This window comes from Limanda limanda, chromosome 9 (assembly GCF_963576545.1).
Source record: "Limanda limanda chromosome 9, fLimLim1.1, whole genome shotgun sequence".
Lineage (NCBI taxonomy): Eukaryota > Metazoa > Chordata > Actinopteri > Pleuronectiformes > Pleuronectidae > Limanda > Limanda limanda.
Window position 1 is genome coordinate 20,078,469 of NC_083644.1, and position 288,358 is coordinate 20,366,826.

General features: G+C 42.7%; 7 protein-coding genes across 9 annotated transcripts in view; 4 read left to right on the forward strand and 3 right to left on the reverse strand.

The window, feature by feature from the left end:
* Window positions 1-39,952: 39,952 nt before the first annotated feature.
* On the reverse strand, window positions 39,953-47,153 carry LOC133010427 (mitochondrial coenzyme A transporter SLC25A42-like). The gene is made up of 8 exons (XM_061078006.1): window positions 46,833-47,153; window positions 46,341-46,479; window positions 43,887-43,998; window positions 43,623-43,648; window positions 42,963-43,129; window positions 42,133-42,249; window positions 41,506-41,657; window positions 39,953-41,314 (listed from the first exon to the last, which is right to left on the reverse strand). The coding sequence occupies exons 2-8, from the start codon at window positions 46,425-46,427 to the stop codon at window positions 40,989-40,991; spliced, it is 987 nt and encodes a 328-aa protein (XP_060933989.1). The 5' UTR covers window positions 46,428-46,479; window positions 46,833-47,153; the 3' UTR covers window positions 39,953-40,988.
* Window positions 47,154-48,339: 1,186 nt separating this feature from the next.
* Window positions 48,340-57,972, forward strand: LOC133010858 (MAU2 chromatid cohesion factor homolog). The gene is made up of 18 exons (XM_061078513.1): window positions 48,340-48,590; window positions 48,889-48,972; window positions 50,160-50,255; window positions 50,497-50,591; window positions 51,263-51,290; window positions 51,492-51,647; window positions 51,836-51,982; window positions 52,414-52,504; window positions 52,601-52,704; window positions 52,877-52,954; window positions 53,450-53,515; window positions 53,614-53,697; window positions 54,097-54,146; window positions 54,255-54,332; window positions 54,415-54,526; window positions 55,703-55,793; window positions 55,988-56,115; window positions 56,645-57,972. The coding sequence occupies exons 1-18, from the start codon at window positions 48,357-48,359 to the stop codon at window positions 56,717-56,719; spliced, it is 1,797 nt and encodes a 598-aa protein (XP_060934496.1). The 5' UTR covers window positions 48,340-48,356; the 3' UTR covers window positions 56,720-57,972.
* Window positions 57,973-61,023: 3,051 nt separating this feature from the next.
* gatad2ab (GATA zinc finger domain containing 2Ab) lies at window positions 61,024-87,112 on the forward strand. Of its 3 annotated transcripts, none has more exons than XM_061077668.1 (11): window positions 61,024-61,132; window positions 77,268-77,576; window positions 81,190-81,313; window positions 81,649-81,780; window positions 81,990-82,061; window positions 82,249-82,365; window positions 82,493-82,693; window positions 82,861-83,110; window positions 83,227-83,624; window positions 83,722-83,956; window positions 84,530-87,112. In XM_061077668.1, exons 2-11 carry the CDS (start codon window positions 77,281-77,283, stop codon window positions 84,661-84,663), a joined length of 1,959 nt encoding a protein of 652 aa, XP_060933651.1. In that variant the 5' UTR covers window positions 61,024-61,132; window positions 77,268-77,280; the 3' UTR covers window positions 84,664-87,112. The 3 variants fall into 3 exon arrangements, with proteins under 3 accessions (XP_060933651.1, XP_060933649.1, XP_060933650.1); XM_061077666.1 differs by lacking the exon at window positions 61,024-61,132 and adding an exon at window positions 61,148-61,417; XM_061077667.1 differs by lacking the exons at window positions 61,024-61,132; window positions 81,990-82,061 and adding an exon at window positions 61,148-61,417.
* Window positions 87,113-91,431: 4,319 nt separating this feature from the next.
* Window positions 91,432-132,219, forward strand: yjefn3 (YjeF N-terminal domain containing 3). Its single transcript, XM_061078721.1, has 6 exons — window positions 91,432-91,499; window positions 117,998-118,106; window positions 125,690-125,800; window positions 129,698-129,811; window positions 131,635-131,785; window positions 132,023-132,219. The coding sequence occupies exons 1-6, from the start codon at window positions 91,432-91,434 to the stop codon at window positions 132,217-132,219; spliced, it is 750 nt and encodes a 249-aa protein (XP_060934704.1).
* Window positions 132,220-137,013: 4,794 nt separating this feature from the next.
* On the forward strand, window positions 137,014-154,280 carry cilp2 (cartilage intermediate layer protein 2). The gene is made up of 9 exons (XM_061078732.1): window positions 137,014-137,077; window positions 145,399-145,476; window positions 146,822-147,091; window positions 147,290-147,472; window positions 148,521-148,676; window positions 148,766-149,083; window positions 149,449-149,557; window positions 150,337-150,494; window positions 151,867-154,280. Exons 1-9 carry the CDS (start codon window positions 137,014-137,016, stop codon window positions 154,278-154,280), a joined length of 3,750 nt encoding a protein of 1,249 aa, XP_060934715.1.
* Window positions 154,281-159,961: 5,681 nt separating this feature from the next.
* Window positions 159,962-161,918, reverse strand: si:ch211-212d10.2 (uncharacterized protein LOC557710 homolog). Its single transcript, XM_061078902.1, has 3 exons — window positions 161,729-161,918; window positions 161,290-161,405; window positions 159,962-160,060 (listed from the first exon to the last, which is right to left on the reverse strand). Exons 1-3 carry the CDS (start codon window positions 161,916-161,918, stop codon window positions 159,962-159,964), a joined length of 405 nt encoding a protein of 134 aa, XP_060934885.1.
* Window positions 161,919-279,622: 117,704 nt separating this feature from the next.
* The window catches only part of midn (midnolin), a 27,062-nt gene continuing 18,326 nt past the window's right edge, over window positions 279,623-288,358 (reverse strand). The window contains exon 8 of the mRNA XM_061077767.1: window positions 279,623-281,649. Coding sequence (XP_060933750.1) covers window positions 281,387-281,649 — 263 coding nt within the window. The 3' untranslated portion in view covers window positions 279,623-281,386. The remainder of the gene's footprint in view (window positions 281,650-288,358) is intronic.

Below are 288,358 nucleotides of genomic sequence, written 5' to 3' on the forward strand. Positions count from 1 at the left end.
ATTGAGAGCGGATGGTGGAAAGCTTTTCTTCTTTTTTTACAATGCTTGGAGATGCATTATTTCAAATAACGGACAATGGATATTACCAAAATTGCTTTTAAAATGCAATGTACGCATTATGTATATTACTTTTATCAATATTATTATTATTATATTTGTATCATTACATTTTATATTTGACATAATTCATAATCCAGTTTGTAGCGTATTTAATTCCATATCATAAAAAATGTATCCTCCATTGTTGCCAGTGTTCTATTATAATTTACCTTCAATTTGCAATGGCCTACATAGACCTATTTTCTGAACTTAAGAATTCGGGGTTTGGTAGCCTAGCAACAGCCTCTGACCCATGTAAGAGAAAGAGAGAGAAAAAATTGGAAAGGCCGACATGCAGATGTTAAAGCCGTTAAGTAAGTCAGATTTCAGTGGATGTAATCTTTTGAGGATTTTGTGTAATTGCTAGTGTGTGTGTGTGTTTGTGTGTGTGTGTTTGTTTGTCTGTGTGTGCGTGTGTGTGGAGGAGATGGGCTGTCATGCATGTACATGTAACTTTCTTTATAAATATCTTAGGCTACTGCAACTCTTATGTTATTTTCAAATATTATAACTTTCGTATTACCCTGTATAATGCAGGTTTTATTTTAATAACATGAAATGCACAATTATTTTAGATATTTGAAATTTAGCCATTTAACTTGTTTACTGTTTGACTCTTTCAATATAAATTGCGAATCTTAATATTTGTCATGAGGTTTATTTAACAGGACCTGTGTCAACACAAGCCCAGGAAATAGAAAAAAGTGACAAACAAAGTTCAGTTTCTAAAATGACCACATTACCTGTTATTCAATATTTTGTCAAATTTTAGTCAAGTCAAAAATGGAAAAGATCAGGATGTTGATATATACATGATGGAATAATATCCCCTTTATCAATATTTAACTTAAAGGACAACATTTGTTTTTCTAAATCAATGAAACATACCTGAAAGGTTGCATTAGGATTTCGAGAGTCGCCCCAAAACTTTATTGTGTTGAATTTCCTATGCTCTCAGTGCTGCGGTGCAAGAGTGAATAAAGGCGCGTTGGGGGGGTGATGAGGGTTACGACCTGCTGCTGCAACGAACCCTCTCTTAACGGATTGATTTCTGTTTTTGCAGGAATGTGTGAAGTGCAGGCAGAGGAACAGTCACACACACACAGACCCACACAGCCCATGTGTGTGAACCCGCAGGGCAGCAGGTCAGCAGAGACACACAACTCGTCCTGCTCTGAAGGAACCACGAGGCAACGGCCGGGTCAGCGAGAAGCTTCATCACTCCACAGTTACAGGTGAGACTTTAAAATAACCCTCTTCAGTTTGTTAACACACACTCACACTGCTATGCGAAGGATTTGTATCGCCTGGACTTTTTATGTTCTGCTTCAAAGTGATTATCCTTGAATAGTTGTTATTCGTGAGGGCTGAAAAGTAACACAATTTGAAGCTTGGATTAAAAGGTTCTCCTCCCCCCCTCATTCACTCCCCTCTCAATGCAACCTGTAGATGCCAGGTGACCACCTTGTGTCATCTATATTTAAACCAGTTTATTTCCCCATTCTTTTTATAAGAAAACAGGGGTTGGGAGTTGGGGGTGGTGGCTTTGGCCTTGCTTGTAGAAAGACTGATGGACTGGCAGTGTGGCTCTCTCTCACTCCTCCAGTTCCCTCATTCTTTTAATTACATTTAGTAAAAGTGCACAACAAGTAAAAGTATAAATAAATAGACAAAAATGTGCTTTAGAAAAGCACCACATTCACTTTTCTACTTGAGTAAAAGTACTTGGTTTTAGCATCCAAGTTTTTCTTAAGTACCCAATGCAACCGTCTACTACATGATACAGTATTGGTGGAGGCCTCTCAACAGTGATGAAGGAGGCGGGGTTTAGTGTTACCAGCCCGCTCTGATTGGATCAGTGGACCAATTATTTTAATTCCATATTATTGATTACCTTTAAATATAGTGTATATGTATATATAAAAACATTGTGAATATCTATCTCGTGGAGTAGAAAGTACTGATATATGAAGTGAAGTAAAGTCATTAAAAATGTACTTTCATGTTTAAAGTACAGTTACAAAGTAAATGTACTTTGTTACATCCCTCCACTGGTAAATGCGCTCTGCTCTCTAATGTTCTTAGTGAATCTTCTGAAGGCAGTGTCATCGTTAGCTTTATTCAGAATGAGATACTCACCATCCCATCACTCCATGTTGCAAACTGGTTTCCTTGAAAACGATTGTCTCGAGCCATCACAGCTGCCACGCTGACTAGCTTGCAAAATCTAAATTTTTATAGAGTTGCTGAAAAAGCAGAAGCAGAAAGACTCACTCACTCTCCTCCCAGCATCCCTCTCTCTCAGTGTTGAGTGACACGACTAAAGATTAGCTTTCGCTACCCTAACAGCCGCCATGGCGGGGCTATCAAGGCCGAGGACGCCGCTCGGCTCGTGCATGTTCAACCTCCTGCGGAGAACAAAGTGAGACGGAGTGATGGAGGCAGCGTTGGGAAGTGGAAGAGAGGGAGAGGAAGCCCCATCCACGGAGATTGAGGTCCGTCATCTGGGAGAAACAGAAGAAGTGATTTTTTTTCTTTTTTCCGAATTTCCCTCCAGGGTTAGATGAGCGTTCTGTGACATTGGCCTAGTTCGATACCAGCACACACACAGCCCCCCCCCCCCCCAGGAGAGGAGGTTGCGTTTGAATATCAGACAAGGGAAGATCACAGGGGGATTCACAGCCTGTGGCTATCCTCCTCCATAGCGCCCGACCACCTCTTAAACCTCTTTCGCTTTACTTCCACTCGTCGAGGGCCGCCGCTCTACTTAGTCAATATCATATCCACAAACTAGATAAATCGATGCAAACAAGCTTTGGTCGGACTCGGGCTTTAGAAGTGGAGGCATAGCTACGGGCTAAATTTGATGCAGAGACGCATCAATCCAGAAGTGACACTCCTCACGTCCTCTTCTTTTTTTTTTTTACCCGTAACAGCAATTAAGGCCTACAACACATGGGTCTGTGCTCACGCCTTGTGTTGCCCTTCCATCCGCCCTATAGACTGTATGTGCACTTGCTACAATCGCTGGTATAGGGAGCCAGAGGATGTGTGATTTCACACGTTGGCAGCGTTGCCTTCACTGGCGAGCGGCTCTCATGTATATGGAGAGACTCGCGGAGAGGGAAGCAGTAATCCGCTCATTTACAGTACCTCAGATCCTGTCTGTCTGCCATCTCTCTCTCTCTCTCTCTCTCTCTCTCTCTCTTATTCTATCACACTCTCCCTCTCTTTTTCTCAACCACACAAACACACATACCTCAGTGTACCGTATCTCCTCCCTCCACCCCCTCTCCATCCCCTATTCGGGCTCATCTCGCCATCACCTCTCCAGCTCCGCCACCCCGGAGAATCCAATTCAGCCCGCTGCTCCACACCGTCATGGCGTGTTGGCCAAGGGAGATGGAGTCCTTTCAGGTTCTTGGCTTCAACCTCCCTGTTTTCTCCCCCCCCCTCTCCCTCTCTGCGCCCCTCGCCGCCTCTCAACATTTCCTCAGCACGCCTGGTGTATCAGCAGGGGTGAAGCTTGACGGCCCGGCAGCACTGCTCCTGAGAGTCTCGTGTGGAGTTATTCTGCACGTTATGTGACCTTTGAAAGTTTTTGCTTTTTAAAAAATTTTTTTTTACGGAATTGCATTCGGGAGTGTGTGTTTTTTGAGTCCACTCTCGGTGCCTTTGCTCGGTTGTCAGATTAGCGAGAGCATCGGAAACAAATGAAGCCGGCCCCGTGAGTTTTAAAGAGACTGATTGAAAAGTGTATCAGTAATGGGTCGTATCTTTAATGGCACCCACCGCCCACCCGCGGCGTCTTCAAGTTGGCAATCTGCTTTTTAACAGCTCCCTGTTCGCTGTTTTTTTCCTTTCTTTTCTTTAACAGTCTTTCTGAATTTGTATGCGTAAACTGCGCAGCCTGGCCTGTTCTTAAAAGTTGATTTAAAGTAAACCCCTCTGCATTATGCAGCTTGGTAGGAAATAAATCTCTTCAAATGAATACACTGGATGGAGGGAGGTTGTGAAAGGGGTTGAATGTAAGTGGGGGGGGGGGTGCACAGGGAGCGTAGAGTGCTGGCGTATGTTAACATAAATTAAAGTCTTTCTGCAGAGGCGCTCGGAGACGGAAACAGAGAGGAGGACGGGAAAGTGAGGAAAATATAGAAATTGAGCGTGAAGGATGAGAAGAGTTTTTAAAAACAAGAGTTTTATTGTGTCGGTGCAAACAGAAGCAAATAAGTTGTGTTAACTAATTAAAATGCATTGGTGTTAGTTGCCTTATTTCAATAGCCGGTGAGCCGTGTTGTTTTTCTTCGCCTCCTTAGAGCACAATAGGCGTTTTGGCATCTCAATGCACGCCGGGCTGAATGGGTGGAGGTGGCTGTGTTAGAGGCCGGTGGTGGCAGTGATGGCCGGGTGACGAACAGAGCACGAGAGGGAGGGATTGTGTGTGGAGGGTGGGGGGGTTTTCCGCTGAAAGCCAGCAGGCTGCAGAGTGAATGGGAAAAGGGGGGGGGGGGGGGCCTCCATTGGTTCAATGCAACGGCCGGAGCAGCTGTGAAAAGAGGTCTCCCCTTTTTCCCACGCCCGACGCCACGCAGAAGCCCGGCCTCGGCTCGCCAGGGTCAAGTCACATTTTCTAATATATACACCAGGCTGTGTGGACTCGCACAATGCATATGCACAACTCATTTGTTTTATGTATGCACACAGACAGACACACACACACACACAGCGGAGAAGACAGCCTCCCAGACAGAGACAGAGGAGGGGGGGGGGCCGTATTATGACACAGATTTCTATCCCATTGGCACCATTGTTCCGTCCGGGATCCTGCAAATTAACAAGGTGCAAGGGGACGTGCACACACACACACACACACAAATGCACAAACACACACACACACACACACACACACACACACACACATGCACTCACACGTCCACATTTCCCCACCATACCTGCCCTCTTCACAGTTTGAACTTCAGTTTTTCACTCGGTTTAAAAATGACAAAATATAGCATGAACATTTTAAATTTAGAGGAAAGTTTAAATAGAATTATTAAAAATAAAATCTTCAACTTGATTTTTTTCCCCACCTTATGGTTGTCATAGTTACACTTTCATAAATATCCACTTCATTTGCTTTTGCACTGATATATCTTGCGAACCGACCCAGCGTCTGCACCCCGGCCTCAGCCCCTTTCTTCTGCTTCTTCTCACATGTTTTACGTCTCTGCCACCATTTACAAACTATAATCATATTCCGTGTGGGTGGGTGGGTGGGTGGGGGGGTGTAAACGCTTTGTCCTGACAGACCCCTTCCCCTCTCCTCCACCCCCTCCTCAGTGCCAGATGCCCTGCTGTATTGTGTGGGTACTGGGGGGCAGACAGGCAGGCAGGCCCCTTCCTCGCTCTTTCTCCTGCTCTCTCTCTACGCACCATGATGTCACCCCACTTGTCTGTCTGTCTGTCTGTCTGTCAAGGCCGTGACAGGAACTTGAGTGTGGGAAGGAAAAAAGCGTTGAGGATGGGAGGGGGGAGGTGCTGGTGGTAGAGGTTCAAGGAGGAGGGGCTGTGGGAGTGTGATTTTCTTTTCTTTTTTTTTGGAGGAAGGGTGATTTTGGCTTTGGCTGTCTTGGCAGGACAGTATCTGAGAGGTCAGCGAGTGGACTTGAGCATGGAACAAGTATGCTTGTGTGTGTGTGTGTTGAAGAATGGTGTGTGTGGGGGGGAGGGGGGATTGTCTCTCCTAGCAACTCTAAAGAGAGGTGGAATTTAGATGAGTCTGTTGCTCTGTGTCGTCCAATATTTCAGTCCTAACTCCTCCGTTATCCTCACAAAGCGCCAGAGTAGAGAGAGCATAAAGAGGAGAGTGGAAACCAAAGCACCTGTTTTCACCGGGATCGTGTCAAGTCCACAGTGAGGCACAGACGTAGTGAAGACACATTTGAAGCAGGATTCAGGATATTATACTAAATAATAAGAGTGCAGTCTGCTCTCCTTGAATGAATCTCGTAAAAATTCAGATGTTTGTGAACCTGTGGTATAGATCGAGTCACAGCTCAGTCTTTGAAGTTAAATTATTTAATTTTAGTTTTATTTTAATTAACTGTCCATGTGCTTTTATGGTTGGTTTTATGTTTTTATGCAGGATGGAGTATGACTCAGGCAAGAACCTATCAAATTTAGGTGCGATCAGGTGTGTTTTTGGACGTTTTTACTGATTTACCGGAGAGAAACTCATGGTTTCCTCAGGTTTATTCAGTGGAATGATATGTGTGTTTGTAATTTGGTGCAGCTTGATTGAATTGAAAGGGAAGTTCAACCTGGCTCAGGATTGTGTCCTGTGGTTTATAAAATTAATGTTGTTCGGATTTATATTGTGATTTACAAACTGTGCTGTAATAGTTCCCGAAAGACTGATAAAATATTCAGTTATAATCTAATCCGATATGATTTCCCCCCTGAAAAGTTCAATAATCTCATTAAAAATGTGTCATTTGATTTCTACTCTTACACTCTCGTTTAAATAAAATCTAACTAAATGCAAATATAATACATTCAAAGAAATTAAAGAACTCCGTCACTTCAAAGTAAAATAGTCACATCACACTTCCGTACCGTGACCGCCTTCTAAACTTATTGTGATGTCACAAATCGTGCTCGCATACGTCTTTCATGAGTTTCAAAGATAAATAAGAAAACATCCTTCTATGGTCAAAATTTGGCTCAAACATCACTTTGCAAAGACGTCCAAACTTTCAAGTGAAGTAGAAATAGGGTAAATAAAGCAAATGCTCACAGATCACATGGAATACAAAAATCAAATATCACACAATTGGGCAGCATGATGCCGGCTTAGATTTTTTCAGTGCAAACAGGCAAAGTCAGCATAATGAAGGCTCTAATGAAAGATAAAGATGCTTCACACAATTATTAAGTTTATTATCATTTGTTTCAAGGCTCATAGAGGCATCTAACATGATCTAACATCGGAAAATCTTCGGAACATTTTAAAACTCGTGTTACCATTTTTCAAAATAAGTCTGAACAACAAGGCCTCTTTTCTGATCCCTGAAATGACTTCATGCAGAATGAACATTTTCATCTGACAGCAGTAACAGCAAACACACAGACACAGACACACACACAAACACACAAACACACACACACACACACACACAGCTTCCTCTTTCAACTGGTAAACATTTACTAGGACACAGACACATGACTTTGTCATTCATCCTCTCTCTGTCTGGACTCCCGCCTTTGTATCTCTTCCACCTCTTGGCTCTTCCCATCTCTTGTTTTAATGCGTTCTCCCTCTGTGTCTCTTTTCTCTCTCTGGCTGTGTGAAGAGGTAATAGTATTGGGAGACAATCGGAAAGACTCACTTAATTAGCTGGATGAGAAGATGCATTGTGGCAATTACTGAGCACAAAGGGAGGGGAGAGTATGGGGCTCTGTAATGTGCTGCTGTGTGTATTTGCCTGCATGGCGGTCTTGTAGCCTGCAGGACAGGCAGGCCTTTATAGTGGAGAGTGAAAGCAGTAACAGACAGGATGTACTCCACATATAGAGCCATTTCCAGTCCTTTTACACACAGGGACAATGGCCACTACAGTCCCTTAAAGACTGGAACTGCAGAAAGCATAATCTCTCTGCAGATGGACGACAGAAGGTAGAAATTACAGATCCGGTGGTTTCATGCAAAGTAACTTCCTTAAGTACGTATTTACGTCTTTGTGTAGTTTTGTTGCACTTGCTAATAAGCCATTCTTTGTTAAGGTTTTATTAATCCTTACTAATGACTTATATCATAATATTAATCATATGTAATAGTAAAAACAGCTTGAATGCAGCTATCACTTCATAGGCAATGGGGAAAATCACCTGTTCAAAAAGCCGCTCTCTCACTCTGCAACTGTCTAATCATAGCTTAGCAACAGTATCTAAATCAGGCATGTAGAGCTTTGAATTTCTCCATGTTGAAGCAGTGAGCGTGACGCTGAGATAAGAGCTTACAATACATTTCAAAGAAATAATGAATTAAATGATGAGTTATTAGCTTGATGATAAAATTAAAGAATTTAAAGAAAGTAAAAAGTTTCCTGGATCTGCCCCATTATCCGGATCTGCACAAACATTCCATTGGTTCGTTCATGCCCGACTAATTGCCTACAAGACAACCAACCAAACCACCAACAAATGGACTGGGGTGAAAACATAAACCTTCTTGTTGGCGGTAATAAGCTGCGGACAACGTTTTCAAGCAACTCACAGATCAAACTGGAGCTCTTAAAAAACAACAACTGTATAACCAGGTTGTGAGAAGTCGCTGGCTGTTGTCATTTCTCCTCCAGCTTGACTTGCTGTGTCTTTTAAATGGGACAAATGATTTGTCAACCACTTTCCTTCTTGCAGAGGGCTGCAGTTTACCTGGCAACCCAAAGTTACTCTTATTAATGGCCTTCACTGATCAATAAAGCTTAAGTAACTGAGAGCATCTGCACTTTTAAAATCTTTATATAAATCATGGCTTCTAAGAAACGAGCCTGTTGGCTAACGTGGGGATTAATTTTCTAATTTCCTCCATCTATCCTCCTCATGTCTATTTTTGATTGTCCTGTTGCTGTGTACCACTCCGTGGACGTGCTACTTTCTATTTTTATTGCTTGGTGCCACTAGTGTAAGTGTGTGTGTGTGTGTGTGTGTGCGCGTTGCGGAGTTGGGTCTGGCAAGGAGCATCCTCCTCTAGTGGAGTGGCCTGAGGGGATTTCTTTCATGAAGTCAGATAACATCCAGATGACCCCCTCTTCCCTTTTTTATAAGAGTTCTTTAACCTTGATAAATGAAGTAGAGGCGGGAAGGAGCGAGGGAGGAAAAAGTTGTAGGACTGTGTTTGGGGATGAGGGTGTGATGGAGGGAGTAGATAGATAGATAGATAGAGAGAGACGGGATAGAGCGGGAGAGACACCAATTCCCCGGCCGGCTTGCTCTCAGGATCAATAACGTTCGGAGAGCTGCTGAGCGCTCCTGTCTGGCAGCTCGACCATAGGGGATGGAAGGAACGGAGAAAGGGAGGGAGTGGGGGGGGGAGGGAGCAAGAAAAGGAGTGTTGACAAAGCCTCTCTATCTCCTTTTTGTCACCCCCTTTTTTGCAAAGAGAGGGAATGAAGTCAGACGGCAATGTATAGATGGAAAGGATAAAACGGAGAAGCTTGGACCAACACACCTATCCAGCTGCAGCGTGCCATCCACCTGCCAGCCTGGGAGCAACACACACACACACACACACACACACACACACACACACACACACACACACACACACACACACTCTGAGGTCTCCTTTTACGCAGCCACAAGGTTACAGAGTGTCGATACAAACGCGCACAGCCCTCCGACAAATGGGATTTGGCATGTTCAATCAACAGTGCTGCCAAATCCCTGTTGTTAAGTGTTGCAGAGCCCTATCTGTGTGCAGCCCCCCCCCCCCCGCTAACTGTCCCCTAAATATCCTCTATTCAAGTCCTCAGTAATAGAATTATCGCCTGTGTTCGTCATTGGATTTGAATAGGTGCGTGTGCCGAGGCATAAATAGGGAACAGAGTTTTCAAGTTGGGCACCTGTTAAAAAAAAAAAAAAAGGCGGCTGCGATTGACACCCCCACTCGAGGTCATGGACACCACGGCTCTCTTCTCCCTCTCTTTCTTCCTCTTACTCCCCCGGCCTTTTTTCCTGTTCTCCGTCAGACCTGATCCTTTCATCTTCTCTCCCCTAATCCTGTGCGGGTGAAGCCTCTCTCCTCACCCCTCCTCTGCTTCCCATTGCTCTTTTTGCAACTCCATGCCTCTTCTTATTTCAGCGTATCCCACTGCTCCTTGTGCCACTTTTTTTCCCCCCACCTACTCTCTTTTTAGCCCTTATCCCCCCTTTTATCACCTCATCCTTTACCTCTCCCCAGTCTCTCTCTCCCTCTCTCTCTCTCTCTCTGCCTTCTCCATCACCCTTCCTGCTCCTGTCTCACTTGCCCAGGCCCTTAATTAAGTTTGTGATCAGTTGACTGCCCCTATCATTGGTAGAGAGCAGGTTGGTCGTCCCTTCTCAGGAGGGGGGCACATTGTCTGCGCTGGTTGACCGGTGTAATCCCCCGACCAGGGACAAAGGGCAGTACCCTCACTGCCTCAGCCACCCCCGAACGGCATTAGCTCCATGACGAGAGCCGTGCCCTGGCTTGCCCCGGCCTGCCTGACAACCCGGCATCACACCACCGGCCCTTTCTTTATCTCAGGAGGTCAGTTTGACTCCAGACTGATGAGAGTGAGTTCCTAGGACTGTGTAGGGCTGCGAGTGCGTATATATGCACAATAGTGTCTCCTTTAACCTGAGTTTAGATTAGATGTGCTGGATTCTTAGCTTTCTGCTTTTTAGATGCCTAGCTTTCTGCTTTTAGACATCAAAGAATCATGGTCCACACATATGAAGTTGTTTTTGCTTTAACCGACGATTAATGTGATCTCTTGATTCATGTTACCACACTCCAATGCACACACTCCTAGATGCACACACACACACTCACACACACTCCTATATGCACACACACTCACACACACACTCCCAGATGCACACACAGAGGCACATCTGTTGCAACAATATCACACCGTCCTACTGTAAACCTGCTCACAACCCCACATACCTCTCCGCTCTCTCTCTCTCTCTCTCTCTCACACACATGCAGGGAAAGAGTACGGTTGCCATGGAAACGGCTGGTCAGAGTTTACCAGAGGGGAAACAAACAAAGTGTTCATGAGAGGAGGTTGAAGGAGCAGTGATACCTCAGCGTGTGCAAACGTGGGCTGTGTCACATGTAATATGAATCAGTGTATCCTGCATCCTTATATATCTTTTTCACTCTTGCGGCCTCATTGTAGATCACAGATCTGCTTTCCTTTGCAGTGCTGTTAAGTAAATCTATTAAAACAAAATTCTAGATACAATCAACAGTTAAAAGTGCCCGTCATAATTTCCTGGATTCCAGAAGAAGGTCTTTAAAGATCCCAAACCACCAAATACCCTTCAACTAAATGGAGAGACCTCTTTCTTTCTTTATTTCTTTATTTCCTGTCTGTTTGTCGATTTTCTGAAGAATCCTTCACCGGAAAAACTTCAAACTCGCGTTGCCAAGGACCGAAGGAAGTGCAGCTCCAACTGTGAGGTGTTTTCGACCAGTGGTTCTCTAGAAAATAGAAAATGCAAACTCAAAATCATCTTTAATAATCCCACACAACAATATGACTGAGTTTGATCAGGACTGGACCCATCCTCTTCATCAGGCTGTGTTTGTAACAGTGTCTCTCAGTGATGGAGGAGAAAAACAAGGTTAATTATCACATCAGAGACTTAAACAAAAGAAAGTTTGGCCTGTTAACAACTTAAATGATGAATCATAATTATCATAATAGGTCTGAAGCAGTTGTGGTTATCAATTTAAATCCAGCAGTGCATGTTCCTTTAAAGATAAAGTCAATTGGTAAAACAATAGTAAAACATCATATGTGTATGGAGAAAGTAGAGAGACAGTTTTCTTAATGCACCAAACTGCAAATAGTCACATAACAGTAATGTAGGGATGGAAAGGAAAAGTAGAGCACATTTTCTCGTGCAAGTTTTCTGAAAATCCGATTTGATTTGTTCTACCTTAATATGGGGAAGTACAGAAGACCACTGTGTCTCCTCTCCTCTCCTCTCCTCTCCTCTCCTCTCCTCTCCTCTCCTCCCCTCTCCTTTCCTCTCCTCTCCTCTCCTCTCCTCTCCTCTCTGGGTCTTGATGTCACATCATCGACATCACATAAAACAGCAGCCTCCACTGCTATTTTCTTTACATCCCTCTTTCTCCAGTCTTCCCCGGTCTCCATCTTTTAGTGGCATATGAATAAAAGGAATCTAGAGCACCATGCAAACCTGTCTCGTTTTCCCCATAAAAAGCCAGAATGTCGTCCTCTCCACTTCCTGCCTCTTTCCTGCACTCTGCTGCTTGGGTAACATTTATGTCGTTCATATTATTCATCTCTTTAGGTCTCTGTTTCTCTTTTTTACTTCCCCCCTGAAACAAACAAGTCCAATGCCACCACCTCTGCCAGCCCTCCCCGCCCCCCCGTCTCCCCTCGTTCAGCAGTGACAGATAGACAAACGTGTACTTTTCTCTCTTTCTTTGCCTTTCACCTCTCAAACCTCCCTCCATCCATCCCGCTGGACGGGGCACAATGCAGGCGCTCTGTCCCGCGGCCGGGAGAACGCCGCCCTGAACTAACAATATGGCCGAGGGCCCGCCTGAATGCCACCGAGTCCCATTGTGCTCTGTCAGAGGGGAGTTAACACCCATGTCTGAGCCCAATGAATAGTATTATTGTGTCTGAGACATGCACCGCACCCATGGTCCCCATCCATGTCCTCCTAACTCAACTTTACCCCCCACCCACCCCCTTCCAAACTTGCTTCTCTTGTCCCAACAGAGTAACCCCTCTACACACACACACTAACAAACACACACACACACAGTCTCAACCCCTCTTTGGCTCTTTATTTAACGTGTAATTTATATAAAGGAAAGAACTTTTTGTACGTGGACTCATCAGTTTCCATTTGAGAAAACGTTTTATGATATATTTTATGATACATTTTATGATATAAATGCGACATTTTCATTTGGGGAAAATCTCCAAAAGATACAAAAAGGAGCTCAAATCATTAAAACCTTATCATTATTAATCATTACAATCATTACAATCAGTCTGCCCTCCCCTTCTCTACTCTTCTCATCTCATTATTATATACCAACCAACCGTCCATCCCTTTGCTGGCTATACTAGCCCCATGCACAGACTTTACCACTACATATTCTTATATATTTATATATGTATATATTAATTAGATAAGTATCTATCTATCTATCTATCTATCAACCTGAAAACCCCTCTGCTTCCAGTCTAAGTGCTGAGTGCAGATATGTGGTTTCTCATCTAACTCCTTAGATCTTTTTTTGAACATCTCTCTGCTGGTCTGGTTCCTCAACGACAAACATTCAAAGTGAATTTCTTGATGAAGCGTAGTTTCAGGTCGGCGATGAGGAGGAATACGACATACACAACAGCCAGAGCCGTGTGGTTCTCCCACCGGCTCCTTACTCCCAAAGCCTTGCCGGCCCACTGTCAGGCGTGTTCGTGTATCCTTAAATATGAGAGAAGCCGATCCAAGGGTTTGGTTCAATCAAGTGTTTTATTAAAGATACAATGAAGAGTTATTCATAGCTATGGACAATTATCACAGCCTATGCTAATTAAGTTAGCAGTAGGAAGTTAATAATGGCCCCGAACAGAAGGGGTTTGATATAATTATAACAGTAGATTTGATGTGATTGGTTATAAAATATCGGAGGGGTGTCACCGCAAATCACTTTGGATCTCCCTTATCGGTCCAGCCGAAGTCCCAGGCACGCCTCTTGTCACCGAATCCAGGAAGTGACAGGGAGCCGCTCCCAATGACGTTCCTCTGATAGTTGCGATACAACTCTATCCTGACAGTCTGAAGTTGTCTTCTAACCTAGCCTTGAGTAGAAAATGTCCTGCTCCTGCCATCTTGGCTGCACCAAATGAACCATAACAAACTCTCTCTAGACTCTCCTATCAAGACAGCTGTGAGACTGACCATCGTTGTGACGCACACACATTTCTAATTTGTAGATTAAATATTAGGAAGGAAAAGGTTATTTATTAAATCATTTGTACAAAGCATAATATCTAGCTAAAACGACTCATATCTTTATTGTTAAGAGTTCTGTCAGCACAGACTATAGTTACAAATTTGAAATCCTAACACCACCAACTCTCAACCGCTGCGCTTTACTTTACTCTATCCCCCTGGCACTCGGCCCATGGGTTTTATTCTCTTCTTCCGGAGGGGTGGAGAGGGAGGTGGATTCATCGGCTGTCAGAGCAGCTCGGCGCTGGCTGTGGCGAGGAAGGAGGTTTTTTGGGGGAGCTTGTGCAGTTGCCGCGGTGCAATGTGGGACAGCGGTGGGGTGGGGGTTGAATTTGGCCGTGGCCCTTTCTCTGTTGAGGAACACAATGGGACCATGAAACCTCAAAGAAATGCCACGCTCCCCCCCCCATCCACATCTTCTTATTATCATAAGAACGGGCCTTCTGAGCCCATTTGAATAATTCGAGATGATACAAAAGCTGAGATGTTTTTCTTTGACAAAGTTTCTATAGAGCACCACTGGTTCTGGCCAAAACATTTTCCATTCCTTCACACTGCTGCGAAGGGCGACGGAAGGGTAGTTTGAAACATCCCGTCACTTTTAAACGTTGCTTTCTTTTATTTATGACCATAAGGGGCCAAATACATATAAAACCCTGTAAGCCTGTGCTGCTAAGGGAGAGCAATAGAGAGCGTTTCCCCTGTAAATATTTTTAATGAATTCTGTTGACGCAGTGGTGATTTTTATAATGGGCCCACTCTTGCTATATTTTGCCATCTGCAGCACATCAGAATCTAATAGCGGAGAGTACCTTTGGCAGGCAGTATGTCTCTGCCTGACACACTTAACTCTCAGGCCTCCGATCCCTGCAGTTTCTGCTCTGGGAGGTTAGTAGGTTCACATTACTGAGGGAGGATGCCAGAATCCTCACCCCTGACACCACGCTGATCAAAGAGCAGGCCTGACACTCAGAGTGGGTTGAATTCTGAAAGTTGAGATTAACTTGTTTTTCTCTGTCTCTGTGTCTGTTTGTTTTGTGTACAGCAGGAAGACGAAGAAGAAGAAGAAGAAGACGAGGAGGAGGCAGTGGAGGAGGAAGAAGAGAAGCCGAGTGGGTGGAAGGATGGAAGGAGAGAAGGATGGAAGCAGTTCGAGGAGGTGGTTGGAAAGCGGGTGAACCCAGAGCAGGTGAACGCAGCTGCGGATCGCCACGGGCTCTCTGGCTGCCTTCCTCCCGTGGCCCCGGCGCTGCATACAGGGGTCCCGGGGAGACGGCAGGGGCCAGCCAAAGCTGCGGCAGAGTGGGCATGCTAGGCCATCCGAGCCAGGAGAGAGGCAGGTGAGGCGGGTGAGCCGAGCTCTCATCCCCGCCGGCTAGGAGCCTCCACGGCAGAGCGGAGCAGCAGAAATCAATACAGAGGAGAGAGGCTAGCAGAGGTTGCCCAGCACCGCCTGCAGGCCTCGGAGCCGAGGGACCAACCACCACCACTGCTCCCAGCTCCTCTCTCCATTTCTCTTTCTATCTTCCTCCAACAGTCTCACCATCAGCCGGGGCCAGGGCCCTAACCTTATAACCGCCCCACACGCAGTGTGTGTGTGTGTCAGCGTGCGCACATGTGTGTGTGAAGCAGAGAGAAAAAGGCAGAGGGAAGAGACCGAGAGAGAGAGAGAGTCTTTGTGTGTGGTTCCGCCGGAGGGGTTTCTGCCCGCGTCCAACACCACTTGATAAAACTTTGTCAGGAAGACATGGAGACAGTGAGGAAGGGAGAGAAACGGAAGAAAAAGAGGCATGTCGACAGCACGTTGAAGCTCTTTTCTTCCTGCTCCCTCCTTCCTATTACTCATTCCACCTTAACTGTTTGAGTAAGGATCCATCTGAGACGCTAGCACATGGACGTTTCTGCTCAGTCCCACTTTCAGGCTCGTATCGCACTCAACGTTTCACAAGATCTCCTGAGCCGGGATGAAAGGACAATTTGAACTTTTTCTCTCATTCACTGTATCAGACACCGCCTGCCTTTTCACCTTAGATTTTTCTCACCCTCACCACAGCAACTCCCATCAGAGGATATGGCAGAGCAGTATTGATCTATAAGGTGGGAGAGAGGAAGGTGGGCCTGGGCTTTCAGACCTCTCTCTCTCTCTCTGTGTGTGTGTGTGTGGAAATAGCACCTGAAGTCCACTTACTGCTGTGCAGCGAGGATCCAATGGCAGCACAAGTGAAAGGCTGCTAATTGAATGAGAGATAAAACAGTACAGTGGTTGCACCTCCTCCTCCTCCTCTTCATCCTCCTCTTCAGTTTTTTCCATTTGACTTTTTTACAACAAACCTTCTCCTCACAAAGAAACCTGCTCTTTAGATGTTTTAACCAAAACTGCTGGTGACTCAAGAACATTGGCCAAATCCTCAGAAATGAAAATACCTGCAGCTTGACATGAGTGTGGAGGTGCGAGCCGACAGAGAAAACAGAGAAGAAGAAGTTTCTTTAATGCACAGACCCCCCCGAAACTAAAGTTCCTGCCAGAAGACGTGTTTGTGGACTTGGACGGACAACGAGAGGCCAGACGGACGAACTCAACGGGACTGATACCCCTTGGTGAGTTTAATATCATCATTTAATCATTCATTTTGAAATGAATAAAACTGATTTCGTGATCAATCTGATCACTTATAAACCATAAACATGGAATAAGATATGAGAACGATTCCCCCTCCTGGTTTTACGATAGGATACCATCTCGGCGTTTTCAAAGCGAACATCGTGTTGTGGTTGATCTCCGTCGTCAGAGCTCCGGTCTGTGATCACACTGTCACTGACGGCTAGAGGAGTCTGTTGGTGTTGCGTGTACCAGGGAGGGTCTTAGAGTGCGATTACCTCCTCGCCTGCCAATCTTCCTGGCACACAGAGAGAAAGAGAGAGAGAGAGACTGGCGCCCCTCTGCACACGCCTCAGCCTGGCAGCGACCCGAGCTTACAAAATGGCCGAATCCTGTCTGCCAGCTGTCTCCCTCAGCCAAGATGGCGCTCGGTCGCTTTCTTTTTTTAATGCCCGCTGTTTGCCATCTGCCCTCCTAATTGTTAACGGCTATGCAAATATCGTGTAATTGCATTTGCATATGCTTGATACCGAGCCCCTCCCCCTAGGTTGTAAATAAAAGCGCGAGCGTACGAGAGAAAGAAAAGAAAAAACGGAAAAAAAGGAAACAGAAACCCTGCAAGGTGGCTGATTGAATACACAGCAGGGACAATTAGCAAATGAATGTTGGCCTCCTCTTCTCTGTGAGCTCACCTTATTCTGTATGCAAATCACCGATGCTGCTCAATCGCTTTTGATGCTAGCTGAAAAAAGGGAAGAAAAAAAAAAAAACGGAGCGTCACCTCGTCTCTCATTCCGGAGACGCTGGTGTGTCTTCTCATTGTGCCATATGTGACATCTGTGGTTGGCTGCGTTGCCCGGGCACCCTGCCTCCTCTGACAGGCCGAGCCCCACACTGTAAAGGGGAGCGGGAGCCAGGGAGCGGCATCACATAATGACCTCATTAGCATGCTCAGCACTCCCCGCTATAGGCCCTGGTGCGCTGCTGCGCCGTGGGACCCACCGGTGTACGCCCTTCTCACAGCACTCAGCATGCAACATTGTGTTCTCCCCACACAATGCAGTGCTTCATACAGGCTTTATTACGCCTTGTCACAGCACAGGGGGATCAGGGGTATCAGTGGCGGAGCAGCAGGGGGCCGGGCTGTGGACGTGGGACGGGAGATGTGTCACTGCTTTATGGTCTTAATGTGGTGTTAGTCCTGTTGATGGATCCACTGTCGCTACTGTCGGGCACTGACATGTGTGTGGTTATGTTTGCGGGTGGGTGTGTCCAGGCAATACAGTTATGTGTGTGTGTGTGTGTGTGTGTGTGTGTGTGTTTGTGCAAGTGTCCGTTTCATTGTGAACTCCCGCGGCATTCGAGGGCTGCTTTCACCCGTCAGTGCTAATTATTGCCGAGTGTTTTGGTGAAGCGTCTGTGTCTCGGAGAAACGCTACCGTCCACTGTGAATACTCACTGTGTGGCAGCTGTGGTCAATCTGGAAGGGGGGGGGCAGCATTGAACTTCACAGCAAGGACTGGAGGAGGATGATACACACACTCACAAAAACACACGTGCACACACATTCCCTCAGGAAGAGCCCGGAACAGTTGACCATAACAACATGTTGACTTTATATTACATATTATATATTATTATTTTATATAACACAACCTGGTATTAACATTCATCCTCAATAATCCCATTTATAAGTGTCCAGCAATTTATGTGAGTCCAGTGAAAAGTTCACGTACATCATTCCTGAAGATTGAAACGTTTTTTTAACTGAATACATTTCACATGCTTAGTCTGCTGGACACTGCTTTCGAGATTTGGACGTGATTTAAGAACCAACTGATGATGAAGGAATACGTTTCCTGTCAGTTGTGTAGGAGGTCCTACGTTTACGCTGCTAAAAGAATAATTATATTAAACCTCTTTTACAGCAGAATCAGTGTTATTAAAACATAATTTGAAGTAAATGCAGTGTATCCATTCCCATTGATGACAAAAGCCAGATGTTAGCGGGTGTGGGTCGGTTTTTCGGACTAATGTTCAATGTTATACCTCTTTTACACTACAATTCGTTGGTATACACAGGTTTCTCCAAACCTCCTAAAAAAAAGGGGATTGATTCTTTGCCATTCTGTTTTTTGTCGCACTCTGAGTCACGTTCAACGACCCAAACGCGTCTGCAACCACCAAGTCGTAAACCACCGTGCCGTAAGCGGGAACAACACAACAGGACAATAGAAAGCCCCATGGAGACCAGTGATAATGTTACGGCTGCACTTTTATATCTTTTACTTTTACCTTCAATCTCAGCCGCGACTTGACAACTTTAGATCTCTGAACATTCACACCTGAACTCAGAGCTGTCCACTTGATCACTCGGATCCTTTACACCAGGTACGAACCAGGCCACAGGTTCTCCAAGACTGAAATTACCACAAAACACATTATTTCCCACATTTTTAAAGAGAAATTACAGCTTACATGTTTTATTTTTCATTTTTAAAACGTTTCATATTGTATGCTTCCATACAGGCTATATTTTCTCCTGAAGTATATTCTGGGCAGCCGAGGTGTTGACGTGGTTGTCGAAGTTTAATGGTGAAGGAAAGGAACGTGGACCCAGTACTTACAAGTATAATAATGTTTATTACACAGAAGTTTCACAGGTCAGGACGAGCTCTAGAACTCGGAGAAATCACCCAGGCCAAATAGTGAGATTTGACCAGCCGTGGTCTCACACACATTATATAGAGAGGTTAGTTCCACCCACGACTTCGGGTAACATGGCATCCCACCTAAGGCCTCCTAATACGGACGTGTTTCGTACATGAAGATGAAAATACAATGGTCAAGGATCTTCCCTTCACCTCCATCCATTTGCTGGTCAGAGGTCATTCCCTAGGTCAAAGGTCCTTCTAAAGAATGAAAGACCTGCTTGAAAAAACAACTGAAGAACTCTCTGAGAATGTCTGAGAGGCACGAAAATAAGCATCTTATATATCAGCCGGTCATTATATTTAAACACATGCTAAAATCATTTACTCTAGTGAGTACACGACACTCCTTTGTAAATCTTGTGAGATATTGTGCCGTAAAATTTTCCAATTAAAGTTTTGTGTTAAGCCTTTGCTGTCATTCACTCATCTGAACAAGACTGCCCCCCCACCCTGTTATCGTCGTCTCAGGCCGTTTTAATCAGGCTCTTCCATCTAATCAGCGCACACTGACACTGATGAAGCTCAGGTGCAGCTAAACAGGTTAGAGCCCACACTGGCTGTAGTTCGGCTGGAGGAGCTGCAGGCTACTGAATCCCTTTGTGGTGGAAATGGATAGAAGACATACAGACATATATATAGGCATCAGTAATTCAAAGAGCCAGATTGGATCGATTTATCCATTTATTTGTGTGTGTTTTATTTAGCTGGATTTCTCCAGGTTGATAAATCTTGCGGGAAAAGGGATCTGCTTTATGGCGAGAATCCGATTTTATATTGTTTAAACCTGTCATATGAAGTTGAATGTGATGTGGAAGTGTGTGAGAGCACTGCAGGAGGGCGGGGTTCCTCCCGGTGGAGGGATGGAGGACACGTCCGGGATGGGTTCAGTTTTTATAAAGAGCAGTTTATTTGTGAGGGTGGGGCTGTTTTATTCCTTTTATTTGCATATTCAAAACAACAAAGAGGAGAAGGTGTGTTTTATGGAGCGCCGGATGAACATAGAATCCAATCACGTATGCTTGTCATGTATGTGTTCGTGCACATATACTCTGAGTGCTCTCAAGGTAATCCATACCACAGGCGTATGAATGTGTCCATTCACACTGACTCACAGGGAAAAAGGAACACGGCCCCCTTACATTAGATCCTGCAGAAAGCTTTTATGCTAATGACGGCTGCGGCCATGTGTGTTACTGTGCTGCTGCAGACGTGCTTTCATTACATATGCGAAGGACATTTACATCATGTAGCATTTGTGGGGTTGTCTATATAAGGACAATTCATTAATTCATTTCGTTAAAAACACAAAGTGGATCTAACCCCAACCATGCAAATCGGACAGTTTTATTACATGAACCTGGTAATTTGGGGTTTATTTATTTCTGTGATTGTCGTCCGCTCTGCTGCAGCTTTTCTCATTCTGACTACCCACTGCTTTTTCCGTTTGCTTAGCTATTGATTGAAACTGTTCCACCCACTGAAGTAATAGTTGCTGAGAGCATTTACAGCCAGGCTCAATTCATCCTGGCCCGGGCCACGTGTCTCTTTCTCTCCCTTGTTACCACACCAGCGACCTGTTCTCTCTCAAACCACCTCATCAGTGAAACTGAATTGGGAATTTAGAATAAAAGCGTGTTGATATCGTTCAAATATATCACAAAGGGTAATCAGTAATCAGTATTTTTTTCATTCACCTTTCTCAGGTATTTTCATCCTTTGAACACACTTAATTTTAAGCTCCTTGTTGGCACAGGATTTTTCTGCACAACATAATCGCTATATATATATGTATGTATGTATGGGGCTAATAATATCCATGAACACATTTGTTTTTATATGTTCTATTATTTATTACAATGAGAGATTTGTTATTTGTTAAAAATTAAGTCATTTAATATCCCTGTTCAGTTATACCCAGTAATAATCGGAATCATGATAATTAAAGGTTGGCAGCCTTTTAAACACAAGCGCCTCTCTCTTCTCCTGCATTCAACAAGAACTATTTAATTTTTTTCAGACCCAAACTAAATTTATTTCACTGATGCTTAAGCACGTCCCTTATGTGGAACCGTCCTCCTTAGGAAGTAATTCCTGAGTCAAGTGTCGCTGATGCTGCTGCTGCTGCTGCTGCTGCTGCTGCTGCTTCCTCAGAGCTGCAACACTGAGCCCCAAGTCTGATTATAGACTCATGGAGAAACAGTCAGGCATTTATCCAAGTCACTGATTATGTCATTTCAACATGCTGCAAACACTCAGACAGGCCAGACAGCTCTGAGGGGAGAATTATGAAGCCGGAGTGGAATGGAGGCTGTATGAAAAGGAAATGAAAATGGAGTAGTGCTGTATGTGTGATTAAACTGCCTGCTCGCCAGCAAAAGGCCACGCTGGTGTAGCACAGGCCTGAGATTTGGCCGTAATGAAAATGGGAAGGTGGAGGGGTTTGGACCCCCATAATGGCGTTTACGAGCGTGCACACACACACACACACACACACACACACACACACACACACACACACACACACACACACACACACCCATGCACGTACATTATACAGTGCATGTATGTGCTCAGGCCGAATGGTTTATACGAGGGAGCCGTGGAGAGGGGCTGCAGATGCAATTTGTGTCGCAAAGCGTAGAGGGATATCACTGTGCGAGAAGAAAAGCTTCCTGAATTAAAAAAAATAAAAGATTCCGATTAATGTGCAGCGATATAAAAATCACAGAAAAAAACCTGCTTGGAACTGTCGTTGCCCTTAGAAACAGATGAGACGGGAACATGGCGGCCACATGAATATTAAAAGGGCGCCATTCAGATGAAGAGATGGATTCCCAGTCGTGAAGCGTGGGAACGGGCTGGCGTGATTAGGGGATGAGGGGTCCGCAGGGTGGGGTGGAGGGGTGAGGGGGGGGTTGCTGCTCACGGCTAGACGGCCCAGCTGCACTGACTTCCATTCAGAAACAGGTTAGGATGGACCCCAGGGGTCAAGGTCAGGGGTGTGTGGGGGTGGTAGGGGAGGTATCAGTGCTGTGGTGAGCGTGTGTGTGTGTGTGTGTGTGTGTGTGTGTGTGTGTGTGTGTGTGTGTGTGTGTGTGCCTGTGTGTGTGTGTGTGTGTGTGTGCCTGTGTGTGTGTGCCATTTCTATGACGTTCATCCCCTACTGGCTGGCTCACTGGTCTGTAAGCTGCCTCTGTGTTTGCTTATGTTATAAGCTGCTTCTTATTGCTTTGCTCCGGGGACGACTTCAGCAGAGAAGCAAGGGGAACCCAACCCCCCCGCCCCACCCCCCCGCCCCACCATCACCATCACCATCACCACCACCTTCAGTCAGCCTCTGGCCAGACTCCAGCCGGCCCCTGAGCCGAATCAAGGCAGAAATCAGTCCTGCAGCCCAGTCGGCCCCCTGGTCAAACAACCCCCCCCATCCAAACACATGCAGTAAACCCAGTCAGACACTTGACAGACACCCCACCCACCCACACACACACACACACACACACACACACACACACACACACACACACATGCTCGCACACCCGTCTGTCTCAGTCTGCTGCTTGCTGTAATTTAACATGTCGGCTCAGGGTTCATCGTATGTATGTCACTCATCTCATGCGCCTGTTTTCAAAAGGCTTCAGCTGCCCGTGAAAAAAAAACATTTTAAATCATCACATGAAAAAAAAATTCTGATTTAAATTCCCGCCCCTCGGTCGGAGCCATTTGCTAATTTCATAAAATGTTTTCCACCACATCTTCTTGATGAAGCCGTCGGGTCAATACAGCAATCCTTTTTATTCGCTCACTTTATATTTCATCGCCATTTCATCAATCCATCCGAGAGGTGCGGCACACTGGAATAAGCAGTGTGTATAAGCCCTTTAAGAGGAGGGACTGCAGGGGACAGGAGGAGCAGAGGAAAGGGGAGAGGAAGGAGATGAGGAAAGAGAGAGAGAGGGAGAGGAGGAGGAGAAGAAGAGGGGGAGAAATGGTGGAGAGCATCCGAGGCACACAGGCTGTAACCCAGCCTGCGGTCGCCTGCTCCCATTCTTTCACTGGGGACTATGCTTCATTAGACCGTCTGAAAAGGGAGACCCGCTTTCCCTCATCACCTCAATAGACTCGTCCCCCTTCTCTTCCCCAGCCTGGAGGGTCCTCCTGCAAAACCCGCCCCCCCACCACCACCTCCCTCGCCCCCCCCGTGTTTGCCTCCTCATTGCTGCTCCCCGTCTCCTAATCGTCTCAACTCGCACTGAAATCAAGCTTAGTAACGGCAGTTTTGTGAGCCCCTCTGGTGCCCACCCCCCCAACTCCACCCACCCCCCCCCCCTCTCCTCGGTGCATTCACTCACCTTGGTCCGACACACCATCCACCCACCCACCCACTGCTTAAATCCCTATCAGCATGTCAAGTAAATGTCTGCCCAGCTGGGGTTTACACACACACACATACACACACGCACACAGCCACACACACGCCCATGCTGAAATATATAAATGCACTGCACACACACACAATCTTGGGCTTGCTTCTGGGGTTTAGCCTCCCCCCTCCCGCTGACCCCCTTTCACCCATGTTCTGCTCTCGCTCGCCCCTTCTCGCTGCCTCTCTCGTTCCCCCTCTGCCTTTCCCCGGGCGTCGATCTGACAGGGTGGGTTTGGGCGAGCTGCTGTATCTGCAAGAGGTTTATCACAGGGGGGTCTCTGTTGCCTATATCTGGTTTTTCATTTTTCAAAATTAAAGTGCTTTCTTCGCCCCCCCCCCCGAAAAAAAGCTGCACTCTCTAACTCTGGGTCAGGCTCATGCTCCTTCACAGTGCCGTGTATTCATATTAAAAGGCTAGCAGGGAATCCCATCCTCTAAATTTGTTACAGTAGAATCTGGTCGGTTTATCATCAATTGCAATCTGCAGCTGGAATATCTGTGTGCTCAGAAATAAGGTCTCATATCTGCAGTATATTTGAAGTCACTCAACAACCAAATATACTTGAAGGGGGTTTTTTTTTCTAAAGAGGAGGCAAGAAAAACAAAAAAAAATCTCCCAGAAACAAGGTTTTGCTTTTACCTCAATGTTTTTTAGGGTTCGGGTTAACTATGATATCCTTGACTTCTTTTCCGCTATCTTCCACGGGTACACCATAATTTTTTTTTAAAAACACCCTATCACTGACATCTTTTTAGTTTACGATAAAGTGAGATGACATTGTGATTGAGATTTTACATCCAGATATCGGATTTTATGTTTATCTCCCCAGTTGTTGCAAATCTTCGATTTTTCACCTGAAACTGTCACAAACAAATTTTGGATCTAATCTACCAGACTGAGCCTCATGAGTTGTACAGATCACACGGGTAATTTGTGTTCATTTTGCTGCGATAAGTTTCTCTCCTCTGCATTCTTCCCCTGCTTGTGTCTCATAAACTGCTGATATCATTAAAAACACAGGGACGCATTTAAAACTGCAGCTCAGCAGACCTTCAAAAACACACACACAGCTCGCCCTGTTTCTGTTTCTCCTCAGAACAAAGTGACCACTTCCCCTTTTATTTTCTCACCCTCTCCTCCGCACCAGTCTCAGCGATTACATACGATTTTTTACGGGGGGGCAGGGGGGGTTGGACCATGATAAGCGTGGTCTATTCTCAGCAGCAGCTCGGTCAACGCAGCGCACAATCTTTATGTAAATGTATTCAGATGCATTCTCCGCCCCGGAAGGCCATCATCTCTGCTGGATGGCAGTGGAGGCTGTTCACTTCCATTTCCCCCCCCCTCTTGCAGACCAGCAGGTTGGAGAAACCTTCTGCACGGCGAGGCGGACCCACGCCAACGCAGCCCAGAACCCCCTATTTAAATCCTACCCTTCATATTGGGGCTGTAATCTACCTATGTGCCTTTTCCTGCCTTTAGGCATGTGTTTACCCCGCTATGCCATTTTGCTTTTTCATCAGGCACGCAGCAGACAGCAATAGAATAGCGAGGATGGGGTCCTTGCTGCATGTGCATGGCGAGATGGGAAGGGGAGGGGAGCGGAAGGGGAGGGGGGGGGGTGTCTGTGTGCATTTTCATCTTAGTGGGTGCTCTGCTGTGGCGCTCGGTGCTCGCTCATATTGGGATTTTTCCTGAGCGTGTTGACGCAGTTATACACACACACACACACACACACACACACACACACACACACACACACACACACACACACACACACACACACACACACACACACACACACACACACACATGCTTTGTGCACGGCTCCTCAGCTTTTGTTCATCTCTAATGTTCTGAACTTGACTCTCGGCAAGTTCATTGTTATTCATTTCACTGTCATCCTGAGCGCCCTGTGAGACTGACTAAGTCTCCGGCCCAGGTTTCCCAGGCAGGACTGCGTTTGTCACACACACACACACACAGACACACACAGACACACACACAGACACACACACACACACACACACACACAGACCTATTGTTTCAGCAGCGCCGCACCTCGGGTCCTCTGGGTAAACGTGTGTGCTGACTGTATCCGAGGACACAGTGAGACACTCTGTCACTGACCTGGTTCTTCTTCCTCCAACTCCTGCAGAGTTCAGTCCTCAGGTGATTAGACGCAGCGGGAGCAGCTGTACAGAATCCTCCGCGTGGGATCATATTGTCTTTGTTTTGCCGAGGCGTTGAGGGCGGATTGGAAATATTAAAATGTGATTTTTCGGTTTGAGTGCAAATACTTTTCATCCGTGTTCATTTCGTATATATCACGTAATACCGAATAAAAAACTTATTCCGCGCTTTAACTTTGCTTTGCCGCTTGTTATCATTGCTTTTAAAGTTTTCTCATATCCCAAGAAAACAAAAAAACAATCTCTTAAAACCTTTCTGTTGCCCAGACTTTTTCTTTCTTTCTGTTTTTTTTCCCTCTACTTCTCCGTCTGGCGTGACAAAACCAGGTTTGCAGTTTGCTTAGCTGACTCCATAAAGAGGCGCTTTAAAAAGCTGTGTTAACAGACCAACAAAGCTCTAAATGTGTCCCCCTCTGTGAGGGGGTGGTTCCCGGTGGGATGTAGTGTGGCGCTCCATTGGTAGGCTTCTGTCCGGCTTCTCATTCAGCCCGACGCTCAGTCACGGTCACTTATGGTAGGAGGGAAAAATCACACAATTCAGCCGGGGCCTGATCCAATGACATGTTTTTTTAATGAGGTGGCTCTATGTCTTTGTTTGGGCTCCAAATTCAAGTCCAGACCTGAGCGAGTGCTGCTGAATAAGATTCAAGACCGGCCAGGCACAAGTTACACAAAAAGCGCACAGAGCCGGTGTAACAGGCCATAGTATACCCCCAGACCGGACTATACCCGGGGTTAAAGGGGCCTAGGCTAGATTATACCCCGGGTATGTTTTGGCCTAGGCCAATTCATGCCCCTCAGGCCAGGTTATACCCCCATGATATCAGTAGTGTTGAATGATATACACAAGAATTACTTAATTTTTCAACATTTTATGTGGGGTTCAGCTATGTCAGGTAAATTAAGGGAGAAAGCTAACTAACTTAAATCTTTAAACTCTAAAACATAGACTTTTATTATTCAACCAGAAAACTGATAACAACATCAAAACATCCACAAAGATCAAAACACTTCTAAGTAGTGTTACAAATTCAAATAAAAGCACATACCCAAAACATAATGCAATTGTAACATAATGTAATAAAAGTCACAACGTCCTTAAACTTCAACTTCTAAGACTAGCAAGTCCTCGCTACAATATAAATGTTCAGAGTTAAACACTGATAACAACATCAAAATGACCATGCTTGTTTTGAAGATTAAGTGCATGTTATCCCCCCGGGGTATACTCTGGCCAGGCCAAAGTATACCCGGGGTTTAATTTGGGCAGGGGTTAATTTGTCCTGTTACACCTGGTTTCTGTGGAGCCACTGAACAGCCAAGTGTTCCTGTCCATCCCTAGAAACCATTATGATTATTACCCTTAAGTTGTTATTGCTCATGACAGTTGTATGCTGTGTTTGTTGTGTCTGATGAAAGGTGTGAATGTGCTGCAGAACAATCTCAAAACTCTTCTTTTTTTTTTTTTTTTAACAAAACAAAGTGGCGCCTGTTAGCCGTCTGCAGCCCCTCCAGTTATTTCTTCCAGGGTCACACACGGAGGGAGATTTTTCTTCTCTTTCATTTTCACCAGCCCGGTGTCTTTTTCAGAAAACGCCACGCCATATATCACACATATATGTGCACATGTCAGCCGGTGTGTGTACATCTGCGAGAGCGCCAGCCGCTCACTGGCTTGTATGTCCAGGGGTGAGGACTGTCATTAAACTGTCTGCCTGCATCACCAGACTCAAGCATCACCCTCCCTGGCTGTCTGTTCTGCTTCTCGCTGGCTGTACGAACACACACACACACACACACACACACACACACACACACACACACACACACACACACACACACACACACACACACACACACACACACTATTTTTTTCTCTCAAGGGCTGATATTAATACTGACATTTTGATATTAAAGCTGCAGACTGACAATACTGTAATAATCTTCTTTTTTTTCACAATTATTATACTGCATTTAATTGAATTCCTCTTTGTCTTTGGTGCATTTGTTTACATTAGTGTTTACGAACCTATTTGGCTTGTGGACCCTTAGAGTAAAGTAGCATCTATACTTTACCTGTAGTTCCTCAATATTTGTTTGGTTTGGATTTTAATGTGCCCTAAGGAAACAGTGCACATATATGTGGCCTTTAGATTATTGTAGGGTTCCCAGGTGAGGGTCCACTGTGTAAATGATAAATGGTTTGTAACACTTCTCTTGTCCCGATGACCACTCAGAACACTTTACAGTACAGTTCTTCCATTCACCCATTCACTCACACATGCTTACAGTGCATCTATGAGCAGCACTTTCTCTTTTATACATCACCCTTACACAGTATTTTTGCTCAAGGAGGCACGCAGTGGACGACCCGCTCTACCCCCCCCCCCCTCCTTTCAGTTTGAACCCCAACAAAGACCAAAGTCTTTTACGGTGGACTGGTAGTTTCAAATACACATGGTGGTTTATGGCTTTATTTGCCAAATGATAAGAAACTAGAAAGTCCAAGGCCCAGCAGTCCACTCATGAAACTACATTAAATTCCCTAGATACAGATTTTTATTTGGATCTGCACTAGATTGCACAAATTCATAAATATCAGTCTCCAAAACTTGCCAGATTTTTTTTTTTTTTTTAACCAAGATCCACGAATTATTCTCTGAGAAATCCGATATTCTGGATCTGCTCTCTGATCCGGATTGAATGGGTTCCTCTCTGACCCTTACTGCTTCCTCCCACCAAGTTTCATTACATTTCTTTAAATCAAGCACTCGGGTTTTAAAGACTCCATTCGTTTTTGCCCACTGGGCTAACACTTACACCCCCCCGCCTGGCCTGCTTGGCTCCTGAAGCCTTCTCCCAGCCCCTGGTAGTTTTAAATTCACATGGTGGTTTATGCCTTTATGCCTTTATTTGCCAAATGATAAGAAACTAGAAAGTCCAAGGCCCAGCAGTCCACTTATGAAACTACATTTAAACTCCCTAGATACAGATTTTTATTTGGATCTGCACTAGATTGCAGAAATTCATAAATATCAGTCTCCAAAACTTGCAAGATTTTTTTTTTTTTTAACCAAGATCCACGAATTATTCTCTGAGAAATCCGATATTCTGGATCTGCTCTCTGATTCAATGGGTTCCTCTCTGACCCTTACTGCTTCCTCCCACCAAGTTTCATTACATTTCTTTAAATCAAGCACTCGGGTTTTAAAGACTCCATTCGTTTCTGCCCACTGGGCTAACGCTTACACCCCCCCGCCCCCCCGCCTGGCCTGCTTGGCTCCTGAAGCCTTCTCCCAGCCCCTCCGCCGACACATCAGACGGGTTACGTGTCTCTGATTGAGTCCGTCTCTGTTTCTCACTCACGTTCGGTGCTAATGGGAAATCAGTATGCAGAGAAGCAGGGGGACGGCCCTATGGATCTAAGAGGTATAGGGCCGGACTGGAGAAGAAGACTGGAGTGGGGGGAAAGTGCATCATCTCGAGCAGAGAGGGGCTTAAGAATGGCCTCTGCCTCCCTCCTCCTCCTCCTCCTCCTCCTCCTCCTCCTCCTCCTCCTCCTCCTCCTCCTCCTCCTCCTCCTCCTCCTCCTCCTCCTCCTCCTCCTCCTCCTCCTCCTCCTCCTCCCTCAGCTTTTCCCTTTATCGCCTCGTTCCCCATGCCCTGTCCCGGACCGTAATGGGACGTCAGACGGACAGCCTCTGCCTGAATGGAGCAGCCTCCACTCCACCCCCTTGTTGTCTCTCCCATCCCCCCCTCTGCCCTCCCCCCTGTGTGCCTCTCTCGCTCTCACACCGCTAGCACCCATAGCTGCCTCCCCTCGGTTCTCAGGGCTATTGAGGGGTTCCCAGACACCCCTCGGCCTAACTCTGCATACATTAGGGACCCGTCTCCCTGGTGTCTCGTCAGCCGGTTGGGGGGGCACGCCTGGCCCCGGGTCTGCCGTCTCCCAATCTGCTTGCTCCTTCTCCCTTAATGCTGTCACCTTCTGTCTCCCTCTGCCTCCCCCCACTTCCTCCTTCCACTGTCTTCTTTTTGGGGTTCTGGCCCAGAATCAGCCATTGCTTCCTCCCCTGCTTCTTCTTCATCTTCTTCGTCAAACCTCCACTTCCTCTCGGTCTTTTATCCTCTCTCCTAAATCCCCCGACACCACTCACCTGCTTTATATTCTCCACCTTCTCTCCATCTCTACTTTCCTTATCCTTCCAGCAGCACGTTACCCAGATCAGCCGAGCCTCCACCTCTTCTCTCCTCTCCTCTCCTCTCCTCTCCTGTCCTCTTCCTCTCCTCCTCCTCCTCCAGCCAGGATATTGTTTACATCTGTCTTGCTAATCACTGGCAGAGCCTCTATAGACCTCACAGATGTTGCAATAATACAGGGGATTAGCAGGCTTAACACTCTGGGCTTATTTGGGGGAGTTTTCTTCCCAGTGGCCTGGCTGGTGAAGCCCGTCAGCTCGTCTGCATTTGACCTTTTTTTCGGTTTCGCTCTGTGCTGAGATCCTGCAGTTCCGCTTCTCTTTGATTTTTTTTTTTTTGATACAAGCGTCTGGCATGCTGATGTTATTTTATCCAGAGTGGTGCACCGGGCTCTCGCTCCCTGCGGCTACATCAGCGCTTGGGTTAAATGCAAACTGCTTGACATATGACGGGACGTACATAGCTTTAACAACAGCACCTTTTTTCAGCAGCGTGTTCACCTGGCGTGTACATATTCATCCCTCACATGTTTTTTTTTACTTTCGCAGCTGCCTCTCTGATCCTTATCTGTATTTCCCGGGTGTCCTCTCTCCGTTAGCTAGCTAGCACCGTGTTCGCTCCATCGTAACGGTTGAAAGATAATTCGCCGGCCTCCTCAGACTCAGCATCTTTGCTGCTCCTCTCTGCGTCATGAGTCCTGTTTTATGACCAAGCAGATCCAGTGTCTGCGTGTGTGTATTTGAGGTTGGGAGAGGGGGGGAGGGGGGGTCAATGTATTTCTGTCTGGATCCTAATCCCAAAGGTGATATTAGTCTGGTAAGGGGGCAAAACCCATCCTCCCCTCCATTGTGTGTGTGTGTGTGTGCTGCAGGCATCGGGGTCAGCCAGGAAACCCAGACAGGCTCTGCCTCGACCTTTGACCCATGGCTGTCTGCGAACTCAGGGGTCGTGCACACACATTGATGCAGACAGCTGATAGACGCGCAAACAAACACACCCTCTGCCTGTACCATTAACCGTTCTGGTGGGTCTGGTGAGTTGGTGACGCATGCGTCATCCCCTCGAGCTGTTTATGGTGACAGCTCATGTGCATGTGACTCTAAGCACAGACAGTGATTCCTCATCATCAGTGGATTAGTCCTCATCTGCAGCGAAAGTCTGATCGTCAAGCTTTGACGTTTTAAAATCCCTGCATAATGAACCTGTCATATTAATTAAAAACGGTCCAACCCCACATGGCAAAGTCGCTGCCACTCTGTCATCCGGCCAAATAGCACATGGAATGATGGCACTTGTCCGCTCCTGTTTACCAGATCCGGGCCACAAGTCAGCCATAGCAGCTCCACAAGGCACCCAAAGGTGAAAAAGGCCCGAATTAGCTCTTTGCTATTCAGGCCATATTCACATTCTACCTCTTAAGGTTTACTTTTAGATTAGACCCCGTCCGGAGCACCACATGTTTGCCAGAAATGGCACATCCATGGCTCACATCCATTTTGTTCGGGCCACCAGAAGGCCAGAGGTGACCTGCTTTGCCTGAAGTGGCCCAGATCCGTACACTTTAATTAGGGGAATACCATCAGTCTGATTTAAAGTGTAAATGTTTGTATGTATGTGTACAGATTGTGTGTTCTTCTTTCTATTAATCGCTCTTTTTGTTTCACTATGTCTCCACAGACCACATCAGAAATCCTCCATGAAAAACTGCGATCAAGCCTTCATCCCAACTCACACGCTGCCTGGCACCAGATTCTCTCTGCACGTTCAACCTTCGGCCCAAGTATGGAGAACGCTGCATATGCAGGAGCAGTCAGTGAGACTCGTCATTACAGTGTGATCATCAGCAGTGCTGTCTCCGCTCTGTGTGGATGTGGACAGGTAAGTCGGAGCCGCTTCTAAAAGGTATGTTTGGAGGCTGAATCAATTTAGAGCCGTGTGAACACTGGAGCTGCCAAGCAATATTTCCCCCCAAAATTTGTTTCATTGGATCCGTATTATTATATTTGAGACCAATTTCAGGTCGGAGATTGAATGAGACCCCGAGGGGTCCCTTCTTTTCAGTTGCTAATTTACATTCAAGTATTTGACTGGAAAATTGTTTGATGAGAGTTTGTCGCTGTTGAATTACTTTCCTCTTGTCTGAGATATTCCGTATACATATTTATTTACAATCTTTTTCATTATGCTATGAACCTATTTATTAATCAATGAGATTTCAAAATGCCAAAAGTATTGATATGATTTATTTTCAATAAAACTGAACATTGTGAAATAAAAACTGCCTCATTCGTTTTTTTGTGTGCCGCGTAACAAGTATCTACTATGTAGTCAAAGCTTTTTATACTGTGTTTGTGTGCGAGTGTGGACAGATTCTAACCAAACCTGGTATAATATTACTTGGTGGGGTCAAAGGTCAATGTCACTAAGAATATATAATCCAACAATTACATCTTCCAGGAAAGCTCAGCAAATAATCAGGAAATAATGCCATAATGCGTCAGAAAGAAAACACATCATGAATAGGTCAAATTCAGTCTATGAGGTATTGAGATATAGTAAAATTTGAATTATGATCTCTAGCTTATTTAAATTAACCAATCATATGGTTTGAATTACATCATGATGATGTCATTATGAAATTATTACAATATGAATATACAGCACGGTGCAGGGTATGTATCACCCCTCTGATGCATTGACAGCTGAAAATAGTTCTCTTCAAATTTAAAGAGGTTGGGGATTCTTATCCTAGAAATAATAGTAGTAGTAGTGATAATAATTAATGTCGCAATATATCTATGACCTGGTTAAAAATACCTTCACAAGTAAACAATGGGAGTCACAGGCAGGCTAGGAAAAGTTGTAAAGTATTTAGAGACTGACTTACACACTGTTGGTTCCTCGTGATTAATTGGCAAATAAAAATATAGATTCGTACCAGCCACTGAAGTGTCATGGAGGACGTGAGAAGCTGTGGGAGCCTGTTCATTTTTGATTACTCTGATTATTCCAATGTGGACTGAGGGGCTGGAAGGGGAACAGTTAAACCTAGTGGCCTAAATCTGGGGTGTCAATTAGGTGCCTTTGTGTGTGAGCAGCAGGGGTGTTGAAGCGAGTTGCTGGAGCTGAAGGAAACTCTGAACAATGATACACATTCATAACCTCACGCACACACACACACACACACACACACACACACACACACACACACACACACACACACACACACACACACACACACACACAGGTCCTGTGTTGTGCAGGGGCCTATGTTTTGTATCACACCTCCTTTTGTTTTCCCTGAACAGCTCGCTGGTGATGCCCCAGTGTCTCCTGTGTGCTCCACTGCCCTGGCTGGAATGGGCTCCTCGCTCCCCTCTGTCTCCACCTCTGTCTCCTCCTCTGTCTCCTCCTCTGTCTCCTCCTCTGTCCCTCAACAACACTGCTCTGGGCTCTGCCCTTGCCTCCCCCTGACCGGTCCTGACCTGAAATTAAGGCCAGGCGAGCTTCCATGGCTAGTCCGGCAAAAATAGCAGATCCGTGTGTGTGGGTGTGTGTGTTTGCATGTATGTGTGTGTGTGTGTGTGTGTGTGTGCGCACAAGGTCCCTGAAAGACAGTCGGAGATTATCCCATTCTATGTGTCCAGTCACCAGTGCAGTATTGACCACAGCGGGCCACCCAGGGAGCGTCCAGCCAGCCGTGAGATGGCCTGATATACATGCTTACTCCCCATGCTAGATTCCCCCACTCTCACCGGGGAGAGGGCCAGACCCTGCAGGCTGGACACTTTCTAAAGAGAGGCTGTACGCGAAGTGACCAGCTCCACACACACACACACACACACACACACACACACACACACACACACACACACATTTCAGTATACCCTCTGTACAGTGAAAGACTTTGCCATCAGGTCGTTTTCTGTGTCCTGTGAGGCGAGGCGGAGGTCATTGGGAAGGTGGAAAACCTCTTTAATGGTGGGAATGATACCATAACACCTATAGATAGAGTTACGGATCATGTCACATGCAGTCTGTATACAGTGTACGACTCTGACAGGAGGGCCTGCTCGCTGCTCATGGGGAAGACGAGCGTAAAAAAATGTAGCTTGTGTTAAAAGATCAAATTGCTTTTCCCTTTTTTGGCCTTTTACTCCCCTATTTTTATTCTCCATAGTCTTAAAAAATCCCTTCAATTACTCTAAAATTTATTTCAGGGAATTATAGACATTTTTCTGTAACACATTAATATCAGAATTTTTATAAATCTGTAAATTGAAACTTTCAACCCTTCTTTGAATTAGTAAAAGTCATTCTAACCCCTCCACTGCACTGATGTGTGGCAGCTCATTGAGTTGTAAGAACCGCCTCTCATTGAGCTGCACAAAGCCTCAGGGGTTCGGCTAATTGTCTTTTAATTGCTCACTTGTTTGTTTGTCGATGGAGAGTCTCTAACATCCTGTCTGTTAACAACACAAAGGCCTTTAACAGCAGGACCGAGCTGCCCACAGCTCATTAGACATGAAGACAACCGGGAGGATTTATGTGTTTTAGCAAAAATAATTAACATCATGTTATTTATACTTTCTATTTTAATTCTAGGGTGTTGAGATATTATATTTTTTCCTTGTGTGCATAAGAAAAGAAAAAAATCACCTTTCAGGACTTAAGGGATGCTGTTGTTTTTATTATGACAAGCTAAAGCTAAACAACAGCCAAAACATTCTAAATTATAGCCCTTTTTGTTTAAACCACTCCAAATAATTGATATAATTTTACCGTCATAAACTTTGGCCTTTTGTTGTTCATTTACTTGACATTAATATCCTTTGATTGGTTAAATTTGCTCATGAGGGATATAAGATTAACAGGCAGATGCACGAATCAAGACACTTTTAATTAATTGTGCAGCCGGAGAAGAAGAACTAAAGGAGCGGAGCACATAATTATATTGTTCAATAATAACAAGAAAATTATGACACTTGTTCAGATGAGTTAAAACGCTAGCTCTCAAATTATTAGCCATGATAATAAAGCCTATATTTTTTCTTCCTGACATCAGAAACTATGCTTTTATTATTGTTTTTAATTGAACAGTTGTTGTTATTACATCTTGTGACATATTAACATTAAAAAATGAGACTCTGAGGGTTTTTATTTATTTGTTATAATATGTTCCGAGATACTGTAAATTCCAAATCGGCTTCATTAAATAATATCTTAAGTATTTCAGGATATTTATGATGTCATTCAGTGCTGATGTGTCCTTTATTTTTTATGAAGACAATTTTCACCACAACATGGAATTGCTGTGTATCTATAAAACACCAATAAATACAATACAATCCAGTGTTTATTGTATTCATTTATTTAAAACGTTCATTATGGCGATGCTGACTGTCTCTTAGTCCATTAACACAATGAGCTCATGTGTCAGATCAACAAACGTGACGAAACAACAGAAATGTTCCCAATGACTGGATTTACACACAACATGATACAATGTGTGTGTTTCTCTCTGAATCAGCACGTCCATGATCACGGGTGTATGGTGTAAAATAATGAAGCAGAGTAGCAGTGTGTGTTTTTACATTGCAGATGCTACATGTATTTATACAGCACGTGTGTGTAGTAGAAATGTGCTTCGGCCCAGTGATGTGCCCGTACAGCATAAATCATCACAAAATGAAACTTCTGATTTTTTATTTCATACCCTAACGACTGTTCTTATGCGGAATGAAACGTTGATTTTGGAATCGTGATGTTACAGTGTAAAAGATTTAATATGAACCTAATGACTAAAATTCATGTGGAGCATAAAATTCCTTTTTTTTTACTTTTTAGTGAATAAAAAACTGTAACAATAACTATATGCATATATGCATGTGTGTGTGTGTGTGTGTGTGTGTGTGTGTGTGTGTGTGTGTGTGTGTGTGTGTGTGTGGTTGTGCGTGTGTGTGTGTGTGTGTGTGTGTGTGTGTGTGTGTGTATGTGTGTGTGTGTGTGTGTGTGTGTGCGTGTGTGTGTGTGTGCGTGTGCGTGCATGAAGGCCTAGGCTCCCCAGCACCCCCTGAACTTGGTTGCCCTCCAGACACCTCACAAAAAGTGCGGCTCAGGCTCAGCCCACAGTGCATACAGAGGAGCAAGTTGAGGATGAGGAGGGGGGGGGGGGTCTGCCAAAAAAAAGGGTTATAGTGGTGGAGTCAGGACACGGATAGGGTATGGGTGGGGGCCCAAGGGGTGGTGGGGCCAGGCTGCATTGAAATGTCCGAGAACTTGGAGCCTATAGTTTGTCATGTCTGTGATGCCATTGAATGTGGACACAGGGAGCAGAAGGTTCACAGGACCCCCGGCCATTCTCATGCAAAACATACATGTTTCTAAATGAGGAATGGTCCCCCCCCCCCCCCATATTCTTAATGCATGCTAAGTGTTGTGAAATGTGAAGTTGCGTGGAGACAAAATTGAATAAAATCCTTCAAAAATACATGAAACACCTTCACATTGACCGACTGATATCCAAATGAATCCATAACAATGTTGTCTTTTATTTGTGAGATGAACATCAAAAGGCTAAACATGAACTCATACCTGGTAATAGATCGGAAAAGACAATGCATGCATTTGGGAGAGAAGCGGAGCGGCCGGGGGAAAAGGGAAATGAAGGCAGATGCATATTAATCATAACGTCGTTGTCGCTAAGTGTGAGAAAGGAACGCAGAGTGACTCCCATTAACACTCATCTGTAGCTTCATATGACCTTCACACGCACTGGCATGAAAATGTTCTGCATGGACCGGCAAACACAAATATTATATTTAAGTTCCTATTTCGGCCACAGCTGGACCTGCTGCTGCTGTGGTCCTCACTGCTCAGCCCTCGGATCCGAGCAGACGTCCCTCAGGGTCCAACCTGCCCAAATGCCAAGTGGTGAAAATGTCAGCTGCAGCACGAGCACGTGCACCTTTACATTTATAAATGCAAACACTCCATGCAAATGAATGTGTCCCCCCCACACACCCCACACACACATACACACTCCTCCACCTCTAGTGAGGAGAGGTAGCACATACTGCATATGTGTGTGTGTTCAAATTTATGTGCTCAGATTTATGCGTATACTATACTATACTTTCACAACCAGGCGTTCAAGGAATCTCCATTTGTGTGTGTGTGTGTGTGTGTGTGTGTGTGTGTGTGTGTGTGTGTGTGCATGTGTGTGTGTGCATGTGTGTGTTTGTGCATGTGTGTGTTTGTGCCCCCTCATCTGCACTTGGAGCAGCCATTTGGAGCCTGGATTTGATTGAGTGAAGGCCGACGCAGCCTGAACACTCCCTCTAATGGAAGAGCGGAGCCCAGCAGCTCAGTAATGCACTGACCCCCAGAGCTTTTACAACGCTGCCAGCCGATAAGTGGCAATATGCTGGATCTTATAAAATTAACAAGACTCAGCTACGGGGGAGAGAGAGAGGGCTGGTGACAGGAGAGGATGACGTCCCTGCAGCACCTGTAAATATCCCGCATGCGTGTGATATTACTGCAGCTCTTCACTGGGTTTTATAGTCACGGCTCCGTAGGTTTGATATTTTCTCACTCATTTCTGGGCTTTTATAAAGGACGGTTTATGGGGGAAACCTTTACAGGCCCGTTTCTGTTGGATAAAATCTCTCTCAGGGCGTTTTTTAATGCTGTTGAATTTACGAGGGGGCCAGGTGCTGCAGGAGGCGACTCGGATGCAGGCCTCTGGACCAGAGACTGGGTTTCAGCATGGAACCACAAAAGGGTGTGAACATGTGTGTGTGTGTGTGTGTGTGTGTAAGTGTACCATATGTTCCCTCTTGCACCTCCTGTACTATGACATCTACCATAAAGCTCAAAGTTAAACAGCCCCTATGCCTGGTTATGCACCATCTGTTGTGTTTTGGGGAGAGATGGCCTCAACCAACCAGAGGAGAGCGTTGTTTTTTTCTTTTTCGCAATCTGAAATACATGCAAAACGATATTACAGCCGCAGCCACTGTCTCAATGCATCTGAACCTGATTTAGCACTGAACAAAGCTTTATTCTGGTGTGTCTCCCAGTTTAACCTCCTCACCTTTCTCACACATGGATCAGGTGTGGTTTGTGCATGTGAAGGGCGGAATTGTGGGCCTTTTTCGGCCATATACCCTGCGTCCGTATGTGTGTGTGAGCAGCTATTGTCTGCCCGCGTTCCAGCAGGGGCTTCAAAGTGAATTATTCATGCGAGATTTGAATACATGCAAATGGTTCACCACCCCTCCCCTGGCACAGATCCAGGTAACCTATGGCAACGCCGCCTTCAAGAAGCATCTCTCCATCCCTCTTCCTCCGCCTCCTCCTCCTCCTCCTGCTTCTTCTCTCAGGCACCCGCCCTCCAACCATGTTATCCACCCATGTGGTATTGTTGCAATTGTTGCAATACCAGGCTGGGTGGCTGCACACTGTAGGGTGGCAGGATATCCCATAATTCACAGTCAAGGTCATTTGTAGGCAGGGAGGATGAGAGCGGCAGGGATGGACAGATGGACGGAGGGAAGGTTCCCTCCATCCAGCCACTCGGATGTGAAGTTCAGGAGACGACGTGATGAGGAAGAAGAAGTGGGTTCAGGTGGTGAATGATGTTTAACCAGTGCAACACACTGGGCACCTACTGCTCCCAGTTTGTCATGCACACGATCCAATGCAGCAGAACAGGATGAGGACAGAAAGAAATAACTGTCAGAATGCAGAATACCATATTCTCTTATATATTTAATTCATCTTTTTTCCATACTCTTTTTACTTTAATAGATTTGAAACAGAAACAATTGATTTGTTAGAAAATATAAGATATATATTGATCTGTGTCGGTCAGATTTAGGTCACATTTATTTGATGGAATTATAAACCATGCAATCTAAATCCTGTGTGTACTGTATATATGTACTGTGTGATGGAAAATTTCAATAAACGAAAAAGAAAAATATTGATTCTGTTTTTTTTCATGTTTATCTACAATACAAAGACAACTAAATGTATAGATATTTTTGTTGAATGCAAGAGTTTAAAAATAGTTCAAATAAATGACAAGAAATTAAAGACAATACTTAAAAGAGGGATATGATTTGATTTTTAAAACATGTATATACAATTATTGTACTTTACTTTTAACTGCACTTCCGTCATAATTGTGTTATCATAATACTCGTGTATGAAAATATAATCAAAAACACAGTACATCAATTGTAATATATTATCAATTTGTGAGTTATTTGTCTTTCTGGCATTTTGTAGTTTTCTGTTTCACATAATTTTGTTCAGCATTAAAGATAGATTAGTTCAAAAACAGTATCAGCACAATTGAGAAATTTGCAGTTTTTCGTTTACACAGGACGCCTGAATGAAAATGCAGGAGTGGAACGAGAGTAAGAGTCTCGCTGAGCAGAGGGCAGGTCAAGTTCAGGCCATGAGGCGATCAGAGCCTAACTAACCTCCATCACGGGCCAACACACAGGGAGAGCCACAGCGACTCAATGCTGCCATCTCCTGCCACAGAGAGGAAAGGCGGTGTCGCACCCATGTAGGTCAGAAGTTATCAATCGAATTGGTCATGGTTGGACTTTTACCCAAACAGATATGATATATTAGAGATATTGTTCACTGATTTTTTTTTTTAATGAAACATTATTTAGTTTCAAGCTGAAAAGATGCAAAGCACTGATTCACTTTATTTTTGTGATATTGTTTTGTATGTTAACTGTTATTTTTTCAGCTGAATTTTTAAAGATGCACATTTGAAGGCTGCAGTTTGTTGTGCGTCTCGTAGGAAATCTACAGTATCTATACAACCTTGAATTTTGTATTTCACATTTAAAACCACTGCCAGTAATGATGTGAACACTTTCCCTTATCCCACTGCGCCCCCAAGTGGACAAAAGGACTCGTTGCTCAGTGTTGTGGATGGACACTTTATTGCACAGCCATTTAAGCTTGAGACAACTGTAAACATCTGTAGAAGTACTATAAGTACATTAGTAGTTATAGTATGATTAACCTTTACATAACATTACATTCACGACTGTGTTATGTGCTTTGGTATATTTAGTTGCTTTAGGTAAATGGTGCCTAATAACAATCCAGTCAAAGCAATGATAGACTTTGCACAACAGTGTAAGCACAGCACAAAAAGGAAATATTTACATAATTTATATAAATCAATTTCTGTGATATATAGATTTATTTTTCATATTTGATTAATCTCCATTGAGTAGACTTTATAATACTTTACCACACTCAGTGCTGGGTGGACAGTGAAACTGTGCAGCCGTGCAGACATGATCTCCCTACGACATCATTTGTTCCATAAATCAATTCCACATAGGCACAATCATAAAATTTTAACTTAAAAACGTAAAACAAAACATTGTATAATCACCCTTTTGTTACCAGGCACAAATAATACACCCTGGCATGGTCAGGTTATTGGAAAGGATAAATAAAAAAATAATCAATGTTATAAAAAAAAAAAAAAAATCAGAGCAAAAGAACTGATTAAAAACAGTGTTCCCTCAGTTGATAGATTAGGCTGAAAGAACCTTTCAGTTTTTATAAAGTGCGAGCGTAACTTATCAATGCACAAACAGTCTTCCTCATTAAGCCATGAAAAACAAAACAGTCGTTATCCACGGTCAATCACTTTAGTAACCTCCATCTTACCGCAATTTATAACAAGGTTGTGATTATGTGAATGAATATATGACGACCATCCTCACTCAGCTGACTGTGCGTTTATCAAAGCTTGAGATGCCGTGTTTCTGTGCGCACTAGATCTCCTAACCCACACTCCTCAGCCCCCTTGTGTGACGTGGACAGGAGTGTGCAGCAGGACGGCCCTGCACTGGCTGCTGACACTTATTATTGCCAGGTGACATACTTGACAACCTCCGTCATGCCAGTCTTATCTGTGCTTGGTGCTTCCCCTCGGGCACTGGCAACTAATTCAGTGGGTGAAGTAGTCCGTCTGATGGAATTTGAGCAGAATGTTGTGTGTGATGTCAAACGTGGTGAAGCTGATCCCCACGGCTATGGGCCCTTTAATCCAGTTCATGCTCAGGCCTTTGTATAGTCCTCGTATTACTCCCTCCTGTGTAACGATCGCACGCATGGTCCCCAGAATTGTGCCGTAGGATGAGCCGGTAACGCCGGCCGTCTGCATGCGCCTGCGCACCACGTCCAGAGGGTACGAGGCAGACTGTCCAATCAGGCCTGCGCAGGCACCAAAGGCCAAGCGCTCATACGAGTAAGGTTGGGATCGCTTTGTTCGTTCTACAAAGAAGGAAAACCACAAAGGAAGAATGAGCTAAACACACTGAGCTACTGCAAATATTTAAGATTCAGCTTTAAACATTTGTGAATGTGGGCTATACAAATAAACTTGATTGATTGATTGATTGATTGATTGATTGATTGATTGATTTATTAACACAACGCAGAAATAAATTGCTCCTGTTTGTTACCTGTGTGGAGCTTCTTGAGAGTCTCGTATGTAAAGAATGTGATTCCTGCGTATGGGATGACGCCCAGAATAGTGGGGGTGAAACCTCTGTAAAGGGTCTTCACACCCTCCTCTTGGGAAATGCGCACAAAAACGTGCATGATGTTGCAGTACCTGTCAGAAAAAAGAGTAAAAACATTATTTAATAACTGTTTGGTATGAATTTCATCAAGATCCAGATCTGAACATTAAATGCATCATATCAAAGAAAACTGTGACTTGTAAAAAACACCATGTCAAATTTTGCAGGAACTAGAAAACAAACGTAAATACCAAACTGCACTGCAGATTCTATAGTTCAGGCTAACTCGAGTACAATCACAGCTAACTTTTGCTAAATCTAATTTACCTACGTTTTTTCGTTTGTTTTCCTGTAATTGAAAAATGTATTTAGTTGCACAACATTTTTGTAACTGAGTTTTTTGGACCCACCAAAATAGCCTGTACCTAAATATGTATCAGTGTACAGTGTCTACGATGGGGAGCATGAGTGAGACATTTATAAATTACTTCAATGGACTCCATTCTGTTACAATGCAAACGACAATAGGACTGATGTGTGTTGTGGAAACCGGAGATATCAGCTTACATTTCTTTGGCTGTGACGGCCATCCTGGCTCGCACCATGTCCAAGGGGTAGGTGAGCATGGTGGCAGTCGTTCCGGCCAGAGAGCCAGCCAGGAAACGTGAGAAAGGAGGCAGAGCCCTGAAACAAACAACACAACTAATTAGCATGAACTATTAACTATTTCATTAATTTTGTAATTAACTCACGTAACAAAAAAAACATGACTGAGAGCAATTAAATGTTTTCACTTAAATCTGATTGGGCATTTTTTGCAGTGTACCAAATGCTAGCATGCTCATGATTAGAATGACTGCAGATATAATATTGACCATTTATTCTTGTTGATAGCTAAGCATGTTAGCCTGCTAGCATTCTGATGATTTACCATGTTCAACATAATAGCTTAGCATATTAAAATGCTAGCCTCATGATTATGACTATGATAGCAGTTATATGATTCACCACTACACTGTATGAGCTTAGCTTGTTAGCATGCTAGCATTTTCTGAACTGGACCAAGTACAGAACATGCTGCGGCCAATGACAATGTCCTTAGTTCCACAGGTTTTGGATCACAAACAAAACTCTTTGGAGCAGATGATTTTTCCTCAGAGTAATTACAAATTTTCCTCCAGGGACCATAAATGTCTATAAAATAATATCATTGCATTCCTTTGATTTAGATTGTTTCATTCAACTGATCGACCTATACTGACATCTATAGCGCCAAACCACCAGCAGGGCTAAAATAAACCTCTCCATGATGTTTTCATAAATACAAATAAATAATTGGATAAAACTGAATAAACTGGATTAAGTCATTACTGCTGAGACACATAATCTCTACTCACTTTCCCTGGTAACCGTAGTAGTTTCCCAGCTTTTGTTTGTAGTGATCATGGGAGCAGAACTGGATGGCAGCGTAGGGCATGACCCGCACCATGGTGGCAGAGTTTCCCCTCCACAGACTGAGCAGCCCATCCTTCATGTATGAACAGTATATGAGCCTGAAGGCCTCCTGGGGATAGATAGTGAAAAAGATATATAAATATATATATATACAGTATGTTGTTAGGAGCAGTAGATGCTGTAAAATTCTAATAATCATAACATAAAGTATAGCCCTGCATATGAAGTTTGTTTGTCTGGGAAATAATACTACAGTTATACTGTACCTCCTCGGGTTGAAAACTAAAATGATTTACTTTACATTAACAATTATTTATCAATTCAATATACTAACAAATCAATTGTTTGGCACCAAATGTCCAAAATAATGACAAAATGTGATAAATGTGTTGACAATAGCTAATTACCAGTGCATTTATATTGTTTACTGTATTTTTTCTTGCTTTGTTGGGCAAAATATTGGGGATATAAGGATATATAAGGAAAGTGAGTAAATACACAAATGTGTGAAGCAGTAATAACCAACTGTTTGATATTCAATTCTACCATAACAGCTTCATAATCAGTGAGTTTTTTTCCGATGGACAGACAACTGAACTCACCTTAATAGAGAATCTTTTGGAGGACACTGTAAAACAACAAGAAACAGAGTGACTCTCATGGTTGGACAACATCAACATACACACACTGCTTCAGGTAGGCTAAACATCTACTAAGATGATTAACAATTAGTTAAGAGCAGTTACAACAGTCAGAGAAATTTCTGGTACAAACAGGAAAAAACTGTACATAGGTCACCGACATGTAGCCTATTTATTAATACACTATATATATGGAAAGCTAGTTTTGTAGAGGGCCGTTCTTACCCTGGAAGATGATCTTAGTCCGATCCAGCGGTGCAATGACGGTTTTGGCCACCGCTCCAGCGAACGCACCACACACCAGGGAGTCCAGAGCTGTGAATGTGGGCCTCAGGTCCTGTTTGAACACACAGACACACTTTACAACACACAGGACAACTGGACCTGCCCTTCCAGTGATTACCATGTTAAAGTGTGGACAAAGAAACTAAGTTCAATCCAAAGAAAACCGACATCAGCACAATCGCTCCTGTGACCATCACTCAGCAAAATTAACAACCGATCAGCAAAATCTGCATGTCGGTTAACACGAGAGTGACTCAACTGTTTGTGATGAAACCACAGGAGATAACACAACTGATGTAGAAACGTGTGTGTGTGTGTGTGTGTGTGTGTGTGTGTGTGTGTGTGTGTGTGTGTGTGTGTGTGTGTGTGTGTGTTTGTGTTTGTGTTTGTGTATGGTGCAGGTTTACACCGTCACATTATGGGGACTTGACCTGCTCATGCGGACAAAAAGCAAGTCTCCAAAATGTTAATCATTACATTTCAAGGTGAAGACATAATTAAGGTTACAGGTTAAGGCAAGTAGTCGCCATGGTTTATGTTATAATAAGTCTTCAGGGAATCCGTATAAGTCAATGTAATGTGCTCAGAAGTCACGGAGACATGACTCTGTGTGTGTGTGTGTGTGTGTGTGTGTGTGTGTGTGTGTGTGTTAACAATACCACTGACTGATAAGAGAAGCATCTGACAAACATCTGACACGAACATGTGTCACAACTTAAAACAGAGGAGGGAGGACACAGTCATGGATTATATCATTCTCATCCATAACCAGTTCAATGCGTCATATAACTACTACAACTCTGCATATAACCTGTTAATCTACCTACGCACAGTATCTGTCTGAGGTCTCCTGTAAGTGTAACCTTATTGTAAAATCTCCTCTTATTTACTTCCGTGCTCATATCTTATAGATTTATTAAAACATTTATTCCCAAATAGAGTTTTTTTCATCGACAGTGCAGAACTCAGCTTCCAGGTTTTTAAACCACAACAAACAGGCTGGAACACATCACCCTGGTTTCAGCCCCTTTACTCTGGCTTCCATGTAAGGCTCTGTTAAACACTCCATGGTCTGACTCCTCAGTATTTTGTGGATCTTATATCACTACATCACCGAATTTACACCCTCTGGCAGGGGCCTTTTAACCTTTCCAGATTGTCAGCTGAAGACTGAGGGTTACAGAGCTTTTGTAATAAGAGCCTGAGGCCCAGGAACACCCTGCCTGAGGAAATACAGCAGGCTGAGTCAGTGGCTTCCTTTGATTCAGGTTATTCTGGCTAGTTCTAGTCATTTTTATTTGTGAAGCACTTTGTATCTTTATTTTTGCGTCTCATTCATTGCTACCATACTACCTGCTGCGTTGCTTTGTGAACTAAGTGCATTTTGAGATTAGACGGCACCTCCCTGCTATTTACAGCTATGCACCGGGTGAGGCCTGCCCTTCAGAAGTATGTATAGCACCAGGAAGGCTTTACTGCCTGACACAACAACAGCCACATGGATCTGAGCCAAGCTTTGGAGTTGCAGCAAGGAGGGTAGGGTTCATCTTATGAAAACAAATCCTACAATTGAAAAAGGTCCGGTGTGTAAGATTAAGGTGAAAGGGTTCTATTGACAGAAATTTGATATAAAACAAATCCTTGTGATGTTTTCACGAGTGTGTTTCATCTAAATTATACAAATTGTTGTTTTATTCACAAACTAAACCCCTTTGAGTTTTTTATGAAAACTGAAGACTGCCACAGGTTCTTGCATTTCCATTTTTACATTTCCATTTTCATTTAGCTGACACTTTTGTCCAAAGCGACTTACAATAGGTGCATTCAATCCCGAGGGTACAAACCCAGAACAACAAGAATCAAGAAAGTACAAATTCTTCAAAAATAAAGCAAAACTACAGAGTGCTAGAAGTAAGTGCCATTTAAGTGCTACTAAATTGTTAGTTTCAAAATGTTATTCAAGGTGTAGTCGGAAGAGGTATGTATTTAGTTTGCGGCGGAAGATGTGTAAACTTTCTGATGTCCAGATGTCGATGGGGAGCTCATTCCACCAGGTTCTCTTTCATGTTTGGAAGGGGAGGATGAGGTGAGGGGTGTTCAGCTAAACTCTACACACTGCAACTTTAATGGATAACGCACTATTTCAGAGATGGTGACGTTTAAAATGAAGGGTCCTTTAAAGTATTACACAAAAGAATGATAATTGGCTGCAGGCCTGGTCTCCATCTCTTTGGCCCACGACTATAATCTCCCCCAATTTCCCACTTGAGTTTGAATTAATAAGACCCTCACAATGCAGCCCATGTCTGAACTGTCCTTACATGACCCGATGCCACATGAGCTCCAGCAGCATAACGTGTGAGTGAGTCACTGTGGTGGAGGAGCAGCACCCACCTTTGCCTGGCTGGAAGGTGGCAGAGCCAGCACCGTGTTCTGGGGCGCGGGCACGCGGCTCTGGTGCTCGTGCACGCGCTGGGCCATGTGTGCGGCTCACGGGCTCTCGGACAGATAGCCGCTCATCCAGGAACACACGCTGCAGGAGAGAGAGGACATGAGGAGGAGGAGGGCTGTTAGAAACACACTGTGCGTGTGACAGCCCGCTGCCACGCACGGCCACGCACTACCCGCGCATCCCCATCACAGTGCGTGGCTGCGCGCACCCGACAGCCAGTCCAACAACAACAACAACAACACGTCCATTAAACAAAGAGACAGACACAGTGTTTGTTATAAGAATCAATCCCACTTGATCAACTGTCGATCTCCTGAATGAGTTAAATAACTTGGTGACCACACCTCACATAAATAAACTACACAGAATGAAGAGACAGGCCCGTGCATGGTGAGTGCAGTGAAATCCAGTGGTGCACTGGTTCTGTGTGTTACCTTGGGTCGTGTGGAAAAAGGCTGTCGTGTTGACAGAGCTTGGTTGTGTTGTGTTCTGTTGTCACCAGTCTGCTGCTGCTCCGCCTGCTGCTGCTGTTGTGTTGTGTCCTGCGGCTCCGTGCACACATCGCTTGTCTGCACTCGCTGTTGTGAACTGGCCGAAGGCTCCGATGTGTCGTCTTGTTGTGTGTTTGTGAGGAGACAGGTGTCGCTGGGTTGTGTATTTATAGACGAAGGCCTCCGAGGAAACTCTGCAGCTCGTGGTTCCTGCTGCTCTCTCTCTCTCCCTCTCTATTCCTCTCTCTCTGCGCACACCTCTGTTTGTGCTGCTCAAGGTCTGGAAGGAATTAGGGCAGCCTACTCTGTGTTTTGGACTACAACTCCCACACGCTAATCCCGTCCGCGGCGTGAGATCTCGCGAGTTTATTCGGAACATTGGGTTGCCAGATTTGCGTATCATCAGCATACCAACTTTCCATTCTGTTAACATTTGTTGCAGAACTTTTGGACTCTTACAGCAGTTTTCCTAAAAAAAATGTATAAAAATAAACTGAATTATTATCCTCCCCCTAAAAACCTGACCTATTGAATCAGTCAAAGCAACACTGTTTTATTACTAAAAAAATTGTTCTGGTCATTGAGACAATGTGTTCATGAGTCCTGGACCTGGAATTTAGTCCAACTTTCCATTCCTTTGTTAATATTTCTGACAGAACATTTAGACTCAGAGCAGGTTCCCAGTTAAATCACAGTTAAATTGATTTAAAATGTATATCAAAATAGTCATGGATTAGTTTTGGTTACCTTTTCACTGTTTTCATTAACTAGAATGACACTAAGTGTATGGGCTATTTGACGAAATATAAATCACTCATAGTACTGCCGTCCCATGACACAAAAGTGGCGGCCTTTAAAGGAATAGGTTTACATGTACTTGACTTTTAAAAAAGGAACGATAATAACCGAACACACTTTTTTTAATAATTCTAAGAGGAGAATGATTCATCTTTTGTGCTCAGTGACTACATAGAAAATTGCCATTTACCTGACATACTTTCAGAGATGATCCTTGTCAATGAATGAACAAAAGTACTAAAAAGCAGTTTGTTACAACCATGTTAAAGAACATTTTGTTTTTAAATCTTTATATAATGAATAGAAACGATCATACGATTCATAAAAAACATCAGTGAGTAGTGATTTTAAATCTCTAAGAGGAACACAAGACTGTAGTTTGAGGGAAGTTGGTAAATCATAATATGTGAATCCAGTTCTGACAAGATACTGGTGCCAACATGTCTAAAGTTAATTGGATCTTGTTCTGTGTGTACTGGTTTTACATGAGAGAGCTGTGGTCATTTGTAATTAGTGATTAGTTTGTTTACAAAAATAAAACAATCCAACAAAAGGTACGGACTTGGGTCTCTTTGACTTGGGTTGGTGGGGGGGGGGTATGTACCGGAGCCGACCTGGCAACCCGGGGCTCCGGCTATACCGCTGAAAAACTTGTTGTTGTCGGGCAAAATGGCGTCAAACGTCGAGGCCCCGGAGCGCTGGTACCTCGCCCTGCTCGGCTTCGCGGAGCATTTTCGAACCTCCAGTCCGCCCAAGATCCGGCTCTGCGTGCACTGCCTCCAGGCCGTGTTCCAGTTCAAGCCCCCGCAGAGGATCGAGGCCCGGACACATCTGCAGCTGGGCTCGGTGCTCTACCACCACACGAAGAACAGCGAGCTGGCCCGTAGCCACCTGGAGAAAGCGGTGAGGGGCCGCAGGAAAGAGCGGGGATGCGGCCGGCTGTAGGCCGCAGGCTGCGAGGGCAACCTGCGGCCGGAGCCTTTACACAGCTCGCTCGCTCCTGTAGAAAACGTGGAAAATCACCCATTTCGAGCCTTTTTCATTCGGCCTGTTAAAATGTGTAGTGTTCGTCCGGACTCGGCCCCTCTCGGGTCTCTCTCTCTCTCTCTCTCCCTCCCTCTCTCTCTCTCTCTCCACTGTTGCTCCTGTGTGGGAGTCCCAGGGCTCCATGGCTGACATGTCTTCTCTTGTGTTCCCGCAGTGGTTCATCTCGCAGCAGGTCCCGCAGTTTGAAGATGTTAAGTTTGAAGCCGCCAGCATTCTGTCAGAGCTCTTCTGCCAACAGGTAACTCTCATTCAGGGGGGATTCATCCAGAGGGGGGGAAGGAAGGAGACGTGTTAGCTTAGCTTCGCACATCCAGCACCTCCTCGCAGCAAGTGACACTTCGGGATCGGGAGGATTTGTTCAGAACTTCTTGGTGCTGCGAGCAGAGAAGAGATGGAAGTCTTGCTTCCAGGAGCACAGTGAACTAAATGATCCGTGCTATCGCGATATTGTTTCAAATGGGATCAAAGTGTCCCAACAAGCACTGAAACGCACCAAAGTAACATCACCAACTTTTATGTTTAAGAAAGATCTCAATAATGCATATTAAATCACACCATATTACACTTTTATCATATGTGCAAAACTATCAGCGACTCCAATATTCCAACTCATTTAGAATAAGACCTTAGTTTGATTATGGTGTTTACATTAGTTGCTCATAGAATGTTCCATTCCTGTTCCTGTTCACATGACCCAGAGCCTAGTCCGATCGTGACACAGTTTTTACACAACTTTTAAGCCCCATCCTGAAAACCTGAACACTTTAATCCATGACGCTACCTTGCGCTATTTCGGCTGTTGTCGTTCATATCCTGCAGAAAGCTCCAGCTCCTTTTTAAAAATGATCTTACCATCTTGTTTACACCCAAGAGATGTGTGGTCAGGCAGTTGTTGTGAGTCAATGTCGCAAAATGCAGTGAAAACTCCAGTAGGATGTTATAATGTGATTAAGACGTGTGTACTTGTTGACATAATGTGACTTGTCGGAATGCTCCGCATGTCTTCACTTGATTATTTATTTTCTCAAGCATATGCGGTTTACATGGCAGTGTAAACCTTAAATAAGTCACTCAAATGTGCATGTTATTACACATCCATTATGAACAAGGTACGTGCATGTATAAGAACAATACGACTACATGTAAACAAATCTGATGACGAATAAAGTAACAACACTGCAGACAGAGCCAGAGGAGAGAAGGTTCTTTACTTGTTAACTGCAGATGTCGACCCCAAATGTCTGAGAGGGAGAACAAAATAACAATGTCCATTCAACACAGAGTTTGGCAGCAGTGAATGCTTGCAGTAGCCAGGAAGTTTACCACCGTTTACTTTGGATCCAGTAACCATCTCCTTCTTAAAGCAAAGTGGGAGGGACATTGGTATTTATCATTGACTATTGACCCTTTTTTATAAATTTTCAGAATTTGGTGGACTCTGCAAAGCCCCTTCTGCGCAAGGCCATCCAGATTTCCCAGCAGACACCATACTGGCACTGCAGATTGTTGTTCCAGTTGGCGGTACGTATGAGACATCGATGTTCCCACTCAGCACAGTCTCCCATCGAGGTCACACAGTTGAAATGCGAGCAGGGTCACAACAGCTTTAAATCAGATGTGGTTGCTAATCTCACTCCAGTTTGCTGACACGAGCACTTTGTAATTTTTGTTATATTCTGCATTTTAAGGGTTTTGACTTTGTGTCCAAATACCAAACGTTGAGCTCCCAGTGATGACATCAGTGTTTGTCTGTCTCTTCCAGCAACTTCATACACTGGAGAAAGACCTGGTGTCAGCTTGCGACCTCCTGGGTGTTGGAGCGGAGTACGCCCGAGTGGTGGGCTCAGAATACACCAGGTAAAGGTCAAAGCTTTTTGCGGTTATTACAGACCACCTAAATAAATCAAACGACTCACACACTGCAGGGCTCCAATGTTCACTTATTTATTGCAGCCGTTTGGTGTTGGGATTTCAGAGCAAACAATTAGTGAAAATTGGAGTCTCGCATTGTGCAAGCTGGTGATATTTTCCCTTCATTTGCTTGTTTCGTACCTGTAGCTACCTTTTTTTTAAGGCTCAGATATGTCTTTACGTGGCAGGTTTATTATTGTGTATGATGCCTCCAGTTTGCTTCAGTTTCTATGGCCATGTAGAGTATTTGAAGTTATAAATAGTATTGCAAATCAGATAAAGGGAAGTAGACTATGAAACTCGTGGAAAGCGAGTTTCGTTCACAGAAGATTCCCAGAATACATGAAACATCATATGCCTTTTGTTAAATCACATATTGTAAGTCAACACGCTGATCACCTGCACAGCAAATAGAAATTGACCTTTATGGTCAAAATAATTACATTTTCTGCATCAATTTCTTTTGTCAGGGTTTCAGACGAATCACATTCACACGTCACAAAGTTCCCATTGTATAGAAAATAATCAATTCTTTCTATCAACCATGTTAAATACTATGCAGTGAATGTTAGAAGGCATGAGGGAAACACACTGACTCGATGTTTGTTCTTTTTCAGGGCATTGTTTCTCCTCAGTAAAGGAATGGTGAGTCCTGTATTTTACATGTACCATTACTACATAGCAGCATTAAAACTTTGATGCGTTCCAACACAGGATTATTATCTACTTCAGTTTTTAATGTGAATGTTTTTTGTCATGTATAACAACAGCATAATAACACCAACATTTAACAGCAATAGTGTCATCATATAAATAATAAACCACAAAACTCGTCTTCTCTTTTAGTTGCTGCTAATGGAGAGGAAGCTCGGTGAAGTTCATCCTCTGCTCACACTGTGCGGAACGATAGTAGAAAACTGGCAGGGAAACCCGATCCAGAAGGAGTCCCTCAGGGTCTTCTTCCTGGTCCTACAGGTCACACACTACCTGGATGCTGGACAGGTAGGAAGCCTAGTTTAGAAGGTTAAAAAAATAAGTAGGATAGAGCTGTAAGGGTTGAAACGAAACAATATTTAGAAACCCTTTTGGATCAGCATGCATGTCTTTATTGGTATTTATGACCATAGGATGTCCGGGTTTTGTTATGAAAAAAGGAGGTAAAAACATTTTTTTTATTGTGTCCTCTCTAGGTGAAGAGTGTGAAGCCATGTCTGAAGCAGCTGCAGCAGTGTATCCAGACCATCTCTACACTCCACGACGACGAGATTCTTCCAAGCAACCCAGCCGACCTCTTCCACTGGCTGCCCAAGGAGCACATGTGTGTCCTCGTCTATTTGGTAATGACAACATCACTACACAAGAAATCATCATCTCCCAAAATAAGAATCAAAGCTGGTGTGGCTGAGATTTTTCAAAATGAAATGTTAATATATGAAACTGTTTTTCTTTATTCTCCTGGGTAGCTTCTCACCTCAGTGAAACATACTTAGTATTAATTCAAGTCAATGCCTATATTGTAATTGCACACTGTACAAAACACAGAAGTAGTTGTTGAAACAAATGGATGGAGTATATTAACTCAGTTATATTGCACATAGTACAAGTGTACAGTATAATATTGCACAGGTTGATATTGCATTGGGTTAGGTTCTCTAGTGGCACTTGGATAAAAGCTTGCAAAGTGCCAGTTGTGTTGTGTGGCTTGAAGTTTTTTATCAGGAATTGTTTTTTCAGCGTTTAACCTTTACTCCCTCTTGACATTTTACAGGTGACAGTCATGCACTCCATGCAAGCAGGTTATCTGGAGAAAGCCCAGAAGTACACAGACAAGGCTCTCATGCAACTAGAGAAACTAAAAAGTGAGTTTTATGTCATGTGTCATTCAAAGCAAAATGTCAGTTTGAATAACTAAATATTAACAAACTGCTCTTCTTTTGTCTTTGTGTGCGACTCAGTGTTGGACTGCAGCCCCATCCTCTCTACCTTTCAAGTCATTCTACTGGAACATATCATCATGTGTCGACTCGTCACAGGCCACAAGGCCACTGCGCTACAAGAGGTATATTGTTTATTTTTCTATGGCGTTTAGCTGCGTTTAATTTGCTGCAATGTGCCAAAAAATACCGTCCAGGAAAAGGCGTCAGGAGCTCGATTTTATAGCATCTCACGAAAACAATTTGCATGCTTGAACCATCATGTGAAAGTGAACACTGGCTGTTGTGTCCGTCCAGATCTCACAGGTGTGTCAGCTGTGCCAACAGTCCCCCCGGTTATTCACCAACCACGCTGCTCAGCTCCACACGCTCCTAGTGAGTATTTCAAACCTTTAACCCTATTGGACATATGCTTTTGTATTTGCAACTTGAAGTGAAAATCATGATATAGACTTAAATCGAATATAACTCAGAAATGTGTGTATAAGGTGGTTACCACTCTCTTTTACAAGGTTTCTTTAAATAGATTGAGAATCAAAGCAATTGGTGTTATGACAAACTTTTAAAATTGTAAATACACGCACCTTAAACAAACTAATATTTTAAAGGAACATTTTTCAGGCGACAACCAAATGATAAAAACCGAAAGCTAGCATGTAAACAAAAGTAAGAATTAGACAAAACGTATGATGTAGCCTGAAGTAACTTTTCCACTTTATACACTTTAAATATTGGACACTCAGGGAAACCAAACTGTAACTAGAACTAAAAATATTGAAATGCGTCTTTTAAATACTTGAAACACAGAACCCAATGTTCCTATTGGTCAGTCTAAAAGGTGTGTTTCTTCCTGCTCCTCTCATATCCCAGGGTCTGTACTGTATCTCAGTGAACTGTATGGATAATGCTGAGGCCCAGTTCACTACAGCTTTGCGGGTGAGTTACTAATATATACATTTATGCTCTTCCTATTTTCGCTGCTGTAGCTGCTTTCTCCTTTTGTCTGAAACACGTCGGTTTTGTTTTTCTTTCAGCTCACCACACACCAGGAACTGTGGACATACATTGTAACTAATTTGGCCAGTGTCTACATAAGGGAAGGAAACAGACACCAGGAGGTCAGTTGACTTATAATGGATTGTGTATTTCACTACTTAAACAGTGTAATGTGCAGTGGAGTACTTCTCTTCTTGAGGAAGTGCTATGCTCAGGCAAATAACAAAGGAAAACATGATTAACTTGTCCTTGTACAGTCAGTGTTGCAATTACAAAGTTTGTCCACCAGAGAGCAATTCTGTAAATTTTCAATAAAATGTCTTTTACCTAAACAAGCTTTGATAACTAAATTCAAATGATCCTTATCTCAGGTTTGAGAACATACATGGGTTATCCAGGTGACCTTGGTTATACCTTCTATCTTAGTTTGAAATTAAATGCAACATGATGAGTGGAAACAACCTTGTAAACTTAGCGACTAAAATCTGTTTTAACATTTTTCCATTGCATTTGATCTCCAGCTGTACAGCCTCCTAGAGAGAATAAACCCAGACCACAACTTCCCAGTAGGGTAAGATGCACAGGAGTTCTACAGTGTGCATGAATAGCACAAGATTAAAACTATGCTTTTTGTTCAAACTTGTTCATGATATTAACTTGTCTTTGTTTTGTGATTCAGCTCCCACTGCCTCCGCGCTGCAGCCTTCTACATCAGGGGACTCCTGTCCTTCTTTCAAGGACGCTACAACGAGGCCAAGTATGAAAGCATTCAAGTGGACTACAGTGATCAAACTCACAGGTCCACCGTGCACTGCCGCTCATGTGTGTTTGTGTTGCAGACGTTTCCTGAGGGAAACCCTGAAGATGTCTAACGCTGAGGATCTGAACAGACTGACCGCCTGCTCTCTGGTTCTGCTCGGCCACATCTTCTACGTTCTGGGAAACCACAGAGTAAGACGACACGTACCACAAATGGGTCTAATGTCGGATTTTCACCTTCACTGTTTAGGCAATGAATTCTGTGTTTTACAAGCGGTTATAACAACCATGTCACCAGAGCAGAAGATTATTTTTCTTTTAGTCTTTACTTGATTTGGGACAATCATGTAAAGACGTGCCATTTACCACTGGGGCCTTATTTATACATCTGTTTATACATTCTGCCCCAAAATAGCAGTATATAGATAACCTCTTTTGTAAAAAACAGCCCATATCATCACATTTGATAATATGTCACTGTGAATTTGAACAGATCTGCATTTACATCGGCCTCATATCCCAGTAATTAGCTCCAATGTTTAATTTACATTTGTTGGTGATACAGAAATTACTTAATTTAAACAAAAACAATAAATGGAAGTTGATTGGCAGCATGTCACAGCAGAGTTTTTGCAATAAACATAATAATGTGTACACATCCCCACCCACCTTCTCTCCCGTCCCAGCAGCAGAGGTACAAAAAGAACCACCACATAACGACACAAAGCAAAAATAACACACACAGAGAGAGACTCACAATGATCTTTAACACAAGGATCTTTGCTACGATTAGATCAAATAGAATTTATTGTCGTCAGGCAAAAGCTGGAATATTTAAAGATGATCTGAGGCAGGTTCTTATGACATTGAGCCATAATACAACAAGAGCACTGAGATAGGACAATAAAAGCACCAACATTAAGATTGCTGAGACTAATAATAACAAACTTTAAAATAATGGCGATAAAGAATAACATGTGTACTTGCATGTGTATGGGGAACATGATCTGTTATCCCATCATCTGGGGTAAGTGTCAGAGCCGTTACGTGGTCCAGAGAGGTCAACCACAGCTTTTCAGTTTCTCATTGAGCTTTTAAGGTCAAACTTATCTCTAACTTGATCGAGTGTCACGCATCTGGGATCCATCTGCTATGCTTAGAGAAAATAAGTATATGGTTTCAAAGTAGAAGAGAGGTGAATTATTCTCTTAAGTAACAGTGTGTTAGTGTTGGTTTTGTGAGGGGGACACAGAAAAGAGCCGTAAGAAGATCAACACTTTTTGAATTCTTACACTGTTTATAAATGAGCACCTTCACCTGTGTGTTTGTCTTTTTGCTTCTTTAACAAATTGTTGTGTCCCTCTAAAGGAAAGCAACAACATGGTTGTACCTGCCATGCAGCTGGCCAGCAAGATCCCTGACATGTCTGTCCAACTGTGGTCTTCAGCTTTGTTGAAAGGTACGTAATCACCTACCCCTTTATCTTGGGAACTATTATTTATGCTATGTGGCTTGTCACAAACATTTTTAAATAAAAGCACAGGCTTGTAGACCTTTGTAAGTCTGTAAGAGTACTTAACCAGCACAAAATCTCTTTCCTCGAGATACATGCTGCGATCGAGGATAAATCTTGTTTGTGTGTTGTGCTTGCAGACTTGAACAAGGCTCTGGGGAACACTATCGATGCCCATGAAGCAGCTCAGATGCACCAGAACTTCTCCCAGCAGCTGCTGCAGGACCACATCGCTGCCTGCAGCCTCCCAGAGCATAACCTCATCAGTGTATGTCAAGGAGAATATCGTCTCTTGATTTATTACTTATCATTTGTCTTAATTATCTGTATTAAGCTCTTTTCATAAATGAAGTCCAGAAAATGTCACTTGTTGTCGGCGAGTTCAGACTCGCTCAGAAAAAACACATATCTCCAGACCGTTCAGGGGAGTGGTGACGCAGGAGGCAGGAAGTGATTTTTTTTATAGTTTTGCATCCATTCCGTTTAAGAAACATCATCAACGCGCCCACTTCCTTGCGGTGAATCCTCTGGACAACCGCCTGCTGGGTTCTTGCGTGGGCTCACTCGGACATTATCCAGAGTTTTTACTAGCGGCCGAGAAGGAGAAACTCTGGAGAATGTCCGCACCAACTCACACGGACATTTCTGTTCTCACACACAGCCCCTCTGATTCCTTTCAAGAGATTATCTGGAGTTAGGTTCATGTCTGAAAGCAGCTATACACTACCCTGTGACTGCTCTGTTTTCAGTGTCTGTACTGCAGTTCTGTAATCACAGTATTTCTCTCTGTTTTCCAGTGGACTGATGGCCCCCCTCCTGTCCAGATCCAAGCCCAGAACGGCCCCACCACCAGCCTTGCGAGCCTGCTATGAGGAGCCCTCGGTCTTTCATGTCACAGTAGCTGGTACACGATCACAAGCAACAGACTGATTCATAACAACCTGCTATCAGACCACTGTAGCCGAGCTTTGAGCGGATTGGAACAGGTGACAAAAGTTTTAAGCCTTCACTTTATTAGCCTCTCAAGATTGCTTCCTGATTGCCCGCCATACCATTTCTAAAACGTTGTTAAACAATTACAGCCACTGTTTAATGTATCTCCATCGTCTCTGATGTCTGACAGGACATAGGGGCAGGGTTGGACTCCTGGTTAGAGCAGTGGAGGACACACAGCGACTTGTAAAAGGGCTTCTTCACGTCTCTGACAGGTTTCTCTTCCATTGCTTGGAAAAAGAGGCGGTAGATGGGCGGGGCAGTAAAGAAATGTAGAAGAAATTAATTTATTCATGTTGATATTTTTATAACGTTGGTAAATATTTTACATCTTGCCTTTTTTTTGTATGGATGCAGTTTTTTTTTGTTTTTTTTTCATGCATGGAAGTTACTGATGTGGACCCTTTGTACAATATTTTCTGACCTGGGTTGCGAATAATAAAGTCTTGGTAGATAATTTTTGTACAAAATCCATATTAGGAAAAAAATAGAGACCTCTTGTAATATATTTTCACAGATTAATCAGTGGGTGAGTTGGCAGTGTACATTGTTTTGGGACAGCGCACAGTTCATTGTGTGCAGTTCATCATTGGACCAGAAGATGCCTCTGTTGAGTCTGTTAATGAGCAACGTTTCATTACTTCTGGATTTTATATGATTTGGTTGCAGTGAGGGCTCCCTCATACTTTTTAACAACAAAAAACACATTCAACCTATGTATTTTTCGAGTTCCATAATATATGAATCCCCATTGATGAAATTTTTACAAATCACATTTAGACTTTTGGAGCGTACAATAATCTTCAGATATTCAAAAATTGAAATTATTTTATTTTGTTATATATTACTTTGTCTGGATAGATCTACTAACTTGTTTCTTTACAGTATGTTTGTATAGACTCACCACTTGTTGAACCTTTATTGTACAGTGACTTTTTATAAAGTCAATTTAGTAAAGTGTGTATGTATTTTTAGCTATCCTATGTAGAAATCTCAACGCTTGGTATTTAAGGCACTCTGTAAGGACACAGTTTAAACTTGAGTACTAGCCATATTCTATCCAATGCCTATGTTTTTAATGCTTATGTTGTTTTCAATAATTTTCCAATAAAATATGATTGAAAATTTGTAATTCATTGATTCCCTTTCTTTTGTAGACAGGATCTTGAGTGTATTGAATCAGGTGTGTTTTATTTTTGGCCCTTTCGCATTAGAGTAAGATCAGTTAATTATAGTGATAGTACCTATATGAACCTGCAAATACTAGGAGGTAATTCAAACTGGGTAAAAATGGCAGGAAAATGAACCTGCCCTTTGCTGCTCGTCTTCCCCGCTCTCCCCTTTTCACAATTTAAAAGGTTGCTAACTACTCTGGTATCATAAATATTTCTTACTAGAGTATACCAATGTTTATTAGTGGTAAATTAGAATTAATCAACTTGTTCTTCCCGAAAGCAATTTTAAAGGGAACAAATGTCAGAATAAGCATCAAACATTAACAGCAGTATTGTGTTTTGAGTGATGTATTGTTTGACCTAGTGATCTCATGTTTCACGTGGAATGGAGAGGAATAAGAGTTTGTTTCTTTAAAAAGAACACTGGCCCATTTTGTCAAGAGTCCCTCTTCTCCTCACTTTCCTCTTTTTTTTTCTTGTCATATTGGAACGGATGACGAGTGGTGCTCCATTCTCACTGGGAAAGCATTCACCTGCACCTGAAGGGCATTAAACAAGCTATTTAAGGAACAGTAAACTAAGCCGTTCTCCACACTCAGCCTTTTATGAATCCTTTGGGGTCAACGCTAGACAAGTACAAAGCACGTCTGGGACTAGTGATCCAGTATGGAGCTGGTAGCAAAGACTTTTACTTCACTTTCATTTCTGAACTTGTTGAATACATTAGAGTAGAAAATTTAGGAGGGGGCTGCTGCCTTCTATCCTCCTTTACCACATGTATCGGCCCTGAAGAGCAACATGAACTGAGAACATTTCCTCCATGTTAAAGTGAAGGATGCCTGAGTCATCTGCATCATTATATCCCTGGCTTGAACCTCTACAAGGCTGACTGACTCCTGGAGGGTCAGAGTTTATTGTTATGACAAATCAAACATTGCAACTCTCCACAAGTGCCTCGCTGAAATAAAGCACTGGATGGTAAACAACTTTCTATAACTAAACCTCTCCAAATCCAATGTAATTGTCTTTGGTCCCACCTTCAGCACACGGATGATGGCAATCCTTGGTGAACTAGCACTATTTACTAAGTACTCAGCTAGAAATCTGGGTGTGGTCTTTGACCAAAACCTGAGTTTCGAACCCACATTGAGAAGGTTGTCCTATTGCTTTTATCATTTAAGAAACATAGCCAACGTTAAATCTTTTATCTCACATACAGACCTGGAAAAAAGAATTCACATGCCCGTTTTTCTTCTCGCCTCGATCACTGTAACTCACTCTGTATTTGTCTTACTCAGAAATCAATCCACCGTCTGCAGTTAGTCCAGAATGCTGTCGCTCTGCTTTTACACAATACAAATATGTTCCCATATCTCACCTGTTTAGCATGCTTGCACTGACTACCTGTTTATTTTGGGGTTGATTTTAAAATCCTTTTAATAACTAATGAAGCCAGACATGGGCCTGCTTCTCCTCATATTTCCGACCTTTTATCTCCATATGAGCCAGGCATAGCTAGCCATTCCTAAATCGAGGCCGAAAACCAAAGGAGATGAGCCTTTGCCGTGAGGGCCCCTACACTTTGGAACAATCTGCCAGAAGACATTAGACTAGCAGAATCAGTTTTTTATCTCCCTTCTGAAGACACATGTCTATAAAAAAAACTTTGACTTTTATCATCAGTATCTTTGTTTTTATTATTTTTACTCTGAATCCTATATTGTTTGTTGTGAAGCACCTTGTTACTGAAAAGTGCAATACAATTAACGTTATCATTATTATTATAATTATTATTATTATTATTATTATTATCTGAACATCTCTTCAATTAGACTGGAAATGTAAAGGTTTTCAGGCAGGATAACCAAAGAAGCAGCAACACAAGATCATGAGTTGTGACCAGGCATTGTTTACCAAGTCATGTAGTCCAGTTATGTCACATGACTCGTTGTGCAGGACTAAGTACTTCCTGAGGACAACAATGATCCTCGGAAATGGACAAAGGCTCTCAGGAAGGTGGCCGCCAGGGTTTAGTTTGTCATGGAGCTCTGGTGCATTGGAATCATAAACAAAAAAGTTAGGAACACCTGCTCCCACCAATTTTGCAAACAATCTGCTGCGGTGTCCAGGAGACTGTGGGAATGGCATTGGGTCCGATCCACTGATTTGTCTATGCTGCCAGTGATTCAGGAAAATACCCATATATGGAGCCGTCACTTGTTCTGATTATGGTCTGAGGCCTGGTCCAAAACTACTCTTGTGTGTCAATCGATGGAGTGGAAGAGAATGACAATTATGAAAGTAGCTGACTGTGCTGAGGCACATTATGCACGTGTACATGCGCACAAAGACCAATGCACATAAAGAAGCTTCAAGATATACAACATACTGTTTGTGATGCTCGCGTGACACAGGCTGTGACACGCTGCTGTGGTACATAAAACATGCTAAATGTAAGTTTTGTCTTAAAAACAGTCAATGAGGATCATATGGACAGCAAAGCAGACAATAGGGACCAATACAGCTGAACTATAAAGTAAAACATAATGAAAGGGTCAAGTGGATACGTGACCTTTAATGTTTGATGTATGTAAAGACTGATGGAAGTGCATGATGATGATGATGCTTATTGATGATTATTCAGACTCAAGATAAAAAACAACACAACACATATTGAAATACATACAACGCTGAGGTGATGCATGAACAGAGAAACCGTGACGATCCTGTGACAAACAAACACATCATTATCCAATGCAGGATAATCAGATTAATTTAAGCAATATAAGTGTATGATTGACAATTTAAATTTGATTCGTGCAGGAGCCTGGCTGTTCTTCCCTTGTTTTGACTCCCTAAGTTCCCTGAAGTACTTCAATCCAGTGGTTGCAAACGCATCATTTTATCTCTATGTCATCAGTTGCAAAGTTAACATTTCCGAGGTGTGTCTGAACGCAGCATGACGCCGCCTGTGGTGGCTCATTATCTGGCAGCCGGAGTGGCAGCGGACAGACGAGAGGGGATCCCCGGGATTTTTACACCGAAGCCAGCGAAGCACCGACCTCAAACACCCGAAAACCGCGGGGGGAAACTCGGCTTAGCTCCTCCTAGGACTCCGTAAGTCCGCGTGTTCCGCCACCGGTCCAACTAGTCCAATGTTTCGATTTCCAATTAAATTGTGACGACGAATGAAGTTTCTCTCTCGTCGTTAGCTCGGCTAACGTAAGTTAAGCTAGCTAGCATAGCCTCGTTTGAGCTAACGTGCAAGGTAACAGTTTGCGTGTCGCGGAGCAGCAGCACACACACCTTCCTCACACACGGGAACCCAAAAAAGTCCAGCAATAATACAACTAACTCCGCCGACAAACTTTGCGCAGAGATGCTCGCAATACAAAGTGAAATGTAAGTTGTTTTTGTTTACTTGTAGTGAAGCAACACGAATCCATGATCAAACATTTCTGTGCGTGATCGACGCTCGATTATGTGTGAATGCACTCGGCGAGTGTCTGTCTGGGCAGGGTGTCCAGGGAGGTAGCGTTAGCAGGCTAGCTTAGCTCGCTAGCTAGCTCCCAGCCACTAGCGGCTCGGTGAGGCGGTGACGGGGTCGGTTTCATTGTCTGCCGTGTATCGCTATTTGCACGACCACCGTCATCCAGGCTACATATCACAGTCCGCATCTTTATTTAAAGCAGCACGGTCTCCGGTGTCTGGCGACTTTACATGAATCCGTGAAACCCCGAGAGCTGCACGGTCGACTGCGAGCTGGCGCTGGTTAGCCGCTGGTTGTGTAGCCGGACAGATGGGCAGGTTGATGTTGGCAAGCCAAGTTACCGCTAGCATGAGATGTAGCCTGTTGTTGTTGATGGGTTAGTTGGGAATAGGTAGCTGTTATTTTTAAGGCATCGTGGGGTCACTCAGGTTTAACGACAACCATAAACAGTATCGCCACCGGTTACTGCCGAGCTGCCTGCTCGTTTTAGCCGCGGATGGGTATGATTACGGCTTTATGAGCCACTGGTCTCACAACTTTGTCAGATTAGCTCAACCGTGAAAAGCCTGTTTTATGGAGGCGTAATGGTGGACGGTTGCGCCTCCGTCGGAGTGTCTGTCTGTCCACCACGGATTAGCAGCTATCACCCACGTCACACCACAGACCACGAAATGCCTGCTTTGTGTTTGTTCCCGATTATCAGTGTTTCTTAACAGAGATCACTTAATGTATATAATGATCTGTCAAGTCTGAATGTTTTCTCTGTAACCAATATACCGATCAACCATCTACAACTGTGTTATTAGTCAGTCGATGTTGTGGGATGTTTTATTTATATGTTGTTGCTCTGCGATCAGGGATGTGTGAGCAATCACCTCGATCTACAGCAAACTATGAACCATGGTTCATGTTGCCTGAGGACACTTCAATTCAGTATTGGATTCACTTGGGTTTGAGGTGTGCGTAATCTGAACAGCAGTGTTTATATCTTTGCCTCTGCTGAACAAGTGCCCCCTTTCAGAGTGAATAGACAGTTGGCACCCTTGGCTAGTGATGGGGACACATGTCACTTTGCATTTTATGATGGGCCCTCGGATCTGCCTGAGGAGGGGTGGCCCTTACTAAAAAAAAAGAAGCCCTCCTGAAAGTGATGTGAGCGGACAGGCATGACTCAAGATCCACTCCGGAGCAGGACTCAAGCTTTATTTTTTTTAATCAAACAGTGTTCCTCATCACCCACCAGCTTTTTTTTTGTTTTGCTTTACTCATAAATGAGGCTCAAAGGTATCATCCTTTCTGCTGTACTTGTTCAGTTTCTTACGGTTGTATTAATGTTTATATTTTCAGGTCCAATCTTATGGAATTTAATCTTGCCGCAAGAGTTTGTCAGTGTTGTTGAGTTTCAACATATTGTGTTAACCTGAATGCTGAGTTGGCGTCGTGAAAGTAAAGGGTCAGAGTTTGAAAGTCGCTCTGCACACGCAAAGCTGGTCAAACTAGTTGTATCTGCTGTCGTTCCTTTTTTTGATAGACGTCATGGGTGTGAGTGATATTAAAATGGAGATCACACCTGTTTCACACAACCATCAACAAACGCACTGAATTTTGACGTGTTTAATTCTCAGGGAAATGTGACACCCCCGAATTCTGCCTTTGCCTCTGACCCGTTTTAATGGTTAACAAGTATCACTTGTACTGGCGATAACTCTAATCAGGGTATTATGGTTTAGCTGTTATTGTTGCCATCCATCCACATCTCAGTGTATTCCTTTCCGCTATAAGTTTTAGGCCCGACACTTCAGCATTTTAGCACATTACCTAAACCAAATGAACGGGGGGAAAGTGCTGAGAGGTCTGTACTTCTCTGGAAAGAGGGTACCATATTGCTGATCCTTTTGTTTTTATTAGCTCCTGGGTGCAAATACTGAAGGTCGTGGTTCAAAAATAGCAACTTTAAAAAAGCAAGTTACTCATTATATGACTAAAAGTTGAGTGGAGAGATGCAGCTTCTGAGTGCTATGGCATGAGACTCCAGGAATGTAATATCTCACTCGGTTGGGTTTGTTGGAACTGAAGAAACGGTTCCCTTATGGTGGTACACTGCTTATATAGAGCGTATTTTGTCACGTAAACTATCTTTGATAGGTGCTGACAGCTACATGCAGTCTCAGCAGCAACTAAGTTTAATTAGTGACAACTGATATGATGAACCACCAACAAAGTTTCTTAATTTAACTGATGACAGTGAAGCTCAGAACAAGATAAACATGAGAGGCTGCAGCTGAATGTTTTTGACACTCTTTGTGTAATGATTTTCGGGTTGAGCTAAGTGACCTTGTTTATCTTTCCATCTTCAGTGTCGGCCAACTAATATAGCACCTTCACACTAGTTTTCTCAGACTCAAAATGCTGCACTGTAGAGTATAAACATGAACGCCTCTAAAATGTCGTTCTTAGTTGTAGAAACTATAGAACGTCTGCTTAGCCTGTTTGGACACAGAATGTCAGTGGTCCTGCAGCTTTTAAAAGAAGGTTGTCTAGTTGCTCTCAGTTTAATTGTGGAAAATGTTTACTGTCAGAGAAAGGTGAGAGGTGAGACGGGTTGTGTGTGAACATAGCACTTACCGCGTTGTGTTTTTAAAATGTTATGGTGATAAACGTCCATATTGAAAACATTGTGAAATGTATATTTTCACAGTAGTGTCTAAATTTCCCATGAACTTTGAAAAAAATACTTTTTGGTTGAGGCAGTTTTCAAAACAGCATCTGTGAATTCACTGTGGTGCATAGTTCATCACAGTAGCCTGCTGGAGACTGAGCTCTGTCACTATGAAAAGGTTAACAGGAAGTGCTTCTGAAACTGTCTCACCAAAGTATGGATAGAGATGTTCTCTTTTACAATGATTGTTTTCAGCGTAGGCCTCAATAGTGTTGACTGTAGGAGTCTTGGACTCATTTACACCATGTCAGTCACTTGTTTATTGTTTTGGATGCACAAATTATGCATGCTTCTTTAAGTGAAAATTGACACAGTAGGAGTTTTTGACTGACATTGCTTTATTACATATGAAGTTAAGTACTTTACACCAGATGTCATTGTTAAATCACTAACTTTTCCTGAAGGTTTGAAAAGTGACTCAATGCTTTGACAAACTTGATCAAAGTTTATTTTTTACAGATTTACATAGTAATAACACATATGTATTTTATGTCCCTTAGGAACTGTCTCTCTTTGTTATTTATTGTCTTGCATGCCAGAGAACAGGAGTAGGCCTACTGGCCACAGGGACCCACCCAAAGCGCCTTAGGCAATTCTTAAAGCAGGAGGAGCCCTCCAATGTTTGACTGACGGAACTATTTCTTGTTTACCCCGTTAGACTTCATATTGACTCAAGCATGTGTGTGAACCGCGTGAACTCCCCGTCTCAAACAGTTACGGATACATATGTGCAGTTATGAGTTGACTATAAGATGTATTGACACTAAACTCCTTTTTTAGTTTTTATTTTGTTCAACTTAAAAGGAAACACTTTGAGTTGGGACATTTTTACAGCCTCACTCCAAAATACACTTTGACCTTGAGAGCACATTTTTTTCATCGTTGGTTATTTGTTTGGCCAATGTCAAATTACATGCTGCCTTTTGGTCTTAATTTGATTTGTGTATTATTGCAAAAACTTGCATTCCTTCAATAAATTGTCCCCTGTTGACCAGGTGGGCCATTTGGCTTACAATGAACAGGCTTTTAAGAAGTAGTGTTTTTTAATGGGAGTTTGTACCCATAGAGATACTATTATATAGGTGAAGAATTTCAAAAATATCACATTAGTAGTTGCTGATATTTAGTAAATATAGACTGTCATGTTTCATATTGATTTGTATTAAAAAAATGCATAATGTTTGACAGTGCAAAATAAGTTGATAGATTGGAAGAAAAAGATAACAAAGGGAGACAAACTAAGCTGAAACACAAACTGAGCTAATTTCACTATGGTTATTTTATTAAAGTAAAAAATAGACGAGACAAAAAGTCAGCAGGTAAAAAGAAATGAAACCTGGGCCAGCCGTCACAGGTTTCCCTATCTGTTCTTGAAATATAAATAATGAACACTCAAATGCATGAACGCTATGCAGTATTGAAATGTGTAAATGTGTACATTTCTGGTGGTTTCTTCATTGTGTAGTTGTATGGTTCAGAAACATTCCTTTAAAATAATAATGCAGGTTAAGCATCTGCCTTCTTGCCTCTGTTTTACTGGGCATTTCTGGAACTAAGCATCCTTGAATATAAGGAGGAAGTGTAGCTAGTCACATTCAGACATGCTGCCATGCAAATCCTCACATTTCCATCAGCTCAGCCCTTTAATGGTTAAAAACATATTGTTGACATATTTAGATATTTATATATATAAAATAAATATATTTATATTTAGTATATTTTAAATGCCAATCGGCGTCTGTTTTGTTCCTCTAGCATATTTACTCAAGTGACAACCTGCATGACCAGATTTGCCAATGGCATCCCATTGTCAACAATAATACCACTTGAACACCTTATGAGATACACATTTCTCCTGTTTTTATCAGTCTGCCCCCAACAATTGCTTCTACTGTGTGGTCAGTGCCGACATGGCAACTCTCAAACAGGCAGACCAGCAACTTGGATACATGCAGTATCAAGGCATATATCCAAAAGGGGAAACACTCTCCAGGCCGACTGCCTGCCACATGGCCGTTTTGTACAGGTTCTATCTTTATGTATTTCATAAGTGCACTGTCATGTTTGGCCTAACAAAACAAGGGTTACCCAAACTTTGGAAGCTTGAGCCCACTGTTCACTTACCCTATATATGATCTATACAGTAGTTGGCAGAATATGTTCTTGAAATCAAAGCTGTGGCAGGGGGGCTGGGAGGAGATGGAAGAATGACACAGGTTCAATTTATAGTGTACTTATGCCAGATTAACAGCTGTAGAAAATAGTTCTGACATTGTAGTGTTTGTGCCGAGTGCTGAGAGGTGACAAACACACTGCGTTAAGTGTCTTGCACCACGTCACACAACTGATGCTATTCCTGATTATCATTCCTGAAGCTCTCTGTCATTCCCACTGCCTCAGTCATATCTGTTGGATCGGTCCTCAATAAAATTTTAAGATCACATAAGTCCAAAAAACAATTTTAGTTCTCAAATTTTAGGCACTGTATCATTTTTTTATACTTGCAAAAAATGTATTGCACACATTATGTGGTTTAATGACATTATGGGGATTTAAGTGATCCAGTGACCAATCTATGTTTAGAATATCACTTATCCCTCTGTAGAGTTGCACAAGTTTTGTTTCCTCATTGATGGTGAATTGCAGTTTAAATAAATTCTCAGACCACTCTTGCAACATCAACTGTGCGAGGAGGTCAAAAGTACAAAATACGTTGTAGCACACATTTTATGTAAATGACTGCTGCTCTTCACTTAAGAGTAAACGATTAACATACATTCAAGTATACAGAAGCTTTGTGGGAGGATTGTTTAAAATGACACATTTGGTTTGCAAACTTGTGCATGTGGAATGGAAAATTGTAACAATATGAATGTGATACAGTCTGAGGTTAAGCCTAAAAGTGCTGCTCTATTTAATGGCTATTGAACAAAAGTATAACTAAATCTGCATGTGAACACCATCATAGGGAAATCAACATTTTCACAGCATCCCAGCAGCCTCCAGAGATTCCCATAGACTAAGATCTATAACGGTAAATTGATTATTGGGGAAAACACATACAGTACAATACACACCTGATGAACAGCAAGGTTTTATTTTTCAGTTTAAACAAAAGAAGTGATGCTTAAGTCAGTCTGACTTCAGAGGATGATTAAAAACCAGGAGCAAGTTGGGCCATAGCACAACAGCTGGGAACTTTTCCAAAATGAAGCAATTTCAAAAAAACATTTTATTTCACAATGTTGTTATGCTAAGTGTTCAAATGTTAAGATTATTTTGACAGTGTGGGGAAATAATTTGGACTATGACATGCTGCTACCGTCGAGGCAATTAATGGGAAACGCTGCTCTCAGCCATTATCAACATTTTCACTTGTAAACGCTTAAGAGAAAAGAATACGTTAACAAGACTACAATTCTGAACAAACATTTTGCTATACAACCTTTAAATATTTTAAGGCATAATTATGGAACCTTCAAAGGTGTTAAGGTTCAGCCTCTAGCAATAACATCACTGTTGGGTGTGAGAACAATTGCAACAGAAAAAGCTTACAGCCACACCCAGAGGTGATGTAAGGTGTGTTCATTTAAAAAAGAGACTTCTCTTTTGCCAGACATTCAGTTATGAACCTTTTTAAATATTGTTTACAGCTTTTTAGTTTCTTAAAAGAATGTGGCCGTCCTCCAAAAGATTTACGCCAGTGCTCACATTCTGACCGGTTCAATGTTCAGGTCATGTCAGTCTGAGAATCTGCAAAATTTGAAAAACGATTGTCATGAAACTGACTTCACTTTGTCTTTGCTTGTCTACATATACATTTTATTGTTGGCAACACAGGCAGTAGTTCTAATTTAAATATAATGCTTGTGGCACTCATTGGATTGTAGCTAGAAAACATCAGAACTCACTTGTGTATCAGATAAGTTGTGTGTGTGAATGTAATCAGATAATTAGATTAAAGTGTCAATACGCAACTAGTTAGTTTGTATGTTTTAAGTATTGTCTGAATGTGAGCACTTTTATTTGGTTCGCTAACGTGGATTAAGCGCTACTGAAGATCTTGTGAAACACTGACTTGACTCAAACTCAAAAGCTGACCTACTTTACCCAGTTCTGTGTTTTAACATTGTGTACTGATGGTGTGCTTGGCTCATAGATGTGTTGTCTGGTATACTGTTCTTTCCCCCCTGTTAAGCTCTGTATTCCCCTTTACTCTGGTCACTTCCTGCTGCCGTCCATTTCTGAGAAAAGTAATCTGATAGCAGTCTGCGTGTGTCCTGGCCCTTGGCTCTTTATGTGGGTATGGGCTTCTGGTTTTACAGGATTATGGAGTAACCATTGGGAAGAAATTTGGCTGAAATTGGAGATTTTGCCTGTCTTGGATTGTTCAAAACATTTATTTTTTCCTTTTTATTATAGCTTGTAATGTATCCAGTGATTTTGTAATTAGAGGCTCAAGAGAGCTGAGATGTTATAGAGCTTCGTAGCTGAGACGATCCCTCTCCGTCAGTCATTAAGTTATGATCTTAAAAGGTTATAAATTAATTACTCAAAAATGCCACTGAAGGCTACTATGCATTACACGTGCACGCTTGCCAGAATCGAGATGGAAGTTGGCTGCGAGAAGGATTCACTATTTTGTTAGTTATTTATGTAATAAGGATGCATTTAGGTACATCAGTGTATCTGTGTTTTTAAAAACAACAAACCATTGTCTGTTAATGTGGCTATATGTTTATGCATTGTGTGATCATGCGCAAAAGTCAGGTTTACACTGCCTGGACTTACTGCTGTTGTGGTTGTCGCGTTGCTTAGGGAGAATCCAGGTGGAGACATGCGCACGCACATACATACACTCTGTGTGGCTCTGGCTCACTCACACACACACACACACACACACACACACACACACACACACACTGACACACATGTAGACGCAGTCTGGCAGATTCAGGGTTAAAGGCTTCCATTTTGTTAGGTAACACCCTAATGGTCTGATCTGTCAGTGGCGTTAAAATGGCAGGGGCTTAACCCTTGGTGTTCGGGACCCAACCAGTAGGAGCACACACACACACACACTTACTTCTGGGCTGTCCAAGCATACAACAGAGGAGGGGAGAGGTGGAGGAAAGGACGTAGAGTGAGCAAGTGAGAGAAAGAGAGAAGACAAGGAAGAGCATTTTGCACATGGGTACAGTTAGATTATGGCTCAGCTAGCCACATGCGCTCTGCACCCTTCTCCCTCCCCCAACCATGGCACCACCTCAGCTGGTCCCTGCCCCCACTCCTAGCCTGGTGAGCACATATTAGCCTTGGTATGCAGTTTTTTTTCTATTTAGATTATATTCTGAAGGGAAATTACTCAACTCTTGGACTGAAATGGGTTTCCTTACTGAAAAAAAACATGACATGACATGTATGTAACTTCGGAACGAACCTTTATGGTCCCGCTGTAAGTAATCGTCTTGAATGATCACCTCCTGGTCAGTGAGATAATCTCCAGTTTTATTGAATCCTTCAATATCATTAGTCCCATAGCCACAAAAGAGAGATTTCTGTTTTCTTTTCTTTTTTAGAATTCATACTTTTATTGAACGGTGTTATTCTTTATTCTCCTTATATTGAACCTCAAGGACACAGTTAAAAAACTTCAGTTAAAAAAAAGACTGTTAATGTGTTGGCTGGGTGCGTGCGTCCAGTCCCAGTGGGGAGATCATTACTGTGCTGGAGATGAGAGGCTAGCACACTACCTTAGGGGGTGAGCATTTGCCATTGATCAGCTCTCTATGAATGAATGGACACAATAAGAGAATTATTCAGAATAAAACCTGTAGTATCAGTCCAGGTCACAAAATGTATTTTTTCTTTCAGACAACTCCCTCTTATCCTTCTGCTTTATACCCAGGGTTCTTGATTTACTTTATACACCTTAGTTTATTGACAAGACGAGTGATGTTGTTGTACATAGTCTTCTCAGATGAATAATAATTTCATTAAATTTTTTGGATTTGACCAAGCCTTTGTAGTAAATCAAAGAGGCTGCTTTGTCTCTTTTCATACACGCATGTTCTTAGATTTATTTCAATTGGCAATGGCGATGTGTCGTTTCACTTGCGTCTCTCACCTACCTCATCCTTTGTTATTTCCCTATCTTAAGATCTGCTCTGCCCTCAGGTCTTATTATTCTGAGGGAAACAAGGGGGACTCCTCCTCCATAATCTCCTGAGAGGAACAGGCAGTAATCACTGGCTGCGGCCCTCTACTCTCTTTCAAATCCTCATGTTGTTTTCCTTGCTTTTTATGTCAAAGGGATGTACAGTAGTATCACAAGTTAGACCGTTACACTGACATACAATATGCTTTATAATGTATTTATAAAGTATTATGCAAAAACTGAAAATAAAAAATGTCTTGTCCTGTGGAAGATTCTGCTAAATTCATGGTTTGGAATGAACCACATCTATGGACTTGGTTTTTAGTGTTGTGAGGAAAATGTATGTTTATTCTGTTCAAGTCCACAGCAAACTGTGGTGTGTTCCCCATAATTGTAATGGTAACAATGTATAAATTAATTTGTAGGCAAGAAAACCAATTATGTTTAGTTCACAATGTGTCGTTATCAGTATTAGCTACAGCAATCACAATGGACATCTTGAAGATATAAATTGTGCGTAGGCATAACCGGTCTGCCCAGTCTAATGTTGTCCAGGAAACTTGCATGAAGCTAATGGTAGTCGGTTTTATTCTATTTAGTAAAGAGAGCGGCACAGCAATGACTCCTAACCTGATAACAAAAGCTGCTTTCAGACATGCACTGAACTCCACAGATCCTCCGTCTTTTCCCCAGAGGAGGTGCATGTGTCAACGCAAATGTCCGAGTGGGAGGCTCAGCAGTTTCTGTTGACTTTATCCACCTGGCCTCCTAGTATTAAGTTTGTAGAAATTCATGAGAATCTGATGTGTGAACACGGTAGGGAATCCCCCGCTGGATTCACCGCGAGCGCTAATACGGGATAGATGCAAATATGGAAAGAAGGATAACAAATATATCTCGGTGTAGCCATACATAGACAACACCCATGAATGTCAAGAAAGTTTGTCGTGATAAGAACTGACGACGGTGTCTGTGCGTTGTCAATAAAATCACGGGATCTCTGCAATGAAGTTAAAACGTTACTTCCTTACGCTGCCTGCTGCATCCGGCTGCTCCACCACTCACCTGAATAATGAGATTTGTTGCTGTTGTGAACGCGTCTATGCAGAGTCTCCCGCTGCATTGTTCATGTGTGAAAGGCAAACTGTTGGTAAACGCCGTAGCCATTTCTCCTTATTTTGCACGCAGATCATGTCTGAAAGCAGCTTAAGTGGTGTTGTTAACGATGGGGGGCATTTGCTGTGTGTGGTGCCAGACCTGTGCTGTTAACGAATGCCTAAAGACGAGTTCACACTACCCAACCTCAAAGTCGGCAGGTCACGGCACAGTTAACACTTAATGATCTTGTGATGGGAGTCGTTTTTGAGTTGTGCAGTTTTTGTGAGTTCAAACTACATGAGAATGGCGACTAAGCTGACTGACTAGTATTTCTCTTGTTCTTCTGTTTAATTTTGCTTATCGCTTGATTTACCCAAATCACTACAGATATGTGTAATGTAAAAATTCAGGGGTAATCTTACCACTACATTTACCTTGAACACCATCACCCCGTTCTGTGCTCTGGTTGGCTGGAGTTAATGCAGATTCCGAGTATATTTCCAGCAGGCTGGAACTTGTAGTTACTGATCTTGCAGCAGATAATTTTAAAACCTGATTTCAGGATATGTCATCATTTTATAGGTTCCTGTAATCGGAGCCTGTCCTTCATAGTGAGAGGGCTTTGTGTGTAGTGGAAGTCAAACAGCTGTAATGTGAGCAGGCATGGCAGGGTTGATGGTCGGTAATGGATACTTGAGTGGTGTACTTATCAGGGATCGCGGACAATGGGCAAAACTGATCTTCGAACTGAATGCCACTCTAAGACGCAGAGACCGAGGCTGAGCAATATGGGGTACCACTTCCCTCTAGGCATCTCTTGCTGCACTTGATGATGGACAAGTCCAACTTGTTTGCACGATACTAGTGTCAGTTTCACTTGGGTTTACACATTGGATGGTGCCAGGGGCACATTGAAACTGCCAGGAAGGCCAGTGATTTATTCAGGATCTTTTGGCAGTTGATTGTCTGGCCATGAAACACAAATTCCTGAGGTCCTCATTCTAATCCAATTTGTTTTTTAGGAATGGATGATGGATAATGCATCCTAGTTGTCCAAACGAGAGATCAACATATCTGATATGACTTAAATTTGACTGACTCAACTAAGACTGAGAGAGAGTAGCTTTTTCCTCATGAATTTCTCTTGATGCTTTTAGGTTTGTTATACTTGCTTGTTCCCATACCTCCTCCTGTCATCACCAATCCTCTCAACAGTCTGAGTGCAATACTATCTCAGCTTCTGGTGGCTTGAAGTATTAATGCTTAGTGTCTTCTGCCCTGTAAACTTCTCAGGTGTCACACTTAAAAGCATAGACTCCTGTGTTTGATGGCTATGTACAGATAGACTCTCATATAATGAAGGTGCCCTCTTGTGTGAGTGGTGTGGCTTCACTAATGGTGATGACGTTTCAAGAAGAAGTTTATGCATTGCAAAGGGATTGACCAATCACATGTCTGTCCGAGTTAGTGAATGGTTGACCTTCCTAAAGAACAGGGTAGACATAGAATTCCATATGAGATGTGGTATGTAAATGTGTCAGAACTGCTGTAATCTGCTCAACCAAAAATGTGTTATTGTCGGTGTAATCTCATGTAGAAGTCTAACGTTAGTTCTATGTAGGGCTGCAACTAACGACTATTCTGATAGTCGATTAGTCACCGATTATTGAAACGATTAATCGACTAATCGGATTATGAATGACACAAATTCTCAATTGCTCTTATTTAGCAAGCAGCTTTTAAATTTAGCTTGAGGTTGTTCGAGGCATGTGATGACTGAAAATAAAGGCAATAAATATTGATACTTCATTAAAAAAAAATGTCTTTTAATAAACTTTGTTTCATATAAGGGTACTGTTGACACAAAAGCAAAGACAAATCAAGTTTTTGTCCATTTAAAAGCAAGGACAGGCAAAGTGCTAATAAAACAAATAAATTAAAAATCAAGTATTCATTTTTCCTGTTAACAAAAATGACAGGGAAAGTAACAGCAATAAAAACATCAACAAACGAAACTACAGTCTTCTGACTAAATAATTGTGAGTAAAACAAGACGTTTGTCAGGCAATAGGATAACATAACGCTTTTAAACTCGTTAATAAAAAGTTTAAACCATATTTTTGTAATGTATGCTAGAATCCTGCGAGCAGGTATAAACGTGTATATATAACATCTGACAGAGGCAAGTCCGCATCGTCTCCGTTACGATGTCACACGTGCCTCCTCCTCCTCACATGCGCGTGTCCTGCTTCCATGGAGAGCAGGTCGGCCGCACAAATACTGCAGGTAGTTTTTCTCGGGCTGTTACGGGTGAAGTTCTCCCGAACTTTTTACTTCCTGGTGCGCGACTGCGCGCGGCAGCGGACGCCGACATTGGTCCATGTTTCGTCGCTATTGCACATGCGCGACTTTCAGAGATAGGAAGGAAGCGAGATGGCTCACTCCCGGGTACTTCCATCAGCACCTCCGGTAAAACGCCGTTTAGTTCCGCTGCGCGGCACGAGAAACACGCGCTATGACGTCACCAACTAATCATCGACGGGTAAATTCGTCGGCGACTCCTAGTTCTATGATAATCTACACTGAGGTGCTGTGGCTAGCTAGTCATGTAACCTGTTGAGCTTAGCACCTAAAGTGACATGCTGGGCTGTTTATATTTTATTGGCTGATATAATGCTAAAATCTTAAAAATGTTCGTATTGCAGGTCTGAGCCAGGCATGGTTTTCTCTGTTTCAGCTGTTTAAAGCTCATCAGTCTACTGCGCTTACTAAGTTTGCCTTGCACAAATCGTCCAGTTAGTTTCATTCAAAATATGTAGAAAGCAGTCTATACAAGCGAAGTGACCTCCCTTGGCCATGGCTGCCATCAAATGATTCCACAGTGCTTAGAAAAGTTTATTTGATTTACTGATCCCCTCTTTGCCATCTTTGTTGAACTATTTAAGCCATTTGGTTCGTGCAATAATGGATAATTGCAGCAAAGATATCATTAATAAAGAATATGACAGCATCCCTACAGTGTACTATGCCATATTCTTAAATTATGCAAATACTTTCATTAAGCATACTTCAATCCTTCTCTTTCAGTGTAACAGTTTCAATATAAGGTTGCTATATTCGTAAATCGTGGGGGAAAGTTGTTTTCATGTTGTGGCTGCAGGGCCAGTGAGGGTTTAAGTGAATCCAAAATACTTAAAACCACAACGTATGCAGAGACAACAATTTTATTTTGGTTTCCACCTGTATTTCTTAGCAAAAGCAAATCTTAGGCATTAAACATTGGATTGTAGATGACATCCATCTCCTCTGGCACAAAGGTAGTTACATCTCTAGACCTGAAACTAGCAACCACAGCCGTCCTAGTGACGTGCAAATCTGACACTGCGTTGTCTCAAAGGGATTAGTCATTTTATTCATGACACGGTTCACCACCACGCTGTTGCAGTTAAGCAATATGCAGCTACCATTTGTACAGTTTCACAGGGTAAAGTATGGTTTCTCAAGCACTGTGTGTGGTGTATGGGCATGCACACAGTCACCCACACACAGACTTTCATTTCTGGCAGATAGATAGCCTTTGTTTCCAGGGATGGTACAGCAGGGCACATTTGGCCTTGTGTACTAGAGCAGAGTGAATCCTTTCCTCCACTAACACAGAATTCAGTGTTTTTAGCCGTGTAGTTGTTTTGGATGTCGTTAGTTGAGTTATTGCAAGCATCTCAGCTTAACATTGTGTAGAATGTCAAGGATGCTTGTGTCTTATCCACATTTGACACATAATGGTAAAAAGTGTCAAACTATAGGTGGGCTCTGGATGACAGACTCGTTTTGTTTGTCAGTGACTTGAGAACCACAGAAGTCAACATGTCATTGATATGTCTGCCCCCCTGTTGCCTGGTAGACATGTTTTGGAATGTTCTGTGGCCTTCACTGTCCTTCTCTCCCTCCCTTCTGCCACTCTCTCTCTAGGGGTTAAACCTCTACCTTTACTTTCTGAATCTTAGGATAGGGTAATATGGATATATCATTATGTCACATTGGACAACAATGACTTTGAGTCAGCTTTCTGAATTCAGAAATGCTAGATCATGGTGTGTGTAATCATGCACTCTTTATAAGACAGGCTCATTTTTTATAAAATGTCCAGTCAAGAATTATTTCCTGCTCCATAATGAGTGCACACCTTCATTGGGCTGCATGTTGCACAGTGCTATCATTTTCTGCTGTGTAAAATATTTCCCCAGAAAGTTAAGTGGTTCTCTCCACCCTGTGCTGTTACTGTACTGAGTGAGATATGGGTCAGCATCTGGGGCACTGGCATTAGGACGGGTGCCGTCCATAAACCTCTGAGTCATTTCATCTGTTTTTCTAACACAAATGAGGTTTTACCGCTTTCCTTTGTCCTAGGGGACAATAAATTAAATGTCTTTCTGTTTTGGACTGTTGAGCAGACAAAACAAGCACTTTGTATTGCTGTGGAGTGATGGACATTTTCATAATTGTATTAATGCTTCAATACAAAAATGTTTATAATATTTATTATCAAACATGTTGGGGTTCTGCATTTTTATTCTGTAGACCATCACTACTATATTTGTCATGTAAATACAAGCACAATCTTTCCTACTCCCTGGTTTAATATATCAGCAGTATGAGGAACCAAATGTGATTAAAAGTTCCTAGTTCATATTAGTAGATTTGGTTTAGAAATAACAGTCACTCTGTCCTCCTCTGTATTATTCAGGAGCAGTATAGTGCCGGTTGCACCGGTTACAGCAGGCCGAGACACAACGTGACATTAACTCTGCTGCTGAGATCACGTGATCTTGTTTACACGATCCCGTCACTGTTTTCAGCTCTTATCACCACAAACTCTCGACATCTTTGTGGGTGTCTTCTCCATGTAGGACTTGGCTATTTCACAAGGAGATATTTGTTTTATATTATTTGTTTTCATTTTTGTGTCCATCGCGTGTTAGAAGCGGCATCAGCCCCCCAACTTGCTTAGGTGAAGCCACTGCTGGGTTCACACATTGAAGTGTCCTAAATTTCTATGGACTTTATACTAGAAGGACAGGTAGAGAAAGTAGGCTGAAACTGCGGAGCCTCTCACTCGTTCACATTAAACGGAGTGCATGTCTGAAAGCAACTTAAGACAAAGGCAGCTTCTCAACTCAGTTATCACTGTAGGGCTTACACCTGCTGTTGTCAACTTCTATCATATCAATTTTGAATTGCATTCAGAGTGTCGCAGGCTTTTGTATTCTCTGCTCCACCTGATCATACCTCAGCCAAAGCAACTTAGTGGAATGTTTTATTACACACCGGTGTTCAAGGACTTCTACTCTCTCATTGGACGTGTGCTAATCATATCTATTTCCACATCATATTTCAGGACATCCTCTGTTAGTTAGGTCCTGGTAATGGAACATGATGGCAAATGTTTCTTAATTAACACGATTCACCACTAAAAACGAAATTTTGGAACAAAGCAACATTCATTATGTTGTTATGTATACCTCATAGGCAATAGAGAGGCAGGTTTGCAAGTGCATAAGTTGCTTAAAGGAACCTGCACAGTAGTGTAAAGCTGAGATTTGGGGGACAGTATGATGAAACGGATACAAAATATATTTCAGTTTGAACATTTCTTTGTGTATGCTCACATATGTAGAACATATCTCATTGATAATAATTCTATGTTGCCCTGGAGACCTTTTGCACCTACTTGATATGTCTTGTAACTGAATGTAGGCAGTTAATAACCGTTTGTCCTCTGTCTCCCCAGGGCGAGAGCAGCCATGTCAGAGGAGGCAGTGCGTCAAACACGCAGCCAGAAGCGGGCTCTGGAGAAGGACCATGGAAGCCCTACTGGGTCCCTCGGGGACATGGACGGCAAAAGAGTGAAGCTAGATGGGGAAGACTCAGATGGATCTTCCCCGGACCTGGTGGGATCTGGAGCCGAAGGCGTCAAGCTAAAGAGTGATCAGGCTGCAAAGGTAGCAACCAGTATCCTGAAGGCTGGAGAAGTGAAGGCCACCATCAAGGTGGAGGTGCAGACCAGAGACGAGCCCGTCGACATGAGTACATCCAAAAGGTTAGAGAAAGAAAGTTTAGTGTGGTTTGGCTACTGAATGTTTTGTGCGTTGAACTTCTGAAGTAATATGAACGGTGCTTCATGGCGTTCATGGACAGGGCTGAGAGGTTCATCATAAGGAAAATATTGCTCAGTTTACATGATACACTGTCAAACCTATTAGTCGATGAGAAACATTGAAAGGAATACTATAAAATGTTTTGCCTTAAACCGATATTCCTGTACACTGGCAAGGCTCCAGAGTGCAGCCAAAAATTTATGAAATGCTGAAATTTTGCATCGATTTTGGAAATCAGTGGTGATACCCAGCTTCAGTCAATAAATCACCAGTATATATGTGAACTGTCCAGAAAAGGTATTATAGGTGTATTATTGTGATGCCAAAAGGTACATTGACATTTTTTAGGTGCACCAGTGTGACCAATTTATTCATTCTAGAGCCCTGACCGAGCCCTATATTGCACTATCAGCCAACTTTGCCCAAATTAAACCATTTAATATTTCCAGCTGAACAAAATGCACTATAAGTTGTTTACAAACATGTTTGTGTCTGTGAGGGAAGAAGATGTAGAGGTTTACTGCTGAACTTCTGGAATGGTTGTGCCTCATTGATGTTGAATAATCATCTGAGTTTAAGGGATGTGATGTGTTGGTGTGTGAGTCAGTTTGTTTGAGAACTTGTCGAGGATTGTTTTATGTACTGCTGGCCTTGGATTTAGTAAAGGCTTGCACAGTTTGCGGTTATGCACAGAGATCTGTCTATGGGAGTTTCTGGTTTCTCACAAACTTTGCACCAGCAAATGGTCTGACAGGAAGTCGCTTGTGTGGTTTTCAGCAGCCTGCCCCCATTTAAAAAAGTTTGAGGCTCCTGAGGCCCGGGCTCCATTTTCTCCCACAGCAGCACCTGAACTCTGCCTCTCACTTCACACAAAATGAAGGCTATGTGTCACAAACTGGTTCCAACTGGCCGTTGCCATGGTTTCCACATTGGAAGGAGTTGTTGGAGGAAGGAGGGGCCAGGAGGGGTTGTGGGTGTGTCACATGACCACACAGAGAAATTCTTGATGTCATGTGACGTGTTTGGTAGAGCGATAAACACACACAGTGATGTGATGGCAGTTAAAGTGGAGAAGAGAGGTGATTCAGCTGAAGCTGGAGTGTGTTGGCTCTGCCTTCGGTTCGGTATATAAGACGTTCACTGAAGTTTCACCTTTGGCCCCTGTTTAACCCTCAGCATGTGTTGGTGTGCTTACTCACTGCAAGGTGACAACCTTATTGATAAGACTGGGTCTGTGTCGGCCAACTTTGTATAAATATACAAAGAACCTGAAATTCTAGCCACATTTCTAAATTATTAGAACTGAGCAGACGGAACGTCTTCATTGTATTAAAAAGCTATATCAATATGCCTGTGCAACCAATGACAGGAACAACATACAGAATTGTTTAGAATGTTCTCCCTCAGATTTGTGATAATTAAAAAAAACAACTCAAAACTTAAAGACTCAAATTCAATATTAAAACTTGAAAGAAATTAAGTTCAGAAATTTATTGTGATCATAATTGATATGAATATTTTTGGCCACAACGCCCAGCCCTGCTATGTACATATTTTCAGCAAAATGTAAACATTGAAACCGATCGTTGCCAGGTCTATTTATAGTCCATGTATTTCCTTAGTTTTAAGAGCCTCAAATAGCTTAAAGTGGCCCCTTCCTAGGTTGCATTTTTAACAGTCACCCACTGCACCTAACTACATCTGATTGAGTAAGTCCCATTGTGGGGTCAGCGTGAAGCCATGATCGGGGGAAGCCAAGGCAGGCAGAAACACTGTACCTTACATAACCAAGCTGGTGTGTGTTGCGATGCTTGTGTAAGCTGTTCTCAATAGACTAGTAGCAACCACCACGAGGTAGTCCATGTCATGCTATCAGAGGCCAAGTCAAAGCAGGGGCTCCCCATTGCACTTTTGTGACAGATAATGAAGCTCTCAATTCCCCTCGAATGCTCATGGTGTCTGGCGTGGTTTATGATATATATGGTGACTGTAAACAGTGCTGGAGTGTTCTCAGAAGAGCAGTGTTCTGAAAGTATCAGGATGTCAATTTTAGTTTTTTTTAGATTTGGATGGAAATGTACCAGAATCTTACATTCCAGGATGCAGCAGTATAATGTGTATGCGTGGTTTGATTGATTTCTTGATAGCTGGACAAAGTTGTGACGCACTGTTTGTTGTGGTTCGTGTTGAGAACGTTTAGGCTGCTGAAAATCTTATCTTATAAATGCAAGTATAATGACATGGTTATTGTTACATAGATGACCTTGTTGAACTGAGTGAGCAGTGTCTGTTCGACAGCTGTTGTGTGAAAGTCGATAGCAGGGAAAAGTGTCTGAAGACCGGAGCGTGCAGGAGGAAGAGGGTAAAGAACTGAGCCAGTGAGTTGGAGTATAAAAGATGAACAAGTAGGGATGGGGGTGGGGTGTGTGAAGTAGTTACTGAGTGAGTGACTGAGTGAGAGAGAGTGTACACAATAGGTTGGCTCCTGGCCATGTATTCCCCTCCCCCCTCACTGTCACCCGCTCGAGTGTCTCCAGCGGACCTCCGCTTCTCTCAGCTTGTGACTCTGGTGTCGGCAGCTGGGAGGGAGGAGAGAGCCGAGGCCCAGGCTGTGCCGATCCGGCTAGGCCACAGGCCTCACCACAGAGGTAGGGGAGGGGTGAGGCCCTCTCTGTGTGGTAAACTGGGCCTGATCTCGAAGATGTAAAGCCGCTCACACGACAAGGCCCGAACAATTATATAACTTCCCATGCATAACCCCAGGTTATGATGCAAACCCCCTTACACTACCACTGCCCTTACATCAGCCTCTACCAGTTCTTGCTCACTCTGCAGCTTTTATTCTCAAATGCACCAACTCTCAAGACCGGACAGGATTCCTGCTGTGATAGAGGCAGATTTTATTTTCCAACATTGTTCCCTCGCTGCAAATTTGCCACCAACCCCGACTTCTTATCTCCACCCCTTTCCAGGTTGATTCATATTTAGCACACGGCTAGTGGTCTTTGTTCTCGCTTGTCCTCAGAAAAAGCAGCGGATCGTTTTATCAAAGGCCCTAAACCATTTCCTACTGTAAAAAAAAAAAGAATGCAGTTAAAATGACAATGGTTTGCACGTTGTTTGTGGCTGATTTTGCTATGTGTGTGTTTTTTTGGAGCGTGCAGGAGATCTGACGATGTTACCTTTCTCTATAGATAATGGCTTGTTGTGATCTCCCTCAGTCGCCATTACACCCTTATTGATCTCTTGGTTCTTGTCCCAAATGTGCTCTAGGACACAAGATAAAATCATGATTGTATATCGCCATCTACTGGACGCTAGACACAACTACAGTTGGTTGCAGCTGATAGTGAACACAGTGTTCTAGACTAAAATGTAATAGAATCTTCATTCTTTCAATCAATCAAAATTGATTTGTATTGCCTATAGGCACAAATCCCAATGTGGCTCATAGCTCTGCTTTTAACCCGCAACATTCTTTGCTGAAGTATATAATTTATCATTCATCCACAATTAATCAATATTATCGTCGTCTGTTCTATCGTCTCCCCTCAGTGACGTAAAGAAAGAGCGGCAGCCACCATCACCTGATGATGTGATTGTGTTATCGGACAACGAGCCATCCAGTCCTCTCATGAACGGACACTGCTTCACAAAGACTGACACAGATAAACTGATGGTGGGGAAACATAATTTTATCTTCTTCGTACATAATTCTCTTGTTTTGTCCACTGGCTTCAAACTCTTTATGATCACTTCATTATCAAAAGAAGGGAGCATCTATTTCAATAGTAAACTTGAAAGCATATTTTTGTATTAGTTGTGTTATTACTCCTTATACCAACTTTGTTTTTAATCAATTCTGTTAAATATACTGACTTAATCTGTTATAAACCACCATAGTCATCCTTGTTATCCCTGTCTGAGAAATAGTTATTTAAAACCTGAAAATAACTGCAATAAAATTCCCCTGTTCGTCCCCTATGAATTTTATTTCTGTAATGGTCTATGTAGAAGTGTTCTCCAGAAGAGAGGGAGCGCATCATCAAAACGCTGCAGGAAGAACTGAGACTCCAAGAGGCCAAACTAGTGCTGCTTAAGAAACTACGACAGAGCCAGATCCAGAAGGAGAGCAATGTGCAGAAGGTAAAGAATGTGTTCTGTTTTTTGTTTTATTTCTTTCTTTTATTTTATCTTGCTAGAGTCAATAGATTCTACCCTGATGCATTTGTTAGATTGCTTTTTAGGTTTAGATTAAACCACACACCTCTTATTCTCCATCAAACATTCCAGCTTATTTGTATCTTTAAACACAAACGGCTTAAAACACAAACTCTATACCCTGTTACTTCTAGGCGACTGGCTCAGTAGCCACTCCTCCTCCTTTGGTTAGAGGAAGCATCACATCAAGCAAAGGACCCCTCCAGGTAGTTATAACACTTAGAGCCCCCTGCCACCACTAGTGTTTTAGAGACGCATGTTGTGAATTGTGAATTCACATGGCCTTGTGGTATATTATACAGCGGAGCGCAGACGACTCTTTATAAATTCATTTAAATTCAGCTTTGAAGAATGTTAAATTAAATATTTGTTATTTTCTTCTTGTGTTATCAGATGACAGGTCGCAGCTCAGGCACGGTGATACCTCCTCCATTAGTGAGGGGTGGGCAACATGTCCCGTCCAAACACAACCCTCAGATTGTCATGCCACCTCTGGTCAGAGGAGCCCAGGTTAGTGGGTCACACCATATTCTCACCTTTTTGAAACAAACCTCATTAAGTTCAGTCACTTTTCATGTTCCTTTCAGCTGTTGGATCTCATGTCTAATGACTTCTTCTGTTTGTCTGCTGTTATCAGCCGATTGCAGTTACTCCTCAACAGATAGCCAATCTACGTCAGCACCAGCATCAGCACAGCGGCTCAGGCCCCCCGCCACTCTTGCTGGCACCGAGGGCTTCTGTGCCCAATGTCCAGGTCCAGGGCCAGAGGATCATTCAGCAGGGACTCATACGGGTGGCTAATGTGGCCAACAGTAATATCATGGTCAACATCCCTCAGGTTAGGACACTATAATAATTATTATATGTAAAGCTATTATAGAAATGCTGGACCCTTTTTTCCTACTACTGCTAGACTACACTGCAATGCTGTCTTTCTTTTGGTCAGCCATAGGAAGAACATCCCAGTGTGTCATTCCTGACTTTGGCTTTATTGTTTGTATCCAGGCCTCTCCAACCAGCCTCAAGAACTCTTCAATGTCACCTAACTCAAACATCAATGACTCACCAGCCAGCCGACAGGCGGCTGCTAAGCTCGCCCTGCGTAAACAGTTGGAGAAGACTCTACTGGAGATTCCTCCACCCAAACCTCCTGCCCCAGAGTTCAACTTCCTGCCTTCAGCAGCGAATAATGAGTTCATCTACTTATTAGGGTTAGAAGAGGTGGTTCAAAAACTTCTGGAGATGCACGGCAGGGGTTAGTAGATTTTCACACTCTGGCTACTTTGGGGATGTTGTACTGCAGGGGATGCGTGTATTTGTATTTGAGTGTCATTGTGTACATAAAGTCTAAAAAAGCTCTTTCTTACACAGGCAATCTGGGCACTGCTGCTGCAATGGCCATCTCTATTCCCAAAGAGCCATACACCTGTGCTCAGTGTAAGACAGACTTTACCTCCCGCTGGAGAAAAGAGAAGGCTGGAACCGTCCTGTGTGACCAATGCATGTCATCTAATCAGAAGAAGGCCTTAAAGGCTGAGCACACCACTCGTCTGAAGGCCGCCTTTGTTAAAGCACTCCAACAGGAGCAGGAGATTGAACAGCGTATCCTGCAGCAGGCAGCCTCTTCTTCTTCCTCCTCTCACTCTAAAAACACCTCATCCTCCTCTTCAATGTCCAAGAGTGAGGTGCTGGTTTCCCAGCAGTACAAGCAGGTCAGGGCTGCCATGCAGCACAGACCAGTGTCTGCCCACCACTCCACCATTAAGCAGGTTAGCATGGACTTTTACTCTTGTGAACCAACACTGTGGTTTAAGTTATTATTTTCCACATTCAATCACAGTGCTTCTCTTTTTTCTCTCTTTACAGAGTCAGCTGTCACACAGCATCCAGGCTGCGGTGAGGTCTCGTGGTGTGGTCCACTCATTCAACTCTTCTCAGCTGCACAACTCTGTGTCAGCAGCACTGGGAAGCAGGCCAGGTAAGCATACTGCAGCACGTCTGCTGCAGCAGGGGGCAAAGGTCAGCGCCGGCAGCAGCAGCAGCAGCAGCAGTCACCAGGCCAGCGTGGCTGCCTGGAGGAAGCAGAACATGGGCAACACAGGTAAACAATGAGATGAGGTTAGACCGGTTGTTTCTCATTTTCTGCTCCTCTTTAGGGTAATCACTCTCTTCTGGGGTGGATGTCTCTCTGATGCTCTTACTCATCCTTCTTTCTTTCCATGTTCCCAGGATAAGCCTTTTTGTTTAGTATTCCTGTAGAGTGTTTGACTTGTTTGTGTACTAAGTATTTCATTCCTAAAAGATGCAGTTTTACTGTTAGGGGGTATCATACTTTTCCTTTTTCACTCATCTCACATTATGCTGTTTTTTCCTTTCTCTCTGCCTTCTTCTTACCTGGGTGAAAATAATATGATAATGTAATAATTGCATATAGTATCCATGTAAAGCGGTTACTCACATGGGCTCACTCGGACATCATCCAGAGTTTTTACTGGGGTCCTGGCAGAGGAACATCCCCAGCAACTGATTTGGACATTTGCGTTCTCCCATACAGCCCCTCCCTATAGTTTCAGTAGAAAATCTGGAGTTCAGTGCATGTCTGAAAGCAGCTGGTAATATCTTGCTGTCACTAATATCCAGTACATTAACAACGGATGTGTTTGTTTCCTTACAGGTGTGTCCATGGCCTATGTGAACCCCAGCTTGTCTGCTCATAAGACCACCTCTGCTGTGGAGCGTCAGCGAGAGTACCTGCTGGACATGATTCCCTCCCGCTCCATCTCCCAAGCAAACAACACATGGAAATAATGCAATCTTACTCTTTTTCTGACATCATAACTATTATCTTTTTAATATCAATAACAGCCATTCTCATTATCATTCTAATCCTTTCTATGGACTTCTATGCCTCTGGCCAAATGGTGCAGCGGATAAACAGCCTCTTTTCTGTGGGATGGAGGTGTTTCCTCAATCTCCTCAGATCCTTCTGCCGCCATCTTTCATACCTGAGTCCTGCTTCCCAAATTGGAGTTGTGCTGCAGCAGCTCAGGATTCTGGGACACAAGGAGATTGTCAAACAGAATTTTGGATATCTTCCTGAGGGCTGGATGAAACACTGGCGTGTACAATTTTCCAAACTTCTCGGGTGATGTCGCCTCACCCTCCTTGTATATCGGTTGACCCTCCCGGTTGTACCAAGTGGAAGTTGCCACACAATCCCTGAGCTGCCCTGCCTCTGGATTAGGCAGGGAAAGAATAACAATCCCTCTCATACTCCATAAAAAACTCGCCTTAGGTCCTGCCCCTCCAGTCTGAGCCGGTCAGACTCAGGCCCATGTGGTGGTCAAACTGAACTTCACCGAAGACCTCATCACAGGGATTGTGGTTGAGCTTCAAGGATCATTCACAGAATAACTGCTTCAGCTTTGCAAAAATGAATAAAACAAAAAAGGACTGTAAAAAATTATCTATCTGCACACAGACTGCCTCTTCTCTCTAACCTACGCCATGTATAGTAGAGAAGTTGATGCGTGTTGGATTATTTTGTATGGCTGAATATTAGGATTTTGTCTTTTTCTTCTGTGAGTCATATACTGTGTTTGGAATATTGAATATTGTGCTCCCTGATACTTTGGAAAGTGGCCTCTTGTTGAGGTCTGAAATTACAGGCTAATGTTACTGTAGAGGTGGTTTTACATCTGCTGGGTTCCATGTTGTGGCCTACTTTTAAATACTTTGTTTTTTCTAAGACGAGGAAGAATAATGTTTAAGGTTTCACTCACTCATGTAAACACGGGGAGCATATGTTAGGAGGACTATTCTTCTTGAATATTGTTAAACAGGAAAAAAAAAAACCTTCCAAAGAACTAGTGGAGCCCAAATGGAATCCCTTCTGCTAGAAGGTCTGTAGTTTATCTGAACCCTCTCTAGATATAAACATGAAATCATGCTAAACTGGGGGGTGTAAGGAATGTCATATTTTTGACATTGTTTTTGCTTTTAGTCATAGGTTGTGGTGCATTATTTTTTCTTCTATAGACAAACTGTCTCTGGGTTTATTTATAGGGTCATGTTAGTAAAGATATATGCCCTAAGTTTGAATGGATCTCCACATAAAACCATTTGTTTTCTGTGTCCAGTGACTCCCACTCGCCCTACGATTGGTTTATGAGAAGCTGGACAGCTTTCAGAATGTAGTATGCAAAAACCCCTATAGCGACACATGACATGAACGTCTCTTTAGTCTTTAACATTAAGGTGTGTATGATTTATGTCCGGTCCTAAGGTTGAATTGAGCTAACTATGCCTTTCACATGAGCTATAGTGTGTTTTTATCAGGTTGCAGCAGCACAGGATAAGCTAGTGATGCACAATATGTCCCCACATCGCTCATGGAGTTAAGTTCTTTCCCAACCATGTGCTGTCATCTTTAATTGCAAATTCAGGGTGGTCCAGTCTCCTTAATCCAGGCGTTGTGTTCATCTGTCCCCTATTGCAAAGTGTCACTAAATTAAAAATAGTAAAGTAAAATATTGATATATTTAATTTAAACAGTGGAAAAAGGGTAAAATACAAATCTGGATTTTTGGTAAGCGCGATGTTTAAAACAACAAACAAAATAACCAGCTGACCACCCTTCAATACCCTGTGTCTGTCTTTTATCCTCTTCACATTGACAGAGTGCTCATTGTTATCTCATCACTGTGTAATTACAGAGCTGGAGTCCTGCTGCCCTGTTGTCTCACTCTTGATTTTCTAACTGATCCATTTTGTGACCGTCTAATGTAACATTGTAGGAGTATGTGTCATTAGGTAAAGGAGCATCAGTGGGAGTTTATCATCACTGCACGCATGGGTTTCATTTAGGACGGCACAACTCACAATAAACATGCGTCGCTGATGGAAACTAGCAAACAAAGATGAAATTGCTTAAAAAAAAACCCGTAGCATTTGAAATCTTCCAGGTTGTCTGTACATTCCTGACAGGCAGAAGGTAGCAGCCAGCGTCCTCTGGATGTGAAACAAGCGGAATGGGATGAGCCCGTCACTTTGTGCCCTGCTAAGTGTAACCCTGTGCTGTCCTGACTACTGCCTGCTGCTGTTTGACGACAATATCACCATTCCGTATGTTTGGGTCGAACTACTGCTTAAAGGCAGTGCAGCCCAAATGGAAATGAAAGCAATGTATGAGAATATGTTTTTTAAAATTTTTCCCCCCTGCTCTATCAAATAATAATAAAACTAATTTTAACCCCTCTTTCGGGACTGGTTTGCCTGTTTATTTTGTTGTGACATTTCATTGGTATCTAGCACGTTCTAAGATAGTCCCTTTGTCCCACAATGTGGATGTTCAATGTGTTAAAGCAGAAAGAATAAGAAGCATCAATTAAAAAGTATGTAGAATGACACTAATTAAGCGCAGGATTTTGCAGATGGCAATTTATCTTGAATCTTTACGTCTTAATATTATTTTCATTATAACAATCAGTCGGACAGCTTTAACAAGATGGTTACACTGCTGCTCCTGTGCTCAAATTAAATGGAATTTATTTTTTTTGCCACTTTTGAAGATTCTCAATCTGCATATCTATCAGCATCACCTTCGCTACTCACGGCATCAAACATTTAGAGCCGTATAGTGGCTGAAAACACTGCACTTGTATGAAAACATCATTTAAAATCTGGATTATTATTCCCATCTGCATTACACGGTCATAGAGACCTGTGTCTGAAATATGCTTGATTTTTCTCATCAAAATCCACAAATTATTCACTGAGAAATTTAAGAAAATGCTGAAAAACTGCTCTGTATCGCAATGTTAACAAAGGTGACAAGAAATATTCCAGGATCCTGCCCCTTTGAACGGATCTGCACCAACATTTAATGGGTGAGAACAGCTAATAGGAGCAATTACAAAATAAGGGATTAAAATAGCAGTTTTATATACAGTGTAATCAGGACTGCACATTGAAAGATATTCACAGTAACTTGCAACAACCAGCAGTGCAGTTTTACTGTGTGATGACTATAAACATTAGTGTTATACAGTAAGAGGAGATGTCTGCTTATCTTTTATTGTTTGATGTGATAAGAATCATGTTCCTTTCTGCAGGTTACATTATTAGTGTGTTAAAAAAAGAGAAAGTGAAATAACTATCAGGACCAACACTATCAATTTTTCTCTAATATTTAGTCTTTTATTCTCCTGGATCGAGATTCCTGGCTCTTCAGTCGATCCCAACCCTCTCAGAGCCTTTAGAGAGACCCAAACACAACTACGATTCTACGATTAATGTGACTTGTGTGTTGAGCCAGCGGAGTTGTCCGGCTGACGGTGGCTCGTTAGAGCACTGACGGCAAGTGTGCACGGTCACATAGGGTTATAACAAGCTTCAAAACGGCGCTAGCAGGCTAGGCTAGCGGGCTAGCCACCATGCTAACTGCGATGGTAACAGTGCAAGAACCCGCCGTCACGACTTTAATTCCACTTCTATCATGACACTGTTTCTATAATACCGTCAGGTTAGAAGCAAACACTGGGTAGTAGTTAGTGTCGGAAGTCCTGCTGACTGTGTGTGGAAGCTGGGGGGAGCTAGCTGGGAGGGGAGCTAGCTAGCTCCGTGTAGCCTCAAGCAGATTCAAGCTGTGGAATCAGCAACACAGTTCGGAAACAAGACCGGGGAACCGCTGCGCTAAGAAACGATAACATCAGCATCTTGACCCGCTGGGTGTCACTTTATTTAGTTCTGTTAGTTGCCATGGTTCAGTGTGTGGGAGGCAAGCTAACAGAGATAAACAGACACACGTGGACTTCTTCTTCCCAAAATTGGGGTAGGCTTCTCTGAGCTCGTCTTCCGTTGCGCCACCTATGGGTTTGGCGGTGAATTTTTTTCGATTTACAGTGGTCGGACTAGTAAAAATCAAAAAGACTCTTTGCCCTCCGTCGAGCCCTCTCCGAGAAACGGATACGTAGAAGTATATAAGAGCCTTTAGTTCCGTTCCATTTCTCTGCCATTTGCTTTCAGGGATTCTCTCGATTCTTTGAATTTATAATTCTTCCAAATTGTATAATTCTTGGTTTTGTATTGGAGTCAACATCTCCGCAGGCCTCTATCCAAAAACAAATGTCCCTGATTGTCAGTGTTGGGAAGGATACTTTCAAAACGTATTCCGTTACAGAATACAGAATACATGCCCAAAAATGTAATCTGTAACGTATTCCATTACATTAACTAATCTGAGTAACGTATTCTGAATACTTGGAATACTTCCGGTTTGTATTGCATTTTTTAAGTGTATGATTGCGGCGTTGTTATAGTCAGTGGAGAAGCAGCAGTTTAAACTCTCTCTCCAGCTGGATGTCCGGCTCCCATCCACTCCCACCTCTGTGCCGGCCCCACCGGAGGCTGAAGGACCCCCCCCCCTGCGCCAAGGCTGCCTCGCGCCGTGCTACGATCGTTTCGGCGTCGAGTTTATTTTTTTTTGCGCTTGACGCGAGCGTATCGCTCCATGAAACACACTGAAAAATGATTTTAAACGATATCGATGACATTTTATATGATATAAATGATAAAGTATGCATCCCATAGTTTGCATTCCCCTTCTGTTGTCCTGGAGTTTTAATTTTACCAATTTTACCGATCACATTATTAAATGCCCCCCTCTGCCCATCCACTACAGACACACAAGCAGTCATAAAGATAAAAAGAGAGGGGGGGGCGGAGAATACGTAATTTACCCTCGACACCCGACATTGAACGGAGAGAACAGCGGAGAAGTTCTTGAAGATGGATGAAATTAAATTGGGACGCGGTTGCAGTTAATATTGGAGCAACAAGTGACTAAATGCTTTTATACTACTTGGTCAACGGGTGATATTATTAGCGCTGCCCGGCGCTTCAGCGTCCGGTGTGAACCCGGCGTGCCTCGCTGGTCTCCTGCAGAGCCATGACAGCGGAGCTCTGGAAGCGCAGGTCGGTCTTCTCTCACCAGGTGCTGGAAGGGCAGCTTGCGGATCAGCAGCTCCGTAGATTTCTGGTAGCGACGGAACTCTCTCAGAGCCTCGGTCCCGGGCCTGTAACGGTCCCGAGCGGGTAGCGGTGAGGCTCCTTCTCGCCGCCGGGGGCCCGGGCGCTCTTACGGCAGCCCTGGTCTCCAGCTGCTTCCTTGGGGCTTTGCCGCCGGTGGATTTACGAGAGAGTGAATAAACTCGAGAAGTACCGTCATGTAATCCACTGATTTCAACAATGTAACTGTATTCTGGATACCATCTATTTAATCTGTAACTGTAACGGAATACAGTTACTCATAATTTGTATTCTAAATACGTAACGCCGTTACATGTATTCCGTTACTCCCCAACACTGCTGATTGTCTCATTTTGTTAATGGCTTTTTCACAGCCTCTCTTCAATGACTGGCTGTAAACTGTAATAGCACTATCTAATTCCTAGGTGGCAGAGTACACCAGCATTACATTGCACCTGTGTTTTTCTGCTGTTGTCCTCACAGGAATTCCATCCTCCCAACAGGTTAATTTGTGTAACCTGGTAGAAAGACAATAACTGACCCTCCAACGTGTGATACAAAACTACATCCAATGGTGGAGCTGAAACGAGTTGTCATGGTTTCATTCTTTTTCCTTTCTATATATGTAACAGTGTCTTGTGAGCCTGTAGAAGCTGCGTATAATGTGCATGATGCAATAATTAAAACCGAGCCAGTCAAATCACGGTGGTCCCGTTTCCTTTGTGTGGACCCTTTCACATCATCCATAATTTGTGCTGCAGCTTTAAAGCGTTGCCGGGCACCCACTCAGATGCTATGGTGTTGTTATCATGTCAAGGTAATGGGCTTCACACACACCCCCCACCACCACCACCGTACGAGCTGATGGTGATTTCACTGAGGAGTCAAGTGTTTCCTCACTCGGATGCCTGCTCTACTTTCTACATCAAGGGATCCTTCTCGCACCGAGGAATGTGTGTGAATGTGTGTGTGTCTGTGTGAATTGGAAGGGAAAGGAGGTGGGTGGTATAGGGTGGGGGGGTTGCAGGATGACTGAAGGGCTGAGATTCGCGGCAGCCTGAGCCAATCGGCCGGCGTGCACGGTGCCTCCTGGTTCTTAATTGGCTGTCTTTCCCCGCCGAGCTCAGCTGATCCAGAGAGCCAGCTGGTTTTATCAGAGAAAGAGCTGGGGCCACAGGGGAGAAGAGAGGCAGAGAGAGGCAGAGAGAGAGAGAGAGAGAGAGAGAGAGAGAGAGAGAGAGAGAGAGAGAGAGAGAGAGAGAGAGAGAGAGAGAGAGAGAGAGAGAGAGAGAGAGAGAGAGAGAGAGAGAGAGAGAGAGAGAGAGAGAGAGTGATACATAGAGGCAAGATTCAGTGTGGAGCAGCCAGTAATTATCTTCCTGTGTCTGGACCAATCAAAAGCCACAGCCCATTTACATTCTCAGTGTATTCCCAGGGAAAGAAAAGGAGAGGCAGAGGCAGAGAAGAGCAGCGGAAGTGTTTTCTCTGAAGCGACACACAGCTCTTCCTTTCCTCACATTTGCTCAGACGGTGCCGGCTTGCAAACACATGGACAAGATGAACCACAGCTCAGCCGAGGCAGAGGCTGAGACCATAGAACCACTGCGTTACCTCAGGTAGGCACCTGCCCATGACCGCTGCATCCCTCCCATCCTCTCACCCCTCATCTGCTCCACTGCTTCTCTCTCCAACTCCATGCTGTTTGTGGTCCACGCAGTTTGAGCAGATTGCTTCCAAATCAATGCACTTGTGCAGAAAGAGGGAAATAGTGGCAGGCAGAATTGGATAGGAGGGACATCCAGGTCGAGTTGTGCAGCAGCCGACAGAACTCTGATTTGGAGTCAGAGCAAACTTTAACTGATGACGAGGTCAGAGGGAATAACCAGAGACTTCACTAATACATGTGATGATAATGAAGATGATTGTAATGATGCCTGCAGAAACATGTTGGTCCACACCAGGACCATCTCATTTGCTTTGCCGGTCTTGGATCTCCTTAATTATTCCCCTTCCACTCCACTGAAGCCTCAAATTGCATTACACTTATGAGCTGTTATTGAGTTAGGAGCTCGTGTTTCATTTAGTAATATCAGGCCACATATGACCAGCCGAGAGATTCAGTATCTCTGTGGATGAATAATCAGTTTTGTTATGCAACTGAAGGTTATTGTGTTTGTGCCCCCTGGCTGCGTCTGTAGGGCCAGGTTTACCCTCACAGCGAAGTCTTTGAATACAAGAAAGAACAGAGGGATGTATTTATAACGTGTCCGTGTGCTGCTGTACAATCAATGTACCCAAACACAGGGGAAATGTTTTATTGTATTCCTCTGATACGGACACACAAACTGCACGACAACAAACTCACTAAACAGTCGTCAACATCAAACTTTTGTCACTAAATAAATACAGCTGGAGTAACAATGTGTTCTACAGTCATTCAAGAAAGATGCTCAAAAAAGGTTTTGGTCATTTTTGTATGGATAATAATAACAAACTTTATTAACAGTAACAGATTTACATATTAAAATTAGAAGGTGTAGCCCTAACAATAGGAAGACATTAAATAGGGGAACAAAAGGACAGCTTTAAAGCTCAAGTGCAAAATAATAATAACTAAGCAGTAGGTAATGTTTTTTTCAGATTTTACCACAGTCGGAATTTGCTGTTTAACCAAACAAATATAATTTATATCTAAATATATAGCTCAAAACTAAATGTAAATTTGCGTACCACTTTCTAGTTTAGCCTCAAGTGATGTCAATGGTTGCAGCGACAGGTCTAAAGACTAAAAGTTTGAAAAATAAAAAAAGAATAATCTGCCGGTGATGAAGGTGTGAGCTACGTGACCTCAGTGGATCGCTCTGCATCTTAAATCTTAAAGTCAAATTATCCGCCATTGCATCACTCAATCTAATCTGTGAACACATTGTCAGTAACGTTTATTTATAGGTAGCAGGTTTTGACAAGGAGAGAGGGGAATATAAACATAGAATATATGTATAAATGAATCTGTAACCATGGTGACATTTTGGCTCTCTCCCAGATAGGTGATGGTGTGATGGCCTATGAAACGGCACATGACAGCGGTGCATACCAAACCCAGTTAATAGTGTTAGTCTGCCGTGTGGTGACAGGATGAGAGTGTGGAGGCCTGGATGCATTGTGGCGTTGGTGTTTTTGTCTCTGCTGACTCGGCTGGTAATTGGGTGTGTTGTCAGTCAGGAGGAAAAAGCTCAACTCCAAATAAGAGGATAGTTATCTTCCTATTTGGAGTTGAAAATCACTGTGTGAGGACCAGGTTTATTCTACAGTGTGTGTGTGTGTGTGTGTGTGTGTGTGTGTGTGTGTACACGCTGCCTAAAGCGACTTCATACAGAAAACACACAACCTCCACAGTGACTCATGTATGTGACGTGGCTCTTCACACTCACTGATTTAACTGCTCTCGGCTCCGGACATCTGTCTATTTCACTTCTACCTTGTTATTGCCAAGTCAGTCAATGTGTGTACCTGTGCAATAAATCTATAATCAATAATCTCAATCAATCAGTAATCACACCCTTTGTGTTGGCTGCATTTACATCCTCCTCCATGTGTGTCAGCATCAGGATCTATGTATGCAAATGGGTGAACTTATGTGTATATACTTCACACAATTTATCCTGTGATCAATTATTACAAAAATGTTGTATAGATACAGTAGCCTGTACAATCCGCTGTCATGGCAACCTGTTGAGGCAAACACTTGGTGAAGAGTTTAAGAACAAAGGGAAAAAAGGATGTAATTAGCGTCTGGGACTTGATGCTTTAGGGCAATATGAGGCCTGATAAAGCTTTTTATTGATCTGTTATAATTGTATAGAAAATGTTAGTAATGGTTTTGCCACAAGCGACAGAAATCTATCAGGTTAATGCACGAAAATGTCAATATGTGACGATCCTGATGTTTTAAAGTGGCTTTTTAAAGATTAAAATTCATGCAGAGCACCACTCATCTTCCGCACCGCTGTGGAGTTACAGATTAAACACGAACACGCCCGATATCACTCAAATAAAGAGAAAATAAATTGAATTCACTCCTGGAACGAAAATGAAAATTTCCCCACACTGCACAGACGCTTCTCACCCGGGGTTAAAAAGCAGCTGGGACGAGGCACCACTTGTTCTGAGCTGGTGATGACTTGCCCTTGGACTTGGAACAGTCTTTGCCTGTGCACTGTCTGAAAGTTAGGATGAGTTAAATGCAGAGGGGGAACTGTATGAATTATTCAGGTAAATAAAGTGCCTCTACCTCTGTTTCCAAAAGGGTACCCCCCCCCCTCTTGTCTACATCTCACCACTGCAAGTTGTTTGGTTGTATCTGTGCTTTCTTCCTCCTTCTGTCGAATAACTGAAAATACTGCCGTCCGAACAGTGGGGGAACACCTGCTAACGTCTGACTACAAAAGCCTGAATGTTTTCCGAGCCACTCATAGAAACTCAGGGGCATCTTTTTCTTTCGGAGTGACTCAACAGATGGTGTCACATCTGCCGGCACAATACGCCAATTTTGTTCAAACCTAGGCATTGACTGGGTGGTAGGATGCTCTTTTCCTTCTCCTCTGCTCTCCACCTTTCCCCCTTTAGCCCACCACACCTGGGGTCTGGGATATTTCCCTCTGATTCTATCTGATCTGCCTTCACGTCTCCCCCTACATTGCAAATTGGGATTATTGTTATTCCTTTTGTCTTGCATCCCTCGTCTCAGATTCCCCTTAACCTATTCCCATGTTGGCAGCTCCATTTGCTTGTGTGACAGCTCAGGCATTTATGGGCCCAAATGTAATGACCGGGATGGATGCAAAGAGGGAGAAAAGAGGCGAGCCATGATTTGCTGCCAGTACACTGTGCGTCCATAATTTCCCTCCTTCATGTAAATCCGATTAGCTCTTTAGAATTCTCCATTACAGTGTTTGAGAGGGGAGCATGAGGAGGAGAGGGAGGTTGAAAGGGAGGCAGGACGACGACTGATGCCTGCTTCCAAGGGAATTATAGCCTCTTTAATTTGTCTGCCATTTCTAACCTCTGCCTTGTAAGCAGCACTGTGAAAAAGGTAAAGTGTGAGATAACGTGATCACAGATGTAACCAGACAGCCTAAGTGCATTCACACAAAATGATTCAATTACTGTGAGTACCTAACTTAAGGTAAGGGGGTTAGATTATAAGATAGTAGAAGATGGTAATAAGAGCTAAGAGTCTTCAGTGAGGCTGAGGCTGTGTCCGAAAACACCCACTCATTCACCAACCTGTACTTACTACAGGGACCTGTATGTGGACGACGATATGATGAGCTCATCGGTAAAAAAAAAGAAAAGGAAACTGTTTGAGTCATTTTCTCTGCACCTGTTCCGATGTCAAAATGAAAATGAAATGTAATGTTGTGTTTATGATTGTTGCAGGATTACAGCAACAGTGATGTTGACTGGTGGAAAATACCATGATAAAATCTTGCTTTATAAATTAATACTCCGTAGTAATACTTTACGGTAAAAAGTATGTTAAATGACCATGTTGGAATCAGGGCAGACTGGTGTGTGTGTAAAAGGCTCCTGTCTCCCATCCTTGGATATTCTGTGGATTTCATGCAGAGCACTGGTTTTACCAGACTGGTCAAGAAGTTGAGCTTTAACATGTCTGATGCTTCTTGCCGTCAATGGTCGCCATCATTGCAATGATGACACAGGTGAAATTCAAATGAGCATAACAGCTGGCAGATACGTTAGTGGGAGATGATGGTATTCCGATGCTCTTTCAATTTTCATTTGTTGAAGCCATGTTCAATTTTAGACAAAACCCTATAGAAATTCACACACACACACACACACACACACACACACACACACACACACACACACACACACACACACACACACACACACACACACACACACACACACACACACACACACACACACACACACACACACACACACACACACACACACACACACACACACACACCAAGACATACAGCTGCTGTTTCTCTATATGCAAACCTCCATACTCCCACTTGCTACTTGTTGTTTTAGTGCATAAGTGCATTCACAGTGACAAGACTGATGATAATATGCAGTGCACCCGGATGGTGCACTCAAAATAATCAAAAAGTTAAACATAAAACTATGGAGAGTATACTGGCTACTTAGAGGAAGGGGAGGGACCACCAGATATTGTTAAAATTGAGAAGATGGCAGTTGAGGTAGGATGACACACATCAGCGATGGTGGCATTTCCATGTTGTATGACACAGAGTCAAGTAAGCAACTATAACAAAATTCAACAATCCATGTGGAGGCTGTAGAATTGTTCAGCTTCCTGAAGGCTCTGAAGGAAAAGTGGATCACCAAATTAGAGGAGTCTTCCTCAGGGAATCGTGAATGACTTGTTTCTGTCAAATCGTGGGAATTGACTCACCGACAACGTTCCCATAGTGTGGCTTCAAAGAGCCTCTGTGCGTTCTTTAATGTGGAAGCTATGCAGCCGGTTTGCAGCAGATGATTGGATGTTTCTACTGCTCACTTCAGCCCTTTAACCTGTTGTACTGCACAACATCTATTTCATTCTTCAGCACACACACACACATAAAAAAGACATAAACTCCCAAGCTCTGCACTGCATTTCTGTTTGCTCACACTCTTAAATGTGTTGTGTTGAGCCTGAGCCGTTGTTTTCTCTTTCCAAAGGTATGAAAGTCCTCAAAACGCTCAGTGCTGACAGGGGACTTTCATTTGTCTCAGTGAAACAGAGCACGCCGTTATTATTAGGAACACATCATTATTCCATTTGGCAGGTCCAAACTGTGCTTTAATTAACTCCTGAGGATCAAACTCATGCTATTTAAATGTAATCTGTTCATATTCTAATAATGTTCCAGAGATACTTTCTGGCTCTTCTTACTCTGTTTATTTTTTGGTGCTCATAATGGTATTTGTTCATAAAATAGAGGCAATGGACTTAGTGAGGAACATAAGGCACCGTGCAAAAGCCTTTTTTCCTCGAAGCAGCCTTCTGGAAGTCGAACTTTTATTGAGACATATTAAATCGGATTCACTAAATCGTAGCATGTGTAAATGTGTGAGCTTCTGTGCGTGTGTGGGATGAGCGTGTGTGTGTTTGTTTACATCCTGAGATGATAAAATATGTGCGACTGAATGCGCGTAGACAGAACGCATTGTCATTGTGTGAGAGCTTTTTGTTGAAGTATTTTGTTTACCGTGCTGCGCTTGGACAGCTGACAGGAAACAGAGACCAAAGGAAAGAAGAGAGGGATTATAGGAGTGTGTTTGTGTGCGTGTGTGTGTGTGTGTGTGTGTGTGTGTGTGTAGATGAGGGTGGTGGTTGCTAGTAGAGGTTTTTAAAAAAATAGGAGTTGTGAATTGCAATTGTGCTTCTCTTTCCATAACAATAATCAAGCGGAGTTTTGATGAAGAACACTTGAGGTGACTCCACGGATATTTCCTTAAACCTTAGCATTGTAAAACACAGGCTCCTCCAGGATAAGAGAGTGTGTGTATGTGTATGTGTGTGTATTATGATTTAAACCAGACTTTGAAGACATGCACAATCATACAAAATCTGCTGTACACAGTTATATGTATATATTAATGATAACGATGTCACACCTCTGAGTTAAATCACCCTTTCCCTCCGAGCTCTGGCCTTGTTTTGCATTATTGATTGAAACTGCGGCACGATTTGAGGAATTGATTCCGTTGATTGGCTACTGGCTTCCTTCCCAAACCGGGGCTGTGCAGTGTACACGTGCACACGCATTTACGTCGCAGCGGCTTTAGCAGTGACAGGATTGATTCATGAAGTCCTGGAGCACAGTGACAGAAATTCAACGGTGATGGCGGCTTTAAAATTCATTTATTCTGAGAATAAAGTGACAGGCAGGCCTTCAATCTTTCAAACGGAGCATGAGCAGACTTTGTATTAAGAGATATCCAGGAATTTAATCTCCATCAAACCAATCCATCACCACATACTTTCAGAATGATTTGCAGATATACCAGTTCATATTGCCTTTCATTTTTCCATTCCCCAATATTCCTTCGAGTATATCTCGCTGGCAACGTGATGAGTTGGTATTGGGTGCAGGCGCAGGTTTTAAAACCACCGCTGTTCTAAAGTTTTTTGGTAACCTCGCTAGTTTGTCTGTATAAATGTAATATAGTGGAGCTTAAAGAAGTAACAGAGTAAGAAACATGTTGCTCAACTTGTGGAAATTTAATGAATCACTGTCCAGGAAACAGAGAAATAAAACCTTTCCCATTTCTTCTTCACCACTTACATACTGACAAATTGTGAGTAAAACATTTAACTTGGAACAAGCCAATGTTCTTCCAAAATATGAGAACTCAATTATGATCATTAATGTGACATTAATTAGCCGTTAATTGTGTTTTAAAATACTCAACACACAAAACACATTAAAGCAGGACGTTTTTGAAACAAATTAAAATAGTTAAATGGACAGATAGTCTGCTCTATTAGATACTGGTCCATTTTAATATTTGTGCAGTTTATTGTTATCAACAGCCTCATTAGCTCCTCAGTGGAAGCAACGATTAAAAGGTGTCACTCAAAACCTTTTTACAGTGAATGGTTTAGTGTTAGTCAAACCCCTGTTCTTTTTCAACACATTGTTCCTAATGCTAAAAGTAAACATAAAAACATACGATTAAGAGAAACACTTGGCTATAGTCTCATAAATCAATCTCCTGCTACGTTCTTCACTTTTTTCTCATGTCTGAAAACACCTTTGACTTCTTGTCAGTATCTGATCTGATGTTTCAGAAGCTGAAATTGCCTCTAGGAAATTGCCTCCCACTCGATCGTGATGCAACTCGAGAGCAAGGTGGAAAGGGGAGACTCTTGAACAGTGTCCACTTCAAATCTCAGTATTTCCAGTGGTGTCAGATTTTCATTCTTCACATGGATTCTTCAGTGACACAAACAGTCCCAGTGAGGTATGACACAGTAGACATCATTTTTCTCACATGATGGACCTTGCGTCTCCTTTTTACACCAAAACTCTCCACCTTTAATTTCCTCCCTTTAAACTCACAGGGGTCAGAGCTGTTCCAAGGATTGTGAATATAAGGAGAAATGTTCTCATGGCGACAGAATGGGAGCGATGGCGACTAGCATCTGGCCGCATGTGGTCCCTGCTGGAAAAATCCATTTGGATAGAGGGAGAGGAAGATGCTGAGAGACCAAAATAGAGAGATGAGAGGAGCAAGAAAAAACTGAAAGTGGGTGAGCACCACTAACCTGATAATAAGATCCAGGGGGAGAGGGAGGGAGGGTGTGTCTTAGCACTAGTTCACTCTTCTGTCTGCCGTCGCCACTTGTCCCTCCCATTACTTTTTGCGCCAGCTGCCATAGAAACCAACCTCGGCCATAACCCAGCGAGAGATGCTGCCTGCGTGGCTGAGACGCTCACAGGTGATGGGGACGCAGGTTGAATCTGGGTTCGCTGCATAGGTTTTCATCACAATATCTTTTTTTGCGAGAGAGTGTGTTAGTGATAAAATTGCCTCGGTCCCAGTAGAATGTGATTGAAAATGAAATTGAATTGGCAGAAAGAGAGGGAGAGACACAAGAAACAGCAAGGATTGGACTTAATATAATACATTTTAATGCGCTGATGTCCTTTTTCCCCCTGTGTCTTTGTGTCTCTGCTTGTATACGACTTCCTGTGTGTGTGTGTGTGTGTGTGTGTGTGTGTGTGTGTGTGTGGCAGTTGTGTCGCTGTGTACTTGCAGGCAGCAATGCTCTTCCACTTTTCAGTAATTGGGTTCAGGTGTCTTGCTCTGTTGAGTCCTGATTGTGGTTCTGTTTTGTTTCTCCTCGGAGGAACACCGTCGCAGAACTCTGATTATGCAAATGCCTCATCTCTTCTTTTTCATATAGCTGCGTTGTTGTTGTTTACTGTGTCCACCATGCTGTCTGGTGGATTATATATAGGTAATTAAAGATGCCTTACTGAAACTCAAGAAAATACTGGGAGAACAATGATATGCAAACTAAATTAGCTTCATGCAAGTTTTATGTATTGATTATATAACGTGCTCAAAGGAAGGCATTATTTTTTTCGTTTGGAAAGGCTGATTATGACTCAGGACAGAAGAACACCCCATGATTACACTCTGCAATTTTTTAGTTTTTTAACGACAAAAAGATTCGTTGAGACACTTTTGGTTTGTCCTTGCCTAGCAACGCCTCTCAGCCCAGGTCTGTTTTTTCAGTCCTTTTTCAGGCACCTGTAATGAGGCATCAAGTCGAAATGCTGGGCAATTCTTTTCTCCTGGATGCTGTGATGGATGGCTGCTGAGGCTAGACTCCCCGGTGGCCTGCGAGCCGGCGGGTTAATGGTGATGCTGAGAGAGGCATGTGGTGAGAAAGACAGCAACCTGGAGAGCCAGACAGATGAATCAACAGGCAATCAACTAAATGTTTACGTGGAGAGAGCAGATCAGGACCCCGGGGAGAAGAGGAATATGGGCAGGAGAGAAATTGAGAGATGCAGAGACACTGAAAGACTGACATCAGTTCGGCTTTTATTTTAATAGAACTCTCCTGCTCTATGAGGTCAAATCAATTTATGTTTACTTTGTGTTCTTCCGACAACAGAAAATGGGATTTCTATGCCCCCACTATTTTATAATTATTAATAATAACAAGTTTCTGCAGTTTTTCTGGATTCATGTCGGCTCCACTGTCATTAGTTAATGTTTGCCATAATTATAAGACACAGAGTGGGTGGCACTATATTTGTCCACATGCTTCTCAGGAGGCTTTTCATGCAACACAACCGAGACATAATTATTGTCGGGCTTTAGAAAATGACTGAGGGGGAAGAGAATATGACAATAAAGGAAAACATTCCTCCATGAGTAGGAAGTACAGACGTACAGTAAGTTTTCACTTCACAACAGGTTCTCTGAGTGCTGCCTGTATATGGTTGTCATACCGAGCATCTGGTAATTCAACTTCTCAAGGAGACGCACAGGTACGATAAAGTTTGGAGGATGTGCTTGCACTCATAGAACCTGGGTTACAATGTATAACCTTGTCCCCAGGTCTACTCACAAGTGCTTGTTAAATAGAATAATAGTTTTCCTCCCACATCTTTCTGACATTGAACAATGGTCTGTGGACACAATTTTGGGGCCTGAAGCTTCTGGTTCCTCTTTCTAGTTTGAGCAGAATTTGGCTGCCTGCAGGAAAACATCCCATGTGGAGAGCACAAGAGGAGAAACACATTGACTGAAATTCATTGATCTGCATTCAAATAGCTGCAAATATCAGTTAATGGAGATTAGTCAAAATGCTGTCTGGACCTAAAACCTCTTCAAAGAGTATCACTGTTTGTGTTATGTGAGGATAAATATTTGACAAGTGCGCTAAAAGAAACTCGCCAGACTGTAAACGGCTTACAAAGAAAAGAGTCACGGTTCAGATTGGTTGTTCGTCCTGTGCATTGATGTTGGTTTGTCCACAAGGCAACGAAAACTCCTGCAAGGACGACACCGGGGCTTACACGAGTGGGCACTTATCAACTGCTGTGGTTTGCATTGCCCAGCAGAGGAGGTTGTGTGGGTTGTAGCATGGACCAGGCTGAGAGCTTTACAGCTTCTAGTGGCTTCAATAGAGCAAAACCAGTGGAGCCACAGTGCTGTTAACCCAGCACAAAACCAGGCTGGGACTCTTGGTAAGATGCAGCACTCTTGGGAAATGGCCAAACTCAATTGGACCACGCAAAGTACCACAAGCAGGCCCGGTGTCGATCTCTCAAACACACTGTGAGGATGGATGGGTATATTAGGTAATGGGTCAAACTCTCAATGACCAGCCATCACATACTTCGACTGCTATTTCTGTGCTACTCACATCCACCTGCAGTGAGGTGAAGGCTGTCGGACAAATTCAGTGAGACATGCACTTGTCAAAGTTTGGAGCCAAATTAAGGACACACTAAACCACCCATTACTCTAACCCAAAGCCTAACCCTAACCCTTCTGCTCTGTCTTTGTAGGGACACTCACTCAAATAATGCATTTCCAAGCCCCTGGCCACATACCCTAACCCTAACATAACTTTAACCTTAATCACACCCTTATTCAAGTCTTAACCCTCAAACCCACCTTGAAGAAGAGTAAATATGTCTTCACTTTCAAAAAATGTCCTTGTCACAGGACAATGCTAAAAAATGGTCCTCACACACACACTCACACACACACACACACACACACACACACACACACACACACCACACACACACACAAAGACGGTACAAACATAATCTTGAACACACATTAACATATTAACGAAAGATCTCCACCCGCTCCCACACAGATCTAACAGCCTGCAGACATAGTCTTTACTGTGACAAATTCAAACTGTGTTTGCACCTGAATCATCATTCATTGCAACACACAGAGTAGATGGAATTTGTTGCTCACTTATTGTTATTAAACTTTGCCTTTCTTCTTCACCATTTTATTTTGAAGCTGAGTGTCTTTGGTGCCAGTTTTGTCGCCTCTTTGAATAGTGTTTATTAAAGAAATTACAGAAACTGTGAAAATCTATCAAATGTTAACTATTTTTCTGTTTTATTTATTTTCATAATTTTGTCATGTTTGTGTGAAACTCTACGCACCCTCAACAAGCCTTTGTTGTCACACTTTGTGTTATGTTCATGAATCAACTTAATGAACTGGAATTCTTTGTTGTTGTGTCTCTGTTTATCCTCGTAATCCTTAATAACATAATTAATCAATCGTAATATAGCAAAATGAATAAATTTGTGGAAGGAAATGACTTCCAGTTTCGCAAGGAGCAATATTTATTTTTACATTACATATTTTTTTGTAAAACGTTTTTCCTGAATATTAATGTGCTTCTTCTATTACATGAGCCAAGCAGTGTTTCTCCTGATCCAATTCTTTGACATTGTTGTGTGTGTAGTGGTAGTTTAGTTATAATGTGGCAACATATTTTGTGACCATTTCACCTTTTTCTTTTAGTCAACGCCAGCCTTCTCTACAGTGAAAACTGTTTCATTTTGGGGGTTGAGTTGGGCAATTTGCCCCCCATCCCTCCATTAGTGTGGCCTACATTAAGGCCTACTTTACTGTGATCTAGTTGAACAAAGATAATTATTTTATATCACGCAATGTAAATAAAATCTTTATATTTTGGTAGAACACACTCTGGTTCCAGTTTATTCAGACTTAGCTAATTGAGTATCACCTGGATTCTCAAATAGAAGAATGCAAGGGTTTAGATTTTATTTTTTATCTTTGGTGGAGGTTATTTTTGTCAGATGTCTAAAATAATCTGTGAACTTGTTTTCCATCTCTTTCCTTCACACACACATATATATATATGCACCAGCAACTGCAACTTGACTGTGTTTGCTGAAATGTCTAAACTCACTAAAACTGGACTTTTATCACAGTTCTCGCCTCTGATGAACCATCTGCTGTGAGCCACTCCTCACTGGAGAATCTTTAGATCTGTCCTTCACTCATTTGTGCAACACAACTCAAGAGTTTGAGGATAGAACCCGAGAGACGGCTGCTCACCTGTCTGTATTGTTCAGGATTTTCAGAATAACATGTTGCCTTAACAACAGATCAGAAGGATGAGCTGATGTTAATTCACTTAATAATGTCCACGTCTTAATAACCCAGATGCAGCAAGAACCCTTCTCTTGATCCACTCATAAAAAATTGAGGGATTCATTAATTAGTAAATATTTCTCATACAGCTAATTGCAAACTGGAGATATGTTTGTATTGATTTCCTTCTTTTGCTGATGTTAGCTACACGTTCATTTACTTTAGAAGCATTTTATCCTAAATTAACCAAGCTTACACCTGCCCACTTGAATTTATGCCTAATATAAACTGCTATTGATTTGGTGCAAATGTTTAAATAATAAACACTCTCTGGTTCAATTTAATGGCCGCCTATCACAGACTCCACCACTGATGCTGCCAGGCTGCAGGTGTTAAGCAAAGCTTTATGCAGGTGGAATTTGACGGTTGCCAGCTCACAATCGATTATACCTCATCTCTCGGTCCTTCATTCTCTATCATGATCAACATTTTTCACAAAAAGCTGAAATCTGGCATCTCATAGTTGCTGCATTGATCATTTAACCCTCTGGAGTCTGCAGTCACACAGGCGTGATCAAATGTGATGTGACTTGTGTGACTTGTGTGGTTTTTGGGTCCAATATGATGATATACAATGTCAAAGTAAAAAAAATAAAAACAGAAACAAAACAGCCCAGGACTCAAGGGTTAGGATGGATAAGGACAATTGAGCAACATCTTGACGTGAGTAGTCCGAACCTGAACATGTGCCCATCGAAGAATACGTCAACATGCAGAGTGTGGATTTTTAAGTGGTGACAGTTGAATTAAGTTCCTGTTGATTTATCTTTCTTTCATGGATCGCTAGAGATTAGATACCAGAGATAATGGTTTCTATCATTATGCAGCAGCTACACTGACTGCATAAAGTCCAAGTGGACGAATAAAGCTAATGTTATACGTTCTCTTTTTATGAGTAACCAGAGTCTAATATCTGCCAGATGGTTCTAGTGATTCAAACCAGTGTGAGTAGATGAGGCTGATTGCAACAGTGACAGAAGCTGGCTTTGCATGAAGGTTCCTCCTCAATGTCTCATCTGAACCCCCCCACCCTGCTGTTGCTCTTTTACCGAATAATAAAGAGGGAGGTGATGAAGATTGATTCAACTCACTTCCGTTTTAACCTGAGCACCTTGTTTAGGGACTCACACAGACACATGCGCACAGAAATCCACCAAATCTCGCCCAGCACGCCCTGCTCGGCTCCCCGGGCTGCACAGCTTGTATGACATTCTGTTCCTAATGTATGGGAAATGCCACATGTGCATACATTACAGCCGAGCCTGTCAGCGCTAAAAGCCGTCGGTTGCCCGAGGTTACAGCTGCACATGCAGACCTTTAAAAGACACGCTCGCCTTTTAGCAAGGGACAACGCCAACGGCCAGTCTGGAGCCAGGACAAAGTTTGAGTGGCAGCTAGAATTTAATATGCATTTTTGGAGTTGTGAAGCTGTTGCATGCGTTAGGTGAATACGTGTGAATAACACAACATCCTGTCACTAATTGCTCATGTGAAATGCCACCAGAGGAGAGGTTCATGTTTGAGCGATTGACTCACATCCCTCCGATCCTCCGAGGCCGGTCTCTCCTGTTTGTTCAGGTTTATTGTAGCTGCTCCGTTCTCATTAGAGACGACTCCTCACGTCTCAGCATTATTTTCTTCTCTTCCATCATCATTGTTATTTTCGTTCAAAGGATCCCTGAAGAATACTCTCTTCATCATCTCTGCCATTACCCTCCGTGTCTTTACAGCTCTCAAACATCCCCCCCTGCCACCTATGGGTCGTAAACACTCCCACACACAAGTGCCCACACACACATGCGCATGCGAACACACATGGCGGCATGGCTGCGAAAGGTCGGCCGAATGCCAATTTCAATGTGATGGCTCTCTGGTCCTCTCATGATTCCCGCTACCGCTGTGCTCATCAATTATGCACAGCCTGTGCATTGTGCGTGTCTGTGTGTGTGCGTGCAGGTGCATTGGTGTGGGTCTGCCGTTGTGTCAGAAACCAATTCTTGCATGGTGTGAAGGCTTTTGGCTAAACATGAGGGCGGGAGAAATTGAGAGATGGCACTATTGAGGGATTGAGGCTTTGAAAGCTCACAGGTGCTCTCGACTGTTTCCGATCTGAGTGTTTTCTGTTTCCATCATTGGATGATTAGGCAGGAAGAGATAGAGCGATTTATGAGTAGGGAGTTCAAAGAAAAGTGAAGAGTTTTCAGCTGCAGCAGATGCATTGTGTTCCTTTTGTCCCCCCCTGGCTTTGCTTTTGGATTCTCTCGTCTTGCTTTTTTTTATTGGCGATGCTACAAAATAATAATACAATCCATGAAAAGTGCAAGCAGGAAGAGGAGATTAGTTGAATGAGTCGTCTTTTGTATCCAAAGATGAAACAAGGCTACATGCTTTGCTGGAGGAGCTTCCATCCGCAGCAGAGACATTTCATGAAAAAAAATATGAATTTATGTTTTTTCTGTCTTGAGCATTAAATAGAACAGAATACAACACAATCCTCATTATGTCATCACTATCAGAACTGACAGAATAATGTGAGACCTGCAGACCTCTTTGTGAATCCATCATTTTTCCACTGAACCTGCCCTGATGCCCCTCCCAGAAGGAGGAGCTGGCAGTGAAGGAGCAAGAGTGGCATCAACTCAAGGTTAAGCCTCAGTTTGAAAGAGGTCAAATTAACCAATAAAGAAAAATAAAGGTCATAGTCACATTGTAGGGAAACAAATAAAGGTCAAATTAATGCAGCTGGTACAGATGATCAACTTGAGTTGTGCAATGAAAATGAAATCGTTTAAAGCTTTGCCAACATATATTTATATAAAGGTGTAAAAATATAAACATAGTGTGAACGGCAGGATGCAGCATGTTAGAATTCAATGATTTGATTTTAGCTGCACTTCAAATTATTAAATTGCATTATTGGAAAAATATTGGAAAAATTGGTCGAATTACATTTGTGCACAAGCAGTTATTAACATACATTCTACAATAGTCCTCATATCTCCCTCTGTAGCAGTATGTATGATGTGTAAGTGTGTGGACTTGTGTCCTCCTCTGTTTTGCTATATCCTTCCTCCTCCATATTTGTCCTCCTTCTATGCTTCCCCCACTCTGCAGTTGCACTGTGTCCTGCAGCTAACCAGCCGTGACATCTGGAGCCAAATGGGTGTAAAAGCTGCAGACAGAGGCCTCATGAGATTATAGACCCATCTGAAAAAACCACAAACAGAATGTTGTTCACCACTGGTCGGTTTCAGTGGTTCTATCAATTTGATGTCAACATTAGCCACATAATGATAAGATCACTGACACTGATTAAACATTGTCTCATGCTGCCACATTAAAGCATTATGCTCTGGTAGTAAAGTATTTATTTAGCCACATCCAGCGGAGAGGGTTGGAGGAAGAGCGCCCTGGTCGTGGCAGGGTTGTATTAGTCTTCCTTCGTTGTCTCAGTCATGCCGGTGGCAGCAGCTCTAATTGTGCCCTGTCACTTCCTCCGCTGCTCCCTTGTCCTCTGCCTCTCCACCTTCCCTGTCTATCCTCCACTTGCTTTCATTATGGTGTCATAATAGACCTCGCTGTCTCTGCCTCTGCTTTCCTAAATTTTTCATTTTCATCGCAATCTCATAGAATGATAAGGGAGTTATATTCTTTCAATCCGAGTCTACGCTGCATCTCAGTCTTGCAAAAAAAAATCCAAGACCCATTATTCAATCATGTAGGGGAACGCTTCGAGCAGCCGGAGAAGATGGGGTAGATACCATTTGATTGTTGGCTAGAACAGCCAGTACTCATGAGGATCGCTGCATGGTGGGGACTGCTTCCTCGACACCTCCATGCCTCTCTCAGCTCCAGCTGGCACAACAACCGTGGCTCTATGCGTTTTCTATATTAGTATACTAACATCTGATTGCATTTGGCCAGATTTATGTTGCTGGGTACCTTGATGGTGGTTAAAATGAAACCAATGAGCATTTGTTTAACTGAGAATTTGTGTTTTAAATATAGATGTTGTGGAACTGGTGGAGAATAAGAGAATGGTGCACGAGCTGGTGCCTGTAACAAACACATCTGGCAATATTTGTGGGTGGAACTTGAGGGATTGTGTCCTTTTACTTGTGCTTGAATGCTTTAACACATGAAGTCGTCACTATTGAGTGAAAAGGAATTTCCTTCCTGGTTCAAGGCGCGCTGTGAAATTGATGGCTGTTTAGGGAAAGTAGCCAATAGAAAACATTGTTTCACCTGTAATAACAGTTTTTCTTAGGGACTAAGGGACATTCTTAAATGTTGTATAAACAGCTGTTAAGATGATGTGGTGAATTTGTTGTCCAGCCAATATGATGCAATATCAGCTGCAAAAGTTATTAAGGTATATGTACAAAAAATGAATCCAACTATACCTTTATTTTTAGCTCTTTTTTGTTCTCCACCAGCTCCTGAGATAAATATCTGTCTCTTTGGCTACTTAACCTTCCACTATGTTCACCAGCTAGCCATAAACTTAACAGTAAGAAGACTGAGCTCTGGAAGGTTGGAGATCTCCTCCTCGTCACTGACTTCTGCTCCATCTGGGTGTCATTCCTGACTCCGCCCCCTTTCTTGCCAATCCTACATCAAATCCTGTCACTGAATCTGCTTTCTTTCGTTCTAAAACACATCTCCAGACTCCGGCCTTCACTCCCCGACTCTGTGGCAGAAACCCTCATTCATGCCTTCATTACCTGCCGCCTGGATAACTGTAATGGAGACAGACTTCAGTGTGTGCAGAACACCGCGCCAGGGTTCTCACCTGCACTAAACCCTGGCAGCACATCACCATGACCCTCATTCATCTCACTGGCTCCCAATCAAGGCCTGCATCAAACATAAATCCCTCCAGGCCCTGGCCCCACCATATCTAACTGACCTCCTCCATCCCCAACACCAAGCTGCAATCCTTTGCAGAGACAAAGCTTTCTGTGTTGCAGCCCCCCCCCCCTCTGGAACTCTCTCCCTGCCAAAATCTGCAACGCTGCATCTCTGGACATCTTTAAAAAACTGTTCAAACACCACCTGCCTTTGGCCGCAGTTAGTGCTCCACCTGCCAGTAGTGCTGTTTATTTCTGTCCTGTTCTGTGCAAATTACTTTCTTTTCTTTTTGTCTTCTTTTTGTCCCCACTGACACATGTAAAGCATCCTTGGGTCTCTTGAGAGGTTTTATATATATTTAAATCTATTATTATTATCATTATCTATCTGTGTGGACTCTAGTGCTAAGCTGTTAGCACACAAGAACACACTGAAATACTCAGTAGAGCCGAGAGGAACTAGACAGTTGGATAATATTTTTCTGCAGTTTCTTCAAAACGACAACTTTCTCTTCACACGTTGTCATTCAACATATCAATTACACTTTCATGATAGGGAAAATAACCTAAATAATTGAAGAAAAGAAGTCAAAAGCCTTGTTCAGACATGGGACAACAATCTCATTTTGAAACTATATGAATTGATTTAAAAAGCAAAGCGAATCCAATCCCCAAACCACATCCAGTAGTGTCTCAGCATGTGTCCTTATTGATGCAAGAATTGTCTGTGAAAATGTGACTGCTGATCTGGTCAATGTTGAAATGTATTTCTATGGTGAGCTACTGAATGTGACTCTCCTTTTCCTTTGACATAAATGGGCCTAGTGAAATTTTTTTTGATGATGATGATTATGGCAACTTTGTTGCTATGGCACCAGGGATGTGCACAAGGGACACTAGTGAGAGAAATGAGGTCAACCTCTTCCCATCTATACTGAATAAAATAAACAGTGTTGAATCGAAGCTCTAATGAAAAGAAATGATTGAAAGGATTTTGATAGTTGTTGATGCTGGGTGTGAAGTCAGTCTGAGTACATAGGGTCAGTTCCTGATCAGAGAGATAGAGATTCATAAATATAATTCTAGCCGGGTCAAGTCCCTCACCAGAGACAAGCTGCTCCTCCTAAAGAGCAGGGCACTGATAAATTGTCGTTATTAAAGTTCAGGTCACATGGTAACACACGTGAGCGGTCGGCTGTGTCCTGGTCAACGGGCTTAGAAATCGTGTTAGCCACTGTGCTCCATCTCCAGTACCTAGAGGACGAGACCCAGCCACAGTGAAAAGGAATCAGATGTGACAACATACAATTTGTGATGCTGATGGCCCAAGGTCTCAGAGCGGGGGTGCAGGGTTTAAAGCAGAGGCGGAGGTGGCTATTCTGGATAAAGTGGAAGGATTAAGGAGCACTCAGGAGGCCACAGGGTGTTGCAACCTGTGGTGAAGTGGGGGTGTATGTTTTTTTGATTGAATGCATATGCGTGTGCTATATATGTATGTGTGTGTGTGTGTGTGTGTGTGTGTGTGTGTGTGTGTGTGTGTGTGTGTGTGTGTGTGTGTGTGTGTGTGCGCGTGCGTGTGTGTGTTTGTGGATGGATGCTCCTCCATCTAGATAACAACCATGTGACATCTAAGTATGAGGGAGAAGTAAACCCAATGTCCACGGATGGACATTAGCATCTTGAAGACACTCACACAGAGGAAATAAAGCACTTACATGAGCCTGCCAGCACCTGTGGCTTCGCCTCAAAATAATCCATCCATGTTTCATGTCCACAGGTGCATGGCTGCTCTGCGACACCATGAGTTATGAGAGCAAAATGCAGGAGCCACTGATTGAGATCATCTAAAGAATGTCCGTCTCGTTGTACCGGATATGAGGAACACGAGCAGACAGATAAACTGATTAAGCCGGATTTGAAAGAATGATGCCGGTGAAGACGTCGTATGGATGTGATTGTGTCCCTCTGTGTCTCACACACACACACTCATACGCACACACACACAAACAAATTACATATAGCCAGGGCTAAATTATTACCAAAGGAGACTTGAAACAGCGTCCTGATTGGATAAGAATTGAGCAGTGGGGTTCATGCTGGGCAGTTAGAAAGGGACCATATGGTGGAGCAGCTCCTATCTGCCAGCTGAGGCTGTTCATGACACACTGCTGCAGCCCCTGGTCCGCCTGAAAAACACTATGTATCTTATGGCTCCTAAAAATCTAAACAAGTGACTTTGAGTAACAGTGATTCTAATTTTGAGCTTGTGTGTCCATAGATAATTTCACAGCATGCAGTTCTATACCACCTTTTTTTGCACATAAAAAAAATATGTGAATGCATGATTTAAATATTTGCCACTATAGAAATATTTTGTGCATGTGTAAGAAACATTTGTGCAGGGATATTTGTAACTGACTAACCAATCAACACGTTGGTCACTCATTGAGAAAAATTGAGCAAAATCGGCAAATACAAACGAATCATAACAACAGACAAAGACATTTATAAGATAGGGTAGGATGCATGTTTAGATGTTAAAGCAGTATAACAAATGAAACATAGTAAAGGTGAAAAAGTATGCAATATAAGAGTAATATAAGAGTCATATAGTATAAAGCCAGATGTATATTATTATTCATAAAAGCCTATAATATAAAAGTGTGAATGAGAATTATATTTTAGTAACAGAATAGAATAGAATAGAATCACAACAATAAAAACATAGATTACAGACAATTTGCTTGATCAAATATGGCAGCGGCGTAAATGGTTGGTCTAGTGTCTGGTGCAGTCGTCTCTTTGTCTGTAGTCAGAAAATAACATGATCAAATAAAATAAAAACTTGAATTTGTGTGATTCAAGTTTCACAATTTCAAATTTGCTCACTCAAGGTGATACCGTATACAACTGCAAGCTGTGAAATCATTTATGAATATTTTCCCAAGGTCATGATGTTAATGATCCTTATTTGACTCCATAGCAGTTGTAATGAGCCCCACTCACTTATGTCGATTCTATTTCAAATGAGTTAATTCACATTAATGCACAAAAGTACCAGGGTCAATCATGTCAATGTGCCATAAAGGGAACATTTTAATCTGCAGTCCATGATTTGTGTTTTGTGTTTGCAAATATTTAAATTAAAATAAAAAATGTCTCATTTAGCCAGGTACCTCAAAAACCCATCATATAAACTATACACTCAGAAAGTCTAGACAGATACACACATACCCACTGACACACTCATACACTCAGACATACATCTCTGTGGATCATTGATTTTTCAATTGAGCTCAGTTTATGTAACCACCTGTTTCCTATTTGTTGTGTTTGAGTTATGTACTTTTTTCTTTCAGAGACAAAAATAGGCCCTTTTCATGTTATTGCGAATATTTGGTTTCAGGAACCCCTCCCCCGATGCACCCCTCTCTTATGGTGTTCCCACTGATGCGTTTATAAAAGTCATTTTCTATTTTACTCTCATTTTACTGAACGAGGACGAAGCATCCAGCCCCCCCCATTATTCCCTGTAACATGGTCTCTTAGCTGGAGGCTGCAGGACTTCCTGGGGGCCCCCTCCAGGAGGCTTGCCTGATGATGAAAGGTGTCCTGAGATGACACTAATACACACAATTAGATGCACACCCGCACCTGGGAAAAACCCACAGATAATCTGGTTAGATAGCAGGGGATCCATTCTGCCAGCAACATAGTGCATGCTGTAATGCTGCGGAGAACAGAACCACGACGGTCCATCAGCACGATGCCCAAATTACCACCAAAACCTTTTAGCTGGAACGAGGCTGTGTGCTTCTAATGAGATTAGTGCAGGGTAGTGATGACATGTCTGCAGCCTCACCTCTATAGTTGGCTTCTGCATTTTTCCTCTAAAGGCATTCTTCAGGTATTGATGTAAAACCCACAAAACAAATTACATCAGCCAGGGTGAGTCATCTCCCATGTTCTCTCACGGTCTCTCTTCTCTCTCTTTCTCTTTCTCTCTGCACGCATCTTTTCCTGTCACCCCTCCATCTGCCGTCACCCTGGCTCGGTGAAGTGTAAAGCAGAGCAGAGGATGGAGAAATACGAGGTCGAGAGAGGCAGAGGAAGACGGAGAACGAAAATGAATAAGGGTTAAACTAGGGAGAATGAGTTGGGGATCAAATGAGAACCAGGTGTGTGACTGAAAGGGGAAATCAGCGTGGAGATCACTGCAGGGTCTTCAGAATGTGATGCACATTCAGGTCAAGCTATTTCAGCATCACAGTGCAGAAGCTTCTTTTGATATTTAAAAAGAAGCAATGCAATATCCTATTTGTCATCATGAGAGTATTATACAATTTTTAAATTATATTAGTAGCCTGAATTAAGAGCAGACGTATACATATAGCTGTGACATACATCAAAAGAGATATTATTCTGTATAGTCCTGAGATGTTGAGTCATGTTGAGGATGTTTCAGTTTCCACTGATGCCTGTGCCAATTCAGTAGAACAGCAGGTGTAACAAACACAAAACATTTCAAGTAGATATTTATATATATATATGTGTTTCGGAAGATATATTTAGGCCCCATTTAACTAATTTAACCCCAATTAACTGTGATAGACAGCAACAAAGAAGACGTTAAATTCTATGGAAATGTCACAGTTTCCCTGTTATCAAGATGCCCTTTGTTGCAGTGCTTAATTAGTGTTTAAAAGGCCTGAAGTATCATCAGAGGTAGTTGAGAGCTACATAAATGCAGCAGGAGGTGGACAGACAGTGGAGGAGAGGAGGGACTAAGACGATGGAACCTAATAACAGTGTTTTCTTTCTTTCTGTCCCCTCCACAGCAGCAGTCTGACTAATTATTACCTGCTCTTAAACACACCACGACAGCTCCCATTGCACCTGGCCTTTTACTGTGGTGGGTACAATTCAGTTAATTACCCAACAGTATATTTGGAGTAGGTGGATAAGACAGGGCTGCACCGTGGATAAATCAGAATAGAATATTTAAAGAACATTGAAAGAACATCACTAATGAAATAAAAGTGTCATGGAATTGTTCCTTTTAAACTTGCAGGAAAGAGAGAAAACAAAATGAGTTCCGTGTGATTTTTTTTGCATTTAAATCTAGATTGTAATAGAAATGGAAGTTATTTCAGCTCGGCTCCATATCTCACCAGCAGAACTCCTGGAAAGGTGGAAATTAGGCAAACAGAGAGGGAGGGGGTGGTGAAATGTGGCTATTTCAGTCTTTCAGAGCTAGAAAAACAGAAGCACTAGTTCTCATCTCTCATGATACAAGGACACTTCACAGCTTCAGAATATATACAGTAACATGTAATTAGAGGTCGGCATTACATGGGCGTGGTTGTGTGCTGATCTGTTGTAGTGCTGTTGCACTGGATTGTGTAATATGTTATATATATATATGGTATTCTCCATGTACAGCTCTTTAGCTACATTTTTGAATTATGTTTTTTTTAACAACTAATATGCTTATATTTTGCAGAAACAATAAGAAGGTATTATGAAAGATAACTTTGTGATTGCTCGACATAATTTTTTCATTTCGGTGTTTTTATGACCCCTCCACTACTCGATCATTTCTAAAATCATTATTATTTTTGCATTTATGCTTCTGTCTTGTACTGCTGCAGTGTGGCAATTTCCCCACAGGGGCCATTAAAGTTTCATTTTACCTTATCTCATGTGTAAAGTAAACAGACTCATTAAGCAGCTTGTGATCACAGTTGAGCAGTGCTACAATGAATATGACATATTGCAGAAGCACATCCCACCCCAGCGCTCGGGGAAATCATCTCTCCCAGTGGGGAGAGGCCGCAGGCTGCTGCACGACTGGTGCAACAGAAGCAACTACTCATAAGAGCTCATTACCTCCACCAGGGAGATTAGGTTTTCACCCGTCATTTGAGTTGTAGGTTTGTGAGCAAGATTATGCAAAAATTACTGCATTACTATGAAACTTGGTGGAAAGAAGAGATATGGAGAAGAGCCTGTTAAATGGCATCTTCAAACTAAAACATCTCTGTCCACATGTTTTGGGTCTGTTATCTGTTTGAATCCCTGTCCACACTTAACATGCCTGACAACGCATATCACGTGACCACTCATGCCCACTGAGCATGCCACTGAGTATTTACTCTTCCCCCACGCATGTAAGCAGTTACATCATTGTAAAATAGCTGCTAGCAAAGACAACAGGGTCAACATTTGCAATTTATTATCCCTGTTGAGCTACCAGTGACCAAAAAGACCCAATCAGCAAATAGTTATTTACAGCATCGTTTTCAAACGTCTCTGTTTCTGCCTGACTTTCAAACTAAAATGGGGTCAGCAGCATCTCCAGTGTGTCTGTGAGTGTGTGTGTGTGTGTGTGTGTGTGTGTGTGTGTGTGTGTGTGTGTGTGTGTGTGTGTGTTTGTGTGTGTGTGTGTGTGTGTGTGTGTGTGTGTGAGAATAAAGCCTGTGTGCTATTTTAGTTTTCTTAAATCCAGGTCTGGGTGACATATATCTGCCTGCCCACTTTCCTTTAGCCTCAGAAGCTACTTGCAAATTTAAATGGAATAATAGGTTATGTGTAATGTCCTTCAGTAGCTTCAAGTAAATGAATGCCTGATTAAAGATTGTAATCAGCAGGATCAGAGATGGTAAATGGTGAAAAAAAACACATGCAGTGTGTGTCAGCCATCTTCCATCCTGAACACTGTGCTGCTCCCTTGTGGCAGCACCTCCTGGCTAAAGCCGGAACACCCAGAGCACTTTGTTCGGTCAGCAAGGTTAAGGATCAATAGTAGCGGCCTGTTCAAGCAGCAGCACTGTCCCTAGGTTCTCCACCCAAAAATAACAACACATCGATTGGCGGGCTTTTCTCCGGGCGACCCTTAGAGGCAGACAAATTCAATTCCCAGTCCTGTTGTAGAATCAATTCAGCTCAGGGAAAACGGCAAGAAGCTCTGGTGCTAATGGGTGCAGCGGAACATAGGGCGAACCCTGTGGACTGAGGTGAACTTTCCAAAGATCAACTTGTCACACCGACTCAGGAAACTTCCCTGAGGTGAGCTGTGGGTGACAGCTGCTGTCGCTCCACTGGCTCAGGTAAATGCCAGGAGCCCCACTTGGAAACACTGGCTCGCCTGCACACGCACACACACGCGCACACACACACACAAACAAGCAAGGACATATTATGTAGAGATTCAGATACAGTCCTTCACTGTAATTGGTCTGCACAAACAGAACAGTAACAGTGATTTGTCTTCCTGGAAAATGGATGAAGCTGCACAATAGTTATGACGCAACAGCCTTGGCCAGCGTTATAATTATTGCACTGCATTAAAGCTGAAATTCTTTTAGAACAGTTAGAATAATGGTTGTGTACATAAATATACTGCAAGTGCTGACCTCACTGAAATTCTGCAAACCCATTTAAAACAAATCTGCTCTGGAGATAATCTGTGCTCAGATTATGTACATGTTTAACTATGGAATATTATAAATCTTCTGTTTGTGGAGGTTCAATTTACCATCAGGATCAGTGCACACACACACACACACACACACACACACACACACACACACACACACACACACACACACACACACACACACACACACACACACACACACACACACACACACACACACACACACACACACACACACACACACACACACACACACACACACAGCCCTTGAACGTCTCTGAGAGGGAGTGGAGTGACCCTGTTGAGTCTGCGCTGATTAAAAGCACAACATTGATTTCGTGCATTGATCCTCCTGCTATGTGCCCTTATTGTTCAGCAGCACTCTGATAAATGATTTTTAATAAGTTTGACACAAATATCCAATCTCACTCGAATGGCTCTGGAGTAATTAGGCAGCACAGCACAGTAATGACGACAATTGAAAGTAGCTGTTTCAGGGTTCAGGTCATGCAGTACAGAGGACGACCACCAGGTGTCTGTAGAGTAATAGGGATATTTCAGAATGTTTAAAGCTGAAGGGACTCAGGGTGGATTTCCCCCTCAGCCTCTTCCTGCTCTTTACATTCTGAATAACAGGCGACAGCACTGTGCAATGTCTCCTGCCCACTGCTTTGTGAGGCTAACTGCATCCATCACACACATTCACACAGACACACACCTCTGGGGATCGGCTCAGAAGGATATTTGAACACACATATAAACTGTGTGTAAATGATGTCCAAACTTGTACATAAACTTTAGGTTGTGTCCTTAAACTGTATAGCACACACAAATGTGAAATTGTTCTGTTGAGTTCCATGGCCACATTTCCCAGACGCTGTTAAGGTTTGTTATGAGAAGACCGTTACTCATGTGTGTATCTCTTAAAAACCTTCCGGCCACACTTGTAGCTTCAGCCGATCATCTATAATGACCATTTGACACCGTATGTAAACAGACAAATTATGTGTTACGTAAAAACTGAAAGTGCCCTTGTTAATGCCCGTGGAAGTGTTGGCCTGCTGCTTTATAGATGTAGAGTCAAGCTCTGTTAGAGACCAAGCAGAGAAACACAGGAATCAGGGTTTTGGATTTAAAAACAGTTTTTCATTTACTCCCAAAATGAGAAGAAACAATACACAAAGTGATTATCAATCAAACTAGGCCCTAAAATGAATCCACAAATGGAACAAAACTGAAAAAACATAAAAATAAACAGCAACAGAGAAGCTTAGACGTCAACACGGAACTGACCTTACTAATGACAAACAGTTGGAAAATATATATTGGCAGGACAAACCAATTAAACATACGAGAGGTGGAAAAACAAGTAATAAACACTATAAAACCAAAGTTTCATCATTGACAATTTATAAAAAATTAAGTATTAATGTTAACGGTTAACTTCCTCAACTAAACAAAGCTAACAAGCAAACAAAAGACTATCTTGCTACACAGCAGAGATGTAACACTGCTCATTGCATCAGGAATATTTTCAATATGCATAAGGCAGCTGTGGCTCAGGAGGTCGTCCATGGTGGTTCGATCCCTGGCTCCTCCAGTCCGCTTGTCCATAGTGTCGTCGGGCAAGACACTCACCCCCAAAGTGATGGCTTTGTGTGAATGTTGTGTGATAGAAAGGTGTAGCATACAGCAGTGTTACATAGATGAATGGATAGAGAGAAACTCCTCTACCACAGCAGCAAAGTATTAGGCACATGACAAACCAGATAATACATTGTAACAATATACTCAAACAAAACTATACAAAAAATAGGGAATCATTCTTTTTATAAAAATGTACATAATATAATCCACTCACAATTTATACACATATAGAGTTTGTGTGTTTGTTATATGACATTGTTATAACAGTGGTGGTTTGATATTGAAGAAACGGCATGTAAACCAAAAAGAGTGAAAAGCTCAAATTAAAGCAAAGAACAAAGACATTGCAGATAATGAATTGTGCACAAGGCTCAGAGTGTTTGTTTGGATGCTAACGATGAACAAACATGTTGCATCTCTTTCTCACCCGCTGCTCTGTGTCCCACAGCAAAGAGGAGGCGGTAGCTATTGAGACCGAGCTGGTGAGGGACTACAGGTTTGGACAACAGCAGCTGATAGAGATCTGGGGACAAGCGTGCGCCCTCGCCATCACCAAGGTCAGTACACAACTTCCACATCTCCAGAAAATGTCAGTGCATCTGTCTTTGCTTCTTATTTTCCATTTTACCCTCATTTCATTTCCCTGAGGTAAGTGAAGGAGAAGACGGCTCAAGCCAAACTACTTTTTTTCCTTCGATATTTTTGAGTCATTCATAATTTCCATCCATCCCTAGTGATGTGGTCATGGGCTGATCCAATCACCTACTATCCCTATAAATGAAGTTTGTTAGAGCTTTCGGGTTTATATAGGCCGAGCAGTTTGGTTTAATTGTGAAATGAACCGATGCTCTGAATGTGCTGTTGTGTTTTTAAAGTTATTATCTTTGGGCCATTGAACCAGCAGCACTAACCACTGAACAGTGGCTGCTATTTACACTGACGTGCGTGTGTTTTCATGTATTTTTGTGTGTGTTTATCTGACCACTACTGTCACACCAGCTTTTCCAATTTATCTTTCATATTTTATCATATGCTCTGGTAAATGGTAAAGGCTTTTTTTTGTCCTGATGACTTTACAGTACAGTTCTACATTCACACACACACATTCATACAGTGCATCTATGTGCAACACTTTCTCTATGAGAAGGGGCCATGTGGGGTTCAGTGTCTTGCCCAAGGACACTTCAGCATGCCGACCTTTTGGTTTAAGGACGACTGCTCTCTAACCCCCGAGCCACAGCAGTTTCCCATGTGAACAGTTTCACCCTGACGTCTGTGCTGCTCGGTCTTCGTATTTGCAAATTAGAGCAAAGCCGAGCACTACACACAGTTTTTATTATTTTCCTTTCACTAATTGTGACATTTATAACCAAATAAAACCATCCAGTACAGATGCACTGTTGCAAGCTCAAGTCAAATTAAATCAAACTGAGGCCTCAGCCAACCAAATTGATTAAATAGCCCTAACGGTGTCAGCATACTGTTTCATAGAGGTCGCAAATTTCATCAGATTTTCTTTATTGTTTTATTGAAACGTCGCTGCACAGCCTGTGTCAGTGATAATGTGAAAAACAACAGTGATCCTGTTTTGACTGTTGGATTGTTAGAGGAGGGCAAGAAGTCACAGCTGCTGCCACTTACACTTTTCCCTAATTTGCATGGACTTCCATCCAAAGTGTCTGATTATTATGTGGAGGAAATTTTCTTATTTTCTGTGACATTTACCTCCAAATATTTGAGCGGCTCGCCTCGGGGCAGAACACCTGAGCTCAGTCTGCACTCGCAGTCCTGAACCACACGGAGAACCAGAACCACAGCTCCATCTTCTCTGGTGTGGAAGCAGTTTATATTCTGCTGCTGTGATCTGGACTGGGGTGAGCCAAGAAAGAGAGAGAGGGAGGGAGGGAGGGTGTGTGTGTATGTGTGTGAGTATGTGTGTGTCTGCCTGTCTGTGGAGGGCTGTTGGGAACACATGTGGTTCCCTTTGACCAGACCACTGGCTTGGTTTCATGCCACACTGGTTTCCTTAGTGGACTCTTCAGCGGGCTGTGATGAATAAGAGTCTGAGCTGCAAGACACATGAAACCTGGCGTTGCTGTCAGGAAGAGGGATGAAGAGAAAAAGAAAAAGGGGGAAGGAGACAAAGACACAGAGAAACATACAGAAGCAGAAGCACACGTGTTACAGAAACCACTGAAATAAGTGACGGTGGTAACAACCGTTAGACAAGACACCTTTAACAGCTTTAGAAATAGAAAAGCCATATAGAGACAATATTTAAATAAATATAAGAATGTTGGTTTTTACCATGTATATTTCCAACACTAGAGGCAAACATCAATGTAAAATCCAATACGATTCTGAAGGGTAGACTGAGGAAATTCTCATTGATTTGTGTCATAATTGATTGACCGTCTCTTTTTAAAGCTAAATTAATCGATATTTTTAACTAACAAATGACCAGTCGAGTATGTGTAATGTGAAAGTTCCCACTCGTATCTACAAAACTCACATTAAATCATTACCCAACTCTGCTGTTCAACTTACATACATGAGGTTAAGTGGTTGTTAAGTTGTTTTAAGTGAGGACACTCGAATAACCCGCTCTGCGCTACCTGTAGCTTAAAAGCCAGATATTAACCCCAGGGTTTGGTGGAGACCAAAACGGAGCCAAAAGGGAGAAACTATTGCTCTAAAAGTATAAATGGATCTTTTGCACATGCATCATATCAATCTCATATACAATAATGACCTGCTCTCTTTAAAGATGTATAAATCAATACCAAATGTTTATTGTGAAAGGTGCTGCTTGTATCACAAACCCACATTGAATAGTTGAGTATTTGATTTTGAACCACTTTTAGCTCATTGTTTTGGTTTTTGTCAACCCTCATACCACTCCAGCTGTAGCAGGCGACTGGTCAGCAAAACAGCAAAGTTAGTGATTAGCTAAATTGAACATTTAGTGGCCAAAAAGCCAGATTGTTGGTGGAGACCAAAACAGAACAGAAAAGTAACTGCTGCTCTAAATGCTTATGCTGCTATCAGAAACTTATGCTGCTGTACGTGAATCTGTATGTTTACTTAGTATTAGGAAATGTCTTGTCTTATCTGTTGTACCTTTGCACTTTATATGTTTCACCGTGGGAGAGTGGGAAACGTCCTATCGATTCCTTTGTATGTCTTGAATATGTGAAGAAATTGATATTAAGTCTTAATGGAGCTGATTTAGCTTTCAATTGTTTTGGTTTGAATTATTTCACCATTGGTGATTAGGTTTATAAATGTTTAATAAAACAACACATTGGTCAACCAAAGAAAGTAGGTACAGTGTTGGGCTGCGACAGACACACACGACAAATATGATAGTGAGATTAAAAATGAGGGACATGAAATAGAAACAAAGAGAGGTAAAAGCTTAGACGGGCAGTGGGCAGCAGCAGTCAGAAGCAGAGACCTAGTGTGTGAGTATGTGATTAAACCCACCACATCCACTTCCCCTCTATTATCATCAGCCCCATGCTGGCCCCATGCCGGGCCCTCCACTAGCAGCCCCAACAGAGTAGCCTTACTAGACAAACACGGCCCTGGACGCCGTGGATCTCTGCTGCCCACAGCCGCCAGCAGCACGCTACCGCTTACATGACATCACTGCTATTTAAGGAAAATTACAGTAGAAGGAGATGCAGACAGTCTGATTTCATTGATTTCACGACAGGCCTGCTGCTGCTGGCCTCCAAGTACACCGCACAAACGAGCATGTGCTCACTCACGCACACTCACCTACACCTCGGGTTGCCAGATTGGTTTTAGGTTTTCTGTAAGTAATCCCTTTACTGTTCCAGCAGCCACAGCCATCAGGCCTAGACTGTGTGTGTGTGTTTCTGTATCAGTCTGACGCTTTTCATCACCTTAGTGGAGACAGAAGAAGTTTTTTGTTACCACACGGCAATAAATTAGCCGATAGTTTACAGGAGCCCCCGGACTTCAGGTTGGTCTCCTAGTGTCCTATTAAAGGCCCTGTTTCTCTGCATATGGAAGTACATTTGTGTTTTTAAGGCTCTGATAATGTTTTCTCAGGATCAGTGTGTGTTTCAGGTTGATTGAAAGTGAACGCACATGTGTCTTTACCATTTACATCAAAGCGGAGCTCCCTGAGAGACCGTATTGCAATCAAGCGAGCCATATTTTTCAGGCGTGTGTGGTTGTGGTCAGTCCCAGCACTGCTCTGCCCTTGACCCTACCCTCCTGGTTCCTCTCTTCTAGTTAGATTAGGTTTAACAGTACTGCCCCTGATGCATTTATGCAATGTTTTAAAATAAAATATATATATATATACTAAAGCAAGATGTACCAAGTTTTGCAGGAGAGCAGACAAAGAGTAGCAAGCACATCCCAAACCTGCTCAACAGATGCAACAAACCATCTGGCTGCACTTGTAGAGATCGCAGACACATCAGAAATATCATAAATATCTCAAACACTGGAAACCATCTGAGCAATTTCCAAACAGAGTTTTGAAACATCGTTTTTCTTTCACAATACTGTGGCTACATTCGCTGTCAATGCAGTTTGAACTTGATTTTCAAAAAGTCACACAATTTTGGATTAAGTATATCATAGACTCGTGTCAGTTTTCTCAAGGTACATGGGCTTCTCCCACAGTCTAAAGACATATAGATTGGGGTTGGGTTAAGAAGCACCTCTGAAGTGACTGCAGTGTGAATTGTTATTTGTCTCTTCATGTTGGTTCTGTTATGCGCTGTCGACCTCTCCAGGATGTACTGCCTGGCTCCAGCTCCCGGTGCGACCCTCAACGGCCAAGCAGTCTAGATAATGGATGGATAGACTTCTATTAAGATAGTTAATATAATTGATATAAGAAAGAGATTAAGCGATCATTACTGTTGAAAATCCAGACGACCGGCTCACCTGGTGGCGATGGCCCCCTGCAGATGGAGGCTTGAGGCTTCAGTGGCTGCAGGTTTGGTTCTGATCTGGCCCTTTGCTGCATATCTTCCCCACTCCCTCCCCCCATCTCATGGTTACTGTCCCATCAGTAAAGGTGAAATGCCCCAAAAATATATAAAAATATAGAAATAAATCCATACAACTGTCTTTTGTCTCAGCCATGCTGTCAGCATTAGGGTGTAACACATCCAAAAGCACCAGGCATCAGGTCAAACTTGGAAGTTGTTTTTAAATAGTGATTAAAGAAGTCATGAAATTTATTATTTGTGTGAACATTGACCCTGCAGTCCTTCTGCCAGTAATTCCCTTTACAAAACAAACTCAGCAGCACCTTCAGCAGCACAGACACCATAGACAGGCAAAAATTAATCCTAGGGGTAATGTGAGTTATCGTATGCTGACGCACATGAACGTACCCAGCAGACTTGGAGCGGCGGGAAAAATTCATCAGGAGTTGTATTTCTGTCCACCAGATGATTTAAAGTCTAATATTTATTCTACTTTTAGCTCCCATTTGGTTTCCTCCACCTCCTGAGGAAAACCACTTGCATTTGACTAACTCATGGTGGGTTTAATGGAGGAAATTAGATGAAAATAGCTTCTTGCTGCTGCATGTTGGAGAATAGTTATTGGAGAGGTCTGAATAAACCCTTTCACACTACACAGTTTTTTGGTCCCTTGTTAACATAAATAAATAGATTTGTGCTGCTCAGGTCTGCTACCTCTGTTTCTTTAACCTCCTAATATTTTTTTTTAGTCGATGAAACACATACTGAATATGGATGAGTTAGAATTTCCCTCCAAGTTAGCAGACAAAGTACATATTTGCACTGAGTGCCACTGAGAGGTTATATCATTAAGATCAGGTTACACAGTGTGAAACTCACAAAAGCCTCTGTCTCATCAGATATGAAAAGTAACGACTGTCCTGATTTACTGTTGTACACTTTTAGTTTCTATACCTCCTGTCTCTTGTTCCCTCTCCATCGCTCCCTGCTCCTCTTTCCTGATATTACCATCAGCCCCGTGGCCCATTGAGTCCGTGTGATGATTTCTCAGCTGAGCTGTTATGATGGGAGATAACATCCGCTGTCGCACCTCCTGGATCCATCGCTCTGGTTAATGCACTCTGAGTCTTGTTATATCCAATTATCCGAAGTGGAGAATGGCCTATTTCTCCATATGAACTTTCTCCTGCCGTGAATACATTAGTGGAAGTGGATGTTAATGGGCTTTATGTGCAGTGGAGGAATTTTCGGCCTAATTCAGGCTCAAGGGACCAAGAATTAACAACAGTGAATTAAGCAGCTCAATTTGAATTATGTAAAAGTTGCCTGACAACCTGCAACTTATAATGTAAAGAAATTGCAATATATTAGTTAAAGGGGACAAAAAGTATTTTTAATAACAGGGCCAAGACCTCATACATGTACTTTGTTACAATACTTGTAATTACCCTTTCAAATACAGGATACTTAGAAAATAAAATATTTAGTTGTGTTTAGTGCCATCATATCTCAAAACCCACTTTTACCAAATGGCTTTTACTTGTTTTTAGCTGTAATGTTTCTTTTAAGCTTTTCTTTACCCAATCATTTTAAATGATGTTGTGATGATGTATTAAATTGCTTGTTGCTTGTTGCCTTTTATATTTTATTTGTCCTCTTTGTGAAGCACTTTGTAATGACTGTTTTGAAAAAGAACTCTACAAATAATTACAACTAATTATAATAATAATAATAATTATGACTACTAGCTTAAATAATAACAGAGCTGTTATCTTGACAAATCACTAAAATAAGCCTTTAAAATGCATACAAAAAGAAATATGTTCACTTTATGTATATATTCAAAGGTAAATGGTAAATGGATTTGTATTTATATAGCGCTTTTCTAGTCTGATGAAGACCACTCAAAGCGCTTTACAGTATAGTTTCACATTCACCCATTCACACACACATTCATACAGTGCATCTACTTGCAGCACTTTGTTATTCTATGGGGGGCTATTGAGGGTTCAGCATCTTGCCCAAGGACACTTCGGCATGCAGATGGTTTAGACTGGGGATTCGAACCGCCGAGCTTCAGGTTGGAGGACGACCACTGTACCGCTCAGCCACAGCCGCCAGGTGCATCACATTACATTCTTTGAATCAACCACAACTACATTGTTATATAACTGAATATATAAACTCCTAATTTTAAACTTATTGTTTTTTTCTGAAAATATCCTGTGTTTTTTTCCCCATGACACTATTTATCCATGACACTATTACTTAGAAAATAGTGTCACTTTAATTTGTGGGCTGTAATCTTAAGTGTTTCTGTAAACTGCTGTTACGACTGGGATTAGGCTATTTTGTTTTGCGACTCATGTTCCGACAAACATTTATTGGGCTCTAATTGGACAGGTTTTCCTGACGTCAGCGCCAGAATTGGTTCAAGCTCTATTTCTGGTTTAGGAAATTATGCTACGACCTTTATAAAGACGTAACACACACACACACACACACACACACACACACACACACACACACACACACACACACACACACACACACACACACACACACACACACACACACACACACACACACACACACACACACACACACACACACACAAACTTCTGTTTGGGTCATCTCAGGTTGACAGTTGCGCAGGCCTATATATACATGCCTTGTTTCAGAAGGCCCAGGGTGATTTACATGGAACGTGTGGCCAGTAGAGGAAGCAGATGCCAGCAATCCGCTGCAGCCAGGGCAGAGACGGAAAGTGTGGCGTATACATGGAAACATCCCATGGCAAAGGACACTGGTATTTTCTCCCCTATGCTGCCAGGGTTATTTTAATAAGATTGGGCTTTTTCTCATAGACAATGGACCTGGTTCCATTTCCACCCTTGTCTGGCATGTGTGGCATGCTGCAGGAATACGATGCAGAGGCCGAGGCACAGATAGGATGACCGGCCCTGAACAAGAGGCCTGAAGTCCGAGGGATCACACTGAACACTGATGACCATCGATCTTCCTCTTGTTTTCGTCTCACTAACCTTTCTATTTTCTCCTCTGTACATCTCTTCTATCTCTTTGTCTCACATCTTTCCATCCGCCCAGTCATCAGCTCGTCTCTAACCCTTTCTTTGCCTCTCGTGTCCCCTCTCCACCAGGCCTACCCTCTCAGCTCTCTAGCAAAGAAGCAGCCGACGGTGCTGGTGATCTGTGGTCCCGATCAGAACGGCTCCATTGGGCTGGTGTGCGCCCGACACCTGCGCATATTTGTAAGTAAACAATTGTACAGACATGCATTAGTGCAGCTGATGATATGAAAGCAGATTTCCAGCAGGGGTAAATGGATTTAATCACACAACAAATGATGCATTACAGGCCGGTGCTGGCACAGTCATTATATGGATTATATCACAGTGGAATAAACAGGACCAACACAGAATCCCCCAGACAGGTTTTACACAGTTTAATTTCTGCTCCTGTAAATTGCTCAGAGACGTTATTACCCTCACTGCGAGGGCACTCAGACAGCCATGATATCATGCCTTTGTTACTCTCGTTAAAAGCCGTCTGCGTCTTACGTGCGGCAGCCATGACATGATGTCATGACCACGATGTTTCCCTCGCAGGCCACACACTGACTGACATGTCCAAGACAAATTGCTTTTGGAGGCAGGACCCATCCTCTCCAAACACATCACAGACTGAGGCCAGGGCCAGAAGAGTGTCTTTTCTTTACACAGTGCAGTTCATTGGAGTGCACGTCTGCCTGCCCCCGCAGTCCACGGCTTTATTGGAAAGGAAATAATGGATATGTGTTTTTGGGATCTTTGGTTTATAGAGGAATGCCTCCATACTCTTTGCTATATATGTCTGACATGCTGGATTTACAGAGCATTTACAGCTCTGATCGAAACCATGTTAGACAGACTTTGTTTAGGCAGGCTGATGGCTCTCTGTGGAGTCTATCCCCCACTCGCTCTGTTTCCCTCTTAAGGCCGAGGATGAGGTCAGCGGACAGGCTTTGAGAGTGATATATTTTAATCCGCCATTTGAGAAATGAATAAGGGGCTTCTCAGTTACTTGGCCTGAAAAACGTTAAGAAGCTGGGCGCTGATTCCCCTCTTTTAAAAGGTATCATTTATGTGTTTTGTCTGCTATTTTATTACTTTTTACTTTGTTATAATGTTTGACCAAACACTACAATTGGCCGACAGGGACCTCACAAGTCTGAGTCTGCTCCTACTTTAAGGAACTCGAGCACTCACTCTGGACCGTGGAGCTGGTGTAATGGTTTATGTTTTTCATGGTGCGACCTGATCCCTGTCAGCACGGAGACATGGATGCGTACACGTCAGACACAAACATACGCACACACACACTTGCAAAAACATACACACACATGGCGTTGAGCCCCTGATGCAGAGCTGTGAATGTGATCAGACAGATCCTTTGCAGGCGGCCAGGCCAACTCGCTTCTCACGTCACTACAAGATGTTCATGTTCACAAAGTCAGGTCGTGTCGGAGTCTGTCATAACTCTGTGATTAGTTACAGTGTTCGGTATATGGAAAAACATAATGGTGCATTATCGGACAACTTAGATACTCTTTGATCAGAGCTAAAGTTGGATCAAAACAAAAATCTAAGTCCAGTGCACCATTACCATTGGTCCAGATGTTACTTGTATATCATAACAATCTGTCTCAAACAGACTGGAGGCAGCAGACAGTAAAACAACCACATTTGAAGGATGCTCAATTAAGATACGATAAGGTAATCCTTTATTAGTCCTATAATGGAGAAATGTGGTGTGGTTTGCTGCAGCAGCAAAGAGTCAAATAAGAATAGATGTCAGTAATAGTAATAAACAGGTAAACATGCATTTGCAAGGAATTATACAAATCTGTATAGAATAGAAGTTGAACAGTGTCACCAGAATATAAACACTATGCCCAGTTTACACATTAGCTGGGTGAGTTTGTGATGCAGTCCCAGAATTAACATAAACATTAAGTTACTGTATTGAACGTTTTTCATTATTCAAAGACTTATTGTCCTGCAAACCTCATCCCTTCGTTCCTAATGAGCTGTGTGCGACATCAGGATCCGACAACACCACCACCGTCCCTCAGAGAGAGGAGGTGTGACCCTGCTGTCTGTGAGCATTAACTGGAGAAAGACCCCGTCTGTGCCCTCTGCTTGTTTGCGTCTCACGGCTCATTTCTGTTCGGGCTCAGTGACACTGACAGGCATGGGGAGCTCTTAGTTTCACACAGCCTGATGGTTTTGCTGCTGATGAGGTCAAGGGCAAACCCCCCGAGGGACGGACACACACATGTACACACACACGTGCACACACACACACACACAAAGTAGATTGTTTTTCGCTCTGCCAGCTCGATGATGTCAGGGGATCCTCGCTGTGGAAGTTGATTGGTTTGGGACACCGAAGGAGGCCGTGCTCCGTTTGACCTGACAGATCTCTTTTTATCATTCCATGTTTGTGAGTTGGCTACAGCTAGAGAGTCAAACATTGACCAGATGTTAATACAAAATATTTTTATCCCTTTTGATTTAGATATAAACACATTACCACATATAACGTATTATCTCAATGGGTATTGAGCCACATAGAGTGTTTTAGTTTTATTTACCCGGATTCTGAGAAATTGTCCCTGAGATGTCAGTCTCCTCCCTGTACAGCAAAGGTTTTGCTTCTCATGAACATGAAGAAACTTTCAAATACTTTTACTTGAAGAAAAGTACAGATACAAGATCAAACTTGTTTAATTACAAGTCACTCACTTAAAGCTACAGTGATATAATTTATTGAAGTGTAATGATGGATGCCTTAACGGGCCGTATAAAAGAAGAAAATAAATCTGATATTTCAAGAATAAAGTCAAAATTGAATTAGAAAGAAAGTCATAGTTTTACGAGAATAAAGATGGAAAAATATTTTGAATCTTGAACCAATTTCATTGTTTGAGAAACAATGAAACCCTGTAAATATCCTGCAGATGTAACAAGCGAAATACAGTCGACCATGACCAAGCATTCCCTCCTCCTCATGTGGTTCTTTCTTCAGAATAGTCCGTTTCTCACAGAATCCTTTCACAGTTCTGATACTTATGCTAATGTGATGCTGATGTACCGATGTGTGTATTTTATTACTTATAAAACGTATATACTCAAGTATAACTTCTAAATATGCTCCACAAACCTCATTGTAGCTGAAACAGAATTCTTTAAAATGACACTTAGCTTAAAATGAACCTCATTCTCTTAAAAATTACAAATTCTTCCTGTAATATGAGATCTTTATGCTTCTAATGTTATTATTTTCGTCAAGAAATATCCAATATTTTCTCCCCTTCAAGAGGCTCTAATACTACGTTGTGAAGTATAAAGTTCCTTTGTTTTTTTTATTCAAGTACAGAAGGCCTACTCCAGTAAATCTACCGTTCACTTGCAATTCAACAGAAAAGTAACGTTCCACAAATAATGAGCTGGAGTTACTCTGCTTGTAGTCAATAGCAACATGTTGTGCATTATTTAGAGCAAAAGCCTTTGTATTAAAATAAATGAGCACAACAGACATGATCCAGTTCATCTTCAGTGTATTGTGATGGACGGATTTTTAAACATACAAACAAACACACACACACACACACACACACACACACACACACACACACACACACACACACACACACACACACACACACACACACACACACACACACACACACACACACACACACACACACACACACACACACACACACACACACACACACACACACACAGAGAGTGACACCGGACCCAGGTTTTTATGAGTGAGGTCACAGCTGCTTCCTGCTGAGCATCACAGACTCTTCAGACTGCAGGTGTCTGGATTTCTACTCTTCTCGGTTTATAAAGGAAGTATTCATTCAGGGAACAGACTGTAGTAAAAAAAAAACACCACTGCTGATCACTTGTTAACGGTATTTTCAGTTGTCGTGAACCACATGTAATAAATTTAAATCGATGCATCATCGACACTTAATTATGTCGACGATTCCTCAAATCATTGGCTGTGTAGATGTTGTGCTAACTTTTCTCTGTTTTTCCTCCCTGGTGTGCCCCCCCCCCTCTTATTCCCTGTGGCCTTGTCTCATGTAGGAGTATGAGCCCACCATCTACCACCCCAAACGCTCCTCTCACAGTCTACACCAGGATTTCACGGTTCAGTGTGAAAAGATGGACATCCCGTTCCTCTCCTACCTCCCCACAGAGGTCGGCAGCACTTTTACACAATAACCGATTTCAACACATTTTACAAGCAGGGACCTCAGTTGTGTCTGTACATGAAGTGCAGTTTTATTGTGATACTGAAAACATACTTTTCAAGTGTGTGTTGTTGAGCAATTTGTTACGATTTTGTGTGGCTTTTGACTAAATTGTTGAATCTTGTTCAGACCAGTTGCTCCTAAACGTTTCAGATTGTGGCCCCTGAAAAATAGGAAATTGATATTTGGGCAGGTCATCCATTATAGGCCATTATAGGCCTCTAATCTCACCAGTATTTAACAAAGCCAACTTTGGGGAAAAGTCTGGAAAAATACAATTTTCTTTTCTGTGCCGTTCAAGGCTAGCTTCACTTAAAAAAAAGAAGAAGCTTATAACAGTAAAACAATGAAAGAGTTAGTGGTCCCTGTAAAAAGTCTTCCTCTCCAAAGTGGCTGTGAAAACAGATCCTAATGTGATTCCAGTAAAACGTATCGGACACAATCCAAATCCTCTTTCTCTGCAAAAACCATCAGCCACAGTTAATACAAAGATTTAGTAGTTTGCAGTGATAGTGAAAGAAGAAAGTGGGAATTTTCCAATGTTACAGAGTGTTTAGTCTTTGTGTTGCTATGACTCAACATAGCAACACAAAGAAAGCTTGCACAGGACTGAGTATAACTTTGGAACTTATTGACATAATATATGATAGAAAAGTGAAGCACAACCTGGAGTTCAAGATTAGTATCTTCAGAATTGTATGATTCTTGTCCAGCCATTGGTTTCACCTCGTCACGCTCATTGTAGCCACTTGATCCAAACTCATTTATGAGTAAAGGACTTTGTGACTTTGGGATTTGAACGCTCTCTCTCTGACCCGTGACAGATTTGCTAGATCAGCAAATCCTGTTGTGCTTCATTGGTTGTTCAAGGAGCTCAAACATCAGGCAGGAACAAAAGGGAAGCTGGTTTAGCTTCATACTCCTGGATAGCATTTCAGATCTAGCAAAATTCATATCACAAAAAGCTGTTTCCTCAGCTCTCCTGAGTCAGGGTTGGGGGTCCACTGTTCAGTTTGATAATTAGTCTTCATCTCCATCAACTCTATTTCCCTGCGAACTGCCATCAGGGATGCTATACGAAGGATCCCCTGCTCAGCTTAAGTATCTGAACCCCTACAGTTTAATATTGAATCAAACATATTATTGTGCTTCTGAGTGTCCATATATTGATATAAATTGATTTAAATTGATATGAGATTGCTTGTTGCCACCTCCACAATAGCAGCACTGATAACCACATTATGTTGGATTATTTTTCTTAAATTGGTTGAATCTTTCTTCACAGCAGAACTGTACAAGATTCCTTCAGCCCCCGACCCCCAACCCACACACACACACTATACAACAACACAAACACAGTGACATCAGCCGATCTGTAAACTCAGGCATTAAAAAACAACATAATTTGGTCTCTGCGAACACAAATGATGAACCTGATTTTTTGCAAGTAGAACGGGGAAGTGAGATCCGATCAAAGTGATCACAGAAGACACTTGTGTGATTTAACACCAGGTGTGAACAGGAGCTTTGACAGGGCAGAGGACATCAACCACATACTGTAATGCTCCATGCGTGCAGTGACAGACGCTTGTAGATTTGCACACTACACCGACTAAATAAGAAAAATATGATAAATGGCAAAAATCACAATTGCAGGAACAATAAAGATACTTTCGTTAAGTAGACTATATTGGTGAGGCCATGCTTTCCTTAGTCTCTAAGAAAAGCAAACTGGAATAAACTGTTCATACTGAGATGTGTTGTGTTCAGGTGCAGCTCATAAACGATGCCTACAACCTAGTGATCGATGCCATGCTGGGCCCGGAGTCAGACTGGACCAACATTAAGGAGCCCTTCTCTGGTATTCTGGTCACCCTGAAGCAAGTGAAGATCCCCATTGCCAGTGTGGATGTGCCTTCAGGTAGGTGTTCATGCAAACGTTGGATTTCAGGCTGGAAACACATGATAAATGAGCCTTCAGGCAGCTGCCCAGGAGCGTTGGCTCCCTGACTGGAGTTTACACAGGGAGATACATTCTACAGTCTGCTCGGTGTGAGCTTATCATATCCTGAATACACTACCTGCTGATTCTGTGCAGGCAGAAAATGATCACTAAGCTCTTTTTCTCCAACGTCTCTTTTCGTCCCGTCTCTCTCAGGTTGGGATATAGAAGAACCGAGTCAGGACGGGATTAACCCGGACGTTCTCATCTCGCTTACAGCACCAAAGAAGTGTGCCATGAATTTCACGGGGAAGCATTTCTTGGCCGGACGCTTCCTGCCCTATGACATCCAGAAAAAATACGAGCTAAACCTCCCAGACTACCCCGGCACAGACTGTCTCATAGAGTTGTAACACATGGGATCCAGTGGGGCCCAGCTAAAAAATAAAAAAAAAGATAAAAGTACAGTTAATCAATTCTCTTGTTTTGTATTTTATAGATCAATGTTGCCATCTCAGTTGTGTGAAACGGGCTACATGTGCTGTCGAGCTGCAGTAGAGGGATACTGTTTAGAACCTGTGGTTTGAGTCATGTCTTTTTAGGGGAATGGCACGAGGAGTTTTTGTGTGAACTTGTAAAAGCTGTAGCATTACACTGTTTTATGATTACTTTGCAAAAGACAGACACAGTCTCCGCAAGCAAAGATTACTTTTTTTATTACGCCAAGGAATGGAACTTATTTTCAGCACTTTCTTTTTGACTTTTCATGTTCTGATGCTTTTTCTGTTCATACATGTAACTTTCTACTGAAACGTGCTGCTGAGCGGAGTGGGCGTAGGTCGGAGAATCCAAATGTTCTGTTATTGTTTTGATTGGTCCACCTGCACATTTCTATTGTTTCAGTTACTTCAATTGCTGGTACAAAAGGTCCAGTTCTCGTTGTCCAATAAAAAACAGTTAAACTTAAAGAAAACTGAAGTTCTGTGTGTTTTGTTTTCTTTCAATTAAAGCTGCAATAATCAATCTACTGTATTTAAGGTTAACACAACATTACCAATGTGGCCATAAAGTGTCTTAAAATAAAGGTGATGTCTCCCCCAAAGTGCAGCCAAAATGTCTAAAACACTTCCTGGTGGTTGGCTCCAGTATAATCATAAACTCCACCTCCTCCATGTTAGCTGGTGGGACATGGACCAAACTACAAAGTACACTTCAAATACATTTATTGACAAAGTGGTTCTTATCACACTGCTCATTTTTCCAGGATTTTTTTTTGTATCACTTATTTGATGATTTGATGATGAACATGGTGATACGTCCTGATTGACGGCTGAGACGGACACATGATTGGTTGAGTGCACGTATCAGCAGGACCTCGACAAAGTGGCTCCAATCCCTGATTGCTACTGAGCAGACTCTGACTCCAAATGCACAAGCTGGCAGAGTTTGTATTGTGGATATTTTGTCTGCATTTGTGGACAGAAGTCTATGAAAAATAGAGTCTATATATTATCTAAATTCAGACGACAGGTATAATACAGTCATTGAATAGGACTAACCATGTGTCAGGTTTATCTTATTATGTTTTACGACCTGGGACCACCACTCATGCACATGTTCCGATAAATAATATTCTTTAGTTAAATAATCTTTTGGATTTTTATCACTGGAGGACAGATTATCCAAAAAACTAGCCCAGTTTGCTGTTTTTAAATGGCGGCCGCTGGTCAACAGGCGACCAGGCTGCATTGTATGCACATAGAGTTGTATTTGTCAGATGGGTGCACACTGTTACGTCTGTTTATTGGTTCCCATTTGGACTTGATTTGGTAATGAAAGCCATAACCAGGTTACCGGCTGTCTAGGAGGGTCTCTCATTGTTGAGCTCAGAGTTTCAGGCTCCAATGAGAATGACTAAGAGAGGCTGCTGTGCTGTTTATGGATGAGGTCATTTAAATGATACACAGGAGCTTCTTCTGGATACTGATGCAGTACTGCCTGGTGAGTGTGTGTTTGTGTGTGTGTGTGTGTGTGTGTGTGTGCACACGTGAGAGTGGGCGTAGAAAGTCAGTGAAATGGAATGTCAATCCCTTCTTTCACTCTGCGGCATTAAATCTTCCCGAGGAGAGCTGACGAGGGTTGTAGAAATATGTCTGAGCGCTCAGTGGCCCTGTCTTTCATGCCTGTCCATCCCGCGTCAGGAAACAACGACTTGTCACCACTCTGTTACTTGTGCTTCTCGAGAGAGCGGCTGGGAAATGAGCTCCGGAGTCGGCGGTGGCCCGAAGAATAGAACAATCATAACTGACAGCTGCACTTGTTTTAATATCCAGTGAGAGATATTCTTACACGGAGAATGCGGTGAAAGGATTTAGTGTGAATAGTAGTAAGGAGGGAGGATTTATCCACAGCTTTGATTGAGCAACGCACAAAAGCTCAAGTTTGAGTGATTTTCAGGGCACTGTCTCTCAGTGTGACTCAAAAGATTCCAGGGCTTTTGATCGCGATAGATACAGATTTTAAAATAATAATCATTTCATGTTTCATATTGGACATCTTTCATCAAATACATCTATGGTTATTTACTTTCCATGTTTCCAGCTTACTCGTATAGCAGCCTTGTTATGTGGGCATTTAAGGATCTTATCAGTTGGTTATTATTAGACATTTTAATAAAATTAGACTTATTTAGGTTCTTTGAGAACGTAGCAGGTCTTATAGTTTTCTGATCCAAAATACTGATTGTATGATTATGTATCATCTTCAGTAGCTTTAATTTTGTTAAAGCTGCTTGCGATCTTTAATTATGACAGAGGTGAAGAAGTACTCAGATACAATGATGCAAAAGCACTCCTTCATATGAACATGCACCCAATCCTACTTAACTAAAAGAAAAAAAATATTATCAGCAAAATGTACTCAAAGTGTCAAAATGAAAAATGATTTGACAGATGTACTATATTGAGTTCGAACATTATTAGATACTGATGAATCAATATGTGAGCAGCGTTTTGCTATTAAAGCTGGTAATAGGTAATAAGAAATAGGTCTAATTTTGTGATGACCCTTTAGTGAAATATTTTTTTTAAATGTACTTAAATGGAACCATATGAGAGGCTCACAGTAAGGTTCCCTCTTTGGTATAAGTGTTAGCAACAACAAGAGATGTGCAACTTAACAAATGGAACAGATGCTACTGTTTTGTAGGAGCTAACAAGTCAATGAGGCGGAACAATCTTGTGTTGTATTCTAGCTTATGTAAAAATTAAATAATGTAAAATCCTGATCTGAAATATAACCAGAAACATTTGCTATCATCAAAATGTACTGGTGTAAAAATGATCATATTTAACAAGGAGGTTGTGTTTTTATCCCTGGTTGTTGGTCGATTTGTTTATTTGTTCGTAAGCAAGATAACACAAAAACTACTGAATGGATTTCCATGAAACTTGGTGGTAGGATGCAATATGGTTCCAGGATCCCGGATGCAGGATTTTTCCTCACCTTCTTTAACATTTGAAGATAGGGCGTTTTCCCAACATTTTCATAGTTTTCCCAGGGAATAATTCAAGGATCTTGATGAAAAATATCAGTTTTTAGGCAACTGACAGCTGTAAGTGTCGGACATTTGTTACAGCTTGATTTAATTTGAAGGGACTGTTTGGCCTTGGTGGAGGTATGCACTCTACTGAGTGCCACTCTACCATTACCACTATATATAATGGATAGGTGGAAAAATAGTCACTTGAAATGGGAATACTCAAGTAAAATAGAGGTACCTAAAGATGGTACTTAAATACTGTCAGGTAATGAAGAACTAAATCTTTTTCAAGACTTTCATTATTTTCAAGATAAATTCCTTGATAAGTTGCTGTTTAACACCTTTTTTATTTCCAGTCTGGAGGGATTTATAAAAGAGTTGGATGCACGTAACCTTCTTTCAATTATCAAGGAATTTACGAGCCTCTTTACTAAATAGCATCAATTTACATGTTACAAATAAACCTGAGTACCATACACTTCATAAGTGCGTCTCGTGTCTGCGTTCGGAGGAGCTTTTACTGAATGGCATGCCATATGACGCCACTTCCACTCTTTGGCAGCACACACCGGCTTGCAATCAGAGACCGTTGGAGAGTTACAAAACTGAACCAGAAGTCGAAACCAGGGAGAGAGCAGCATCTGGCACTGTGCTGTGTTTGTTAGAGAGTCCGATACCGAGTGGGAGACAGACGGGGGCAGTGAAGGACACAACATTTTACAGGGGACGATAAGAAGGGTCTTCCTTTATTCAATATAGAATCAAGAGCTAAAAAATCATGACTGACAAGAAAAAAACCTTGTTTCAAATTAGTTTCCTATACTTTGAATGGTTTAAAAACAGGAGAAGTAAGGTAAAGAACATAGAAATTGAATGGGCTACACACACACACACGCACACACACACACGCACACACACACACACACACACACACACACACACACACACACACACACACACACACACAAACACACACACACACACACACACACACACACACACACACACACACACACACACACACACACCTGTGAATGAATATAACTATACACTGTCAAGAAAAGTAAAAATTGAATTACACAAGAGACTGAGACTTGTGAAAGCTTGGCTGGAAAAATAGGAAAACATCTACTTATTTTGAGCAACAACACACACCCTCTCATACACAACACACACACGCACACACACACACACACACACACACACACACACACACACACACACACACACACACACACACACACACACACACACACACACACACACACACACACACACACACACACACACACACACACACACACCACACATTCCCTCCCTCCGCCTCTGTGTGAGTGTCTCTCTCCCTCCCTACCCCCACCATACCCTCACCTTTTTTGGGAAGATGATATGGGGGACACAGATGTTACATTCGACTGGCCAATGGTGAGCGCAGAGGGGCTGGATTGGTGCAAGCTCCCGATTGCCTCTTCTTTTTAAAAACGCCTGAGCTCCATCTCAGCAACTCAACTCACAGGAGGAGGATCGGCGGCGACCGGCAGCATCACTCGCACCTGAGAAGCTCACTGGAGAATCAACAAGTTATTTCTTTTTCTCAAATTTTTGAGTTTATGTCAGTGGTGAAGAAAAAACAAAAAAAGTCACCTGTAGCTGAGAGTGGGGCACCATGTTGGAATTGAATAAGGTGGCGCTCCTGCTGACCGTCCTGGCTTCTGCGGCTCTGGGCCAAGGTAAGCCTGATTGTTTCTTTTATCAATTTTCAAATGTGAGAGTCAGAACAGCAGAATCGCAGGAAAGCGCTGAAAAAAAAGAGGTAAGATAAATGGTATGTTGAGTTGCACAGTTTCCATCTTTCCTGTCACTTTCAGTGATCACAGACGGTCAGTGTATGACCTAACAGACCTGCAGAGTTGAGGGCATTTCCACAGGGACAGGGTGATAGCAGGACCGGTGGTGAGCTCACATGTGAGGTTTTTGTGTGTTATGTTATAGACCGCCTCCGTGGTTCCTAATAATCTGACCGGGTTAATCAGCAGCACGTGGCGATGATGAGGTGAAGAGGAGGTTAACAGGAGTGAACACACACACACACACACACACACACACACACACACACACACACACACACACACACACACACACACACACACACACACACACACACACACACACACACACACACACACACACACACACACACACACACACACACACACACACTGAAAACTCTGCTCTCTCTCTCTCCATGCGGTGCAGTTTAATCAGAGAAAAAGCTCTGCTGATGACAGAACAAGAGAGAGGTGGCTCACACTTTGTTTCCATAATGTCAAGCTGCAGTAGAGAGGCTGCTGTTATCAGAAAACAGAAGGCCTGCTTTTGCAAATATAGAAAAAACAGATTTTTATGATCAGGACGATTTAAAGATTTAAGTAATTCCCTGTTTACACTCTCAGCTTCTTCCACACATGAGCCCGCGGTCCTGTCTGTTACAAATTCCAACTCCTCCCGCCGATCACTCCTATCATCCTTCGAAAGCTCGTGAGCTGAACCCCACCGGTAGCAGCACTTCTTTTCCCCCGAACCTGTCACTTTCTGTCTGCCATGCAGCTGCTCCCCATTAAAAGAGAAGGAGCTGGCAGTTCATAAAAGACAAAGAGTGTGAACTCACATTAATGGTCTCCATATCTTGTTGGAGTCTGAGGCCTCAGAGTCGTAAATATCCTGCAGAGGGTTTTTCTTTGAGCGAGTTGCAGATCGTTATATTATCAAGTGAGGAAAGAAGGTGAATGTGCAAATGGTGATTCAGATTGACTCTCGCTAAAAGAGATCACTGTGCTCCGGTCCAACCTCGGAGTTGGTTGTAAAATGTTATGCTTTAAGCGTCGCTCCTCCTGCAGTACGTTCACGTCTTGCAGTGAGGTGTGTTCCGTTTTGTCCTGGTTTCACCCTTCGACGCAGCAACAGTGGCCGGTACAGATATAAACCCAGTTGCCTTGGCAACAACAGGCAATAGCTACAAAACAAGTGACTCATTTTGTCACCTGTTGTGTTTGGATGAAGGAGAAAATGGAAAAAAAGAGGGATAAAAGGCGCAGGTAAAATGATTTGACCTGACCAGCTTGTCACTCTCCCCCCGTCCTCACTGCGTCCCCTCCACCACTAACGCAATGACTGTACATCTGCATCTGTCCATTTGTCCTCATCTGCTTGCCTTTTGTTTCCAACCTTGATCTCCCTCTGATATTTCTCCACGAATACTTTCCCCACCTTTCTCCCGTCTGTCTCAGCCTCGCTCCGTCAAACTCCCGCCTTCACATCTCTCCACCTATTTCTCTTTGCCCAACTCCATCAAACGTTCTCTCCTCGCCTTGTTTCCTGTCACTCTCTGCACACACCTCAGCGCTCACAGATTTACGAGCTGTTTTCCTACGTGAGGGCTGCAGCTGCTGCTGAATACCCACTGTAACACTGGGGCTTTTCCACCTCTTAGCTTTGGATCCACGTCGGTTTTTGAAAGTTACTGTAACAGGACTGTTTAACCCAACCCGGTTTAACCTTTCCACTGATTTCCAACTGTCTCTCAATGCGTACATTTCAGCCAAAGCTATAGGTGGCGTATGTGAGCAGCTGGTGGACTGTTGTGATCGAGACATAGAGGCTACTTCTCCAGATGTTGACCACTGTCTGCTACAAAACACAGAGCGGTCTGGCCAGCCAAGTTTAATGACCGAGACAGGGATCACAATGGATCCACCAAAAAGGCGTAAATTCCCATCAATCACAACCTCCAAGTATTTCTTTACTACTCTCTGTCTATTTATTTGTACAAGCATATGTTTTTTTTTCATTGCAGGACTAATCAGCTGATTTCATATTAACTATTTCAAGCGTCTGGCTCTGTACTTGTGCACAGGTGCAGACTTTAAGTTCCACATATATTTTTAATGGGGAAACTCAATGCCGGCCAATTTTGTTTTTAGGGAGAAATACCCCCCAAAACCGGAAACCTTTGTTACGACTCAGTAAATCTCTAAATCATAAGAGTTGATTTGCATCATTAGTTAATGTCGGGGACAAATTTTGCTGATTTTAATGTGCCGCAGATGTTTCTGGATTCAGACTTGGATTTTTGACAAGAAGAGCTGTTGAGGAAAAGACGGAGATGGTTTCGGAGAGAAAGAGCAGATGACTCTGTAACCACAAACACCTTAGAGGAGAAGGAGGCCAAACCCATAAACAGCTTCCATGTGACATGGCAAGAAGATCATCACATACCCAGCAGGCCCTCAAACACAAATACATACACTGGCATCCATGAATCCTCCGGTTGAGCTAAATTTAAACAGGTCTAGACGACTGTGACATCGGCACATACTACTGATCTTGGTCTTAAGTAGATGCTTATATAGCACAGACTCTGAGCTTGACTTTGTTCAATAGGTACATAACAGGGTCGTTGGTGTTTTCACGTATTCGCCTTCACCTTAAGATTCTGTAATATAATAAACAGGATCCAGACCTTTTTTTTTTCCAAGCCCGGTCCCTCTGCCAACATGAATCTGGCACAACCATACATCTGAGCTAACTGAAACCATTCTGGGTGCAACGTCATAAAGTTCTGCATTTTCCTCCCTCTTCCTCGCTTTGTGCAGCTTTTTCATTGGATTCTGGCAAAGATGGAAAATTCCCACTAAGAAAGTGAAGGAGAGGGCTTTACTTTGCCACGACACCGTTGAGTATTAATAGAAAGTTTTGGCCTTGGGAATCTTGGCTATAAGTTCACTGGCTGAATTTCAGAACGAACCACTGTGACTGTAAATCGTTAAATCCAAAGCTATAGTCCTCCAAAGTAAGACTTGCCGTTGTCATGACACAGGTTAAGGGTGCGTGGAGATACACAATGCCGGATGAGAAGTAATCCAGTTGCTATGTGACAGGCATGTTATTTACAGGGTGTGGAGAGTAGGTGCTTAAAGTGTGTCTATATGTGGAACTAGAAGTTAACCAGCCGACAGGTGCAAGACTTCCCTAATATCCTGGTGCCACTGTGATGCATCCATGTTGCCTGGTTGTCCATGGTTTATGAGGCTGGCTGAGGTTTATCATAAATGGTCACATGGCAGAGTTCATATCAAGGGTGAACTGAAGCAGAACTGAAGCAACATATGTTTATGTTAAAGTGACAAAGCCCAATAATTACAGGAGGAAAGAGGAAACCTCGAGAATAGATCGAAGAGAGAAGGTCGGGGGGGTGGTTGGGTCAACAAAAATGTGGACTTTAACAGAAGACTACTGTTTCTTTCCCACTTTAAAACAACAGTTGGTTTTTCAAATGTATCGTTGATATTTCCCTAACGTTTTGCAGCCGTGTTGATTGGCTTGTTCACAGGTTTGTAATTTTGATCCCAAAAATCTTTCAAAACCACCATGATGTCATTTTTCACTTCCTTCCAAAGTAAAAAGATGTTCCATGATTTGACAGTCCTTTCAATTTGGTTCTGTTTAGATAGACTTGGCAGTGTGCGTATTGTGTTTTGAGCAGTATCTTCGACCAGAGGAACCATTGGGGGGGAGGGCTTTTTCAGGATTACCAACCCTAACTTTCAGGGTTTTAAAAGGCACAAATAATGATCATCTTGTCGAAAGGTCTGTCAGTTTAGGAAACATTCCATTTTTTTCTACAGGGTGAGGGCCAGTGATTTATTTGGTTGTTTCTTGCTTCTATTGCTTTTGCTGTAAAAAGTAAAAAAGATTTCTGTGAGCAAAGCAAACAACCCAACCCACACAGAGCAGATGAGCAAGGACAAACAAGATATATTGTTCCAGTGGGAAAATTGAGAGTGGATTTTTCAACACTGAAGAGGATATCACAAGTTCTAACCTTGCTCCCTCTGGCTTGAAAAACTTGATGAGGTAGTTCCACTCACATACCAGCCACATGAAGCAGCTGACCCCAACAAAATCCTGGCTTTTAGAATTCATAAAGTGTTAACATGCCGATCATACGCACATTAAGCTCTGAGAGATGTTGCCGCCGGAGTTGGGCCTTGCAGTTCAAACCTGACACAAACAAGGTCCCTGACCCAGCCTTCGCCTCCTGCTGCAGCTAATCTGGGTTTCCTCCTTTTAACTTTATAAACCATTAGTCACCTCATAAAACCCCAAAGAATCGGCTACTATTTTGGTTTCATTATCGGACATCTTGAAATGATAAACACCAGCGAAATTTGCTCTGCAGTGAATTCCCTTTGTTTTGGTGTGAGTGATGAGGAAATGTTGCGTAACAGAAAAAAGAGCATTGTGATTCCATTGAAAATAAGGGACTGCACTTGTAGGGATGCAATTGATTAACCACAGTTTTGAAACTCAGTGTTAATTAACTGAAACAAAAAGCTTGGCTATTTCCCTTCCCTGTGCACACGCTCTAAAATGAGATAAGTCTCTATGCTCAGACTAATCTAGACCATAAACTGTTGTGGTGAAATCCCTGAATTAATGTCACATTGACAGAAATATTTTTCCAGTTGAAATTCCCCTTTCAATTGGATTTAACATGTAATCAGCACAGACAGAATTCAGCAGACTTACTAAAGTAAACCTGCATGCGGAGCCACATCTGCTCTGCAGATCAGTATGAAAATGTTTGCTTCTGTTTATCCAGCCAATCTGTGGTATCAGCAAGACCCAGTCAGTATGGAAGCAGACCAGTGGTTCTTTAAAGCCAGGTGCATAAAAACCACAACAACCATGAGGGTGAGCTGACTGTCTACATTTTGTAATATATTTTTGGACAGTAGAGCTTTTGTTCCATTGAGCTACCGTGCTTCGTTTCTAAATCTATCAAAAACCATTTGGGGTTGAAAAGAAATGTGCTGGCATGACAATAAAGCCTTAAAGTGAGCCATATAACCAGCGTGGACTGGGATTGAAACTGGCCCTCTGCGCTGGGAGCCTCCGCTCATATGAACTCAGCAGTGTCTCTCCGAAAGTGCTGGGGTTTGCACTTATTACACATGCACATGACCACAAAGACACACACACACACACACTGAGGCTGCATCGGCTACTTCAGATTTATTTCTTTCCCCTTACCGGCCAAGTGAAACTAAAATGTCAAGCAAACAACTGACGTTTTTGAAAGCATAAAAATTAGCACTGTTGGAAAATGAATCACGTCTCCTCTGCGCATGAGGGGAGAACATGTCACGGTTCATCTTTAATAAATCAAAAGGCCCAATTTATGATCAATGCCAGATTGAGGATCAGTCTCTTTCCCATAAGGAAACATTTCCTTTCATCTTACTCTCCCTGTTATGTTGTTGTGTGAGCAGCACATGTGTGTGAGAAACAGGCATATGTGTGTGTGTGTGTGCATATAATGTGTATATGGTATAATTATACCATAAAAACAAAAAAATTGCTTAAAGGGCACCTATTATGAAAATGCCACTTTTGTAGTGCTTCTACACGTTATTTTGGGTATCTGGCATGTCTACCGTCCCAAAAACTCTGGAAAAAAACAACCCCCGCGATTTGTTGTGTTTCCTCTATGTCAGAAGCTATGTGCGAGAGTGCTTCCAATGGGATTATTGGTCTGATGTACGTCACACTCGCCAAAAACCCACCCCACAGATCTATGTGTGTGTGTGTGTGTGTGTGTGTGTGTGTGTGTGTGTGTGTGTGTGTGTGTGTGTGTGTGTGTGTGTGTGTGTGTGTGTGTGTGTGTGTGTGTGTGTGTGGCGTCCCGAGCATGCAGCACGTTTACATAGAAAACAATGCACTCGGAGGCTAACCCGACTCGTAGCTTCTGTGTGTGTCTGTCTTTGTTAGAAACTAGCACCGGAACGTGTTCGAGGACCCCCCCCGGTCTCCGGTTGCATTGTACCGGTGCCGGGGGCTCGCTCAGCGCCCGGGTGGCGGAGCGGAGGAGGAGGAGGGGGGGAGAGAGCTGTGCATTATAACTTTTGTGGCTCTTACAGATTTGCTCCACGCAGCCCGAGCTGCACGAACCGGTGCCGGTCACCAGCAGCTCGCTGCCGCCTCCGTCGCTCGCTTTATAATAGACTCATACCCGGGGTTTTAAGTGCATTTTGCCGCAAAAGTTGCAGCAGTGTTAGCTTCCAAAGCTATAGCCCCCACATCCCTTTGCCTGTGTGTGTGTGTCTGTGTGTGTGCGTGTGTGTCTGTGTCTATCTGTGTGTGTGTCTGTGTGTGTGCGTGTGTCTGTGTATATATGCCCTGTATGAATAAATATACACATACAATTAAATACTGTATACACACATATCTAATGCATGTATTTAAATAAATGTACATCCTTATCAGAAGGTGTTGTAGTTTTAAAATTGTAGCTTCAATGAAGAAACACAACAAACAAATACAGAAATATATGTGTAGGACAGTGACTTAAAATTATTTTAACAACCTTAAATATGCTAAGGAGAGATTTAAGACGTGAAAGTGGATGTGTGTGTGTGTGATTGACAGGGGGGGCGGGGTGGTGAGAGGGGGGCGTGGCGAGGAGAGGGGGGGGCGGGGGGACTCAAAACAGGTCAATCTGAAGAGGGCTGTTTTAGACAGGGTAAAAAGGTAAAAATCAACTTGTGGTAAAATGGGCATAATAGGTCTCCTTTAAAATGCATGTGTGTGTAAGGGTGTAGGGTGTGTGTGTGTGGTGGAGTTATTACTCATGTTGTTCGGACATAAATCTGTTTACGTAGTTACGCTATTGGAACTTACCTTTCCCATGGGGACAAAAATCAAATCCCCATTACGTACATCGGTGAAGATACTTTTTCAGGTTGGATTTAGGTTTAGGTTTAGGTTTAGGTTTAGGTTTAGGTTTAGGCTACGGATAAGTTTAGGTTAAGGTTGGGTTTGGGTTCTGGATGGAAATGTAACAACTGGGGTTAAGATTAATAGAAGGGAAATCAATGTAAATCAATGCAATGTCCTCTGAAGTCATGGCAACATGACCGTGTGTGTTTGCACAGGATGTGTATATTATAATCATACCATAACATTTCAAAAGGAAAAAGAGAGAGAGAGAGTGTGTGTGTGTGTGTGTGTGTGTGTGTGTGGCGTGGCCGCCGTGTAACAGATGACTCTGCATGCACTGATTTGTCTCAGCTGGCGTTTGATTAGCATCCTCAGCAGCAGCTGCTTGTTGATGGATCAAGAGGAGAAGGGAGGACGGGAGGGAGACGGGGGAGGAGGAGAGTAGGACAAGGAGGCGACAACAAGCTGAAGGATGAATGAGAAGCTACATGACAGAAGGCACGGCTGAGATAATGGATGCAGAAGATGTGGTTGAGTTTTAATGAAGAGGGGGGTACGCTGCTGAGGCAGGAGGAGCAGTGAGACCAATCCACAGCGAGAGATGGATGAGGAGAGGACAGAGGAGGATGAGTGAGGGGGGGGGGGGGGGATAAAGGGAGAAGGAAGAGGAGATATAAACAGGGGAGTGAGAGGAAAGAAGAAGTCACTATCTACTTTTTGCCTAAAACCGGAAGTTAAGATGCTCTCAGCTCACAAAAAGGACATAAGACCTGTTTCTAAAAGGAAAAATGGACAGAATACAAAGTAAAAAGTGAAGTTAAAGATATGTTATTAGAGGAGCTTTTCTGGCAGTGAAGCAAGACTTGCTCCGACTGCATCTCTGAATGTGTGTGATGAATACAAATACTGGATTCATTAGCCCTTTAGCATTTAGAATTATGTCTCTCTCTCACTCTCTCCAACGTAAAGACACACACGCACACAAACACACACACACACACACACACACACACACACACACACACACACACACACACACACACACACACACACTGTAAAGCATATCACTCAGTTACAGTTAAATTAGACTTAAGTATGTGACATGAAGGATTGATCACAGGACTCTTGTGTTGGACTGCAGTAGCTTGGTGTACCTTACAAAGTGGATAATAATGTTTTTTTGGTACTGAAACACTTTAGCGCCTCTGAGAGCATGACGGGAGAAATTAATAAATTCATGGATGGAAACCCAACGACTCTTTCCTGTTTGCAGGAGCAGTGAGGAGCAGGAGTCAGTCGGACCGGAGCCAGAGAGTGGCCTTCAACCCATTCACTGATCAACAGACAGCAGGTACTGTATCTTGCTGTGTTGTTACACAGCTTCTTGTATGTCAGAGGATTTTAGACCGAGAGCTGACAGGAAAAACAGGGTGGAAGAGACTAGAGGCACAGATTCTGCATGATGTCTATGGCAGTGTTCTCAGAACACCATCATTTGACCTGTACACCTGTAGTGGTGGTGGTGCAGCAGAGCTTTTGGAGGTACTTCAAACACTTACAACAAGCATCCAATTGCTTAGCATCAAGAATTGTACTATTCTTTGAAGTCATAACTAAAAAAGAACCACACAGACAAGATACTTTTAGAATCAGTGTGTTGGACATTTCCCATTTCCAGATGTGGCAATCAACAACTCTAATGTCCACTGCAAATATTCATCCAGATTTCGTAAAAATGTTGTTTCCAGAATCCGTGTCCAGTCCACAATCATCGTCTGACATCCATTGGCCCATCGAAGACAGCGAATTCAGTGAACTTAAAAAAAGTCAATAAATATCGATCAGATATTCAAGTTGTAGAACCCAGCTGTTGCCATGACAACACAATACTGCCTGTTTACATTATTCCATTAGTCCCCAGCTTTGACACTTTAAGAACAAAATGATGATATAAATCAATATGCAGATGAGAGGTGTTGTGGAGGACATCTGTGTCTCAGCTTTGTCTGAGTAAGTATATTATTTATTGTGGTCCTGAGATTTAACTGCAGAGATATTTTTTCTGGGTGATCCTCTTGTGTAGCCTTATGTTACATCCACAGGAAAAAACTAAATAAGAATTAAGTGTCTTGTCTTGAAAAGCACAAGGTTTGGAAGACTTAACCGTTTTTGCTTAATTGAACAAAAAGCCGTCTGCAGCACATGACCCCCCCTCACCTCCCGCGGCTTACCAAAGGACTTTATTCATTAGAGTGAGGTAATGCATTACCCTGTGAATGAAAAATAATCCCTCTGTACGTTGTAAAAGCCTTCCTTTTATTTTTAATTACTCATATTTCTCCTGAGGAAATACTCAGGTTTCAGAAAATGAGGCAGTTTAGAGAACTAGACGATAGGCCTCATCAGTCAAGCCCGGAAAGAAGTTTGGAAAGAACCTGGACAATGCAAAGCTCTCGGGGGTATTTAAAGTCAAATTCAAATGGCAGTAGCAGACCTCCTCTTAAAGCCATCTCCGCTGTTTTTCTCCTGCTCCCTCTCTCTTGGTTCTGACCCATGTCTCCCCTCCATGTAAACCCACCTCACACACACCTTTAATATTCCTGGATCATGAGCTCAATGGTTTTCGGTCAGATTTTTTCTTGTTTGCATTCTAAACTTTTGATTTGGATCCATGTCTGTCTTCGTTGTGTCTCCAGGCGTGACCGAGTGGACGTCTTGGTTCAACATCGACCATCCTGGAGGAAATGGAGACTACGAGCGTCTGGAAGCGATCCGCTTCTACTACAGAGAGAGGGTTTGTGCACGGCCCGTGGCCATGGAGGCTCGCACCACGGACTGGGTGGCAGCGGCCGACACCGGGGAGGTGGTGCACTCCAGTCTGGAGAAGGGCTTCTGGTGCATCAACAAAGAACAGCCACAGGGACGCATCTGCTCCAACTACCATGTCCGCTTTCAGTGCCCCCCAGGTAGCTGGGATTACAGCATGTCACCTTACACACATTAATACACACTTTCAAAGCTTGAAAGGGAGAAATCAACAGTGATAAACTTTTAAAGCTGTTTTTACTCGCTGACATGTTGAATAGCTTGCTTATTTATAACCTCTTCCTGATGTCAGGTTTGCTCAGGGTGTCACACTCTTGTTCTTTCATGTTTATGTTCAGTGCAGAGCTATTGGACCAACTGGAGTGAGTGGGGTCCCTGTTCCACTACGGCTTGCGATGATGTAGGAATCCAGGTCCGCCAGAGGAAATGTATCAGTGCTCAGCCTATGCCCCTCCTGTTGGTGCCGGCGTGTCAGGGGTATCATTCAGAGAGGCGGGAGTGCTCCACCCCTCCATGTACAGGTGAGAGGATTTACCAGAACCATATTCATCATGGTTTTGTATAGGTCACATGGTGCCGAATGCTTACCTCTGCTCTAGCCTAAAGTCCCCTTATGAAACCACATTCAAATTCACTAGATTTTTTAAGTTAAACACATTTATAAAAATCAGCCTTTGAAACATTTTATTCTCCATCAAGATCCATGATTTATTCTCAGAGAAATCAAGGAAAATGTCAAAGAACCCCTTATCTTAGAATGTTAAAGATATTTAATAATAATAACGGTCTTTTCCGACCTCATGGTAAACTGCCCAATAGTTTTTCAAACAAAGAGACAAAACATAACCTCTCTCCTCGACCTCTTGGATGAGAGAACTAGCAACTGGGTGCCATAGTGAGTAAAGGGAGCCTTACAAAGAATGAAGGTTCAAGCTCCCACATCTGTGAGTATCTTTGCAGCTTTGTGACTTTAAAGCGTTAAATCTTCAAACTGAACTGACAACAAACTTTAGCTTTTCACTGGAGCTCTTCTCAGTAATCACTAAATAATGAGAGTCAGCCAGAACATTCAGTCTGTTAGTTCTTCATTAAAAGTTAATTAAAAGACTGCAAAATAATCAGAAATAAGCCACAGGATTGAATCAAACAACTCTACTGCAGACAGCTGGTTTCTGAGCCAGAGTTTCTTGCATCAAACTGAATATATAACAGCTTGAGACTAAAGGAACTCCCGAGCCGATGATAATGTGTTCAGGAAACCATGGTTTAGTTAAGTGGTGAAGTGATTTCATCTTTGAATTGGACAAAACATTCGTAGGGGAAATAGTGATTTGAATTTACCGTCTCAATTGTTAAACTCCTCACAGGTCACTGCTCTGTACACAACCTCTGACCTCCAATATGAGGGATTCCTTTAGAGGCCAATATTTCCTTCTTCAACCCGGATTAGATAACTCTTTGTAAAGTTTGATTGAGCCAATGAAAAAGACACACCAGAAATGCAACAGACATTTCTAGTATGAATTACGTTTTTCATTTAAAAATGGCTCCACTTCTCTGTGTGATCAGCCAAGTGGAATCCTTGGGGTCGGTGGGGGACGTGTTCTGTTTCCTGTGGTGGAGGACGCAGGATCAGGAGGAGGACCTGTGTCAGGAGCTCGGTGACGGTGCAGTGTACTGGACGGCCTGTCGATGCACAGAAATGCGGAAAGAGTCAATGCCCAGGTTGGATGTAGAGTTTTATACAAATGTATTAATTTCTTTTAATGGTGTGTTCATCAGTTTATGCTCATATCTGTTTTTTCTACCAACAGCCAAATGTCAGCTTGTGTGCACCGATGGTCGACCAAGCGAAGACTGCAGCCGCTGTGTGTGCGCCGGCCACGTGCTCCATGGAGAAGTCCACACTGTGACAGGTGCTCCCGTGGCAGGAGTGTATGTGGCACTTGCCAGCCAGCCCAAGGTCGTCCTCGCTCGCACTGACGCCAAAGGTCAGTTCAAGCTGGAAGCAGTCTGCTCCTCCAGCTCCACCTTGATCGCCATCAGCAAGGAGAAGTTTGTTCCGATCACCATCTCCACCATCAGTAACACCACAGGGATGTCTCAGGTCCGGGCCGTCCTTAAATCAGCTGGTAAGTTGGTTTATTATTGGATGAGCTAATATGGTATGAAAATGATTTGATTCTGATTCTGATTCCTGATTCTTATTATTGGGATTCCAGACAGCTTGGCAATTATCATCTTAGACTGTAATATTTGATAAAACTTTAAAATAAACATTTTGGCCTATTTTAAGACTTCACCCTGTCTGGAGCACATGAAACGTTGCATGGAAACCAAATAAATATAGACCTGCGCTGCTTTTAAAATCATTTTTTGGTAAGCAGAGACCATGTGACAATAAAGTGTAATGTTTGACTGAGTTTTATGAGGCCCCATTCCTCTGGAGCAGTCACAATGAGGTCTTGAGGGTTCGCTCCGTTTCTGCTTTCCACAGAGAAGCCGTACATTGTGAAGCACCCAGAGGACAAAGTGCGCTACGAGGGAGGACGGGTGATGTTTTGCTGCAAGGCAACAGGATCCCCAGCACCTGACAAATACTACTGGTGAGATGAATACCTTGGTCGGCACATTATTCATCACAGCTCAGACTAAGCTGGAATCAGAGAGATCGCTTCACCATATGGTGGAATTTATATGAGGAAAAATATAAAATAAAGCTCCCTCATTCAGACACTATTTTTTTTTTATTAATAAAGCAGTTACTTGAAACTCTGTTTTGGTGTCCAGGAGGTCCAGGAAAACAGCTGTCTCTCTAACTGCGCTGAATATTTTACTTTACTGTACTACTTTGCTTTAGTAGCTGACTCCCTTTGGCCATTCCGATTTATCAAAGTCTTTTCTTGAAAGTTGAGTAGTGTGACTACATTTTATACATTGAAGTTTTATTCATTTTTAATATTTGTCTTATTCATTAAATAATTGGCTTCAGGATTGATCATTTTATTGTTTCTAAGGGATCAGAATTTACTATGTGTTTCATATGCATTTACGAGGGTGAGCTCACAATTTACTCTTTTGATATGGCAATAAAATATATTGCTAAAATTATGAAGAAATGTGTTATATTTATACTATGATTGCTCTGCAAAGGAAAGGAGAACAGCTGATAGAGTAACCACCTTTCACATTAAATGTTGTTATTTGGGTTATTGGTAATACATATGAAACTACAGCTTACAATATAAAAGCTATTTGAATATATCACATTTCTAAATACAGGTTGTGTGAAATACACAAATTTCTTAATTCTTTAAATATATCGATGTACATATCTACGAATTCTATAACATATTGTTTTTCTTTAATGAAAATGATTTCCAAGGTACCACAATGGGACTCTGCTGGACAGGAAGGTGTACAAGTACGAGGAGGACCTTGTGCTGCGAGACCTGAGGATGCAGCAGTCGGGACAGTATTATTGCAAAACCAGCAGCGCTGCAGGCAGCATCAAGTCCACTCCAGCCTCCCTCACTGTGATTGGTATGTCAGATCTAGCACTTCTTCTTTAGAGACCGTCACATAAAGTTGAAGATGCAATGTGCAGGAAAGGATCTACCACAATAATCTGCTGGTTTTGCGGCAGCTGAGACGACTTATGCTCATGCTCTAGACAACTTATGCTCATGCTCTATATCAAAAATATACAAAAACACCCTTGTAGTAAATGTCACAGTGTTGTAATTCATCATCGTCAGCCAAGAGAGAAAATAATTTACCATCATGACAGCGAGCAGCACAAAGGGATTATAGATTCGGATGGCTGCTATCCCCGTGGATTTGACAATGACGTATTGAGTCAAAGTTCTACACAGATTCAAGTGAAACCGCTGACAAATAGCTAGCGACCGCAATTTATTTCACCGTATAAAGAGTAGCTACCACTGAGATTGAAACCAGTCTTTAAGAGGAATGTCAGCGCTGAGCTCCAACTAAGTCAACCATGAACCATGTCCATGCATTAAGAGGATTCAGACAAAACCACAGTGTGCCATAACTGATGGAAAGAAAGAAAAGTCAGTTAATAGATTGGGGAAAAGAAAACACATTACACGCAAAGAAAATTGGAAAAGAAAAAACATCAGGCAGGACACAGAGGAGAATGTTTTCATGCTGTTGTTTACAATGGCTGAGGCTATGGTCTGTCCAAACAGGGATTCTAAATTGTGCAAGATTGCTCTGGACACTGAAACCATACACCCAATTTCTCTTGAAAACCAAGTGTTGAGGTGTATTCTAAGAATTCGAATTATAAAAGAAGTTTTCCATCGCTTTTACATACGTGTGGAAAGGTTGCACGTTGCATATATCCTCCAGATGCTGGTTGGCTATGACACCAAATAACAAACTGTGTTTTTCTGTAGGAATGTTAGAGTAATCAACTCTGCACATATGGTGTCTGCTGCCATAATGGCAGCAGACTCCATACTGCGGGACAACACCTGTGTCTCAGGATTACAACATGTCTCACCTCTTCACCACATATGCTGTCCTTTCAGTTTACATTAAACAGAAGAGAAATTTGTCTTGAATCACACAATTTATTCATCAAAAGAAGGAAAACGTTATTGGTAAAGCCATCAGCATTGTAATGATATTTCATATGCACATAACTGCTCCATGGGATTGCCATTATCGATATACTGGGAAGATGGGGGGGTTAATAAGAAAAGTAAAGCTTTGTCTTCAACACAGCTTGTCTGTTTTTATCAGCAAACCTGTGGCAAAGTGACCACTCACAACAGTCATTTGTGCACTTTTCATGTATAACGGATAACCAATCTATATATAACATATTGATTGGTTATGTATCATATTAACACTAACCTGATGTTATGTATCATCTAATTCACAGAAAAAGGAACGCCAGCATGCAATTCCACCCCCGAGATGCACCTGATTAGACTGCCGGGGGACTGTGTTCAACCTGGGACTGACTCCAGGTTCTACAACGCTGGCCGCTGCCCTCACAACAAATGCGCTGGCTCTCTAGACTTTGATACACGCTGCAGAGATGCTGCAGGATTCTGCTGCGGGGCCCAAAATATGGACAGTCGAATCATCGACTGTGGGAGCTACAGCCTCCCGATCCGGGCTGTGTCACAGTGTGGCTGTCAGAAGTGCTTGCAGCCAACTGTGCTAGTTCGAGGCAGAGTGGTCACAGCTGACAATGATGAGCCTCTGCGCTTTGGGCACATCTATATCGGCAAAGAGAGGGTGGGCACCACTGGATTTCAAGGAGGCTTCACACTTCAAATAACTCCAGATACACAGAGATTAGTGGTCAATTTTGTTGACCCCAGTGAGAAGTTTCTTGACACCCCTAAGGTGTTCATCTTGGACAAGAAAGGTGGATCAATCTACCATAACGTGAAGGTAATGAGAAAGAAGATACCGATTGATATCAATGCAGGGGAGACCAACTCTATAAACCTAGGAGAAATCCAAGGGGAAGACCCCATAGGACAGCTGGTGATTCCTCCCAATTCCTTTCATAAGGACAATGGAGACATCTATGAGGGGAAAGTAAAAGCCAGCGTCACATTCATCGACCCTCGAAACATCACTACTGCTGCTGCGGCACCCGGCGATCTCAACTTTGTGGACGATGAGGGAGACATGCTCCCTTTGAGGACCTATGGCATGTTCGCTGTGGACTTCAGAGATGAAACCAACAATGAAGTACTCGGAACCGGAGCAGTTCAAGTCCTCCTCGACACACAGCATGTCAAAATGCAGGAGCATATTTCCAAAATGAAACTGTGGTCTTTAAACCCAGACACGGGGGTCTGGGAGGAGGAGAGCGACTTTTCGTACACCCAAACGACTGGAGGTCATGGGCGCAGCAAACGAGAGGAGCGCACATTCCTGATAGGCAACATGGAGATCAGAGAACGTAGACTCTTCAACTTAGATGTGCCTGAAAACAGACGCTGCTATGTGAAAGTGCGGGCCTACATGAGTGATAAATTCCTTCCAACTGAACAGCTGGAAGGTGTTGTGATTACTTTGATAAACCTAGAGCCTAAGCCTGGATATTCATCTAATCCTAGGGCATGGGGCCGCTTTGACAGTGTCATAACTGGATCTAACGGGGCCTGTTTACCAGCTTTCTGTGATGCCCAGAGGCCTGATGCCTACACAGCATATGTTACTGCGATGATGGGTGGGGAAGAACTCGAGGCAGCTCCCTCCTCCCCCAAGATGAATCCAAACATCATTGGAGTGTCTAAGCCATATCTGGATAAGATAGAGTACCAGCGTTCAGACCACGAGGATCCAGCTCTGAAGAAAACATCCTTCAAAATCAACTTGGCAAAGCCTAATCAAAACAATTTTGACGAGACCAATGGGCCAATATATCCATACAAGAATTTATTAGGTTGTGAAAATTCCCCCGTGGATGCGAATCATTTCCGATTCTTCAGAGTAGAAAAGGACAAGTACGAATACAACGTTGTTCCTTTTGAAGAGAATGATTTGACAACCTGGACTGGAGACTACCTTTCCTGGTGGCCAAATCCCCAGGAGTTCAGAGCATGCTACATCAAGGTTAAGATCCATGGACAGAAGGAAGTGATGGTCAGGTCACAGAACCTGGGAGGGACGCACAGAGAAACCAAAGGCAAACTTTACGGTATTAGAGACATTCGCAGCACCCGGGACATGCGAGAGGCCAACACCTCTGCTGCCTGTGTGGAGTTCAAATGCAGCGGCATGTTGTTTGATCAAGCTGAGGTGGACAGATCCCTCATATCGCTTCTTCCACAAGGTAACTGTCGCAGGATTAGCACCAACAGCCTCATACAAGAGTATCTCATCAAACATTCACCAGTCGCTCAAAACAACGACTCCCATGCTTTCACCATGCTAGCTCCTGTTGATCCTCTGGGACACAACTATGGGATCTACACAGTCACAGACCAGAATCCCAGGGTGGCCAAGGAGATCGCTATTGGGCGCTGCTTCGACGGCACCTCAGATGGTTTCTCCAGGGAGATGAAGACGGACTCTGGAGTGGCGCTGACCTTCAGCTGCCCTGAGAGGAAAATTAACAGGGAAAGCCTCTTCCAGCGCCTGCAGACAAATCCGGGTCAGACGCTGTCTCAAATGGCAAGGGACATGAGGGAGTCGGAGGGTCTACAGGTGCAGAGATCATCCACCCAGGTGGTGGCCTATCCTTCAGAGCAGCGGATGGGAACCCAGGGACGCAGATTTAGCTCTACTAGCAGGAGGAGAATGCCCATGCGCACACAGCAGCGCCAGTAGAGGTGCCAAGAGGTTAGGTTTGATCAAATAATTTGATGGATATTTACAGTGACAGAAATATCAGAATGATTCATGTGTTCTCTCAGTAATCTGATTTATATACCATCAGCATTTTCTCAGCATAAACACATCTTTTTATGCTGAGAAAAACAAACAACTGATTATATGTAAATCGGGATATTGCACTTCCTTCTCATTTATAGGTATTCAGCTGAAAGTGATATGATGGCATCAAGTCAAGGAAGTTATAGTTGTGCAAAAGAGACAGCATTCAGCAAAATCATAAAGTACGATTGAAGATATTCTTTAGTCTTATACTTGAAGGGATTGATATATTCATTTCTTACTTCTGTTCTAAAAGACACACATCATTTGTGTATATGTAAAACGGTGACTGACATTTATTTAATTGGCTTTGGTCTAATTCTATGAATGAATAGACCAAACTGACAGTCAAGAATGTAACTTTTCTAGCCCTAATTTGTGGCCTTCCACTTTTCCCATGGTGGGTGTTTTTGCTGATGTCTCTTTATACTCTGGTTTAAACCAAACCTTCAGAAACTGTAAGTACTACGCCAGGCCCCAAACACTTTATAGTTGGCCAGCACTTTCAATTGAACACATACTTTTTGTTAAGATCAGAATGTAAAAACCATGAGGTCCAGTTGTCTGCACCAGACACTTTTACCTTCCTTTTTAAACTGGGTCACTCTCTCCACCAAATGAGAGGGAGACAGTGGAGCGAGGCTTGCCACCCTGGGAACAGATGATTTTTTCAGACAGGCTTCTTTATGTTTTTCATTAGCATGTTACATTGCCAACTGTGATTCAACCAGATGTCCTTACACACTTACTTAGAATGTGCAAGACCAAGGCCTCGGCCAAAACAAGCATGGATCTGACTAGTAGCAGTATAAAATCAGGATAATTAACTGCAACGGTATGACCTATTTTCCCTTTGTCCTCTGCACATTCCAAATTAGCACATCACTAAACAACACGCTTCTTAAAGCAATATATTTCCAAGTGTTTAATCTTTAATCATTCAGGGTCTAACTGGACTTTTTTTGTTGTTGGTTAAAGTGTCTGTGAGCTGCATTTATATCAGGAAATGCAATAACTATGTAGTATAATTTAAAAAATCAGCATGTAACAAACTAGCATAGTACTTGACAAATGCTGCTGGTGAATGAAACAGCTCCTTCAGTACATGCAGCAGATATAGTGTGGGTAAGATGTTTGTAAGAGATCTTGCACAGGACTCACTTTGAGTGATTTTCTTTCAGCAAATAGAATCAACTGCTATGTAATCATTCTTCCGTTTTCTGAGCTGCATAGAATATATTAACCTTTTCATGTTTTGCTGCATGAGTCAGTTGTTTGTACAGTTTGTACGCCGCAGTAATCTTTTCAACTTCATAGGGCATCTTGCATCTTGTGTTAAAACTCTCAGTGGAGCCTTCGTCTCATCAACACAACCCACTGTCACACTTGAAAGTGATAATTAATAAGTGCACTGCTAAAGAAGTTCATGGAAAAGAAAGTGTAGGCAACAATATCAATAAATTCAAAGCATAGCATTTTTGCAGATATGTTATTTGACTAATAACTGGGTATTTAAATTAAGTCAGTAATAGGAAGGCTCCAAACTTGTTTATCTGCTAAATGGGCTGCTGCAGACCCATGGGAGAAGCTCTTCAAGCTGAACTAATCCAAAGCCAAATAGGAGGGCGCACGGTCCATAGAGAAGCCAGAGAGGCTGATGAGTAAAAATAAGCCTACTGTTAATTAGAAAATATATTACATATTCTCTTGGGAACTCATGTAACAGTTCGCCCTTGACTTCCACAAACAGCCAAACATGTTAAATTCAAGGAAACAAAGGATGAGCTAAAGTAATCAACAATACGGAGGGCCTGGGAGGATTATGGTCAAAAATATTTACCAATCCAACTGGCATCCAGCCCAGTACAGTTAGTGTTTCCAGCCTCATCATTTAAGCTTGAATGAATTTATATGCATAGCAGGCAACCGCTTTTTTACGTGCTAAAATTTGCGAATGTGAGGTAATCTAATTGAAAACCAACCAGGACAATAAACAGAAAAATACTGAGTGACAGCTTGTGATACCTTGACGATTATCACTGACCCTCTAATCATAGGCCCGTGGGCCGTCCACAGGCTGAGCAGTTCCTTTCATCCCAAATAAAGACGATGATGAAATCCAGGTGTTGGAAGAGATAAGTCCTATAAAAAATGCAGTGGTGTGTGAGGTCAGCTGGGAAGGCCGAACAGCTGTAGAGCAACTGAAGGAAATGTTAGACCAAAGACATCAAGAGAAAGAGGAGCGAGATTATCTTGGGATGGATTTAATCATTTTCAGGGTTAGTGTCGTATTCAAGAAAGAAAGGAAGGGAACAATATTAGTCGTTATTTGGCCTCACCGTCCATCACATACAGAATCTCAGGCTTCCAAAGTGGTTGCACATGGAAGAATGCAGGTTTTGGGAGGTGAATGCTTTGACAGGAGAACTGGCTTATTCATGAGGAGAAGTTATCAGGGGAGTTTGAAGGACAAGGTAACAATAATAGGCTGTGTAAACCATTATGTGAGGCTTTGGATGGGAAAGTAAGCAGGACTCTCCAAACAGTTACTTTGTCTTCCGGAGAACTTCAAAGGAAGATTAAAGAACCTCACCGATGTTTGGTTTTATGATTTAAGAAAAAAGAGGTTTCCAAAGTCGTCAAATGTCAATAAAAGAGGTTTCATCCTGAATCCAGTGAATACAACACGCCACACAGATCCCTTTTTTCAATGGAAAGAAAAATGTTTATCTCATCAAACCTCTGTGGGAATATTAATCATAACATGTTATATTTCATTTAGCTCTCTCCCAAATAGGCATACTTCAAAAATGTTGAAAGTTAGATGAGATCAGTGACCGATCTCATGCTTGTACGGGAAATTTGAAGCTACAGTCAACAGATGGTTGGCTTAGCCTAACATGAAGACTGGAGACATGTGCAGACATGAGAGCACTATCAATCTTCACATACTAATTCTTTGGAAGGAAGTGAATGAGGGTTTAATTTTAATGAATATATTATACACAGGGCTATAGTGTTGCTTGACAATTGGCACTTTGAGTGACATTTTTAGTTCTTCTGAAGTTGATTTCTTCTTAAAAATACAGAATCTCAGTGGGTGCACGTGATGTTAACAGCACTCTTCCTCTGAAGTGCAGAAAAGCACAAATCTCTTGATCCACATCATCACGAACAGGTTCATCCATTTTCTCCTCTGTACAGTCCAGCAGCTCTCAGGGAGATCCTAATTTATTTTGTAGGTCAGTCCTTGAACTTCTCCTCCACTTTCTGGAGTATAAGAAGAGAGTTGTATATTTACCACTGTGCTCCAGTTAAAGAATTACATCAACACACACTTGACGATCCTCTGTAAACACTTTACTATCGCATGGTGATGCTGAACTCTTGGTTTCTTTCTCTGCATTCAGTTTTAAAATGTAAATTGTGTATTGTATGAAATCTACTATAATGGTACAAGAAATTGTAAATAAATGATTTTGTTTTAAGATTAGATTCATATTCTTTCTCTTTGTGTATAATGTATTCAGGAAACACTGAAAACTCACATTTTCAGTTTGACTTTTGCTGAAGAAGACATTTTAATAAATAAATAAATACATTACAATTTTGATAACAGAATAATTAAATTTGTGATTTTAAATAATACATAAAAACAGAATTTTCATAAACCACAATGAACACAGTCTCCAACAAATGAAAAAATGCCAACTGATCAAATGTGCCACAGTTGTTAGTGTATGTAGTCTGCAGATATTTTTTTAACATAGTGGCAAGATACATAGTTCACATACGTAACAAGGAAGAAACATATCAAAATTATCTGGAGATGTGAAAACAATTATGGAAACATTTAGTCATTTGACATGAATGCTGGTTTCCTCAGTGAAACTTATGGATTGTTATGTCAGAATGTATATATGTAATTCTTCTGGCTTTTGCAGAATCCTGCACAATATAGTTGCTTAGTCTTTTCTACTGATAATGAAAATAGTTGCGTGTAGCGTGTATTCCCTTCGCCCTCCAGGTGATGAGTTATAATGCAAACCGAGACCTCTGCAGCACATTTTCAGGCAGCTGAGTTATTATTGTAATAAAAAGTGCACAGCAGGGAACATGACAGGGAGGAAAACGAGTGTCGCGCCACACTGACACCTTCTCGACTGGGCTCAGTGTTCCTGACAAAAAAAAACATAGTGAGTGACTTTTCTCACCACGGAGGAATAACAAAAACACACTCGCATCAGTGCACACAGACACACACATCAAGCTAGAAAAACACATTTCTCTTGAGGCAATGGTGCATTTCAGGTCATGAACCTTCCTCCGGCGCCTCGCTAACCGTTTCTTCTAAATCCCATTGCGTCATTAACAGACAAACCTGTCTGTGAACGGGCCAGACGGGGAGGGAAATGGCTGATGGAGACATCTTAACACCGGAGCTGCTACCAGGCATAATTGCTGTGCCCTTCATGTGTGTTTGACTTGCTGGAACTCTATTTAGGTTAAACAACTCGAATACTGAAAGAGTTGCTGTTGCAAGACATCAGTGGAATAAATCGGTGTCGGTGAGGTTTGACCAAACCGCGTATGAACGAGTGACGGTTGAGTTTGGTAGAAGTTGAAAGAAAATGTCGTTATATTATTTCACGCTTACAGAAAGAATCCTCCATTGCAAATTATGTTTTCATATTCCAATATGTACTGGTTCTAACTTTGTAACACGTAACACAGTGATAATTTGCATCTGCACATCTTTTAAAGACATCAAGACAGCATTCATCAGATTTTATTGCTCTACTATGTTTTTCGTTTTTCATATTTTTATTTTCAATGCATTTACATATCAACAGACTATATTTTGCATACTGTGTATTTTACTGACTCCCATTGCATCTAATAACACAGATAAAAGAACATACTTCATTTCTGGCTGCATTGGAAATTTATCACTTTGCAAGTATGATTTTGCAAAGACTTTGGACAAGTAGAGAGTTTGAGAACTGAGATCAACTGTTTTCAAAACCTCTCTGCAAGTTGAGTGGGTTTCAACTAAACATGTGATTGCTCGTACAAATGTGACATATAACATATAAATATATTCATACTGTAATATTTGCATCTGTGAAATAATATGTTTGTCAAAAAGCCTTAAAAAATGTAGGAAATAATTCAGTGAAACAAATCTTTTTTTTTTTCAGCCAATTATAAAATATGGTGGTTCAATAACTGCTTAGAAAAGTCAAATGTTGTGTTTTTATGTTTCATTGTGACGGTGTGTTTTCAAGGTGAGCAGTGAGGTCACTGCCATCCACGCTCAGTGTCTGTGATGAGACTCTACCTGGAAAATCCAGTAACGAAAACTGTTGAGACTATTGAATGAAGTCATGTCCTCTTCAGACAGTCTCGCCGATAGCGTCCTGAGTTCAAGGCAATCAAAGCAGAAGCGGTTCTGAGAAAATGACAGATAAGACTCAGGAATGTTTCGGATGGCGTGGGTTTGTGGAACAAGTCTTTAAAAATAGCAGCGGTCTTACCGATGGTCTGAAGCATGAAGCAGCTGCGGCTGAGGTTGTTTAGCTTTTGGGATCTGCGGGGAAAGGCAGCAGGGAGAGACGACTGGCGTGTTTCACGTACACGTTGCCGTCCTCTAGTTTGACTTCATACACTTGTTGCTGAAATAGTCAACAAAGACAGAGGAGCTGGGAGCTGGAGAAGAAATGCACCACCTCCAGCTTCTGTAGAAGCATGACAGCACCTTCGTGTGTCAGAGTACAAGTCAACTTGGGTTGCATCTAAGTTTAAGAAAAAGAGTAAATCCTCTAGTGAAAACTCTGACATCAGAATATTTGTTTTTAAATTTCATCTTAGAGGTATGCAAAAGAATCACAACAGATCCTGAAAATGATTAATGGAAAAGAGGAGGAGATGTTTATGGAATGAAAAGCTCTTGTTTGGGTTGTTCATTGATTCACTCATCAGAATAGAGGAGGAGAAGAAAACACGTTTGACAGAGTGAAGGGGGAGGGGGGGAATATAATCTTTACTCTGAATGATTTCAATCTGTAGAACTTCCAACAGTTGATAAAAGGGGACGATGCGGCTGATTGTTTACATGAACTCCAGCTGCAGTCAGTAACTGAAGCCTCGTGGGTTTACACTTAGCTTTTTATCTTAAAGGTTTTACACATATTTAAGCACAACAATTTAAGTCTTATTCAGGTTTTTCACTAATATATATGAAAATGTACGCTTTATTAACTATTTGAACATTTGACCAGTTAATCAGTTACACAGTGTCAGTGATGTATGAATATATATATATATGTATATATATATATATATATATACACACTTATTCACCATCTAAAAGTGCAGTCTTTACGTAAAAGGGAAAAACACTCAAATATACATGTGTGCACATCACACGGTAAAAACGTATTACTCTACTTGTTACACTACTTTAACAGTGTAAAAATACAGACCAGTTTTTTTTTTTCATACTAGAGTCATGGTGCATTAATTTCTCCTTCATCAAACTTTGTATATATCGTCTATTTTTTTCCCACTAATCTTATCCATTGTTTTATACATATTGTCTATTGCTTATTTTTGTGTCTATCTTTGACCTAATGTTCACTGAATGTTCATTTCTTATGTAAGTACATTTAGAGCAATAGTTAAATGGAATTAAATTCCCTGTATATGTGCACAAACACTTGACCAATAGAGCTGATTCGGGTTCTGTATGTGATAGTTGTACTTTATTGATACCAATTTGAGAAATTATTGTATACATATATATATATATATATATATATATATATATTGTTTTTGTATTTTTCCCACCACCATAATATATAATGAACAACAGGAAGCATGAAGGACTTGTTTCATCACTGACCTGTAATGAGGTCCCTGACTTGCCTGTCCTGAGGTCAAAGTCGTAGTCATGCCACGGACAGAAAACCTTCAGGACCCCGTCAGCCTCCTCGATGTCCCCCTCACACAGAGGACCACCTGGTGGGAGACCGGAAGTCACAGGGTTTTTCAGAATAAATTACTTCTGCTGTCTGTCTCCCCAATAGGGACACAATGTGATTATGAGTCTTGCATATAACAAGGTGTGAAACAGCTGCTCCTGTTTTTAATTTTCTATTCTTGGTGAAGAGGATCAGAAAACAAAGAGTCACATTTAGATGTAGGTACAGCTGCAGGCATGTAGTTGGCGCTGTTTCCTCTCAGGCTGCACATTTAACAATCTTTCATATTTACAGAGCTGGTTTAGGCTGTAATTCACATAAAGGGTTAATGCGGGCGAGTGTTGTGTGTTGTCTCTTTACCGGCGTGTGAGCAGCGAGCATCCATGGCGAAGAACTCCCCCTTCACACAGAACAGGCCCACGTCAGAGTCCCGGCCGAGAGGGGAGTACATGAGACGGCAGGGCTTCTTGGAGAGCTCCGGGGCCGGGCCGATGAGTCTCCATGCTGTGGCCTCCGCGGTCCCCTCTCCGTCCCCGCAGCTAGACGCCATAAAGAAAGGAGGAACGAGCGGCTCTTCTAGGTCTCTAGTCTTTTCTTCCGCCGGTGCAGACAAACGTGGCAGATCGCTCGGTGCAGATGTTCCATACTAACCAGCAGGCCGCCCGGTTCCTCCGTCAGCTGAGCGGACTGACCGCCTCCATCCGGCCGCTGCAGCCTCACCGATCCGCGGCGTCGTCTCACTGAGGCAGCGGCGCTCTGGTGGCTGCTCCGCTCCAGCTGCTGGACGTGTGGATGGTTGTTTGTCACTGATCAAAACCCAGCAGCACAGATACCACTCACTTAACAAATGATAGCAGATGTTTATTTTCTGCACATGCAAATATGAAGCTTGTATGAAACAATTAAAAATAATCAGCAACCTACTGTTTGTGATCAGTGACCAACACCTAATGTGGAGACCAGACCAATGCAAAGAGGTTAAGCAATGGCTAATAATATATTATTGTAAATGTACAGGGTTATTAAACACATGCAAGCAGCGAGTGAGAACTACACACACAGCACAATACAATACAACGTATTATTATTATTTACTAATCCCAAAGGCTTTTTAGTTTAGGGCAATTAAAAGGCAGAACAACAAGATACAGACAAGCAGTGACAGACATCCACTAAAAGAATAAAACGCAATAAATTAGCTGTTCAGTTGTATCTTTAAAAATAACAAAGGTTATACCAAATAAACAATTCACATGGCAAATATATAGGCATTTAAGAGTGAGTGTGTTTTCTATGTGCCATTCTTTAGATGAAGCACCGAATTGTCCTCTAAGCCCTTGTTCACCTGGTAAATGGCTTTGAATGATGGCTTGCACCTGGGGAGGCAAAGATGCCCCCAAGAGGGAGCATCTGGAACTGAGTGTGGAGAACATGGGTTGTGTTCCATTATAAGCTGCTTTCAGACATGCACCGAACTCAGCGGATCCTCCGGACATTATCCGGAGGGGCTTAATGTCAGAGTGAGAGCCCCAGGACTTTCTGTGAACTTTCTCTGGCCAGCCCACAGGTAAAAACTCTAGAGAATGTTCAAATTAGCTCATGTGAGAACACAGCATGACATCCTCTGGAGCATTCACCAAGAGTAGGTGAGTGTATTGATGATGCAACTAACATGCAACAGATGCAAGTATAATTAAAAAAAGGAATACAAATGTCTCGGGATGAAACCGTGGTGCCATGATGGTGATGATTAGGGTCGATGCTGGTCTCGCTTTTGTCGTAAACAAAAACATGTGAACTCTGCAGCAGACTTCATACGCTATGTCCTGTCTCGTGCCTGCTGCACCACTCCGGAGATTTCTGTCCTGTTGTGAACGCTTCTGGGTAGAGATTCTCTGGTTCAAGTGTGAAAGACAAACTCCAGAGAAAGACCGGAACCCAATGCTGCAGGAATCCTCCAGAGTTCATTTCAGAAAACGGCTACTGTGTGTAGCATGTGTGTTTATTAATTGCCTAATGGTTTGGGTTGTGGTTCATTTGTGAAGGGTTCCGGGCGTGTCTAGATATGAATTGGAGATTATTCCAGGGAATGGGTCCATGCAAAAATGGTCCCGTGCTTGACTCTGGTGTGGACTCGGCCCATCATAAATACACATTTAAGTATAAATGGACCCAGACTTCCTGTTCTTTGATCAGAGTCAACCTGCGACATTAACTAATGGTTTTATTTTATAACAATGCAGCTTTGCAAACAAACCCACTCTCTGCGGGCCTTCTGGGTGGCCTGCTGCGTTAATTGAAAACACTTAAATATGCAGAGAACTAGAATTGTTCCCAAACTGTGTGGTAAATGGGGAAGATTACTTTTTGATGGACTGTGAGAAAAGTTCAAAGCCATTTCTCAATTATCGGTTATAAAGCCTGTTATTGTTCTCTCATGGCTAACTCCGTCCTGCTCCGTGCTCCAGACAGGTATTTGGCTGCATATCGTCAGCCTGCAGTTTTTTTCCACCGTGCAGTTTCTCAGCATTGTTACAAATTGTTTGTGAACTCTACGTCTCTGCCAGTGTTTAAGACGTCGAGCCTGCAAGTCAACCGTGTGATGTTGTATCTCACTGCAAAAAAATAAATCCAAGATTCATAGAATTAAAACTAAACCGATGAAAGATCTATCATTTATCAGCATCTCCAACTTCTCCAACTGTCAGTTTAGCTTGAACAAGATATTTACCATGCGACCCAAAGTATTATTTTCTTTCTCCATCTCTGACTCAATAGACAGACTATAAACAAAGTTGTATTATTCCCTGGGAAGGTATCTTCACATTTTTTGCATTTGAGATGATTGGTCAAAGTAACAACAAACCAACAAACAAAAAAAACATGGTTGGAAAATGACATTTTTCATAGGGCTAGACAAACAATCTCAAGTTTGTATTTACTCGTAAAGCCAAATAGCAAAATTGTTTTGTCCCACTTCCCATATACGGCCCACATACTGCATGGAATGATGAGAAGGGCAGTCCACTTCTGTTTGCCACATCTAGTCCACAAGTAGGTCAGAGCAATACCTCATGTCAACCAATGAGGCCAAAGGTGGCCTGAATTTGTTTTGTGTTATTTGGGCCATATTTACCATTAACCCAATAGGCGCTTTAGGTTCACATCCAGATTACAGCTCGCCTGGAGGACCGCATGCTCGCCAAAACAGGCCCACATTTGTTGGGGCATATTCGGCTTTTAAATTTTTACTAATTCTTCTCCTAAAGAATGGGGCTTTATAAATAAGCCCATTTATAAAGTTTATATTAGTGTAATTAATAGAATAGAACAGAAAGCCTTTATTGTCACTGTACAAAAGACAGTGCAATTAAATAAAAACATAAAAATAAATCAATAAATTAATTTAAAAATATATATATATATATATATATATAAACAAGATTAAAATCCAACTGTCGAAAATCCCCTTCTACTTCCCCTCCTTTTCCTTTTCTGGTGTATTACTTCCTCCTGTGGCTCCACCCACAGAAGCTACATAGGAAGCTCTCACCTGGCTCATTCTGAACAATCACAGCTGGCTGGCCACATGGTGCAGGCCTCATCCTGTCAATTTTCGACTCTGTAAATGACCAATATGAGTTTTCCTTGTCTGATGGTCCCATAGTGAACAGTTTTGATTTGCATTCATGATAATTGTGTTGATGTGTAGGTAATGGCTAAGTTAATTTCATGGAGGATGAATGTAGGGTATATTGTTTTATATTATATTCAGTAATTTGTCCTCTTGTTAGAAACCATTCCAAATGATTCCAAAGTAAAATAACGGATTGAAAATCTTAAATCTATCTGTCCTTATCAACACAGGCACCACTGAGAAACTATTAAAGGATGACAGTACTTCTCTGAAACTATAATAATTAATAATCATGTAGAAAAATGTTATGTGCCACCTACAAAGTTCTCCAATTGGCAAATTTCAAAAAAACAAAGACATTTACAATGATCTGTCTTCCCTCAACTTTTATTCACTTTGTCTCCAAGGCTTTATTGTGCCAGTAATGATGCTGCTGGCAGTTTATCCTGTAAGTGATGTGAGTTACTGTCTAGACTGGAGTGATGCATAACAGGGGCCATTTGTTCTGATTCCTGACTGTGAGAACCGGACTCATGTAAAGCTGCAGCGTGAGCTCAGATCAGAGCGGTAACGCTGTGAAAATGTGTCATGGGCAGGAAGCTAGAGCGCTACTGGGTCTTGTCAGAATTTGGATTCCATAAAAAGTGAATGTGAAGTCACTGAAGAGCAGGCAGAGCCAGTGTAAAGAAACATGAGCTAAGTGACTGAGATCTCAGATATGTTGTGCGCTAAGCTAACAGCTTAAACAGACTGACAGAGAGGGTATAACTCATTCTCCACAAGTTTCAGCTTATGACCTTTAAAACCTTGATACGTCGATGAATTAAGTGTGAATGCTGACGAGGCATGTGTTGTACTTGTGCGGAACATGCCAACACTTTGGGATGAAATCTAAGCATTTTGTGTAACAGTGTGGTCATTTTTTGTGCTGTGTCTTATTCGTTTCTTAGTATTACTTTACATACTGGAACATTTTTTTTTTGTGTGTTTTTTTCAGTCAGTCTATGTGAAATCAGGTAGACGACCAATTTAATTAAAGTGTGGCTGTTAAGCCTCTGCCAAATAATAGCTACTGAAAATGGAAAATTAAATAAATTACCGTTGGCAGGGACATTATGTTTTTATCCTCATTTGAATTTAATTAACATTTTGAAATAGGGACATACTTTGGAGGTTGGTATTGATGAGTGTCTGCACTCTCATGTGGATCCCTTTCTGTGGAAATACCCACACTGAAAAAAAGAACATTGTTGAACCAACTTGAAGAAAAAAATAATTTTGGTAACAGTGAAATAAATAAAGTTTGTCCGAATTCAAGTTAAGTTATATTCACACAATCAATGAGTTTAATTTGAAAAACTTAGTCTATTTGTGTGTTACCAAGTAGTTTTTTAAGTTGCTAACCTTTTTCCTTTTTTTAGTGCAAATTAAAACCCAAATAACCAGTAGTGAAACACAGCTGGGTATATCTTGGCATGCTGAATATCACAGGTAGGCATGAATCACGCAGCCCCCTCTCACACAGCTGGGTTTAACTGGAAAATCATCAATGGTGTTTATTTTCAACAGCGCTGCCAAGTATTACTTTATACAGGGTGAGGTCCCGAGCTTATGAAATGGATCATAGAGACCTTCAGCCAAAAGGCTTTGCAGTGAGATGGACGGTCTGCGGGTTCGAGGTGGCAATGACAAACTTGACAGTCATCACCTTCAGGTGCGCTGTGGCACGCTGAGGTGAGAAAATGTGCCGTGCACATACTGTGAATCTAATTAAATAAGCTCCAAGTGATTTGAGTCATTAGAGGAAAAAGAGAAATACAGAAATCTAAATGATGTATTGTGGAAAATTTGAATCAACAGGCTGGAGGGGATTAATAAACAAAGCTGCAGACAGTTAGGAAGGTGCCAAAAGGATCACAGGAGGATTGCACTGTCCATAAATTTCTTTTGACTTCTCAATGCAGTACCGGACAGTGTAGCTATTTGCATGGGGTAGAGTTTGATGCAGAGAAAAAATCTGGCTCTGATGAGATATTGGACTGAGAGTGGAGGCCAAACTCATCCATCATTAGTCTCGCCTTGTCTACAACCCAGCAGCCACCCTAAAAAGTCTCTTGACTCATCGGCCAAGGATGGATGGAAGATCAGCTCTCCAGCCAGTGTGGTTTTCATTAGCTTAGCAAATGTCTCAGCCAAACTCAAAACACTTCTACCTGCTTGCTTTGCTGCTTCTTATTAGAGATATTGTCATCCCAGTTCTTCTTGTGGATTTACCAATAAGATGACAGCAGGATTTAAAGCTTAGGAGGAGCAAATAAGATAACACTGTTTGTTTGGTACTTGATGGCCTCTACGGCCGTGGAACATGAAAAGCCATAATGTCATTATGTCACTTCAAATGCAAATCCAGACTGAACTTTGATGTTTAGTGGACAGGAAACTGAAGCCACAACTGGCTCCTGGGCCCAGTCCCAATGTCTGCCCTCACAGACCTGCAATACCAATAAGCCCAGAGGTTCAGCACTGTCCTGCTGTGAAAACGATAAGTGGTTCAGGGCCCTTTCATTACCTTTTTTGAGCACTTCATGCACACATTAAGTCTGCAAGACTGCTGACTCTGCTTCAGGGAATAAACCCGCAACTCCTGGCCTTTTAATGTTAAAACTGAGGATGACCGGTCTTTAAAATGATCAAAAGTAAGTTTATATTTAGCAGTAAGCAATCTCTCTTAATTCTTACAGTACTTAAATCTATTATTACCAATAAATATTTGATCTATTATATCTAGAAAGTGAGCAAAAGATGCTGAATCATATTGTCTATTATCTGCATTTGCAGACTGAGCTCTCCCATTTACACAAATTGCACTGCTTATGTTGCGTTCAAGCCAGAGCTCTGAGCTTTATTTAGCTAAGCATGCACCATTGGCGTACCTCCAAAACCTTTATTCTGCAATTTCTATACTTTCATGAATTGAAAGTCTCTGCAACCTACATTGATAACATTCCTCATCTACATAGGGAAGTCATTGGATTGAGGCATACGACCAACATATGACGTGACCACATTTTTAAGTTACAACAACGTAGATCAAAACAGACAAATCCAAATTATTCAGCAAATGCATTTGCTGTGTGCCCTGTTAAGTGTTCCTACATCAACAAATGTATACATCAAAATGAAGTGTAGTTGAATTTACATGTGGCTGTTATTATCATAGCTTTGTTTCTATAATCAAATCCATAGACGTGAGCAGATTGTCTGGAAGTCTGCAACAGGTTCACTTCAGGACTTTTATCGACTTCATGAATGGTGGATGCAGACAGTCCTCAGCTTGTTGGAGAGTCTGCAAGTGTTGGGCAGTCCACTCAATTTGGATTTAGCCAAACTCTAGTCACAATAACTACATGGAACTCAACCATCGGCGCAGTTTCAACTTAAAGGTTGAGGAAAATGTCATGTAATGTAACATACATGAAAATCAATAAACAGGATAGCACCAGGTGTGTTTTCATTTCCACACTTATATGCCCAATATGTGATTGAATATTTTGAGAATTTGAAACCACTCTGAGGACGGCAAAATATTTCTGGCTGTTTTAACAAAACAATGAAGAGGTGAGATTTCTCCCTGGGAGACTGATGTAGTGAGGGAGAGAGGGAGCGAGGCAAAGAGATGCACATAGTTCTACAATGAAGCAACAATGCAAAACGCAAAGAGAGACCTGAATTTGTTATTTTTGGTGTTTAGATTAGTTTTGTTTCATTGTCAGACTGAAGTCGGACAAATTAGACTATGATGGGCCACGACCATAATTATGGGAATCACTGGTGTTATGAAAAACACATATACCCCCACATTTATTTTGGCTATGGCCACAATGTGCTGTTTCATGAAACATTAAGGGCCCTCGCACACTGAAGAATGTATACTAAAACCTGTTTGGAAGGAGTGTGGAGTATTAGATTACCTGGTTTTACATCAAGGGGTGGACAGTATTATAAAAACAAGCAACGATAAGAAAATTGGTTTATTTCTCCTCGGAAGGAAGCCGAACAAATCCTCGTATCAGTGCAGTGGGATAATTTAACATTCGTCAAGGAGTAAATCTTCCACTTTTGTGAGGAATGGAACTGACATATCTCCACACTCCCTGCTCCTGATCTCATAAAGGTTCAGAAATGTTGAAGCCTGGTTAACGGTGAGGCCACAGAGGGATCATGCCCTTAATCGTGTTCATGAGACCACTCTGTTTGCACGTGTCTCTGCCAACAGGATCGTGTTTAGGAAACAGTATTTGCACCACCTGGACCTGTAAACCCGTAGAAACCTGTCTTATTCTCTGACTGTTATATGACCGTGAAGGGCAATAACCAGATCTAATGACATGAGGAGATCCACAGTAATAAACTTTGGCCTCTTCAAACATGAAGCCTGTCTGAGTGAAGGAGAGAAGGGTGGAATGATTGTGATGTAACTACTTCAAGGTTTGTCATTTATTTGTGGTGTTGTCCTTATTGTACATGTTAATATAATTCAACTATACTTGTGTATCAAAAAGAAAAAAAGAAAAGTCTGATATATTGATTAATGATCTTGTTTGTGTTCCTTCAAGTTGTGAGTTCAAAATATTAGTGTGATCGATGGTGTTGAAATGTTAGCGAACGCATTTCCTTCTCTTCTATCTCTGTTTTCTCGATTTGTCCACATATGTCTCACTTTGACATTCTTAATGTTACCCACCAGTGTCATTTCTCATTCGTAAAGGTTGCTGTTGACATTTAGATACACGGAGCTGTTTTCCTGGAGAGGGTAATTCGACTGGATAAATGTGATCTGAAGTGATTCTTTGAAGCTTAAGCATCGTAGTTGTGGTATAAACGACCAAGCAGACAATATGGGGGACAAAGAGCAACTCTCAAACCAGTTTTCCAAATGGCATCGCTCAGTAAAATGCACCATTTGACCTGCAGACATCTTAAACCTTACAATGTTTTTCTCTAACCAGATTTCAGAGGGAAGACATTTAACTGTGCCCGTGAGACACCGAGGGCATGACATTAGGCGACTGAGTCACTTGCAGTAAAGTCATCCACCGTCTCCTCACCTCGACAAACATGTCTGCAGGAGAGATCATACTACATTCCTACACTCATGTCCTCATTCCTGATCATATCCAGACACAATGCGTCTTGTTCTTCCAGATCGCAGCTTAGCAGATGGACGATTTGGGGAGGTGGGGTCTGAGAGGAAGGATCTCACCATCTGACCATGCAGATGTGGAGCTGTCATGACGTGCACGTGATGATGGTTTTACAGTGTGCCATATGGTCCATGCTGTACTGTCCTGATACATCATCTTGATTAGAGGGAATAGCCTGTAAGGTATATTGTGTAATCTTTAGTAAGCCCGATATTGACTTATAGTCATTTCAATAACTTTAGGTATCTGCAGCTTGTAAATTTTTTTTTTCTCATTTTTTTCCCTACAGTGTTGTTATTTCATGCTGCAACATATATACGACTGTGTTTATAAAACGTAAACAACAGTATGAGCAGCATGTTATGTGGCATTTTGGTGCTTTTCAGCTAAAAACTAATGTTGGAATTCTAACTATGCTCACAATGATAATGTGGACAGAATCAGAAATACTTAAAGACGATCCCCGTGGGGAAAATGGGTTTCATCAAAGCATCATTTCAGCAAAGAGTAGTCTAAGAAAATGACAATAAATATAAATATGAAATGTAAATAATTGTACGAAATGAAAGTCTCTAAATATATGTATATATAACATGTATATATAACATAAATATATATATAAAATTTTTTATATTTTAAATAGAAGACATCATTTTTTGATTTTAGTTTTTATATATAATTTTATTTATATATAAAAACTAAAACTATATATATATATATATAACAGCCAGGCTCTTATTACTGAGTGGACAAGAGGTATTTCTTTAATTGATTTGGTTTGCTTAGCCATGTCACAACGCTATGAACTGTTCTGCAGAAAGTCTTCGAGAGGCGCCTCAAGCACTTGACGATGTCACAGGTGGTCACGCGATCCTAAGCCCTCACTAACTTTCCAGTGATGTGCCGTGTAGTGCATCCTCACTTGTTGACTTTGGGACATGGCCTGTGTCATGGAACCTATACTCAGGAAATGACTTCACACACTCAGTAGCAGATTTTAGAGACAGACAGGAGTCTGTCAACACAACACTGATGAGAATAAAACAGAACACACACTACACATAAAACATTGCAGGACACAGTGTTTCAGGACATTTTTGCTCCCTCAGTCTGCACACGTCTACACACCAGCCCCTCTGAAAAGCACCCAGATCCCTCATATCAATGTGTTATTCATATTTTGCTTTTCAGCACCAAAATGAGTCAATGCTGATATATGCAGATAAAGTTTTAGTGACATTCAACAAAGGTAATTTTTAAACAAATGTCATCAAATAACTAACATAGAAAGAAAGCACTCAAAATACGTTTGAGTCAACCTAAAAAAATGAGCTCCAGGAGTTTATTGTTGCCTGAGTAATTTTGTCGTTTTGTCTGATTGTGAAATGACTACTAAAAGCAGAGAGATCAAATTTAAGTAATGAGAAATAATAAAAAGATAATTAAAGTATGGATATTTTAGAATAGAAGACATCATAGGTTTTAGTTTGTGTCATCATCACACAATCTCCCCACTTCATTCTGAGCGGCAGGGACAGAATAAGATGGTAAAAGCATCAACACTGTCAGGAATTCTGTCAGAATCAATGAATCTTTGATGAATTAAAATAAAGTGATAAAATGTATTAGCCTATGTATTTATTCACTGTGATAAACTCTCCCCCCAGTTGTTCAAAACTGTTTGGGAACCATGGTGGACACATTCAAAGTCTCAAACAGCAAAAATATTAAAATATTTATTGCTCTTGATTATTTCTCACATTATTGTGGCCTAAATCCTGTTGTCCCTGTCAGGATCCTGTAGATTGATGACTATAGTTTTACTGTGATATTATTGGTCAGTAGTTGGACTATTGCTAGGTTTTTGATCTGTTTTTTAATGGAGCTTAGAGGTGCACTGCAAGTTACCATGGTGATATACCTCGATATGAAGTGACCCAGCTTAGCAACACTGAGACAACAACGTTAAAGCTAGGGTTGGTAATCCGGGCAAAGCTACCAAGCGCAGGCTATAATAAAAGCAGCTGATCTCACCCGCTCCCACCGGCGCTCTCGTGAAAGCTACGCCCACACGAACGCGCATGGTCTGACAACTGTTAGGAGCTGACCTTTCTCGTCTCTGCTGCATGTCTCCCCGGCTGAATACTCCGGTCATGCACAGCGAGAGGCCGGCAGGTCGGTTAGCGACAGACCAGTACGCCAGCCAAAGGCCAATGTCCAATTTCATCAGAAGAAATAAGGGAAAATTAAACAATATCTGCTTTTGCAAATAAGAGGGAAGATAAAAACTGTTGTTGGCACGTTACATTTGAAAGTGGTCCATGGAGACATTAAGCCTGTTCCCCTCTGTTGCTGCTGCATATTCCATCCCAGACTGAGATTAATTCTTAGTTTCCCTCTCATGGATACTTCAAGCCTCGTTGATCTGCATGTGTCCCATTACAGCACTCATAAAAGGGACATACTGTACACCCTGGCCCCCCCGAAAAAAAGACAAGACGCTTTATGGAAGAATATTATCGTCTGGAACAAGACAGATCAGAGACTGGATAATGGAGGCCAATGGCTGTATCACAAGTAAACCAAGATTTAATGAATGTGTGTGTATGTCCTGTGTCACACTACAGACAGATCATACACGTGTCAGAGATACCTGCCAGGTTGTGAGTTTGCAAGACACATAATCGTCCATAGTTTGATTCAGCAGAAGCAAAGAAATTCGGCTTTAATTACATCCCAGCATCAAAAGCTCTAACATGTTCCCCAGGTTCCTACAGAGAGGACGCTGTAACTGCCTGCTGAGACGTAAAAGGTCACTGCAACGACACACACCTGGACATGTCTATCAATCTTATGTAAGGATTTTAGAAATGAAAGGTCAGGTCTTACAAAAAAGGCCATTTGATGGACGATGAAAGGGAAGATGAAATCTTCATTGGCCAAAAGCTTTTAACCACATCACAGTGATGAGGCTAACAGCCTCTTCCAGCCAGAGTGCACTGGACTTACAGTATGAGGAGGGAGGGATTGCTTTTGTAAGGGGAACCCATGTGTCTGGGAAAGTGAATATGCAGAAACAAAGGCCTCATGGAGCGAAACTCAACATGTTTGCGGTTTTTGTTGCAGCTTTCAGGAGACGTGAGTAACGTTCACAAGAATTTAGACAAGTTGGAAAATGCTCTTTTCAGCTTTTCAAATCCTAATGTGATAACATCCACATGAGGCTCAATTTCTGATCATAGAAATAAAACAAAACAATACACTAACTAGAATTGCTATAGCAAAACCAGAGCACATACCTCAGCCAAGGCCTGACACTCACTTCAAATTTAAACCTTAAACATTAGGCCACATTGTGTTTTTTGCCCAATTTGTTAACATACAGTGGTGGAAAAAACCTAGCACCCTATGGAACCAGATTTTAATCCACTAGATCCACAATTGTTTGGGGATCTGCACCAAATTGCACACACTCGTCTATTCCAACTGTAACGGGTCTAAGGTTTTTCTAATATTCACACATGAAATCATTGAAAATGGAAAGTTCGGGATCTGCCACCCAATCCGAATCAAATTGCAATAGTTTTCTCCCCCAAGTTTCTAGATCATCTGTTTCAGGAGCTGTATTCATAATACTTTTGATTAAATCATTATTTCTTATATTTGCATCTAACAGCATTAACGTGATCAAAAGACTCATCTTTTTAGATGGGTCTAAAACAGAGTGCAAGATTATGTTTTCTACATGAATGTGTAGAAAAAACAGTAACATCACGTCACAATCTTGTTACATCTCTGTAACACACCAATCGCTCTGCATTCAACCAGTGGTCAAACTCATGCTTTCCATCACAAAATGCCTCTGCAACTCTTCAAATTCAAATCTGTCTACAAGGCATGTTCTGTTTGCAAAATCCACAAATCACTCATCAACTTCCTGGTGAGGTGGCGTTGAAATACGGAGTTGCATGTCACTGCGGATCAAAGACAGACATGCATCTCTATTAACTGAGGAAGATGGCTACATTAGATAACTTGCTAGTAACAACAGCAACTTCAGTCTGTCTGTCATCTTCCAATCAATATAACCCAATATCCTAAACCAATGACAAATATAGCACATGTGTGTTTGAACATGGCTGAATTAACCCATTACACCCACTTAACGTAAAAGTAACAGCCATCAATACTGATCCTGAGAGTACACACACTGGACAGCACCTGACAGCCAAAGCCTTGATTTCAACTGGGCAGCAAAAACAATAGCTGATCAAGCAGATGCAAAATCATATCTGACAGTAAACAAACCTGATTCAACTCCCTGATGCACTGCTGAACTATTGTACTCAGAGTTCATACCTCTGCCAAGGCCCAGCAGTCTCTCTATGAAACCACCCGGATTGCATTTTGGATCTGCACCACACTTCCCTGTGAAATCAAAGAAAATGTCGAAAATAATAATACAAATTTGTTTTTAAATCCTGGTTTTGGCTGCTGATCTGGATCAGCACAAAAATGTATTAAATTCTCCCTTGACCTCCACCAGATCCTTCCACTAAGTTTTGTCGTAATGCGACTTAAAAACATTGATGAAAACAGAACTTCCTTGGTGGAGGTCATAAGGGTGTATCCAGAATGAAGTGTTTAATTGGCATCATTTGTTACAATAAAAAAAAGTGAAACACTGCAGATTTCTTTTGCCTTACCTAAGATCTTTTCTTCTACGTGTTCCTTCACTTCACTTCTGGCTACCGTAATTAGTTGCACTGGGTCGGGGCAGGAGCTACCAGGTTGGAATTACCTGTGCGTTGCCCAGGGGATCCTCCATGTCTCCCTAACTTTCCTTTGAGTCTCAGCTCGGAGCCGTAGAGTCACAGTGGAACAGACTTAACGAGGTGCTGAGTGTCTTTCCAGTCTTGCATGTGGAGGGCCAAAGGTCCTGTGACTGTCCAACTCAATACTTCCATCAGTTACTGAAGGGAAGGACAGCCAGTGTTTCTGGCCCCTGATCATCATACAGTAATTGAAAATAAGCCTTTAAAGATTGAGAGAGATGTAAGGTGTGATATTCTGCTTCTCAAAAACTCAAACAGAGGAAGTGGATCATGATTTTAATCTGTACTTCCTGGAGACTACACAGTAGATACGAGAGCATTTTAGGTCACCAGCTCAGGTTTTCATGGACTAGTCTTGGTTTTTCAGATCATTCATAGATAATTGCAGCAGCTGCTCCGGCACTTGTGAGACTAGGACCTTGATTCATGGCATCACACGTACTCATCTCTTACTTTCTTACTTTCACTTGTCTGATGGGTTTGGAAGGGTGATTTGCGGAGGAATGGCAAAGAAAAACAAATGAGCAAAACACCAAAATGACTTCAACAAATGTGGATATTTGGATAATATGACATTTCCATTTCATCCAAGTTAAAAGTTGAATTCCTGCATGGGGGTTTGCTGAATCTGTACCGATTGTTTGACATTGCAGGTATGCACATTTTTAAAAAGAGTTGAATTCAAGCGGTCTCCACAGACCATCCTTCAATTCTGACTGCTGACTCTGCTTTTCCACAGAAAATACTGCTTCTGCAGCTAAAATGCCTGCGTACAGTAAATGGTGGGGAATGAATTTAGTTAGTCAGCTTTTAATCTTGTTATTCTCTGTTGAATATACAAAAACTGTGGAGCAGCACATGTCGTCATAATAACCATCATTTCAAATGTACTAAAAGGAGTTAAGAACGATAAATTCATGATTCCTGATGATTCTTAAAACACTGCTGCATCTGACCCTCGGTGCTACCCTGCTTCTTTTCACAGTTTGCGTTTTTGCCAGATCAAGAGATACCTGTAACACAAAAGCTTGGAGACCTTGAAAGGAATATCACCCTGGGACTGCTTCTGAATGCCAGACATTTGAGACATGAATCATTGTGGCAAAACAAGTTATTGTTCATCCTTTAAGCATGTGAAACTGAAGACGTTCGGGGAAAAACCATGATCCTTTCCAAAAGTTATAGTTCTTTTATCCTGTGCATCAATCTTTTCTGCATTTAGGAAAAAACGGCACGTGCAGCTGTATGTGCATTACAACAAAGTCCTTTGTCTGAGTATGTGCTGTGTTACGTATGAATTAAAAAGCTACTTTAAGTTCATCATCTAAAAAACAACAATTAATATACAAGTTCTTTATATCTGAGCTAGTTCATTTTGTAGGTCATAACTAAAGCCTAGTTGCCATGGTAGCCAATTTTTCCTGTTTGCTACTACACCATCAGCCTCTCCCAGTCTGCTGTTCTCTTAAACCTCAGCCTTTTTCTCCAGCTTCTGTTTGTGGTTCTTCTCCAGAGAAGTCAAAGGGCACTTTCACACCTACCTGTTTCGGTCTTGACTTTTGGATTTTTCAGTGGTGGAAAAAACTAAATGAAAGGTGTGAAAAGTGCTTTGGACGTTACAATGTGAAACCAAATCTAACCGGATCAGTGTTAACAATGTGACTAAGACATGAATGGTGGTTTTAGACCTTGGCCCAGACTATCAGGTGTCCACCAGATGTCCCCAGACTTTTTCTCCATTATAGTGTCTGCACGCATTTTGCCACCTTCCCAATCAGCCCAGCAGTCACCTGATCTCTCTTTACCTGTTCCCCATTCCTTGTCAGCCTTTCACTACTAATACCATCCCTTTGTTTCCAATCTTTTTTCAGACTGACTGCTTGTGTTCTTGGTAAGAGAACACAGTCCTCGTGTTAGGAATCCTGTTGTCTGTTTCTGGATCCTCACCTGGCTGCAATTCTATTAGCCGGTAAGCCTTATTTCCTTCATTATGTTTGTTTGCATGCAACCTCTGTCTGTGTTTTTTACTAGCAAACCGGACACAAGCCCACTTACACAAAGAGTCAGACATTCATTTTGAAAATCAATCAATCACAGAGGCCACAGATCCACTCCAAAAAAAGCACAAGGCTAAGTAGTGGAGAAGTGATCGACAATCATCAATATGTTGCTGTATGTGCTGTGAGGGAAAGAGGGACAGCCTCCTCATCTTAGGGGATAATGGTAAAGACATACCTCCTGGAACAGTCATCCCCGGTCCCCCCAGGTGTCCCATCGAATCATCATCCTTCCATCAGCTGAAGGTTCGTCTTTACCATTTCAAGCTCCCCTACGTTTATTCCTCTGTCTTTCTCCATTACCTTTTGAATGGTCCTTCTGAATGGCTGTGAATTTCACCAAGCCAATTGGAGTCAGAGCCAGGTCAGTAAACAGCAGGCGTGACGTTGATAAATCGCAGCCATTACTGAATGACTGGAATGTCGATGTCATGCTAGCAACCACTAAGTCAAAAAGAGAAAGAGATATTGCTGGCGTTGGTGTATAACAGCAGACAAAGCAAAATAAAAAACAAGTTCTGGTATGAAGCTGGAGAAAAAGGTCAGCAATTAAATGTTTCTGACGTAAGTTTCAGAAGTAGATAATGACGGTGAAGGTCCGACAATGAGCAGAGGCTCATTATAGTGTTATTGTTGGAAGTCTGACCTTCAGTCAAATGTAGCCGAAAACTTTGGAGAACATTTGCGGGAGAGAGAGTGGTAACTAGGAGAAAAGTGCCATGTTACATTTCCATTATCAAAACAATATATGAAAAGGATCCACGTCCTCTCAGACTCTTTCAGTATTGGCACACATGCACACACACACAAACACACAGATCCCTCTCCTGTCTGATCACAGCTGTCAGGAATCATCAGATAAGAAGTGCTCATCTGCTTTCCCTATTGAAGAATCTCCTATAATGACAAACACAGACTGTCTGACTTTTCTTCCACCCCAAGGCAGGCCACTATAAAGATACACACTCTATTGTTCTCGCAATCATCCTCTTTATCCGCCTCCTGTCTGTCCACTATGAATCCAAATACCTCCAAATACCTGCCTTCCTTCTCCCCACTGACCAAATACCCAGAATACCAGTGTCCTTTTCCATCTGGTGAGACCGACATACTCAAGGTTTCCTGTTTAAAAGTGAACCTCTGGGAGTTCAGCACTGAGAAACTTAACCTAATAAAAGGCTTTCCACATAAGTATTCATGCTTTGCTTACGCATATGATTGTATACTGCAAAAATATCAAAGATGCTAAAGATCAAAGACACTTTAAGTAGTCTGAGTGACAGTTCAAGAGTGCCACCCGTTTCATATATCTACTAAGGAAATGATTAAACTTCCGGTATGGTGGGAACTTCGAATCACATGTTAAACATGCAGATTTTAAAAAGAAATTGATGCAAATTGAGGTCTTGTGGGTATAATTTTGCCTGCTCCAGAGCAGAAAAGGTAATACGAGTTAGGGTTTCGACGTTGAAGGTAAACACCAAAGAAGGAACCTGTCACCCTGTTCCTCTGGGAACCCTGTACATCTTACAGTAATAACTTTTCCAATTGCATCTCCATTTCTTTACTGCAAAAAACTCTGCTCAGAGCTCATCGTTAAAACAGAACTAAATGCTGAAGTGAAATGTGTGATACTGTCGGACCAAACTACTGTCTACATCTGGCACTTCAATCATTTCCCGCAGCTATACTGCACTAATGGGAATTTCTAAATATCACCTTACCATTTCTATTAATTACATCTGACCCTCAGTTTGCCTGCATGAAAAGGGCTGATGTATTGCATTAGTCTTATGTTGCCTGCTTACAGGCCTCTCTTACACCACATTGGAAACCTATACAGCCACCTTTCAAAGGTCTGTTTTTATTTCCATGCTGTTTGACCGACACGTTTTTCTTCCAGAGGCGCTCTCTGTGGGCAGAGGTCTGGATCTCAGACAGCTCCTCAACTGATGAGGAGACACAGTGAAAGTACTGTGGGTCTTTATGGTAGTATGCATATTAAGTATCACTTTGTGTGTACATATATTTAAAGATGGACAACCCATCAACCATATCTTGAACTTTGTTCCAAAGACGGCAATTGGAACTAGAGCCTCTGCAGTACTGATCGGGGGATTGAGCCATGGTAGCGAGGTCCTGCTGATACACACACGACCAATCGCAAACTGAGTCAGTCTCAGGTGTCAACCTTGATGTTTCAGCCCAATTTTAAAGCAACAACTAAGTAAAACCAAACTTACTGGAATAATGAACACACATCCTATCACATCTGTGTAAAATGACGGCTTGTCGCCGCCTCCTTTGAATGTATTAATCAACTATTTGCTAAACCCTTCTTCATAACCAAATCTTAAAAGGACATTATTTTAGCATACACTGCTTACAGCAAACTGCTAATAACTCAGTCAAACTTAAAATGTAATCTTCACAAAACACACAGGTTGGGTCTCGCAAAAAAAAAACCTTTGGTCTGCAAATAGAACTCAAGCTATCACATGAGGGTTGATACCGTTTCCTCGAGTCCTCTTAAGAGGCTTGATGAATATCAAGACTTAAGGCATGAAGGCTTTTAGCTACTGGTATCACTTTCTTTGCCAAATAATGAGGCCCAACTATGTTGCTGGAAAAGCTTCACTCTTCAACAGAATGAAAAGTGGAGATGAAGAACATTCCCACCCTCTTATTATACTGGTTTGAATTTGATATATCTAAATATGAATCCCGTGCCTGAAGCGGTTAGTCGCCATATGTTTTCTTGGAGTGAAATGGATCAAACAGATGAAAAAAGTACCAGTACTGCTGACATAATTTATGCCACTCAAGGCTCAGTCAAACGATTTGTCTCTTTTTCTCTCTGTCTCCTTTTTGCCGTCCACGTTGCGTGAGTAGAAGCGTGATTTTGGCAAAGAGAACATTTGGCTATCTTAGGTAATTACACATGGTCATTAAATGTCTGCCTGTTCATAATTTCATTGTTTAGGTCAATATTGTGACTGGATGCTTAGCTAAATGCAGTGGCCAGCTGTGTAATATGAAGTAAACTCTAGTTGGGAAACTCAGCCATGTAAGGTCTGATGTCATTTGTTTGTGGCCGAGATCCATACTAAGCCTCCACGTATGAGATGGATACAAACAAAAGCATGGCCTCACTGTGGTGGAGCAATGTGCTGGACAATTACATCATACGTTACCAATAAGCTGTCAAACAGGTTTAAGTAAGATAAACTTACATAAGATCATAAGTTTGAAGATTATATCTCCTGAAACTTTGGTTAGAAACTTCAGTTTTTTTACAGAGACGTGTGTGTTTTCTGTGTGTGCACGATTGTGGTGGGAAAGTCGAATTTCTTAAATTCCTTTTCTTCGTCTAATGTGTCCAGCACACATACACATATGGATTCCCTTTAGAAAGTTGTGCACATAAAACTGTTTTCTTTGCCATGGAGATTGTTGAAGTCTGAACACTTTGATAAGAAAAACACATTTCCTCGTGATTCACGGTATAGAAATAACACATACAGGTGGTGAATAGATATTTATTTCATGCTAAAATGTCTGGTATCAGTACCTCTCTTTCACAATATCAACGTTCAGTCAAATGTGCTGCAGGTTATTAGTGAAGATAGTGGGGGAAGGCACACTAGAAAACAGCCCAGTGCTGCTTCATATAATGGAAGTGGAGAGTGGTACGAGGTTCTGTTGTGAGGTCATGAACCTGATTTGTTGATCCCACGAAAACTGCACTACACACAACACATTTACAGACGCTACAGTACCACGAGTCATCTGAGCTCCTGGCAAAATAAAGATTGTTCGATTCTACATCCTCCTCCAGTTTGTTGGATTTCCTTCATGCAGTGTCTGTCAGAGTTCATTTGAGCAGCACATATCTAACTTTAATTGACTATAAACAGTCTAAGCCTGACTTGGAAGAGAGATCTTTTATCGAGATGGCAGACGCACCTGAGCATGCTCGCTGAACTCCTCTTGCAGAATGTCTACAGGCATCAACAGCCACCTCCGTCTATTTGCGTAGCGTTGCTTCTCCAGCTGTGGTACCGCTTAGAAAACTTTGAAATGAATATAAGGATTTTTTTTTCTCAAGGAAGTGGCAGGAGTTTGGGCTACAATACATTATTTTACTGTAAACTGCAGCTAAAGATTTGCGTGAGGCATTAGTATTCATTCTGGAAGTCGGTCTAATTAACTGTAATGCGATAAAACATAGTTTGTGTCCTACCTTATTAAGATGATTAAAAAATATATATTAATTAAGATAAATACATTTGGCAGACATGGAATTGTAGTTTAAAGCTCCTTATCTTGAGGATTAGTATTTTCATTCAAGATTAAATCACAGTATGTGTTCCCATGTCTTTGTTCCTCTTATGCTCTGTGGTTTCTGTTTCAGTGGAGAGTCAGTGACTGGGATCATAAAAATAGCAATAATCATATCTGTGTAATGTGGTCAATGTCACAGCCCCTGAAGAAATTGCACAAGCAGTTTTGGAATGAATTTTAGAAATAAGTGAACGGAGAAACAAAGCTTTGTAATGAACTATAAAACTGTTTAGTGCTGCCTGAATCATTTCTGAAGTGTCAAATATCAAAACTTATTGGGTGGCATTTATACAAAGACATTCTTAGTGATTTGATGCAATATTTGCTGATTTGTCACAGTTAAACTTAAAAACATCAAAAAAAAAGTTTAGAGTCATATTCAGTCAGAGTTCATTCAAAGTATCAAGACAAAGTCTGATTGGTTCAAAAACAAAAAAATCAGATTTGTGAATGCAGTGGGAGAAAATGCAGAGAGGGAAAGAAAGTACAAAGCGTGGGCCAAACACTCATTACATGCTGGAAAAAAACGATAAAAATGTCCAAACATCATAAGGAATAAATTGTGCTTTCAGTGACAGTCAGTTTTGTACTTAACAACATGAGTGACTGCACAGCAGTGAAAGCGATAGACTTAATGGATGTGGTCATGCACCATCAGTCTTCTCTTGGCATAAGAGCCAAGTGAAGAGCAATGGTGTCAACAAACAGAAAAAACTTGGTTTTCAGGAAGCGGATCAATCGTCTTGTGAGGCCTGTTACTCGATCTTTGTCCGTCTGAGCTGAAGCTCAAGAGCTAACAAAAAGTGTGTGTGTGTGTGGGAAAGCTGTCTTACTATTGTCCAGGAACAGTCTTATTTCAGTGGTTACGTCTTCCTGACACACAAGCACAAGGATTCTTGGAATCCAGACTTGTCCTGTTCTTGGCACCTTCCACCTCCAGAGTGCTGGGCAACAACAAACAATGGAATACAGATAAAAGAGTATCTGCATTACTTAATACAATAAAAAATACAAACACACACATGTACACATCTACTTGATAGACAGTAACAACAGTTGAGTTAAAAACCACATCCATACATTTTAGAAATGAAGTAACTATCCCTCTATTCTCTTCTATACTTTAACTAAGCTCTCTAATACCAAGTCTGTAGTGGTCATTGTAATGGATAGCAACACCTTGATGACAACCCTGAGAGGATACATACACAAGTTTGATGTGACTGTGTCTTATATCACAAGAATGAAGCTGCAATTTTACAAGAATAAAGTCATATAGTTTATGAAAATAAGCTATATGACTATATTCTGTGAGTGAAAACCTGTTCAGCACAGGTTTTCCTTACTGCTTTTTTCCCGAAAACATTTTTTTTTTTACTACCCAAATATTATGATTTTTTTCTTTTTAAATTATTCTCAAAGTGTTACACTTTTTTATATTGTAATATTATGACTTTCTTCTCCATTTCGAACCTCATAATATTACGATATAATTCTCAGATTATTTTTTTTTGTTAATGTCCTTAATTCTCCATTGTGCTTGAGTTTACATTTGTGCATAACTTAATTCTCAAACACATGAGACAGCAGATCAGAATAATTGTTGAACCCAGTCAGTGTCCCACTGTGTCTCCGGGGCCATAAACCTCTGTTCCCATGTCTGATTCCAGTTGTCATTTTCCTTTCCTCTTAATAAACATGTAATTTTCGCTGTGATTGATGTCTTTATGACTCTTATTACATTCCCTCTCTCCCTGTCGCTGTGTCCAATGGCTAAACCAGTCGGTCTCCTCTGCCCCGTGGTCCCCATAAAAGTGATGGGCTCACGGTGAAGACCCTGCACTACCAAGCGAATTCCTCTCTGCATCTCCTGCTGTAATTCCCATTACTGCCTTGGACTCCAGAAGCTCACATCCCCCAAAAAAACTGTTCATTCTTTCCCTTGTCCTCCTCCTTCTCCTCCTCCTCCTGCACCTCCTCTCCTTCCCTTCTTTAACACGTGAAAACGGTGGTGTGCATCATTCAAGAACTGTAACAAAAACGTTGGTGCCTATAAGACACAATCAAGACAATTTTTATTCCAGAGTGAGGAAGTGATGCAGCAGACATGTATATGCTACGGTCTGTAATGTGTATATGTTTATAGGTTATAGCTGCTACAGTTTTACTATCTCTTCAGCTCAAGACACATTTTTATTGACTTTTCAGAACAAACATCCACATTTCATTTTCATTTCTCACTGGTTTGCTGATATGATACAACAGTCCGGCCCTCGCAAGTACATTTTCCTTCATTTTTGCCAAACTGAGACAAATAGGTCTGCGGAGCCGACAATATGGAGTGACATCATGAATTACATCGGATTTATGTTACTCATACATTTTTCTATTAAAGCTGTATTTATGACAGCTTGGCTTCGCACTTAAAAGCAAAAGAGAGACTGAAATATCTTTTTAAAAACTGGTGTATGAAAATGCACTGTGTGAACTGATCTCCTGCTCTCTTCTACAGAATACTAATGACTTTTCGTTTCTTCAGTGGCCCGGGGGTCGCGTTTCACTGTAAATTCCACGAACCGCACATTCAAACAAGTCCTATTTTTATGCACTGTCTTATGACGTGATAACATCAGAATAATGTTACCTTTGGGGCTGTGCGACAGACACCGAGGCTCCTCGGAGAAAGCCACAGCTTTTGAAAGTGAAATGCCGATGGAGATCTTCAAAGACAGCGAGTGATACCACAGAGCTGTCGAAATTATGACCAATTATATCAAGGCTCACTACACTGGTCTGATTTATGCTAAGGCTTGCACCAGCTGACATCAGATTTATGGAAATTTCGATCCAGGCCAGATATCTGTGTTACAGAATAACCCCAGCAAAAAAACTTTAAATCTGCTCATGATAATGACGATAATAAGAATTAAATAATAATAACAACTTTATTTGTATTGCACCTTTCAAAACAGCCATCGCGTTTTTTAAAACAAAGACAGCATAAATGTGAAATCGAAGACAAATAAAATGATATTACAATATATAAAAGTAATGTCAAAAGAAAAGGATAAAACAAACTTAAGCAATAGCTTAAAACAATCAAAGAGCATTTGGTCAAAGTAAGTTTTTAGAGATGATTTAAAACAGGCAGTGAAGCTTCAGGTCTTAGTTTCTCAGGTTAACTATTTGATTTAGTTCCTGAAAGCAAAGTCTCTGTCACCTTAGGTCTTGACTGTGGGATATCTAACAGGGCCTCATCAGAGAACCTCACCTTGCTGTGCCTTAGAAGCCAACAGCAGTGTTATACAATCAGTTTCAGAATGTTCTCTTATATGATACAAACCTTTCCTTCTCTCTCTAACAGATGGAAGCATGTGGAAACTGAATTTTCGTTGATCTCACCACTGTGAACTGATAATGACACACTCACTGAATCTTGATGGTCACAGGCAAGGTTTTCACAAATAGTTTTGAATCCAGGTTGTTACAGAACTTTTATTTAACTACATCACATGAAGACCTACAGTCCACACCGGGGCGTATGATGCATAATATTAATGTGTTTCTTCAAGCAGGTTAAGCATATCCATTAATAAGATAATTTTTCATCAGATCCATTCATTAAGGAGCTTTTTGGAAAACTTTTGTTTATATCATTATTCAATAATAATCTGATCATTGACCTTATTCTGAATTGGACATTACACTGTTTATGATGTTAACACAAATAAATAATAGATTATATGTCTCATGTTTAAGTTCACATGTCTTCAAGCAGTTATAGCTGCTATATATATGTTGATGGCGAAAAATACTGTGATAACTCAAAGAGGATGTTAATCTATTACAGGATAATGGATTATGTGAACCGACAAACTTAATGCTACTATGGTCGGAATACTCGTCATAGGCTGGAGGATTTCAGTCAGTTTATCAGTTTATCACTTACCTTTAAGTTCTGAGCATTCAGGGACCTCTGATGAAACTTCTTATCCCAACAACAACCTTGACTCATGTCTTGTGAAACACATTCAAGTTTTCCAATATTTTCCTTTGTGAATACACAACTATGTCCAAAAACATAAAACAATCTGTTTATCCTCAGAGAATTCAACTATTGTCAGTTCACAATGTCTGTAAAAGTAATCAAATACAGAATATATCTGTGGATGAAATATCCCTGCACCAAGACTACAATGCAAATTATTTTAAAAAGGACATAAGGTTAAAAAATAAAATGCCTTCAATTAAAACCATGAAATGATTGATAAAAACAATGCCTGAAATATGTACGTATGGATATAAATGATCAATAACAACTGAGCACTAGAGACATTTGAATAAATTTGTCTGCTTAGTATCTTTCTAATATTTTCTTTCGTCAAGACACATTTAAAAAACAAAGACCACTGACACGTTGCTAATCAGACGACACCTGACAACACAAGCTGGATCCATTTGGACATGAAAACTGTTTTGTACTAACTCATTTAAGCAGTTATTTGTTAAGTTAATTCAAAAGACTGAAAAGATTTTGTTTACATACGCATTTCTCTTTTTGAACACAATTGAAATGAAGAAGACAACACTGCCTCCTTGTGAACAAACCTTATTGATGCAGCAAGAAGAGGTTCATTGTTCTATTGGTAAAGTCAGAGGGATAACAGGATGTCATTTTTTGACTGTTCGAATGCAACGTCTTTGTGATTTGACCTTTGTTTAAAGGGAAACCACAGATGGCTGCAGAAATTTACGGTTACTAAGAAACAATGAATGTTTGTCTTTCTGTGGCCTCATGAGGTGTTGTTCAGTGAGGCAGCAGTATTGTGACCGGTATAGTTTAGGTGGTTTTCAGCATCACTCCCTGTTGTTTGGAGGTAATGGGGGAGAGTTTGGTTGGTGATGTGTGCATGTGGGTGGACATGGTGCGGTGGCGTTGTTAAAACACAAGATTCAATCACGGCATGAACACCAATAAAAACACACAAAAGCCAGCACAAAGTGTATAAAATAAGACTGCAGACAAATCTGCGCCAACTCTCTTCATGAAGGTTTTGGCTTTTCATTGTGTGAGCTTCACAACTCCAGAGGAGAAACCCTCTTACATCAGCCCAGGCAGCTTCCCTCTTTTGAGCGCATGAGATAATACACAATATTCAGAATAGCCCACGATGCTTCTCCTGCAGGATCATCTCTTCGTCGTGGTCAGAAGAAGCAATGACACGTTTTCGGTTTCATTTCCATCAGCTTTTTTTCCATATTTAAGTTGCTTCCACCACATGCAGGTGAGGTAACCGTGACGACAAAGTGGTCCTCACAAGGATATTGATCATTTCACCCTCGGTTTTTTGAGATGTGCCTCCCATTCTGTCCTTGACAGAAATGGACCTGAATGGAAATCAGACATGATCTCCATTCAGCTCAACTCATCTCGTTGTGCTTGAAAACACTTCATCCCACCCACCGAAGAGCCATGACCCTAACTGTTAGGAATTCATTAGTCTCACTTCAAAACAGAACCATATGTGTTCACACAATTGTTTTGTTTCTGTAATCCAATGCTGTGAAATTTAATACATTATATAACTATGCGAAATCAAAGTCACTCCCAGACTGAACGTTTTTTGTTTACGTTACAGGAGAGAAAATGTGATTTGAGAGGTTATTGTAAGTGAAAAATAATGTGTTTCTATTGTTTGGGTGAGATTGTGGGGCTATATGTGTACATTATTTTTTTCCTTCCATATTAATGGAGGGCAGATTGATTTGATAAGAATAAAGGCAGGAAAATAAGAGCTTTTAACTCTGCCTGCGCCTTTTCAATCACACATAAATTGGTAGTTGATTATTTTATTATTGTTATCTAAATTCACTCTGTATCTGTGTATTGGGACCTGGCACTGATGCATGTATTCAAATCCATGAAGGGGAATATAGTCAAGTAAAATCAAATCAAGTCAATATCCTGTTATCTGTCTGCCCCTGAAAGGCATGGGCTCAATATATACATATATACATAGTGTTTGTTTTTCTAATATGATTTTTTTATCATTACAGCCTTGAAAACTTATACATGCTTGTCTAACATTTCCTATTTGCATAAAATTAACTAATCATGACACACAAATTAAAGTTGGTGTAAATCAGAAGTTTAAGTTTAGAATTTTTTGCTAAATAGATGTTACAGCAATTGTTTATATACACAATGTTATCCTCTCAAATACAAAATGTATATTAAACATAGTTTTGCTTTATTCATTCTCTTAGATGAGATGAAATGAGAAAACCTGCTCCTCTTATTCTGTTTATGCAATCTTTTTTTTAATAAACCTTTGCTCTCAACGTCTTCTCATTATCTCGAGACACTAGAATTAAAATCCATAAAAATGCAACACTGCTACCTTGTGAACTAAACTTACTAATACAACAATAAGAAGCTACATGTTATCATTGAAAGTCTCCCTCTAATTGATGCGTTCTAATTGTAATAGCAATGACATCAGTGTCTGTCAGCACATTTTGCTTCCAGTTTGGCGGTTGTTCAGATATGTTCAAGTATAAGACAACGTCACTTTGCTTTGTTACTGGTCCAAGTTCAACAAGAGCGTTCTGAACAAACCTAACACATTTAACATGATGCCATGAAGAAATGATATATTCATTTTAATTTATCCTTTATTTAACCATGAAGGTCCCATTGAGAAACACTATATCTTCTTCACTTTGCCACTAGCACCACCATCAGGCAGTTATTTACTTTCCATGACAGTATCAGGGACTGCATGAGTATATATATATATATTAATTTTGAAGTGCTTTAAGATTCAGCTCTTCCAGTGGTCACTATGGCTCTTCTGCCCTGAATAATAAAGATCAAGCTCCTGTCCTAATGTGTAGTCACTGTGGCAGAGCTGTTGTTAGGGGCCTAACCTTCTAGCAGGGCTGCCTCCCCAAATAATACGTTCTATAATCAAGTAGTCAAAAATGGGACTCGCGTCTGTGAAGTCACTGCAGAGGAACGACCAGCGTCATTGAGTAGAGACTGTCTGGATGCTGCATGTATGGTTAAAGGTCATCAGGCACTTTGACGTAACTTTCATAATGAAGAAAAATCCACATCGGGGACCATTTGCCCTTGAAACTCAAAGACAAAAACCAAACAAATGTCTAGAGTAAATAAACAGAAATAATATTAAAACATAAAAATAACAAAGATGTTGCTTCGAATTGCAATGATCGTGCTCTCATTGGTAAAATATATTTAGATATTAGTAAATACACAGTTACTTAACACTTGAGCAAAAGCCAAAATGTTCTATAATCCTGATATATTGATGGATACATGGATATAAGCTTGTATCTTGCTCAGCATTTCTAGCTGTAACGGTCATTTTAGATTGTGTCCAGTCACATTAAATGTATACTGCAAACCCCTAATTCTTTGTTTTGTGATGGTAGATGGATTATTTAAGAGTTTGTAGGGTTTTCAGAACAGGGAGTTCGAGGACTTTCTGCATAGCTGCACATTAACACCGGATGAAAACCTACTTTAGTTGTTTTTTATACAGTGAGTACAGTGTGTACAGTACAGTAGCTTCTGTAGTGCACCGCCATCTCGTGACTCACTGCTGAAATGTCAGGGAAACAATTAACATACAGCAAAACAATTGAAAAAAGCCTTATAGAAAACAATATAATGCTATGGTTTCCCTGTTGCCCCTCCTCAAGAGTTTCCAACCATCTTGATCGTTTGCCTCATTCCTCACTTTGCCATGAATCTTGGAACTAGGAAAGGTGTAAAGATATAATGTTTTCTAAATATTTGGCAGGCGTCTTTAATATATAATTGGTTTATACAAGGCGCTAAATACAGGCAAATACAAGCATATTAACCTGCTCTCTTATTTGAGTTACAGCATTTTGTCATGTCTCAACAATAGAAGAAATAATGGACTAATTTAGCATTATTATCTAACAAAGCACATTCAATCAGCTACTGTACTTCAGAACATTTTGGACGACTTATTATTCCACAACACAACAACTACATGGTTTGGTTTGTAAATGAGTTATAGTAGATTAAACTGCCCATTGGAAGGTAGAGATGCTGAAATGAGCTCCATCATGATATTATTAACATGCTGCTTGCACATTAAGGCATCTGTAAAAAATATTATATTAATAAGAAGTGTGTGGATGATCAACATAACAACCTGAATAGGACCAGTTTGCATGAGTATATTTACCTTTGATACCTTGAGGATACATTTCTGCCAATTGTAATGGATTTTAATTTATTTTTACATTATTATAACTGCATTATTATTATTATTTTATATTGTATTGCTACTTTAACATATATGTCTTCTACCACTGGTTATAACATATTTAAGTGGATGCTCATGCACCATGTAATCATTGAATATCCACATCAAATGTTATTAAAGTAGCAAGAGGGTCCCTCATACTTTGATGTTCCTCAATACAGAGGGAACCTATTCTTTCGAGTTGTCTTGAACACATACAGAAACATCTCCATGATGGTTAATAATGATGATGAGTGGCCTCTGTCAAAGACATTTTTCTGCAGGGCCATAGAGAAGACTGAGGCTTGAGCAAAGCAGTGCTATGCTACTCACGTCCACTAGATGGGGACACAGACTCTTGACACGCGGACTTTGCAGCATATAGCTGGGGCCACATTAGGGGTAAGACTGAGAGATGCTGGTTTAGTGGTAAAAAAATCAAATGCTTGATTGATGATACTATCAATGGCATGCGGTATGAAATATGGCAGGGCAGGAAAATACATGAATAATATATATATATTATGAGTTTTACAAACAGGTTATAAGATTTGGCTTGCAAGTCTGACTATGGGGTAAAAGCTAGTAAAAAAAGATTGAAAAGCTAATAAAAACCAAAATATACATATATATAATAAAGTAGTTAGATTATGAGGCTTCATTGTTAACTACACAGAAAGCTGCAGACCACTGAGCAGAGCACAATCAGATTGGAAGTAGCTGTTTTAGAACGCCGATCCTGGACTGTCTCTAAACCAACTGGCCTTGCTGTAGGCAATTAAGATGATAGAGTTAACACCACAGTTGTGTTAAAAATAGAAGTGGAGACTGCTGCAGTAATCACTTTAACTTCTGAACTACCCTCCGCACCTCCTACACACAAGTGCACCTCATGGCTTCCTGCGCAGCACCACATTTTTCCACTGTGGTGAGCTTCACTCACGACAGCAGTCAGGTGCAAAAACCTGCAGCACTGACCTGCTGAGATATCTGATACGTTTCTATTTTTCTTTATCAAAAGAACAAATGTGTTCATGCGGAGGATAAAACAAAAAGAAGTGCAGAGTTGTTGATTTGACATGTCTGTATCAGGTGTTTTTCTTTCTGCCCTGTCACGTATGTCGTTTTAATTGCTATGACAGAAGGGGGCAGTGTAAACAAACCTATAGCAGGCTAGTGTGGAGCACATCTCCTCTGAGAGCTTCATTGACTGCAGCCTACAAGTGCTGTGTCCTACACTTGACTCTCTGTTTGATGTTGATTGCTATTCTGGAGCTGCAGCTTTGCAGAGGCTCTGTGCTGCGATGCTTTAGTGGCTCGACCTGACAGCGACGCCTGCTTTGCTTGTTCATTTACGACTATTTATTCTACTGCACAACACAATTAAATGCACATTAGATTGCCCTATAATAATACATCCCGGAGAAAAATAATTATACACACGCACATGAGATGAATATCTGAGTGGCTGTTTATTTTTTAATCCATTCCCCCCCCCACGTCAGTGTTGTGAACATCACATAAATGTGCCGGTGCATCCGTGAACTGAGAGATAATGATGCGAGGAGGAGCTGCCTGTGTGCCTTTAAGAGGCAAGATCACATTGTTATTCTGGGTTTGTCCACAAGCCGACTGTGGAGGTGGACAGATAGGGGTTCTGAGGTGGGGGTGTGTGTGTGTGTGTGGGGGTGGAGGTGGGGGGGAGTGTTGGAGGGGCGTGTGTAGGAGTCTCCTAGTATGAGTCTCCAGGGGCCAGTATGGATTAGGAAAAGAGGGGGAGAGAGAGAGAGACAGAGAGAGAGAGGGGGGGAGAGACTGCAATGTGCATAAGATGTCCTTTGGATGCATCCCCCTGTTTTACAGGCATGTCCAAGGAGGCATGGATTGATCCCTGCGCTGCCCCCTGTTCTCCCAGAATGGCGTTGCAGGCCGAACTCTCAAGGCTAAGCTCCCCATTAACGAGCCAATAATTTGTGGCATTATGTGAAGGCTGCAGCTGGGGCCACTGATGCACTGCTTCTCCCATGTCAGAGCCGAAGCCTGAAAGGAGTCTGAGCACTGCTCATTATAAAAAGCCGGCCTCTCATCTCTGCTTCCATCCTTTGTCTTGGCAGCGTTGCGTGGCAGACGAGGCTTGGCCTGGATTGCTTTATTTATTTCCTCCCCAGCTTCCCTTTTTCTTTTTTTTTTTCAAAACACAGCACGCTCAATATAAAATCAATGCATTAAGTGTTCTCGACTATGAAGAGTGACGTGCCGCCATTCCCACTCGGTGCCTTTGGCTGTGATTACTGCTCATTTGAATGATTGAAATGCTTCCATAGTGGAGCTGGAGTGAGTAAAGTGAAGGGCTCACACAGATGAAGGGGGAGGAGGCGAGAAAAAAGGCTTGGCTCTTCTCCAGGTGGAGGAGGTGAGTCACTCCATGCGCAGATAGACAGTCGTATGTGTGCACGTGTGTTTGCATGTGTGTGTGTGTATGTGTGTGTGCATGCACGTCGCCCAAATTGATGTTGAGAGAATCACATAGTGCTGTGAGCAACAGGGGGCTGAAGAATGGAAGCCACTGTAGACATTGTGCATCTGTGTGTGTTTGTTTTTGTGATTTTCTGTGCCGATTACAGTGGATATCTCTGGTTAATCTGTGTGTTCTGCAGATGAATAGTGACTGTATCTCTGGTCTTTAGGCCATGAGACTCCAATTCCCGAGGTGGGCGGAAGATTCACGTGGCTCGGAAATCAAACAACCTGAAGGCAAGCAGGAGTTTCAGTACAATAAAAGAGTTATTTGAGAGCAAGTTGCACGTGTTCCATTTCACATTTGCAATGTTTGAGCTCTGGCTAAAACATTCAGTTGTTCCTCATGAATTCAAATGAACGATTTGCACTGTTTTTGTCATTTGTGCTCTGCTATGTGTGCATTACTAGTTAATTTGTGTTTGTTGCAGATGCATAGTGACTGTATTTTTAGGCCACCCTCACTTCACTGCCAAAGGTGGGCGTCACATTCTTGTGATCTCAGCATCAAACTAAATGAGGCCAGTGAAATATTTAAGTGGCAGGTCCTGTATTCTCCGGATCTAGAAACCTGATTGTTTGGTAGCGTCCATGTCGGTTTCATATTTTAATCTCTTCTCTCATCTCAACAAGTGAGTCACGTTCGACCTCTTGTTCGAGAGTTGTGGACAAAGTGGCAAAATACCTTAAGCATGAAATCATACGTGTGAATTATCTATCTATCTATCTATCTATCTATCTATCTATCTATCTATCTATCTATCTATCTATCTATCTATCTATCTATCTATCTATCTATCTATCTATCTATCTATCTATCTATCTATCTATCTATCTATCTATCTATCTATCTATCTATCTATCTATCTATCTATCTATCTATCTATCTATCTATCTATCTATCTATCTATCTATCTATCTATCTATCTATCTATCTATCTATCTATTTATCTATATGTCTGTCTGTCTGTCTGTCTGTCTGTCTGTCTGTCTGTCTGTCTGTCTGTCTGTCTGTCTGTCTGTCTGTCTGTCTGTCTGTCTGTCTGTCTGTCTGTCTGTCTGTCTGTCTGTCTGTCTGTCTGTCTGTCTGTCTGTCTGTCTGTCTGTCTGTCTGTCTGTCTGTCTGTCTGTCTGTCTGTCTGTCTGTCTGTCTGTCTGTCTGTCTGTCTGTCTGTCTGTCTGTCTGTCTGTCTGTCTGTCTGTCTGTCTGTCTGTCTGTCTTTCTATCTATCTATCGTTCTATCGTTCTATCGTTCTATCGTTCTATCGTTCTATCGTTCTATCGTTCTATCGTTCTATCGTTCTATCCGTCTATCAATCTATCAATATATCCGTCTATCTCTCTGTCTGTATTATTGAGAAAATTTAAAGCTGTTGTCATGGAAACGGGCCATGCCTTTCCTCCTCCTCCTCCCCCCCCCCCCATCACCCCTCAGCACACTCAAACTTGAAGACAGACGTACGCACACCTGCTCATACAAAGCTCTCTTGAATCTACTCCAGAAACTGTCGAGAGATCTGGTGCACTTCAAGAGGAAACTCTCAGGAAAGACGTCTCAGTCTTAGGGAGACAAAGGGAGAAAGCAGGGACACAAAATGGTGTAATTGTGTAAATCACAACAGTAACACAAACAATGCATGGGGCTTTTTGGCTGTGAATATCCAACAATTAATTCCATATCCTTATTTACGAGTTACTTACTTACTTACGAGTATTCTCGTGTTTCAGGTACATAGGCCATATATGACCATCGGCAGGGGGGTAGTCTGGCACTGTGTGTACTTTTTTTGCGTTATGAGTATGGGATGTAAATATTGTAATGTTCAGCATGGTGATTAAAGGCCTGTAGATGTAAAGAAAGATGTAACTCTCCCCCTCCCTATATATGGTCGGATGGGATGATCTCAGGGTGTTAGTAACCAAAGCAGTTTCACTTTCCAATTCCATCTGACGAGTGAGGCAGATGGAACAACACAATTGACAAAGATGAAAATATATTCATTGATTTTTTGTTTGTTTGTGTTATTGTCTACAGACTCAAAGAGAACATGAATGGAGCTTTTTTTCAAAGAAATTACCAGTAAAAATGATTTTAGTCTCAATGACACGTCTGTTTAAGTCAAACAACACATACATGATCGATACTGAACAATAACATACAATCAGCAGAACAGATAAGAGACCTCAACAACCAGCTGCAGCAGCATGGCAGCTATTGTTTCCACAGAGTGTGTGTGTGTGTATGCGCATGTAGTTTATAGGTCATATATTTTCACATTAATTTTGCTGCAAATTTTGCACGGATGTACTGATACATACTGATTCCAGCTATGAGCTTATACAGTCAAACCAGTGATGCTCCCGTGCAGGCCCAGACTTGTGCTTCGACTTATTTAACCCAAAGCTGAAAAGGCTCCTTGGCGAGAGGAAGGACAGGATTGGTTCATCCTTGGCGGGCCGCCAAGTGAGGTGCAGTTTTCAGACGGAGGAGCAGCTGGTCGACTGATGCTGCTACTGCTGCTGCTGACGTCCCCGTGGTGACAACATGGTCCTAAGGAAGCCAGCTTTGCATGCCATCTCCTCAGACACATATCCATTAACACACAACACACACGTACACAAACTGTAATGCAGGTTGCCGTGGGTGTGTCCCCAGCTGCTCGTAAGGACTGACGCACTACGCCCCCCCTGCACGCTCCTGGGGGAGGCCACATGTCCTGCAGGGCTCCATTCATTCAAGGTTAGACGCAGAAGACATGACAAGTTGCTGCCATGACAACGGTTGGTTGGGTAAAGCCGTGCGGCATGAGCATACATGTTGGCTGATAATGAAATCGCCCCTCCTTTCTTGTCCTCTCCCTTTTCCACTGGAACAGAAGAAAGAGCGGCTATACCTGTCGTGGTGCTCCAGTGTTTTATATCCTGTACCACCATGTTGTGTCTCTTTGTGTTTGTCTCATTGGGTTGCACATGTGTTGATTTGTAATGAGGCTGTGGAGGAGCTGCAGATTCTGGTCAGGTGTCAGGTAACCTCTCAAATCAATATCTAATCAATTCACTGGGTGTAATTGTTGAGGTGCTGATTGCTTCTCAGAGCGGTTTCCCGTGCCCATGCGGTTACTGTGGTGATTCTGGGGGCAGGGTCCAGAGCATTGTTGCCTTCATGGCGTGTTGTGCCGACACGGTGCAAATAAGGAACGTCAGCCTTGCACTTCCCAGCTCGGTGCTTGATGCGATGCAGAGAGCGTGACTGGCATGTGGGGAGAGAAAATAAAAACAAAAGAACACAGTAGAACAAAGTGTTTGTCAGATTAATCTATCATCCCCCACAACAGCTCATGTATTTGATATGATAATTATGTTTAATTGTTTTCCAGCTACTTGTTACACTGAAGAGACTTTAACAAGCTTATTAGTGAGAGGTCTGCATGGGAGAGAGGCTGGAGTTAGACTTTGTTTATTGGAAGATTTTTCTTTTTTTTGTAAAAGGTAGTCAAGCTGTTTGTGAAACACTTTTCATCTTGTTTGTTAGAATCCTCTTCCCAGTAGCTGTCCACAAATAATATTGTTGGTGATAAAAAGAACACAATCCGGTGTCTGTGGCCCTGGCAGTTCTGTAATACACACTACATATCATTTTATACGAACTTAAAGAATATTGGTCGGTTTACCTGTCCGTCACTAATCGACCTGTGTGCCCCCTGCCCATGCTTTAAATCTAAAAAATTATGATAAATGGTGTATTTTCTCATGAACCAACTACAGTCCATATTCAAATTAGTGCGATTGATCTTAATCAAATTAGCTGACTCTAAGCAGGTGAGACGTCAGATCCCTTTAATATGGGTCTTAATCTAAAAGAAAATCAATATTGTAATGTGGTGATGGAGTGTCTGTGCCCCCCTTCGTCTGCGAATCATTGTCTCGACTCCCTCTTCCATTTCAGTTCATTCACCCTGCTCTAAATATTGTATTCAACTGGACGGCCGCCGCAAACCGCCGGCAGATAAGGAGACACATTGCCGGTGACATTTAAAAGGAGTCACTACCCCCTCATCTGCCTGTCCATTGTCAGCGTCCTCCTGGCCTGTAATGAGAGTGTGCACGCCCAGGTCATTATAAATAGTCTGCGTCCTGGTGGTTAAATGCAACACCTTTCTCTGGCAGCTACTTGGGCTGCATGTTTAATTGTGATTCCGGCCAGTGAGCGTCCTCCTCTCTGTTCTCACACAGATGAGCTGGATGACCGTGCGGAGGAGATAAGGATTTCAATGGGAGCATGGATTGTGTGCGTGTGTGTGCATGTGCATGTGTGTGTGTGTGTGTGGGCCGGGCCACGTGTGTAAGTGGCTAATTAAACAAAGAGAAAAAACTAATGGAGGGCTTGAAAGTGCACAGCTCAAGTGCCAAATTCGTCGTCCCACTTTCGAGGCCACCTTGAGAAAAATCAGGCCTACTTGAAGGTGGGAGGAGGAAAAAAAAATAGCAAACAGAAATGAGGACTAATTTCCTTCACAGGGAACTGCACCTCTGTGATGTGTGTGGCTGTGGATGCGTGTGTGTGTGTTGTACACGTGATTGTTTTTCGTGCAGGTTCTACTTAAAGAATGAGAGAACCTTGTTAAAGCGCTGCTTGTGTTTTCTTCCTGTGCACGCAAGCCACACAACAACCTGTGTTTGGCTGCGAGAGGCATTATGATGTGATGAGTGATGGACATCTATTCCACTGCACCCTGCCGTCTGTTATCTATACCGGTCAGGTAGGAGGGCGAGGCAACAGCGAATGGATTATACGAGACGTGAGCCAGCCAGCTGGGACATACTGTACCACTGGCTCTCTTTATTTACTGATATCACCTGGCATCTGCTGCTGGGACAGTATACATTGTTGTTCTTGTGCATGCATGCTCGTGTGCGTACATGTAGTGCACCGGCTCGCAGCGACTATGTGGGTGTGTGGTGGATAGCTCGGAGTTACATTAATAGCCAAAGGGCAGGCAGGCAGGCAGGGAGGGAGGACATAGACAGGAAAGGGAAATACAGTTTGCTGGTCGCCCACAGCTTCCTGTGTGTCTCCCACACTCGCGGCCCACGGAGCAGAGCCACTTCTCTAACCAGTTTGTTTGCTTGCAGCACAGCAGAGATAAGATGCACACTGTGACAAGAGAGTAAGGAATGCTGCAGACAAATTAGTGTAGAAAGTTCCTGTAAATGACTTTCCCAAGATGCCCTGCCCTTTCTCCTCGCCAAGTGTGTGAGGTTTGAACAACTTCACACTATGGGGATCAGCAACAGCAGACATACATTTTTTAATGTTATGGTGTCTATTGTATTTGTTCTATCCCTTCATGATCTCAGTCAAATATTTATATTTATATTACACACAATTTAACAAAAGTTAGGTCAAGTTTTAGTGTACTGTATACATGTAAATGTGAGTGACCAGCTGACTCCCTTCTTTAGGCATCAAGGATTGCAGTATCAAGATCCATCCAGCAGGGGTCCCTCTCTCATTAAGTGTTGTCAGTGTCAGTAGCCCGTGTTGAAGTGGGGAGCAGCATCAAATAGGTGATGAAAGTGAACCATAACAAATCCAGTATTTCAGCTGTAACAATAAAACAGGCAGTGGCTCAGTTTCATCTTTTTCTCTTACTTTTTTTGACTCTGAGTTTTTATAGAGGGACTATTTAAGAAACACTATTTTTGACCTTTGACCTTCTCAACAAGCTCCACACCACCAAGCAGCCACATCACACTGCTGACACTGTGTAGGAGCGAAGGGCTGCTGCTGGGTTGTGGCTATGCAGAGATTTGCCGATAAGAAGCCCCTGTTTTGCACACACACACACTGGTAAGAGACCCCCCCCCCCCCCACACACACACACACACACACACTCTGCCCTTCTGGGATCCCACATCCCCATTGAACTTTCCACCCACTCACCAAAGAATGTGGAGAGAGGGAGGTGAAGGAGGGGGGGCTGCGAGAGGCAGAGAGACGGGGATGCAGAGGGAGGCAGAGGGGCGTGCTGCAGAGAGAGAGAGAGAGAGAGAGAATGACTCGGGATGAATGACTGAGCGAAACCTAAATTTGAGATGGAGTGAAAACAAATGGCCCTCGTGAGTCTCCTCATCGGACCTTTACAGTAACTGGATCATGTGGGAGGCAGGGACTGGGTAATATTAGGACAAAGACAGCGCTGACGGCACATCGTGAAGGCCCACATATGCAGGGGGGGGGGTTACACAAACTGAACAGGTGGGGTCTGACATGGACAAGAAAGGGCATGGGAACAAAACGCTGAGAGACACACATGGACACACACACATGCAGACAAATTGCACACGTGATGAACTAATGACAAGGTGTGATGTGTCAATATCTCCGTCATCACCACGATGTGATCCAATTAATAAATTGCGCGTGTCCTTTTGGGAGCGTGCTTGTTTTTTTTTGTTGTCCCATCAATGGAAACCTGTTTCTGTCAAAAGCCGTTGGTGTTTTTTTCAGTGTCATTCTGTCTGTGTCACCTTACTCTTGTCAACATGTCGCCGACGCCTCCCTCTGTCCCTTTTTCTCTCTTTCCGGAGACTTTCTCAGAGGACCTTATCAGGTGCCTCGGTATACGCCTCCCGCTGTATTAGGAATTCCACAGCGTAAAGTGGCGGCATTGTTGATGAAAGGTTAGAGCTGTTTCAAATTCTCGTCCGAAATGAAAAGGCCCTCTCTCTCCAGCGGTTGTACAGAAAGAGGGATGACATTTTGGTTTCATCAGCTGTTTATCTAAAGTGTCCGCAGCCAAATGCCAAAACGATCAAAGCCAAATAGGGAGGGTCACACACGGTGTGAGCACCTTGGCGCTCTTTGTTAGGTTATCAACCCACAGACCTCAGTCAGACCTCATAAAAAGTCATTACGCCCCTGAGCGATAATTCTATGAATACCCCACATTTAATGATAAACATTTACATGGTCGCAGTGAAAGGAGTTTATCAGGTCTTTACATGAGGGATTAGATTCGCTGGCTTATTTAGTTCAAGGGCAGAGAATGGAGGATCGGAAACTCAGTGGGTGGAACATGAAGGGATTTCACATGAGGAGGCAGGTGCTGGTGACACCAGACATTAAAGCTCGTTCTCTCCGTCACAGGATCCATCTCTGCATCTTGCTCTTTCAGCCTTTCATCCAAACTCACGTGTGACATATCGCAGATGTGGAAAATCCTGCATTTGCAAAGGGGCCATGGGATGCGAGAGGCTGGGTCCTTGACCGTAATTTCCCTGTGTTCAGGTCAGCCACCTACACATCACGGCCTCTCTGTATTGTTCATTGTTATAAAGAGCGCACATGCATGCTATCTGCTCACCTCGCCAACCTGCCGCCGCTCTGTGGCGTACCGTGACTCATGGGGACTGAAGCACCTTTTGTTTGCTCCTCTGTTCAGGCAGTGGCACCCCAGGAAAAAAAAAGCCATCATCAGGCTGTAGAGGTTCAGTCATATATAAGGATTATCAAAGGAACATGATGTCGAAAGGTAAACTTCAGCTCCGCGCCCGCCCAGCAGGCAGACAGGGTTGGGAGGCAGCGCAAACAGAATGGATGTATTTGCTTTTCATGGGAAAATCAATGGGCCCAGACAGATGGCGGTTTGTTTCCTTACTATTTACTCCCTGGCTCCATGACAAATGTCCCCGCCGCCCCTCCTGGGCTGACAATGCAAAGGTAAGCAAAAAGCCATCCCTTCCCTGGATGACAGATGTGCCAGGTACCGCCCTGTTTCTCTCTTTCTTTCTTTCTCTCTCTCTTAAAACCCAAACCTCTCCTCTGGTGTTGACCTAGCTGCGGCAAAGAACCTTAAACTATTATGGTTTCAAATGAAAAGCTTTATTTGCCTAATAAGCGAAGTCCATTTCATCGACATCTTCATTTCATCTTTATCAGAAACATTGGCCACCCAACACTTTTCCTGGAAACGTTCTGCAGAGAGAAAAAGAAACATGAGGCTTTTATTCATACAGTATGGTTTGGTGACTCATATGTTGGAGCCGGAGACAAACAATGTCTACGGTCAGTTATCACCAGTGATATATAGTGAAAAATGTGTTGATGAGTACTTCATGCCAGTCATGCCTGGAGTGTCTGACCTCACAGGGAAGGTTGACTTGTGTAAGAGGCTGAGCTGCTAAACAGAATGGAACGATGAAAGGTTTGTTATCATTGCGTCCAGAAACATATAGAGAAAATGTATGACTCAGAGGTATGAGGACAGGGAATTTGTTCATGTAAGACGGGTACATCTCTTGTTTTTTTAAGTTAAAAAGTATAAAATCCGCACACGCCCACTCTGAGACTGTTCTCCCTGGACACACATTTACACAAAGGGGTTTTACTGGAATCTGCGCCAATCGAGAGTCAGTTTGCATGTTTCTCCTGGTCTCAATCAGCACAAACTCCGGCTCTGGAGGCAGAAAGGATCCTCGCTGGAATCAGACTGAGGTCTGCACTGCTGAATCTGTGGGTTTTAATCGAGCCTTGTGTGGAATCAGACTTTCCTTCTGCTGCACAGAGAGATATTTTTAGTCAGACTGGGGCACTTCTGCTCAAATACACCAAGACAGCACAGAAGGACATATTTTTTGTCTTAGTTCGATTTTTTTACACAAGTGTGATTCACATTCGCGGGAAGACTGCTGGTCACGCAAAGCCACCCGTCTTGTCACAGAGGACGCTGCTTCCCCTTTATTTCTCCCCACGTTGCACAACAAGGAGGGGTGAGAAATGGAGGGGGTGGTGGGTGGGGGTGAAAGTCAGCATTCCGGCTCGACCACAGCGGGGCAGAGATCGCACGGGTTGAGAGAGAGAGAGAGAGAGAGAAAGAGCATGCGTGGAGGTGTGGGTGTTGTGGTGGCAGTAGTGCAGGGGCGTAGCAGAGTAAAGAGCAGAGAGCAGTTCCTGATTCCACAGCCCTGAGCTCACCACCTTTGCGCCTGCCAGCCACTCCTTTTCTCCTTCACACCATCCTCGTCCCTGTCCTCCCACTCCTCCCTCCACCATGTCTCTCCATCTGAGGTGTTAACTCCTTGTTGGGCAGCTGCAGAGCCGTTGGCATCAACGGCGGTTTCTTGGTGGAGGCTTGGGGTGGAAGATCCGGGCGTGCTGCTGCGGATCCTTACTGGAAGTGGAGGCGTGTGTGCCAGTAAAGTCAAAATGATTCACTACACAAATGTTTTTTATCCATTTGCAACACCTTATAATCCTGCTGGCAATTGGCTGTGACCTGACATGACAGATGTGTCAGCGCACACACACACAAACACACGCACAAAGGATCAATCAGTGATAGAAGGAACAACCCAAGATGAAACAGGATAAAGTAAGGAGGAGCCCCGGATTGGTCACGCCTTTGTTTAACCTCATAAACACTGGCTTTAGCAAAGATACCTCATTCATAAACGTTGTTATATGGGTGTTAAGAACAATAGCTGATTAGCGATAACTCAAGCTGTTTATGTCTGATCCTACTCTATATCTTAGGCTGGTCCACAATGGAGCATTATTTCAGCGAATAATGACACACATTAAGCCAGATTGACAGGTGAATGGAAGAATAGCACGGGACAGGAAACGGTGACACGCATTCGGCGCAGCGTGTCATAGCGGATTAATAACATCCTAATATGGACGGAGGCGAGTGTGCTGGAAGCATCTTGCACAACAGTATACCTGGAAGTGACTGGGCAGGGCTGGGTGGGAAAGTACATGCCATCACTCTGTGCAACACTTTGTGATTTGACACAACACACAAGCATCCGTGTGTGTGTGTTTGTGTGTGGTTGGATGAGCATGGCCTTACACAATACAAGCAGCAGACAGTGACATTTGGAATGAGCCGACTGTCCCTTGGTAAGCAGCACACAGGTGACGTGTACGCGCTGGAAAAAGATGACCTTATGATAGATCAACTGCTAATGCTCCCTCCTGCACAACTCCCTGTCGATGTCCTTTGTCTCGGCGGCCCAACACACCTCCTGCCTTCTCTCTCGCTCACTCTTTTTAATAAAATAAACATTGCTCACACGGTTACATATTGTCCTCTGGCTGCAGGAGCTATAAAAAGATCCTCTAGGCTGCGTTTATTTATCAATGAATCTGGGATGTGCCTCCCCTGCATTCACTTCACTTTGCAGGATCAGGTGGTTTATGATTAAGGGTGCTATTACAGTTTGGCAGCTCTTGACTTTACTCTGTAACCTCTGCTGGCATAATGCACTCTAATGTGTTTGAATTCCATTTGAACTTCTAACTGTATCCCACCGTCCCTGCCATGTCAATGAAAAATGTCCACGACCATGCGCGAGCGTAATTAGTGGAGAGAAAGTCAAGGGGTCCCGGAAGGTATAGAAATAAAACGTGGCACATGTTTATTGTCTGATGCATTTCTCTTCTATTTCTACTCCACATTTATTTCATGCCATTTAACTCTTACTTTCATTTGTTTTGTGTGCAGAGGGAGAGAGAGAATAGGGTTAATGAACACATAGAATAGAGGCTGTCAGTGTAAACACGGCCAGTCAGTGTAAAGGAATGTGTGAGGCATGCAAAAAACCCTGGGGACAAAGTCCAAAGGAGGAAGGGAGGGGGAAGGAAAGGAAGGAAGGGGGGAGGAAAACGGAACGGAGAACAAGAGAGTGGTTTAAAAGAAAACTTGTTGAAGATAAGTGGAACACGGAAATACAAGATAATGTGAGAAGTTGAGAAAAAGAGTGGGAGAGGAAAAAGTTTTTGAGGACAACAGAGGAGTGATGTGGAAATGCTAAAGGAGGACAAAAAAAAGATGGAGACGGGAGGCGGATCAGCAGATGACAGGAGAGGTGCCTTTAGGGTTGGAGAGACAAAGAGTAAAGGAGCGAAATAAGAGGGAGTGGGAAGAAGACGAGGGAGTAGACCTGGAGGGGAGACCTCGCCCTGGATGCAGAGAGATGGAAGAGAGGGAGGAGGAAGAGTGGTGAGATAGCAGAGAAAGAGGGTGAAAGTACGGGAGCGGGTCGGTGAAGGGCAGAGGTGGGGGTAGATCATTCATTGGGAGTCGGGTGGCGTGAGGAAGGAAAAGCCATGAGCAACTTCAAAGGGCTTGGGGAGGCCTTGACAGAGAGAGGGGTTAGAGTTCTGTAATCCAAAGAGAGGTGAGGGGCCAGAGACTCTGATTCCTGCTGCTGCTGAAACTAATTTAGCCAGCGGGCCCCAGAGGCCCCTGAGAGGGGCCAGGCTGTAACAGGAGGAGCTGTGAGAGATAAAGTGCAGGGAAAAACTCGGACACATCACAACAGGACAGGATTCTTTTACAGGACCTTATTGGCCTGCTGTACATGCACACGCAAAGGTTATTTATATATTTATTAATATATCTATTTAATGTCTAAGAAATTTGTCTGCATGTGAATCTGTAGATGAGGGACAGTTTTTCGGGGTAGAAGCTTCTGGTTTGGGTTTCTAGTTTGACCAATTATGTTTATTCAGGCTTTATTTCCGGCAGGTAAACAGTCAACAGGGAGAGAACAAGAGATGGAACACATTCACTGAAATGCATCGGCTTTCAGCTTTTTTATTTATCTCTATTCATAAGATGAGACTTAATGTCATCTGGACCAAAAACACCTAAAAAAAGTATGACTGTTTGTGTGTAGTGTGGAGAAACATTCAACTGGTTGGACTTCAAAGAGTGTATGAGGAATGAAAGATGGAGTCTTGGCCTGGATATCCTCTCTTTGCACGTGAAGCCCTGAATATTAGCCACTATCCCCAGAGGCTAATTTGAGGTTGGTCACACACAAGTCAAGTCTACTGATATGGCACCTTTGAAAACAACCCCAGTTGAACTTTGAAGTGCTTTAAAAGAAGACAATATGAAATACAAGTGGAAAGAAAAGAACGAAGAATAGCCCCCCAAAAAAGTTAAATAAAAGAAAAGAAAAATTCCTATGACTTAAGGATGCTCAAAAGCCCTGGAGAACATGAATCTTCAGTCTAATCTTAAATATGTCAACAGCAGGGGAGCACTTAAGATGATCCTCACCACTCTGCCTCGACCAAAGAAAGGAGCAGCTGATCAGGGACATCAGGGAGTGGAAAGGCAGCAGAGAAGCTCAGACATGTTTTCATGGACCAGGCCATGTAGTTGAAAGAGCCTTAAACTCAATCCCATTCTTAACCGGAAACCAACACAGGGACGCAAGTAGATGCATGAATCTCTTTCTCCATGTTGTTTATATGAATTATGGATATTATCAAGCCAACATAACTGCTGAAAAAATATGTATCACATTTGAATTTTCCAGAAAGGAAACATCTGGATTTATCCTACCCTTCTACTAAGCAGAGGTTGAAATGATCCAAACAGATGCCTCTCCATCCTAACTCCACGTCTAAGTGAAACGAGGGCGAGAATAGGAGTGGGGGTGCATGTCATGTGTCAGAACATCCAGTAACACACTACTCACATTCAGGGAAAAGCTGAGGTTTTGTGTGCAGGCAATTATGTTTTACAATCACCCACACTGAATTCCTTCTCTGCTGACACATATGGAATTACTGTAGGGCCTCCAAAACCACACAGAATGACAAGAACACCGTAAAATACGGGCCGGCTCTGTGAAAGGAGACCCTCCTGTGATGAAGCTCTGGCGCTACCATGGCCGCCTTTGAATGGACTGAATGTCAACTGTGGAGTCCAAGTGTAGTCGGATTCAATGAGAACATCAGCAGCCATAGCACAAAACAGCATTTGACATCTGGCAAGAGCTCTATGAGTGCTGAAATGCGTGTGGGTGTGCAGAATGAATACATACATGTATTCCTTTTATGTATTTAATGATGTGTGAGTTCGGCGTGCGTACACCTATGTGTGGTTGTGTGTGAGTGTTTGTGTGTGTGTGTGTGTGTGCGATGGTAAGCAATGGGGAATGAGTCATCCAGCTTTAATCATACAGGAACGCTTGGATCTCAGGCACATCCCTGCCTCACTGCCCATATGGAACTGGCCGTACAGCGTGTGTATGTAAACAGGCTGGACATCGGGCATGCTGTGAAGAGATGATAACAAGACAAAGGGGGGCTGTAATGAGATGACTCACAGGTGTAGTCATAGAGAAAGCCACGGCATGGTGTCCTAAAGCAGAGTAGAGGGATCATCAACAATACAGGCAGCGTGGAGGCTCTGTGTGTGTCTGGAGTTTTGTGGGATAAGAACGCAGGGAGCACAATTAAAGGCTGCAGGTATAAGTGCTCAGAGGTGTGCCAGATCAGAGACGTCCCCCACGATCGAGACCCCGTCCGTGTGAGTTCCTGTGAAGATGTGTGCGATCGAGTAGTGGGCGAGTGTGCGTGTGTGTGGGTTGCTGCACACGCTGTTAGTTTGATTGCAAGTGTCTTTGAGCCAAGAACGTACTGCACTTCTGTTTGTCTCAACTGTGAGCCAAAGAGCAGCAGATGTGCTATGGGAGATACCATGAATGCATGTGCACGTACACACACACATGCTGTTTCTTTCCTGCCCAGCTGTGACAGTGATCTTATGCTCACAGATACAACCGGTACAGCACAAACATGATGGTTGAATTATTGACACTGACACTGCAGCCATAGCATCAATACACATTTGTCATATTCCAATCATTATCGGAAGGCCCACTTGAATAGCCCTCATTACAACACAAATCTAAATTGGTCTCATAGAGTTTAACAAGGTGCGACATCTTCTGCCCTTAACCCCTTAACAAGAGAGAGGAACAACTATGGAAAGTACCATATTAACAGAGGGGGAAAAACACATTTATACATAAGAACATGTCTGATAGAGAAGAAGACAGCAGCAATGACTATTGTATTTGAAGATGTTTTACTTTATATTACATTAAATGATTTGAATAGAAGTTGAAGTAGGTTTTGTTTTGTTACCTCCGCTAAAGAGATGTTGTCACCCCTGTCCATTTATTGGCTGGCTTGTCTGTTAGTTAGCAGGATTACGCATAAACTACTGAATGAGAATTAACCAAAAAACTTGGTAGAAGGATGTGAATGGGTCAGGGAAGAACCCATTCACTTTTGCTGCTGATTCAAATCACTTGGTGGATCAATTAATTTTTACATTTTCGTTTATTTCGCAGATATTAATTAAGGGGTATTGATGAAAACATCAGTCATGTTTATGGGACTGATATTCTATGTCTGCATTTTGGTTAAAATCCAAAAGTCTGGATCTAGTCAATTTAATTGTGGATTCATAAGAGGAATGTGAATGGGCCCTGGAAAGGGTATCTACTCTACTGAGTTCTTCTAGTTGCATAGTGACTTTAAAAAAAGCTAACAATTGCTAAAACAAGTTAAAGCCCCTTATTTTCAATAAATAAAAGAACAGGCTAAGCAAAAACAATTGGAGCTTTCAAAGAAAATCTTTTGGTCATCATTTAGCGACTGGAGCTCACACAGGTACCATGTTACTGAAGGGTTAAGTGATAAGCCTTTCATTGCCAAACCGATTCATCTGAAACCACTGGTTATTTATTTTTATCTTCTCATGATTGCAGACCAAAATGCCCTTGGACTTAGTTGCAAAGATTTTCAACATCCAATTAGAGCACAATGTGTAACCCAGTGTAGGGCCACAATGTCTGGAAGCGTTTTACCTGCAGTTTGTTCATCTTTTAGAGACAATATACTCAGACTATACTTTAGTGGATACAACAGACCTCACATCAGTGGCAGCCATCTTGGTAGACAAAAATATGATCAGCGGTGATACCACTGGCCATTCCTCAGTTGTCATACCAAAGCCTCCCCCGTTTCAGATGAATGATTGTGATTGGCCCAACCTGTTTCAGGAGAGGATGGATATCAGCATGAATGAGAGCGGTGCCCAGACCCATCTGTGAGAGAGAATAAAGATGAGCTGGCCCATTTGTCCGGTTTCCAGGCTGTTAACTTGTGGTTGAAAAGACGAGAATAAACATCCAGGCACAGGAAACACACACACCTACGATATAGAAGAAACAAGATGTGCAGGTTAAACGTCAATGGCCTCATGAAATGCAAAGCCAGCATTCCGATGGAACCAATCACCACAGTGTCCATCTACAGCCGGTCAATCCCAATGCAATTACATGGTAATGACATTGCTCAGGACCTGGACCATCCAACAGCGGCTGCAGCAGCCTGATGTCCGACCAGAGTAATGTTTTTATATTGTCTCTCAGTGTGCAGTGCACTTCTGGACACATGTTGGTCCCCAGAAGTACTTACTCACTTTCATACTGCCCTCATGTCAGGTCATTCCGTCCACTTGGTAAAAATGTCTGCAACAGGTTCAGCCAGCTTCAGTTCCAGACTCAGGTTGAGTCAAAGTAAGTTGGAGCCTCTTGGTCCAAGGTCACCTCATTATCATCGATCAAATTGTGTTTGTATAGCCCATGTTCATAAATCAAAATTTGTCTCATAGGCCATCATCTTCCGCCTCATGTGGTGAAATTACAGCTCACAGCACCACACAGTCAATTTATTTTCTCATGTGCATTAACACATATTTCCAATCTGTTGTTATCATAGTTAGCTGTTTAATAAAGCATATATTGAAAAGCAAAAAGAGAAACATTTAATCAATCGTTGAAGGTTCATGTTGAACAGCTACATTTTACTCAACTCAATACTTAGAACACCCCTAATATACTGATTATCTTTTAAACTACAACAAAGCTACCTTGCTATTGACACATGGAATATCATTTATCAGAGAGAGGAGACAACTAGATTTCAAATGTGTTGACAGTCAGCCAAGTGAAACATATTGTAGCAGAGTTTTATAAAGTGTATATACAATAGGTCCAAAAGTTAAGACACCAATTTTTGGACCCCACTGTAAAAATGAAACCAGTTAGACTAAAATATGGAAGATATAGACTAGTGTTGTACAACAGTAAGTGATCTGCATATAATGTAATAAAATTAAATCCACTACACACATTTTCTTTATGGAACAAAAAACATGTACCCACTAAATCCTTCCTCTCTACGCTGTAAAAAACACTATTTGTTCATTGTCTTCAGAAATGCATTTGTGTATAGAGGATACATATATATTGTGGGATGTAAAATACTACTAAAGTTGCCTCTAAAATGATGATGAATAATATTTTCAACAGAGCTGTGGAATAACCTGGCCTATTGTGTAAAGGTGTTTCAAAATGTTTCAAAATCTCTGCACATTATTTAATTTGGGCTCCGCTTAATAAAATATGTCTTGTTTTCATGTGAATGTTGAGAGACGCTAATGTCAAACCAGCCGTGAAAATTAGAGTTTGAAAGAAATGTACCGGGGTTCAAAACAATAAAAGGAACCCAGCGTTCATATAACAAAGACAATAATCTTGTATAATGAGGTTTTACTCCCCTGCTGGGAACCATTATATCTGTCACATGCTTTAAAATGAGGATATACCTTTTGTTTAAAGCAAAACAGGATCTGCTGAATAAGAATGTGCCGCACTGTTTCATGTAGGTGTTCAAATTTCATGATTGATGACTCAATATCTATTCTCACTAATACAGGTTAGTCCCCTTTAAATGCACCTTAGGAGAAACAACATAATGAATTTTACAAGTATGCTCCTTTGAAAAAAATCAATGGGGAAACGTCAACCTCATTTTGGTGATGCACACTCAGCACAAAGAGCGATCCGGGGTGAAAATAAGTGTTTACCTGGGGAAATGGAAATGCTAAAAAAAAAAGAAGATCATAGGGCGTACATGGGGCATAATAAGCATTCCCCTGGTGGAGATTAATGTGGACATGACGGATCCAAAACTCTTCCTTAATGGAGGGAAGTTGGCCTCTCTTTGAAAAGTGCAGCGCTCACCCAGACACCCAAAGGTCCTGGGTGACCTAGTTAGCGAGTCCCTGTGGTGGTTTTAGTAGTTCTTCTGACAGGCTCGCCTTGCATGTGAGCGCTGTTTTTAGCTTCTTCACTTCCTATCTGACTCTCACGCTCTCTGTTCACTCTGCTCTGCATCTCTGGCCTCTACCTCCTACTCTAACATTATCCATCCCTGTTTCAGCGTGCAGGTGAACCAGGGAGTTGCATGTGCATAGATCAGTCCGGTTCACCTCTCCGGCTGACACTCTGCAGTGTGTGTGGGTACATGTGTGTCTTAGCTTTTGTGCGTGGGGTCCTCATGCATACTGGGTTTCTACTTAAAGTGAGCATCATACTAAGAAATGTTCAGGAAGAGCAATGAGGTCATGACTGGGCAGGTGTGTGTGTATGTGTGTGTGGGTGTGTATGTGTAGGTGTGTGGGTCACCAATGATATCATTGGATGACGGCTGTGGGGGCCTGAATGTCACTGCGGGAAGCACTCTCATGAAGACGGAACGCCATCTCTTGCAGTACAACGTGACAAGTTTTGTAATTCATCTCGTCGTCCTGCTCTTGAGTTGTGGCTCTGCATGATTCTGATGAAACGCACTGTTCCAACAGAAGACACAAAATACTGCACATCTTTCTTTCATTCTCTTTCTACGTTCATACAACTATGTTTCCATTTGAAAAACGGCCTTTTCAAACTAAAATGCTCTCCATTGTAACGCATCTGACAACGCATATCATGTAACTTACAGACACTGGACATGTGCGTGCCGGTGTAAACGGCTTGTCTCCTAAACATGTAAACAGTTGCATCATTGTAAAATGCTGAATTTAACTGCAGCCATTAGCAAAGACAACAGGGTCGGCAACACTTGTAACTGATTATCAATGATGTGTTCTACTCTGGCAGCTGAGGCTGATGCTGGTTGTGTTCTTCAGGAAGGGGGTCATGCGATTGGAGCCTGACGAATCAGAGAAGGCTATGTCATGACCAAAAATACCAAATCAGCAAGCAGTTGTGAGTCTGTCACAACTGCTTCTACCTTTATTGTTCTTTCTTTCTTTCTTTCTTTCTTTCTTTCTTTCTTTCTTTCTTTCTTTCTTTCTTTCTTTCTTCATTTCGTCGCACATCAAGTGAACAGAGAGCAACCTCCTGGCTCACCTGTTGTTGCAATTAAAAACAGTGAGCTCGCTAATTAAGGACTACATGTTGAATAAAGCTGAGGGCCTGTGTCGCCCTACTTCCTGCTGCACACACCAGTGATGTGGTCAATATTCCTCAGTTCTATAAGGTTAACAAGGAGAACAACCAACAGACATAATTACCTACTTTAAGCTCTGCTCACACATAAGATAAAATACTGCTGTGAACATATATTCATTCATAGTTCTCAAATTGAAATTTATTTATTATTGCACATGCTCCTCACACCTTGTTGTTCAAATGTATTCTTATTAACATGCTGCCTTTACGATTAATCACTGTCTATGTAGTATCACAGATAAATTCTCCACGGCTTCTGTCCTATAGGGTAGAACAGTATATGCAGGAACACAATGTGTTACGGTGAATATAGCGAGAAGTTGTTCCAGTCGTCTTTAACGAACAGGCCTCTCGGTATATCATGCAACACATTGTCTTCCATGAGAAATGCAGAGGTGAAAGTGTGAGTGGGTAGCGTCAGCTGTCAATTGTGGGATGTGATGAATGACAGATAGTGGGGGGCTCATAGCGGAGCCTGTCGTGACTCCCGTCCTGACCCATGCAATGACCAGAAGAGTGGGAGGAAAGGAGAGAAAGGAAGACGGATAAACAGAGAGACATTGCCCTATGCGGAGGAAGGAAAAAGGGATGAGAGAGAAAGGGAGGGGGGGGGGGACGTGGGTCGACCTGTTTTAATTTTTCTCCGCAACGACACGAAGGACACGGCAGGAGGGATAGGTGGGTGTCAGAGTGGGAATGGAGCATCATCTATTTGTCATCTGTGTGTCTCACTCTCATCCTGCTATCTTTTTTCCCTCCTTCGTTTCCTTCTTTCCACGCCTCTGTCCTGCTGTTTCTGTCTTCTCGTGGGAGTGTAGCGAAGGCAAATAAACAGAGGAGATTGTTTATTTCTGCCGGCGGGGAATAACAGTGCGTTATTAACCTTGTATTACCTTGCCTTGGGTTACTTCAACCCACTAATTTATTATGGAGAATGTAGTGTAATGATTTCTTCCACTCTGGATGTGTCTGTGTGACACAGTGGCTGTTTCAGAGGAGCCAAGCCCCCTTCATCTCGGACACCACACAAAACACACACAGCCACACACACAGATGAAAACACGAGGTTTGTGTGTGTGTAGGAACACTCACACATACATCAAGGAGAAATATACTTAGTCACAAATGCGTACGTATATTACAAAAGCACACGGCTCGATGCACAGAAGCAGATACGTGTCCCTACGGAAAACAGCACAGGACAGAAACTCACACACGCATAATAAGCTTCCAGTGCCAGATGTGCCGCCCACACACAAACACACAAGGCCTCGCCGTTTGTCCTCCACAATCACAGGAAGTTGCTCCGTGTTGCCTCTTATCTCCCCATGGAGGACGTGTTACACCAAATAAGGACAAACTCCCCCATATAGAGAACGTAAAGAAATCACAACCTTCATCTGTCAGTTGTTGGTAACATTAAAAGCTAAGCCTGCTTTTACTCCTTGTTGTTCATTTAGAGAAACACTTTTATCAGAGGAACTAGGAGGAATCTACGAAGTGGGAGGAGACGCTGACTCTGAAGGTGATTTCCCTACTCTGTTGCCCTTTCAATTTTTGCCGTAACATAGAAATATAGGACTTTCACGTATGAAGTAATATGGGTCAGTGGCACACTGCCAGGGGATCTGGGAAACGTTTCCAGATTCAGCCACAAAAAAGGTCATTATACAAAGGGATTCTGTGGTAACATGGTGAACATATAAGACATGTCTGATGTATTTCTAAGACATTACTCATGCATTGTTCTTGGACATATAAGTGTAATAAATAGTTTGTTTCAAAGGGACACACAGGGTCAAAGTAGGGGCCTACTACATGAGAGAAATACACATTTTGTCTAAGAGCTACCGACAAGATGTATGGCAAAATAAACAGACCCTGAAAAATAACTGGAAAATCAGAACGACAACAGGCATTGGGCATACTGTATATAAAATGATCTCATTCATCAGATCTCAGCCCAAATTAACTGCGATAGGAGAGTTTGGACTGATATCGGAAACGTCATTTAGGAGAACAGTGTCCATCCCTCCAGCAGAGTACAGTAACTTGTCAAACCAGTTTTTGCAAATTCTGTGAATTTGAATCCGGACAATTTCTGGACTTTGCTTTTTCAATTTTAAGAAAGCAGCTGGAGGTGTAGGTCAGGTGTGTTTACGACAACAGGAGGATGTCTGGAACATTTAGGCGAGAGGTGGCTTCTGGGTAGAGCGTGCAGGAGGCAGGACGTAATGAATAAATTCAGCCACAGAAATGACCAGTTTATCAACACCGGAGTCGTCCCTTATCACGAAAAGATTTTAAAGGGACAGTTCACCCCTCCATCGGCATATTGATGAGATCATGAGCGAATTACAATTTTTGGGCAAACTATCCCTTTAAGTCTCGTCTTTCCAAGTTAACATCTTCGTCAGTGTCCTTCCAGGTTTGCGTTGCACGTTAGAACCTCCATACACCCACTCGCTTGCTGTGGATTTTCCATTAAATTTGCTGCTGTATTCTCACATGGGCACACTCGGCCATTTTACCTGGGGGCTGGCAGGAGAAGTTGCAGAAAATGTCTGCAGCAACATCTGAGTTCTCACGCACAGCCCCTCTGGAAAATGTCCAAAAAAAGACTTCAGTGCATTTCTGAAAACACCTGAAGATACCTTATGCTAGTTGTTCCATTAATTTGTCAACTGCCTGCATGTTCTTGTACAGTCGTTGATGTTCGGAAACAATGATTTATGAGTTTCGTATCCATCTAAGACGTGCAAGTGCTCAAACCCGGAGTCATGTAGCATCACCTCTGTGCAAAATGACTTTTACTTACAACTAGAGAAGCCTGATATAATAATAAAGCCCAACCCATTGAACAAAAAGTAATAAGCAAGATTGTGTGTTGGCAGTTTCCAATATCATATGTGATATTACACAATATATGAGGTGAACCATGTCCACAAACACCTCTGGACACGTAATATGCTGTGATATACAGGAGGAAACAATATATTAAATGAGTAGGAGCTTTGGTATTCTTTGTCTGGTAATTACTCTGACTTAATCTTTTTGTTAACTAGTGGGTAATAGTCACAGTAAAAGCAATAAGTGGACTTGAACTAACATCTCTACAGCACCATCACCCATGGTTTGTATTGGATTTTGCATTTTGTATATCTTTCTCTTCTCTTTCAAAAGAGAAAATTCATTTGAACATATATAAATATTTGTATTTGGAAATCATCCCTCTCCAATTTGTGCTTCATTTCCTTCTCTTTAGAACTGCAGCCAAAATGGTCCCAACCAAGTAACCCTGCGTGTCAAGTGTTTCTAAAAAACATTAGTAAACACCCCCGCCCACTGGAAATTACTGTGGAGAAAAATCTGAGAAGCGAATGTGACCACTGAGCAAATTGCAAAGAGACAGATTTGTTTGTATTATTTTTACATTTCGTCTGATATTCTGAAATTAGGAGACACACACTCCCTCACACATGTGTGCAGCGGCTGGGCTCCTCTCCAGAAAGCTTCATGCAGAGGTGATAATTAGCCGTACGCCGGTTGACTCATAGCATCAACCGCACAATGGACACACGATCACGTCTAGGTAACCTCTTTGTTCCAATGGCATGAGCAGCCTGTTTGTGCCACAGTGAGGGCTTTTGTTGAGTTTGTGCGTGCGCTCACATGGGTGTGTGCATGCATGTGTTTGTGCATGTGTGCCTGTTTTTTCCCCCCTGCAGCCCCAGTGAGATTTGCACCTCCCTCAGCGTGGTGTCTCCTCTCCTCTGACCCAGTCTGGAGGTGGCGAGGGCTGAAGCGGCGCTGCTGCCTCCGGGGAATTCACTGAGTAACATGGCAGGCTGGCGGGCACGAAGCTGATGTCCACCCTGCTAGAACGCAGACCAACAGAAGCTCCCACAAACAGGGGGAGCAAAACAAAGGGGCATATAGAGCCACATAAGCCGATCCACATCACCCCCCCTCTGCCTTTCTTCTCCACACACGCATGAGTAGATGGGGAGTGAAAGAGAGCCGGAGAGGAGGAGAGGTGGCATCGATTTTTGCTTTATAGTTTCAGAAAACCAGTTTTCTTTGAGAAATCTGACACTGAATTATTAATATCTTCATTCAATTTTGATGCCTCTCTCCTGTTGGAAAACCATAAGTTCCTGAGTGTGGAGGCCCTGGATAACCTCCTGAACTGGTGCTGCTGCAGCTCCACCACCTCCGCCTGCATCCACACACACTCACACACTGTCTGTCTGTCTTTCACCTCCTGGCACTCCCTCCATCCTCTCTGGCCTGTGTGGGTGTGCGGGTGTGTGTGTGTGCTGGAGAAATCGGAGGGGAAGAGAGACAGAGAGGGAGAATTAGATCATGTAATGAGAGCTGCTGGCAGTGTGACTAAATTGGCTAACTATAGCTAACAACATTACACACTGTCCATCTGGGGCCTGGCCTGTCCTCCCTCTGCTCTCCTATTGTATACTAGTAAAACATCCAACATGTAAAGGACTCCCTATGTACAGGCCGAGCCTCGAAGAAAATATTAGACATTAAATAGGAGTTTTGTGTGCACGATGGAAATTTGGCAAGCTTGAATGGAAATGGAACACCGAACGCTTCTGAGATTTGCAGGTTCAGTGCCTCCGTCAATATCTCCATGGTAGCTAAAATGTCAAATTTTAATTCCAATGTTAATTGAATGATTCCGATCCAGCAATCCGATACTCATTTGGCAATTACCATCCATGTATAGATTAATATCTGGCGACTCATCTGTGCATGCTCTGCCTTACTCGTGATCAGTGGAGGGAGAATTGGAGACCAGAGACGGCAAACTGTGCTGTATGAAGTCTGTTGAATCCTCGACCCGCTGCAGCGCCGCCCTGCTGTCTCTGTGTCCACAACTGGCAGCTCGCCTGGGTACGAGGCCAGCGCCAGGCAATCTGCGCCCCAGCACCTATGCTGACCCGGCAGCTGCTGGACACCATGTGTGCCCAAGAATGTGGGGAACTGGGCAGACGCTCTGAAGGAGGTAAGGGATGGAGGGATGCTGCAGGAAAAGGAGGGATGGAAGTTGAAACAGAGGGGCGGCAGGCCGGGCTTCTGAAGTTGCTTACAAGCTACTATCCCAATCGCTAACACTGGATGTGAGGATGTGAGGTAAATTGAGTCGGGCTTTGTAGTGAAGTTATTTTTGACTGTACAGAGGCAGTAGTGAATGGCAGTCATGCTTTCAAAAATTGTGGGAGGATGTTTTTCTATTAGATGGCCAATTTAGACGACCAAAAGATGGATAGAGGTATGGGTGGGTGATAGCAGAGGTGAGTAGGCATGAGAGCAAAGAAGAGAAAGAGAGTAACATAAGAGAAAAAAATGAAAGAGAGGGTATAATGGCCAAGGAGTAATAGCGCTAGACTTCCAGGCAAAGATGAAATATTTGCAATTCCACTGGGTCCCTGGGCTGCAGGCTCTCACTCCATTTGTATGGAAATGAGTTTGTCTTTCTTTTTCTGAGTGCAGAGGAGACCAAAGGGAGGGAGAGGAGGATGGAGACGGAGGGGAAGGCGGCCAGAACGACTGTCAAGGATATTGTGATTCCTGCCAATGCTGTTGGAAAGCTGGGGCCTCGGTTTGTTTCTCCGCGGCACATATGGATAAAATAAATCTATGTGTTTATGACAGATTGATCCATGCGCCTGTCGCACTGGGAGCCAGTTTGCTTGTTGTAAAAGCCCTTTGTCTGTTATTGACGAATTCTCCCACCATTCTTTCTCTCTCTCTCTCTCTCTCTCCTCTCCTCTCCCCCCCCCCCTATTTCTATCAGTGCCATCCTGGAGTCCAGGCCCACAGCTGGGACCACTCTGATCCCGGGCCTGCTTTCTGCCAGATAATTAGCAGATGTTTTGGAAGGCCTCTGCATTGCTATTTTCAGCTGCTCCTGTGTGTGTCCGCGTGTGTGTATCAGTGGAATGTGTCTGCGCTGTGCAGTGTTGTTGAGTGATGCTGCCACTCACGTATTCATGGCCAGCTGCTCATCTCTGCAACCCCGGGTGAGTGGGGGAGAGAAGAGATCCCATCCCTGACACCGTCCACTCCGCTCTGTTTGTGCAAACAGCTCGACCCCCCCCCCCTCCTCCCTTCTCCCTTCTCCCTTCCTTTCTGAGTCACAGCCGCCAGCCACAAGTCTGCGTCGGCCTGAGTCATGCCTCGGCTCTGTGGATGGGCCCTACTGTTTGTGAAACCACAGACGTGAGATATGAGAAATGGGAAATGAGAGCACACACACACACACACACACACACACACACACACACACAGATGTACACACACAGGGTTATAACCTTTTGCACGGGGAACATTTTGTGATGATTAAGCTTCGAGCCACACAGGAGCACCACTTCCTCACGATGGTTGTTGACCGTTGCAGCAAAGTGACTGTTGACTTTGGTCGCTAAGAAATTTGTGAAGTTTATTTTCCACAAATAATGATCAGCTGTGACTGAGTTTATCTGGTCTCCATCTAAATCTCTTCAAACTGGATTAAAGCCTGTGTGTGTGTGTTTGTGTGTGTGACACCTTTGCAGTTAGTCTGGTCTCAAGTAACAGTCAAAATCATAGTAAAATATTGAAAATACATGATTCAATTTTGTGCAACAGCAGGCCCATGTGCTCTGCAGCCTACATGCACATACCATCAGTAACAGCTCCATACTCCTGAATCATGTGCTTTGCTTTCACCCGTGACTCAATCCGGACAGTGTCACTACTGTCTTGAATGCTTGACTTCACCACTGACATTAGCTACCATTAGCTCCCATTAGCCTACTGTACCGCTTTAAGCAGGGGGGTTGCATTTCAATGTGTGTCTAATCAACTTTTCCGTTGTTCCTTCAAAAGCTCTAAGTGTAGCATATGCCAACTGCACAAGATGCATTCAGTGGCGTGTTGTGTTATGCTACTGATGACTCACTGCTGTTATAACACCCTCATCATATCTCTCTGACACCCACTGAGACCCTCCATGTATTTGTTATAGTATGTGTGTGCGTGTGTGTGCATTGTGCCAGCGTGATCCCGTGTGTGTTGAAATCCAGAGGTTGAAGCCTAACTTTAAAACCAGGCTGGGAAATGTCACATGGGAGTTGAGGATTGAAACGGCTGCGTTTGCATCCTAGTACCAGAGTCGTCGGCAGCGGGAAAAAAAGCAAATGCAGAGGGATTTCAGAGCATAAAGCCGCTGCCGTGCATAGTATCATCTCTAAAGCAGGGAGCGGAGAAGCTTTTCCAACTCACGATCAAAGAACTTTACCTTGCTGATTAGAATGCAGGGCAGCTCAACTTTCAGATGCCGAGCCGCTGCGCCATTCTAGCGTAAGCGGATTAGTGATCTGACTTGTTAAACTACACAACAAAACCACAATAACTGAGGCTGAAAGTGTGGAAACCTGGTTTGAAGTGCGGAGAGACGTGTGACATGCAGTAAATAGAAGGGAAGAGCTTGAGAGGAGGTAGAGTTTCGACTCTGGAGGTTTTTAAACATTTCTCCACTTTATTTTGAATATTTAATGCTGATGTTCAGAGGAGGATTAACATGATTTGCTTTGATGTTTTCTGAATTTAAATACCCATTTGAGGTCCGACGTCCCTCTCCCCTCATCACATCCAATTTCAATATAAATCTCCCCCATCATCGCTGGTCAAGGGGCCCGGCTCTCTTGAGGTCAGCTGCTTCTGCCAGACTGCAATACCACTTCCATCGTCCTCCAGTGCTCCCAGTGCTCTGGCCAAAGGCCCGAGGCAGTGGTTCAAGCGCTATTGATCCCCGGAGGTGAGAGTTCACACGGGGGCAGCATTGCCAGGGGTTGGGGGGTCAAAGCTGAGTGGGTCAAGTGAGATTGAATGTGCCCGCCTCATTGCCAGGAGCCCTGAAGGTCAGCGCGGCCCCAGTTCATTCCGTGACCTCGGCTGGTCAATAGAGCCTCCCGTCTATCAACTGAACTCTGATTCGTCATTACATTTTTTTATTCGCAGCCTGTGCATATTATTCCCTTGAAGATAGAGGAATGGCTGTGCAGATGCACACGTTACAGCCCTGGGATTGATTTTGGATGACAATCATCTTGACCCGCAGGCAGGGGGCTAGCAGGGGACTGATCCTTGTCGATAGTGAACAATGCTTGCTGATTTGCTGTTGTTTTCAGTGTATACTGCTTCCAACTAAACTACGTAGCTCATCAGCTGGGTCAGGAGGCCAATTGCAGATTTGCATGGATAGACAATTTTCAACCCTTTCAACCTGCACGAAGGCAGAGCTTGGAAATAAAATGCCTCTTCTGTAACCTGGCCTTTTGTACCTTCTATTGGCAGAAACAATTACATTAGCAAGTCTGAAATCAGGATCGAGTTTTCGTTGGAGGCTTCCAGTTTTTATAATTCTGATCGGCTGTTGGTTCGAAGCTACATCTTGATATCCATCGCCCGGGCTGTCGCAGCAAGTCCAGACTGAAACTCATTTGTGTTCCATGGAAATCGTTTGACCATCCTGCAGACGCACATATACATGCACACCCAAACACACACCTACAGATACACATTGACTCTCTCTCTCTCTCAAACACACACACATGCTCAAACAGCAGTGGAGGATGCTCGCACAAGGCTGTTAGCTTTGGCACAGACCAGGGAAGGGATGAGACCGGAAGCACGAAGAGGAGAATGTGGGAGGGTATATTTGTGAACACTCAAAAAAAATAAAGACAGATACACAGAAAAGAGAAAAAGAGGTTCCAACAGTTTGTATACATGGGTATTCAGAAGGAACACACTGGATAAAAAGTGTTAACAGTGTTTATTGTAATTATTTTTTTCTATTGCAGTAAGAAAACCAGCCTTCAGAATCTGTATAACCTGTTAAAAGCGTTACAGCATGTACTTTTTGCTCGTACCTTCAGTCACATACACTGCGGGCCGCCATTCTCCCCTACTTTCCTCTTCTTCTATCTCTTTTTTTTTTGAAAATCATCGTTGATTTATACTTGTGCACCCCCTTTCTTCTCTCCCTCGCGCTCTGCCTGTCACTGCGAGGTGTGTGTAGGCAGCATTGTGATAGGAATAGATGTTCCCCCTAAGCGAGACCTGCAAGAGCCATTTGAAAAAAAATCAGCTTAATGGAGAACAGTAGGTAAGGAGTGGGCAGCGTGTACTTTTTCTCTCTCTCTCTCTCTGAGCCTTTTTCTTTCTTTGCTGCTCCCACCGTCTGTCATTTGCTCCAGATCTCTTGTCTTTTGCGCTCTGCCTCCCTTTCTCTGTTTTTGTTTCCCTCTGTTCGCCCTCACCCCCCCCCCCTGTCTTCGTATGGAGCTTGTCGAGCTTGTTTCTCTCTCACAGGTAACCACCCCCGCCCCATCCCTCCCATCTTCCCTCCACCTCTCCTTCACCTGCCACACTCTCACTGAGCTGCCCTGTCTCTCTCTCTTTCTCTCTCTCTCTCTCTCTCTCTCTCCGTCTATATCTGTGTCTATCTCTTGCACTCTCCACCCCCTCTCTTTGCTCCGTTTTTCTTTTACTTTTCTTTCTTTTTATCTGGGCACACATTCCTCTCCTCCCACACTCGAAAATCTCACTAAATGATTCCAAGTGTCTGGGCCCCGTGCCTCCCTGAGCAGGCAGCACAGCCACCACACACACACACACACACACACACACACACACACACACACACACACACACACACACACACACACACACACACACACACACACACACACACACAGACACACACACACACACACACACACACACAGACACACACACACACACACATGCGCACAGTTACACCCACAGAAAGCTGTACGTAAACACACACACACACATCATCCGGGGATCTGCAGAAGGGGGATAACAAAGTAAACAAAAGACAGAAAAATAATGGGGTAGTCTTTTTCTTCCATTCGGTAATAAGATTACCAGCGATTAGTGGATCTTCTGTTGTCGTATCCCACTTATATAATAAATACAAATTGTAAGCAGGTTTTGAATATGTTCTGTTTGAAAACTATACTCAACACAACACGTATCATATGGATTTTTTTGTATACTATTCATGTACACTATTGCCCCACAATACCACCCAAAAGGAATATATCACATATTTTGGTCCATCGGTCCCTCATGCAGCAAGAGCCAGAAGTAATGCTAGTAACTGTGTACAGGCACTCTCTGCTTTGGACACAAGACAGGAGAGGTCAGGAACAGCATTAGTTTTGCAGGTATATTTTTCCTAAACCAATCGGTTGATGGTGATGGTCAGAGAATCACAAACATTATCACAACTAAGTGAATAATTCAAATGTATATATAAACCACCCATATGAACAGTAATGAAACGATTCCGGTTTCATTTGAAGAAAAAACCTATGTTCAACCACAAGTTTTGTTTTAGTGCCAGTAAGCTTTTTTAAAACTGATTTAATGTCACGTTGTTTTCAGTTGGCGAAAAACCAATTTTGGAATGAAACTGTAAATAATGATGAAATCCTTATTCTTGTCTGCAGCTTGCCCCCTCCCACCAGACTGCTGTTTCCTGCGGCCTCTTTCTGTTGTCTCGCAAACATCAATAATTCAGACATGAAGTTTAGAATGAATTATTAAGACATAAATACACTCTGCTCAAGGTATGAACCTGTTCCCCACTTTAACGAAAGAGGAGGGGGCCACCTGCATAGGTTACTAAGAAGTAAATTCCCACCAAGCCCAGCTCCCAGCCTCTTCTCCTCCTCGCCAACTGTATTCCTCTAACCTCTCTGTATTCTTCCTCCAGTCGGCTGTCCCATTTTACCTCCCTTCATACTCATTCAATTCTCTTTTCATTCTTTCTTGTCACCTAGATTACATGCATGTAGAGCGAGGCGCTTCTGTTTGAAAGAGACAACACAGGGACAAGGATAAGTCGTGGTGGCTGAAAAGGGGATTTCGCTGCCTATCCTCTCAGCACACAATGCCAGCCAACAATCCTACAAACTAATCCCATTGCTGCTTAAAACTCAAGGTGTAAAAACATTGGGGGGAGCCTGGCAGCAAGGCAGCAAGACAGCAGTGGAGCAAATGTCATTTTAACTTGCTTTCACTCTTTTCCCCCTTATTTTCTCACTTTTTCGTCTCTGTCTCTTTCTGTCCCTCTCCGTCTTTCTCTGTCTATTTCTCATTAAAACAGTTCTAGTGTGAGTCACAGGCTATTACTGTATTATCTAGCCTCTGGGCCTATTTAGACACACACTGCCTCCTTAACAACTGTTCACATTAATCGTTTGATTCAGCGTGACGCTAATTAGGATTTGTCAATACTATTAATCTCCTCATCCAGGCCTCATGTGGATCTTGAATATCTGCAGTCGTTATGTCGAGCAACAGTTGATAAAGTATTACCTGTTTCCCGGCCAACGCAAACAAATGATGTGCAGCGAGGAGGGACAGCACCATTCAGACAGATAATCCTCTTCAGTCTCTGGTGTTAGTGTTACAGACGAGATATTAACTGGGTTTATGTTGGAGGTAATAGATATGATAACCAGGATAGGAACTGTTATTGTTGGAACTGCAATACCAACACACTAACCCACTGACCTGCTCGTGCAAAAGTGGCTAGCAACGGCGAAACAGCGTTCGTGTTACAACTATATCGTATATGAGGATGGACAACATAACTGCTCCCAAAGCATCTTGATCAACGTGATCAACGCTCTGTGTCACAGTGAACAGGAAACAGGAACACAGCTTATAAGCAGAGAGTCTCATATTCATAATGAAAGGAACGATACAGTGACTGAATATTTTGAGCATGTGAGAGGTTAAATTAAATGAACTGAGCCAAAATCATAAAATCATATAAAAAGAATAATATTATCAAATGCAAGTCCTAACGAAATGGAAGCAAAAAGAGAAGCGGAGCCAAAGTCGTAGCCAAACAGAAGCTGCTAGAGAGATGAAAGCCTCACAAAATCCATGCTGAAGTCTTCTCTGGAGTGTTTTTTCTCCCTTTGGAGAACTAGTTTGAAATGTACTTTACTCCACAGACATGCAGATCTCTAGGGAGTGGGCCGAGGTGTGACAGAGCCAGACATTAAACAGAAGCTAGGCCAGGTTAGAGGGGCCAGGCGTGGGAGACAGGAGAGAGCCTGTGGGATAGAGCCCTGTGTAGGCACCGACTTAACCTGCCCCCCTCCCCCTCATCTCCAGTCCTATCTGCTCACCCACACACTCTCCTTCATCCCCACTCCCCCTCTCTCTTCTCCTCTATTTTCTCTCCATTGTATTCATCACCCTCTGCCCACACTGCAAACTCCATGTGGAGACGGAGAATGAGCGCTCTGCCTGTGTGTTTTTTTGCTCAAAAGTGACATGTAAGAATGCGCCGCAGCACTCCATTCCAAGCTGAGGACAATTTGAAGTGGTCTGTGCTGCTCTACACAACATCCGCAGACATACACAGAGACAGCCCCGAGCAGAGGGAGGGGAGGTAATCAGTCCCAGGCCAATGTTTAGTAAATGCACACAGTCGGAGGTGAGAAGAGGCAGCCCTGTCAAAAGCAGCGGTATGTTAACACTGCAGAGAGAGAGAGAGAGAGACACAGTGCAGGAGACGCCGGACAGACCTGACATGTTCTAATGTGAACCACGGCAGTGCAGCCAGAGCGAGACTGACTCACATTAACCTTCTCTGAAATGTCATTAGCAGGTCACAGTCGGTTTTTTTCTATTTTTTACATCAAAGTCTTACCTACAGTGAAGGTGTCACAGTGTGCGGTGATCCAAGTTAGTTGAAAACCAGAGTTATGTGTCACAGAATCCCACTTGCAATTTCATTTTATTGTGTTTGATTACACGTGATTACACGGCGGCTGAGGCTGAGGGGTAGAGCAGCTGTCCTCCAACCAGAAGGTCAGAAGTCCGATCCCAGTCTTCCCCATCTGCATTCAGGAGTGTCCCCGGACCCCGAATTGCCCCTCTTGGAAAAAAAGTGCTGCTAATAGATGCACTGTATGAGTGTGTATGTGAATGGGTGAATGGCAAACTGTATTGCAAAGGGCTTTGAGTTGTCATCAAGACAAGAAAAGCGCAATTTAAATACAAACCTTTGACAAAATCTTTGCACGTTATTATTACCTTGCCATTGTCACTGAGGAATGTTTTCATTCACTTATGGGTGTGTCTCCCGCTTCACCCTTCCCATTTCTATTGTGGTACTCCATGGGAGACGTGAGGGATGTTTCGATCATTCATGTGTTTGAATGTCAGCTTCTCTGTTATTGTGTTTTTAAGTTTGCTCGGCAGTTGACAGTTATAGTATCATATGCTAACCCACCTCAGATGTTTCATTTGTGTAGGAGCTCCACATGTGTGAAAAGGCGGACATGGCTCGACCCAACGTTAGCAAAGCATCATATTTGATTTTCTGTCAGTCACAGATTATCAGTCTGTGGAGGATGACTATGAGACCTTTTGACTCTCCAGGGCTGAAAAACAGGAGTCGACACAGAAGACAGATGAGATGCAATTCATGACTTATTTGCAAACTCTCAGATTATATGTTATATCGTTCACGTATGGGCACAGAATGGAGCTGCTTTAGATCTGTTTCATCCTCTGTAGCTACTGTGAAGAACTAATTTCAAGGAATAGTTCAACATCTTGTCAATTACGCTCATTCACTTGGGTTAGAATAAGATGAGATGATCAATACCCCGCTAAAGTAATGAGCAGCAAACACAAAGCGACAGCCAGCAGCTTAGTTATCTTAGCTCAGCATTAAGACTGGAAAGTGTCTCGCTAGTGAACCTGTTACTTGAGGTCTCTTGAGGTTCATTGAAAGCTTGACGTCGACCTTGACTCTTTCTGGTCTGGCAGTTTTCCATTTGAAGATTATCTTGTGAAAGCATCAGAGCAAATCATGTGTGATTTTGCTAGAAAACAAAAACTGTGCACTCTATTGTTCCTCTGTGAGACATGCCCTTCTGATTTCTGATTCCATGTTCTTCATTGTAGAAATTATATTCTCAACTTCTTACTGTTTTGTGTGTTATTGCTCGCTGGCATTTTCCACTATACCTGTTCCCAGTGTTTATGCAAAATTTTGAGTGTAATTCTGTAAATTGTCTAATCCTTGGCAATAAAGAGACATTTTCCCAAAGTGTAAAATAACTTTCCTTGAAGTAAAGTCAGAAAATCTGGAATTTGGTGGGAATCCAGTGCAGGATCACCAAAAATCCAGCAGTCATCTTTTTTTCCCCATTTCATATTGATTATATCATCAATTTAAGGTGTCTTTTTAATCACATAACAATAGGAAACAACTCTGCAATATGAAGCTATTATATTCCTGATAACAAATTAAATTATAGTGCCCAACACTTGCAAACACACACATACACACATGAAGCTTTTTTTTTTCCCTATGTGTTAAAAGTGGCTCTAATGTGAAGGTCATGCAGAAAGTGCCTTAGCTCTGAGTTAAAGGTCTGTGGTTCATGTGGTCAGCAGTTACATGTTCTCCTCTAAACACATCTGAAAGGGCAGTGAGTGCTCTTTACCAGCGGGGACAGTACCGCTCCTCTCTCTCTGCTCCGCTGCTGTCACAACACTCTGCTCTCAACCTTCTGTTGATGTTCTCACTCTTCACCTTTTCTTCTTTGTTCTCTCCATTCTTTCATATGCACTCACTGGTCGGTGATTAATTAAGTATTTTTCTCTGTTTCTTATTTGGGTATGCGCCTATACTGTAGAGTCTATCATGTCTCTTGTGCGTGTGTGTTTGTCTGGTGCGTGTGTGTGTGTTTTTGTGTTGTGGGTGTGGGTGTGTGTGTGTGTAAGAGAAAAGGTCATAGTAAATAGAAAATGGCCCTGAGCCAGAGGTTGGTTGCGTTGGGTGAGACACTGCTTGACTGTCACCAGTCCAAATTTAGTACAATGTTCAGGAGATAAGTGTTTATCCCTGACCAGCCCCTCTGTCATAGGTGATTACGTATTGGATTCTTAACAGCACGTCATATCTGCTCCTAGCGCCCTTTGCCATGCCAGGAAGCCGCTCATGTGTGGCGTAATCCCTCGGCTGCTGGCGCAAGGCAGTTCAGGTTCAAGTTGTCTGCAGGTTCTCTCTAATTGGTCTTAAAATGTGTGTGTGTGTGTGTGGGTGTGCATGTGCGTGTGTGCAACTATAGCCAATGGCACTACACATCACTTCAGTCACTGAGAAGGGAGGACAAAGTGTTCACATGATTCCCTTTTATCCCAGAGTGTGTGTGTGTGTGTGTGTGTGTGTGTGTGTGTGTGTGTGTGTGTGTGTGTGTGTGTGCATATGTTTACTGGTGCTGGTGTGTGTGTTTGTGTGTGACCCAATGTGAGCATTGCTCTGCCACTCTGATCCCTGTCAGGGCCTTGAGCCAGGCCTGCGGCAGGTCCAGCAGCAAAACTCATAAAAGTCCAGAAGTCTTTCTCAGCAATCAAACACTGACTGACACAGAGGGGAAAGGGAGCTCTGGCAGTGTTCCTCACTGGTGCATTAATATTTTTCCACAGTCAGGAGGCAGCAGGCTGGCTGTCAGCACAGGACTCCTCCCTCCTACGCTCTCACAGTCTGTGTCCATGAAGATGAAGGCAGATAAAATGCAGCGTGATGCAGCTCCTGTAAGACGCAGACCTGCATCAGCAGAGAGATGTACGTCACACACCTCGCTCACACTTCTCCTGACATATTTTCTCCTGTGCCAAAATCATAACCCCCACGCACAACACGCATCACACGGAGCAGAATAGCAGGCCTTGTCCCGTCTCTGCTCCATCCGAGGGGGGAGAAGAATTATGAAGTGGAAACATAAACAGAGAAATCAGCCATAAGGAGAAAGGATGAGAAAAGTTTTGGAGGAAGGGGATAACTCACTTTGTTATGACACAAAACAACAGGCGGGGTGAAGAGAAAACATACAAAACTTTGGAATGAGAGACAGGAAAATGTTCAAATGAAAGGTAAACAAAGCCTGACAGCTAGAATAACAGCCACAGCAGTTCCTTGACCGTGCGTACGCTCCTCCAGCGAGAGCCTGCAATATCAATTTATGTTAGCAATGAAAAGCTCATAGGTTGATACGGAAATGGTGTTTCCTGGAAAATGACCAAAAATAACGATTAAGGGGAATAGACTGACGGTCTTGGAGTTATGGTTATAACCTATTTGGATTCTGCCCTGCCTAGAAATGATATTTCACAACCACAAATACAAAAGTTTCGGTGCCAAAAGCACTTTGGTAAAGAAAAAAGGCTTTTCTGCACCAAGCAAGACAATTATTTCCACTTTCAATTCTGTCCGTTACATCTATGAAAAAGTAAAAGGCTTAAAAGTGGTTAGCTTGGAAGAGCACGAATAATGAGAAACAGTGGGAAACTGATAGCATCGAACATGATACATTCTTACCAGTGAGCTTTCAGAGGTGCTTGTGGACAGATTTTGTTAAGTTTTGAAAAGATCCAGACACCCAATCAACAGCCCCTTTTTCTGCTGGTCCAAAACCCACCAACACCCGATAACATCTGGCTTTTGGATTCAATTGACATTCGCTCCCGGGTCATATGACTCGGCAGCAGATGCAGGTTTCTATCGGCTCTGGCAGTGATGGAAACATGACACCCGGGTGAACGCGCTAAATTCTTCTTATTCTTTATTTTGGCAGTGTAGACGCTGATGCTCCACTTTTTCTGCGGAACATTATGATTCGCATTGAAAGCAGTGTTGGGAGTAACGGCGTTTAAGTATAACGGCGTTACTAACGGAGTTCTTTTTCAGTAACGGAGTAATCTAATTAATTACTTTTGTCATCGTTACAACGCCGTTATCGTTATTGATAATGTAAAGTGGCGCGTTACTACAATTTGGTTGAATGAAGCGGTCAGTCGGCGATCTCAACCGGCAGCGACTCCGCAGTCCCCGACGCTGTTTGCCGGCTTCCTCCGCACTTCCGCTTTCTCCTGTCCCTTGCGACTCCTTCTCCACCAATGAATAGGCTTGACGTCGCTCGCTACGTCATCATCCGGCGACGGCTGTCAAACAACACTCTGGTGGGGGGGGGGGGGGTCTCTCGATCCGTTACAATATTACACCCCAGCTGCGTGGAGAGAGCTGTCTCACTGCACGCTCTGACTACAGCTCAAGACAGCGACAATGGCGACGAGCCAGGGAAATTCAAAAGTAGCGTTCAATAACTGGAAGTACCGGCACTACTTCTCACACTACTTAATGGCCAGATTTTCCTTTGTTTCTTTTTACCCAAGTTTACATTTGCACTTGAATTTTATTTTCAATATTTATTTTTATATGTTTTAATTCTATGCATCATATGGCAGGCTGCAATCTATTGAGTTCAAATAAATACCAAATGTTCTAAAATACTGTATATAGTGTTTTTATTCTTCAATCAGTTAATATAAACATCTTTGACGTTAAAGATGTTACAGAACGTAACAGCGTTATAAAACATGAAAAATAACGCCACAGTTACTTTGCTGAGTAACTAATTACTCTAACAATGTGGTAACTGAGTTACTAACTCAATTACTTTTTGGGAGAAGTAATTTGTAACTGTAACTAATTACTTTTTAGAAGTAACTTGACCAACACTGATTGAAAGCATAAGCATTCTCAGCAAGAAAGTGAACGAGGATATCTTACAAAGTTTCTATGAATTCCTTTAATCAAACAGAAAGAAAGTCGTATTATTAAAGTTAAACCTGTCTTTTATTTCCTGCTTTCACCTCAACTGACTTCAGGAAGTTTGGTTCTCACTGACTGCTGAAAGTTCTTGGAATAATGGTGAAGGCCATTTTTGTTGGACGGGGATCAAGTTTGACCAGTCTTGGGTGAGATATGTGTGACAGCTGGGCCTCCCACAGAGCTCCAGTGAACAGACAGCACACTGATGTTTCCTGCTGTCGGAACTCTCACGGGACCAACCCACCATTTGGCCGGTCAAGTCTGCCCAGCAACAATTAATGCTACAATGTATGCTGTGGCACACAGACTGTGTCATTTACCATGCATTGCAATCTCTCTGGATTGATTGGAGCAAAATCAATGTTGTTCGGGGACTGACTGCCAGCATTTATAGAGTTGTCAACGGCAGCCTTCCTGTGAGAGGAGTGGCGTGGCGTTCAATGGCTGCGTGGAGGGTTTGTTTTAAGCTGGAGGCGTGTGGGTGTTGACACAGCTGCCAGGGGAGTGGAGATGAGATGAGGGGGACCGAGAAATTTGGGTAAAACTACCTTGAGCGTCGGGGTCAGGGGTAATGACGGTGAGAAAGAATGATGATGAGTGGCGAGGGGAAGTGGAAATGTGTGTCTAGGTTTCCAACTGGGAAACACATTTGATGCTTGAGAAAATCATTTTGGTTCTTAAAATAATCACAACATGTGCTGTGCTTACAAAGGTTTTGTTTATGTGTGTGGTGCACATATGTGTGTGTGTGTGTGTGTGTGTGTGTGTGTGTGTGTGTGTGTGTGTGTGTGTGTGTGTGTGTGTGTTTATCTGAAGTTGTGTTGAGGAAGGGCTGTTTTTATCATTATCAGCATTTATCCTTCAGGGTGACCCCCTGGCTCTCTCTTCAGCAAACTCTGTTATTCCTGTGGATGTATGTATGTGTGTGTGTGTGAGCGAGTTGTTTGTCCTCATCAGGATTAAAGGGCTTTCAATGAGAGGAAGCTCTACTCTACTTAACCCGTGTTGCCTTAACCCTGCAGCCAACGACCTTTGCCCGTTCTCTGTTCCTCGTACTTCCTGTCTCACACGGCACAACTCTTCCCAGACAACATGACAATATACCAAAAAACAAACTTGGAATACATTTTCATTTCAATTTGACTGTAACACAGCAGCGAAAAAAAACACACACACACACACACACACACACACACACACACACACACACACACCCTCTTTAATGTGAAACACATCGAGTCTCGCATGAATTGAGAGACACATCAACACACAGTGTCGTCCAATGGGGCCTTGTTTCGACTGAAAGACTGCAGGCAAAGGACAAGGGTTCAGTCTTTGTCTAAGATGATGTAACTGCTCATATTAAGTTGTTAGATCACGCCCCTTTACACACACACACACACACACACACACACAATAAAGAGATGCACTCTTGTATTCACAGGAGTCAGACGTTCCTTGCTCAAAATACCAGGGGGCAGAAACTCCAGCAATGGAAAGACCAGTCAGACCCAACACAGTTGCACGAGATCACCCGCAGACAGTGAAGCGTGTCTTCCACCAAAACACATAAACCCATCTTGGGAAGTGCAACTGCAGTCTGCAGACGTGTAAAAGGTCAAAGCGTTCAGCAGCAGTGAGAAGTGAGCACGCACTATTATATGTCAAATTAATACTGTGTTATTTCTGTAATTGTATTGTCATTAAACACACATAAAAAGATCTGACGGAGCCATAAATTACAGTGGCTCTACGAGGAGCAGGTCTCATGGAGTAAACAGGGACTATTAGAGGCTTACAATATGTCATTAAAGAGACATAAAAGCCATATAAAGCTCATAAGTCACACTGTTTGCAGACAGATCATGATGAATGGATCTATTAGAAGTCTGAGTCAGATAAGACATTGTGCATGAACAAAGCACAGACCCAGCACTAAGGAGCCAGGTATTATATTGCATGTTTACTGACCAGATGGCTTTGTATTTACTTTTATTACTTCTAATGTATATCTCTGTTGTTCTATTGCTTACTTAAGTGCTTTATTTATTGTTTCGTGGGCTGTTGTATTGTAGGGTTGCCTATATGTGCTTGGTCTGTGCGGAACAACAATTTTGAACTGCATTTCCCATATCAATGTTTTCTATTTGATGCCATGTTAAAGCACATTTCCCCTAATGAAGCAATACAATCACTAAGTGTTGATTTCAAACTCTTGCATTGGCCCCACAAGACTGTTCTCCAAAGAGAAACAGTGCACAGCAGTGGTTGTGGATTTGAAGGGGTTTGCAAATGACTCATTGACATTGGCTGATGTGATAGCAAGTCAGCCTGATAAATAATTATCTCACTTTCTGATGATCACCAATGGCATCATTAACCCTGCGGCTGCACCATAGTCCAAACTCTTGATTATCACCAAGGCAACACACACACACAGTATTGGTGCTTCAGTCACCTAAGGTCCATTTTCATTTAGCAATACCAATATTATATGAAAACAGCTATGGTGGTGTGGGACCAAAATTATTGCTCTCAGTCAAATTAGCCTCTGGAAACTAATGTAATTATTTAGCACTCCAGTGGGCTGTAGAGGAGGGGTGAGAACGGGGGGGAAGGCATGCTCGAGCTGACATGATTTCATGCAGAAAATTTATTCAACTGTCAATATCATTTAGATCTGTCCGGGTGAGCACTGGAGGCTGCGAGGGAGGGGGGTGGGGAGGTGGTCACAGATCGAGCTCAATCTCAATGACTTTGTCTTCAATCTTCACTTCCTTGATGCTGAGTCCATGTCTATATCCATCCCGCATGTGTCTGTGTACAGTATGTACGTGTTAGGTCATGACGAGGGCTTTGTATAGGAAAGGACCTCACAATGCGATATATCAGGAAATATTGTGATATGTAGCAATACTCAACCTATTTTCTAATCACAAATGTAGAAATAGAGCTTAAATACAGCTTGTTGTTTTAAACTTTGATGCCTAGTATGTACATCACATTATATCAATAACTCGGCAGACAAACTTTGCAAAAATAACTTTTATTCAGATTTGTTAGGGCAAAAGATTTGCATTGGAGAGGCTTGACTTGAGCTTCGGGATTGTTTACAAATGCTAACACCGGAGCCGGAGTCTGCTTGTAGGAGTGAGAAATTCGTGGTCGGTTGTCGAACCAACATTTTTAGTCGCAATGATTTAGACATGCATTGTGAAGTGGAGTTCCCTCCAACATGGAAATTAGAAAGATACATGTTGACCCCGTCAGTGTTTGTGTGTGTGTGTTTGTTGCAATTGGAATCCTAATGGGGTTGTTGTTTATGGGTCTTGGCAGCCAGCTGTTGTCACCTCTTCCCGGTAGAGTGTACCGGCACTGAATCTTTTAGCAGTAAGGAGTACCAAACTGTGCCAGCTTGCTTTCACCCCTGCTACTAATAGACTGGATATGAACGATATTTGATCTAAGCTAGTCTTAGACCTACTCTATGCTCAGACGTTTTTCCTTACTGACATTGCAACTCCTATTCTGGTTCCATTTATGCACATTTACCGAAAAGCCAGCAGCAAAGCCATTTTCAGACATGTCCTGCAGGTAAAGTACAGAGAATTGGGTCTTCACTTTATCTGCATTTTGTTTTTCAGCAACAAATTCTCTGTGTTATTCAGATGAGAGGCAGAGGCAGGAAGAAACATACTGATTCCTCTGCAGAGAACACGTGACTTTCTTTACAACACACCGAAACCGGTGGCAGCGCTTATCATGACAAACTCTATTGACATCTTCATCTGAACATAAACAGGGAGCAAAGGACACAAAATTGGGCTCAAACTTGATATAATTGAAAACAACAAGAGAGATTTATTTTGTTACCTAATATGTTTTTTGTACTTGGATTAATTCAAGCCCCACTGTGACAAACCTTTCTTAATTATTCTTTTGCTCAAATTCAGGTTTTCTGAAAGTAGCGTTCACCACTTAGATGACTGAAGGATGATCGAATCAATCTTGCATCTCAACATCTGATCTGTGGTCAGTGCCACTCCCATCATCCCACCCAAGATAACGTCCCTCCAGACCTTTTCCATTGCAAATGTAAACTCTACATGAACCCATGCCTTTGCAGAAAAAGAGATATGGCATCCGAGAGAAGAAAAAAACATTTGGATTACACTCACACTTAACTACCTGGGTTGTGAGTTGACTAGCATGCAAACCTTCAGACTCTTTCAAACACACTGAGGTATTACAAAACATAGAGAGAGAGAGAGAGAAAGAGCAAAAAAGTCAACAATACAACCCTTTGCAAGAGAATGGATCATATCTATCATTTGCATGTTTAAGCTCAGAGCATTAAAACTCACAAAGGGATATTTGCATTTACTTTACAGTCATTTGCAAAGGTAATTCAGGATTGACAAGGGTAACTGCCGCGAGAGAGCGATGCCTCGGTTTCATGGTAAGGCCGATGCATCCACATGTTGTGTCTGGTGTCAGAAAGCCACTGATCATGCATTCCACTTCGTCTAAGTACATGTTGGTGAGTTACATGTCTGTAAGGTGGTAATGAATGTGTCTGTGAGTGTGTGTGTGTGTGTCTGCGTTTGTTTGTTCCCACGGGCAATGTGAGCAACCTGACAGTGTGTCTGTAGGGTACAAGGAGGGATGGAGGGGAAGCGACTCAGACGTGAGGGGAGAGATGAGATACTGTTGAAAATGTGGGCAGTATGAGCCCCCGGGCTGTTCTAAAAGAGACAGGACTCTGCATGTTCTATGGCTGTGAGAGTACACTCTGCTATATTCAACAGAGCAGAGTTAAACCTTCTACCTGCAATTTACCTCTTCCGACGTTTGAGAGGCAGACGGAGGTTCAGACCGTTCATGTGCTGACACCTCAAACCTGCAGGTTCTATCCTGGAGTGTGGCTCTAAAAAAAGATAGTAAGTTAAGGACTTGATACTGAATCAAACATTAAAACCATCTCTCTCTCCCGTTTAACTCATGGAGTTCCTCAAGGACCAATTTTGGGTCCATTGTTGTTTTCCCTTTATATGCTGCCCTTCAGTCATAATTTATTGTTTAAAATATCCTTGTTTTGCTGACGACACCCGGTCATATGTTCGCTGACAGTCAACTTATCCTTCCAAGGAAATGATGACTCTCTCTGCATTTCACTGCTTGACTTCCTAAAACCACCTCAAACTTAATGATGACTAATAAGAAATTATTTTGCGTGCCACACAAAATTCTCTCTGTCAATTAGTCAGCAATCTGAGAGCTCTATGAATCTCTGTTTGAATTCTCATTGCAATTTAGTGGTTCAAGAAGATGTGATCATACAACACCAATTCTGGCCTCTGTGCAATGGCTTTCTGTTTGTTTTTATAATTGACTTTAAAATTATATTGCTGATTTCTAATACTACCTGGCCTTATCTTAGATCAGCTGATAGTGGACCTTTGGTTATACCAAGACTCCAATTGGAATACATTCGACTATTTTACCATTTGACTTACTTATGCAAATATTAGATTTGTTACATCCGTCACTGCTTTTCTTTTTTCAAGATGTATCTTTGAAAGGTGAAAGTGCTCAAATAATTGTTTGTATAAGGATACAACCACAGGCAAAAGCACTGTAATAAAATAATGTTTTAATGTTGGCACTGGACAATAATGACATCATGTCTGTAGATATAGTCTAACACGTAAGAACAGAACTGGCAAGTGGTCAGTTCATGACATGGAAAGTCTTCTGTGCCCATGAAGCATTTACATGTGTTTATGTCCAATACAATCACTAAGGAACAGCACTTGCCCAAAAGATAAGTATACTCCTGACACAGCATTAAAATGATCATAATAAGAAACTAACCATAACAAACTAATGAGTGTGTGAGCCTAGTCTGCAGTCAGATACCCGCAGTGGTCAAATCTGTTTTTAGACAAAAGTACACAAGCTTACGTTACTCCATTTATTAGACATCTGTAGTTGCACTGTATGAAATCTAGTAGACCAAGTTATTTGCTGAAAGTCATCACATGCCGTTAGAACATAGGTTAATCTGAAAAACAGACGGCCAGACGTCTTTTCTGGGTCACTTCTACAGTAAACTTTAACAACCCACAGGCCACAGGCCCCAGCTCCATGAAAAAAATACTTTCATTAAATAAATCACCATGTTTTGATCACTTCCTGAGTGGTGTGCCAACAATGGACTGACTGCGAATGACCAAGTTATCTGCCACAGATGGTGAGCTACCAACCTCCTGATCTCTTATGTAGCTCGGTACGACGCTTCCTGGCTGAAATTTCCCTTTCGCAGTGTCGTGTGTTACAGAGTTCTTCAAAATTATATATATTTTTCTGATTACAACGACAGGACTGATCTAAATCATGTGCTTGCAAGTAATTGATTTAATTAGCAGCCCCACAGCACTTTCATATGCAGACTGCGGAGGTCGGGCTTAAGTGGTACGTTCGTGTTATTTTTCTCCCAAAGCTGGGGTGATAAACAATTTCAGACAAGTGCTTTGAGTCTGGATAACTTTTCACCTTACACAGACTTTCACCTGACAGGAGGCAAACTGTGAGCAAGTCATCAAGCCAGTGTCTGTACTTCCAATCTGAAGCTCATCTACAATTTAATAGAGCCTTTGGCTATATTATATAAGGCGTCTTGGCTGCAATATATTTCGTCTTTGCTACTCACATCTACTCAGAAACCGTTTTTTCTAAATGAACCAACAAGTGAATAACTAACTTTATAAAAAAAATCGTATCAAGACAATCAAGTTTTATTTATCAGTCAAAACGTTACATTCCTCTGCACCTCTCCATTCCTGTCATTTTTCTAAGCTGTTCTCACAGTGCCCTCAAGACGTCAAAATCCACACGCCCCCTTCGCTGGTTAATAGTTTTCATTGTTGTTGTGAGGAATGATTTTATGTTCTAAAATATGTATTTGTAACCTTGTTATTCGCAGCAAGTTTGCACAGGAAACAAAAGTAAAACATGCAAATAAAAGTAAAGAATGATTTGCACACTAGGAGCAGGCTAAACAAAAGTATTGCACTTGAATTTGTATTTGATAATAACATTTATAAAGTGCTTCACAGCAGTGTAGAGGTTACACAGAGAGTAGTGAGGGATGCGGAGTGATGTCAGGAAAGGGGAACAACAATCCAAACTCCATAAAAAGTTGCTGTGGTCTTTTTGAAACTATTTCTTGAAGTTGTAAACTGAATTCATGAAATTCTCTCTTTAAATCCCAATGTGCATATTTTGGCACCGAAGAGTGAAAAATTTGTAAAAAGAAAAAAAAAAAATCCAACAATTTCCCATTTCAGCCTTCCCTCCCCTCATCCTCTCCTTCAGTTTCTTTCACTCTTTTCTTCCACACTGTTTTCTTCTCGTATTCTTCCACCCACTCTAATCCTTTTTTTACCAAGACATACTGTATAATATAACACAACATGCAGGACCTTGGCTCGGAGAGTGTTTCTACAGGCCCCCTCCTTGGCTGGGCCCCAGTTAGGGTTCACCAGCAGTCCATTATCTGCACCATCCACCATCTCTCATTCACCTGATACCATTGTGGACGTTGACAGCGGCCGCGGCCAGGCCTGCGTCACTCGAGGGCGGAGGGAGCATCGTAAATGTCAGAGGAATTAGATGCGTAGCCGTCACCCTAAGTGCCAGGCAGGACAATGGGAGAGGAGCGAGGACAGTGGGTACAGTAGGACATAAACTGTACGAATCTACGCTGCTCTCAACTCACCTCTAGTTCTCCCTCCCTCCCTCCTCGTTCTTCCTTTCTTTCTATATTTCTTCTCTCTTGCCAACTAATTTCTTCCTCACTTGTCCTCCTCCCCCCTCACTCTCTCCTTCCTTTGCTCTTTCTCTGTATCACTGTCTCGCCCACCTCGCCTCTGCCCGCAAGCAGTTTGGAGCAGATTATAGCCCTGCCACCCCCACTCACCCATATACACAAACATTCACTCTGGCGCTGACGCACATACACAAACACACACACACACACACACAAACACACACATAACTGCATTCGCGAGCACACTTTTAAGACTTTGTGTATCTCTGCCACCTACAATGCCACTACATCATCCTCTCCCGGCGGCACTCGAGAATGAACTTGTTTAGAACATCCTGTCCAGTCCAAATGTGGTCAGACATGTGACAGAATGCCCCCCCCCGAGCCCAATAACCAAACACACCCATTATCAAAGTCAAACAAACACCTCCCCTGACAGTTAAGGTTAAGGAAAGTGATATCAGGGTGAACCGCAAGGCAAGCAGTGATTAGACGTCTGACAGAATCAAGCTGTTTTTATAATCACATGTTTAGTGTGTCGTGGTAAAGGAAACCCACAATTAAGACCTGTGTAATTGTGGTTGGGCATTTGTTTGGAGAAAAAGTTTTTTTGGCCGAAATGGGGCGATATACTTAAAAACCATAATCATAAAGTTACACGGATCACTTGTTTTTTTTCTTCCTCTTGCTCTCTGTGCACAAATACTAGTGCATTATAACATAAGACCTACCTCAGTGTATCATCCAGATCCGTGTTTTTATTGACTTTAGCGTGCTAATGTGACCACTTGGAACATTTAGACAATATCTTGATGAAGCATTAATATGTCTGTCTGTGTGTGTGTGTCTCTCTCTGTCTGTGTGTGTTTGTGTTTGTGTGTGTGTGTGTGTTCCCGTTCATGCATGAGCTTCTCTTTTTGTCTCGTCTGCCATTCTGGCCCCTGTGCAGATAATGTGTGCTGCACACTGTACGGCTGAATGGGGACTGCGTGGGCCTGACCTGCGATCTCACCACCCACGACTCACATACACACACGGCCTGGGCAGCTGCCTCCGAGTGTGTGTGTGTGTGTGTGTTTATGTGTGTGTGTTTGTGTGTGTGTGTGTGTGCGTGCAGGGTAAATACAAATCATCCTTTCCTTTTTCCTCAATCCTTCTCTCTGTGTGTGTGTGTGAGTGTCTCCCTTATTATTAGTGTTTCCACATCCTCCTCAGGGGACAGCGAGGACTGCAGCTGTCCCTATGACAACCTCAGTGCTACTGTCAATCACCATGCCTGCCTCGTGGTCCTTGGCTTATGTTCTATACATGTGGCTCCTTCAGCTTTGACAGGTGTGCAGATGGCACGTCACACAACTGTATAGCCCACATCAACAAATGCATGGCACATTACAGCCACAGTGATACAAACCTATTCAGGATGTGTCTGTGTGACAGTGCCCTTGTCGTCTGCTGTCACATTTGATCTTAATTTTTGTTATCATAAGTACATGTCCTGTATGTGAAACATTGAATGGGTAATGGTAGATTCAATGGTTCACAACACAGTTAAATTAAATGTTCAAAACAAAATAAAGAAACTGATCAACACATGTAACCCTGGGAGTAACGCTCATTGTTGATGAATTGACTCCTCTGGAGATGTGTGTTTGTGTGTGTGTGTTTGTGTTTGTGTGAGCAAATGTGCGAGTGTGCGCATCCTGAACTCTACAGTCTGCTGGTAATGAGTGCCCTGAGCGCTCCCTACTACACCTAACTGATCCAGTAATTGCTTTTCCTCCTCTGCATTTATCATCATCTGCCCGGCCTGTCATGTTAGCTGAGCTGAGATGAGGTGGACAGAGAATGGTGTGAGGTGGTGGTGTGCCTGTCTGGATGAAGCAGAGGGGCATCGGTCCGAAGCCTCACGCGGAGGAACGGGGCATTGTTGGAAGGGGGAGAGAGGGGACAGGGCAGCCGGGGCAGTGATGTAGTGGTTAATATAAACTGTGACCTCCAGCCAGTAATCATCACAAAGCAAATAACCAACAATTACATTTTAATAACTGGAAAACCTTTGTTTTTCTTCCTATCCTATCATTTTTGCAGACATGTACAGTATCCTTAAAGTGAAAGCACACATGGAGGCTACAAATTTACACAGAAAAGGATTTGCATCAGGCTACAAAGACGGGAGAATGGAGCCTTATTGTGTGCTCGGATTGTGGGTGAGAGCTGTGGGTAATGACCACCATGGAAACTGGGGGTGACACTCTGAATGGCTGTTGTTATTTGTAGGTAAGAGTAAGGGACAATGGTCGACACGCACAAATCCATACACAGCATATACACTTTCACAGACTGTCCAGAAGATTTAAACAAATGGCCTCTTTTTGCAAGGCCTGCAAATGAAGATTGTGTGTGTGTGTGTGTTTGCATCCATGAGAAAGCGGGACCAGCATACTGTATATGTGGGGGAGGGCTCGCTGCTGCTGCAGCTAGTGGGGATTTGATGCTGATGAGGTCTGTAATGGGAGTGAACAGGGAGCGTGAGGGGAATAGATTGGGACTTCATTGGCAGACCCACTCTCCCTATGCACTGCAGTATGCTCGCCTATTTATTCCCCCATTTTACTGCGCCTTTGCTTTGACCTTTCTCCAGCCAATGACAGTAAAATCACATTGCCACTAGAGAGCTACACATCAGCTACTGAGCAACCCTATATGATTTCCTCATTTATTATTTTTTTTCCTCCCTATCGTTCCCCACAGACTGGAGCTGCAGCACTTTCAGAATGTAATGAATAGTTCCTATGCCACATGTGAATGATCACAGCTTGGACTACGTAAATTCAGGCGCAGGGAGAATGAGGGTGTTTAAGAGAAGGCATCAATTCAAATTCAGTCTCAATGATCACCCATATATATGTGGATTTTGTATACAACAGGAAGGGATGTGTGACAATTAATAATTCAAACATGTGCAGATGTATCATTGGTGTTGTCCAATGAATAACAATTCTTTATGAACTCATCTGCAAATACTGGTTATATGAAAATGTGCAGATTTGGATACATTTACAGAATATGTAATAAGTAATTGTAATAATCTCCCATAAAAATATTGTAACCAGTCAAACTCATCCTTTAAACAAGTATTACCTGTCCTGGTGCCTTAAATATTTGCTACCACACCAAATCAACCCTCACACTACAAACATTATACACTACTGTGCACTGCATTTTCAGTAAATGACTCAATACTCTTTCAAAGTATATGTTGTGACCTCTTACTATTACCTCTGCAAATGTGGTTGTATTTTAGTTTTGTCTGTCCGTCTGTTAGATTACCGACGTGGTTTGGATCAGGAACGATTGCAAAATTTTGGTCCGGATCCGAATAGATGGATGGATCCAGGAATTTTGTTTCACTTTCACCAAAGCATTATTAGTTTATTAAATCTATAGCAGTAGCACAGGTACACACAACTGTACCTGAAACCATGAGGGAGATCTTTCTGCGTGGATGATAAATACTTTGTAGACAACCACGCAAGGAAGCAAGGTGCAAATAGCGCTGCATAAGAAAGAGATCTCTTATATTTTTGTTAAAAAAATGGTTCAGTATGAAACTGTGGCAGGACAAATATGGCAGGCAGGTCTGGATAAATGATAGGAAACACTTCGACATGGAAAGGTAAGGTCTTAGCCCTGACTGTGCTTTCAAAGTTTATAGTTTGTAACCTGTTTTTTAATGGGAAACCTCTGCAAAGTGTTCAGGTGGTTTGTTGCATTGTAAGTAATTTCAGCATCAGGTTTTGACATGGAAGAGGTCTGCATGAAATTAATTTATTCATTTTGATGTATAAATGTATATGGAAACCTGTTATTTCCTGTGATTTTGTGCAATTGCTGTTAGAACTATAAAAAAATATAGAATTTCACCAGCCAGATCATTTAAAACAGACTTTCTTAGCTTCTGAAAATAAACTGATTTCTTTATTTCATCAAAACAGCAGCAGAATGGTAACATTAGTGCACAGACACTAAAGATCAGCCTGTGTTTCTGCAGCGTTGTCATGAACGACAGCGAGCATAAGAGTGGTTGTCGAGTCGAACATGAGGGTGTTTGCAGAGCTACCACAAACGTAGTTAAAACAAGGACAAAGGCAATGTTCTGTAATAGGTAAAAGTCCAGATGGTGAGACAACCATGATTCAAAAACAAAACATGTTGCCCGGCATGATGGCCTCAAACAAAAAGAACACATTCAGCCAAAAAAACAGATGGAAAACACTCCCTCATGTCTCTTCTCCTCCTCCCTCATCCTCTTTCCTCCCGTTTCTCCTCCCCTCTTCCTAAGCCCTCACAAACATACACACACACACACACACACACACACACACACACACACACACACACACACACACACACACACAAACACCTTCTTCTCCCCACAAATCCATCCTCCCATGCGGTTCTGAGGAGCAGATGCAGGCAGAAACAGCAGCAAAAGAAAAGGGTTAAGCAGTGTTCACCCATGAAGCAGGCAGAAAGAAAAGGCAGGAAGCTCGAGATAAAAATAATTGAATCCTTGGGTGAGAGCGAAATGCTCAAAGGTCCTAAAATAGCCACTCAAACAATTGCATGAATAAACTAGAATGAGCGTATGAGGGGTTTCTTTTGAAGAGGAAGCCCCTCTCTCTCTCTCTTTCTATGTGTATGTGTGCTCTCTCACACAGCGACTCCCTGGTTGCTAGGTTACGACACTTGTGGCCGCCATCCACACAGTCTGAAGGTGCTTTCTGCATCCTCAAAAAGGCTGCCCTATTTTTCATCCGTTGTTTTAAATTTAAAAGAGCCGAAATGGATACACAAGCATTGTCAACAAGGGAAACACCATGGAAGAGTGTGGGGGGGGACGTCCTACAGATCAATTTGTACAAAGACAGCTCGTGTCTCAGATGTGCCGCGGTAGCAGAGATGATTGTAAATTATCTCGACTAACAGCCACAGCAGGAGGAACCGGAGGAAGGAGGAAAAAAATTCAATCTTGCTCATGTTTTCATGTTTTTCTGTTATTAATACTAAATACCAAAGACATTTCAGATTTGCTGTTCATCACTGAGGCAACACCGCATTTAATAATACCTTATTACCAATTGAGTATGTGTATGTATATATGTATTGTTGCATTTTCTATTAAAGGTAGGCTTGGTAGGTGTTCCTTCCTTTCTTTTTTATCTTATTTGTCGAAAACCTCCTCACATCCCAATAGCCATTATTAAATAAAAAAATGTCCTAAAGAGACAAAGCCAGTGTATTTGGTCCTCGCAGGCCTGAGACGCCTGGACCACACTGGGAGTGTGTGCAGCGCGTGACTAATGAATGGATTCTGTTAACATAAATGAGACAGTGCTTTTACTTTGAAATGTGTACACGAGGTGTCACAAATATTTATATTTCTCAGATATTTGACGGATAAAGACTTAATCGAAAGATAATTCTCACTGTTATTTTTGATAGACAGAGAAAATATGCGAGACTCCGACTCTCCTAAGCCGTTTTTCAGACATGACCCATGGGAAAAATCCAGAGAATTGACCATGGAGTTAACCCACAGTTTTGTGGGAGGATTTCTGCACGGAAGCGTTCACGACAGCATCAGATCCTCCACGTTATTCAGGCGAGAGGTGGAGCAGACAGAGGCAGCAGGCAACGGCAGGAAGTGACTTAATAACCCTGCTGCAGAGATCACATGATTACAGTCACAGACACCGTCCTTGGCTCTTATCACCACAAACTCTCTTGACAGGTTGGCTTTCTTTTAGTTTTTTTCATCTCAAGTGTCATCAACCCCTCCCCCACTCGCTCATGATGAGTCCAGCGTGGATCCCCTGCTGTGTTCAAACATCGAATTCTCCTGGATTTCTACACACACATTATACTAGGAAGCCAGGTGCATAAAGTCCACAGGGAAGAAAATACGGAGGAACTGCGTAGTTTAGTGCATCACTGAAAGCAGCTTAAGAAAAAAACACATCTCATCTGGCAGTGTGTTCCCTCTGACCTGATAACGTTGGCGCAGAAATGAAAAGCCAGGTGTTCCACGCACACCCTGTTCGTGCTCTCGCTGTGCATGATGGGAGTCTTCAGGTGGGTAGTGATACTCCAGTGATTCAGAGATGATCGGCAGAAGTTAGCAAGCGACTCACAAGAGAACCGGTAAGAGGGAGGTGTATGTATATACTGTAAGTGTAGCCTGCTCTTGTTGGCTCATCCAGGATTACCAACCCTAGCTTTAAATGAGGCAACACGCTTACAAAAGCAATTTTTTCCCCAAAGCAGCAGCATAAAAATCTCGGTGTCTAACCTTTTACACAAAGCAGCGCCCGATTATAAAGTATCTCTTTGAAACTCCTCATCTGAAATGAGGGGAATTGAAGACTGGCTTATATTCACTTCCTTGGGTTAAGATTTCCCATTACATCCTTACAAAATGTCACAGTCCGGCTCCATACACAGCTGCTTCAGGGGACATAAATCCTCCCTTATCTGACACACATAGTGAAAAGCTGCTCATCTGTATGGTAAAGGTCATTTTCCATACACACTATCCATCAGCCTTGCTGTATCACATCGAATATAAATGAACAGAGTAGCTGGTATAACACATAGGGTCATTTCCCACCACATTTATTAAAGTATGGGGTGACGCCTATGTAAACACTTCTCGTAACGCCTCACTCCCTCGAACACTCAGTCACTCGTTCTGCAAAAACACACAGATGGAAGATTACATATAAAAAGTACAACTTACTAAGAACAATACTATTGTTTGAGACATTTTCAGTTCCCTTTTCTTGTGTTGCACTATCAATACGCTCTGTAGTTCACAATTTATTCCCATTCACAGAAAGAGTGTGTAACCTAAACCGTGGTGTTGTCAACTCAAATGGTGCAGAACCACACTCAACCTATATTTCTCCCTCCAAACATGCTTTCCAGTAATCCTGTGAGTTATTTGCGACCACATAACTTTATCCACGACTCCCCAGTGCAGCAAAATGCACAAAAACGCTCACAGAGGCCCAATGAAAACATACACACACCCTTGCCCATTAGGGACCCAAGTTCAAACAAGTCTACACCACAGGGCAGGGCCCATATTTCATCAGGGAGGGGGGGTCAAAGTTGAAGCCCCAAGGACATGCCGTTTCCTCCTGGGCTCCAGAGGGCGAGGCGGACATTGTTTACTGGACACGGAGTCTCCTTGGTCTCCCTCTGGACAGGAGGGAGTTGGCTCGTTTTTAGAGCTCAGCCAGTCAAGGTGATTTAAACCACCTAAAGCCGCAGCATTACGGACCAGGCCTGGCTCCCCATTCCACCAGTTCCTGTCTTTCATTCGTCCCCCAGTAAAAAAGATCACAGTCCTTGTGTTTCAGTGTTTTCAGGAGGTTGTTATTGTGTCCTTGGGAACTGATTTACAGGGTAACCTTGTGCGCTGGGAGCTATTTTCATTGGTTTTTCTTCCTCTGTCTTTAATTGTGGGCTGTAGTATGGCAGCTCTGAGCACGCATTTTCTGAAACACACGAACAATAAAGACAAGTAAATCATGTCAGAAAACATATGAAGTAAAACATGAGACAGAACACATGAACTGCAAAAAGACAAAAAGAAAATAGAAGTGGTTGGATCGGAGTTCACATGCACTGCCAACATTCAACTTGATTGTAGAAAACAGACGTAACCCTGTAAGTAGACAGGGAAGAAGAGGTATGAAGACTGTGAAAGTCTGGATGTGTGGAAGAGTTTGCATTCTGCGACATATCAAATGTGGCACCTTAACCATTGACCTTCCCTAAAAAGAGTAATACTGTTGTTGGGATGCATAGACATTGAACAAACACTAACTTTTAAATGGTTTGTATTGAAAAAAAAACAAACTTGAAGGTTTCATACCACCGCCTTGGTTGATTGGCCAATTTTTTTCTTGAGAAATCTTTGAAAATTTCAAAAATTATCTCACTACGTTGAAGACAGTGACACTAAACTCCTGGTTTTGCCCTGTTATCCAGATTTAGTCCAAAATGTAATCGGTTCTCTCTTGGGTCATAACTGGGCAGATGTTGACTTCTATATAATGTAGACAAACTTCAGCTTTCCCTCCATGTATTAATGTACAAAAAAACAAGGCATCGGAATAGTTGGTTGTCTCAAGGTTGAAAAGTTCTCAACTTCCCCACATCGCACCACTGGATCTTCAAGCAGAGGCCGCATCATGATTTTATTTCAATGTTCATTTCACCATGATTGACATCATCCTATGTTTGAGTCTGCATAGTATGTGTGAACATAGTTTATGTGATGCACTGTAGAGGACAAGAAAGCTCACCCTGACCAAAAAACTAGAAAATATCATATGGTCGCTGTTGGCTGCAAATCTTTTGATATACTTTTTTCATGATACACAAAAGAACTCCCATTGGTCCAGTAGAATGACCATACACATATTTATTAGGCTATTCTTTATGCATGTCTGAGATGTCATTATGTTTTCTGAAACTGTTGTTTCTGGAGTATGGTTGAGTTTTGCACCTCAAGGCCACTATAAGCTGAGACCTAATACACACACACACACACACACACACACACACACACACACACACACACACACACACACACACACACACACACACACACACACACACACACACACACACACACACACACACAAATAAACATACTGGACTTTTGGGGAGAGCTTTGCCGCTGGCGAGCAGGCAGTAAGGCAGGAGATGAAGTGTCTTATTAGTGAGCGAATGGGAACCAGGCGGGCCTGAGCCGAGCCAGGTCCTCTATTAACCTGTCCTTCCATGGGAGAGGCTCGTAAACAAGGCTGTGATGGCAGGAAGAGCTGAGGGTGCCGGGGAGGAGATGGAGAGGAAATGGGGGGGTAAGTGGAGGCCTTCTTGAGGGACGGAAAGCGGGATTGGAGTGGGGGCCAGGGGGGCAGGGGGGGCACCAAGAGGACAACACTTGTCCCTTCAAAGGAAAGAGGAGAAGGCATTGATCTGCGTGCTCCCTCTGATGTGGAGCACATGAGCACAAAAAAGGGGAATAACACGTAGAGGCGCTCGGGATGACAGGCTGTCATATTCTTTTAAGTCCCCACATCGGAGGATGTATTGTTTGTGGGAGTGAAGATGAATCCGTCCCATTAGCCTGTGGCTACGACTTTTCAGGGCCAATAAAAATCAGTGGAGCAAACCTGTGACGGATTTCGAGTGAGTGGATATGACAGGCCCGTAGTTCTGTCCATCTATCGCTCAGTGTATTACTTACAACTCTGATTTTTTCTTCTCCAATATCAACACACACACACACACACACACACACACACACACACACACACACATGCACACCCTCTCATACTCACGCATTAATTTCTCCCAAGTGTGCAGCAGCCTCAGGGAGTTGGGTTAATTTGGGGCACAGATGAAGGAGGAGGACATTTCAGTTTACATAGTTTGACTTGACAGACAACAGCGAAAACAAACACGTGCCAAACAAACAGGCTGTTGAATGCTCCGGCTTTTGTTTCCTTTTCGTGCTGCGTTTTGCAGATGAATAGAACAAACAGGGCAGAGGTCAGAAATTTGGGTGGAAGGGATACACAGCGAGCCCGGGGAGGAGAAAAAATGAGGACATCGATGGAGATGAGGAGCAAAATGGAAAAACAAAGGTCCTCTCCTCTCTCTCCTCCTCTGCTCTCTCCTCCTCTCGCCCCCGCAGCCTCCTGAGCACAGCTGTCTACATGGCTGGGCTGTTTCCACTGACAGGCTGTGAGAGCCATGAAACAGGATGGCACCAGGGACCTGGGCCACCTCGACAACATGCGCCCCCACAGTCTGCTGTTCACAGTGTACCCTAACCAGCCTCCCCCCCCTCACTCTCTCCACACTAACAATCTCCTTCACTATTTCAAATATTTCCTCCCTCAGGCTCTCTCCTGAATTTTTTTCGCAATGTCTCATCTCAGTTCTATCAGATTCCCGGTTTGTGCCTGTCATTTTATCTCAATAATTCTCCCTCCTTCTTTTTGCCCTCCAGTGGCCCCTCTCATACTGTCACATCTGCAGGATTTTTGGTGCCTGGCTGTCATGTCCTGTGTGTGTGTGTGTGTGTGTGTTGTTGTTGTTTTTTTTTGCCTCAGCCACACACATCATTTCTCGACAAACAGCGAGATGAAAGCAGGGAGGGGGAAGAACGAAACTGAGAAAACAGTCTGGGCTGATTCAGAGGAGGTTAAGAAAGCATGTGGAATAAGAGGGAGGCAGGGTGAATAAACCAACAACAAACAATTTCTTATTTTGACTGGCTGCGCGGCACAATTGCAAGGCTGCCTGGGATTTAATAAGCACTTCTTTGGCAATAGGAGTTTTCTTGTTTTTCTTAGGTGCTGAGGCAGAGGCGCTGCATGGTTTCCCCCCGTTTTCAGCTCCAAACGGGGGCAAGAGAGAACGTGGCCGAGGGCTCCAGAAGGAGAGTCATTCTCACTCTCTCTCTCTCTCTCTCTCTGAGCCGTCTGCCCCAGCTGGGTGGAGCTTAACTGGGGCGATTAGCCGGGGGGGGGGGGGTAGGTGCAGGAGCTGAGGTAGTGATGGGGACAAGCTCCCCTGGGAAGCCCTTGAGGGAGACAGCGTCTTTGCAGTAAATAAACAACCCACTCTCCCTGCATGGAGCATACATCACAACCCCTCAAGGACAGCACCCCCCCCCTTTCCCACATCCCACGTCACTGCCTCCTTCTCTCATTTACTGATTTTTCTTCCACCCTCCTTCACTCTCTGTCATGCCACACTCATGCAAACGTCGTCACCTCCCCACGAGCACACACCAACTCACCCAAAACCTCTCGTTTAATGCATCAGATGAAAGAGGATAAAAATATGATCTTTGTAATGCCATTTTTCCCCCCCGTCCCGTCCCAGCCCACGGCATTGTGACGTTTCTCTTTTTTTTTCAGCCCTTTTTTTTCCCAAGGAGAGACTAACAACAATGAACAATGTAGGATCTGTCACATTCTTCCCATGGGAGAGGACTTCTAACGGCATTTGCTATTAGGGATGGAGAAGAAAGAGGAGAAGAAAAGAGGAACACCCCCACCGAGCAAACAAAATCAAAGCAAGAGCCATAACTCAACACAACAGCACTGTGGTGTCAGATTTGCTTAGTATTTACTGTATGTGAAATGCTTAAAATATTGGCCTTTGATTGCGTGCGTGTGGGTTCAGATGACAGATTCAGTATGAACTGGTAAAGCACTGCTCCATAAAATATTTCTGGTTTTGACACAACCCTGTCTGTCGTTGGGAAGGATCCGTCCTCCCTCAGTCCCCTGGCTTGTCCTGCACCAACACGTCTAAATCAAACCACATGTGACAAGTTGTCAAGTGCAGCGACATGAAAGTGAGATTCAAGGTCAAAGACGGATTTCTCACGTATTACCTGAGAAGTCTCGCTCTCACCCTATCCAAATACCACATCTGGAAATGCAGCCACCCACGTATGCAGCGTTTCAGCGTATGTAAATGCTGTTCACACGTATGTTTCCAGCAGATACCTCGACTACATGTGACACAGCGTCTGATTATCAGGGGACTTTTGCTGCTCCTCCCTCTTCTCACAGACCTGTCACTGCAAGAGTGTCACTGCTCAGCACAATAGGATTGACCCACTTCTTACACCAGTGGGCCCAAGTGAAGGCCCCCAGGAGAGCCAGAACACACACACACACACACACACACACACACACACACACACACACACACACACACACACACAGATGCATAAAAGCTGGCATAAACACATCATATTATAGTTGACTGCATACATATGATCACATGCACTCAGTTTTGTGACCTAATGATTCCATAAACAAACCATAACATCCTCAGTTCCTCTGGGCTGTATCATAGTGAAAGAAAATGCACTTAACAGGATTAATACACAGGGAAAAGACAGCGGTCGGATGGCCGATATCTAGATAAGCGTGACCTTTGTTTGGTTTTCATATCTTGGGCTGAGAAACATTCAATGATTTTATCAAGGATTTTAATCCCACTATGGTTAAAAATCCACATATATTCTTAAATTGCTTGGTGTCATTCACTTGAGCACAACTTCTCAAATGGAACAAAAAACTGTATTTAAGTATTTCATTTTCTTGTTCCAACATTTGAACAATAGTTCAAATTTCAAAATAATTATATTTCTTAATCTCATAAAATGCAAAGAAGAAAGACTCGAGTGGAAACTAGAAGGAGCAGTCCCCTGGATCAGGGGGCTTGTCTAGGACTATTTTTTCACTTTCACAACGCGAGACATTCTTTCAACATTTTTGTTGATTTCTTGGAGAATAAACGATAGACATGGATATATTTAGAGAACTGACATTAATGATCTAGTGAATTTCAGGGACTGTTGGTCCCGGGCAGAGGTATACGTTCTCCGACTGCCATTTTTGTTTCACCTGCAGGTTCTGAGATACTGATGGAAGAAAGGATTACTCCCACAAAGCAGGACCTCCATTACATCAAGCTCACAGAGAAATGGAGAAAAAAAGAGACCTAACAAGATTTTTTTAATTCTCAGCTTGTATAAACACATTTTCTACAGAGTAGTTGAATTTGTTCCAATTATAAAGAAGGCCCACTGTGTCTCCACCTCTCCCCGACCACCTTTTGTGTTTGAATTACTCCACCCATCCATTACCTTAATGAGACGGGGGTCTGGCTGTGTGAGATTAGGACAGAACAGGAGACAAACTACTTCCTGTCCGGCATCAGACTGCAGTATTCATCTGCCCTATCACGGGCCCTTCTCCTACACAAGCAGGGAAGCCATGACGGCAAACAACATAAATGCATGAGCACGTGTACCTTGACCCGCAGACATACAGTACGTGGGAAGCTCCAACGTTACCTCCAGCTATCATGCATGTGAAGGGACGGATATCTGGGCTGCATCTTTGATGTCAAAGTGATGAGAGCACTCTGAGAGCATACGAGAACACAAAGGCAGCGGTCCAGTGTTAGATCTACACAGGAGGATATCTGAGCCTTACAGTCCCCTCTGTTTTGACTTATTTATCTGATGCTCGCACCAAGAATACACACACAGGCATGATTCAAAGGAGGGATGGGGCCGTGAGGGTGTGCACTGCAGAGCAATGTGGATTTTTTTGATCAAAAGAAATATACATATGGCGTACACATGGTAGTGTCTGCTGCAAATTCTTCTGGCTCACCACCACACAGATGGCATTAGATTCCCCTGTTTTGTTTGATATATATTTTTAAGCTATATTGAAATCGATGCAAAAACCTCAAACTTAAATCCATCTCCTGAATTAAGTGGAGATGAGTGGACAGCAGACAGTGCCTTTATTGTGAAATATTTTTTTGCCCCCTGGACCCTGATTGCACCAGCACTTAAATTCAAACAAAGCATACTTACAACTCAGAGTCAGTGTTGCATGATGTAGGACAATTATCGCATTTGTTCAATAAATTTTCCCTCTGTACGATGTAAGATTGATAATGCTGAATTTTCCATGGTGTACGATAATTTGGTAATTTTGTGACACATATCATTGGTTGTAATCTGAATAGTTAAATATGGATCTTTTCTTCTCAATTGACCAATCAGTCTTGTGATGATAAACGTAACTCACGAGCACGACAACAGCACATCCAGTAAACCAGTGAAATTTCAGATTCAGTCTGAACTCACCCTCAGATTGCTTTTTAAACTAGTGATTTATTACGCTGTAATTTAGTGAAGAAGATATATATCTCTGAAACACACACACACACATATATATATATATATATATATATACATATATATATATACACAAAAGCGAAATGTGCTTATTGAATAAAACCAGTGCCCAGTTACAATGTGGCTGTTGTTAGGGGCAGAATGGTTGGCCTGAGTTAATCCAGTTTGCTGCTTTCTTTAGGGCATCATCGTAAAAATTCACTCTCGACACTGCACTTCCTGTCACAGTCTAAATTGTCCCGATTTAGCACTGATCTATTAAGCCAATTTTAAACATGAACCTGTTACTGATTTTCACATTTGAAGAACCCAATAGAAGACTCTTCAGTTCGGACACCTTCACAACATCAGGAAAATCTCCGGAGGGTTCAGATGGTGGACGGCGTCAGGGTAGACCATGCAGGAGGTAGAACATAACATATAATTGCCACTGAGGATGTTTTTGTTTACAGCACATCGACACCGATGTTGCCTTGGTTCTTTGTCTTCTATATTTGTATTCTTATTTATTTTTCATCAACACGCCCTCTCACTCGCTGTGTTCTCATAGACTGCCCAGATTTGATAGATATCCGGAGTTCAGTGCCTGTCTGACAGTGTAAAGCTGTAGTTCTGTACTTTTATCACATGGAATTACATGTAGAAAAGTGTTTCATGAAGCTCTCTCAAGAACCAGTCATCTGAAAGACCTCCCAGTCCCCAACACTGCATTTTCTTGGGTCCTCGGCAATACACACACCAAGTCGAAAGTCGAATGGATGATACAAAGAGACATACTGAGATCCCTGCATTTATTTATGACGGATTAAACATGTTTCTCTGAGTGAAGACTATCTCCTTTTAATTGCAGGGTTGCACGCAGCCATTGCTGAAGCAGGAATGCTTGTAGGGGTCAAACAACAAAGACAGGGACTGAGCGAATAGAAGGAGACGAGGAGTGGGAGGAATGGAGGATGCAGGAAATGGAGTGAGAAACACAGGGCATTGCTAAAACAATAATGACTTCCACTAATTGTGTTTCCTGTGGCCAATGTGAGTGTGGTGACATTTCAGTTCTGTGTTTGTCGGTCAAGGGATGAGCTAATTAATATGGTAATTTAGCCCCAACGCCTCCAGTGACAGCCACACCCCCTTGTTAGCAGCCACAGAGGCAGAAGGAGACGGAGGCAGAAGGAGAGAAAGAGAGAGTTTTTTTCTGGCTTTGCCTTCTCAGCAGCCCCGGAGTCACACGACTCTCTGTAACGGGAACAAGTGATTATTTCTGAAAAATGGGGAACTTTGTCAAAAACGTATCCCACCCACACACTGTCTCTCTTTCTCTTTTGCTGGCTCTCACACACTTACACACAAGCCACATGCAGACATTTTAATGCTGAGCATGCGTGGGCACACATATACATTGGTGAGTATAAACATACACAAGCTGTGCAAATATGCAAACACACGCACACACACATGCTACCGAAAGTCTGAGGCATGTTGCTTGATTGAGTCGATCACGCCGAGGGCGACTCTGACTGTGAAGACTCATGTGGCATTTGGCATCATTCTGCCAGTAAATCACTTATCAGTGATGACGGATAAGAGGGTAAAACCTCTCTTTTACATCTAAAAGACATTATAGAGAGTGAAATATGTGGCATACCTCCACCTGCAGCAGATTATAGTGTTTGATGCTGGGAAAAGTACTGTGATCTTTTACATAACAGACGTCTGTGGGAAATACAGATGTGAAAATACTCCATGATAACAACAGGTTATCAGAATGCTCCTTGATCCCAATTCCCATTATTTTGGTGCTTGGGTTCTGATGTACCTGACTATTGTATAAACAGCTATAAGATCAGTTATTTGTATGATTATGATTATAGTTTGTGAATGTGTAACAGTTTGAATTATTGTTTTTCTTTGGAGAAAAATACATAAAAAGCAGACACAGGTTACTCTGGAGCAAATAAAAAAGAACAAGAAGAAAGCATTACGTAAAAGCAATAATTGCAAATATTCGGAATAAGAACACAACATAACTTTGCATAAAAGCAAATATACATACAAATGCATATTATAAAAACAATAAAACATTGAAAGATAAAAAGACAACAACACATATATATTTAAAAGAAGTAACTGAATATGCAAACATAATCTTATTAGGTTGTTCCAACGCTGAAATGTATGCAACATTGCATAAGTAACAATTTACTTTTACCTGGTCTAACTTTTAACCAATTAATTCACAATAGGGTCATTTATCTAAATCTCTGTGTTTCGTCTGCTCCAACGGGTCATATGATAAATCTCTACGATTGTGAGATAATTTATTGGAGACAAATTGCAGAGTGAATATGTTCATTTTGCTTTTCTCTAATATTTGTGTTTGGGACTTATTGAATAATTTCACCTCTTTGTACCTTGAGCAATCGAAAGATGAGATGTTTTAAGGGGAAATCTCCCTTAAGTAGAACTGCTTAACTGATTCAACTTCTGTAACGTGTGACAAGGATCCTAATTAAAAAGGTACAGGTCAAAGAAGAAGGGAACCACTGGTTGAGTATATCATTTTAAGCAATATCAAGTAACATCAAATGGAAATACTCAAGGAAAGAATTAAATATGTTCTTAGTTTTAAAGCGTGTAATGGGGATACACACATGTAGGTCATGTGTTCTTTGTGTCATTGCCGCAGTTTAGAGACAAACATTTAATGTGCTTGTTCCACAACATTAGTAGAACAACGAGATGACTGAAGTGACTCGGCTACATAGACACATGCTATCAAACTGAATTTCTTGCATTGTCCTCTGGCAGATTTCTTCTTTATAAACCTGCACGCTGCCAAAACACACTCAACCATTCGTTAATTCAAATAAAAGGAGACAGGCCAGCACCAGAAATCGGAGGAAGCACATCAATGTTTGTGTGTATACATTCCAAACAAACCTAATTGTAACATGGGTTGTCAATTTAATTGTGTTATCTGGATGTCACAAGAGGGAGAAGCTTGTTCTGGAAACCTGTCAAACAAATGCAGCAGAAAATTGATGTTTCATGGCCGGATAGTTTTCCACTGTGACTATTTTCTACAGGGATTTGTTTATGTTTCTGATTCCTTCCATAATAGATTTCTCTCTTGTTTCTCTTCTGTCCAAATTGTGGAGAGTTTTATTATTTCTGTGGCTGTGTAAGTAGGAAAACTAAACCAAACTCTTTACTTAACATTTCCAATGACCTGCAGCCACCAAATTAACTGGAAGCGAATAGAATTTTTAGATGAACTATGGAAGATAAACTGCCACAATCTGTTCACTCTCCCTGATCTCATCCGTTCTCCTCTCATCTCATTGTTTTGGATAGGGACTGTGGGCAGATGTGAAGAGACTCACTTTGGGACCAGTGCGTCATGGCCACGCCCCCTACCAACTTTTTTACCTGCCACACATGGTGCATCTAGCATGGATTGAGCTAAAAGGCAAATAAATGTATAATGTGTCAGAATACGTACAGTAAATGTGCATGTATATATGTCTATGGGATAACCCATTTAGTTTTATGTTCATTAGCTAATGTTAGCTGACATATCGTGTAACAAAATATTCTACATTACTAACCAGTGTAATGGGTCTTTCATAGCTGAGCTGTTATTTCCTAGTCTGCTGTTTCTTTGACTGTTACTCCACTCTGGGATTGGGTTGGTCAACGGGCTGTGATTGGCTAAATTGCTGTTCAGTAAATCTAACTTATCCAATAGTTTTTCATGTGTAGGAAGCTTGTTTCATCAGTGATCACCCCGGCAAAAAAATGGAGGGTAGAGTCATATTTCTGCGAATGTGTGGGTGTCCTAACACCTTTAACACCCACGGGTGCGATGCCCTGACACACACACACACACACACACACACACACACACACACACACACACACACACACACACACACACTGTAATGTTTGCCTGGCTCATTTATTTAAAGCACAAACAATTTATAGAAGCTGGCCCTTCCAGCTTTCAGAGGCCGGGGTATTTTCTCCTCCATTGGCAGAGGAATGTTTGGGAGAGCCGAGCTTTCTTGTTAATGTAAATAATTTACCTTTACCTTTATCCTGATGGAATCTTAATTGTGCCTCTCCGGCTCGCCTCGCAGCAATTCATCAATGTCCTCCTTGACCAGAAAAAGATGCGCTGCCTGTCGCTGGGAGAGGGAGAGAGAAAAAAAAGGCGAGCACTTTGAAACAAAGTGAGAGGAAGCACAGACAATGGAATACACTCACACATGCAAAAGAAACACACACACACACTGGTGCAGATTAATGACAACTCTCCACCAATTAAATGGATGTTTTTTTTTTCATCTGATGCTGCTGGTCATCTATTGTCTCTGGATATTGATCTTTATTTCAATGGAGCAAATACAACAGAGAACAATAAGAGCATTACGGGCTGGGGCCATGTTAGCCCAAGAACATTTGGAGTGTTATTGGCGAATCCATTCATCCCGGTGCAGGGTATTCATTATTCTGTGAGACTGATAAATGCAAAGATGAGCCACATGCACATATGGGCCTGGAAGCCATTCACAGGGCAAGACACTGACTGTGTGTGTGTGTGTGTGTGTGTGTGTGTGTGCGTGTGTTTGTTTGTTTGTGTGTGTGCGTGTGCGTGTGCGTCTGTTTACTTGAGAGAGGGGAGGGGAGGGTCAAAGTGGTGCCGGGGGAGGGGTCGACTCTTTATTTTTCATTCTTGACATATCAGCCTTGGAGGGCCTCGGAGGTGCAGTAAAAAACGTGCATCTCCACGTCACGTGAGCCGCACAGTGTAATTGCTCGCCTCTCAGCTCGAAATGAAAGCAGCACTCGGCCATCTCTCAAAGCGCCGGGGCTAAAAACGAGGCCACAAACAGCCCACCACTTCCCTTTGCGAGAAATGTCCCTGCACTCCCACAGCCTGCACGCTTTACCAGAAGCAGAAGCAGCAGCAGAAGCAGCAGCAGCAGCTGACAAGGCAACAGTTGCTGTGTGTGTGTGTGTGTGTGTGTGTGTGTGTGTGTGCGTGCGTGTGTGTGTGTGTGTGTGTGTGTGTGTGTGTGTGTGTGTGTGTGTGTGTGTGTGTGTGTGTGTGTGTGTGTGTGTGTGTGTACACAGATTGGCTGCACCGTTCTCTGCTGGTTTGTCTTTGCTTAATTATGTTGCTCTGCAAAGTCACAAGCCAATTACAAATTAAGAGAACTACAAGAGAGGCGTATTTTTAGCTCCCCACACAGAGGTGTTGTCACAGGTACATTTTTGGACATTATGAGAGCACACGTGTACCTTCCTCACTCATAGCTGTGGAGTATGACTCACAGGCTGCAAATCAATCCGAGTGACTGTTATGTTCAATTGTGTCACAGAGTGGATCCAGCTTTGGATTTGAAAGTGTAAAGTAACATCATCTTCTGCTGTATATATATATATATATATATTTATTCATCAGTTGAAGGAAATAAGCAAGAGCAAAAGAAACATGGTCGAAAAATGAGTGTCAAAATAAACTGATGAGGTGAGAGGTCAATTGTGTGCGTGCATGTGTGTATTTGAGAGCGGAGCGAGTGGGCGTCTGGGGAACAGGTGACATATCGTGTGTTGTCCCGGTGATGAAGGGTCAGCGCTGGGTCACAGTGATCCAGTTACGCTCACCTCTCCTCTCCATTGATCCCCCCCCCATTCCTCTGATACGCAGCTACTTCTATATTGACATCTAACCGTACAGATAAATGCTTGGAGGCATACCGACTGCCACTGTCTGAGCTCTTTATTAAGCCATGCGAGAGACGCTAATGATCAGGATAGCTCGCAGCAGGCCTGCACCCTGCTCTCCTCCACCGGCGCTGACCTGTGTTCTGATCTCTGTGGCGGAACATCACTCGCGGCTATGATGTCATCGAGAGCTTATGTCTGTCTTTCAGTCTTTACCACAGGGCCACTCATGTCGGTCTGTAATTTGTCTTTTCTTCTCCTTTTCATTCCAGCTAGTTTCCATTTCCCTCAATGTGTCTCTGCCCCTCCTCCCTCTCTTTTTTTCCCTGTGTCTCTCCCCACCCAGCACACCTGCTCAGGGACCCAGCCCTGTGCCTCCGAGCCTGGGCAGGGCAGGGAACAGACGGCCCCTGTGTTTCCAGATAATCATCACATAGCCTGCATGCCTGCCTGCTCCTCTTCTCTCTCTCTCTCTCTCTCTCTCTCTCTCTCTCTCTCTCTCTCTCTCTGTGTTTTCTGCCAGCGTATACCTCAGCAAGGCCTGCTGCACCCACCCACACCCCGCTCCCCCTCATGGCATCTGCCCTGCCATACATCAGCCCTCTGACGCAGCCTCACTCAGCACCTCGGTACCTTGGCCTCCTTCTTTTCACCTTTCGTCATCAATTTCATCGGTTTGCAGCTGTCAACTGCAAAAACATCCAGCCTTGTTTTCCAGGAGGTGCAAGAACAAGCCGGTGCCATGCAAGCAGGAATAGTGACTACGCCTTAAAGCTGCAGCCCCTAGCTAGTTTGCTTAGCGTAGCAGGATGATTAGTGTAAACAGGAGGAGACGGTTAAACTTGCTCTGTTCTACAGTAATAGTCCACTTGCCAGCACCATTTAAGATCACTAGTTAGATTTTATCTTGTTTGTTTAATCACTGTGGAGCCCAAAGAGTTCTTGGAATCTGTATTGGTTTACTAGAAGCCTGGGAATGAAAAGACTGCACCCAGCTAAAAAATAATACCACACATAATCACCAGAATACCTGTTTTTTTTGGGGGCATAATAACATGTTAATAAATTAGTTAATAAAGTGCCTTTATGCAAAAAATCAATTGGTGGCTAATTACCTCGTCCAATGAGGGAAATGTTTTCACCTCTGTCTGTTTGTTTGTTACGAAAATGACCCAAAAACGACAGATTTCCCGAACACGTGGTTTTGGTGCGGCTCTGGATCAGGAAGTGGATCTGCATGGACATCGGACAAGCTGTAAACTCAGACTGGGTCAAAACAACATCACTTGGTCTTAGCTAATACAGGTGACGCACATGCATGTAGAGCAGGGAAGTGAGATGTGATCACAAGTGGTCACAGGAGACACATTCAGGTCGCATTTGAATGCCAGGTGTGAACACACGTACTTGGCGTTGGCCACTTGTGATCAGATCTCTCAGGAGGGATGTTAATAGCAGGTGCATACAGGGATTTCAAAGGGAATCCTCAATGTTCACTTGTGATTAAATCACCTGAAATGAAAGTTAAGACCAGATGGGAACTGAACCTGAACCTTTTTCAGGGGATTATGAATTCTATGATTGATTCTTACACTTAAGGTTTCAGAATTTATTGAATAAACAAGATGTAACTTGTTAATTTATGACATTCAGAGGTGTTGATTTAGTCTGATTTTATTACCACTATTGTCTCACTCGAACAAATCTTCGTCTTGGAAAAACACATTCTTCTTTCTTTCTTCCTTTCTTTCTTTCTTTCTTTCTTTCTTTCTTTCTTTCTTTCTTTCTTTCTTTCTTTCTTTCTTTCTTTCTTTCTTTCTTTCTTTCTTTCTTTCTTTCTTTCTTTCTTTCTTTCTTTCTTTCTTTCTTCCTTTCTGTCTTTCTTCACCTCGCCTCCCCCTCCCCTCTCCTCAAGAAGTCTTTCCACCTTCATGAACCCTGACACTCTCTTTCCTCTGCCCCTCCCTTCCTCCCTCTCACCGTGCCTGTCTCTCTGTGCAGGTGTTCCCATTGCCGGTGGCTGAAAAGGAAAAGAAAGCAAGTGGCGGCTGCTTCATTCAGCTATTGAGCTAATGGTTCCTCATTCACCACCCACACTGCTTATTAGGCCTGCTCTAAATAACCGAGAGAAGAAACCGAAACGAAGAAGCGGCAGTCGGTTCCCTCCCAAGCGCTATTCACAGTTCCCACACTGTGCATTTCTCGGATGAGAACATGAGCGAGGACATCAGCTCTCGTGTCATTATTTGATCATGTGGTTCTCATTCATCCAGTGGTCTGGGTAGTTAGTACTTGAGGGAATGAACACCCCTACGGGCCCCTCTAAAGTGTCTATTGTGTCTGTGTAAAGAAACCCCAATGGAACAGGGGGCCCCCATTGTAGGAGAAATTGTTCATTTATTAATTCATCCTATCAGGTTGCTGGGTTTCATGTTCGACAAAAAGCACCGGCAAGGTGCAGATTAGTTATCAACACCAGCTGTCCAGACCAGACAGACCAGACTCTATCCCCTCCTACTCTGCCTCTGCACTTCCTGGTGCACCATCCTATCCGTGCGCTTATCTGTTTTATCTTCCCTCTGCTATTCTTTCCTTCACCCTCCCCACCTCTTCCTCCCGCACGCTCCGCGGCATTAAGGTCGGGATCAGGCAGATGGACAGAGCCATAGATCAATCACAGAGATCAATACTTCCCAGACTGGCTCAGACAATCTGACTGACGGACGTCTGACGGCAGATCTGATTCAGTCCAGTCTGCACGAGATTTTCTCAGGTCTGGGATCGGCTTAGTTGAGCTTGGTTTGGTTTAAATCTTGTCTGGTATCGCTCACCTCTGACATGTTTGGATTTCAGCGTGAAATGTTATACAGCTTGTGAGCAAATGCATTTTCCAATTCATCAATCAAATTTCTCAAAAATAACTTACCGTCCTTCCAATATCCACATTGAGAGCAAATATGTTTCACCACCTGCTTTTTGTTCTTGCAATACATTTTATTTTTGTCCAACACATTTTTTATTTTTTTATTTATTCTTCATGATTTCTGCCTAAATCACATAAATGCTCCAGCAATCACACACATTACTGCTCTCTTCGCTTCATTCACAAGTCATTAAGGCAGAAAGACCACTCCGCTAAATGTCAGAAAGCTGCAGGGGGGGGGAAACCACAGAGAGAATCCGGTTTCATTGTTGGGCTCTTTGATTATACACAGGTCAAGTGGAAAGTCTATCTTCATCCCCTGAAAATAACCTTTTCCATCAGAAAATTGGCCTGCACCGTGTTGTGTAATTGCCACGCACCAAGACAAAGGATCCCAGATGAATGAGGATATAGTTGCCACTTGACATAAACTCTGATATCCTCATTTTCTCTCCCCTTGAACATAAAGTTCAGATGAGGCTGAACAGAATAACAAGCTGACAAAAGGCAGGCTGGCTGAACGTCGGCTTACATCCCTTCCCACCTGCTTGACGCCCCTCCTCCACTCCGCACCACTCGTTTTAGGTCTTTCTTTCTTTTTTGGGGTTGTTGATGATAGACAGTGACAGAGTCGAGCCGAGCTTCACGGTTCCTGCCGGTCTTCCGGCAGCAGCGTCTGGTCTGTGTTTGATGTAGACCAGTCTCACAGCCGGCCCTGTCTCTGACTGTTGGCCCATGACACCAAACTCAAGACAGAGCAGAAAACTGAAGGGGAGGAAGGAAGGAAGAGCACTTCCAAGACAGCCGACTCAAAGAAAAACAACAGCCACTCATCACTCAGTCCGGGCCGACACATTGTGACATAGTTCAAGGGGTTATGCTGAGTTGTTTTCATTGGATTCTAAAGATGGAGGGCGGAACTAAGATGAAATGAAAATAGATTTGATGCTTGATTTCCAAAATAAAAATGATTCCTCCTTTTGAAAGAAAACACTTTTATAAACCCTTTCTTTTTAGTCCTGCCCATAGCCTGGAGTATCTTTATAACCACAAGTTTTGGTTGATACATAACATAACATGCAAGATAGGAAAAATAATATCTGAAGGAAAAGTGCTGTAATCAAAACATGATTTCTGCAGCAGAATTTCCTCCTGTTCATGCTCTACCAAGGAGCCACCTGGAATATTCCAAACATTTTCCTGTTGTTTTCAAAGTTCATTTCTGAATACGGCTGTGATGACTATGGTGATCCTCTGACTTTTTCTCTAGCACCAGTGTTAACATTTGTTTCTTTCAGTGAAATATCTCAAACACTCTGGGAAGAATTACAATTAAATATTGTTTATGTTTGAATACTTACTCCCTAGGAGTAATATTATTGGGAAGCGAATATAAGAAATTATTAATAAATTATACTTGAATGCTTGCCAGAGGCTTAGAAAACTACAAATGCTGATGTTGGACAGTCAGTTTTTCATTAGTTCCTTTATGAGCTGCATACGTCCGTGTTGCCTGTGGCATTAACCTTTGTAAGTAAGTCAGTGCTTCTGCTATCACTCTGTTCAGCGTGTTACAAGTGAACTTTACTCACAATTAAATTGCTTCTGGAAATGTTTTGCTTGCTAATAATAGATATAATAGATAATTTTACAAAGTGGAGCGGATGAAGTTTGAGGTGGATCCAAATAAGGCTGCTGTAAAGTTTATCATCCATTGTATTCTAACAAATACATTTCTGAAGTAGGGAGGAGGTCTGACATATGTTGTGCAATACAGCTGGCGGCTCCAGTTAAAGAAGAGGAACTTGAGGAACTCGAGACCAATAACAATGGCTTGTATGAACACAGGGCTCAATAATAACCCCACATCATATGGGCTACTGAGAATTTTCCAAGTAAGATTACAGTCAAATCAAACATCTTGTCCAAGCATCAATGTGAAAGGAATTATGAGGACACATGGTGCATTGTTGCAAATTAGCTGTAAATAGGTAATTTGTTAATATGCTCATAGATTAATTGAATCTTAAGCAACAAGCTGAGATGTGATTGCTCCTATTTTAGGGCAATCTTGCATATATTACCCATTCAAATCAGAGGAGGACAGAAAACTAACTAACCGCCATAATAGAGAAGTTGGCACAGTTTCACCAAGACAAAGAAAACCAATGCTTTTTTGGAGAGTTGCATAAACACCAGCTCTGTGCTAAATACTGCACTTCCAGGAGAGCGTTGTGTCATAGTGGAAACTTTTTCCAACCATTGCGATTCAACCCCTGAAAGTTTTCGTTTCTGAAATGAGCAAGTGACTATGTGAGATCGGTGTCGGTAATATTTTCTGCAGCAGCAGCTGGATTTACCCCACAGAGTTGTGCTTTTAGCAAAAGACAGAAAGAGGAGGCATGCAAATCCACTGTCAGCACGCACACTTGTTTTCTTCAAGCATTTAAATTTCCCCCTGGGCTCAGCTCAAACTGTCATGTGATGAGGGTTTGGCTGAAGGTCATGATGAGTCACAAAGCAGAGCTGGCTCGTGTTTCCTGCCAGGGGAGTCGGAGTGTGTTTCATGCTTCCTTGCTGGGACAGGAAGTGGAGGGGTAAACAGAGGGAATCCCACATGCTGATGAGGAAACTCCGCAGTGCCGTCCTACTCTCACCCCGCAGGGACTACTATGGCTGCCTCTGTCTTTCTCTTCCTCTCTCTCCCTCTCCAGCCCGATATACACACACATACGGGACACACATGGAGGCATTGCTGCCCACTTAAGCACACATGTGCGTACACAGGGTCCCTCATGTCCTCCGTTTTAAACAAAGGATGTCTGTGCAGTGTCTGACAGAGATAAGAATTTAAATTGCATTTGTTCTCCAAAGATTTTTGCTTTCTTCCATTCAGTAACTTCGGAAGATGTATTCACTTTTCGAGCTTTGTTTTAAAATGCACAGCATGAAGCGTAGTAATTTAGGTATGTGCTTGTTGCGACGGATTATGTCTCTTTGACAAAGAACATTTCTGGGCACGGAAAAGGAAACCACAGAGCTGCAAACGAAAAAAGAGTGACTCTGATACGCTTTGAACATGATCACAATCGTGACGCAATAATGTGCAACGTGCCCTTTCTAAATTTTCTGGGGAATTAGCCTAGTTTGTGAAATGTCATAGCCATTGCTCACCTTGGCGTAGCGCTTTCTCCCCTGTTAGCATGTGACCTTATTTCTCTTATCTGTGGCAGCCATGCAGGACCTGAGCTCATTCGTTTGAGTGTCAGTCATTTGTGATGCAACATCGTCCATTTGGTAGAATCTGGGTCTGAGTCTCTTTCTACGCTGACCTGTGTGTGTGTGTTTAAGCACATGACTTTAATGTGTGGTTGCCATTTCGTTGTGACATCATTGAATACGGCGATCTGCTAAATAGGAAAGTGATCTGGTGCCTCTTGAATATTTCCTGTTAATGTAATCTGGACGTCATAAAAGCTTTTCAGATCTCGATTTATCCAGTCGAAGCGGTTATTGATTTTACCTGCGTTGATTTAACCATTGATTTCTGTTTCCCCCCCGGTTCACCACAGTGACTTTTATGCCCGTAAATCGCACGTTCAAATCACAATGAGGATTTTTTTTCTCCATCATTTATATTCTAAGGGGCTTAACTATCTCCTTTGAATTATTTACTAGTGAGTTTGATGGAGAGACTAGGGAACAGCTATTGATCTGAAAGATTTAGAGTCGTTGGCGAAGCTAAATGGCAGCATGGTTTTTTCGTGGAAGCACTGGGCGGATCTGCTTTACTTTATAAGAACATGCAAACTAAAAAGAGGTCAAATTAATATGTTTCCCATCTATGTCATTTATGAAAATATTATTTTACCGCAGACAATTGCATCAATTCAGCAAAACATTTCACGCTGACACATTTTCATAACAGAGGGCTCTCGAGCATTGACAAAGCTGTCACAACAGATTGTGGGATATATGGCTTTCAACCCAAGCAGCACCTTCATCCGAGACTGGTGCCTATTTTACAGTATTAGGCATTGCAGAAGATCTTGGGCAGCAGATGTAATGGAGGGTCACCTCTATAGGCCTAAGGCCACCGACCCTAATACGAGCTCAGACTGCCACACTCTTGTGATGATGATGATCCAAGGAATCGTGCATTTGGGTCAATAAGCGCCTGCCAGGGCTTTGCAGAGGGTGTGGGTGGGGGGCAGGACAGAGCACATGGATCAATACATAATATCTTACAAATTGAATTCGACCTGGATCGATCCAAAGGGCGTGTGTGACCTGCTGAGAACTGTGGACGAGTGCACAGTAAATCCTACTGATCAGTATGGAGGGGTAGGGAGTAAGGGGTGGATGGAGGGTGGGGCGGCCTCTCACAGGGGTGTCTGCTCCAAGGAAGGAGGCATGGGGAGTTGGGTTTAGAGGGGTGGTGGAAAGAGGAGTGAAGATGGAGCAGAATGGGTTGATGGAGTAAGGGGAAGAGACAGAGTTACTATCGTTTATCACCCTCTGTCAGGGGGTCGCTCACTTCTCCCTGTCATTATCTTCAAGAGGCTTCTCCCCCAATCTGTCTCTATAATGGTGGGCTTGTTTGGACACAGTCAATTTTATGGTCTCATCCAGGTTCTTTAAAAGTCTATTCGTGTCAATGTGTGTCTGTGTGTCTTCATGCAAGTGTGTTCAAACTGAGCAGCAGGATAATCATGTTTTTCACACAATCTTCAAAGCCTTGAAACATTCACTTTCTTGTCGACACGTAGATGATAAGATGTCATATCTGTTTGATGAATATGTATCCATTAGTTAGTTAGCTTAGCTTAGCAGAAAGACTGCACTGGCCTGTCTGGCTCTGTCAAATGATAATGAAATCCACCCATTAGCAGATGTAGCTATTTAGCTTAGCTTTGCACAAAGAGCATATGGAAACAGCCTGCCTGGCTCAAATGGTAGGAAATCCATCGACTTGCGGCATGAGCTAATTAGCTTAGCTTAGCATAAAGAGTGGACACAGAGTGGGAAAAGCCTGTCTGGCTTCAATGAAAACAAAATCCACCTACTTGCAAGCTAAAGCTCAGATTTACACAACATATCTCTTTTGATGTTTCTTAGTGTTTCCAGTCTTTTTGATAAACTAAGCTTTGGTGCTAAGCAAACTGCATGACCATATACAGATATGTCAAGTCCAGATATGAATGTAAACTTTTCTGATCAATTTGGCTCTTTAATTATATTAAATGTTTGTTTATAGAGCGTATTACTTCCATCAGCTATGCTTCAAAAGCTTTAGTGTAGTCTTAAGTCACTTTGGATCAAAGCATCCATCAACGGAAAACATTTATCTAATCAAGAGTGAAAAAACAACTAAAAGAAAAGCCCTTTACCCTTTTCAGCAAAACACCTCGGTGCACTTTTCTTATGAAACTCTATCGAAAGAACAAACAACCTGACTTTCACGCTATTATTCATCAAATTAAAAACAAGCTTGAGGCAACCATTTCCTCTGTTTTCATTTCTGTCAGCTGCACTTGGTTTTCTGAAGAAACCAAAGCGAAAGTCTGAACCATAAAAAGGTAATTCACCTGCAGGTGCAGTTTTACACACATTGTCTCGACTGCTCCACGAGCAAAGGCCAGGGTCAAAATGAAAAACAATCTGTGCAGCGGAAAAAGAGAACCGGTCAATTCTAACCCAGAAGGCCCTTTGGTATCGCGCCGGCTCCGGTGACACGGGGCCTGATGTGTGGGTGTCGTTTACATGGGAGGCTCTGCATACGTCCGGCCTGCTGAGGTTGAGGACACATTTATTTGAGTCTGTCTAATTGACATGTGGGGATTGATGGGGGAACAGAAAGCCTCTCTTCAGAATCCGCCAATACAGAGCCGGTCCCCGGGGCCCTCACACACTGGGGCCCGCTACCCTATCAGTCACAACCATTGCACTGAACTTAAAGACACGTCTCCCCCTCCCGACCCTCCCCACGTCTCTTAAACACATACACAGATGGAAACACACACACAGACTGGAAACAGACACCAAGAAAACACTGCAGACCCAAACACACACACACACACAGACAATCAAACACACAAAATCCCTATTGATCATGGCCCCCCTGTTGTACCAGAGGCCCCACACTGTTTTGGGGGAAGGGGGAGGGAGGGCCACATAGCAGGAGGGTCCTGGATGATCCACGGATCCCACCATGGACAATTGGATCACACTCAGTGGTATCTATTACAGGGCGGACGATGTGTCACTCACGTCTCTGTTGTCACTGGACAGACAAACTGCTTCATTAATAGAAAAACAAAAATGACAGGACGGTATTTTACCTGAACCTCATAAAATAGCCCTGTCCACCCTGTAATCTATAAAAAATTAAGACCTATTTAACCAAGATAAGATTTTTTTGTTTTCTATTTACATGTGAAAGTATCACAACAGCATAAAGGATATTTCCCCTCCACACATCCTGTACACGGATACACAGAAACCAGAGTTTTGGAAAATCTGCTCTTAATTTGAAAAAATCCCTTTTTTAGTGCAGTAAAGACTTTTTAAAGATTTTTATTTAAAAACAATATACGAATTAGTGTGGACATCTGCAAACTATCAGACTATGATTTACTTATCTGCTCCTGTTTTCTAAGGTAATATTTAGGAAAGTCAAAATACTTATATTTTTACTAAGCCAATGATCAAGGATTTGATCAAGGTGCTTTTTATTTTTTATCTTTTTCATACCTTTAAAAAATACATATTCCACTTACAAAGCGTTGTGATCAGTAAAGGTTTTAGTCCCAAAAACATACGGTCAAGGTACAATTACCTTTGTAGTGATAGTGATTTGATATTGACTTATTTTTTTTTTTACATGAAACTATGCCAATCACTTCCTTACCATCTCTGTGCAGTCTGCGATATCATAAAGTAATTCCTGGGGGGGGTTGCCATTGAACATAATCAAGATAACAATTACATTTCCTCGAAATCGTACTTTGGTAAAGGAAATGAGCAACACATAATCATATTTTGTTGAGACATGATTGCTGCCACACTGCGTCACATATCTGAATATCGAAGCTTGTCCTTGAATTCTTATCGAGCTGTTCTCTGGGCCTCTCAACAACACTCTTGCAAGAAAAGTCAGCGAATGTTTTGTTTATGACTTATCGGTGATATTACCTTTATTTAGTCTGTCCTAACAATCTGGTTTGAGGATATCATACTGTTAAAAATCCCCCAGATTCCTCAGAGGATGTGATATCACTTTTGTCAGTGATAGCTACAGGCCTGGTTTTCTATGAGTGTGCTTCACTCACCCTGACATTAAAACAAATGTTCCAAACTTACAAAGTTCTGCCTTTTGACGTCACTGGCAAACCAACATATTGGATGAAACGATTCCTACAAAAGCAAAATTTGGCAACACCACCGCTGACACCTCAGAATCCTGCACACTGCCATACACACAGATGTTTCAAACGTATGGCTCTTCTGAGAGACTTACCGTCATAAATCATAATCACTGACAGACTATGGAATAACAATCCTGCATTTCCATCACTCTGGGTGTGTATGTGGGGTGTGCAAGGGGGCTAATGAGTGGAAGACAATTTCCAAGCAGCTTAAAACCCATGAGGCACCAGCAGCACCTGTCCCTCGCCTTTTCAGAGCGCTGCAACAGAAATAGGGCCAATGGGTGTGAAGGAGGCGGGGCCGGAGTCTGTCTGGATAATTACAGGGCCAAAAAAAGGCAGATGTTTGTGTATAGGTAAGTGTGTTCCTTAAGCCCAACCTCATGGCATGGGATCAGTGTGGCTGCTTGGGCGCTCGGAGTTTACCCCCATTCTCCCTCGTCTGCAGGCAAACACGCCTTCTCCCACCCCTCCTCTCCCTGTGCAAGTGTCTTGTTTGCTGTAAGCCCCCCCCCACACACCAACACACACAAGCCCCTTTTATATAGGGATCCCACTGTATCGCCGTTAAGACCTCTCTTTATGTTGCTTGTTTACACTAAACCAAACAAGCCGTCATATTGCCGCCCCCGTATGTGATTATATTTTGCAGAATCAGAGGCATGACAGGCAGCGGCGTCCAGTCCCGCCGCTCCAACTCTCACACAGACGGGATTTGGCCTCGGCTGCCGGCATAAGGGGGAGAACAACAATGCACCCCCACCCCCAATCTGTGTTTGTACCTTTTACACAGAATGGCGAGGCAGAATAAAGGGGTAATATTCCTGCCTTTGAGTGGCTGTGTAAAAGAGGCCACATACACGCTCTGGTATAACTCCTCTTTGCCCCCTTTTAAAAGAGGCTTGCTGTCTATGGATTTAGCCTTCGGGGCCAAAACGAGATCTAACCCCCACCTTTCTTTAAACCCTGATTCTAATACAAAGCAGCGGCATTAAGAAGCAAATTACAAAGGATAAGGCTGCGACTAATGAGTGAGGGGCTGTTGTGGAGAGGGAGCTGGATAAATTTGTATGGATGCAAAGGTTTTAATTAGGTGGCAAGGGGGAGAGAAGTGAGGGAAAGATGAGCCAGGCCTTGAGGGACTAGTTGTGTTGGTCTAGGACGCTTTACTCTTTGACTGGCAACAAATCACCTGCTTGGATCATGGGTGGGCTTTTTAAGTTAGCTCCAAATGCCCCCATTTTGTGGATTTTCTTTATTAAATTCTATTTGTAGAAATGGGTCAGCATAGTTGACTAATAGAAGTAGCACATATTTAGTTCAGGTTAGAAAGGCTACCATCTGTAGTGTACTGTTATAAATCACCTGCAGAGATAGTTCAAGAAATAATTTACCAGCTATGACATACTTATCAAGCTGGTGGTGAAGATTGTTTGGTCCTGTCGAATTGAAGCTGCACAATTATATCACAAAATGTCCCGATTGCTCTGAATTTGATTTGGTAAATTCCTGCTGGCATTTTCACACGTGAAAGACCATACCAAAGGTTTTTGTCTTCATTACATTATAAACACTGGATCTGGTTAGTTTTAGTTTCTCATTGTAATTTAGGTATAAGGACTAAAGAATGCTGTGTGATGGATGTGCGTCCTGTTGTCAGCGACGTGCATCTGATGTTGGCGTGTTGTCACTTGAGCGAGTGGCAGTCTTTCCATTTAAATGTCAATGAATGAACCAGTTGATTTTGTTTATTTCACTGTCACAGTAATATAATTATGGTATCACTACCAGCTTCACAAACTTGAGGAGCGGTATTCGACTTGAAGGTCCTTGTCAGGCAACACCTGCAGACAAACCTGCCAGCCAGGGTTAGTCTCTTTTCTCTAGGGCAATATTCTGCTTCTTTACCTCCTTCCAATGTTTAATTCTTTATTAACTTCTTGCAACTGGTCCGTGAGTCATATGTAGTCTAATGCAGACAGAGACTGCCTCCTCTGGTTGGACTTAATTCTGGTCCTTTGATATGGACTGTGGTCCGAGGCAGCTTTCACATCTGTTATTTTGATTCGGACGGAATTTAAAAGTATGAAGGTCCAGAGCAAACTTGGTATGGGTGGGTAAAATGTAAATAATGCTTGAGTTTAAAAAAGCCTTTTTGCCATATTGCTAAGTTGGCATTAACACAGAACATTTACATCACACTTTTGATAATATGCTGTTATTACTGTTAATGCCGTCCATGCTGCTTTTAAAATCATTCTCCTCTTAAGTGTTGAACATGGTGTTGAGCATATGGGGATTTTCCGGTCCAGTGATTCTCTCGAAAGAACCATGCTGACAAAATATTTTTCAGATCTCTCATTATTTTTCTGTGAGCATTTGAAAATACCCTGTATTTTGTTTCTTTGTTCGCCCCTGAGTGCCTCTGCCTTTCAGTTGTAGCATACTAGAAATGACGGCAAGACAGTGAGAAAGGCGAGACTCTCGCTGCTTTGGGTTTGTCACCATGGCAGCGGCTGCCACTTCCTGCCAGAGTGGGTCTTCCTGTGTTCATTCAGTTTTGTGTGCACGCTGCCGAGGAGTTACGAAGTGCTGTGTTTACATTACCATATATGGGTTTATATGAACAATGGGTGCAGGGCTTCCCCCAAAGTCAAATGCACCATTAACCGTATTTACACACACATACTTACACAGTTGGTATGCACATGTATTTACGCTGATCCCAGAAACACACAGCTCCCTGTGCCATGCTGCCTATCAGAAAAAAAACAAAACTGTGCCCCTTTGCACACACAATCATTTCCTCTCACAGCTCAATGGAATGTAAATCTGTACGCTGCTCCTAAAGGGATTTCAAGGGACTGTGGAACAAAGCATTACATATAAAGCAGTTTAGGTTAGGTTGGAGTCTGTTTTTTGATCTTAATGTTAATTACGCTGAGGCTACACAGCATAAATAATCTATTTTTCTGCTGCTAACAAGATCACAACCAGCAAACACGCATTCTCAGAGCTCTTCTCTTTCTCTTGCCATTTCTTCTCTCCCTCCTGCAGTTGACTTTGTCTCTTCGGAGGAGGAGGTTCTGAAATGTACCTTTTTCTCAGTGGAAACTATGTGAAACCCACACATACAAACGGTGTTTCCTCACCACATGCTGCGCGAGCCAAAAAAAAAAAAGCCGGGGGAGGAAGAGGATGACTGAGAGATGGGTGTCGGAAAGCATCCCTATCCTGTGTTTAAGAGGGAAGGATCTCTGTCCCTCACTGTCTGCTCTCCCATTTACTCTGAGGGTGATTAGCAGGATCCCTGCCTTGTGTCTCAGAGGGAGCAGCAGACAAGATCACGCACAGCTCAGCTCAGCTCTCGGCTGGAGAAAGGCCAACTCATTTACATTCTGCACAGGGGGCTGCATGCACTCTGTCTGTATCCATGACTTCAGCTGTTTCAGCACACCGTAAAGCCATTCCATAACTCATAGCGCCACATTCGCTAATAGGGACCAGGGGTGGATGGATGCAGGGGGGGCTGAATAAATGCAGCAAGAGGGATCGGGGAGGTGAGGGGAGGTGGCAGGGAGGAAGACGCAGAACTGCACATCTCTCTGCCCCACCCTCTACCTCCTCTCTGCCCCTCCAGCTGTGGCTGCTGTAAATACTTGTTGGGTGGCATGAAAACCACTGACCTGTCCTTTTCTTTAAGTGCTTTGCTCATCATTTGTAGAGGAAGCATGGTCACACTGGAGCAGCTCCAGAAAACCTTCTACAATTAACTCAGATACAGATCTGATTAGGCAACAAGCCTGAGACCAAATCCAAACGGCTACATTTTCATAAGAAAACACATAGACTCTGCTACATATATACGTGGCGTTTTCACAAGTACAGACTTTTTCGATCCACTAAAATGGAGAAGTTTAGAAATGCTGCGGGCCCAGTTTTATTTTGAAAACTCTGGTGTTTTAGTCTGGTGGCAGAAAAGGAGACACTCACAACCACTGATTCATTAGACTCTTATCACATGACTCCTGTCATTAGCCTCGGCTACCAGTGTTGAGCGCTAAGGATAATCTATTACAAGCATTGTTGACCCTGTTGTAAATGGTAAATGGTCTGTATTGTAGCGCTTTTCTAGTCTTGATGACCACTCAAAGCGCTTTCACCCATTCACACACATTCATACATTCATCTATAGACAGCATGCAAATAGAGAAGACTGGGATCAACTGAAGGACTGCGATCTTCAGTTGGAGGTTAAATTCTGCATTTTACAAAGATACAACTGCTTACATGTGTAGGAGACAAGCTATTATTCAAGCAATCTGTGACAATTCTGCATCTAACAACCAAAATGCTTCCTGCTTACACTGGCACACTCATGCCCAGTGTACGTGAGCAGTCACTTGATATGCATTTTCAGGTGTGTTAGTGTGAAGGTGGATTAAAACTTCTGAGCCAAAACTCTTGTGTGGACAGAGGTTATTTTAATTTGAAAGTGTAAAATGGTTGTAGCTACTATGGATACGGTTCTGGAGACCAGGTTTGTACTTTGGCTAGTTCTGCATTAACAGCCCTGGGTTGCTGTTTTCTGCATATTAGACATGAGTTGATGTTTGCAGGGCTCTCTGCAGTGATATTTTGTACAATGCTCTCGTGTCTCATGAAGTGAAGAGCATGTGCTATAGCCGTATTAAGCAAAGGGCTCTTCTTGATATACTGCCTATCATTGTAGCTGCTATCATTCTCATGCAAAGCTCAGACAAAATAAACGATTTTCAGCTCTGTCATTCAGAGCTGTATATTTTTACAGGAGAAAGACAGAGAAAGAGCAAGAGAACCAGGATGAGGTGAGAGAAGGGAAGCCAATTTCACCTCCGCAGCTGCTAAAGGTCACTGGAGCAACTGCTGCAAGGTGCCTGATCTTCTTCACAGAGGAAAGACAGACAGGTGGAGGACACCAACAAAAAGAGCGTTTGACACATGACAGTTGCACAAAACCTACCAAGTGCTCAATATGTAATAAATAGAAACCTGCACACACACAGACACACAATGTGCGGATTTCGACACACACACACACACACACACACACACACACATACACACACAGTGAGCCACAAAGGAAACTGTAGAGTAAAATGTTGGCGGGGTATCACTGCAAAACAACAAAGAGTAAGTGATCCAAGTTTTTATGCTCAAAAGTCAAATTAGAATCAGAGGAATTTGCTGTTATTGTATCCAAGATAATGACACAAAAAACATGAATATTGAGAAAGCGAGCACAGACTGAGTCTTCCTTGAATAAGTAGATGTTCATATTTCACCTGATTTAAGTGATTTGTGAGAAAAGTGGAATTTTGAGCATCTCTTATTCAAGGAAAATCTCCATTTGTCGGTGAATATCATGAGATATGATCAATAGCTCCAGTAAAGCTGTTAAATGGACCAAGACGTGAAAGTGTTTTTTCATCTGTTGTTTCGATGATCAAGTTTTAGGCTGAAGCTTAAAATGATAATAAAGAGAGTAAAACACAAAGCCCCAAATAATTGCAAACATTTAGGTTAGCTAGCTAGCGTAAATTGACACGCCAGAATTATGACTATGTACTACAAAAACTTTGACTGGTTGTGCGAAACAAAACAAAATACCACCACTTCCCGACAGGAAATGAGCTAACACGAGCACAAGTCAGGACTGGATTAATGAATGGAAACAAAAAAACCTATTCAGTAAACAAACCTCTACTTGTTTCGCAAGGTGAGACAATTTACTGCGATATAATCAAAGCAAAGAAAAAAGATCATATGACTTGCTGGGTTTCATGAGGTAGACCAGGTCATCCACCAAACAGATAGTCGATAGTTGGTTCGATCCCTAGCTCCTCCAGCCTGCAACTCAAAGTGTCCTCGAAACCCAGCAGCGTGTAGTAGCTCTGTATGACTGTGTGTGTAAACAGGTGAATATGGCTTGTAATGTAAAGCGCTTTGTTGATTAGAGTAGAAAAGCACAATACAAATACGGACCATTTATTACATCACACATAGTTTGAAGCGTGTTCTTTTTAATGATGACGATATACAGACATCTTTGCAGGACTGGAGGCAGCAGTATCGTGGTTGTTTGTGAGCCTTGACAGGGAAGTCCACTCTGTGTGTGTGAAACTGTGACGTCTATAATTCCCTCTTACAACAATTAGTCTCAGTCCTAAAGTAAATTACAATACATTTGTTAAGGGAACACTTCCCCTGAGCTCCAGGAGCTGGTTTTGCTGTTGCTAAGCAGCTTGATCCATTTATATATTACAGTACAGAAGTTTTTTAAATTTTTTAACTAATGCTGTGTACTTCTGGCTTCCATGGAGATGATTTCCACTTGTTTTCCCTCCAGCTCAGTGGGTTGTGATAAGTGCGTGCCATATGTCTGGGTGGGTGTACACATCCTGTTTATCCAGTTTCCAGGGTTTATTTTAACTGCGACCCCGGTGCCATTGCCCCTGGGGTCACAAGATCAAGCTCCGAGGTCGGCTCCACACTGATGGGGATAGACAGCTGAACACCTTTGAGTCTAATATGTGTACGTGGGTGCTCAATTGTCCCGCAATGGCCCAGTGATGGTGTGTGTGTGTGAGCGAAATGAAAGCCTCTCTTCACAGCCTCACAGCTGCATAAATATCCATCAGGTGGTGTTTCAAACAGAAAGCGATTCTTCTCTTTGGACTGTGCAGGGAACAAACAAGAATAGACAAAAGACAACAAGGTCCCTGCTGACCGTGCGAACAGCCCCGGGTGTCACAGAGGAGGAAGATAACGTAAAGCCGAGTTCTTATGTTTATGCCCTGACCTGAAGAAAATGCATCCTCAGTGTGCTCGCTTCATTACTCTCTTGTGCAGATGGGGCTTTCATCAGAGAAAAGAGGTTGTTTGTTGTCCTTATGTAAAATCATTAAGGCGTCCACTCGAGCGAGAGAACGAAATGCAGGGAAACAAAATGTTAAATTGGTGGAATGGGAAGGTTTATGAGGAACAGAGAAATTCTTAATTTAATTTTAATTAATTTTAAATTCCTGAAGTCATGGATCTGCAGCATGTAAAGACCTGCTGCCGGACTCAGATGAAACCCTGAAGCTGCGCCACCGTTTTCTGTTCAGCCGTTTATTTAAAGTCCAATGAAGTTCGACTCTTTACACAGAACCTCCAACTGGACAATCAGTTTTTCGATAGCATCACTTATGGTGATAAGTCACCCGTTTACTGAAATATAACGTATATAAAACACATCATTCTTCAAATGCGACACTGCTCTTCTTTGGCCCTTTATCAATAGATATGCAAAGTATGATACTGGTAAGATGAACATTTTTAACATAAATGTTCCACATACAGACATTTGTGGAATATGCAGGTAAATAATGGTAAAACGAATATGGAGATTACTGCCAGAAGCAGGCAGCTAGCTCCGTTTTTGGACTTAAGTTTGCAAGCAAGATGTGATGTTAATTGGTGAACTGTAGAGGTTGTACCTTCACACACTTGTCTGGCCTTTATTCACTGTACCTCCTTGCACAAGATATGAATCTGCTCATGAATTCTCGGAACGAAAGTAAATTATGGTAATTCCGAAAAAGTCTAACTTTTTCTTAAAGCTGTTAAGGCTAAAAAAAAACAAGAGGGGGGTTTCTAATGTGTCTCTGCAGTCTGTGTGAATGTGTCCGTCCATTCTTTTCTACATCTGTTAAAGAAAAACCTCCATCTTTCAGTGGTTTCAAAACAATGTTCACAACGTACATGTGACACATGAAGCCAATACATTCACACACACAGCCACGCAGATGCAGTACACAAATAGAGTACGCTATGAACTTTCATTATGACAGGGGGTACACAAAACTTGCATGACATCCTGGAATATTTTCCGTTACGCTTGTGTGTGTGTGTGTGTGTGTGTGTGTGTGTGTGTGTGTGTGTGTGTGTGTGTGTGTGTGTGTGGTGTGTGTGGTGTGTGTCTGTATGCGTGTGTTTTTAAGTGAAGGGAGGATACAGCTGAGTACGTCTTATCTCAGATCACACAGCAACGTGTGAACCCAAACTCTGCGAAACTCCTCTCAATCCCAGAGCCACAGGGTTTCAGTTTGCGGTGGCAGCTGAGGCTCGCTCGCTCTCTCTCTTCCCCTCTCTCTCTCTCTACCTCTCTCTCCCCTCCCTCTGTTCTTCTCTGTCTCTAAAGTCAGTTACATCCATGGAAAGCGAGCTTTGCAGAGCGCAGCAGATAAGTGTGGAGGCTGACAGTCAGCTGCAGTCAGAAAGAGGCAGTGACTTCTGAGAAGAGGCTCTTGATAGTTGCAGTATGACTGGAATCCCTGAGAATGTATAAGTGCGCCGCTGCAGTTTGTGCCCGTGCTATAGCCAGTCAAATGTGAAACAGTCAAAAGAGCCCAAGCAGAATCCGCTCGAGACAACACTGGTGTTGTACACCTGCAAAATTCATTGTGAATATGTGTCAACAGTCTCAACTGTGGTTTGTTTTGGTTAGACTCACCCAACTGGCACATATGTAGTGTGTAGCCTTATCATCGAAAGAGCATACTGGTATTTAAGGTTCATCATTATGAAGCTTTTACTTTTTTCATTTTACTATCCAAGAAGGTGGTAAGTGTCTCAGTGGTTGACACTGTGGCAGTACAGCGTTCGCGTGCTCTCCTCGTGTCTGTGTGGGTTTTTCTCGAGGTACTCCAGCTTCCTCCCACAGTCCAAAGACATGCAGAGGTTGTTTGGAGACTCTAAGTTGAGCATAGGTGTGAACAAAGTTGTTGTCGGTTGTTTGCCTCTGTGTGACAGCCCTGCCATGCGCTGGTGACCTTCTCCAAGGGGCTGGGATGGCTCCAGCTCCCCCAGTGACCCTCAGAGGATAAGCGGTGTAGATACTGGATGGATAAACCTTGATAAAAATATCTTACTTCTCTTATTTATGTCTCCTAGAGCTTTATTGTTGAAAAACGATTAAAAACATATCAATGAACCACACTCATTTCCTGACCTCTTCCTTTATTATCATGATCACAGGAACTAAAAGACCCACAAAACATAAAGCGCTATCTCTCTCGTCATTACAATTATTTCGGTGGTGGTGTGAATTGAGTCATCTCAGAGCTCTGCAGCTAAAGGTGCGTGTGACTGTCTTTGCCTACACACTTCACAGCAGATCATTCATTTAGAACTGTATCAAACACATGCATAAACACTGCTATACTGTGCAGGTACAGTTAATCAGAATCAAGATTTGTTAGTGGCATATTTTGAGTCACTGTCATTCTGCTGCCACAGTAAAAACTCTTCAAATGTGTATTTAACCCCTTTTAATGCACGGTGGATTTTTGTCCTTAGATTGGATTTACTGACAATATCAAAAAAGAAGAACAGCATTGAGGTGAGTGGTGGGGGTCTTAACCTTATTAAAAACTGTGAAACACCAGGGTAAGCATAACAACTAGAGAGCAGGAATAAGTGAAAAATAAGGGTTTCATTCACCCAAAGTATTTAGATAATTCAGAATGGGTAACATAAACAAGCAAAAGTGGTAGGTAAAAAAAACTGCACATAAAGTTACAAAAAAAAAGAACAAAACTCCTACAGAGCTTAAACATAAATCTTCTAAACAGAACTTAACAGACTGCTCCACCTTTAAGCTTCTAACTGCAGGGCTATATAGTCTGTGTTGGTCAGTCCATAAATTATCGCAAGGAAGAAAAGACAGTTCTCTTCTTCCTAAGCCGATGTGTTGCAGCAGCTCAGTGTTTGTCAGGTTGCCCGGAGGATGGTGGACTACAAGACACACAGAAAAGTAAATAACAAAGCAATTTTTACCCTACTACATTTACCTCAATTTAGAAACCTTCAATTCGCTCGCACTCATTTTAAACTCTGGATTTGAAGTGGTCAATACAACTGAAACATCACCTTTTAGAGCGTGATAGGAAGTCGGCACCCAGGTATATGCCGGATGGTGGAAGTGAATGGCTGTGAGTTTAAAGTAGCATTACTTTTACAACTATCAATGCTTAAAATGACTGTAATCATTTTGGACAGAAAAAGTGATACTAAATGAATCATGTAGAGTTAAGAGTCTACCTTAAGGCTGATGAAAGATCTCACTTAGCTTTCCTCCTCTCTGTCACTTTGGTTTCAGGGAAATTCTTGACTGTTGGCTATTGATGAGCTAATCAATAGATGAGGTCTCATCGATATTCTCCTTTCATCAGCCTCACCTTATCAAACTTTGCTGGCCCTGCGTTCACTGCAGGCCACTGACCGAGAGGAGGAGTGTTTGCTTATGTGCAGAAGGTCGCTGAGTCGGTGGCTTTCATTACAAGAGGCGTCTGAAGGTGTAAATATGAGGCACCTGGCTTCTCTGACTGTAACACATGGCTTTTAAAATCTGAAACTACTGACAGTTTGTGTGGTAAATATCAATCTCCGAGCCCATCGACTATATTTGCCTCTGAGGGCAAATTCCAATATTTTGGATCTACTCGTGTAGACAGATGATATTTGGGCCAAGACTCTGTCTTCTGTTTGCCATAAAATGTTTACATTCCGACAATTTTCTTTTTTACATGAGTTGGACGATTTCTCACACAAAACACAAACAGTGGGAGTTTGTGTAGGTGCTTTGTAAGAACACAATGTAATGTAGAAATGGAAATTATGCATCTGCAATCTGCACATTCACACGTAGATTCAGTTTATAGAGATTAGGTAAATACCACAGATACAAATCCTCCCAGGCTTAAGTTTGATCACAAGGCTTAACGATATATCAGTTTGTGTGTAAATAAGACTTAATTAGATATAATTTTTAAACATGGCATCATTTCAGGTATAGCATCACTATAGCAACTCAAAGTGAAGTGCAGAGTTAGCTTTCATCATGTTCCGTTGCAGCTCCTCTCAGCGTGTTACCAGCGCTCTGTCTGAGCCACGCTTTGACGTACAGTAGCTCTGTCCTTTCATGTTCCAGCTATTTCTTGATGCCCTGAGAGTCGAGCTGTGTTCTCAGCCTCCCTGGATACAAGAGCAGGGAGCTAGAAGTGCCGCTGCTTCAAAACACCTTTCACTGTAAAGTACATGTGTCAGGGAGCGTGGTTTCACACGAGGCACGGCTCCTGCTTCTTCTCCAAACTGTCACTCCACTCCCATATTCTGCCTCATCTTGAGCAGCGGTGCGCTCCGGCAGACGTGGAGAACATTTCTGTTGGCTCTCTGTGAACCACATGCCCTTATTGAACCCAACACACACCCACACACATGGTCTGTGGGTCTTTTCAGCAACATTTCAAAGGTTAACCAAGTGTCTAAACTTTCAGAGTCGGTTTAAAAAACTGCACCTGAACTTCAGTAATATATTATACTGTATGTACTGAAATATACATACTTAATCTGATTTATTTGGACAGATACTGAGTATTAATGGGACATTAAATTGACCGTGGATGTGAATGTGTGTTTTAATGGTTGTTGGTCTCCTGGATGTCAGTCTTGTGATGAGCTGGCCACATGTACAGGGTGTACCCCACCTCTCGCCTTATACTCCCTTACAGAATAATACAGATAATGGATGGATTGGATGATTATTAATACTTCTATTAGGAGTAGAAGCGAAAAAGTATGACCCCCATATTTAGACTGAGCTCTGACTTTTCAATGAAAAATGGCATAGGAGCCCCCTGACCCGTTGTGGCCATGGACCTGTGCTAATCCTACCACTTCCACCCTTCAGCCAACTGAGATGCTTCAGTCCAATCATCAAGTACATGAGATTTGAATACAGGGTAAGGTTATATTTTATCAATGAAATTTCATCTCATAAGCTTCTCATGTTACCTCGTGAAATAGATTCTCACATGAAATATAAGATTATCGAATGGATCAGTAATAAATACTCAAGACACAACCTGATGTACTCGTTTTGTTTTTTATTTATTACCTAAAAAAGAAAATGTTCTATCACAAGTCACACTGAAATGTATTGCTTAAGAAAAAAAAATATATTCATATATTTTTTCTTTTTTTTTCTTTCATTTTTTTTTCTTTTTTTCTCTTTTTCGGAAACGTATTGTTGATTCCATTATATTCCACCAAAAACAAAAAAAAGTTGTTTTTTCGGACATCAGCTGCTGCCTCGTCCTCAACAAACCTTCTCCCCCACTTTTTAAAAAAAATGCACAAAGAAATACATAATTCACAGTTACCATTTTGGTTTCATAAATTAATACAGTCACACATGTGCTACACCGGTCTAGAGCTAGAACATTGTAAATTGTATTCTTGAATCCTGTTATTTTCAATAGTTGGCTACAAGAAATAACAGGCAATTTAAATGACGTGATCAGGATTTCCACCAACGTACTGTTTTTTTACCATCTCAGTAATGCTTCTGTCATCTTTTCGTTTTGTTTCGTCTTTTTGAGTTTCACACAGAAGTGAGGCACACACAGAGTATAGTTCATACATATACAAAAAAAAAGAATTAAATAAAATTGGGTGGGGCAGGGGATAAGTCCTTTTAAATCGTGTTGTATCCAAGGAAACAGCAAGTGCATGTAAGTCTGGAGTCCTCACAGGACTTGTCTTATTTTGAATTAGGGCTAATTCCTGCCATCTGAGTACTGTGGCGTAAACTTCCTCAGCTAGTATGAGATTCGTGTACTTCTGCAGCTTGTTGGTGGGAGGACTGACTCAAGAGGGGGTGTGAGGTTTGGACGACGCAAAACAAGCATGGCAACACAATGAAGAAGTGGGACAAGGACAGTATTTGAGCAACAACACCAACTTTTTTCTTGGAATAGTATTCGATTTACTCAAACAAGCTGTACCCCTAAAAATCTATGACTCTCGTGGCTGCGAATACTACAGTCGTGTGTACCAACCATGGAAAACAAGCTTAAATCTGACACTGACACTGCAAGGGCAACAATTTTAAGGCACAGAAGCCTTGACATAATAGAGACTCCACCAGCTAAAAGCACTAAACAACAGATGCCCAGTGTCCTCAGTGACAACAAAAAAACGGCGCCTTGATGACAACAAGATCCGACAATGATACACAGAGAAAGATAAAAAACAAAAATAAAAACATTCCCGCCCCCATTGTCCCCAAATGTCTAATTTTTTTAGTGAAAGGTAAGGCCACTTAAAAAAAAGATGAGGTTCACCAAAAAGGTAATCTCTCACTGCAATCTGTGGGAGTGCAATTGTGGTATAGGGTGGTCGCTCGATCAGACAGACAGACAAAAGAGACAGATGCCAGACGGATGCTTCTCTCCAGTAGGTTCCACGGACAGTACAGGTAAATCTGCCTTCCTGTTGGTTCCCTGTGAAAATACATCCACGCCATCCTCGGGTTGGCGTTCAGGCCGGGAGGAGGAGGAGGGGAGGTGGTGCAACGATTCGTGGGGCTGCCTGGGTCCTTGAGAGTCACTGGGGGGTAAAACTCAGCTTTCAGGGAGTAGAGAGAGAGCGAGAGAGTCTGTTGCTCTTTGCTCATCATCTTCAGTGTCACACAACAGGAATGTTCAGTGCTGAGCAAGAAGTCCACACTTCACCTTCATCTGTTTTGTTTTTTTCATCGTTAATACTTTTGCGGGACACTGTCGCTCTAACATTGAGAAATATAAAGTTACAAAAAACCTAACCAACAAAAGCAGCATTGTTTATTTTCTTCACAAACTCATGCATGTTGTTAACCTTCATTCCCACAGCACCAGTTTCTTTTTTTTTCTGCCATTAATAGAAAAAAACATCCGTGTTAATTTCACACTTCTGCATGCAAAGAAAAGTCCCGTTTCCCTCCCGCTTGTATTATTATTGTTATCATTATTTTTTTTTCATTTGATATCCCCATGTGTAGCAGCAAAACTGTGAAAGGCCTAACCTGATATGTCAATGGATGTACTGGTGGAGGCACTAGATATTGATGCTGGATACAGATCCCACCTCTTCTCTATGCAAATAGAAAAATAGCCACTATCGAATCGAACGTGCCTAAAAGACTCAGAATTTGGAGTTTGATCCTGGTATGATATTAAGTTGTGACGCCCGCACTCACTGCAGCTGTTCTTTGTCATTTTGAGAAACTATGGAGTCACCTGGGAGAAGACAACCCAGACAAAAACATGGGATATTTCTAAATCAAATTACACTAAAGTCAAACAGACACAGGCACACACACACACACCCTCATAAACCTTTGCCAATTGTCACATTTATGTACACAAAAGTAATACAAAACCCTCAACAGGTCCATTCAGGTCTGTGAGACATGAGGCGGGCTGGATGAAAGTTGTCTCTCCGTATCATTTTGTTGCGTCTAGACGACTATAAATCATGAATGCGCTAATGGATGATTGAATGGATGTTATTTGTCGGTAGTCTAGCGACTGGACTAAAGCCACAGAGGGCTGCTGTTTTTTGAAAACAGCAGATAGGAAGTGAAATAAAAATAGATTTTTTTATCCATATACATTTTAAAGATTTTAAAATCCTCTAAAGCACTTTCTGTTAATCTTAATTCATTTTATTTGTTCATTAATCATTCCTATCGATACCATATGTCACTGAGGTTGATATCAATACTTCCATATTCTTTTCTTTTTTTTTATTCTATGTCAGGCCCCACCTCCTCCCCTCCTTGCACACTTTGACCGGCTGTTATAAATCAAGGAAATCAACAACCACTCTCAACTGTTATATGAAAACCTGAATGCTTTGTGAACAATGCTACATATTTTTTGTTTATAAAATATAATAGTATGTTTTCAAAATGGAAAAGGAAAACAAAAAGAAGTTTAACCACCCAATAACAGGTAAAAACTGGACTCTGGTTGGTGAGTTTTTGAAATCGATAAGAATGCCCGTCGGAATAATCCATAGTTTGGCAGTTCTGCCTTTCTTTCGATTAGGAAACACTGAGGCCTCTGGTGCTCCTGTTCTCTTAATAAGTCCAGTGTGGATCTCTTCATTACTGTCCAGAGAAAAAACTTTGAACAAGAAAATCTGAAAATACCACCACCACCACCACCACCCACTGAATTCTGCTATGCTCAAGTTCAGGTAAGGTCTCTGTGATCAAACCATAGAAAAGTCTTATACACTGTTAAGTCCGGTTGTTGCCTGTCCAAATCCAAGCACGGCAAGAAAGTACTGTTGCTGCTGTTGCTGTATTTTCCACAAGGTCAACTATGAAGGACAGGATGGGATTAAAGTCTGCAGGGAGCCTCTTTTTTTTCGTGTGAGAGAAGCCAGTCACACGGACAACCTTGATTTTTCGCTTTGCACAGATCTCTGTCGTTCTCCTGCCAATCCAGTCCCTCAAAATATATCTTTAAGTAAATCCCAAGCAAAGCTTTGCACATCTTTGAATCTGCCCCTCCCCCTCCAGGGTGCTGGGATCAGACGGTTCAGGCCATGACGAACTCAGACTTCAAATCAGCCTTGACGTCTGGTTTCCACACTGAGTCGTCAAAGTCCAGGTCCATGGAGCCCTCGCTGGACATGCTGCTGTTGCTGTTGCTGCGCCCGGCCTTGCGGTTGGGCAGCCACTGATAAGGGGCGCGCTGGTCCCGCCTGGCCTTCCTGCGCAGGCGCTTCTGCTGCATCAACACTTGCAGGCGCTCCACCTTGCAGCGGGTTGCACGGTTCTCTGTCTGACGCACGCGGTCACCTGGAGAGAGAGGGAGGGGAGAGCGAGACCGTCAGGCATTTGTTTGCACGAGGAGTAGTTTACTCACAGTTCCCAGAATTTACACTAATTGGTTTGAGAAGGATGTCAATGTGTGTGTGTGTGTGTGTGTGTGTGTGTGTGTGTGTGTGTGTGTGTGTGTGTGTGTGTGTGTGTGTGTGTGTGTGTGTGTGTGTGTGTGTGTGTGTGTGTGTGTGTGTGTGTGTGTTTAGAAGGCAGCAGATAAAGCAACACAGCCTTGACGCTTGGCTAAGAAACACTGGGATCATTCCCTTGACACGCACACACGCACGCACACACAACGCAACACTGGAATCTGGTACTTAACCTCCCCCACTGAGCACCATTACCCCCCCTCTGTGCCATTTCATCCCCTTATCACTGAGTGGGGAGACCTTCGTCAACCTGAATCTCCTTGAGAACTACTAGCAAGGCCAAAACACACACAAACACAGGCCAGAGACGACACACTCCGATAGCAATCCCGTGGTACGTGCACATATAATTGCAGATGACATGCCTCGGTGACTGGGTGTGCTCCTAAGTGCATTCCTAGCTGTTGATGTGCCTATAGGAGAATCGGGTCTCGTGGGAGAGGCCTCGCATCGCACTGCGAATCCTTCTCCAACAACGACTGAGTCGAGCCTAATTCCATTTATACGTATATTCGAGAGCTGGGAAGGAAGGGAAAGCAACCGCAATCTATTAGCAAGCTCCATTAGTATCTGTCTGGGAATTAAATAATTAAATAATGGGCTAGAATGTCAATAAAGTGAAGCACGGCGGCCATCTCTGCCTCTGCTGCACAGCAAAACGCACACGCACACACACACACACTCAAATCCTGAATACGAGTATATGATGTATTCACACAAAAATGCATGCACAGTGTGTACACTCACGCACACGTACACACACACACACACACACACACACACAAGCATACGCACTCACAGGTGCATGCACGCACACACACACACCGACAGCAGCAACAACCGCAGTAGCTTTTAACGTGGATCGATGGCAAATTAAAAAGACCTATTGATTAAACCTTAGCTCTAGTGCAGCCATCCATCTCGGGCCCAGGACAACGCTATTGGCTTTCGATAGAAAATGCAAGCGAATGGAAATTGTAAGCGGGGAGAGAGACAGGGAGAGATTGGGTTTTTTTTCCCCCTTCAATTTTTTTTTTCTTTATTATGGCTGTGGCTTCCTACTCTCAGCTCATTGACCCAGCACCCCCTTCTTCTTTCCTTCTCCCCCACCTCCTCCACCAATCGCACCCACGGAGGGAGGGACCTCCTCCTCCCCTCAGCCAGCCCCCACCCCAGTGGCTCCCCATGGACAGCTATAGGTGGGGCAGTATGAAAAGAAGGGGAGGCAGGATAGAAGAGGAGGGGGTGGCAGCGGTGTGGGTGAAGGAATTCCTCCCCCCAGGGGTGACGAGGGGGGGGTTAGTGGAGGAAAGGATAGAGGTGGAGGGTAAAGGTTCAGCTTGAGGTGGCAGTTTTCCGCATCGATCCTGCCCCCCCCTACCCGCTTCCCACCTCATCGGAATGAATTGCAGACCCTGTGTGGGCTTAATTTACTTCTTTCCCTCATTTGCTTATCAGATCAAGGAGCACGGAGCCTTTCTCTCCCACTATAAATATCCACCAGTGTTTGGCAGTGCATACTAAAGAACTGAACTGCAGTCATAAAGCAGCCGTCCTGCTTCTTAACAACTTTTTATGTTAAACAGCTCTTAATGTGACTCTCAGCCACATAGAGAGACTGGGGTAATTCCACTTCCTGGCTAAATGCTCTGTCCTGATACAAGGGTGTGTGTGTGTGTGTGTGTGTGTGTGTGTGTGTGTGTGTGTGTGTGTGTGTGTGTGCGTGTGTGTGTGTGTGTTAGGGCAGCATGTCATCTCAGAGAACAAGGGGTTTAACCAGAGGGGGGGTTCTCATACATTAGAGCAATTGTTCCACTGCCTCAGCTCCATGTGACATCCACATACACTGCCGTGAGGCTTTGTCCCCCCCCCCGTTCCTCCCTTTCTCCCCCTTATTCCCCTGCCCTGACACACCAACAGCTACACTGCCCCTCGGCTGTGTCGAAAAATGGCCGTACACAATGAAACGGCACAAAGCCAACACATGCCTACAAACAAAATCTGTTAGGTTTGGTACAGTTTGTCTTTTTGTCTTTATCTGATCAACAACCCCCATGATCCTGTCTAGCTCTTAGGACACATTTACTGTGACGACAAAGCAATATGTAAGAACAAACACACACACCATAAAGGGCAGTTTGGTGGGGCTGTAGGAGGTCTTGGCCTTTGGCTTGGCAAGAGCTCAGGGAATGTGCTTGGAGCTTAACCAAATGTGTGTGTGTGTGTGTTTGTGTGTGTGTGTGTGTTGGGGGCCATTCATCAGCGTCACTACCGGAGCCCTGGGCGACTGGGCCGGACACAGCTGGCCGCAGGGATCTCCAGACTATGTTTATGACAGTAGTGCTATTATTAGGGCTGGCGAAGAAGGACAGACTATACACACAGCCTGCACACACAATACCCACACACACACACACACAGATACACACAGGCTGGCTCGGAGCCTGGCTGCAAACAGCGAGGTTTGACGTGAGCAAAATAACCTTGGAGGACCCAGAGCCATGGGTTCCTTGGGTAAGGGACATTGGGGAATGAATGAGAGGAGGAGGGTGGAGAGAGATGGGGAGATAAGAGAGAGACCCTGCACATGTATAATCCTGCTTGACACAGAAAAGAGACGGTTGATTAAGCAACAGCGGATCTTTTCTTAGAAATGCGCGAATATCAAAAAGGAGTCAGGTCAAGGGCACAGAGAGGAAGGGAATGCCAATCTCCTCTTCCTCCTCTTTCAACCGCTCTTTTGCCTGCCAGTCACACCGACACTCAATCCCGAGCTGCACTCCACACTCTCCTTCTCTGAAGACCCCGACACAGGCCCTGTACATACATCGCACACTGCAGCGAGAGCCGGGGAAAAACAGACAAGAGGCAGGGAGAAAGAAGGGGTGATCTATGAATAATTGATGCGTCAGTCAGTTTTCCTTGCCTTTGAGCCCAGCCCAGCAACGCAGCAAGGACTGAGATAGGGAGTGAACGGGTAGGAAGGGTCGGAGGGGTGGGGGGTGGGTGGTTGGAGGAGGTGGAGGAGCAGCAGAGGATGGAGGTAGAGAAAAAAGGGAGGAGGGCTGCAGCGTGCAGGACGCAGGGGGAGATTAAAGGAACTTCTCCTTTTATTGATTGTATAACGATTGGCCTTCATTTGCAGTTGTCTTACTGCTGTTGTTTGTTTGTTTCCCTTGATAAGTCTTGTGATCTTGCAGAGAGAACATTGTGTTTGCTCAGCATCAGGGGGAACCGGGGGGTGGAGGGAGGGGTGGACAGAGAGAGAGAGATAGAAAGAGAGGAGATTAGGAGAAAAGAAGATCACTGTCTGTTCTTTCTGAAGCCTCTGTCTCATTTCATGTCTAAATACTATAATAATTACTCAAGTATTCAAAATTAAATCATGATAGTAAATATAAAAGCATGGCTATCACGAGTCAGTAAAACACATGAAAATGCATATACTGCCAAGACCCTTCAATTTAATGAAGCTTCACACACAGATATCCAGTTCCTGGATTCCCCACCTGATCCAGATCAACGCCAAATTTTAATGGGTTCTTCCCCGACACACACCACATCCTTCCATCAAGTTTTGTGGTAATGCACCCAGTGGTTTTTGTCTAATCTTGTTCACAAATATACCAACAAACAAATGGACGGGTGAAAACATGACCTACTTGTTGGAGGTAAATCGAGCCTCACTTTACTCTATTCCAAGTGCCAACAGGTGAACAGGTTCAGTAATTACTGATAATATCAATAATTTGTACTAATTACCTTTACACAAGAGGGAACAACAATTTCTTTCACTGACTGGACTACTATAGACGATCTAACTCCATTAACACAAACCAAACCCTTCACATCCACCTGACCCACTAAAGATGAGCATTTAGAGACCAGTGGCCCAGTATCCAGAGGTATACGGCACCGTGAGGAAGCACCCTGAAGTATAGTTGGTCTGAAAATATGAGAAACCTGAACTATGTGAGGGAAAAAAACACTCAACCCTAAAAAAATAAACCATCTCAGACGACAACTAAAGCAACCAATGAAATCCGGGCTAATATGAGCATTTGACAGCACCGTGAAAGGGCATTGACTGCCCTGCAGGGACACAAGCTCCTCAATGACTTTTAGACTTCATTTGCATTCTCTCTCTCTCTCTTTTTCTCTCTCCCTCCTTCTCTCGCTCTCCTTGTCGACAATGAAAGGGCATCTGATGTGCTTTGCAGGCTTTGCTAGATAGCTACGCGCTGAGCTGCGTCACAGGGGGCATTTTGCTGAATTACTGGTGCACGTGCGTAACGAGAGCCTATAACTGAGCCTATACCTGTCGATAAAGTGCATTGCTGTGGTCAAGCGGGCTTAAAGTGCAGGACTCGGGGAGGTTAGATGTATAGTATCCTGCTCTGTGCCTCCCTCTCTCCCGGTCTCCCCTCGCCTTCCCTCCTCCTATGGCTTTGCCCAGTCCCAGCCAACACAACGCTAACATGACCTGACAAATCCAAAGGGGACAGGAGGGGTGAATGAAGGGATGCGGAAGGGAAACAAGAGAGGAAGGGGGTGCTGGAGCAGCTTTCAGCGCTAACTGTGCCCCTGCTTTGCCCCTCTCTCTCTCTCTCTCTCTCTCTCTCTCTCTCTCTCTCTCTCTCTCAGTGCATGCCTGTGTTGAACCAAGGCAGCTGCAGGGGGAGTGGAACTAAAAAGGCAGCCCTATAATCCCACAGCCCCCCCTCATCTGCCCCACAATGGCTCAGCCTGGTGCCCTGTTTGTAGCCCCTGTCCCTGGCCCCTGCACAATGGGTTTGGCTGGGCAGGGGGCAAGTTGGCTGGAGAGGGGGGGGGGCCGGGGAGGTCCATCCTACTCAGTAAAGGAATTTAGCTAACAATCAGCCTGCCAGGCGCCCTAAAGCCCTCCTGCTCAAATCCAACACGAGTCCTCAGCTGACAAATCCTCACACTCAGCAATACCGCAAAGCCATGAAACCAGGCTAGTCACCCCAGCCTTTAACAAGGGCTTCATGGAGAGACAGTGTGAGTGTGTGTTCAAGCTTTTTATTTACGCTTGTCTTCTCCCTCTCGCACATGAACTTGCAGTGGAAAGGGTAAAGGCTCTCAGGAGACAGCCAAGCTATGTGACATTTTCAGAGAGGCTGCCTCAACCTGAGTTTAACTGTACGCGCACACACACACACACACACACACACACACACACACATATATTTATATATATATATATTCGGGCAAATGGGGGACCGGGTTATTCCTGTAGCTGAATAAAGGCAGGTTTGTGTGAAGCAGAGTTAAGCTGCGGTGTTAAGTCCAGTAAGTCTTCCATCAGGTGTCGGCTGATAAGACTGCCTCAGAGCGCTTAGTCATCGGCTTCCTTAGGACACCATGTGGAACAGGATACCGATAGGCACGAAGCCGCTGTCGGCACAAACACAGCGGCACATTCATTGTCTCAGTGAGCTGAGCTGTGGTTGGCTGGGGAGGTTACTCATTCACATCACTTTCCGGAAGCGGAGGAAGTTGGACAGGAGCGGTGAAGTTGAAAAAAAAAAGCATTAAACAGGCTATTCTTTCACCCATACTTTTTTTCCCTCTGTCCTTGGTTAATCAGTCAGCAGTCAGTAGACTGATGGACAGGATACAAACACTCCTATGATGAATGGAGGCTTAGTGTTTGTGATTTTAACCGCCTCCCTGTTCCGCGTCCTCCACCTCCTCCTCTTGCTGCCCTCTACTTCACAAAGCAAATTCTTTTGAGAGCTGCATTTCGAGATAAATCTATCTATTTAAAGGCCAAATGAGCACAGACAATGTATTGATGCACAACACAGACGTGGAACAGGAGGGGGGGGGTGAGAAGGTGGAAGAGAGAGACAGAGATGGATTTTACAGACAAAGCTGTTTTTGGACAAGCAAATGGGGGAAACAGCATTGTGGGCTGCTGAGTGCAGACGAAGAGGGATGACAGTTATGGGAGAAGAGGGGAAAGGGGGGGGTGTATGGAGGGCGGGAGAGTGAAGGAATAGAAGGTCTTCCCTGAGTTAGGAAAATAACCCGGTGTTATTCCAACTGTTCACTGAACACTTGTAAGGGCGACACAGAGGACCCCTGGACAAGCCTGTTCAATCTATGCTCAGTTTCTACAGCTGAAGGTCACAGGACCTGTCCAGCCCGGGTATTAACACAGCTCCGGGTGTGTGTGCTCCCACCTGGTATTAAAATGCATCCTGATTGGTCTCCTGTGACCACACGTGATTGGGTCTCCCTGCTCTGTATGCAAATAACCACGACAGTCATTTGTGTTCCTGAAGACCAAATTATGTTGAAGTCTGAGTTTACAGCTGTGTCGGCTGGACAATGTTTGTTCCCGATGACAATGTGAGAAGTCAAGAGTGGTTGAATGAATCTGAATGAAGCTGTGCTATGAAGAAAGTTTTTACCAATTTAAGGAAAGTATTGTCACTTGGAAGCGCAAAAATCTGTTTGATTGATTGTGAAAGCAGGTCAGGGACGCCAGCTGAGTGGGCCGTCCTTCG

What these genes read in the sequence shown, in the direction of transcription:
- LOC133010427 (XM_061078006.1), bottom strand. Translation starts at nt 46,427, where the DNA reads ATGGCCCAGCGCGTGCACGAGCACCAGAGCCGCGTGCCCGCGCCCCAG. An exon ending in GACTAAGATCATCTTCCAGG is followed by an intron (nt 43,649 to 43,886) that starts GTAAGAACGGCC and finishes GTTGTTTTACAG; the next exon opens with TGTCCTCCAAAAGATTCTCT. An exon ending in TCTCAAGAAGCTCCACACAG is followed by an intron (nt 41,315 to 41,505) that starts GTAACAAACAGG and finishes CCTTCTTTGTAG; the next exon opens with AACGAACAAAGCGATCCCAA.
- LOC133010858 (XM_061078513.1), top strand. Translation starts at nt 48,357, where the DNA reads ATGGCGTCAAACGTCGAGGCCCCGGAGCGCTGGTACCTCGCCCTGCTC. An exon ending in CTCAGCTCCACACGCTCCTA is followed by an intron (nt 52,955 to 53,449) that starts GTGAGTATTTCA and finishes CTCATATCCCAG; the next exon opens with GGTCTGTACTGTATCTCAGT. An exon ending in GGACGCTACAACGAGGCCAA is followed by an intron (nt 54,333 to 54,414) that starts GTATGAAAGCAT and finishes TTTGTGTTGCAG; the next exon opens with ACGTTTCCTGAGGGAAACCC.
- gatad2ab (XM_061077666.1), top strand. Translation starts at nt 61,395, where the DNA reads ATGCTCGCAATACAAAGTGAAAT. An exon ending in CAAGCAAAGGACCCCTCCAG is followed by an intron (nt 82,062 to 82,248) that starts GTAGTTATAACA and finishes TTGTGTTATCAG; the next exon opens with ATGACAGGTCGCAGCTCAGG. An exon ending in ACCACTCCACCATTAAGCAG is followed by an intron (nt 83,625 to 83,721) that starts GTTAGCATGGAC and finishes CTCTCTTTACAG; the next exon opens with AGTCAGCTGTCACACAGCAT.
- yjefn3 (XM_061078721.1), top strand. Translation starts at nt 91,432, where the DNA reads ATGGACAAGATGAACCACAGCTCAGCCGAGGCAGAGGCTGAGACCATA. An exon ending in GCGCCCTCGCCATCACCAAG is followed by an intron (nt 118,107 to 125,689) that starts GTCAGTACACAA and finishes CCTCTCCACCAG; the next exon opens with GCCTACCCTCTCAGCTCTCT. An exon ending in TCTCCTACCTCCCCACAGAG is followed by an intron (nt 129,812 to 131,634) that starts GTCGGCAGCACT and finishes TGTTGTGTTCAG; the next exon opens with GTGCAGCTCATAAACGATGC.
- cilp2 (XM_061078732.1), top strand. Translation starts at nt 137,014, where the DNA reads ATGTTGGAATTGAATAAGGTGGCGCTCCTGCTGACCGTCCTGGCTTCT. An exon ending in TTCTGCGGCTCTGGGCCAAG is followed by an intron (nt 137,078 to 145,398) that starts GTAAGCCTGATT and finishes TCCTGTTTGCAG; the next exon opens with GAGCAGTGAGGAGCAGGAGT. An exon ending in GCACCTGACAAATACTACTG is followed by an intron (nt 149,558 to 150,336) that starts GTGAGATGAATA and finishes ATGATTTCCAAG; the next exon opens with GTACCACAATGGGACTCTGC.
- si:ch211-212d10.2 (XM_061078902.1), bottom strand. Translation starts at nt 161,918, where the DNA reads ATGGCGTCTAGCTGCGGGGACGGAGAGGGGACCGCGGAGGCCACAGCA. An exon ending in TGCTCGCTGCTCACACGCCG is followed by an intron (nt 161,406 to 161,728) that starts GTAAAGAGACAA and finishes GTCTCCCACCAG; the next exon opens with GTGGTCCTCTGTGTGAGGGG. An exon ending in AGTCAGGGACCTCATTACAG is followed by an intron (nt 160,061 to 161,289) that starts GTCAGTGATGAA and finishes TGACTATTTCAG; the next exon opens with CAACAAGTGTATGAAGTCAA.